Source organism: Asterias rubens, chromosome 4 (assembly GCF_902459465.1).
Source record: "Asterias rubens chromosome 4, eAstRub1.3, whole genome shotgun sequence".
NCBI lineage: Eukaryota > Metazoa > Echinodermata > Asteroidea > Forcipulatida > Asteriidae > Asterias > Asterias rubens.
Genome location: NC_047065.1, coordinates 9,750,215 through 10,005,627, shown reverse-complemented (window position 1 = coordinate 10,005,627; position 255,413 = coordinate 9,750,215). Strand labels below are relative to the sequence as shown.

General features: G+C 38.2%; 10 protein-coding genes and 1 non-coding gene across 15 annotated transcripts; 6 read left to right on the top strand and 5 right to left on the bottom strand.

The window, feature by feature from the left end:
* Positions 1-3,882: 3,882 nt before the first annotated feature.
* Positions 3,883-10,829, bottom strand: LOC117289191. Its single transcript, XM_033770190.1, has 3 exons — positions 10,413-10,829; positions 5,785-6,686; positions 3,883-5,115 (listed from the first exon to the last, which is right to left on the bottom strand). Exons 2-3 carry the CDS (start codon positions 6,633-6,635, stop codon positions 4,893-4,895), a joined length of 1,074 nt encoding a protein of 357 aa, XP_033626081.1. The 5' UTR covers positions 6,636-6,686; positions 10,413-10,829; the 3' UTR covers positions 3,883-4,892.
* Positions 10,830-16,827: 5,998 nt separating this feature from the next.
* LOC117288915 lies at positions 16,828-22,966 on the top strand. The gene is made up of 8 exons (XM_033769788.1): positions 16,828-16,931; positions 17,302-17,464; positions 17,708-17,891; positions 18,530-18,794; positions 19,259-19,445; positions 20,774-20,948; positions 21,948-22,220; positions 22,533-22,966. Exons 1-8 carry the CDS (start codon positions 16,828-16,830, stop codon positions 22,964-22,966), a joined length of 1,785 nt encoding a protein of 594 aa, XP_033625679.1.
* A 2,177-nt stretch (positions 22,967-25,143) lies between these two features.
* Positions 25,144-33,640, top strand: LOC117289764 (ER membrane protein complex subunit 8-like). The gene is made up of 5 exons (XM_033771029.1): positions 25,144-25,389; positions 29,765-29,841; positions 31,080-31,149; positions 31,995-32,089; positions 33,201-33,640. The coding sequence occupies exons 1-5, from the start codon at positions 25,186-25,188 to the stop codon at positions 33,352-33,354; spliced, it is 600 nt and encodes a 199-aa protein (XP_033626920.1). The 5' UTR covers positions 25,144-25,185; the 3' UTR covers positions 33,355-33,640.
* Positions 33,641-46,908: 13,268 nt separating this feature from the next.
* Positions 46,909-75,503, bottom strand: LOC117289252 (Y+L amino acid transporter 2-like). Of its 3 annotated transcripts, none has more exons than XM_033770290.1 (10): positions 74,856-75,503; positions 60,724-60,849; positions 59,152-59,248; positions 58,084-58,128; positions 56,354-56,477; positions 54,687-54,790; positions 53,128-53,224; positions 52,155-52,304; positions 49,703-49,880; positions 46,909-48,230 (listed from the first exon to the last, which is right to left on the bottom strand). In XM_033770290.1, exons 1-10 carry the CDS (start codon positions 75,436-75,438, stop codon positions 48,169-48,171), a joined length of 1,566 nt encoding a protein of 521 aa, XP_033626181.1. In that variant the 5' UTR covers positions 75,439-75,503; the 3' UTR covers positions 46,909-48,168. The 3 variants fall into 3 exon arrangements, with proteins under 3 accessions (XP_033626181.1, XP_033626183.1, XP_033626182.1); XM_033770292.1 differs by lacking the exon at positions 74,856-75,503 and adding an exon at positions 70,235-71,308; XM_033770291.1 differs by lacking the exon at positions 74,856-75,503 and adding an exon at positions 64,166-65,238.
* A 9,368-nt stretch (positions 75,504-84,871) lies between these two features.
* LOC117288914 lies at positions 84,872-94,631 on the top strand. The gene is made up of 10 exons (XM_033769787.1): positions 84,872-85,056; positions 86,888-87,695; positions 88,152-88,296; positions 89,718-89,850; positions 90,160-90,211; positions 90,785-91,080; positions 91,513-91,758; positions 92,068-92,166; positions 92,765-92,887; positions 94,403-94,631. Exons 1-10 carry the CDS (start codon positions 84,872-84,874, stop codon positions 94,605-94,607), a joined length of 2,292 nt encoding a protein of 763 aa, XP_033625678.1. The 3' UTR covers positions 94,608-94,631.
* On the bottom strand, positions 93,299-108,338 carry LOC117289082 (leukocyte receptor cluster member 1 homolog). 2 transcript variants are annotated; one of them, XM_033770028.1, is made up of 7 exons: positions 108,245-108,338; positions 103,205-103,304; positions 102,392-102,550; positions 98,615-98,793; positions 97,141-97,316; positions 95,068-95,491; positions 93,299-94,212 (listed from the first exon to the last, which is right to left on the bottom strand). In XM_033770028.1, the coding sequence occupies exons 1-6, from the start codon at positions 108,265-108,267 to the stop codon at positions 95,070-95,072; spliced, it is 1,059 nt and encodes a 352-aa protein (XP_033625919.1). In that variant the 5' UTR covers positions 108,268-108,338; the 3' UTR covers positions 93,299-94,212; positions 95,068-95,069. The 2 variants fall into 2 exon arrangements, with proteins under 2 accessions (XP_033625919.1, XP_033625918.1); XM_033770027.1 differs by lacking the exon at positions 93,299-94,212 and having other exon boundaries at positions 94,627-95,491.
* Positions 108,339-108,425: 87 nt separating this feature from the next.
* On the top strand, positions 108,426-131,667 carry LOC117289650 (tubulin polymerization-promoting protein family member 2-like). Of its 2 annotated transcripts, none has more exons than XM_033770869.1 (5): positions 108,426-108,575; positions 112,428-112,628; positions 114,288-114,450; positions 128,216-128,414; positions 128,954-131,667. In XM_033770869.1, exons 2-4 carry the CDS (start codon positions 112,468-112,470, stop codon positions 128,396-128,398), a joined length of 507 nt encoding a protein of 168 aa, XP_033626760.1. In that variant the 5' UTR covers positions 108,426-108,575; positions 112,428-112,467; the 3' UTR covers positions 128,399-128,414; positions 128,954-131,667. The 2 variants fall into 2 exon arrangements, with proteins under 2 accessions (XP_033626760.1, XP_033626761.1); XM_033770870.1 differs by lacking the exon at positions 108,426-108,575 and adding an exon at positions 111,136-111,404.
* A 5,799-nt stretch (positions 131,668-137,466) lies between these two features.
* On the bottom strand, positions 137,467-172,220 carry LOC117289649 (cytochrome c1, heme protein, mitochondrial-like). Its single transcript, XM_033770868.1, has 8 exons — positions 172,081-172,220; positions 153,289-153,333; positions 149,550-149,698; positions 148,320-148,446; positions 147,868-147,985; positions 144,107-144,307; positions 139,975-140,075; positions 137,467-137,896 (listed from the first exon to the last, which is right to left on the bottom strand). The coding sequence occupies exons 1-8, from the start codon at positions 172,156-172,158 to the stop codon at positions 137,789-137,791; spliced, it is 927 nt and encodes a 308-aa protein (XP_033626759.1). The 5' UTR covers positions 172,159-172,220; the 3' UTR covers positions 137,467-137,788.
* On the top strand, positions 158,572-158,647 carry Trnan-auu. Its single transcript has one exon. It is a non-coding gene; the product is annotated as a tRNA-Asn (tRNA).
* A 19,676-nt stretch (positions 172,221-191,896) lies between the features above and the next one.
* Positions 191,897-211,040, top strand: LOC117288742 (group XV phospholipase A2-like). The gene is made up of 8 exons (XM_033769569.1): positions 191,897-192,069; positions 196,089-196,242; positions 204,376-204,494; positions 205,314-205,412; positions 208,379-208,606; positions 209,433-209,678; positions 210,496-210,649; positions 210,877-211,040. The coding sequence occupies exons 1-8, from the start codon at positions 191,928-191,930 to the stop codon at positions 210,995-210,997; spliced, it is 1,263 nt and encodes a 420-aa protein (XP_033625460.1). The 5' UTR covers positions 191,897-191,927; the 3' UTR covers positions 210,998-211,040.
* Positions 211,041-216,143: 5,103 nt separating this feature from the next.
* Positions 216,144-242,718, bottom strand: LOC117289399 (prefoldin subunit 4-like). Its single transcript, XM_033770506.1, has 4 exons — positions 242,628-242,718; positions 227,590-227,700; positions 225,362-225,429; positions 216,144-217,586 (listed from the first exon to the last, which is right to left on the bottom strand). Exons 1-4 carry the CDS (start codon positions 242,658-242,660, stop codon positions 217,385-217,387), a joined length of 414 nt encoding a protein of 137 aa, XP_033626397.1. The 5' UTR covers positions 242,661-242,718; the 3' UTR covers positions 216,144-217,384.
* Positions 242,719-255,413: the final 12,695 nt, after the last annotated feature.

Genomic DNA, 255,413 nt, shown 5'->3' with positions numbered 1-255,413 from the left:
GAGAAACAGCTCCCTGTGAAGTGACGTAGTTTTCAAGAAAGAAGTATATTTCCACGAATTTGATTTCGAGACCTCAAGTTTGAGGTCTCGAAATCAAGCATCTGAAAGCACACAACTTCATGTGACGAGTGTGTTTTTTCTTTTATAGTTATCTCGCAACTCTGACAACCAATCAAGCTCAAATTTTCACAGGCTTGTTATTTTCTGATTTGTTGAGATACACCAAATGAGAAGACTGGTCTTCGACAATTACCAATAGTGTCCACCGTCTTTAAGCATCGGCATAGTTTTTATCAAACGTAAGCGCCAGCAAGGTTTTATCCCTGCCCTGTAATTGCATCTACTGTGTATGTATTTATAAAGCACAATAGATACTACGAGAGCAGGCACTGACTTCACTAAGATCTAAAAAGAGTCATTCCCAAGTGCCAAGCAAAGAGTGATGTAAGGGATTGGTTTCTAATAGTGATCTGTATTGTGACATTATTCTTTGCTAAACATTTAAGATTGATACACATCTTAACAGCAGTCCTATGGGCCTTTTTTTTTTTAAATCTTAGCTTGGGCTCTGTAACCATCGGTACATTTTTTCCACCTAAAATGGATATGTGAGCCGAAGCCCAGGTTTAGAAAAATCCTTCGCTCTTGTGAAATGAGCTCCGGAGATCAAGCTGTCAAGTTCAAATCAATTTGTTGATCGTTTACTTGCAAAAATATCAACAGTATCTGTGTGGATGCGACTTGTAAATGCTACATGCTTTAACCACCTCTGTGATATTGAGCAGGCCTGATACTGCAAGTAGGCAACAAAGAGATTGCCTCAGTGCCCCCTTGTCATTGCCTTGGTGCCCTTGAAATGCCCCAGAAGAAATTTACAATTTCCTCATAGGGTGCCCTTTACCAGGGAGGAGAAAATGCCTTGGTGCCCTTGCCTTTTTAAAACGAAGCATACAGGCCTGCAATGGGGGTTGTAATGCTAATGAAAGGCAAGGCCCAATAAAATGTGAAAGACTCTAGGGTTGATGCGACCCATTAACCTTTTTGCATGTTAAATTTAGTGTAGTTATTTTAATAATATGTGGTTGAAAACATGGACATTTTGGTTCTAGTTTACGTTTAGGTAAATGTTTTCTGTTTTGATTTTTGTTCTCAGTATAATTAGTCAATGTTTGGGTTTGAAGGCCATTAATCAGTTCTCTATAGCTAGCACCATTAAGTGGATGACTGAACTTCAATGTTGCATTGGCTTTTGGCAATGATTAGCCTTTAATTCTCAATTAGTTGCTGTCATGTGATTGTTGAGTTTTATATGTACGACTGGTCTTGTTTGTCACTCTATGGCTATAGAGAAGAGATGTAATTTTGGTGAAATAAAATAACACAGTAAATGATTTTCAAAAAGGAAATCCAAAAGAAAGTCAACTTTATTTGCTTTCAGGTGACTGCATATAAAACCGCGTACCCACTAATTATCCCAATACTATATGATTCAGCCCAATCAAATGCCCCACTAGAAAAATCCATCTAAATACTGTACACCTTGAAACAACTTGATCAAGCTTGTATGCCCACACCAGCTAACCAGAGTTATAGGGCTCTGTGACTCAACTAAACACCAGCTAACCAGAGTTATAGGGCTCTGTGACTCAACTAAACACCAGCTAACCAGAGTTATAGGGCTCTGTGACTCGACTTAACACCAGCTAACCAGAGTTATAGGGCTCTGTGACTCAACTAAACTCACAGCTAATAAATAGTAAAACATAGCTTTAACATCCATTAAATCAAATCCTAAGTTTGCAGTTACATTTAATAAACTATGGCTTATTTTGGTACATGTTACATATTATTGTTGTTAACTTTACCTTTTGAAATCTTTGTTTAATAGTATCACTGAAGCTTTCCATCAGCAGATTTATTAATGTTTAATTACAAGCAAATTTAAATCAGTTATTTGTAATTCCTTATACATGTACATGTAATTTGCATATTGTTGAGTAGATAGATTTGACAACATTTGTAGTTGGTAATGAAGGAAACTGTTCCCATTGCCCACTTTCATAGAGCTGCTTAAGCACAAAGTTCTGCCACAAGCACTGTATATGGCATGAAAGTGTAAAATAAGCAAGCTATTTTTGTGCTTAACCACATTTTTTGCTTAAGCAGCTCTATGAAATTGGCCCCTGGTTGTTTGTGTGGGAATGAGCCAGTCACATACATTGTACATTGTAAATCAAACACAGGCAGGAATACATTTTTTTTAAAGCATTCAATAACTTGTATAACATTTGTATGGTTCAATAACCAAGTGCATAGGGAAACAGTATTCTGAATGGCGACACTATAAACTGGTAAAATCCATCAAGCTTATACTAGTCCCGCACCTAGTCTGATCATACCCGTATAACTTGAATGACTTGTAAATCCCAACTTGAATAACATTACTGCATTGAATTGTGTGTTGTGTGGTGAGAAAAAAACTCCCATTTTTATTGACTGGTTGTTGAATATTGTTGGCTTACTGGACCATATTGGGAAAAGTATACATGTATTATTGGTAATTGTCAAAGACAGACCAGTCTTCTCACTTGGTGTATCTCAACATATGCACAAAATAACAAACCTGTGAAAATTTGAGATTGATTGGTTGTCGGAGTTGGGAGATAATTATAAAGAAAAACTACCCTTGTCACACAAAGTTGTGTGCTTTCAGATGCTTGATTTCGAGACCTCAAATTCTAAACCTGAGGTCTCAAAATCAAGTTCGTGGAAAATTGCTTCTTTCTCAAAAACTACGTCACTTCAGAGGGAGCCGCTTATTTTTAGTAATTAGTGTCCACTGCCTTAAAAGGAAGTACATGTTTGGTAATGACTCAAAACAAATATTAACTTTAAAACTGACTTGGTAACAAGCATTGGTGAGCTATTGATAGAACAAAAAAACATTGTGGGAAACGACTCCCTCTGAAGTAACATAGTTTTTGAGAAAGAGGTTATATCTCACTAAAATAATGAAAGACTTCTAGCTTGAAGTCTTTTATTCTTATATGAAAGCACACAAATTCGTCCATCAAGGGTGTTTTTTCTTTTATCATTTTCTCGCAACTTCGATGACCAATTTACAGGCTTGTCACTTTATGCTTCAGATGGGATACACCAAGTGAGAACCCTGGTCTTTGATAATTATCAAACATGTACCTTCCCTTTAAATCCATGACAGTACACAAGGAGCTTGCAATAGAAGTTAATCAATTAATATTTTAATTTGGGACTCTATTTCACAAAGCAAACTTTCTTGATCATAAGAAGTGTGATATCATAAATGGCACAATTGACAACTCATCATTTAAAAGATGAATCTTGGTGTTTTAGGAAATAAAGCCTTGGTTTACTGCAATAATGTATATTAAATGCATGATTCTTCACCTACGGCACGGTATTTTATAAAGGCACATCATTTTTACTTTGGGTTAATCTTGACATATTTGGATTGATTATCAGCAGTGTTGTAAATATCATGATGTAAACATATGGAAATAAAACTTGTTTGTAATTGTAAGAAAGTGAACCAAACTTCTGTTGTTATATTTTCAGAATAAAAATATACTTTGATACCATGTACCCCTTCAAAATGATGTACAAAATAGGAAAGACCAGGCATACATAAAAACTGACTTGGTAACGAGCATTGGAGAGCTGTTGATAGAGAACAGCTCCCTCTGAAGTAGCATAGATTTTGAAAAAGAGGAAATTTCTCACTAAAATAAAGTTGTTTACATGTACTCCTATCTGAAAGCATACAAATTCGTCCAACAAGGGTGTTTTTTCTCTCATCATTTTCTTGCAACTTCGATGACAAATTTTTGATTAAAATTTTCACAGGCTTGTTATTTGATGCTTATATTGGGATACACCAGTGAGAAGACTGGTCTCTGATACTTCATGGAGGCAAGGAAGGCGATTGCCTACATGCCCCCTGGATATCAGTTTGCCTTGGTGCCCTAGTAACGCTACAGTACAAGTTTACAACTTCCTCTCAGGGTGCCCTTTACCAAGGAGAAAATGCCTTGGGTGCCCTTGCCCTTTCAAAAATGAAGCAGGCAGTCTAGTTACGTAAATTTGGTCCGAGTTCAACAACAAAGTGACAATGTTGGTATTCTATGTCATTTGGTGTTTAATTTGTTGGTTTTCTTTTCCTGCTGCTGGAATGCAAGTTAATTATCTCAAGACTGCTCAATGTCCTGTGCAAGGGAGATGCAGATGTCTTTGTTATTGACACATTATGTGTACAGCAGTATACATTACAACACAGGATGGAACTATAAATTTAATATGATTTAGGAGAAAATAAAATAAGCTGCTGCAAACTGCTTCCCAACCAAAAGGACCTATGGTACATGTATAAATGCAAACAATAGTTAATGGCATGATATTTCGATCCCTGCTGTCAATTTCAACTAACTCATCCAAACTTGGAATTAATTTTAGGCCTTAGAACGAGTTCAGTTCCGTATCCGAAGACAGGTTACTCCTAACTCGAGATAAGATTAATCCAGAGTCTTTCTCAGACTAAACTGAAAAACATCAATCACAAACTGTTACGCAGAAGCATTGAAGTGGAACAGAAGAATAGGGAAAGGGGCACACAGCACTGAAAAAGTAAGGGGGTTAACAATGGATAAGGGGACAAAGGTAGTGGAGGGAAGGGGGCTGGTATTTCAAGCCATCTGGTTCTGTTACGAGTGTTTTGTACTTGTTCATGTGTGTTGTCATAAAGCCTTTGGGAAAGACTCTGCGAGGGTTAAAATGTCACACTTTCAGCATTTTGTTGTGTGTGCAAACTGCAAATGATTTATTGTAAAAGTGCAATAAGAATTTTCAAAAGCCGCAAATCATTTTGAAATAGGTACAGATTTAATCTTCAGTAAACCAATACCACGTAGGTAGCGCACAATAAACGGTGTGCAAGTTAAGGTTACAGCAATCCGCACTGGTGCAAACACCTTATGAACACCATATGCCACCAGGAATGTACTTGTACCAGTTGCAATCCGTGAAGACACAGTATCTGAGCTTAAACCAATGGTCTTCAGAAGAGACTGCACATCTAAACCACTGCAAAAAAAACCAAAAAAAACAGTAAGAGTTCTTGTAATTCATGTTACAAACTATTTTTAAATTACAACAAAAGATAATAAGAAAATTGCAAATGGGAACTCAATGTTAACAACAATAATTTCCTTTGGTATATTGGCAACAAGGCACCCTCCATTAAAATCTGAGTAAAACAACAAATACTCGAGTTCCTTATGTTTATCAACTCATTAACTTGTGGGTTGTCTATAAATAGAGCCAATGTAAGCATAGGTCGTCCTTGCATTCAACCCTTGGAAGCATTCACATGAATGAAGGAAACAAACCTCCACGCTACCCACCACTATTACTTTTTCAAGCTTTCCAAGTGAATGGTCTAAAATAATCAAGCAGTCTTTGTCAGAAAGATAAGCGTCACAAAAGATTTCATTCAAACAGAAGATATCAAATGGATTTATACTATAAGATAGATCAAACTTATTGTTGTGATATTTCTGACTTTGAAGTGATACCTTTGTGCAGATCATAAAGTGTTGCATTATAAAAACTTAGTTTTTTTGGTTTAAAATCATTACATAATAAAGAACTTAGGAGTTACCACTTTTAAATATTGTTTTCAATTTTATAACAATATGATAGATGTAGAACGGTACACATTGTATGATCCAGTTTTAAAGCTGATGAATTTACCTGGAGACGGCAAGATAAAAGCTTCCCAGAGACATCAAGGAGATACAGATGTGGAAGACTATTACAGTAGAGCCATAATCTCTCATGGCAATGGTGAGCCTCTGACGCTGTGTAAGCTGGCTATCTGCTGTTGCAGATGATGACGTTTGGGTGTCTGATGATGATGGCCTAGTGCTGTAGCATCGATGCAATGACCCTTGCATTACATCTTTCAGGTTCAACGAGCCAAACATAGACTTAGTACGGCAATATCGGGTACTTCCAGGAAGGCAAGTTCCTTGAAGAACACACGCAATCTCTTCATTCCATTCGTCCTTAGACAAGCCAGACTTCAAACAGCTACTAGCCCGGCTACCATCATGGCCATAGACCTTTCTCGGTAGCTGCTGACGTACTTGAAGACCTGAAGTAAGTGTAGGAATTACCAATGTGTGAAAGGTACGACAGATTGGTGCGGAGGCCATGGTCAAAGTGGACATTTGGCGTTTAGTTGATGTTCCCTGCATAATGTCAGTCAAATCAAGCTTGCCAAACATGGATTTGGTACGGCAGTACTTTGTGCTACCAGGGAGGCAGGTCCCCTGTAGTATGCAAGCCATGTCATCTGACCATACCTCATATGAATCTCCAAAAAGAGATTTACCATTAGCGGGATAGCGCCCCCCTGTGTGAAAGTATTCCCGTTGTATCCCCTGGGAGACAGTCTTAAGGTGCTCAATGTGTCGTATCTTAGGATCAGGATTGGCACTGAGTTGTTCAAGAGCCTTCTTCACGATTTGTTTGGCATCTTGTGGGCGAAGCTTACCCAGCATCCTCTGATGGCCCTGGATTACTCTTGGTAATCTGTACATGATGATGTCAGATGTTTTTACTGGAATTCGTACTTAGTCCTTGATGTTTTCCTATAGAAACATGAAGTAGAACACGAACAACAAATAAATAAAAAACATCCATACCAGCATACCTTGATTAAAAGCAATGGACACCATTGGTAATCACCCAAAATAATTGTTAGCATAAAAACTTACTTGATAAAGAGTAATGGAGAGCTGTTGATAGTAAAAACATTGTGAGGAACAGCTCCCTCTAAAATGAAGAGGTAAATTCTCACCAGAATATTTGAATTGAATTCAAGACCTCAGTTTCTGAGGTTTCAAAATCAAGCATCTGAAAGCACACTTGGGCGACAAAGGTGTTTTTTCAACAATTATTATCTCGCAACGTCGGTGACCCATTGGGTTCAAATTTTTACATGTTTGTTATTTTATGCATTGTAATGTTGAGATACACAAAAGTGAGAAGTCTGAACTTTGAAAGTTACCAAAGGTGTCCATCGCATTAAAGATGTCTTCATAAACAGTGTTTCTTGTACATTCCAAGAAGCTGTGACACTGTAATACAGTGTTATTTTATTGCTCAGGAATCTGCTCAAGGGTGAAAGCTCACACTACAGTTACACCAAGTAGTCCCATCAAGCCAAATAATAACACTACTATCTGTAACAAGTTCTCATATATTTAGTGCTAATCACAACGGAGAGCATCTCAAAGCATGACATGAAACAGCATAAGTATGAAGCATAATATGAAACTGAGTTTAATTAAGATCAATTATTTATGCCATTTTATTTCAACTGAAAGCAAAGCATTATCTCATTGGTACAAGTAGGCCTATATAGGGAAATTTTTAAGTTTAAGGGCACCAAGGCAATTTAGGGTCAATGGGGCAATACAAAAATTCATGGTTAGAAGGATACATGTTTTAAAAGTAGAATATATAAAGCTCTTCATAGACCAATTTGCCTGATCCAAGGCAACGTGTCCCTTTAATAAAAATCATTCATGATTACAGGCTGTTGATTCGTTCTATTTAAAGACTGTGGACACTAATTGGTAATTGTCAAAGACCAGTCTTCTCACTTAATGTATCTCAACATAAGCATAAAATAACAAACTTGTCAAAATTTTAGCTCAATTGGTCATCGAAGTTGCGAGATATTGGTAAAAGAAAAGAAAACCTTATCACACAAATTGTGCACTTTAAGAAAATGATTTCGAGACCTCTAAATCTGAGGTCTCAAGATCAAATTCGTGGAAAATTACTTAATTCTCGAAAACTACGTTACATCCGAGGGAGTCATTTCTCACAATGTTTTAATCTACCAACAGCTCACCGTTACTCAATACCAAATTTGGAGTAATTACCAATAGTGTCCACTTGCTATCATGGGTTTCTTAGTTTATATTTGTTAGTTTCTCCTTTGTCAAGCTTTTGATTGTATTGTTTGTGCTATTGTGTTGCTTGTTGTAGCTTGGGTCCTTGCTGTCCTTTTGGCTGCAAACAACAAGGGGGCTTGGTCCATCTGTGCTTCTTACGGTCCCCCTTCCAGACTTGTTGTATTTGTTTTCATCTGCATTTTCTCCATTCTCTGAATTATAGCTCTGAGTGTTCAAATTCTTTGTGTTTGGATTTAGAAATGAAGTGAAGTTAGAAATGAAATAAGGTTGAGTTAAAATCATTTATGGTTGACTCCCATAGATGGTCGATCGTGTTAGTTTGCAGAGTAAAAGGAAAACCAGGTAATTTCGAGGCAAATTTGTGTGGATCATTGTATTCTACATTTCAAACATTTCTACCCATATGCACTTTATAACAAACGGTTATAAACACTTTTCAAAGACCAACTCGTCCGATCCAAGGCAAGATGTAGTTTAGTAGGTAGACCTTTTTTTATTGTTTTTACAGTAACACACGTTTCAATTTGTCCTGCGAGATTGTTGATGCTGTTTCAATTGTTCAGTTATAAATTCTCAAATGTGTCAACCAATATCAGTTGCACATTATGTTTGAAGAGCAAAATAGTAGCTTTATGCTTTTAGACCTACATTTTTATTTATTAATTTTTTAGTCGTCTACATCACAAAATGTTTAGAGCATGTGACTGTTTACTATCACAGGTGCTCCAGTTTCCTAATTATCTGATTCCTAAATAAAATGTTTTGTCATCATTAGGACTTGCCAAATTGGCCCATCTGACCATTGTATACAGTCCAGTGTATTCACTAGTGGGCTTGGTAACACCGCGTTTCATTAGTAATAGTAACATGCGTTACACTTTTCGGAGGCTCTTTGTGAAGTGGTGGTTAAGAATTTATCTAAGTTTTTACTATTTTTACATAGCCCATATAAAAATTTGCCGGAGAAAAAATCATAAGTTGCAGCAATTGAAACCAGATTATTTAGTAATATTTCAAAAAGTGTATTTTGGTAACATGCGTTAATTACGCTCTCTGGAAGTACCCAAAACCAAGTACAGTATTGACACCAAGTGTACCGTCTGTACATTGAGTTGTAGTGAAATTTTTAATTTTTTTCTGAAAGAATACTGCCGGCCATGCTAGTTCTCATTTAAAAAAAAATTCAGATCCCAACTCTAAAAAAATCAAATTGATAAAATAGTAAAAAAAATCATTACTTTTTGCACATTGAAGTGCACTAAAACTTACAAAAAATATTGGAAAAGTAATTTTTTTCACAGTGAGTTAACAATAAACAATAACATAAATTCCCCTGACACTGTGTTGGAATGCTATAATAAGACTTTGATATTATAAAGGGAATCAATGTGTGGTGAAGAGATTTTCAACTAGTGGTTTAATCCAAACGAGGCCTGGTTCTTGATAATTTAACCGAGACGAAGTCGAGGTAAATTATCAAGAACCAGGCCTCAGCGGGTTTAAACCACTACTAGTTGAAACCGATTCAACACATTTTGAATCACATTCATAAAAATACCTTGTCGGTCAAAAAACATCAGTTCACCTTTGGTCAAAAAGTAAAATAGATGCAAAAATTATAATTGTTCAATGATTTCTTTCAACACAACACACCTCCAGCTATGAAATGGTAAGGCCCTCCGCCGCCCTCGCGTAAACAACTTCTTATAAGGGAATGCTATGCGCGCCGCGCGTATCGCGTGATGTGGCACAACTGTCCTGGCTGTTGCTCTTGACCAATAGGAATGAAGAAACTGTCTAATAAGCAAGGTGTCACGCCCATGTTGTTAACACTTTTTACTGTGCATTAACAAAAGGTTTATGCACACCCACGTGACGCACTCTCCACCAATAGGAATAGCGAAACTGTCTGAGGTATTTATGAATACTTTTTTATAAGAAGGGTAAAATTTCAATTCTGGGAGCAATATCATTTTTCTACGAAATTCCTTGGCCACCTTTTCATGGAATTGCCCATGACTTGAGGGAACTCGACTTCTTTCCCCTGCACTAGTGGACAACAAGTTGTTGGAAGTATTATAAACTAATTTAATCTAAAAAATAAGTAAGAGTGCGAGGGGACCTCATCAAAACATAATGCAAGATAATTTCCAAATGTTAAAAAATGTTGTTGGATTAGGCCTACTAGGCTACTGTACTGTACTGGTGATAAAAATACAGGTTAACACTACAACCCTAACCTAAATCCCACTTTTTTGGGTCTTGGAGTTGGGGTCGGTCGTGTAAAATAATGGTGTTACACTTAACACAGCCATGATTATTGTGTGTTGATTAAGAGTGAATGATATTTTTGTATGTGAGTTGTGACATTAGTAAAAAAAAAATACTCACCGAATCAGCAGCATTACCACGGCAGTGCAGTACACCCCACATGTGACATTGTTGTAGTATGGTTGCAATTTTGTTTTTATCATAATTATTTAATCAAGTTTTGACAATACGAGGCCCTAGCCAACCAAGCCTAGTTTAAGAATACAAAAAAGCAAGTTGTAACAATGATCATGATTGAGGTAGTCGGCCCGGCTGTGTGAATCACGTTTTCTGAAGTCCGAGCAGAGTTTAATTTACATCAGTCACTTCAGTTTGTGCGAGTGTCATGAGTCCAAAGTTGTTTTTAATTCTGCTGAGTCATTTGAATAATAATAAACATTGTAATCATTTTTTAATGTTGCAATTCATGCATGACAGAGCAAGTTCTATGTTGACAAAAAGAAAACCTATTTTCGCACTCGTAAGGTGCGTGATCGATGAGTGTGGAGGTCGACTCGTCCAAACAAACACAGCAACAAATGATAGAACGTCATCTCGCCCCGGCTAAACAATCATGAACAACAAAGTCGCCCCGGGAAGCACGCCCTCTACGACATGAATAAAGTTGCCCGATCTACGCGACACGCCGACACATAAACAAAAACTGTAAAAAGTCTGGCATTAGCAAAAGACCGATAAGACATGAGCATTTGCTCAAATCTCTATAACTAATCTTTTACTTGACTTACTTTTTACTCGACTCGGAAAATTAAATGGTCGGATTAGAAAGTAAAAGCAATTACTTGGATTTTTAAGTACATGCTCGCGGGGTTACCGGCTTATAGACATATAAATAAAAACGACCTTTTATTATCCTGTAGCAATTACATGTATTTTTACAAGCTACTGCATGAACTTTATTTTAAATGGATGTAGTGGTACAAAAAAACGGTAATTCTCTGAGGAAGGCCAGAGCATGACTGTTGACATTTCAGTCCCCCAGTTCATGATACTTAAAGTGCAGTTTGCTGAGTCATTCCACTGTCTTTTAGAATAAACAAAGCTATCACAACTTAAGACAAACGTTAATTGACAACAAAAGGCAACCCCTACACTGATGCACCACACTTGGCCTGAACACAAGTCATATAAAATAACCGACGCCAAATGATGAATAATATTGCAAGATAAAAAAAAAAACATCAGATTTTACCCCCCCCCCCCCCCTAACAGACAGGGGAAGCATAAACTGCGTAATTGAGAGTACAGATCAAATCTTTTATCTGACAGGCGGGCCTGTATTACTGAAGAAGTTCGGTTTAGTGATGATGGTGAGTTGGTCGAGCTTCATCGTTCATACGGTACGAATGATGACACGAAGTCATCTCACAGTCGCCCAACCCAAGCAGGCACAACCCAAACCATAATGCAAAAACAGTCGTTCAACAGTAGGGAGGTTTAGCTGCACATTACGCGAGCAAATTCGTTAGCGCAAACGTCAAAAAAATTGTTTTGTTAAACTCGCACGTTTTGAGCATACCTGAGTTACCATTTTTCACGTCAGGTAACGATACGACGTGCAGACGTCATGAGCTAAGCCCAAAGTGGTGACGTCACCTTGCAACAACACTTGTTCACACGTTGACGTTCGTGTTCACGTTGCTCGCAAACCTGTGTTATCTGCGCCGCGGCGGGTGGGCCACAATCACCAGCATTTATCCAGCAAGCTCCTTCGTTTTATTATGAAGTGTCGTGGTGGCCGAGCACCGAATTCAAACTCTGGTGGTGGTGTTTCTGATCAGCAGAACCTGTGTGGGTTCGAACCCCCAACCGTGACACTAACTTAACCATTGCTTCGTCCTTCGAATGGGACGCCCGTAAAGCCGTTCCGTGTGTTGTGCAGATTTATCGAAAAGAGAAAGGGTTCGCCCCGGGTTCCTGGCTGTGGCTGCTGCAATAACCTATCCAAATTCTAGAAGTGTGTATAATTAATAATCAGCGCCTTGAGATAGGCCTACCTTTGGTTGGTAGATACGTGCGCTGTAAGACTTTGATGATATTATCGTCATCAGACGATACGTAACTAATGGCATTTCGGAACATGGGCACAGACAATAATTACTTATGCAACGCGAGCTTGGCCCAATTAAATGGCTGTGCTTACAAAATGGCTTTGCGTAAGCAAAGAATCGGCGTTTACGGAAGCAGGGAATTCCGCGCTTACGTCAAGCGTGGGTTTATTTCACGGGTTGCAAGGAATTCCACGCATATAGGCATTCGATCTTCGCTCGCATTAGACTTGGTTCCAAGTCCTTCATCATGGCTTTTAGCTAACAATGTGGGGGCGTTTTTCGTGGCTGGGATACAGAAGAGTAACCGCGATCTAAGACTTGAATCATGTCAACTATTGCATTCTGGATAGCAAAGAGGATATTCGACGCTTGCACTAAGCGGTGAGTAGTGATCATTGTAAGCGCAAAATTGTCCGCAAGGATAAGACAGAAACAGTGAGAAACAGTTTTACAGAAACAGTGAGTTCATTGGATACAATGGATAAACGTATTCGCAGTGACGAGTCTTTCTACATTGAATGGTCTGGGCTAATTTATTCCTCGATGGTCTGAGGTGATCGTGGCAGCTACTAATATCACCGCTGACCAATCAAAATAGTAAAGATAATAATATGTGAAGCAAGTTACCTTCAGCGTTCGTCGTCGACATGGTGTATGTGTACTGTGTACAACTTTACATGTCATATGATTTGAATCGATGCTCAACGGTGAAAGGTAATCAAGGACGGGGGCTGACGTGAACGGTAGCCTTTTGTCAAGGCATTCGTGGCTTGAAAAGCTTCGTAGAGCCGCTACCCCCAAAGTGACTGGAAGGGGACTACATGTTTATATCACAAGCGCGAGACTCTGGCAAAAACCATGACGGCCCTTTCATGCACCTGAGTGTTTAGGTTTTTTCTTTTGCAAGTTATTCATAGAGAATGAAATTTCTATTCATAAATACCCCAGACAGTTTCTCTACTCCTATTGGTGGAGAACGCGTCACCTTGGTGTGCATAAATCTTGTGTTAAAGGAACACGTTGCCTTGGATCGGTCGAGTTGGTCTTTGAAAAGCGTTTGTAACCGTTTTTTATAAATTGCATATGGGTAGAAAGATGTTGTAAAAGTAGAATACAATGATCCACACAAACATGCCTCGAAATTGCACGGTTTTTCTTTTACCTCGTCGACTAACACCGTCGGCCATTTATGGGAGTCAAATTTTTGGCTCCCAATGGCCGACCGTGTTAGTTCTTACAGTAAAAGGAAAACCATGCAATTTCGAGGCAAACTTGTGTGGATCATTGTATTCTACTTTTAAAACATCTTTCCAACCAGTCGACTCCCGTTATTACGAGCTCGCATGTAACGAGGTTCCGGTTATTACGAGGTTTTTTGCCGGTCCCGAACTGCCCCGTGCGTGTTTCAATGCATTAAAATATGGATTATACGAGCACGGAAGTAGCGAGAACACGGTTATAACGAGGTAATTTTGCGGTCCCTTGGAGACAAAATGTATTGTTTTCAGACGTTTGTAGCGAGGGCCTGGAATAAGTGTGTAAAAAAAGCTTACCTTCGTCAAGGTTGAGAAATGACATGAAGCCCTTAAACCCCATGATCAATACAATAGAGGTGATAATTGCATGGTGCTCGTAGAGTGCCACCAGTCTATTCAACGGACTGGTTTACCCAAAACACAATAGAGGGCTTAAATCACGCGCGTGGCTCAAAACCACCAACGGTTTAGTCACTGACGACAATCCTTCTCAATTTCAAAAACATGCCGCTTACTTAATAAATTCATGTCGGCGAACGCACTCGGCAGTATTTGGGGGTTCTAATGATTATTCCTTGCTCGTATCATCCATGCAAAACTTCAAAAACGTCACCGCTGTTCGAGTTATTTTTTTTTAGTAGAGCCCCTTTTTCAATTAAAAATATTATTATTAATTCAATAATAACAATTCAATGAATGAAGATTCCCCCGTTTCCAAAAATGTTTTTTTTTAAGAAAAGAAAGAAAAAAACAAAGGTTGCCCGTCCGGAATATTTAATTCAATCACATCAAAAGATAGAGATGGTTTAAAAGACACAGATACGCAAAGATTTTATTAAATCAATAATATAAATCAAAAAGAAAATTATTTTAAAAGACACAGATACACAAAGATTTAATGAATTAAATACAAAATGAAACAAAACAACTGGATCGGAACAGCTAAAAAAGGAAACGGAAAACAACTGAAACAAGCTCCTTTATACAATCATCACTCCCTTCAGTCCATGTGCAACGGAACTCCAGAAACATCTCGCTGGTGTCCCACGCTTGACATGCTGTTATCATGATACTCCATGTCGACCACCAACGAAAATGAACGTTCAGTGCATGCATCATGTTCATACCATGCGCTACGCGGCAGAATCCACTCGCTCTGAACGGCAAGTTGACATCTCTTTGCTATATTGTTATCATAAATTGTACAAAATATTACATTTCCCTGATTAATCACTCAATAAAAGACATTTAGCAATGATATTCTTGTGTACAAGATGCTCGTAATAGCTGTTCTGATAAGCAAACAGCTCCGTGCAGGCTAACACAAGTGTATATGCACGTACACGTGTTGTGTACAATGTATATGCACGTACACGTGTTGTGTGCATGCACAATGATGACGTGTGTATCTATATTTAGCGCGCTGCGTTTATAACGAGGTTCGGATAATACGAGGAAAATGGGCCAGTCCGGCGGACCTCGTTATAACGGGAGTCGACTGCATAGGGATTTACCATTTTCATAGCTGGATGGGTGTTGTGTTGAAAGAAATCATTTAACAATTGTAATTTTTGCGTTTATTTTACTTTTTGACCAAAAAGTGGATGATGTTTTTGACCGAAAAGTTATTTGAGAATGGGAATCAAAGTGTATTGGGGGGAATCGGTTTTCAACTATGTGGTTTAAACCCGCCGAGGCCTGGTTCTTTATAATTTACCTCGACTTCGTCTTGGTAAAATTATCAAGAACCAGGCCGCGTTGGGATTAAACCACTAGTTGAAAACCTCTTCACCATCACACATTGATTCCCCAAATCATAATTCAACACGTATTTATGGTCTTATAGCGCTTTACTCACACCCCTAGGGTCGTATCAAAGCAATCATCAGTATCCTGCAAGTAATGTGAACCGAGTACGTATTGATGTGTATGCATACCTAATCCTTTATAACACCACGTAATGGTTTACAATGTGCTTTGGTGCAATGTCCTGCCTGTCATCAGACAATGGAACACCGGTCGAGCCCCTTCTCTTTACGATAGTGCACTGTGTTATTTTACTTGCATTACACAACACACGGGAACTACGGCTGTACGTCCCATCCTAAGGACGCAGCAATAATGGTTAAGCATCTTCCTTGTTAATACACCCACACCGAACGTCCTCACTTTGCTCTAAAAAATGTAGTCTTGGTGCAAGACATTTTTATTCACACTATATCACTCAACTACCGCTCACTCCATCCTCGCCGCGCACATCTTGCAACAACAAGACTACATTATTAACAAAAAATTACCCATTACACGTCAGAGCGTAGTGAGAACGCGGTCGGTATGATGGGGCTAAGGACACAGGATTAGTGTCATGATTCTAGAACCCAAACTTTTCTTAACCAAAACACCAGAGCTTCTTTCCCAGCAGGCAGTGTGAATGACCACGGTCGCTTTTGATTGGTTTGGACTTTTTCCGATTCACAGCAAAAGTCGAGATTTATAGAGAAAAACATATTATGGCCCTACCCTCGTACTGCGGGGGGGGGGGGTGCGTGTTCTGTTTCCCCTTCCAGTCACTTGAACTATTATATAGCGGCTATATGAAGCTGTGGGGTCCAAACCAGGAAGGCCTTGACAAAAGGCTAGCCCCACGGCTCTGGCGTAACCCACGTCGAAGTGTGTATGACGTCGGTGTTCAGGGAAGTTCGTGTAGCTCCAGTCTGCCACGAGCTGCAGTTAACTTTTAGGCAGATCAAAAAGCACTCATTTGCCGTCGTGGCCTCGTTTTGAAACAATTGTGACGTAAGCCTACTATTAATGCAAGAGGCGCGCTGTGCATGACGACCATAAACAAAATAATGTTAGCTCCGCCGTATGGACATTAGTTTGTGACATCATGGAGTAATATTCTATGCGCGTATTATTATTTCGTCACAATATTATAACCCAGTTACAATTTTTACTTGACGTTTGAGGAAATCTCCAAGCAAGGGAAATCAACAAGTAAAACGCGCTGCATGGCATACTCGAGTGGGTTTTCTTTTAAATCGTCACGACAGCTGTAGGGCCTACTTCTTGACTCCGAAATTATCGTCTGTTTTGGGGATAAAAGAGAGTGTATATCCATCACTCAGAATGCTCTACACTTAGCAAAAGCGGGTTTCTGATGACAGAATGGAGCCTGCCAACGAGCATGATCCCACAATGGATGCGGACATCGTTCATGCAACCAATGTCCACAACAAGAAAGAAGTTGCCGAAATGAGGTTTTTGACGAAGTAAGTTTGAATTTTGACACACAGCATGAACATTAAGTTTTTTTCGCAATTTGTTTTGAAATAGTTGTAAATGATGTTTCACTCTGAGGCACAATTAATGAATAGGCCCACCGCCTACGTATTGACCCACTCCTGAAAAACTAACGGTGTATGACTACACACCGTAATACAAGCCTTACGGATTGGACATACATCTTGAGAACGGCGTTATAACATTACATTTACGTTTACGTTGATTACTCGGCAGGATCCTTAAGTGAGGACGTTAGGCCAAGGGTTCTTGATTGGTCATAATTACAATACTATACTTGCTTTATTGTTGTTAAGAAGGCCCACGTTTCTTATAATCGATATGCTATACATCCTCAAGATCATTGGAGAATGCTCGTCACGTCCAGGCTAATATACACAGACAAGAGGAAAAGGATCTTCTTAAACAACTCTGGAAACTTCACAAGGAAAAGGAGCGTCGTCATTCTGAGATGAACTACATACATTCAGGTTCTAGAGTCGGACAAGGATCTAGTGAAAAGGTATTGTCTGTCTTTAATAACACATGGTCATCACTTTATCAAATGGGCTATTGGTGAACAGGGATTCACTTGAATTAACACGCGCTAAATATTTTCCTGAAATGACATTGAATCCTTGGGTGTGATCATGTGTTTCCAGCAAATTCATATTCACCCAGAAAAACCCCCACTAAGACTTAGTTATATCCCTATAAATGTGTTTTGAGAATGAAGAACACCTTCTTGTCACTTTATTTGTTTAAGATTGTGAGCTCGATTTCTTCAAGACACGGATCCGTCAGATACTTAGAGCACCCAAAACATCACCAGTTCGCTCACCATCAGACGTACGATGACAGGAATTCATATCACGACGTTAGGCATGCCTATCATAGCGAGGATGTCCACAACACAACGGGTACCAGGCATGTTGAAAGCAAGGCAAATGGTGGGTTTTACAACGGATGTTTGTCTGGTGTTTGTCTAATATAATTTGCGCGGTGCGCCGAACAAGTTTCCAGGCGTAGCCTATCTTTCATATTGTGTTAAAGTGTACAGGAAGCCTAATAATAGCGATGATCACCCTCAGCAATAAGTTGATATCGGGCGCCCTCTACATCACTCTTTACCGTGAGCCTCTTTGGAACGAACCTCTCATCACAACGATATCAAGCACGTAACGCCTATAGCTTTCAACAGTTTCTGTTCAGTGAACGAACAAAAAACAGCAACATTTCTAAATTATTAATTGAGTATTTTAGAGAAACTGATTTTTTGTTTTCGTCTAATGTTCGTATCTTCTCGATATCCCTTTTTCCACACTTTTACATTGAACTGGTATACTGGTTTTATAAAAGTGTCCTCCCTTTTTACCACACAAACTGGTTTTGTAGTGTGGAATAAAAAAAGGGAGATCGAGTATTCCTTCTCTATGCATACACCCGCAAGTAACTTTTATCTATATCAATTTTTACTTTATTTTGGGGCAGTTTCATAAACTGGCGTTGTTGTTAAAACTAATTTGGCCGAGTAACTTGTAAACTCAAAAGTAATTTAACTTTTTCGTAAATGAACTCGTATCCACAGGTAAAAGCAGACATCACGTTCCTTTTATTGAAGACGTTAGCCACCATTACGGCCCGGTAGTGCATCACAGACCTGCTGATTATTTCCCTCATCCACCAGCGCCCCGGCATGGACATGCCAAACATGGGTACCAGCCACCAACAGATGTACCTTGGGTTGGCTCCAATTCATCCAACCTCAACGTGATTGTACAGCCTGCTGGGTATGGACACTCAGTAAAGGAACATGCTCACCAACTCAAGAAACCTAAGCACTACAATAAAGGGTAGGACATTCGTCAACGCCTGGGTCATCCCGGTATTCCCCGGTGCGTTCGAATAGCTTTTGACGTCATTCCAGGGGCTCACCCAGCTGCAGGTCAGCCCCCAGTGCCCTGCTTAAGGAGTGGGTCACTTGGGGGCTGGCCCGAGGTAAACGACGTCACTACGATCCACGAGAGTGGTGAGTGTTCGTTCGTTTAGCTCTTGTCAGGGGCTCACCTCAGTGAGCACCGCGGGGTAGACCCAGGGAAGCTAAACGAACGCACTCAATATCTCCTACTTTTAAACGTCCGACCTGCTGCGTGTCCATCAATTTTGTAACTTGCTAAGTATGACTCGGCTAAATTACACTCATGCGTTGTTATTCTTGAATTTCATACTGTTTCGGTTCGTTCGTTGCATATTAGGCTGCATGGAAATCCACGGTCAGTTAGTACACAATTGAACATTGAATGTTTGATACTTACAGTAAACTGTACGAGCCTCACCATCCTCATCATCATCATCATCACACATCAAGCGTTCATCCACTGGATGATATACGTAATGCAGGAAGCTTGGAAAGCCTGACGAGATACATTACTCTTCTAGATTATGAGTCAAGTCAGGATCGCTTAGAAAATGGCCAACGTAGAAAACCGCATCGACATCCAAAGGTATCATTATTTGCAGCAAGTGATTGAACCGACACGGTTAAACAATAATTTAAAAGGGGGTTTCTTTTTTTCACTGTAAGAAAACTTTAAGTCACCTGGAAGTGGTATTTTGTGAAAATAAAGTTGTTGTCACTAAAATAAAACATATGTGTTTTGATGAGTGGAATATGAATAAACATTAAAGGCAGTGGACACTATTGGTAATTACTCAAAATATTTATTAGCATAAAACCTTTCTTGGTGAAGAGTAATGGGGAGAGGTTGATGGTATAAAACATTGTGAGAAACGGCTCCCTCTGAAGTGCCATAGTTTTCGAGAAAGAAGTAATTTTCCACGAATTTGATTTCGAGACCTCAGGTTTAGAACTTGAGGTCTCGAAATCAACCATCTAAGCGCACACAACTTCGTTTGACAAGGCTGTTTTTTTCTTTCATATTATCTCGCAAGTTCGATGACCGATTGAGCTCAAATTTTCACAGGTTTATTATTTATGCATATGTTGAGATACACCAACCGTGAAGACTAGTCTTTGACAATTACCAATAGTGTCCAAAAAAATAATTTTCATGACATTTACAAATTAAGCCCGACCCGAGAGGAGGTTGTTCGTGACGTCAATCGAGGCGCGTCAAGATAGTGACGCTTCGCGCAAGCTAAAAACATGCCCTCGAAGTTGAAACAGCCTGATTTTTTTCACGTTAGGCAAATGCTCCTTTAGGTTCGTTACGTCTTTCAGGTACCTTCTCAGACTTCCCCAACTAGCTGGACAAATTGTTGGAATGGCGTCATATTTTAGAAAAGAACTTTTCTCTTCATGTTAAAATGTGTAAAGGGTATTCCGGGTTCTCGAAGCACGACTGCTCGAAGTGTTTTCTGCCAGCGCTGGAAAAGACGTCGGACCGGACCACATTGCAAACTGACCCCATCTTTAGTTGTTTTTCTGCATGCAGCAGCAATACACCTGGTCGACATTGCCGGTAAAATGCAAGAAAACGACCTTTTCGAAACGTACAAACTCACGACTAGGACTTGAATGTATACTTGCACGTGTTCGATGTTCGATCGAGGCAAAGTCTGCCTCGATTGACGTCACAAAAGGGGACACGTAGAGTCACCCCGGTCACCTTTATTTATTTTTAAACATATAAATCGTTAAAAATAATTATTTTATTGTTCAGAAACATATACTCTAATGTTTGAAGAAGAAAACATTATATTTCCAGGTGATTTTAAATAGTATCGCTTTGTGAATTTGTATAAACTCCACACGATTCGCGAATTTTGTTTTGATACCACACTGAAACAAGCTTCTTCATTGATCATCCAGGAAAGGGAGTCCCGTGACCACACTGACAAGGATGGGAGCCGGGCAGTGAGTGGTAACATTTATGAAGGTACTGGGGAGCAAGATGTGAAAAGGGACAAGACAAGAGTTGAGGACATTGACGTGACTGCGCACCATGCCCCGCTCGCTGAACGACAGCAGCGTAAAGAAAATAGTGGTACGTTCGGTAGTACATTAGTCCTTTGGTGTCCCCACAGTGTGTGTTATAGAGATCCTGGCCAGAAACACACTATTCTGGCGTCACACACTATCCTGGAAGCTGCGAGAAAACGGGTCCGAATCCCCCAAAACAGTTGAGAGACACTTCACTGGCAAATATTCGATATCCATTGTCCAAGGACGTTTGGCGTAAATCATATTATTTTGAACAAAATCCAACAGTGGGGGTTTCTTTTTGTTAAAGGCAGTGGACACTATTGGTATTTGTCAAAGACCAGTCTTCTCACTTGGTGTATCTTAACATGCATAAAATAACAAACCTGTGAAAATTTGAGCTCAATCGGTCATCGAACTTGTGAGATAATAATGAAAGAAAAAAACACCCGTGTCACACGAAGTTGTGTGCGTTTAGATGGTTGATTTCGAGACCTCAAGTTCTAAATCTGAGGTCTCGAAATCAAATTCGTGGAAAATTACTTCTTTCTCGAAAACTATGGCACTTCAGAGGGAGCCGTTTCTCACAATGTTTTATACCGTCATCCTCTCCCCATTACTTGTTACAAAGTAAGGTTTTATGCTAATAATTATTTTGAGCAATTACCAATAGTGTCCACTGCTTTTAACGATAATTATGTTAAACAAAAAAATGATCGTCGAGCGTTGTTGATGCATGGCGTCCCATCCATCAGAAAGGAGGGGTGACCATTTTCGTTTAGCATAGGACATAATGACATCAAAACAGACCTTCACAAGTTTGCCTTGTGCCTCTGTTTTGTTGAGAAGCTGTAGCTTGAAATGTACAAAATAACACATACCCACGATTTCAACAACCTTATCACTAAATCAGCTTTCACTATCAGCATAGTTTTCTTTGTTGTGACATCTCATTTTGCAAAGCAATAATGATCAAAATTATAAGGGAACTTATCTAAATATTGGTAGCATTGTAAAACAAAAATACTAATTTATTTTCGTCAATCTGAAATACCGGTATCAGATAAGACCAAATCCATTGGATTGGTCGCAGTGACGTCATCAGACACCCCTTCCTTAACTATGGGAAACTTGGTGGAATCTGCACCCGAAGGTGTTCAACAATCTGCGGATTCAAAGACGCAGGGTCACACCAAGGAACATAACACGTCTGCACTCGAAAACGAACCTCTTGCCAAACATGCAGTCAAAAGCCATGGAAAAGGGTTGAACATCAACGGGGTTGCTGTTTCTAATAGGAGTGGAAAAAGTCATCGAACAAGCAGCGTCGAGTTAGGTATGATAATATACAGTGGGTATATTGCTCATAATGAGCAGTAAAATCAAGTGTTTGACCCGATATCCCTCTCAACGTGTCTATCCAACAGGAGGGCTACCTCCTCCTTCTTAACCACGCCTTTCATCAGGAGAGGAATGTTCCTTCAAAATGTCACCACATATTTTTAGGTAACGATAAATGCCCCCAGGGAATGAAGGGACCGGGGATAGCTTCTCATTTGAGTAAATGGGAACTAGTGACGGTGATTGCATTAAAAGGGGGACTTGTGCATCCTTTGTCACTTGCTTTGTTTTATATCTCGTCACACAGCGGCTGAACATCAAGAGAGTTACCACCATCCACATGTTAACAATCGTACTGTAGCTGACATTGGTGCTCATCAATCTAGTCATCACCATCATCGCTATTCATCGCACCATCACCCAACTCACCACTACCCAACTCACCACCACCCAACTCACCACCACCTTGAGCCAAGGGTCGGCTCAGTGACGGTCGCTGAACGCAAGCGTCTTGCAGTGGAGCTATTAGCCCGAGAGTTTCCCATTCTCCTACGACATGCGCCGACTAAATTCAACCCCTTGGATGCCCTAATGTGTCAATACCTCAGACTCTCTACCAGTAATGTAGAGACATTGGAACAAATGTGCCGTGAGGCAGGATTAGAAGTTGATGCACACCCCCACCAACAGATAAAGAACATCAGTCAATATGTATTTGGAATTGGAAATGAAAAAATATAAAATCAAAAGGTCTCACTATATTAAAAAAGTAGGCTATTATCACCAAGAGCATGTCAAACATTTATACCCGGTAAATGAAGTTTTAGTAATTTATTAATTTTTATTAATTTATTAATTTCAATACAATTCAAACGAATTGGATTACAGACTTCATCTAACCTGGCATAAAGTTTTTACAGTTAAAAGGAAAGTAACGGTTTCCATTATTTTATTTAAACATACAACCGTCTAAAATAATAAAAAGACTTCTAGCTATATAGAAGTCTTTTATTCCTATCTGAAAGCACACAAACTCGTCCAACAAGGGTGTTTTTCTCCCAACTCCGATGACCAATATTGAGCTCAATTCACAAGTTTGTTATTTTATGCTTATGTTGGGATACACCAAGTGAGAACACTGGTCTTTATAGTGTACCTTCCCTTTAAGACGCCTTGGTGCATGTTTTTTAGTTTTCAAAATACCTTTTGTTCCTATTACAGAAGTGCTTTCGTATTATTTGTTTAGGCCCATAATTATTATACTCAATTTCTTGCCAATGGATGATCATACAATATTGACATACTGACATTAATGAAACATTAAACGGAACACGTTATAAACGTATGAAAACTCCAGAAAAACTCCTCCTAAACTGCACCCTCTCTCTACTTTCATGTCTTTTTCAAATAAACAAAAGGTTATGGTATTAACGAATTTTGCACATAAGATCTTTTTTTGTAATGTCTATCTAAAGTATTTAAGTGCAAATCATTATGTTTTATCCCTTGGAATACACGTGTCTTGATCATGTTTCACTTGTAATAGAAATTGACATTGAAAGAAAGTTTTTAACTTACAAACAGTAAAATCGCAATGTTTTAAGTTACCATGTGACGGGAAAGCACGTAAAAAAAAAATTATTGTCCCATGAAGTTACAAACATTAACTTGCAATAGTAACTTGCTTGAATTGTTTTACCTCATATAATAGTTCGCAATAATAATTGATCAAAATAATAATAATCGATCAAAACTCAACCTTAACGACGTACGTTGGTGGCATAGAGCCATGCTCTATAGTTGACACTCAACTGCTGACGTCATTAACATTAATTTGATTAGTGATCCAAAGTCATTTTCTCGCGAATACACTATGTACCTTTCAGTTCAGCCCTTTTGGAAAGTTATATTGAAAGCAATTTATTAACTCCAATTACACCAAAACCCCGGGCTTGATCATGTTCAGATGCAATGTTCAGTTATGTGTCGATCAACTCATTGGAAAACATCGTACAATTATTCTTCTTCTTTTATTTTTGTCCAAATACACACGTACACAAAAGTGTGAAATACGTTAATTGAAATAACTCCTGGATAACTGTCCGTATTACTCCCCTCCAAGGGAAGACACTTGGGTGATTCCCCATTTTTAATTGGGGGGGGGCACAAGATGTTTTCAAGAGCCAACATTTTTTAAACAAAAAAATCTTTTCAAAAAAGTCAACTGGATTAATTAAAAGCCCAGGTTTAATGAAGATAAAGCTTAATTTTCCGACATAATCCCGGATGAGAACCTGTTGACCTCCGGGTTTAGTCGATGTTATTAATTTGCAATGATGGTTGATATAACAAATTGATTGACAAAGTTGTGTCATATTTGCATATTTTTTTTGTAGACCTAATGCATTCGGTAAATAGCATAAGGGATTCCATTGAAACCTTTCTAAAAGGAGTTTTGCTCTGTTCAATATAGCATTGCGGTGAATCACACAATAATTAAATTATTGGGCAAGATTTGGGACTTTCTGGCACCATGCTGACACGAAGTGAAAATTCATTTTGTGCATTACATTTTGAAAATTAAGATTATGAAGTTAAATTTTAAATTGTTTCGCCCAACTTTTTGGAAATGTATTATAACATGGAGGAGAGAAAACTGAAGGGAGAAAATGCAGAGCGATCCAAATCTAGAACAGTGACTGTTGTGTGTGCATAGACCTTATCGCAAATACCAATGCGCAAGCGCAGACTGTTGAATGAGGTGCATTGTGGGATATATATGGATCAAATTTGGATACCAGCTAGACCACAATGCACCTAATTCCAAGCTTTGCGCGCGCCCCGGTATTTGCGAAAAGGTCTATGCTGTGTGTGATATGTGGTGCAATATAAAGCACGCCCTCCTTTGGCGACAGGAGCACTATGCAGCAGAAGCTCTTCATTGTTTTTTTTTCAACAAAATGGCAGAAACAACGCTATCAAATCGTGCTTATTGCAAGCTTATAATGCATGCTGCAAAATATCCACATGCCTCCGTGAATGGTGTACTCCTTGCAGAAAAGAGGAAACTGAAAGAAAATAAAATCCTTCGATTTGTAGACTGTGTACCACTGTTTCATTTATCGTTGGGTTTAGTTCCCATGTTGGAGGTATCTCTTCTACAGGTAATGTGATTGTGAATGGCATCATGTTGTGAACGATGTAAAGTTACCTATTTTCGACACTTTAGAAACGTTATTAATTTCTACGTTCTGATTAAAGGAAAGGTTTCAGTATCTTGCCATATTTTTTGTAATTCGTTATGTCATTGTCAATGAAATAAAATAGTATCTAGTTTACTCATATTTCTAATTAGCCCTAGCTAGGCCTATTCTAGGGAGGCCGGCACTTTTCATGTTTTTTTTTACGAACCCCACAAGTTTGGTACCATTGTAAAGAGAATTTAAAGAGAAATTCAATGGTGTAAAAATCAGCTTCATAGCTGAAAGTATAGAGAAGTTATGGTAATTTAAAGTTCAAAAATAGGCGTTTTCTGTCTGTAAGTAGGGAGGCCGGCACTTTTCATGTTTTTTTTTAAAGGAACCCCACAAGTTTAGTACCATTGAAAAGAGAATTTAAAGAGAAATGCAATGGTGTAAAAATCAGCTTCATAGCTGAAAGTATAGAGAAGTTATGGTAATTTAAAGTTCAAAAATAGGCGTTTTCTGTCTGTAAGATTTTACTGACGCAAATCCAAAATCACAAAATTGTATGTTGGGTGGCCATAACAAAAATAACTTCAAATTCATCATACATGAACTAAATTACCTTAAAAAATAATTTGGAGGTCTCCTTTTCTGTAATCTTCCATTAATTGGTATGTGTACAGCTGCTCATCTTCGTCATATTTGATGTTGAACCAAGATGGATATCCAGGGACCTATTAACAAAATTGTTATTTTAACAATTTTGTTAAACAAGAATGTGTGCTTACATTGTACCAGCCTTTATTTTCGTCAATATATATATGCTAGCCACATGGAGTCTTGCTCCTCATCTGATATATCTGACTCCGAAATATCTGTATATCTGCATATTAATTGTACAAAAAAGGTAATTATTAATTGTACTTGATTTGTCAGGGCCCTTGAAAAAGTTCATCATAAACCATAGATGGGAAGCAAATTCATCCTCTTCTAGTCTAGAGAAAATAAATAAAACAAATTATAAATAAGAAAAATTGAAGTTTGTTTTATTTATTATTGAATTAAATTTAAATGTTTATCATCAACAATGTCATTAAATGGTAAAGAAATTGTGGTATAAACAATGTAAACAAAAAGTATAGGCCTTACAACACATGCACTGTGTTGACTGTTGTCAACAAAGCCTGAATAAAATTCCACTCACAACTGCAACGATGTTTTTGGCGTTTGCCATTAAGGCCGAGTTATAGTCGGTCGCGCGATGGTCGGGCGTCGGAAATCTGGACGCGCGATCATAAAAAGACACGGTTTTTAGGCCTCAGTCTTAGGATTGCGCGCAAGATTTCCGTCGCGCGACCATCGCGCGACCGACTATAAACCGGCCTTTAGACCTCCCCATTAAAATCGCCCATGCGCCCATTTTGCGCCTTCGTTAAAAAAAATAAAAAAATGTATCCTTTATTGGTGAATGTATAAGTGTTCAGAAAAACATAGTTTCATATAAGTTTCATCGACTCCTGATGTGTGTATTTTGGAGTTCTTTAAGTAAAAAACATGGTAGAAAACTGTACCTTTTTTGGCCTCTTGCAAACAGTCTTGTTAAGGAGTCACCACATTCGCGAAAGTTGGCATGTCACACATCAAACGAAAGAGCTTGCTTTCTTCTACAAAATGATGACATCATCTATGCAAACCCCCCTAAATCTCGCGAGATCTAGCCTAAAACGCGAGTTGGCATTAGGACCAGAAATCAAGATGGCCGCGCCCAAGAGTTGACGCGTCGGTAAGTCAGCGCTGATTAAGCGGGATTTTCTTGAAATAATTCATCTCATAAACCATACCCATTGGGACAAAAAATAACACAAATGAAAAGATCAATCTTTCATCTACTGAAATATTGTTTAAATTCCTACTTTTGATGAATGAAAAGGTCAACAAACGCTGATTATAAATTTTGTTTTTTACACGCTTACAGATATAAATCTGAAAACAGTCGTTTCACTGGCCTCCCTACCTATTCTAGCCTTGCTCGAGGCAGTCGCATTATTCGCTCCGAAAAGACGCCGCTGTAAACCCACCCGTATACCCTGTGCGTGGTGCGTGCGATCACACAGCATGACCCACCCGTATACACACTGTCGCATCGTACGAATACTGTGCACACAAGTCATCCGCACTCGTACCACTAACCGCATGCGGAGGCCGTCAGGCCGACAGCCTTGTCGGGTCTGTAACTTTCGGGTTTAATGTGTTGTATTGAAAAATTTCCACAAGTGGAAAAAATTTGGGGGGCTCTCGGATATGCTAGTATGCAGCCCATGAATATGTATATCTTTCGTCAGACCTATCAGACAACACAGGATGTGAGGCAAATGAATTGGAAAAGTTTCCGTATGGCGCCACCACTTTTTCACTCATTTTTACAAAAAGGGATATCTCATTGAGGTAAATTAGATACTATATTATTTCATATCGAATGAAAAAGTGGTGGCGCCATACGGAAACTTTTCCAATGAATTATTCATTTTGACGTCCAATCACGCACGCCTATCATGCTCGCTGAGCGTCCGTGGTGGTGGTGTGTGATGTAGACATGTCTCGTCTTTCGCGGGCATTATGGTAATGAGCTGACCGTGGGAACTCTTCGCTTATTTTAGTAATGAGGTCGGTGGCTTCAACACAGACCCTACAAGGCTGTCGGCCTGACGGCCTCCGCATGCGGATAGTGTACGGGGTCATCGTGTCGTGCGATGTTACGCACAGTGAATACGGGTGGGTTTTTATACAGCGGCGGTCTTTTTTCGGAGTGAATAATTCGACTGCCTTGAGCAAGGCTAGGCCTATTCATTTCTTTTTCTAAAAATAATGTGGTGGCTGGAAACGGAAAGTACGATTATGAAATGATACTGCCTTGGATCCATCCTACTGTACTAGCCCAATAAATTGGTCAAATCCACTCTGTGTCCTAGTTACGATAATGTAACCCTCGGTCTCCCGACAGCGAAACCAGCATTGTAGTCTGTGTACCACTGATGTCCCTGGCCCTAGCCCACCTTGTTGAGCTGTAAATGGCTCCGCTTTTAACATCGGTCTCATCACTGTAATGGTGACAGTGATGAGACCGATGTTAAAAGCGGAGCCATTTACAGCTCAACAAGGTGGGCTACCCTGGCCCTAGCCCCACTTGTGTGGCCAAGCCCAAGGCTAGCCTTGGCCACACAAGTGGGGCTACCTAGCCCAGGTTGGACTCCTCCGTTGCATGCAACTGACTGACGTCCTACCAGGGCTAGGGGCTACCCTGGCCCCAGAACCATTGATCAATTTTTTTCGCTTTTTGTCTGCAATTTTTTATCGATACGATCGATCAATTGCTACAATTGAAGGAGCCAGACTTAATATGACAATCTGTATGCGAGCTTCGAGAATGAGCAAGTTGTCAACAAAAAATTTAATGTGGTTGAGGGAGCCCGACTTGATTATAAGAACGAAGCGCACTTAAAAAATGAGCAAGTTTTCAAGATCGTTGAGATTTTTAAAATTTTTTTTACCCCAAACTTGTGATGTTTTCAAATCCAGGTGTAGGGCTATCTACAACATTAGTAGCATTAGATCGATAAGTCTCATGATGCAGATAGTTGCAAAAAAAAAAAGCGAAATAAATTTATATCAATTGGTACTGGGGGCTGGGGCCAAAGGTACGGAGTGGATTGGACCAATGGCTACCTCAATCCTACTTCTAGAAACTATACATGCCTCTACATTGACTTGGTACCATTTAGAAGTGTTATTTATTAAATAAGTATTTCTTTAAGAGCAGCTATAAATATAAATATTATATTAATAGTAAACTTGGGGGTACAACCATGGGTAAAAACTCAGAGCCACCACTCCTTCAAAAGAGACTTTACCCATGGTTGTACCCGCAAGTTTACTATTCATATTTATATTTATAGTTGCTCTTATTCTCCACACCATGCAAAGCTTCAAACACCATTTAATTATTTCTTTAATCGATTCAAGGACAAATTACCTTGCCCTCTTCTTGAAGTTCAATTGGTCCATTGGGCCTTCATCTGACCAGCTTGACTACAGTTTACAAAGATTAATTACATCAACAATAATTGATATGATCAGCTCTGTAGTGTGAACACATTAATAGTACATCTCCCATTCTCCCTTGCCTATATTTACAATAACAGTAAGAAACTTGGGGTTTTATTATCATATTTGTGTCAATCATTTGAGCTACAGTTCAAGCAAGCCCTCGCTGTGTTAGAATAGAAGAGAATGAATGACATACTTTAAATTGTACATTTTTATTTTGATGATAAACTCTACTCTATTTTACTTTCAGATTGATTCACATTGTCAAGCAAATGGTTTGGTAATAGCTGGTTATTATCATGCAAATGAGCATCTTAAAGACTCTAAGTAAGTCAGATTTTAATCTTGTTCTTTCTTGTTAGTCTTGTGATGGCTAAGAGTTGTTTGAATATTGGCTGCTTTTAATTCATGTGATGACATTTCGGTACTTTTGGCAATTCTAGTTCTACAAAGATGTAACATGGTCAAACTCATAGATCACAGCTATCAGAAGTAATGTTTATGCATGATTTGTGCACATATTATATTAAATCAATCATGTAAGTCTCTGATAACATAAGGTCATTATAGCTGGATCCCCTTGAAGTAGCCTGAACATCTGACGTCACCCTTCCATGCTCGTGAGTAACACCAGAGACCTGCCTCTAGACCGCCGTGTACTTTCACCTACTTTGACCTATATTCATTTCACATAGAGATACATAGTTAAATTCTATGGCGGACATGAAAGGAGTGTACGGTTTGGCCACCTATGGAAAGCTCAAGTCGCCGCACATTTCATATCATTGTATCCAATGGAATCACTGGATCGTTGTAGCAGGTACCTGTCTTTATCCTTGCGGATAAAGACAGGGGCCCAGTCTACCCTTGAAGCTGCTTACAGCACTTTGTCATTTGATGATGTGTTTCCCAATGAGCTGGGCCCAACTTGTGCCGACAGGCCTTGTGAATTGGACTCTGGAGATTTAGACAGAGTATGGGTTTCTTTTTGATGGATTGAAAAAGGTTTGGTTGTATCCTTTACAACCAACAACCAAGAGGTATTCCTGGTCGGGCTTGATTTCATAAATACCAAGATTCATCTTCTGAAGTGTCATCAAAGACACCACAGTGATTAGTATTGAGACATTACCCTTTGCTTAGCAATTAAGAGTGATTTACGTCTTTTAAAAGATCAGTCTTAAGCTCTTTGTGAATTGTAGCACAGGTTATGGTGAATCTCATTGATTTGGTTTGCAGTATTACCATGTGTGTATCTACTTGCCAGGTAAAGTTTGTTCTTAGAGAACTGTCTTGCTATAATTCTATTGCCGCGGAGTAGATAATCGTGGGTTCGGGAGACTTCTCAGTTCTGAAAAGAACTGTCCTGCTTTTAACTATTACCAGGGCAGATGGTAAAGAAAATAGACTTGGACTACTACTGTAGCTTACAGGATCGTAATTTATTCAGTTGTCTTAGATTGACCTCAATGTGTACCTTTGATTGTATACAGAATTGTATATGCATTGCTAGTGTGTATCATTAACAGATTGATTGTTATGGTTGTATATTTGTCTATTAATAGCCCAAGTCCAATAGCTCTGAAGATAGCTGATAAAGTATATGACAACTGCAATGAAGCATGCTTATTTATGGTAAGTGTATTTTCACACATTGTAGTAGAATGTAATCACACAGTGAAATAGGACTACATGCATTCCATTTCAATAGGCGAAGGTGAGTGAAATGGAAAAGCCAGATTTCACCACGTGATTATGTTCTGCAACAATGCATGAAGGAAATGCATTCAGTATTTGTTTAACACTAACAGAGATCATTTGTTAAATAAACCCAACTGGCACTGAAACTTGTCAACTCTGAAAATTCTTAAAATTAGTATGACCCTAAATAATGTTGAGATTAAGGAGCGGGATTGATTCTATTTGAAACAGCGGTGGGAAGCTTCGCCTCAAATTTAGGAGCGTCACACATCACCAATAAATAAAAGGCAAATCAAAGTAGGCAAGTATGTGCGTCTGAAGATATGAAGGTTGTGGCTGGTCCCTACTCAACCTGTACCACTAAGTGGTGTTTGAAGCTTTTCATGGTGTAGAAAACAAGAAATAACTAAAGAAATAGTCAACTTGTGGGTACAACCACATCTTAGATCCAGTTTGAGAGAGTGTTTACTTTAAAAAGAGCTGGTGTGGTCTCCATACCACATCGGTAATTTTTCAAGCATAATGCCATTCATTTAATACATCTGTGAATAATGTGAACTCGATATCACTTCAGCAATTGTCTTGAGCAATATTCTGCTGGAGAGCTAAACTGGGCCCAATTTCATGGCTCTGTTTACCACGGATTTCTGCGCTTACATATCATAGAATTGTGTGCTACAAGGGTTCCGTAAGAGCAGAATTCTGTGGTAAGCAGAGCCATGAAATTGGGCCTTGATCTGTTTGAAATGATTGCCCTTTGTGACTTTATTGGTTTGCAGATTGACAACACTAAGATGATTATTGATTGTGACCAGTGTGTTCTTAAACACTACACTGTACAAGACAACAAATGGAAATTGAAGTCATCCAATTCGTAAGTTACACTTCAGAGTTGATAGTTTGTGTAGTCACTCTTGACTCCACAATAAGGCCATACACTTTTCCACGTCAGAGACCTGATGTGCATATTGATCAATGATTGTGCAGTTGGTTTGATATATTGGTATCTTACTTCGCCTTCCACCTCTAGGACCCTAATCCCAGCACTATGTGGACTTTGTTTCAGTCCCTATCTAAAATCAAAAACTGTAACTTCTTTCTTCGTCTTCTCTTTATGGGGTTCTTGGCTCCACATCAGAATTTATAAATGAAATGAAATCATGTTCCCATGTTACAAACCTTGGTAGAAATTGTTTCAGCGAACTAAGCTAATTAATGATCAAATTCAACCTGTTTGAATGACTTGAGTCATGAAGCAGAGTCACGTCAATGCAACGGATAATGACATTTACTTTCAATATTGTAGCCCAACATAATGCCAAAAAGCCTGATCTCATTTTACATGGGAATGTGCAAATTGTAATAATTGCATCAATTGAATGCCAAACTTGGTTACCATTGCTTCCAGTTGATAATATTAGACCATTAGACAATTTAATGTCATGTTGCAGTGCACTATTGTGAAGCTGAGACTCTGAATGAGTCAATTACCAAAAGAAGTCAATAGTTCCATGCTATTCCTAAGACATGTCTTAGTTTGGCATTATGGACTATTAAGGCCCGGTCACACAGGCCTGATAACAAGAAAAAAACGAGAACAATAAAAATGCAAGCATTTGATTGGTTGAATTGCTCCACGCAGAATACGCCCACACCACACTTATTCAACCAATCGAGGGCGTGCATTTTTATTGTTCTTGTTTTCGTTCTCGTTAATATCGGGGCCTGTGTGACTGGCCCTTTATAGCATTGGTTTCAGAAAGAGTGCAAGGTTATTCTATGTTCTTAAGTCAAGATAGCATAATATGAAATTATTATCTCCCTTGCAGAAGATACCACTAAACCACTGCATAGCATTACAGGTAGTCCAAATTGCTGTATTGTGCCCAAATCGCGACTGGGTAGCCTGTGTGATGCCTATACACAGTACATTATTGGATGTAGGGTTTTAATGTTTTAAAATGTTGTTTTTGATGTTTGTACAGACCTCTGCTGAGTGATAATTGTCTGACGATTGCAGGGGACCTCCTCAAGGACAAAGTGTACCAGGATTTAATCGACTTTGACAGCCATTTAGATGATATAACTAAGGAATGGTTGAATCCGGAACTCAATAGCCATCTAAATACATGTACGTAGTCTCCAGTAATCAATCAAGGATTTACATATCAAATTAAAATAATAATAACAATAGTGGTTGCTTATTACTCAGGTCTGTCACGCAGTGACGCTCAAGGCGTTTCAACATTATAACCCCTGGTCACTGGTCCTTAAAACTGGGGAGTTTACAGGCTGTGCCGCCAAATGTAGCACACTGAGCTAATCAATCGCAAGAACCAACTCTGATCTCAGTCTCACAGGTACCCATTTATCTCGGGGTGGAGAGAAGCTTATGGTTAAAGTGTCTTGCTCAAGGACACAAGTGTGTCCCGACTTGGATTTGAACCCACACTCTGCTGAACAGAAACACCAGAGCTTGAGTTTAATGCTCTTATCTATTCGGCCACGACACCCCCATATCAATTGGCAAGACAAACTCAGCTAAACTAAGCTAGACTGATTTTAGCTTGATAGGTTGGGATTTTGTTAACCAGGATCAGGATGTTTGGGAAACATGTATCAAGTCTTCACTGTGAAGGTTTTGTGTTTGAGGCTGGATAGCAGCACATACATTCATCTGAATTCCAATTGAACCATTTTAAAATTGATGTTTAAAGACAATAGTGTAATATGATAGGCTTAGTCCCACATAACAGATACACCTTCCACAGATGATACCCTTTAAAAAAATGATGTCTGTGCAATATTGTAGTTGATTATATCATCGGGGGTTGAGCTGACAGGGATGAGATTGTTCAGACTTGTGGCTTTATTCAGACTTTTTATGTCGGCCTAGTGAAGAAAATCAGACAATATTTTTGTTCCACAAATAAAGAAATCCTGCTCATTGGTCTACTTCTCTAGTGCTTTGGATACTGTTTCCAAAAGCTGCTTGAAATCTATAATCCCAGGGGTCACCAAACAATAGAAATGCCATCATTTCAACAGACCTTTGAATTTGTATCCAAGTTTCAGACTTTTTCTATTGCAATGACTCTCACCCCTGAGCTGACGACGATGGGGAGGATGAAAAAGTTTTGCCACACATTATTAATTGAATATTCTGTCTACTGACATGCATGGGGGTCATTCCATGTCAGACCAACGCACTTTTTTACCTCATGTCTTCCGATTTTGATAAAAATTGCTGTGATTGTAGGTCCTTATGAGCAATGAATGCACAGCAATTTTTAGCCCGATCGGACTTACCATGTGGTCAGGGCAGAAACCACTAAAATCTGAAATTTTTAGGGTAAAATACCACCTTTTTGGTAAAAATATGTCATAACCATGTCAATTATCATCACATATACGCAATTTTGGTATCAAAATGATGAGAATTGCATGCTCAAATAAGTTCTTTTGTCAAAAATAAATTTTCTGAAATGTAGGTCACTGTAATCTTTAATATGTTATCGTGACCTTTGACCCAGTTTTTGAAATAATGTATCATTCCAAAAATCTATGAAATAAAAATCTCTTGATAGAGCATGTCTTCCTCTATCAGAATCCACTAAGAAATATGTTATCGTGACCTTTGACCCAATCTGTGAAACAATGCATCAATCCAAAAATCAACAAAATAAAAATCACTTGATAGAACATGTTTTCCTCTATCACAATCAACCAAGAAACAACTGGGCTCTTCAAAATTTACAATTTAATAACCATTTTTGTACAGTTGTTAGGTCACAAACTAGTCAATTTATATACTTTACATAATAAATCCACCAACAAACCTCACTCTTCTGTTTCTAAAGTTATTTAAAGTGTTCATGATTTGTTTCTTGTTGAGGGCTGATGTGGTTTAACCAGAGTCAGAATTTAAACTATCAGCAGTGACACCCAGGATTGATTATTTTTTGGGGGTGGGCCATATTTTCCCAAAAAATTTCTTTCGAAGATTGTAAAACACAAAATCAAAACAAATCAAACAAACAAATTGAATACCTTGGGGGGGGCGGGGATCAATCCCCCAGACCCATCGTCCCCCACCCCCCCCCCCCCTTTCGGGTGCACCACTGTGATTATTAGTGATCCCAGTTAGAGATTACATCAAGGTTGAGATGGAGAAGCTGTCTGCCTTTCTTCAGTAGATCACAAACTTATGCAGTCTTACTTTAACCCCCTGTGATGAATCTTGAACAACAAATTAATGCATAGTAACTTTCTGAGAAATTCTCAAAAATAATTTGTTCACCATGCTGCAACTCTGACTTCAGTGCCCATTTTAATAGAGCTGCTCAGCAGCAGATTTTGTGCTAACTGTGCGATTTCCATTTAACCGTATAGCACACGAAAAGGCATGCTAACCTTCCGATAAAGTCAGAGTTGCAGCATGGTGGCATTTTTTGTTTACCATCTTGGAAAGAATTTTGTTTCGGAAAAATGACCTCCCCCCCCCCCCCACCCACCTCCACCCACAACCCAAATTAAATCCTGGGTGCGTCACTGCTGGTATTTTAAAGTATGATTCTGGTTAGACCACATCTGCCCTTAACATGAAAAAATCCCAAATCAATAACAATTTTAGTAACTTAGGAAAGTTTTTTATTTTTATTTATTTATAAAGTAAATTACATGTATAAATTGACTAATTTGTAACCTACCAATTGTACAAAAATAGTCTTAAAGTTGTAAATTTTGAAGAGCCCAGTTGTTTCTTAGTGGATTCTGATAGAGGATGACATGCTCTATCAAGTGATTTTCATTTCAGTGACTTTTGGCATGATGCGTTATTTCAAAAATTGGGTCAAAGGTCACGATAACATATTAAAGATCATAGTGACTTGTACAAAAATAGTCATAAACTTGTAAATTTTGAAGAGCCCAACTGTTTCTTAGTGGATTCTGATAGAGGAAGACATGCTCTATCAAATGATTTTCATTTCGTTAACATATTAAAGATTACAGTGACCTACATTTCAGAAAATTTGATTGATTTGAGCATGCAATTCTCATCAATTTTATACCAAATTTGCATATATGTGATAAAAATTGACATGGTTATGACATATTTTTACCAAAAAAGGTATTATTTTACCCTAAAAATGTCAGATTTTAGTGGTTTCTGCCCTGACGACATGGAAAGTCCGATCAGGCTGAAAATTGATGTGCATTCATTGCTCATTAGGACCCACAAGCACAGCAATTTTTATCAAAATCAGAAGACATGAGGTAAAAAAGTGCGTTGGTCTGACATGGAATGACCCATGGTTGCTTTGTCCTCGGCAATATCTTATGGCTGGTATTTTGCCTGATGCACTGTATATCAATCTTAGACTTATGGCCAGTTGATTGCTATTGCTATGTATTAATGTTGAGTGTTGATGTAATTAGCTGTTCCGACCGTCCGTCGGAACAGGTATTGTTTTCGTCTAGATTTTTATTGTTTTTATTATTATTATTCTTTGTTTCTCCCTAAATCCCATAGTGTTTGTACACGTTTTTGCGGCAGCCTAATCTCCTAAACCATAATACGAAAGAGTGAGTTTATTATACCAAATTGAAGCTTAGAACATAAGCTTAATTCTTATCGTAAAAAATGTAAAAAATTTTAATTAATAAGCCTGAATTAAGCTTGTGAATATTTAATTAGCAAACCTAGTTAACACCATATCTCAAAAATTAGACCGCCGATCCTGAAACTTTTTTCAGCTATACACTAGTCAGGTCCTGTTAATGTGATTTCCGACATAAAATTCTGGACGACGTCACCATGACGTCATGTAATGCACGTTTTGTGTCTGTGCACAAACACAATGGCTCTTCAAATCTATACTTTAAACTGGTCAAAAACACAATAACTTCTAAATAATTTATTTGTTAGTTTCCTAAATATCATATTATGTGTAGAAAAATACACTGATTCTAATAAGATTTGTTTCAGTCCATAAAAGCAATCAATGTTTGTCTATTAATTAATTAATCAATTAGAATCTTGGCATCATGGGTACAACGTAGTACTTCATAAATTGGGGCAGTCACTTTCATTTCAGTATTTAGACATCTCTATGGCTCTTGCAACACACTGCGGACCTGTATGGGTTGAGGACTCTCGGGGAGAGTCTGAGAAGACGATGTCGTGATGTTTGCATCTTTAATTTGTTTTTGAAAAATGGCAACTAGTAACTAATTAACCACATGACCCTCATTTGCATATTCAATCAGAAAATCTTTGCAGCACCATATCTCAAGAAGTATACAGCCGATTTTAAGACTGTTTGTTGCTAAAGACTCTTTGGGGATTGCAGATTAATTTTGAAAAATCGTGACCTCAAGTTGACCCCTACTTCCGGGTCGGCCGGATGTGGGACCATATCTCAAGAACTATACAACAGATTATAAAACCTTTTTCAGTTATAAACTCCTTAGGCATAAAAATATAACTTTTGACAAACCGTGACCTCAAGTTGACCTCTACTTCCGGGTCAACCTGAAGTGGGACCATATCTCAAGAAATATACAACCGATTTTCAAAATTTTTTTCAGTTATAGACTCCTTGGACATTCAAGATTAGTTTGAAACACATTTGACCCCACGTTGACCTTTACTTCCGGGTCGACCGGAAGTGGGCCAATATCTCAAGAAGTACAAAGCCAATGTTCAAACTTCAGTTATAGACTCTAAGGCAATAAATATTAACTTTGAAAAACTGTGACCCTATGTTGACCTCTACTTCTGGGCAACCGGAAGTGGGACTATATATCAAGATCTTCACAACCGATTGCTTAAACTTTTTCAGTTATAGACTCCTTGGCATTGCAGATTAGTCTTTGGTAGCTGTGGGCCCATTTTGACCTTTACTTGTGGGTCAACCGGGAAGTGTGACCTAATACCAAGAGCTACACAACTTTTTTGAAACTTTTTTTCCAGTTATATATTCCTTGGGCAATGAAGCACATAATCAAAGCAAAACATCACGGAACAGCTTCGTGTTTGTTCACAAACACTTAATGTCTAGTTGTATGTGGTTCTTCACTAATTTATGGAATATTTCCAAAAGCTGATTATTTTGTTACTATTAGGATATCGCAACACCAAAAAATTGTCTGAAATGTATGTTTTATTGCTTTTTAAAATGTTGCTGTTTATGCAAACCATCAGAAACATTGAAAACACCTGATTGAAATTGAAACCTTAAGAAAATAGAACATTAGGACAGTACTGTTTTGTGTAACTATTCTGTGTTTGCAAGTTCGCTAGGAGGAAAAATATGGACAATTTATAATGTGGCTGCATCCAATATGGAACTTGACCTTAGTTGTCCTTGTATATGGGATGGGATGGGATTCTATGGTTATTTGTATTCAACTCAAGTGCATGGGAATAAATAATGTTTGAAAACAGAATGAAGGCAAGATTTTGAAAAACAAAGGATGGCATTGTGATGTTAAAGAAAATACCTGTAAAAGCAGACATAACATTATCTGTAGATAATGTTATGTCTGCTTTTACTGTCTGTATAACGTATCCTGTCCTACTAATGCATGAAATGCAGTACATACGTCCGGCAATCAAATGATGCCTGGATAAGGATACTCTCCATCATGTTTCTAGCCTCTGCCAATCAATAAATGTTCAATTACGTAACTTAAGGAGAATCAAACGATACCTGGATAAGGATACTCTCCATCATGTTGTCAGAGTTTGAGTCCTCTCTCGTATTGACTACAGTAATCTCCTTTTATTTGGTTCAACGTCATATGAATTGGACAGAGTCCAAAGATTACAAAATAGTGCAGCTCCTTTAATATGTTCCACACCCTTGAGAGAATATATTTACCCCATCACTTTAGGGAACTTCATTGGAGAACGAATCCATTATAAGATTGCTCTTCTCGTTTTTAAATGCTTTAACAAAGCTACACCTCATTATATTACCACTTTACTGTCACATTACACTCCTCCACGATTTCTTCGGTCCACACTTGACATCACTCGCTTGAATGTTCCCCGAGCAAACAAAGTTCGAGGTCGGAAGGCTTTCAGTGTAGCTGGGCCCATGATTTGGAACCATCTCCCAACTGCCATTAGGGAATCTAATACTCTATCTGCTTTTCATAAAGTCCTTAAGACTCACCTTTTTCCAAGTTACTCTCTTTCTAGTGAGCTATGATCTTAATGGAATAGCGCCTTATACATTTTAATTGTTATGTTATGTTATCACTTGCATTGAGTCATCTGTATACATATCTAGGGATAATAATTTTGCACTACTGAGGGTTAGTTTCTTTTTAATTGGAACAAGTCATCGTTTTTAGCTTTGACTGGAAACCAAGTAAGAAAACGGTTTAAGACCAAAGGCTCTATACGAATTTCAGATTTAAAGGCAATTTAAAAGGAGATCATAGCATGCAAAATTTAAGAATTCTAACCCAGTTACTGCATGGATTGGCCATTACACCACAATATAATGACAACTCCCATTTATGATACGAGGGCCAGTGATTGTCCATACAGTAACTGGGTTAGAGTTCATTATTCTGTGTTGCCATTTGGATTCAGAAACTTAGCTTTAAATTGATTATAAGACAATCGGCTTGTATTGGGGATTGTTGGCTTGGTAACCTCTTATTGTATACAACCATGATACAACTGAGTTTCACTAATTTATACCAGCTCTCAATTGTACTTCTGTTTTTTGCATATCCAATAAATATATCTAAAAAAGATGATGAATGGATAAAATACGAAGAGTACATGTTATTCACTTTTTACTGACATGATGTCAATTATACGCAACAAATTCACTTATACATTGTAGCTCTCAAACACAACACAAATTATTTATAAGAATGAAACGACAAAACCTTTATTCAGAATCAATCAAAATTCGTTTTTACAAACAAACCATCTCTGATCATAATGTGGCACTCAGATGGAAAATCTTCTGCCATAATTAAAGACACAAAATAATGATTAAGAATTGTGAACAGAAAACAAACTTTGTACAAGAGGTTTAGTCAAGGCCACCGCACATGAAATATATGCACCATGTAATTTGAAAAGATATCATAGTTGATTAACGGCAAAATGCATAGTATTTTATACAATCAAGGTATAACTATTCACGGGAACCTTGGGTTACCAAGCACATTGTTGCAATGTGTGAAGGAAACAAAATAGCACACTTTAAAGGAACACGTTGCCTTGGATCGGACGAGTTGGTCTATGAAAAGTGTTTGAAACTGTTATTTATAAAATGCATATGGTTAGAAAGATGTTTGAAAAGTAGAATAGTAGAATATAATGATCCAGATTTAGTGCGCTTTATAAATGCTGTATTATTATTATTATTATTATTATTATTATTATTATTATTATTATTATTATTATTATTATTATTATCCACACAAGTATCACTCATAACACAAGTTTTGCCATCAATTGTCGACGGTGTTTGTCAACGAGGTAAAACGAAAACCACGCAATTTCGAGGCATATTTGTGTAGATCATTGTATTCTACTTTTACATCTTTCTAACCATATCAATTTTATAACAAACAGTTACAGGACGCTTTTTAAAGACCAACTCGACCGATCCAAGGCAACGTGTTCCTTAAACAGGGTTCAGTGTGAATACGCACATCAGTCTGTTGAGAATATACACTGGCCATAACCCATTGATCTCTTTAACAGTGATATATATTTAATAAGAGGACAACTTGCAAATCAATTTAAAAGGCTGGAACTATACGTTTTCTCGGTCAAATTAGGCAAATAAGCAGCCAATTTTATTTTCATGCGTTCTAATTAAAGCAGTTTTGCCTCACCAGTTGTGACTGCCTTTCAGAATTCGGCCATTCAATTTCGTTTTGAGTCAAGTCAAAGTCCTTCAGCACTTGGGTTCAATTTAGCGTCATCGTTCTTTTTCGTTACACACACGCCTCAAGAAGCGTCTGCAAACTTGAATGCTGCTTTGACTGTTAAATTGAAAGATTATTTTTTTAAATCGAATGACGCAACATTACATTTGACGAATCATTAAAAGAAATCGAATAACCCTTTTCAGTATCATTCAATTTTGCGCAAAATAGAACAGCTTGGTGGTTAAATTGGCTGCTCATTTATCAAAATTGGCCATGAAAACCTATACTTCAGTATTCCTCAATGTGATGACAGGTTAGGTAGCTACATGACTGACTACCACATATAAAAGTATTGTAGATATAGCTTGGTTCAAATAGATTAATCTCTCAATAGCTAAATACTGGATTAACAAATAATGTGCTTCGTTATAACCTTATCTGCATTCAGTACTGTTTACGAAATGTGTCGGAATGTCAATGGAAAAGGTACAAGCTATCCAAAACTAAACTGCTCACAAAAAGTAAGGAAACTTTGTTCAATCAAGAATATTTTTATTATGTATTATTCGCTTTGTATTAAGTTATATATCAATGCAAAGCTGAAGTGTTCCTCTTTAAAATGATACCACATTTACAATGATGGCATGTTGCTGGACTTGGCCACATGCGTGAGAAAGAGACAGAGTCACAAATCAAATGTGCCAAAATTAGCAATTTTGTGTTGCTGTATGAACAAACAATAACTGACACTGTAATTCAAGCAAGCAAGGCAACTTTACTGATCTTAATCCACTTTATTTGAGACAAGAAGTTCAAGTAATGAGTCTTGCAAATACCAAAACAAGGTGATTTTCATGAGACGGGGTAGTGTTTGTGGTGTTCTCACTGGTGCAAATCTTTGTGTAAACCATTCATGGTTCTAAAGCTTGACCGGTTTGATTATTGATCATTACCTATTGACTGTTTAGTACAGATAATGGTAATTTTAGCACATTTGATTTGTGACTTTGCCTCATTGTCATTCATGTAGCCAATTTCATCAACATGTCATCATTGCAAATGTGGTATCATTTTAAAGAAAACCTCAGCTTTGCATTGATATATAACTTAATACAAACAGAGTAAAAATGATAATAATATACTTGATTGAAAAAAGTTTCCTAACTTTTTGTGAGCAGTTTACATCCAATGCCAATGTTTTCAGAGTGCTGTACTACAGTGTGCAATGAAAACAAAACCAGCAAGTGCAAACTATAAAGCCCGGTTCATACTTCCTGCGAATGCTATGCACATTTGACGCTAATTTGACGTCACAACCCTCCCTCGCAGCGATATTCACAAGTGAGTTGTGCAGAGTTGAACTGCTGTGAATGATTCATTGCGAATTTGTAACGTCAACTTTTGCATTGCATTCGCAGGAAGTATGAACTTAGCTTTACACAATGTAAACACAGTGTGAATGAGGAGCAAAGTATATGAGTGTACACAATGTTACAAGTTTCTTTGAATTTACTAGAACCATGGTGGTAGAAATTAAACCCAAGCTTGTTACCGTGTTGTTTGTTTATCAAAATAAAGATGATGTAAAACAACACTAATATTCACAATCTACTTACATGTATAACAGTATTTGAACCATCCCAGAAACATCTTTTTCTAAGGGAAACAACCCAAACTTGGAGTCATTGGGGCAAACCAATGATGAAACGATAGAGATAACAAGAGGTGCTGACCAGTTGAGAATTTTAACCTGTCTAAAAGCGAGAGTACAACCTGCTTCAAGTGGCGTCATTGTTTATCAAATTCTTGTACACAAAGTTTACATCCTGATCAATAGGTGAATAAAGGTATCAAATTAATGGTAACACAATCACTAAACATTTTATGCTCTTTACAAACACCAGAAAGCTTCTAGCTTTTACCTAAGCCAAACCTTGTTCATGCAAAATAACAGCCCTTTGTGTAAAAATGTGACAAACCAGTGCCTATCCTACACATTAGAAGCAAGTAAATTACCTTTTAAACAAACCTTTTGAAATATATGTAGAAGTTATAAACTTCATGTTAACAATGGAGTGGACTGAGAAGTTGCAAGAAAGAGGCAAGATATTAATAGTTACAAAAAAGGCACATACAATTGGAATGCAACCATGCCATCCTACTGTTCTTCAATTGGTAGATCTTGAATTGCTAAATCTGTGACTATTCCAATTTGACTGTCCTTAGACTGTACACCTCAACACTTCCTTCAACTCTGTAACTTGCATTTTTACATCTATTAATTGCATGCACTATAAATAGGAATAATTTCCATCCAATTCTGACCAGATGGTATTTTTAATACCACGATGTAGTTTCTTAAAGCCATTATACACTTTCGGTACAGAAAAAAAGAAAGTTCACAGATTTACAAGTAATTTACAGGGTTTACAGAAGGTAATGGTGAAAGACTTCTCTTGAAATATTGTTCCATGAAATGCTTTACTTTTTGAGAAAACTAAACATTATAAATGCTCATTAGCGAGAATTACGGATTTGTTTTAAACACATGTCATGACACGGCGAAACGCGCAGAAACAAGGGTGGGTTTTCCCGTTATTTTCTACCGACTCCGATGATCGATTGAGCCTAAATTTTCACAGGTTTGTTATTTTATATACAAGTTGTGATACACGAAGTGTGGGACTTGGACAATACTGTTTACCGAAAGTGTATAATGGCTTTAATAGGCTTTCCACTTATTTTCACTGAATAGACCAAGGTGACGCACTTCAAAAAGTAAAATCACAAACATTTCAAACTTTTGGTTCATTAATTCAAGGCATTTACAATCTTAACATGAACCTACATTTATATTTGTTTTAGAGAAATATATATGTACATATATATATATCTGTATCAAATAACCATAAAAGGAAAATAAAAAAGTGAAACGAGTATAGTAATGAAAACAAAATTAAAGGAGGCACACTTCTGTAAAATGTTTGTGACTATGTTGCCAAATATTTTTAAAACGTGGAAAGTTCAAAGCTTAGAAAGACTTTCCTTTAATCAAAGAGCCACAAATTGGTCATGAATAACAAAAAGTGCACTTCACAGTTAATATCATAAAGCTAAAATTGTAATAACTTGTGACAAATTTAAAGATAAAATAATAAAGATACAAGCAAGTCATGTTGCAAACAACCCAAATATCACCAAAGAATCACAAAGTCTTCTTAGTGATTATTACTGCTGGTTTCCTTCCTCGGAACTACATGTACATCCAGCATTGATCCATTTCAATCTCAAAACAATTCCCAAAATAAATAGATTTTTAGAAAAAACAAATAGCCAAGGCTAGATTCTTGCCCACAAGTCAGGTTCTGCCAAAATTACAGAAAAACTAAGTAAAGTATTGCTCCATGTACTCACAACAAAAAAATTGGTCAAGAACCCTTCAAAGAACTGATTTCTATGACCAGAGTTAACTTGAGTAACCGATTGAGTAACCTAAGGTTGACTTAAGTAAACTCAGGTGACTTGACAAAGTCGGGTTGATTTGAGTAAACTTGAGTTGACCAGAGATTACCTCAAGCCAACTGGGGTTGACATGAGCACACTTGGATTGGCTGGCCATGTGCAGCAAGGTTTTCACCATTTGTGAGCAAGAACTTTTTTTAATTCAGATATAATATGAAATTGTTGATCGTTTTGAAGACAACACAGATAAATTTAACAAAACAACAATCATCTTGTGAAAAAAAAATCAACAGATCTATAAGGATAGATGCAAGCAACAAACACGTTTTATATCTCAGATAGTTTGCTACTTGCAAAGAGTAGAGAAAACATAACTAGTTTTCTTTGTTTTTAAATTAAGGTTATAAGTACAAAATCAAGTTCCTAAGCTTGTATACCGGTACTCAGTTGACTGGTTCTCTGATGCATCAGAAGTTCTACAACAGCTACCCTGGTTACCAGCCTATATTGATTGTGTTTCAATTACTTGTCAACCTGTTTAAGCGACAACATGAAGTAGTTCTTCCATTCTTCCTTATTTCAGTTCCGAGGTAGGTAGAGGCTTCACCTGCTACTTCATGGTTATATAAACCATGTAGTGCAGCCAACAAGGATTTTTCCATACCCCATTGATTATAATTGAACAATTTTTACGCAAGAAAAAAAAAAAATGGATTTGACAGTTGATTTGTACAGTATCTATGTAAAAATATCGTTAAATATTTTTTTTTATGAGCAAACCAACCACTTTACCAAATTGTGTGTGCAATAACTCCTTGGAGATGACCATAGCAACCTTCTGTACATTGCTTCATTTAAAAGTGCCTGAATATAATGACTAACATTCGTACCCTCATTGGCAATGTTCAGGAGACATGAAAGATTACTCGGTTTATCATAACCTTTGTACAATAGCAGCCAGGATCTCTTCAGGTTTTTGTTTTTCATCATACTATTTCATGTTATTAGATTGAAATTTTGAATAATTACTTAGTTATTTCATTAGAACCAGGAAGCAATTCCTTTTGTTCACTTGAAATATAATTTTTGTTATTTTAACGATGGGATTGTTTGCAAAATCAATGAGAATGGTTGAGTTTTTTGTTTTTAGTATACTGGAGTCTCTATACCCTGTTGTCAACAAACCCCAAAGCTGACCTGTATTTGACACTATTATGAATATATCTATACACTACATCAGTCGTCAACATCTTTGTATTTACAATCTGATAAACTTTTGCCGAGGTATTTAAATTTACCTTTAACACATTAACCCTTAATTGCTACCTTTTAACAGTGGAAGCAACCTGATTATTTACACTATACATTCTCATTATTTAAGATTATATTTTCCGAGATTTCAAAATGGAAAACATTTTTTTGATTTTTTTTTTTCAATCAGTTCTGATTTCACATTATTCACATGAGCTGGATGATATAACTACTATATCTACAATAATCATGCCAAACAAGCAATAATACAGCACAAGTTAGTAGCATTATAACACATAATGAAACCCATTTAAGGCTGAAGAAACAATGCACCATGTCTCTGGTCAGGACGCTCCCTACCTCTAATGAACAAATGAACATGCTCCTTTTAAAGCAGGAACAACTTATCAATTTTGTTCCAAATAGTATTGCAATTTTCTTAATAAGCAATTGTGAACTATTCTAAAATGATAAAAATGTTCATAAAAGTAGTGGAAGTGGAAAAGTACACGCAGTCATGAATTGCAGCTAGGAAGGCACACTATGATCAATGAGAACATTAACATTACAGTGTTTTTATATTCCATCCTACTAGTGTGAATCAATGCATGATTATTGGATGTTACTTTACCTCATACATATTCATGACAGAGAGTCGAGTTCTCATTGGTCCATTCATCATCACGTGCCAGGTGTTAATTTTGCTAACTACCAAGCGCGCACGTGAGTATTCACGCAAGTGGTAAATGCGCATGACAAGTAATAGTTCCCTGGGAGCTATTTTACTTGTCATGCGCACTACCATTGCGCGACGTCATCCCCGGGCGCTATTGATCGTGGCACCGTTTTGTATACACGCACGAACAGCGCTCTCTAAGCGACATTTAACACATGAACCAACTTAGCATGTGCATTTTGTTTCACAGTATTCGTTTTCTCTTGCTAAAAACTCATGTTCCGGTAACTGAATATGTATGAAGTATAGTAAAACAAATATAACAAGGTTTATTTCGGGTGACTAGTCGATGAGCTCCCCTCGGTATTGGAGGCGAAGCCGAGGGAACTAGTTTGTCAACTTCCAATACCTCAGGGAGCTTATATCGACTAGTCACCTGAAATAAACCTTGTTATATTTGTATACTACTGTATTCCCATCATTAGAGGCACCACATTGATATAAAAATCATTTGTTTAATGCACAACTATACAATGTTATGCCTACATACCTTATGGTTTACCTCAAAGCCAAAACCCACTTTGGTCAATAAAGATGGCATATACAAAAGCTAAGTACTATGGAATATGTCTTATTGTTTTAATTGTTGTATGCGATCGACGGGCACTTTCGGTTGTTTACCTGAATGATGGATACATTATTCAAACACAAATTCACTCATTTTTACTACTTTGTGTGGCAAACAAGATATTTGTAAACATCTCCTGACAAACGGTTCAAATAAGAGTTGAAATTAAAAAATACAGTGGCTAGGAACTGCAAAATACTAAGTTGATATTATCAACTGAATATGCAGTAAGAATTGGTGTAAGAATTCAATAGACCTTTATTACGGTGTGGTCATCTTGATTTTACTCCATTCCAACTCATAGTAACCATACTCAGATTGGGCGATACAATAGTCTGGTGGCATGTTTACGCAATGGATGTTAGCATTCATTGCTGTTATGGAAACAGGGAACATGACCAAGATGGTGACAGCGTGATAAAGGTCTATACCAACAGATAGCCAGCCTTAAACATTACAAGAAAAAACACCTTATATAAAACTTTTTACATTGTTTTCAGTTTTCTACCGCACTAAAACTAGGAAAAATAAGCGGCTATCAGGTGATCAGCTAAAACGTTACATGCCTGTACATATGTGATTACTGTTATAATGCAGCTTGTCTAAGCTTGGGTGCTTTAACGGAAGATCGGTTCTTCGTTCTTTAAATCATTTTGTTTAAATTGTTTTGCACAGGAAAATTCTGAACAAGAATTTTTTTGTTTCAACAAATCTGAAATATAAACAAGTTCAAACTATGTTTTCAAATTAAAATGATTCTCCCAAACACCCAGCTTAGACTTTGCATTGTTTTAAACTGTTTTTATTGCATTAATTGTGCTGCTGTGAATGAGTTCAAAGAAACGAGATAACAAAAATAATGAAAGGATTTTCTTTTATATAGCATTTTGTTGCATTTTCCCTCAGAGATTAAATCCCAACTTGGTGTGTCTCCAGGCCCCTGATGATAAGCCGGATGGACTTAACGGCTATGTCTGACTTTGCGGCTTTGGCTTGATCATCAACCTTAGCCTTACAGGTGCCATTAATCTTCCTTTTCCTGTGGGACTATGATAAACACCTTCTGCAGGAAAACAGTGACTGTATCTGGAAAAACAAAGCAAAGCAGAAAGTTGATACATTATACCAAAGGTTGCTTATCAGAACTGTTTAACCACATAATGTAAGAAGACATTTCCAAAGACACAGGAGTGGCGGCCTGATGAACAAGCAGATGAATCATCTATTTGTGTGCATAATACATCCTGAACACCACGTGGGACGAATTACGCAGATGTGGACAAGTTTAACCTATGTAGTGTGCGCTATACATGCACTCATGGTGTCAAGCTGCGTTGGTATGCTTAGTTTAGAATGGGACAAAAGGCACTGGAATAAAAGATCAACATCACCGTTTCCTGGGATTGCAAAGTAATTCCATTTAATGTAATAATAATATCAAGACGCTTACAATATACATTTTTACAGAAAGATAGGTCATTGAAGTTATGAATTCAGAAACTGAATTATGTAGCACCTTATAAGGGTTCACAAGGTGCTATAAGGTCCAGCAAATAGACTGTGCAAGTCTCGCAATGATCCAACATTGGGTCCTATTAAGTATTAAACTGAGCAAGTTTGTTTCTTTCACACGTTAAAGCATGGTAACTACATGTGTAGGACCAAAATGGACCCAAAATGTTTGAATACGCACTAGACTTGCACAGTCTATTAGTCACGACTAGTCATATAGTTGTGAACATTTATGAGATGGTAAGTTATTCACTGTTGCCTAGTCATAGTATTTGCTATCATCTTCAAGTACGCACTAATCCTCCAATCAGATTCATAGAATGGAGTGGTGATAAAAACCTATCATGCACGGCTAATATCTAATATCACTTCCATGCATATTGTGTGTTCTATATCACGTGCCAAGTTTGCTTGAAGATAAATACATTATCACACGTGCGACCGTGGAAAAACGGAAAATAAAGCGCGTCTGCGTCCCATATCCAATTTGGCCTTATAAAGTCGCAGTACAGTGAATGTTACATCAGACCATTTGCAAGTATTAATTAGTACATTCACAAGGCAATAATAGGCTTGCCTTGTATTGTACTTATTTCAGAGGACACCTGATTGGAAACAATGGCTTTAATAATGCATTGATTTTGTGTTAGTCCATTTCAGCTATGGAAAAGCATCCATGGTTGCCTTGGCTCATACTTCTAATATCAAGTCTTAATGATGTTTAAATTGATGCAACCTTTTCCATGAAGGACATTATTGAATGGCACTGAGTAAATTAAGCAATCAATGTCCATCATTGCCTTGGCAAACAAAGAGCCAATTTAACAATCAATTCCCATCTATTATATATCAAGATAAGGTCATGTGGATTTCATCAAGGATCACAAATGGATTCATAATAGAACAAGGTCTATATTTTCAGGGAGTGTGTCAAAAAATTGATAATCATGCATTACTTTCATATCTTTTTAAAGTGTGAATCTATCAACGATAAGTTGAGATAGAAATAAAAGAGGAAGAATAGAAAATACAGCTTAACAACTTACGACTAAACTGAACCAAACACTTTGGCTTCTTCTTCCACCAGACACCGATGAAATAAACAGGAAATCCAGTCAGGGTGATTAAAACACCAATCAGGGTATCCATTGGGGCTGCAATGGTTCCCATGACAACCAAGAACAAACAAGCACCCACAAAGATAATGGGCAGCATGATATTCAGCTGTCGACAAAAACATCACAAATTGATTATTAATAATCGGAAAACAATTTGTGCACAGAAATTCTGAGGCAGTGATTTGATGCCAAGATAACAAATGTCTTCTACATGTAAGTCAATTCTGTATTTCCCTTTAGGCCGAACAAAATAATAGTTGTGTTTCCTATTACACTGTGGATGGGAATAGGGTAGGTAGGGGGGTAATATCTTTTTTTTTTGCTTAAAGTTTTTATGGCTCCGAAAATTAGGGTAGGCTAATGTTCCTAAATGTTTTTTTTTTGCGCACTTAATTTAAAGACTGACCATGTCAAATTTGTTATTGTATGTCAATAGTACCTATCAGCACTGTCTATTCACTGATTGTGTTGGTCACAATACATCCATGAACATGTATAGATTTGTCCTAAATTAACACCCCTCAATGCATTGTTTGTGCCCTTGCTTTTGTCCCTTGAGAAACTTTGGCATGCATTGCCAACACAAATAATTGATTGCACGTTTAATACGTAATATAATAAGCAACAGAACAGATAAAAATGTAAGTAGCAAGTCTACATCAAATTTGTTTGTAAAGTTGGTAGTTGATGTACTTGCGAAGGCCTGTATTTTGTCTTCTGTGTCCGGGTATCCTAATGTAAATGCAGAGTTTATTGTTGATTCAAGTGGTAACGATCGCATCATGTTTGTAGTGGTCAACTTGTGGGAGCATCTATCCCACGTCAACGCGAACACTCCCCCTGTCCCCGGTGCCGCCATGTTGCAAACGGCCTTGCAAACTATACTGCGAGAAAACACACGGCCTCGAGCAGTCAGTCGAGTCACGATCGAAAGCGTCGTGGTATCACACGTGTTTGCAGCCAGAAGCAGGGCACCAAGCTTGTGTTGACCCACAATAATATGTGCGTTATCCCGATTGGCCAGTAAGTGGGCAAAAACAATTCACAACCAATAGCAAGTGAGCTTTCAAAACACACTCATGTTGACCAACGTTTTACATTGCCTGGTACCCAACTGTGAAAAGTTTCCTGTCATTGGACTTGGAGGTGACGTCAAGTCAAACATTTTCCAAAACACTTTCCTCATTATTAATGGAGCCTAAATTAATTGAAAATACGCACACAAAAAAACCCTTTCAGAAATTATAATGTCAACTTCATCTGCAAATTACAACTTTATCTGCAGATTTAGCTTATTAATTGGCATTATAAATTTTTGAAACACCCCTACGCTCCTTTTTCGACGAGCCCAAACACGTCACAGAACCGCGCAAAATAGTAATCACGCAAGTTGAAAATTGTGCACATTCGCGCACGTAAATGTTTTAATTTGCGTAGGTATATCTTCAATTTGCGCAAGTTAAGCACACTGATAGAACATGTAACACAACAACTGAATTTGCCGACGGAATTGGAACGACTTGTACTTTTGTAGGAGCTAGCTCACGAAATTACGTGGCGGTACGATCGAAGTGACCAAGGTACGAAATGGAATAGGTTCGAAGTGTCCGACATTCATGTTTGAATGAGTAAAAAAATAAAGGAAAAAACGAAGAAGAAATCCAGGACGATGTGCACAAAAATGAGGTTAAGGGTCGGCACCATAAGATTTTATTTTATATCGTTTTTATGAATAAAAACATGTAGGGTCGGCGTGATTTTCTAGGGACGGTCGGGTAACCGGAAACACAACTATTATTTTGTTCGGCCTTAGAATTCTGCAATGACATCAAGACTCAATGTATTAGAGTAATAACTGCAAGATAACTGGCCTGACATTATGAGAAGTACAATTATAGAATGAGGCATTTTCACCGGAATCAGAAAAGAAATTTTTTTTTTTAATGCAAAATGGTTTGGTAAAAAAGAGTATATTTCTTTGAGTTTTAAGTTTTGCTTCCTTCTTTATACTTTGCTGAGATAACAGTTTTTGTTACCAATTCTCCTTAGGCATTTCTTTTTGGAACATCACAAAATCCATCTTTTGATTACAATGTGCAACTTATAATAGATGTTAAATTTGCATCGGGGATAAAGAATATTAGTTTTGGTTTTTACCCATACACCGATGTGTTAGCGATGTGTGTTAGCACTGCATACTCAGTACATTCCCGAGTCCTGTGAACAAATATCACAGCCATGTTACTCGGGTGGGATTCGAACCCACGACCCTTGCAATTCTAGAGCAGTGTGTAACTTAATATTTTTAAGTTATGAAAGTTTTATTTCATAAATTTTGTCTAATTGAAATGTTTTCCAAGAGACAATGATTAAGTCTTACCTTGATTGGTCTAGGTAGATCAGGTTTAGCCCATCTCAAGTACAACTGACCAGCTACAGCTGCTCCTATGGCCAACCATGTCATGAAGCTAAAGTAATTCAGTAAGGTCTCAATCTTCTCAACAAACACGTACATGATTGATAGAAAACACTGTGTACAAAAGAAAACAAAATCATCTTCATATTCTTCAAACTTCTTGTACATGATGCTTGCTACAAACAGCAAGTGGAAATATAAACTAATAGGTTGCACAACGTTGTTTGTCAAATGTATCTTGTTACATGTAGCACGGCCCAAAATGAACCCATGGCATCCAGAGCAATAGACCGAGCCATTAGGCTCCGCCCCCAACACACCTGTGTGCAAGAACACATGAGCCTCTCCAATGCCTTTCTGCACAACTCTACCGCGCGCGCCAACTCTACCGCGCGCGCCAAGCATGCGTGCACGCATGTCAGACTTGATTTGTCGGACCTTTGTTGCGTTGCGATTGGTCAATACGCAATGGGGCAGAGCTTAATAGATCGGTCAATTTATGTGGTGTGCTGTGCTTTTGCTGTGGTGCCCTTTGCAAAGTTCCAATACAGATTGACATTTTCCTCATAGAAGTGTCCCTTACCAGAGGAAAATTACTGTGACCCCTCAAGAGAGAAGTTCAAGACCTGCAACCAACCCATCTACGTATATGGGATGCACAACTTGATGACCAATTCAAAGGACTCAATACTTACAGCACCACTGTATCTTCCTCATGTACAAACAATAGGTTGTAACAGATCAGACTGTGTTTTGAACCAACTTTCTGGCGTGAACACAACCTATACAATGTGCACTACGTGGTCACAACGTTCAACACACACAAAAACTCTTTCACTGTATATTTTTCTCGTATGCCTTTCACACATGTTGGGAAAAATGAATTCAAATAAAGCCAGGAAGTTAACAAATTGTAACAACATCTATTTATTCATACCGTGAAAATGAGCGAAGGTAATGGAGTCTTGCGTTTGACTTGAATCATGGACATGACTGATGGTAGCTGGCCTTCCCTGGCTCCAACAAAAAACAACCTGTCAACAACAAAAATGTGTCAATAACTTGACATGAAACAAGCTTTAACTCTTCTTGGGTTTTATAAGTCTGGTTGTTAAATACAATGATGAGATTATATTGGTCACTCAATGAAACAACAATATTGAATTTAACAACCCTAAGCCTGAGTCTAATGTCATACTCCATCAACAGCTACATGAAGTTAAAAAAAAACTAAAGCTAAATTGCATTTGTGCACAAATGCAGAGCTGTTTCGTAAATAAAATTTTCAAATTGGTTGGGTATTCAAAGCAAATTGCCCAATGTGGCATAAATAAAAAAATTATTTGGATTATACCATGTTCAGATAGCAATTTATGTGTTAAAGGTGCAAAAATTGAAAAAATCATAAAAAATCACGCGATGAAGTGATCATGACGTCATGTCAGATTTCAAAAGAACTTGTCAATATCCAACAACTTACCAAGTTTCAACATGATTGCATAATTACATAGGGAGTTATATTAGTTAAAAAAGTGCACCTTTAAGGCCGCGTCACGTGACCCCCGATGACGTCATTGATCTGAAACTTCACACATATGATGGCTGCCTGACAGTTAACGTGTGTGTAAAATTTGAAGTGATTACAAAAAACTTCACCACACACATCTTCAAAAAGTCCAAATGACGTGTTTTCAACCTGCCGCTAGAGGGCGCTGTTGCAATTTGTGACGTCATCGATATTTTTTTTGAACTGCCCACCCTTGCTAGACACTTACGTCCTTGGAAAGCAACTTCATAACTTATGCCACTTTTGAGTTACAGGGCACTTCCGTTTTTGGCCCGTTTCGACTGGAAGTAGAGGTCATGTGAGGTCACGCACACGAAACAAAATGAAGACCTAATTTATCCCTTCCCAATCCCGCAAACAGAAGCCTACGGTCTCTTGTTGCTGATTTGTTATAAATTTTCAAACATTTAAAACACAACACCTTTAAGATGTCGTCACGTGACTTGTGATGATGTCATAATGACATCCTTGTTTTGCAATGATCATTGCCCCAATACCTTTCATCCCTGAAAGTTTCATTGCAATTGCTCTTTGGGAACCTTGCAAATCAGCACTTTTGAAATTTTTATGAAGATGACCAAAAAAAAAAAAATAATAATTAAAAAAACTTTAACAAAAACAAGAGCTGTTTCGCTGCGCTATGCTACGAAACAGCTTAAAAAAAATTATTTTGAAATAGGACATTGGTCCATTACTGATGATGTTATTTTTTGTGACTAAAGAAAACCTTGTGGGGTAGCATTGTTTCATTGTGAAGCCTGTAAGCTGTCCTATGTACTGTGTAGCCCACACACATACACAGTGAAGTAAAAGGCAAACACTTGTTAGGACCCTTAGGCTTCACCGATGGGACACACAAACCACTCTATGCCATTCTTTCTTCGTGATTGAAATCTTGCTATAAAATACCATCACAATAAAGTGCTTACCTAGATAGCGACAGGCAACCTCCGTTAACACCCCCAAATGTTGACATGGCAACAGATACAGGCATTATCCATGCCATTGGCCCAAACAGCTTCTCACCAAATGTCTGCAACATTAGCAGTAAAGAAATAGATTGAGTGTGGGGTCTAAACAGCTGATAAATTTATTTTTCCATTTATTAAGATTTAATCAATATAAACCACAAGATTTTACTGCTGATCAGAGCCTTGAAGTTCAAGCTTATCTTTTATTGTTTGATAGTTTCACTTTGATTTGGTTTTTGCACAGAAATGTTTTAAATTAATTAAATCAAACGGGTATTGAATTTGAGCTCATGACTGGAGCATCAATTCCTCTTTCTGGAATGTACACTAAACAGACCCATTTTTTTGCTGAATAACAAGGCAACGTTTTAAACAATATTATACCTAAAACAATTTTAAAATGAGGTTGTAGACTTAACTGGTATAGCCCACTCTTATGAGGATTGTATATTGCAAAATGAGTGCATCACATAACTCGATTTGACCTAGGAATGAAGCCCCTTGTTTATCATTTTTGGCTCTATAAATATGCATCAGCTACAGAACCTATTGATAAATCAATGGTATTGATTCGCTTTCCTGGATCAAGTGGTTTCCAATATTGCCCCGGCCTCAATAACATTGCTATACCACCCCTCTGGTATAATGGGTTTCCCCATGATTGTGATGGAAACCCAGGGTGTGTAGCTGCAGGTAAAATACACACATTGCATGTTCTCTAACTTGTTGTTCAGGTCAAAAGTTAATACGTTGATTCTCTGGACAATCAAGTGCCTCCCATATCGGCATCTACACTCAATTTGTTGATTGACTTTTTGTTTACCCAAAGTCTAACCTATAGACCTCAAGAAAGTGCAGGTTTCTAAAAACAACACATTTAGAAGATTCACAAGACATCTGACTGTGTTCTTGATTGATGAAGATTTGACAAGGAAAAACAGCTGAATCCCATCAAATCCAAACATATTTTTTTGTCTTAAGAAAACACAGCAAAGATGTACAATGTCTTTACTTGAAATAATTTCCTGGTTAAAGGAACACGTTGCCTAGGATCGGACGAGTTGGTCTATTAAAAGCGTTTGAAACCGTTTGTTATGAAATGCATATGGTTAGAAAGATGTTTTAAAAGTAGAATATAATGATCCACACAAGTATCACTCGAAACTGCACGGATTTCCTTTTACGTCGCGAACTATCACGGTCGGCCATTTATGGGAGTCAAAATTTTGACTCCCATAAATGGCCGACCGTGTTAGTCGACAGGGTAAAAAGAAAACCACGCAATTTCGAGGCATATTTGTGTAGATCATTGTATTCTACTTTTACAATATCTTTCTAACCATATACATTTTACAACAAACGGTTACAGAACGATTTTCAAAGACCAACTCGACCGATCCAAGGCAACGTGTTCCTGTAAGCTTTGGTTTAAAGATGAGGAAAAATGGGCCTATTTCACAAAGAGTTAAAGACTAGTCTTATTACGAATCCTAACTTAGGACTGGCCTTAAGTTTTTAATAACCCCTAGTCCTTACTCTTTGTGAAATCGACCCCAGCCTTTTTTTAGTTTACAAGATTCCAGTTTGATAGAAGACAATTTGGCAACATTTGTTAGACAGCTTACCACAGCCACTGCATTGGAGTTCTCCAGCTCCTCTGGTGTCAACACAGCAAAATACGCAATGTTAGCCAGCACATAGATGATGGTTACTAGTGGAAGCGAAACACCAATAGCCCAAGGTAGATTTCTGAAATATCAAAGAAGGTTTCATGAGAAATAGCAAAATTGAAGTATCAACAACATGCACAGCTGTGTTTGGGATGTACATAACATACATGTTTCGGGAAAATAAATGTTGACAAAGAATCCTTCAATACACAGCAGGTGGCACCCACTGGTGGCACCACTGACAGGAATAGAACAGTATTGCTTGAGGACTGCAACTATACACTTGTGGTAATACTTCTTAAAGGCAGTGGACACTATTGGTAATTAATCAAAATAATTATCATCATTAAACCTTTCTTGATTACAAGTAATGGGGAGAGGTTGATGGTATAAAGCATTGTGAGAAACAGCTCCCTCTGAAGTGACGTAGTTTGTATATACCTTGAGTACCTTGTTTGGTAGATATGTGCGCTATATAAGACTTCGATATTATTATTATTATCATTATTATCTTGAAAGGACAAAGGCACCTAATGGAACATTTCACAGGGCACCAAGGCAATGACCAGGGCCTAATCATGTTTGTTTAGACCAAATCAGTTTTTTTTTACACAAACAAGTTGGACTGTAAGTGTCAGAGGGTTTATCTTTAGACTACTTTGGATTTATGTAGAGTTGGTTTAACCCAATTGATGACCAGCCGACCATTGAAAAGACAAGTCAAAACAACAACTTGATCGTCACACAGATGCCAAATTGAGTGCTAAACTCACCGAAGGCTCTTTTGCTTTAGGCTGTTTACGGAATCCTAAATACCCCTCCAAACGTGAACTGTCACAATTTAACACAGACTCAAAAATTGTTTTTGTCCTACTCTTACCCAGTGAATTATTAACGCATTTGAACATTAAGTGTAAAAGCAACCTGTTCAGGTGGAGATTACATTTGTTTGCCTAGTATATATCCCCTTTTGGGGCGTTTGAAATCATAAGTTGCCAGGAGCAGTATCCATCATGACAGTAGCTTGATTGATTTCTAAATCAAGTTCCACAGTCAATTGAAAAGGTACCAATGTTAAACAGCAGGAGGGTAAGCACAAAGCTCGATTTCATATAACCATCATTTACAGGAAACACTCAATTAATTTTTTTTATTATTTGTTAGAATTCGATACACAGTACAGATGTTATAATAGGTTTTTCCATAGCTGAAATAGACTAACACAAAATCAATGAAAACACCTTGCAACACTAACCCTCTCACACCATCCTTCTATCACAACCACCAAACAATGGTACGTTGAGATACAATTGGTGCACATGATGTTCTAGCTTCAAAGGGGAACGAACAAAACATACTCTGTTGCTTCCCAAAGGGTTAAGGTCCATCTAAGCAAACTCATCATTTGAGTTGTGGCAATACAAGGTTACCATGACAGGCCTGTATGCTTCGTTTTTAAAAGGCAAAGGGCACCAAGGCATTTTCTCCTTTAGTAAAGGGCACCCTATGAGTAAATTGTAAATTTCTACTGTAGAGCATTTCAAGGGCACCAAGGCAATGACCAGGGGCAACGGAGGCAATCGCCTTCGCTGCCTCCGTGAAGTATCAGGCCTGCCATGACACAAACTACAAGAGAGGATACACATACATGTACATATATAGCTGCAAAACCATTCAATATTTACCTATAAGGATTCTTGATCTCTTCGGTCAAATAGTTCAGATAATTCCTGAAAGAGGGAAATGAATGAATTAAATGAAATGGGTCAGTTCATTTGGATGTCAATTGAAAATTCTCCTCACTATTCTCAGCAAATTAAAACGACAGATTATGAGTTTCCTAAATATCAACTGAATCGAATGATCAATGATGCAAAAAGCCTCATAGAGCATTAGGTGTTGAAACATTGAATTTATATCCATCTAGAGAAGCAGCAGTGACCAAACTCAAGCATGTTTTAGGGAAACATGTTTAACCTATGTAAGAAATGTGGCCTATTTGTGTTAAATGTAAATATTTTACTTGTTGTGCCAAACTGTTTTGATGATGGTATCTTGAGAGAGCTATTTCTAATTTATCAGGTACTTCCATCACAACTAGACCTTAGCACTATTGCAGTGTTTTATTTCACTCTCTTGTAGCAAACTAACCAAAAGCTTTAGTACAAAGATGTGTTGATAAGAATTTAGAAACCTGGGTTTGTGCACAACTAGAGTGACCTTTGTACACTTTTAAAGCATGATGGAAACAAACAAAAACTAAGTTTCCATGGTTAGTTTGTCTCATTTGTGATTTATTATAAGAGCTAAAGTATAGAGCAGTGGAGAAACTGCAAATGGATCAACCTGGATGGACTCAGTGGGACATAGATGAAAAGAGCAATTAAGATAAATGTCAAGTGACAAATCCATGAAACATATGGAAATATTAATAATGCTTAATGCATTCAACCGATAAACGTTTGAAGCCAGTCATGAGAGAGTGAGTTAAAAACATACATATTGTCCAAGATTTCACCAGTTCATAGCATGGCATTAATGATTGTTCTTACTGTAAAATAAAGAACATGTTTTGAGTAATCAATGAATAACCAGGCAATTTAACAAGGGCAACATTCTTCCTAAGATCACATTTGAATGATTTTGTCAACCTTTAATCCTCAGATTTCAATAACAGAAGAAATCTACATTTAATACATTCCACTGCATTTAATGGTTGAATTAATCCTACTTTGTACTTGTTAACAACTTACCAAGCTGCATAAGCAAACAGGCCCCCATAGAAAGCCAATGCTATATCACTCCCTCCCTTGCTGTTTTTGAATGGTTCTTGAAAGTTCTCAGTGTGACCTAAAAAAGAGGTACATGTGAAACAAAGATACTGAGAATTGGACCAGTAACCAGCTACATTATGTAAGCATGCACATGGAACTAATCACTGATATTCTATTATGGGAACAAGGATGGGAGCTTTTCAATCTACTGTCTCTTTAAAAGCAATCGCACAACATTGGTAAACAGTATTGTCCAAAGGCCCACACTTAAATGAAATAACAAACCTGTGAAAATTTAAGCTCAATCGGTCATCAGAGTCGGGAGAAAATAACGGGAAAACCCACCTTTGTTTCTGCACGTTTCGCCGTGTAATGACATGTGTTTTTATATAAATCTGTTATTCTCGACATCGAGAATTTACAATTGTTTTAATGTTTTCTCAAAAAGTAAAGCATTTCATGGAATAATTCAAGGGAAGTCTTTACCCATTACCTTCTGTAAACCCTGTAAGTTATTTGTAAATATGTGAACTTTTAATTTTTGTGCTGTTCAGAGTGTCCAATGGCTTTAATACTGGTACAATTTTGCATAGTTTGCATTAAAGGAATCTGCTAAAAAGGTAAAATCTCTTTTCAAATTAGTACTAAAGTTATTTCAATGTGGCAGAGTAGGAGAACTCACAATCTGTTTTTATACTTCACAACTGAATTATTTTTTGCTTCAGTTGAGTGAACGCATACGATGAAATTGCACAAACCTCGACATGTACACAATAATGTCAGGTACGGCCATGCACGTACTATCTACATATCACCAACATATGGTAGATATATTCATGGGGACAAAAACTAATTAAGTATCTTCAAAGTACAATAAATATTAAAAATATTATGTACGTAACAATTGCCGGTACAAGATGTAGAATAATATCAAATAATGAATGTTTATGAGTGCAATGGTACGAATATGTTCATGAGTTGAAAGATGGAATGTTCTATTCAAAGAGGCGGAGCCGAGTTGAATGGAACATTCCCGCTTTCAACGAATGAACATATTCGCACCATTGCACGAATGAAAAACATTCATTATTTGTTTTATATAACATCCAAGTAGATTTGAAAGATACGTGCAATGGTACTTTTCGGATGGAACGAAAAAAGCATGGTACTTTTCGGATGGAACGAAAAAAGCATGGTGAGTGACTCAGCGTGCAATGGTACTTTTATTTGCTATCACGTGACGGACAATCCTCCAATCAAATGGCAAGGATCTGCTTGGGTGTTATATAAACACCGATACTTTAGTAACTGCTTTTATTTTTGTAATCAGTGATACTTTATGTTGTATTTAATGGATCTTATTGTCAGCTTCACCAAAATATACATGAAATATATATACATTTTTTAATATTGCTGTCTTTTGTTTTGGCCTGTATTTTGTACACGTAGGCTAAACAACCTTGAACATCAGTTTAATTTAATAATGAATAGTTTAATGTCACTTTCTGAATAAATCTCACAACACCTCTATATTCTTTGAAGAAGACTTACCCATACAGATGTAGACAAGACCAGACACAATGATGACCAACAAAGCGAGCACCTTGGCAATAGTGAACACATCTTGTACCTTAGTTGCCCATGGAACGCTCCAGCAGTTAACAAACGTCAAGAGAGCTGCATTGTGAAAATACAGAAACAAGTGAGGTTATATTAAGAATCATGATAATAATAGTGGCTTCTTATAGCACTCAATTTGTTATAGCACCCAATTTGTTATAGCACCAAGTAATGGTTTATAAGGTCCAGCGGCACAATATGCTGCAAATCAAGCCAGGAACACCGGGGCGAACCCCTTCTCTCTATGATACGTGCACTGGGTTCTTTTAGGTGCGTTAAGCCAGGTCCATACTGACTGCAAATGAATGTGATGCGAATTTGACATAAATTTGACGTCACAACTCTGTTTTGGCAGCGATATTCGCAAGAGAGTTGAGCACAACTCACCTGCTGCCAATTATTTTAACTGCGAATAATCTGTGACGTCAACATTTGTATTGAATTCGCAGGAGGAATGAACCTGGCTTTACACAAGGACCTACATCTTTACATCCCATTGGAAGGATGCAGCAATGATTGCTTAAAATGAGGTCCTTTATTGATTAAAGCCAAGACTTGTACTGTTATGAAAAACCTACACGATTTGAGCTGTGACGGCGTAATTTATTTGAATTTACCATAATAGATGGGGCGGGGAGGTCACCAGTCACCGCCAAAGTTTTCACAGGTTATATTCAGGAATATTTTAAGGCTGATTTTTTTGGAGAATGTCGTTTAAAGCAACAAATATTTCTGCAAGTTTAGGATCTTTATTTGAGATATGTCATTTTATTTTATTTATTTATTTTTTTTTTTTTGGGGGGGGGGATGGGGGCGGGGAATTATGTCAAAGTATTTTCTTCTGGATGCAAAGGGGGAAATAATGGATTCTTCATTTTGTTAAGAATGGGGGCAATAGAGTAGATCCAGCAGTTAAATTTCTTGTTAATCTTGTCCATTCATTATTTACAGTACTAAACTCATATTTGAATCCTGTTCAAATAGAGTATCTAACCGCAAATCAAACAACATTATCAACAAGTATACCAACAAGGAAGTTAGTGCGCAAACAACTATAGCTTAAATAAACAATTCAAGCAAGCTTCTTTTGTAAAAACTGTTTGTGTCTAAATAGAGCCATAATCACTCTTTAAATAAAAAATAAAAAACATTTATGTGCTATCCTTTTACATTTAAAGGGATGCTGCAGTGAATTAAAATAAAACAGTTAATTTTGCATTCATTTATTTCTGATATATGTATTGAACATCAATAAAATGTGTTTTGTTTTTCCCCCGACAAATCTCACTTGTGTAATTAGCGAATAAGTCATGCCCCCTTTTGTGGATTGTTACCGCCCCCCTACCATCGACGTCACGTCGGGAATTCAAACATATCGTCAGCAAAAAGAGTCTGGTCCCTAACTACACGCGCCTAGGTACCAGGCCACACAGTGCACACGTCTCTATATGCACCCAGCCAGGGGGCCCGACGGCTCGGGTTCCCGACATGACGTCACATGAAGGGTCCCTTTTAGGGGCGGGGTGGGTTCCCCTAATCTCTTAAAAATAAAAATATTTCAGGTTTAAAAAGTCATGTTTAATCGTTTAAATAAAAAAATTAAAAAACACTGCAGCTACCCTTTAACTAAAAACTAACCTTCCATATTCACAGCACTGATTGTCAAATGAAAACCAATGAAAGAAATTTTTAAAAAGTAAGTCTTTAGAACTACATTTGGTCAATGCATTATGGCTTTATACCTCCACTACTCTGTAACAGTGTATAGCGCACACCTGGCCAACCTTGAATTTGGCGCCACTTTTGCATTTGTGTCTTTACAACTAGGCATTTTAAACACTTTTATTTGTCAACTCAACACTGTCATTGACAAAGAAGTTTAATATGGACATGGTTCACCTACAACTACACAAGACTGCACCTGCGTAAGTAATTTAACAAAGGACATTTAGGTGTCATTATTCAAGCAAATAATCACAAAAGCCTGAAATAACAACAACCAATACAAAGCTCCATGTACATGCCACTAACAAAACTATTCGGTTACAAATTTGGTTTCTTCGCTTTTATTATTGCAATGGACGGCATCGTTTTATGTTCAGTCAAACTTCATTAGATGTTAAGCTCAGCATCATAAGTTTGTTTTCTACCCCTCTGGTAAACTAACCATTTGGTCATAATTCCTCTTGCACATCTCTAAACACTCCCGTTCCCCTTTTACTAAAGCAGGGGACTGCACGACAACAAGGTATTCATCATGATGCCAGTACAGCCCCATCCTACTTCTACAGCCAGTCAACTAGGGCTAAATGCAAGTTTAAAAGCTCGGTTTATCATTCATGCAAATGCGAAGCAAATTTGATGTCACAACTCTACTTTCGCAGCGATATTTGCAAGTGAGTTGGACAGAGTTAAACTGCTGCAAATTATTTGTTGCGAATTTGTGTTGTCAACATTCGCTGTGCATTCCCAGAAAGTATGAACCGGGCTTGACTCATTCTACAATGAAAGTGGTTGTTTTGACAGCGTAAAAACCCTCACCACCGTACAAGTCAACACAATAGCAAGTGGGCCTGTTCTGTCCCAACTTGATAATCGTCCTCAAGTTGTGTTGATTATCAAATTGGGATGGAACAGGCCCACATTTAATTAAAAAAAAGGTAGTCGAGGAAAGAGAGCCGTGTCAAAATGCCCCTTTTTTGTTTGTTTACTTATTCAACCAGGTAGATGAGTATGAATTGTTGGGAGCACACAAGATAGTTAATAAAATGGTGGTAGGATTCAGCATGTCTTTCACTTCAAATTACTGCCTGATTTAATGAATAATGGGCAGGACTATCATATGACATGACTTGAGAATTGTGTACTGTACTTACGTAGTAAACTAATATACTACCCAGATTAGCAGATATAGAACTGCGGAAAAGATTTGTCAAATTTTATCACTAGGTCAGTCGCTGCTAATTGTCCTATCGTCATGGTCTTAGGCATGACAAAAGTTCATACTATTGTTCATTGCTTAAGTTCATACTGCTGTTTAAAAAATTCATACTATTTAAAAAGTTCATTACTATTGCAGTATAATTATAAACATAGGATACGTAATGATGTGTAGCTCCTGGAGAGTCCTGGTTAGACCATATCCCAACTGCAGAATACCTTAAAAAACATTTTAACAATTATGACATTGATAGGTATACCCAATCAAGTAAATTAAAAACGTGAAAGAAGGGATTACATATACTTATAACCAAACAATTTGCCAAAGTTTAACATGAGTTGGTCAGGAGGAAGATTGAGTCGAGTGAGGGTTAACTTGCAAAAAATGTGGCTACTTTAAAAAGTTGAATTAGTCAAACCATGTAAAACTTACCGAGACACAAGATGGTTAAAAGGCGAATAAAGATATCTGGAGGTGGACAGTCTGGGTGAGGGTAAAACGGTTGAATTACGTAATATGCAAATGTCATGGCAACGATGGTCTGTCCAGTTGGATTGATTATCAATACAGTAACCCACAACACAATGAAGGCAGGCAAAGAGCCAAAGGCATACAGAATATAGGAATATTCACCACCAGAGGCGAGGATTGTTGTACCAAGTTCAGCAAAACACAGGGCCCCAATCAGAGAGAAGACACCAGAAACTACCCAGACAACCATAGACATTCCTACGGACCCGGCATTCTCAAGAACACTCTTAGGTGACAAGAAGATTCCAGAGCCGATGATACAGCCTACAATCAGAGAAATGCCATTATAAAGTCCAAGCTGTTGTTGCAGTCTAATTGCATCGCCACTAGGTCGGGCATCGGAGTCAGTTCCTTGGTCTTCCCTGCTTGGTGAATACGGCGGGGGTTCGGAGGAAATGTCCGAGCCAATATTGTCACTGTCTACTGTTGTATTTTGTGGGTCAGCTATTGCAACATTAGAGTCATCCATCTTGTTCTGGAAGTGAAGTCTTTTTGTTCTATTACTCAATGTCGTGTTGCTCACCACCAGAGAGCAAAGGACGACTCACTCTCCCAAGCACAGAGAGGTGATGTACCTTACACGCCGGTCTTGTCCAAAAAGAATGCGTGGTCAAAAGCGTGTTGTCCTTCCTGACTAGACTGTGTGTAGGTACGCTGTTGTGCATGGAGCAATGTGTTGTGTTGGTTGTTAATTGCTGACCAAAGCCCTTTTCGCCGACAACAGATTTCGTTCTCACAAATGTGATATAACGGTAAATCAGATAGCCGATACGTATTCAACTGAAAATATACTGTGAGTGTGCAGTTCATTCACAAATATCGACCAAACACGTGTACACACATCGAACAATCAGACCCCAATAATCTCATCTCAGCAGCACAACAAAGATTTACTGTGCACGTCCGTCCGTTTGGCGGGAATTATGCACACAGTACACGGAGGTGATACTGCATGGCATGTGCATACGCGTACTTGTCCCCCACACCATCCACCACAGTACCACACGACCGCCCCGCAAAGTCCAAGTCTTTGCATGTGTTAGTGTGTAGAGGCTCACTCGTCGTGTGATTGCATCATGTTATCATAGTTTCCACGTGTTTGTTTTCGCCCACACTACAACCGTGCGAGGAGATTTTGTAAAATTCATCCATTAGCGTACCGTTGTATTTAGGGGCGTGGTTAACTTTCGTCCCGCCTGAATACGCTCAGTGCGCACCAAAGAAGTCGAAATTACTTCTTGACAATAACAGGACGAATGTGATCATTTGTTTTAATTTCAAGATGGTACAGAAGGGGGCTTAACAAAATAGAACATGATTCAAATGTGTTTGTGTTGGTTTCAAAGCGTGAAGGTTGGCGTGTTCAGGCTCTGGAACTTCTGGTCAGTGTTGCTCTGGACGAAAACAGTTTTTTATGGACAAAGTATTCAGCAAGGACAACGAAAACGAAATTTTGAAGGTTTGGGAAAGTGTTTGTATACTCAAAATAGTTTCGTCAAAATGATGCGTTTAGACTGCTACTCGATAATAACTTATCTTAAAGGAACACGTTGCCTTGGATCGGTCGAGTTGGTCTCTGATAAGCGTTTGTAACCGTTTTTTATAAAATGCATATGGCTAGAAAGATGTTGTAAAAGTATAATACAATGATCCACACAAACATGCCTCGAAATTGCACGGTTTTCCTTTTAGTCGTCAACTAACACGGTCGGCCATTTATGGGAGTAAAATTTTTGACTCCCATATTTTGACTCCCATAAATGGCCGACCGTGTTAGTTCGCACAGTAAAAGGAAAACCACGCAATTTCGAGGCAAACTTGTGTGGATCATTGTATTCTACTTTTAAAACATCTTTCCAACCATATGCATTTTATTAAAAAAAGGTTACAAACGCTTTTTATAGACCAACTCGTCCGATCCAAGGCAACGTGTTCCTTTAATGGTGGAATAAAGTTCTCAAAAATACACAGCGGCCACAACTTTTGTTCTGTTAAAAAGCCTCCGGCGTAAACGTTCTGTCTTTTAAATTCAAGAGTCTATAAGAAATGTAGTTTGTCCACCAATGTATTGTGTATTTCAAGGGAGAGAAACGCGACATGCATCGAACTTGGCATACCAACATACAATGATAATATTAACTGCCTTGTGTGAAAAGTTTCTTATTTATTTAGTTATTTTGGTAAATAACGTTGTATATTATTATTATTGTCAGTTCCACCCAAAGCATGCCGTCATATATCAGATCAGTCCGCCAACCAAAACAATCACACAGCGATTTGTTAATTGAGATACTATACTGTATGAGTTCTAAAAACTGCGTGATGTGGACATTAGCATAAAAAATAGTATTAGCGCGCGCACACTGCCGACGACGAAACCATTTTAATCCAGGGGGGCATATTTTTTCATTCATAAAAATAGTACAATGTAAACAGTCTAGTCAGGGTCAAGTACACTCGTTGGGAGGGGGGCACATAATTATTCATATAAGCCATATGTGTGTTGATATAATATAACGAGAGTAATTTTGTATAAAACGTGCAAATGGCATCTATTCTAGTTCTACACATAACTAGTACTTACCACTTGCAAACATGGAAAACTTCACCATCTCCCGTAAAATGATACCAATCAACAGAATGGTTCGTTACGTGGACATTGCAATTGCAAAAGTAACTGCAGTTTTACACAACCTGTGTACAAACCATTCACATGGGTGTATCATTTTATGGCGAAGAGTTAATGGGACACGTTGCCTTGGATCGGACGAGTTGGTCTATGAAAAGCGTTTGTAACCGTTTGTTATAACATGCATATGGTTAGACAAATGTTGTAAAAGTAGAATACAATGATCTACACAAATTTGCCTCGATGTTGCGTGGTTTTCCTTTCACTTTGCGATACTAACACTGTCAGCCATTTGTGGGTTGACTCCCATAAATGGACGACCGTGTTTGTCGACGAGGTAAAAGGAAAACCACGCAATTTCGAGTGATACTTGTGTGGATCATTATATTCTACTTTTGAAATATCATTCTAGCCATATGTATTTTACAACAAACGGTTACAAACGCTTTTCAAAGACCAACTCGACTGATCCACGGCAACGTGCTCCTCTAAGATATTCGCGTAACCTTCCTTGCCAAGTTTAGAAACATGTGCATTTAGCTTTTTCGCGCCAAAGCCTATATAAATAATTATGAGGTAAAGAAAATGACAATGAAAAGTGCGATCGAGTGACTCCTAATATTTTAACACAACTGGCTTTAGATTGATCCCTGTCTCAAACCACTTATTCTATTGAGAAACCAACACCGGTTGATCGATTTCCAAAAAGGCGTTCAATGTCGAAAGCGGGTAAAACCCCTTTGTTCAGCCCCCAGGATGTGGGATGAATGCCAAAATAGAGAAGGAAGGAACGTCCTTGAAAATTACCGCGAAAAGAAAAATATCTCCCGCCACGACATTGGTGTTAGAGGAACCTTGTACACACAACGATTGAATAGGGTCAGTATTTGTCAGCTTTTACACGAAGAAGAAAAAAAAGGAGAAGCGTTTTAAAGAGTTTTTTCAACTCGTTTCTATATACCCACAAATTGTCCATTGACATTCAATTAATGTAAACATAAAGGCAATTTTTATGTAGAACTCGCCTGTGAATCTGGTTGACCATTATGAGTTAATTTGCGTGAGAGTAGGCCTATTAAAAATTTTTTAAATTTTTAACGTAGGCCTATAACATGTTGTAACTTAAAATGTCACATTGTATAGTAAGACAACGGATCATAACCGAAAGTTTTACTGCACCTGTACAATCAATCAATCAATTACTCGTCACCAAGAAAGGTTTTATGCCAATAAATATTTTGAGTAATTACCAATAGTGTCCACTGCCTTTAAAGAAAGACATGCGTGGTGACAAAACAGTCGAGTCGTGCTCATGGTGCAGCCATCTCATGGTCCAAATATGGTGGTGACCGCAGTGCATAATGCGACTATGACAACTCGTGTATCATCTTATGTTGAGAAGTCTCGCATTAGTGTGAACTCAACGTGATTCATCGTTCTGATCAGGCATGCTAGTTGAATTCAACAAACATTGCTTCAATTCACCATTATATGCATGAGGACTCTTTTAATTTGAATAACGTTTTACGCTTTCAACTCACAACATATGATGTACTCTTAAATATTTACAAGCAAACCTTCCAAATGGTGCTGATCCCAATTTAAAGGAACACGTTGCCTTGGATCGGACGAGTTGGTCTATAAAAAGCATTTGTAACCGTTTGTTATAAAATGCATATGGTTAGAAAGATGTTTTAAATGTAGAATACAATGATCCACACAACATTGCCTCGAAAATGCGTGGTTTTCCTTTCCTTTGCGAACTAACACGGTCGGCCATTTATGGGAGTCAACAAAAATGGCTGACCGTGTTAGTCGACGAGGTAAAAGGAAAACCGCGCAATTTCGAGGAATGTTTGTGTGGATTATTGTATTCTACTTTTACAACATATTTCCACCCATATGCATTTCGTAACAAACGGTTACAAATGCTTTTCAAAGACCAACTCGACCGATCCAAGGCAACGTGTTCCTCTAATGTATAATTAAACTAACACACAGTAATGATATTTGAATAGCGACAACAAACCGCAGTTTAGAGTCAGCTTTAAAGAAAAACACGTGGGCTAATCTCGTGTGGACAGGATAACAAAAATACATAGATGAGGCGTTTCCCGATGCGAGTCTAACCATGGAGGAAGAAAATAGACTTATATTAGACTAACCATGACTTAAGTTCCTCCATGGTCTAACCACCCCGGGTTTGCCTAATGTAGGACCATAGATGTTAACACTTTTGCCATTCAGCTCTCACACAGAGACTAATGCCTTCCAATCAATATTTTACCCCTAATCTCTTAGTTATAAACCAGACGAGATGTACACCCATTAAAACCAACACGTTTTGATGACGACTTATCAAGTGTCAGCTCGACCTTGTCCTCTCATTAAAAACAATTATACAAAGCGTGGATAATATCCGGTCTGCACAGGTCAATCCATGTTATAGAAGGGTTTCTTCATGATAAATCCGAGGTCAGGCATGGTCGGACCACGGTCGGGACGTCGGACACAGCTTGAACAACAAAATGGGAACGACTATATTGAATTTTCTTGCGTGCTGGCTGGGTCCTTGGAATACGTTTTTTACATTAATTTTGCCCTGACCTACCCAATCCAAAAAACATTCAACACATATTGACCTGTCTGATGGCGAGCCATTAGACCAAAGATTAAAATACCAGTCCCTTCCATCATTTTTTTTAAGCCGCATCCTTTTTATATTTTTTATTTAACAGTTTATTTTTCAAAAAGACAATTTTTTTGTGTATTTCTCATTAAACTTACACATCTTTTAAGACCTCATCAACCAGATGTAAATGGAGACTTTAAACTGATAAACTGAAGAATTAGTGGACAGTTTGATTTCAAATGCTTGGGTGGGGCGGGCACATATTTAAAGAAATACTAAAATAAATATTGGATATGCCCTCTACATCCTCTTTTGGATAAACCTGGACAAACCATCAACTGGTATTTTTTTATTAGCAACAGTCTTTATAAAATGTCGTAATGCTATCGACGACTTCTTTAGTAATTTTCAAGAATAACTTTCCGTATGGCGCCACCACTTTTGCACAAAATAATGTTTACAAAAAGGGATATCTCATTGAGGTAAATTAGATACTACTATATTTATTCATATCGAATTAAGGAGTGGTGGCGCCATATTTTACGGAATTTTTTCCGAGAGGTCATCACAACAGTAACACAGTGTGTGTTGCACTGTTTGGTCCATGGACTCATCATGGAGAGTCCACCATTGGACTAATGTATCTATAATCAATACCTGTACGTATAAAGCAAGGCATCATTTCAGAAGTAGGGTTAAAATATCTTACCGAGGCAAAGTATGGCAACAATTTGCACAACGCCGGCTGACGGGTTCTCACAATCACCAACAAATGGCTGCATTACATAGTTTGCAAATGTCAGAGCAATAATGGCTTGCCCAGTTGGGTTTATTATGATGAGTGTGGCCCATAGTAAAACAAAGGCAGGGAGCTCACCAAAGGCGAATAAAATATAGGAATATTCACCACCAGAGGCGAGGATTGTTGTACCAAGTTCAGCAAAACACAGGGCCCCAATCAGAGAGAAGACACCAGAAACTACCCAGACAACCATAGACATTCCTACGGACCCAGCATTCTCAAGAACACTCTTAGGTGACAAGAAGATTCCTGAGCCGATGATACAGCCTACGATGATCGTCATGCCGTTAAAGAGTCCAATCTCTTGCCGAAGTCTGACAAAACTTGTGTCCATCATGTCCATCTGCATGCTTTTCTTTTTGTTTCCTTCTCGTCCAATTCCTCCTCCTCCAGTTCTGTCTGGACTCTGTTTGTCGGCAGTCATCTTATCGTGCGAAATGGCTCCTTTGCTTGGCTCCAAACCTCCCGCCATCTTGGGCACTGATTTTGCACCAAGTAGAAGTACAAAACTGATGAAGACCTCTCTTCCAACGATTTTTCGTTCCGGTTAAAAAACCCAGCCGTTACCACAAATTCAATGTTAAAACTAGTGACTAATTAGGATATACATATGACACCCTACACACCCTACGTAGTTGTTTTTAACCAAAAAAAAAAATGTAACTGTCTCACTCAGTACAGCTCTCCGAGAGACTCATGTCGTGTGTGTCGTCCACACATGTTTATAGTACCGGGGCTGTGTACTTGTATGATCAACAAACTCATTCATCCATACGCAGTTCCCGCGGATTTCTGGTAATGGCGCGCTTATCGACGTTCGGCTTACAACTTGATCAGCGTTCCCCGTCCACAGCAACCAGACGACCTAATACTATAGCAAACAATGGCTTGAACGGAGTGTATTCAACGTGCTTCTCAATTATTCAGAAGTCTGCAAGGTCGGTTTATAATAATACGGAGTACACAGTAGGCAACACACTGTGAGCAGTCCGGTTGATTCCAACCCACGCAAACTATTTTGTTGTTCATTCATAAAAAAGGCCGTTCTTCCTCAATGGGCGTCGTACGTATTGTACGTCAGTACACACGTGACAGCAATATCCGCATACCTTTCAGGGAATTGATGAGCGACGGTTTTCCTCGGAAAGGGGCGGCTTATATAGTTTTATTGACATGCTTACATCATAGAGTTAATTGCAAATATATAGTATATAATAGGACAGGAGAAAAATGCTTAAAATGTATTGTAAATTTATAGGGGCCGGGCGCGCGAACGGGAATAATGAGTAAAATGCAAATGTACTTTGTTCTTCGAACAAAATGATCGAATTGATAATGAGTTGGACTGGAGCTATAAAGATGACACTGACCGTGTAGCTTCCATATGGTGCACACAAACATACACCCAAAGCAACCACCAAGCAGTGAAAACTGCTACAAAGACGGTGTTAACACCGCTTTGGCACAAACAAAAACTACTTTATGTTTTCACGGGGAATTTATACTATTTTATTTCGTTGCGACAGTTTATATAAACAACCCAGTGGTTTTGGGTCAGTGTTACTTTCTAAAACAATGAGCATTTAAAGGAACACGTTGCCCTGGATCGGTCGAGTTGGTCTTTGAAAAGCGTTTGTAACCGTTTGCTTTAATATAAAATGCATATGGTTAGAAAGATGATTTAACAGTAGAATACAATGATCCACACAAATTTGCCTTGAAACTGCGTGGTTTTCCTCTTATTTTGCGAACTAACACGGTCGGCCAAATAAAAATTTGACTCCCATAAATGGCCGATCGTGTTAAAGGACGAGGTAAAAGGAAAACCACGCAATTTCGAGTGATACTTGTGTGGATCATTATATTCTACTTTTAAAATATCTTTCTATTTTATGACAAACAGTTACAAACACTTTTCAAAGACCAACTCGACCGATCCAAGGCAACGTGTTCCTTTAATATATACATAAATTATACCATTTCGTTAATTAACAATCTTTGTCTTTGATCCTCGCACGAACAATAGTAGGCAAAAATACAAACTATTTTTGTCAATTAATTGTTTATAGCGCACTTGACAATGTTTTCCATTGTTTTTATAACCAACAAGTGTTGCAAAACTTCTTGTTATGATTTACATACCAGCAAAGTAAGGTTTTGTTACCTTAAAAAAAAAAACCGACATTGACAAGCATCGTAAAACCATGGAGGTAGAAATATTTCTACCCGTCCACGATAAAACCATAAGAGCAAGGTACACAAATTTCACTGAGGCCTTTACCCGAGGCGTCAATGAGGGCGCTATACGCTCTTACTGCCGATTGGAACACAAAACTCCAACCCAAATTTACCAAACGCTCAAAATGACTCGCGATCTCAGGCTTCGCGTTCATTTGTAAATATTTATTTATTAAAAACGGAAATAATGTCGTTTATCCTTAATCTCCTAAGTAATTGTATTGTATGGCCTATGTGATTTCCTAGCCACTCTGTAAGTAATTGCATTGTATGGCCTTTGTGATTTCCTAGCCACTCTGAATCATTTGCCACATTGTGTGTCCTAGTCTTGGTGCAAGACGTTTCTCGTTTCCTTTTCACGCACACCGCGGCCAATTCACCGACAGCGCGCACGCCGACTCACCTGACTTTGTTTCTCCGGGGCGGTGAGTAGACTTGTGGACAAGTCGTTAAATCGGCCCCACGCGCTGAGATAGTGCTCCCCCGACAACGCTGCTCTCGCGCGAACTGATGGCTCCCCGATTGTCGAAATCGGGGAGCCATCAATTCGCGCGAGAGCAGTGAGTTCGCGCGAGAGCAGTGTTGTCGGGGGCACTATCTCAGCGCGTGGGGCCGATTTAACGACTTGTCCACAAGTCTAGGGCGGTGAGTAGACTATAAGTCAGGTGAGTCGGTGCGCGCGCTGTCGGTGAATTGGCCGCGGTGTGCGTGAAAAGGAAACGAGAAACGTCTTGCACCAAGACTATGTGTGTCCCAATGCACGCAAATCTTCTTCTATTTTGTTATGTGTGCCTTACTCGACAAGCTCGAAGTTTTTATATGGGTATCACCTCCGTCTCCATTTCCATGTTTTGTTTAAAGCAATTATACACTTTCGGTAAACAGTATTGTCCAAGTGTCACACTTCGTGTATCACAACTTATATATAAAATAACAAACCTGTGAAAATTTAGGCTCAATCGGTCATCGGAGTCAGGAGAAAATAACGGGAAAACCTACTCTTGTTTCCGCACTTTTCGCCGTGTCATGACATGTGTTTAAAATAAATCCGCAATTCTCGCTATCGAGAATTGATATTGTTTTAATGTTTTCTCAAAAAGTAAAGCATTTCATGGAACAATATTTCAAGAGAAGTCTTTCCCGGCCCCATTACCTTCTGTAAATCCTGTAAATTATTTGTAAATCTGTGAACTTTTTTTTCTGTACCGAAAGTGTATAATGGCTTTAATGTTCTTTTGCTTTATAAAAATGTATTTACTAAATTATTGTTCGTCTGAAACCACTATTCATAATGATGTATGTCTTTTTTTGTCTATTGTGTGTATGAATTGAATTGACATAAATTAAATAAATGTGTTTATTTAATCCAACATTGCAGTTGAACCGACACACACACACCGCATGGTGCCCTCTTGCAGATTAACAGCCTACATTCACGGAGTTGGGGAGCTTATATCTGCACGTTACGCCACAATAAAATACGTGAACGTCAACGTCAACAAAATTGTGTTGTTTCTGATCTGGGTGACGCCTGACCACTTTGGGCGTATTGCATAGTCACGTACTATGACGTCTAGCGCATGTACGTAGCTGACGTGAATGTAAGCTTCATAACGTGAAATGTTACAACTTTCTGACGTTTACGCAGAACGTGCAGCTAAACCTCCATATTATTGGGGGCGTTTTTTGTGGCTGATGATGCAGGAGGAATAACCGCAATATCAGACTTGTAAGTTGTAATCACCGGTGCACCTAAACAAGGAGAACAGAGTGCTAGCTAATTTATTATTATTTGTTTGTTTGTAAAATATTCTATATGAGGCAGATTAAATTGAGGGCCCTAATAAAGGGTTTCAGTGTACAAACAAAAAGTATGTAAAATTGTGACCTGAGGGTTAATGTTGACTTCCAAATTGATGTATTTTGGATGACATCGGGCCCTAAAAAAATGTGTCCAATCATGGAGGTAGAAACCAATGTGCCCAATTTTATTATTGTGACCTGGGGTTGTTGACTTCCAACTTGATACGTTTTCTCAAGCCCATAATGACTGGCTGTAGAGATCCACGGCACGTATACGCCACATAGCTGAGACCTTGACAAGAGATGGGATTTATTGAGTTTATTGACCCCCCCCCCATTCAATCCGGTGCGCATGTTGTTAGGCCATATAATTATAATCCCATCCATGTTAACTCAAAAGTTTTTTTTTTTTTAAATCATCACATTATACACTGGGCTGTAAATATTAATGAAAAATAATGATGAGTATAATAATAATATGACTTACCTACGCACAGAACTGCCATGATTCTTATGAAGAGGTCTGGTGGCGGACACTCAGGATCAGGGTAAAACGGCTGGATGATGTAACTTCCAAATACCAGTGCAACCAGCATGTTACCCGTAGGAACAATGATGACTAAAGATACCCAGAGAACCAAAAATGCAGCTAGATCTCCAAAAGATGCCTTGATGTAGGAATACTCAGCACCAGATTCAGTAATAGTTGTACCAAGCTCAGCAAAGCAGAGTGCACCAACTAGAGAAAACAAGCCAGAAACGACCCAAACCACCATGGACATTCCTAAGGAGCCAGTGTTTTTGAGAACACCGCCCGGAGTAAGGAATATTCCAGAGCCCACAATGTTTCCAATAATAATGGTAGCTCCACTGAACATGCCGATCTGTTTGGTAAGGCGGACCGCGTCCGACTCGGCTGTAACCGGGTCCGAGGTAGCTTCAACCCGGTATTCATTCCCGTTCTTGGCCTTCGTCATCTCGTCGGTCTTTCCACTCCCTTTCAATATATGTGTCCTCCCCGGTTCCTCACCCAAACTTGTTTTTACATCTTCACTGACCATTGTCGGCATTATTTAGGTGCAATGCTAAGTTCTGATTGATAGTAATAGCCAGAAACTACAAGTTACCAGTGGCATTTTCGTGCACTAACCATGCCATTCATGAAGCCGGCCAATCCCGCACTCGATGCAGCGTGTGGATCCTGAATGAATCACTCACGTTTCTTATGGCCGGTAGACTGTTAACCAATATAGCCATCTGTTGCTCCACTCCAATCCTTTCTACACACATCGCAAATGCCATGCCACACCATATCTAAACCACGTGTTCATGGGGGAGAGGTGGACGTGGGCCGGTCAATACACAAATCCGCATCACCCAAGTGTGAACAAAGCTGGCGGTTCGGGCTTTAATTTGACTGTAATATTGCGGTATACCTACCAGTACCAAGGGGTGTTAACAAGGGAGCCGATAATGAAATGTATCTCTTGCACAATGATGCAAAAAGTTAGTTCATACTTTGCCCACATAGTTTATTTTGCAACCCAAAACAGAACAAAGATAACCAAAAAAAAAACAATGACACGGCACGGACCAGACTATTCAATAACAATAATTATCGACACCACAGTCTTAGTACAATGATCTACAAATAATTATATAGTGTTCAAAAGAAGTGCTGTTTCAATTTCTTTGAGAATGAACTTAAGTGAACGAGACTTTTTAATATCAGAGTTAAGGTTGATCCAGTGGGTGCCACGAGATACGTGTTGTTTGGGAAAACGTTGTTCGGTTGAATTTTGTGTATAAATCATCTTTTGAAACTGCACGAGTTGAATAATTATGGATTGGTGAACACATTGTAAACAGATCATTAAATTCGTTATGCAAGGAGCCACTTTTGTATTATTTTTGTTATACATGAATTTACCTAAACTTATAATACAAATCGTCAAATTTAAGGACCTTTAAGGCTAGAAACAGTGGCGTAGTGTGATCCAAGTATCCAGTTTTACTAATGATTCCAACAGCTTTCTTTTGTATTCATGGTTGCCAAAATAGTTTGTGATAGCTGTTCTGACTACGACATAACTCACAACGACGGCTACCTCCATGGACGTACCAACTCACCGTTCTTTATGGAACACCCATTAAAGCACCAAATCCGTAAAGATTACCAAATAATAAATTGGGTCACCTGCATTTAGACTTGAAGATGTCAACTTGTAAAATATGCCCTCAAAATTTGCGCGCACCCTGTCTGAATATCAAGGATTTGCTAAAGTGATACAGAGGCATGCGAGACAGTCACATCAGGTGCAGTGTCAAGGTTGAACGAGTCGATCATAGTTTAGGAAACAGTCTTTCACTTCAATAAATATTAGAAACCACAAGGTACATTTTTAGAATTATGCCAGCGATCTTATAATTGTTGTTCATGTCGTCAATTACCGTCTGTGGACTGAAGTTCAGATGGCCTTCGGGCTTTCAGGGCCAGGGTTTGTTTTTAACTCACCTATTATAAAAGTACGATTATCAAGCTTTATCATGTGGTGATGTTGGTGTTCTTGATGGGGATTGCTATTTTAATTGGGTTGGTGTTCAGGCTCGTTTTTCACACGGACAGTGGGTCAATGAGTGTATGGCCAAGAACTACACTGCTGTAACGCTGAGGTTATAATAATAATATAATATTTATTCGGGCAATCACATTTACAAGCACATGTACATACATTAAACATATTTAAGAAAACAAAGTAAAACAACAGTGGTGTGCCCAGGAGAGCATAAAAGTTAAAGAAATAACCATCGCCAAAAGGCGTATGTCTCCTAAATCCCACAAAATACATTAAGGCAAGAGAGGGCATATAAAAAAGCACAGAAGATAATAACAATCACTGAACGACTATAAAAGGCAAACAAGCAGAGATATACACAATAATACACACAATCCAAATAATAATTATAATAAAGTGATACCAACAGTAATATCAACACTCTTGATAATGGAAAATAAAACGATCTCAATAAGTACAGCTAGATCTAACATACTAGAGGCAGATGTATGGTGGCCCTGAAGGGACATTGAACATATATATTAACGTGAATATTTGCGAATTGGGGCACAAACCGTGAATATTTACGTATATTTACGTGAATATTCACGATTTCGGGCACAAATCGCAAATATTTACATAAATATTTACGTGAATATTTGCGATTTGGGCAAAAATCGTGAATATTTACGTAAATATTGACGTGAATATTTGCGATTTAGCGCAAAATCCATAAATATTTACGTAAATATTCACGTAAAAATATGTTCAATGTCCCTTCAGGGCCACCATACAGATGTGGTCCAGACAGTCATTGCGGTCATGAGGGATTTCAAAGCAATAAATCCTAACTTTTAAATCCCTCAGGGCGGCAAAGCTTTCACAAAAATGCACTGAAATTACACCAAAGGTGAAAACAGTTTTAGCTCAAAATGGTAGGTTGGAAATAAGAGTGTGGTCCGACCCCTAGCCCATGCGTTCCGACACCTCAGGGTCCCAATCATAGCCCCAAGACTGGTGACCCTAACCCTATTAAATATAATAGCGGGTTGTATCACGGCGGGCTAATAGCGGACGTTGTTGTTGCGGGAACGGGGTGTCGGAGGATATAGTGCGTGTTGTTCTCATCTCGTGTGAGGCTAGACTTGATTCAAGTCCCGTTCTCGTGCGGGAGGTCCCTTGGAGCGAGGAAGGAAGAGACCTCCATGCTATAACTAAAGCATGACCGCCGTCAAAATGTAGTTATTATGGTCCCGAGAATCAGGTTGGGGAATGCAGAATATCACAAAACAATAGTTTTCTGAGATTGGCACGGGATTGGGACTTGAGTCAAGTCTTGTTTTAGCCCATCTTGTTGACCTGTTAATGGCTCCGCTTTTAACATCGGTCTCATCACTGTCACCATTGCATTGTAATGGTGACAGCAGAGACGCCAAGTCCAAAGGCCAGCTATGCGTGAGATTTGTCAAAACTCAACCCTCCCCCCCCCCCCCCTCCCCGGAAAAAAAATAAAATAAATTGCCAGTTTTAGAAGGCCTTTCGAAATCGCCGCCCAACTTCTTTTTCTTTTTTTATAAAATCAACAAAAAATCAGACATTTAATTGTGGACAAAAGAGTGTTTAAAAATGCATCAAAAACCTCTTCAGAATAACTAAAACTCACATGAGGTACACAGGAGATGTTGATGGTTAATGTGGAGGTACGATTGTGTCAGATTATTTCCTTCCAAACTAAAAAAAAATCTACTAAAAATTATGTCCAAAATCCTCCGCTCACTTCTTCTGCCTGTTGTGTCTTCGCTAGTAGCATTTAAAGAATTTGCTAAACGAATCGGGAAAAACTTGTGCGCAATAAGCGTTTTGCGCTATGCCGAATTTTAGCTGAACCTGCTGGAAGAGCAAAAGCGTGCGCAATCTGCAAATTTGCGCTCTGTTTGTACAAAGTTTGTACAATAATGATGATTCTGATAAACTGCGTGCAATTTGAAGATTGTGCAAACATTGTAGATTGCGTTTTTTGTACACACGAGCGCGATTTGGCGATGCATGTCGTTAATTTTATTTTTTCCCGGTCTGGCCCCAATGTGCGTGAGAAAATGGTTGCTGTGCGTGTGAGCTTGAGACAGAGCCCAAATGCGTGAGTCTCACGCCTAATGCGTGAGACTTGGTAGGTCTGTGACAATGATGAGACCGATGTTAAAAGCGAAGCCATTACCAGCTCAACAAGGTGGGCTAGTCTAGTGTAATGAATACTTAGCTTCTTCGTTGAAGATACAATGTAGAGAATCACACTTACCTTCAAGAAGTGGATTTCAAATCATCGTTGTCAGCAGCTGAAATACTTTTTACTGACATTGTCTGGTTTTAAGTCCTACTTTGTTTCCACACACTGGACTTACAAGTAACGGAAACAAAATGTCTACCCGATTAAAATCGTAAAAAATAGTTAATGGCCTGACGTTTCGACCCTAGCAGAGTCTTTCTCGAAGGCTAAATGACAACACAACAAACATGAACAGGGAACTAAGTGAAACATAAGCAGTGAAGTGGAAATACATGAATGGGGTTAGAAAGCATACATAAAAAAGCAGGGTGTAAACAATGAATAGGGGGACAAAAAGGTGGGGGTGAAGGGAAGGGACTGGCTTGACCACAAGCAAGAAGATGGAAACACAAAGGACAACATCAAGGGTGGGGAGGTGGGGTAAAAAGTAATTTATTAGTGAAAGATTAATATCGTGTACATTCTGATATAATCTGATCCAGTGTCGACAAAGACACCAGTTGTAGAACTAAAGACTGATATAATCTGATCCAGTGTCGACAAAGACACCAGTTGTAGAACTAATGACTGATATAATCTGATCCAGTGTCGACAAAGACACCAGTTGTAGAACTAAAGACTGATATAATCTGATCCAGTGTCGACAAAGACACCAGTTGTAGAACTAAAGACTGATATAATCTGATCCAGTGTCGACAAAGACACCAGTTGTAGAACTAAAGACAAAAGTCGGGACGCATCTAGCCCTGGTAGGACGTCAGTCATCAGTGCCACTGCACTGACGTCCTGGGTATAAAGGTTCTTTACAATGCGAAAACAAGTTTGACTACAATTTTCTTTATTTTTTACCTGAGTTGAGAAGCTGAAATTCCGTTCATATATTCACAGTGTCCCTCACTATATTCTCAACGAGTTCACAGCTAACAAATATATCCATGGAAGAAATTATATCCGAAAAAATGTCGAAGTCCTGCACTGGCGATGTTGATCATCGTGTACCACTTGATAGTGTGAGCCCGAGTGCGCATGGCTTTGAGTACAGTGCATTGTCTTGCCGCTATTCACCGTCAAAACAGGGTAGGTGCCGTTAACTCGCCTTCAACTCCTCCAATATACATTTTAAAATCCAGGAGGCATAAAATATTCCAGCTCAAATAGAATTTTCATAAATTTCCGGTTGAATTTCGGTTACAAATATCAAGTTTTTTTTCTTGTAAAAAAAAAAAAATTCTAAGCGTGCAGCAAAATCGTCTGCCGCCGTCTTGCTTTTTCACAGTGCTTCCTGTACATGTGCGGACAACAGAAGGCGCTTTCCTGTGCGCGTATATTTTTTTTCTTGGGACGGTTAGCATGCGCAAATTTATGGTACAAACTGGCCTCATTTGTCCTAGTTCTGCGCTTTGTGTAAATTGCTCACCGACTATTATCCATCTGCTTAGTGTTTGGTTAACGCAGGTTGACAGCGATTTGGCTGCAAATAGTAGGCCGCCAGTGATCCGTGCAAGAAAGTGTTTACACGGAAGTTAGTGCACGACGTGGGATCGGAACACGCTAATTTCAATTTTCTTTTAACAAAATATTAACACCAAAGGAGGAAATTCAACATTTTTAAATAATGCGATCTTTGAGTTCCAACTACAAGGAACATGTGAGTATAAGTTCAGACTCCCGAGTTAAGTAGAAATATTTTTAACAGATTTTTGAAAATTTTTCGCAATGGTACGGGACCTTTATACCCTGGACTCCGTCGCGTTGCCTGCAACGGAGGAGACCAACCTGTATGGTGTTCTATAAAGGACACTTATCTGTTTTCTCGTGCGTGTGGAGAGGTCCCTCGTGCGTGTGAGCAAATCCTCGTGCCTGTGAGCAAACCCTCGTGTGTGTGAACAAATCCTCGTGCGTGTGAGCAAAACCCTCGTGCCTGTGAGCAAAAGCCTCGTACGTGTGAGCAAAACCCTCGTGCGTGTGAGCAAAACCTTCGTGTGTGTGAGCAAAATCCTCGTGTGTGTGAGCAAAAATAAAATTGGTTTCGATCGTTGCCAAAACTATGAAAAACATACCCATCTATGGCACCATGAATCCCGAAGCCGTAAGTCCTCAATTTATCGTACTGATCAACGTGCATAGCATAATTAGGGCCTGGGTTCGAGTACACACGTCGTCTCAGCTGGTTCCTTCGGCGGCTCTCAACTCCTTCAGGGTCAAGCATTCTTTGCCCTTCTAAAATTACATCTCTTTAATCGAAAGAACAAAAAATTGCGTGAATTTTTTAGTCTCCAAAATCGAATGACCATGGTGAAGTATTTTATGTCTCTGTTATCTTACCTTGGCACACGGACTCCGTAGCGGGTTAGCATCCTTCTCCCCATCATCCTGCATCCAAGATTCCGTCCACTGCCCCTGAGCTCTAACTGCGTTATGAAATATAATGTTTCCAAAAAATGTTTTTCTATTGCAATATTTTGACATTCATTGTACAACTTGTTAAATCAAAGATAGGGCTTTGTCATTTTCCGAATAGTTTGGTATATTTGTGTTGATTATGGAAATGTTGCGATCGTTAGTCGAGGGGAAAAGACAAATGTGTCACTTTTCAACCATTTCACAGTTTGAACAAGACTGAAAACATTCGTCAAATTCATTCTAACAACTTAATTTCAAACAAAATATGATAGCTCTATGTAAAACATGTTAGCTCATTTACATCCGTTTTTCGAACTGACTTGTAAAGAATCAAGAAATGCGTCCAGCGTTGCATCCGGAGGATTCCTGCGACGCAAATTAAGCCTGCGAAGTATCCTTCCAACTGTTCTGACACTAATGTTTATGGTTATTATTGAGAGAAAATCGGGAGAAAATTAAACAAAACACTGCGACATCGAATTGTGTCTCCTAATCGTCCAACGATTACAGAAAGTGTTTATAATCTTTTAAAAATATATAGACCTAAAACACGTTTTACGCTCTATATCAAAAAGTAATAAAGAACGCCTTTAATTAGCTCCTGTTAAAGCCCTACACGGTTGAGAGGGATCGAGAGGGGTCGATCTTCGATCTCCTGTCACTGTCGGAATGCCGGAAGAAAAAGACTTACCACCCCGTCCCCCGTTTCTAGCAATGCATACATTTATACTTCAATAGGGCCTATTGTCATATTCACCGTTTTCAAAATTGGATGGAAATGCAATTATTCCTTCTAAAATCATCGTTGTTCGATGGACCACATGCTAATGTTTCTCGTCAAAGAGTATAAAAGGTTCAAACAATATCACATTTTACTACTTACCAACCGTTGATATTATGCCGCAGAGACAAAATTGAACATATTTCTGGGGAGGTGTATCCTGCACTAAAGTAGTGGCGAACTAATTCATCTTTTAATGTGGCTGATAAGGAAAGTAATTAACTGATGTGTTATCCAGCATTGGACATAATTGAACTTTCAGCACACTCATTTCTACATTTTTCCAAATTAATATTTGTCACTATTGTCAAAATCCTCGTGTCAAATGTAGCCAACTTAAAGGATGTGTGACGTACTCAGTCATAACAGTTTATTGTATTAATGGGCAGCCTGTCAAAGCAAACGCATTGCGTTTAATTATTTCAATTCACAAGATTTACTCATGATCTAGAGTTGTTACATTTCTTCGTACAATTGTGAGATTTGCTCACACGCACGACGGCTTTGCTCACACACACGAGGGTTTTGCTCACACACACGAGGGTTTTGCTCACACACACGAGGGTTTTGCTCACACGCACGAGGGTTTTGCTCACACGCACGAGGGTTTTGCTCACAGGCACGAGGGTTTTGCTCACACGCACGAGGGTTTTGCTCACAGGCACGAGGGTTTTGCTCACACGCACGAGGGTTTTGCTCACAGGCACGAGGGTTTTGCTCACACGCACGAGTGTTTTGCTCACAGGCACGAGGGTTTGCTCACACGTACGAGGGTTTGCTCACAGGTACGAGGATTTGCTCACACGCACGAGGGACCTCTCCACACGCACGAAAAAACAGATAAGTGTCCTTTATAGAACACCATACACCTGGGCTAGGACGCATCCTGTCTGTGTACGGCGCCACTAGTAATGATCAAATTATGTTGCCGTATGCTTGCCTAAAAGTAAAAGAATCGTCGTGTGCACTTGTCAATAATTTGTAACCTGCACCCTGGGGGACCCTGGCAGTAGCGGGGCACTAGCGGGGACCTTCATGTGGGTTTCCAAGAAATAAGTGCTCGGCTAACCCTGGACATACCCCGGAACTAACCCAAGACTTCCAAAGGGGTTGCCCCACAAAGCCGGGGCGTTACCCGGGGATTCCAAAAGCCGTTGCCCCGCCAGCCGGGACTTGACATCTGGGAAATCATAAACAATGATATACACGCTATGATTGCATGGGGTTAAGGAATCGAAAAAAAGTGAGAGGGTGGGGTCTAGAACATTTTCTTTTTATTGAAAGGGTTGGTTTATAATTAGCTTTGGGGTCAAATATTTAAAAGTGGAGTAATTGTTGCCTTGTTCATAATTACTTTACAATGGTCTGAAAAAATCATTGTTCCTTTGAAAAATATTTGTAACCGGCTTTGCATAAATTGCTGAATATTAAAAGTGTTGCACAACACATTTAACTAATGAGCCTTCCCTTGTGATTTGATAGTGTAGCGCTGAGTTTTATGGAAAGACTTGCATTTGTATGCGTTTTTAACTACATATTCTCTTGTTAACGGAGCGATAAATCGTTCCATGATGCGATAAACAAATTGGAAAATCTCCCTGATCATGGAAACTGTTTTCAATTTAAAGAGGAACAGGGCACCAGGGCATGGTGCTGGGACTTCCACATAGGCCCGGCAGTACTGTGGGGCATGGACTGTGCGGGGTCTTCCAATTTATTCCCGGCGGTCGGGGGCGGGGACTTACCAAGGTGTTCAAAGAAATTAGTGTCCCCGCCCCGTGGCACTTACCCAGGATACCCAGGGCTTCCAAATTTAAATTTGGAAGCCCTGGGTAGGTCCCCGCTAGGCCAGGGTCCCCCAGGGCGCGCAGGTTACAATTTGACAAGTGCATAATGCCGTATAGTGATGTGTATTTTGATATCAAACTTTACCTATCAAGGGAAACGTTGCCTTGGATCGGGCGAGTTGGTCTATGAAAAGTGTACATGGTTGGAAAGCTATGCATAGAAAGCTGTTTTAAGTGTAGACTATAATAATCCTCACAACTTTCCTTTCATTTGCGAACTAAAAACACGGTCGGTCATTTTGTGGTGTCAAACATTCATACTCCAAATGCCGTGCCGTGGTAGTTCAAGAACTCGGAATTAGCTGCATCCTGACCGCAGCTTCGTGCGAACCCTCACAAATCTGAGAAACCATTCACGCTCGAATCGTATCTCAGATTCAGAAGTTTATATTGGGGGATTTCAGACGAACTGATTTCGTAGGATGCTTATTCTAACTTCATTTACATCATAACAAACAAGTTACGATAGTTTTCAGGGTCCTTTGCCAAATTCTATTTTCCTGTTGTGCGGTAGAAATTAACTTTAATCTTTCTGGTTACAGTCGCTCTATATACGAAATGGATTTTGGACCAGTATTTATTTGATTAGGGAAATACACAATTCTACCAACAATGGACAACGGACAATGCAAAATGGCTGCCTCCCCAAACGACTGTACTGGAATCTGTACCAACAGTATTCTTACATTAGACAGTTTACCAGATGAAATCCTATTAACCATTCTTAGTTTTCTACCTATCAGTGACGCATTAACACTGACTTCACTGGGGCCTGGATGTCACCTTGGCAGGTTAGCCAATGACCCTTCGCTTTTCAGGTTGGTTTCTTATTTTTCTTCTGAATCGGAATACATGGGGTTGTTATACCTTGACCGAAAATCCCAGTATAACTACTTGTTGGTTTTAAGACACTGGACACCTTTGGTAATATTGTCAAAGACCAGTCTTCTCAACAGACTGCTTCTCACTCGGTGTATCTCAACATGCACAGAGTATAACAAACCTGTGAAAATTTGAACTCAATTGGTCGACGAAGTTGCAAGATTATAGTGGGGAAAAAACACCACTGTCACACGAACTTATGTGCTTTCAGATGCTTGATTTCGGGACCTCAAAATCTAATTCTGAGGTCTCAAAATCAAATTCGTGGGAAAAACTACGTAACTTCAGAGGAAGCCGTTTCGCACAATGTTTTATACTATATATCAACAACTCTCCATTGGTAAGTTTTTATAACAATTATTTTAAGAAATTACCAACAGTGTCCAGTGCCTTTAAACATTATCAGTGTCATTATTTGACTCCACAAATAAGTGTCCTAATCTAAGCTGCCAACCCTTTTGCTTGAACGCTCTTTGTACCCAACTTTACCATATTAGACAAGTCTTTTTACTTGGTGTATCTCAACATATGCATAAAAAAACAAACCTGTGATTTGTTTTGCCCAGGTGGTCGTCAAAACTGCGAGATAATAATGCAAGAAAAAACCACATTGTCACATCTTTCAGATGCTTGATTTCGAGACCTCAAATTATAAATCTGAGGTCTCGAAATCAAATTCGCGGACTGAGTTACTTCTTTCTCGAAAAACTACGTCACTTCAGAGGGATCGAGCCGTTTCTCACACTGTTTTATAATATCAACCTCTCCCAATTCGTTACCAAATAAGGTTTTATGATAATAATTATTTTGAGTTATTACCTATAGTGTCCACTGCCTTTAAATTAATACAATCACTAATTTTGCCATACGAAATATGTTTTGAATATTTTGTGCAAACTTTGTTATTCATTGTCAGACAGCCTTCACAGTTGGTGTATCTCAATATATGCATAAAATAACAAACCTGTAAAAATTTGAGCTCAATCGGTCATCGAAGTTGCGAGAGATAACAATGAAAGAAAAAAAAAACCTTGTCACACGAAGTTGTGTGCGTTTAGATGGTTGATTTCAAGACCTCAAGTTCTAAATCTGAGGTCTCGAAATCAATTCTTGGAAAACTACTTCTTTCTCGAAAACTGTGGCGCTTCAGAGGGAGCCGTTTCTCACAATGTTTTATACCATCAATCTCTCCCTATTACTCGTTACCAAGAAAAGTTTTATGCCAATAATTATTTCGAGTAATTACCAAGTGTCCACTGCCTTTAACGTACTAAATCATAACGCAAAACTACCAAGTAATTAAAAGTCCATTGGGGAATGCATGCAGACCAGAGAGTGGAGAAAATTACGACTTCACTCTTAATTTCAGACTTGATTTTGTTTGGTCTGATATTACTTTTGTGTTCCGTCTTCGCTGCGCAAATTAGCATAATCAACAAAATTCTGCAGATATTATTCTCACAAAAATCTAAGACTATACAAAATGTGGTTTTCAAGACAAAACCACGGCCACTATACCCTTTTTGCTAAACTATTATTTGTTCGTGTACCTTTCTTTTCCGGTGATTTTTGTTTCTTGAAGACCACCCGATTTTCCTCCCTGCATGGTTTATCAAGATGCATATAACCGCAAGAAACGCTGAATTAGTGTCGCATGAAGTTTAAATGTTTTCCTAGTGCGTTTACATGTAAACGCACTAGGAAAACATTTAAGTTTAGAAGAGCTGTATGAAAGATAACATTTTTTTCTTCTCTTCTCTATAACAGAAGTTTAAACTTAAGCAAATGCTACTATCTTACAAGACGTATTCTAGAGGAAATACTCTTGAACTGGAGGAACACCATTCAATCTTTAGACATATCCAACTGTTACTGGCTAACGAAAGAAGATCTATCGTCTCTCGACTTTCGATTACCAAACCTTGTGCATCTTGGCATTAGCAACACGGCTGTTGAATTTGAAACATTACATCGTATCCTTCACTACAGTAGCTCACTCCGTCGGCTGTCTTACAGTCAAAATGCCGGCATCAATGGTAGTATCAGCCAATCAGCTGCTAGAACGTTGAATCAACTTCAAGAGTTGCATATATTATGTAGCCCCAAGAAGTGCATCAACGAGATACCATTTGCAGAATATTGTCAAAACCTTACTGCATTTAGTATAAATGCGGCCTATCGGGAAACTTGCATGGAGGAGTGCATGTGTACGAAGCCTTTAAATGACGTCGTTTCATTCCAAAATCTGATCCATTTTAAGATTGGACGAAGGGTTCTTGGCAGTCACAGAAGCATGAATTTAAACGCTGTGGAGTATTCACCCAATCAACAAACTGTGCTGTTAGCAGACGGCTGTTTTAAGCTGCCCATCAGTGAGGTGAAAGATGGCGGATCACCTTGTCTGACATCCTTACAGATGACTATTGTGCCAGATCTCAAGACAATAGAGTTTAATTGTCTTAAGTATTTGAACATTGCTGGGAATATGAATTTTACAGACTTAAATGCAGTGGCTGAAAACTGCCGACATTTGGAAACATTGAATATTAGTTTCTGCACCGATGTCTTGAAAACGGTAGGCCTTATTTGTTTGCGAAACTTTGTTAAATTGTCTCCAACCAAATGTTGACTGATGACGTTAGTTAAAAAAAGTAGATACGAAAACGTTCGCACATGCCACAGACAATTAGCACAAAAACACATACAAGTTACAACATGATGGACGTGAAGAGATAATGGCGGGATCTCGACAAATATTTATTTTTAGATTTGAAGTCATATACCACTTTCATTAGCTGAATAATGTTTTGTTCAGTACAAAAAAAATGCGAGTATAACTTTCTCAAATCTATAAAAGTAGATATTATAAAGCTTTTAAAAATCTTCATTTTGTGGTAAAATCGGCAAAATATCAGACCACATCATTTACTGGGTGTATTACAACATGGAGCAATGATTACAATGGTCATTTGTGTGACTTTCTTTCAAATATCTCACCAAATCGACTGTACTGTTGTATTTTTATTTTTAGGTCAAGAACGGAGATATGTGGACGGACCTGTCTGCTTTCCACGTCTTTATACATGCCAAGACACCACTTAAATACCTCAATATAAGTGGAATGCACCCTCATCTTCAAGAAAATCAACTTTGTCAGATGCTGGCACTGCTACCTGGTACACTCATATATTACTTTTGTCTAATAAACGACCTACATAAAGTCATGACGGAAACAGGGATAAGCTTCTTCATAAGTGGACAGTTTTCTTAAATGCTGTATCGCAACTTGGATACCATTTAGAAGTGAATCATTTGGTAGTTTATTGTCCAAGGCCCACATTTCGTGTATCACAACTTATATATAAAATAACAAGCCTGTGAAAATTTAGGCTCAATCGGTCATCGAAGTCCGGAGAAAATAACGGGAAAACCCATCCCTGTTTTCGCGCGTTTCGCCGTGTCATGGCATGTGTTTACTATAAATCCGTAATTCTCGTTGTCGAGAATTGATATTGTTTTAATGTTTTCTCAAAAAGTAAAGCATTTCTTGGAATAATATTTCAAGAGAAGTCTTTTATCACTACCTTCTGTAAACCCTGTAAGTTATTTGTAAATCTGAGATTTTTTTTTCTGTTCCGAAAGTGTATAATGGCTTTAAATTGCACAGAGCACCTAACACCTAATTGTCCAGGGGCCCTTAAAAGAGACCGGACCCCACGCCGTAATGATATGACTAACCATGTCCCCCATCACTAGAGCCCGATTGACTTCCAATACATGCGCACTTTGACCTTGACTCTGTGCAAGAGTATATAGCTTAGGGATTACAAGTCCCTTCTCTGCCACTATCGTAGTAATCCCACTATCGTGACATATCAAGATAAAAATATCAATGCATCAATGCCACAAACCGTGACTAAGCCAATACAAACTCCCTCATATCATCCATACTGCCGATGCTCATTCTTAGTTGTTAAACCAACAACCTGGGTCCAATTTCATGGCTCTGCTTACCGTAAGCACAGAATCGGCGCTTACGGAAGCAGGGAATTCTGTGCTTACGGCAAGCGTATTTCACGGGTTAGCGGCGAATTTTGGCTTCTGCGCGCGCGCGTACTCCACGTACTAGGCATTCTACGCTTACATGGCTATTTAGCGCAGAAATTCGGCGCTTGCACGTAAGCTCGGGGAATCGTGATCGTAAGCGCAGAATTTGGCGGTAAGCAGAGCTATGAAATTGGGCCCTGCTGTTTATGAGGTTCAACTTACGCCGCTGCTACAACAAATTCGCTTATTTGCTAAGCATTAAAACAGTAGACCATAAGTTAGAACTAAGTAATTGCAAGGCATTAATCGATTTGTCGTGTCCATATTTTGTGCTAACCATTGTATTTCACCAGTTTTTATCAAATTTAGGCAAAAATAATTTGAATTCTGGTTCAGTCCAGACTGCACCATCTCTTTGACCTTATAAAAACAATTCATTTTAGGGCGTTTTAAAACCAAAAATACTATAAGCATAAATTGTGTTGACATATTCACACAAGATTCACAGGTTGTTTGTGCTAGTTATTGTTCCTATTACCTATTATGGTAGGTTTAGTGAGTGTATCAATGCCTGTATGTGGTCTACCAGAGAGGCAACATCTACTACCAACAGCTAAGCCGACATGTAGCCACCAGCAAGGCACAAGCAAATCTAGTACTTCGAACTCTTCCAATCTTAACAAGTAAGTTCATTGTACATTGGCCTTCACAAAATAAATGTGAAACTAATGGCTCATCATCAGCTATACACAAAATCTCAACATTATACTTGATAACTTGTGAGGTTTGCCCACAAGATGGCAATTTCCATCAGCATGTCAGTGTCTCAAAATTGCTTTCCCATGTCCTGATAAACCTACACAAATTGTGGTATCTTACTTTAAGTAAAGTATTGTCTTTATTCTCAGTATGTGGGGATAATATCAGATAAAAATGGAAGCAAATTGTAATGATCTTGAAATCTCATGATTGATTGTCTTTCTATGTATCAGGTGTTCTAGATGCTCAAGAGTCCAGGGATCTCAGTGGATCGAGACAAACAAGGTAGAAGTCAATTAACTCTTTAATTGCATCCCAGCAACTCCAATCACTTATATTGGATTCACTCTCACAAAGTCAGTTCATGTACTCTATACACATTTGAACCCTAAATCAAATACTTCATACCACCACATTTTCCTTTTACTGTAAACTGCCTTTATTTAAAATGGATGGCAGAGCATTACCTTTGAGCGTTTTAATACAACTAAATCGCCTGTAATGAAAGACACTATAGGAACTAAATCGCCTGTAATGAAAGACACTATAGGAACTGTTTTATACAACTAAATCGCCTGTAATGAAAGACACTATAGGAACTGTTTTATACAACTAAATCGCCTGTAATGAAAGACACTATAGGAACTAAATCGCATGTAATGAAAGACACTACAGGAACTGTTTTATACAACTAAATCGCCTGTAATGAAAGACACTATAGGAACTGTTTTATACAACTAAATCGCCTGTAATGAAAGACACTATAGGAACTAAATCGCCTGTAATGAAAGACACTATAGGAACTGTTTTATACAACTAAATCGCCTGTAATGAAAGACACTATAAGAACTGTTTTAGATGTACATACATGTGCATTCAACAATTTACACAAAGCTTTTGTTACTTGAACACATTGTTTTTGCATACAACAATTTATATACAAGAGACATCATTATTTTTAAACTTATAACATTGATGTTTTTCATCCTAACGAAAAAGCTGGATGAGCTAAACAGCTGTGTTGTCTGCAGCAGTGACTTGTCAAGTCTCGTCATTGGTTGTAGAAAGATTCAGTCTTTTGAACTCATTAAGACTGGTTTCGTCTCCGTCTTGAGTCCTCCGGCAGCACCGGCAGATGAAGATGCCATACAATGGTTGGTCATGAAAACAAAGATAATACTTTTTTGCTCTTGTTTAAAACAAAATATAATTTCACAGCTAACCTTCAAAAATGTTCAGCTTTGACTCAATCCATGGATGGATGCATCACCTTTTTATCAACATAAACCGCATGGGAAAAACAAATGCCCTCTGACGGCCTCACTGCTCAAGATCAATGAAGTGAGTTTTGTGTGATGCAGTATTGAACTTCTTTACTTGTGTATGATGAAATCAAAGACACAAGTGAGGCTCCAGGAAGGTCAAGTTGAAGTTTGAGAACTAGCCTCGTCCAGACTCGACACAAGTGGAGGCTTATTATTTTCATAACACCAGTTGTTACTAAACATCTTCAACTATAGAAACATGTTTGACAATCAATTACCAATGATTGTTAAACATGCATGTCTATTGTTATGTTACTATAGTGGTGATGTAATGGAGCCAGAAGACAGCCTACTTTGCATCTCTCTATGGCATTATCTTCAATCTTTAGTACTAGCTGGAATCCCAAGTATCCTCCATGGATACAGCCTTATATCCATCACTAAGGGATGCACAATGCTCACATCATTGTCTCTATCTCACCTTGGACCATATCCATATGATCAGTGTTTCTTCATTCAGAATCTGTGTCAGGCAATGACATATGCAAAACAGCTACGAGATTTTAGGTAAGCATAAACTTGTTTCAACTTTGCTGATTAATTTGTAGATCCCACTAACTACCTAAGTACTGACCACAGCCGACTGTAAATAGCTTCTCTTCAGTTGATATTATCTCAGTGTTTTATCACAGGTTAATGTGATCTACTATTGAAGTTGCTCTTGAACAAATTCAACTTTGTTTATACTTGCACTAACAATACATTACAATCTACCCAAATGTGTATAATGTTTACTGTGGCTTGTATTATTCCACTACCCTTTCAAGTTTCAACACACAAGCATCCCAAGTGATACAAGATCAATATTGCTTGCAGGTTTGAGCAGCCTAAGATTGTAGACATGAAGTGTCTCCTACAGAGTTTGAAATGCTGCGCGAGGCTAACAAGGTTTTGCCTCATAACGCAAACTGGAAAGTAAGATATTGTTAAATAATTATAATAATAAACACACTGATTATAGTGACAGAAACTGGGCGGTTCGGTTGGCGTAGTTGTATCTTTCAGTGCCTTCCACCCCTGAATTGGGTTTTCAGTCCCTACCTGAGTGCATTAGGGTTAAAACTGAGATAACTTTTTATGGGATTCTTGGCTACAAAGATAAAGGTGCTTTTCCTTGGCTTCACAACCAGAATAAGTCAATAAAAAAAAAACCATATTTTTCACAAAAAGATAAATTGCGATATAAGAATAAAACTGATGTGGCAGCTTTTACATGTCAGTACATATATCTATTCGCTAGAGTATCAAGTAAATATTCTAAATACACCAGTCAGCAAGGATACATTGTGTAACACAAACGCTAATAATGCGCTGGGAACTTCAAAACCAAGTGCACACCACCTCCAGCTGAACTTAACAGGTGGCTATCATACAAATTGATTAACATCAACTATATCTTATAGAACAATGAACCTTTACACTGCAATCAGATTAAATCAATAATTGATAAAGGCTGAATGAATAGGAAGGTCAATGACAAAGACTGAACAACTAATGGTTTGACTTTTCCTAGGATCAAAGAAGTGGATGAGTTAGTAGCTGTTATGGAGCACTGCTGTAATCTCATGGTGTTACAAGTTATAAGTAGTATATACTTTGGCACCTGTCTCAACTGGCAAAAAGCCATAATGGATAAGTAAGTACTTGTATCTTGCATCAACATCCGTTTGTCATATTTTTTTGTAAACCCCCTGGTTAAAGGCAGTGGACACTATTGGTAATTACTCAAAATATTTATTGGCATAAAACCTTACTCGGTAACGAGTAATGGGGAGAGGTTGATAGTACAAAACATTGTGAGAAACAGCTCCCTCTGAAGTGCCATAGTTTTAGAGAAAGACGTAACTTTCCACGAATTTGATTTCGAGACCTCAGATTTAGAACTTGAGGTCTCGAAATCAACCATCTAAACGCACACAACTTCGTGTGACAAGGGTGTTTATTTCTTTCATTATTATCTCGCAAGTTCGATGACCAATTGAGCTCAAATTTTCACAGGTTTGTTATTTTATGCTTATGTTGAGCTACACCAACTGTGAAGGCTAGTCTTTAACAATTACCAATAGTGTCCAAAACAGAACAGTCATCTTTTTTTTTAACCAAACAATTATAATTTTTACACTTATTCAAAAGACTCTTCTCACTGATGTCCCATTTCTGTAGCAACATGTAAGGTATGCCATGCTGGCATACTGTGGTCATGTATCATACCCACTACCCAGAGTTTGTACCCATGTTTGCACAGTTCTAGTTCCGGCGCGCAATAAAATAGTGACGTCCCATAAGAAGGGTCTATTGTTCTAGAAAATGTGCACTCTTTCTCTGGAGAAGACTCGTAACTTGTCGTTTGGTTGTTGATGTGTACACAAGGGTTCCCATTTAGTGGGCCTGTGTGCCTGTACGGGCTTCCCTTTTGCACCAATGTCATTTTTTATGTATTTGTAAAACGAAGGTAATAAAAATAAAAACTCTTAAGAATATAAAAGCCAATATGACAGAAAGTTTCCACACAGCCTGGGTTTCCTTATTAAAGATTTGTGCAAAATAGCAGATTGAAGAAGGCTCAAATAGCAGATTGAAGAAGGCTCAAATAGCAGATTGAAGAAGGCTCAAATAGCAGATTGAAGAAGGCTCAAATAGCAGATTGAAGAAGGCTCAAATAGCAGATTGAAGAAGGCTCAAATAGCAGATTAAAGAAGGCTCAAATAGCAGATTGAAGAAGGCTCAAATAGCAGATTGAAGAAGGCTCAAATAGCAGATTGAAGAAGGCTCAAATAGCAGATTGAAGAAGGCTCAAATAGCAGATTAAAGAAGGCTCAAATAGCAGATTGAAGAAGGCTCAAATAGCAGATTAAAGAAGGCTCAAATAGCAGATTGAAGAAGGCTCAAATAGCAGATTGAAGAAGGCTCAAATATTTGCTGTTGTGTTTGTGTGCAAGTATAGTTTCCTCTGTCAAACAACTGAAAAAATTACAAATGGTTTACAACAGAAAAGAAAAGGGTATATTTTTGTCAGGACAAAAGACACAAATTTCCATTTCCAAGTGTTCAACTCTCTTGTGTGCCTTCCTTATATAAAGTTTTGTATTTCTCTTCCATCTCGATTAATTGCTAAATCTGAATGACAAGCCGCCATTCTTATTCCGTCCAGATATTCAGCATGCAGGCCAGCCCTACATGTCATGCTTGCTAGCTATAAGAAGACTGCAGCATCAGACTGGAGGGATGTATACAATAAGATCCCTTTCATTCATCTAGAGGAGTTCACATTATTCCAGACTCGGGTTGCCACTAGTCCACCATCATGGCAGATCAGAAACCAGACTCAGGAAGTGCACACAGTTTCAGATAAATGACCAAAGTAACTTTGTAATTGTCACTTCAGCTCTGTTTACTTTTACAGTATTGAAATAGTGATAAGAAGTGTGTAACAATGAGTAATCATGCACAAAATGTCATTGACTGGTATCATTTTACCGATACTGTTAGTCCACAAGACTGTTAGTCCACAAGACTGTGTTCAACTATAGTTTGGATCTGTTAGTCCACAAGACAAATGACAAACCAGTAATATGGCACCTCTGAAAAAAACATCTAATCATTTCACTTTCTTGTTTCTCACAATACAATTATAAAGTTGAACCTCCCTTTGTTTTGGTATACTATAGTAACAAAAATGTTTATCTATCAAAAGTTACAACTTTTTGTTTTCCATACTTTTATGTCAACAATTTAATTTAAAAACCATGCTCGTGAATTATGATCAATTGCAGTTGTGAGGTCCAACAAAGTAAACCATTTGGATATGACACCTACCATCAAATCATATTGAACTGAAAAGGCTTGTGCTTTTTACGAACGAGTTCCGGATGGAACTGTGAGTTGTAGTGTCCTGGCTTATCTTCTATATCTTCTTTAGGTCCCGATCTCTCTGTTTGAGCTATCTTCTGACCAGACAGTAATCGACTTGTTTTTAATCTTTCTGCTGCTTCACGTTTAAGTCTCTCTGCTCGTAGCTGCTGTATATTTGGTCCCTGGTAATCTTTCTCTTTGCACTTTACTTTGTCCCCTTTGTAATGACTACATTTCTTGTTATCATCGGTCATGTCATGATGTAGGCCTCTTTCCCTCCTTCTGCTTGATTCTTTTTTGTCTGTTTTGCTCTTGTGTTTATGTCGACTCTTATGTGTATGCTTGTGGTGTTTCCTCTTCTTGTCATCTGAACTTGGATGATTTTTTCCTGTTTTACAAAACAACAGGAGTTATACAAAGAGTTAGTTCAGGTATTTGTAACATTGTTTGTTTGCTGTGACAAATGAAACATAAAAAAGCAGTGGCAAAAGAATTGTTTTTAAGAAATGTATTATTTGAGTATTTTACGAAGGTGCGATTCCAAAGGAGACTTGATCCATATAATATCATTTCTAGTCTCCTATAATGTCTAACTTGGTGCTATGATTGAGGAAAGTAAAGTAGTTTTGTTTTAACTTCATACCGTCTTTGAACTCTACTGTGTACTATATGTATATCAAATAAAAACGCAACACTCATACTGTACATGTATGCCTTCAGCAAAATTGTTCTAATTGTTCTACCTGATAACACATTTTTGACAAGTTTGTTCATTTAACCTGTCGCAGACCATTGGTATTTGACAAAATGAGACAATACTAAGGCATCTCAAAGCATTAAACATAATTTATCCTCTCTGAAGTATCGCATTTTCTAGGAAATTCTTTGAATACCTAAAAATATAACAGGTAGAACAGGTATACCTGTTTGGGATGTTATACCTTCCATGTTCTCAAAATCTAATTCTGAGGTCTCAAAATCAAAATTCAAATATTTTTGTGGAAAACTACTTATTTTTCGAAAACTACGTTACTTCAGAGGGAGGCGTATCTCGCAATGTTTTATGCTGTCATCAGCTCTTCATTGCTTGTTACCAAGTTACTTTTTATGCTAACAATTAATTGATTAGTTACCAACAGACCGTATTGAATAACCCTTTTTGCTAGGAAAAGTCGCCATCTTGTAGGGCAAACTGTATGCGCATACGAATGCGTACATCATCGAAGCACGCAGCATGCAACATTCCCAGTTTGATTTCTACGGTACATGCACGCACAAACACGCACGCACACACACAGACGCCATCTTGTAGGTCAGATATTTGAGCCGCGTGACGTCATATTAAATACAGTCTATAGTGTCTTTACAGTGTACCTTTAATGTTCATTCATAAATACCTAAGACAGTTTATCCATTCTGATTGGTCGAGAGGGCATCACGAGGGGTTGTTTGAGCGGATGATACAACACCAGTAAAAAGTGTTATAACATGGGCGTGACACACGCGCTTGCACCTGCGCTTATAAGACAGTTTCTTCATTCCTATTGGTCGAGAGCAACGCATGAAACAGTTGTGCTACATCACGCGATACACGCGACGCGCACATCATCTCCTTATAAGGAGTTGTTTACCCGAGGGCCTGGCATTTCATAGCTGGAGGGGTGTTGTGCTTATGAAAAAAATCATTTAACAATTATAATTTTTGCATTTATTTTACCTTTTGACCGAGAAGTGTTGATGTTTTTTGACCGAAAAGGTATTTATGAATGGGAATCAAAGTGTGTTGAATCGGTTTTCAACTAGTAGTTTAAACCCACCGAGGCCTGGTTTTTGATAATTTACCTCGACTTTGTCTAGGTAAAATTATCAAGTGGAAACCTCTTCACCACACATTGATTCCCTTATTATAATACATTATAACAATACAGCCATTACAACATTCTACCGTTTCTTTGAAGCAAAGTTGTAACTGATTGACCCAATACTCGTTGGAGGTCTTAATCTCTTTATGATTGATGGGGTTTGTAGAAGACTTACTCTTAGTACTGTGTCTACCCGTTGTACTACAGTATGACAGAATGCCACCAGGAGACACAACCCTCTTCACATCCACTGTCTTTTCTGGCGTGATGGTGGGCCTTTCTTTTACCCCAAGATATCTGTCCATTTCCATCATAGGGTCCAGACTGCCCTTCCTTTTAACATCAGTGCAACTAAAAGTAAAACAAAAATTATTTAAATAATTCCTCAATGGTAACATTAATTTGATGGGTATGATACTTTGCCATCCCATGTCATTTTATGTTGGACTCATTGGTGAACTTGGATTCATTGGTAAAAAGCAAATACATGTATGCAGATTCTTGGCGTAAGTCAAGTGTATTAAAACAAAGTAGTCTTGGCAGCAGACTGTCCATATGACCGTGTGACAAAGTAAAGATATGATACACCTTATTATATCAATGAGGAAACAATTTTGGTGAATCGCAACATGGTGCGCCCTCAAAGGGTTACCCCCCCCCCCAAAAGAAAAAAAAACCCAAACATTTTCTCAGAAAGAATCAACTTAACAAAATAGAATGCATTACTCAAGAATGCAGTGCAGTTTGGGACCTTTGACAATACCACTTAAAACTTGAAACACACTCAGCAGCTTCACAAAAATACAATCTTGTACCATAAACACTGAATACAACTTTTCTGCTTTACAAATAACCTCAGGCTTCAACTGTGGGTCATGAGGCAGGCACTGTGTGATGAGGACCTTTTACCCATGATACACAATAATAATAAGAATATTAATAACAATAATGATAGTGGCTTCTTATAAAGCGTGCATCCATAACTCAAGACTGATTTATTGGGAACGCCGAGTAAATCAGTCTGCCATCACTTAATTGTAGCAATTGATTGTACTTTTGTTGTAAAGTTGTTGAGGGAACCTGACAAAACCTAGTTTTCCAACCCAAACAATGGTACTGGTGCTTGACCAGTTAGATATTAACTAAGAAAAGCAAGTGTTTGAACGTGATTATAAGAACATGTGTACGTCTTCTCAATGAGCAAGTTGTCAGATATTTTGTAAAGTTCACTCTTGAAAATCATTGGATTTCCCCAAAACATGTAACAAAATAAAGCAACATGGCAAGCTCGGAGTGTAACGATGCATGTATTTAGGGACACTAATGCACACTCCATGAGCACTGTGCATGACACAAAAACAAAGCCACAAGCACAAAAATATAGACACCAAAGCACAAACAAAAACCGTGCATTTGTAGCAAAACAGGAAATGACCACATCGAATTGCTGTGTCTAATCTTTTTGTATTTGGAATCAGACCCGGGTCTGATTCACCTTTCTGGATCTAGTGTTAACAGTGTCTTCGTATTAATATTGCACCTACATGTATTTAGGCTAGTTATGTCAAATAGAACAATACTACAATACAAAGTGTTCAAATCTGAAGACCCTGGCTTATAGTCTAATACAATCATGTTCACATACAAACCTCTGTTCCAAATTATCTTTCTCTGAGCCTCGGTTTGGTGGTTTGAAATACCAAGGCTTTGTAGTCTGTGCTTCAGTTGAACTTTGACCTAGGTAGGTTAGTAGACCTATACTTTTCTCATATTTTTCCTGAGCTGCTTTGACCTCCTGTTCATGCTCTTTGTTCTTTTCTCCCTGAGGCTGGAGGGACAATGGTTCCAAGAATAAATTAGAAAGTTACTTTCAGTGAAAGCAGACAATGAAGACCTCTTCTAGAGAACGCCTGAGTTTCTAAGACAATCAACCAGATACTGAGCTACCACAACCAGTTTGATTGCCCAAAAATGTTCCATCAGCTCCCTTACATTATCCACTTTCTCTGTTGTTACCCATTGCAATGGTATTCCACTTGCATTGGTGCTCAAACTTAGGTTGACACCTGATATTTAAACACTGATATCATTGTCACACTTTGCAGTGTTGTACCGCAAAATACTCCAGTCTAACAAATACTTTGCTCCAAAGACTTTTACACATTATGGTGCTACATTGTTACTCAACTTATTGTGCGCTTGATGTTATTGTAACGTTGATGGCTGTGCTTGGGTCCTTTGGTTCCTCATGTATGTGCGGAGTAGTATAGAAAGTAGTATTCATCGGGGGGGCTTGAAGTTGAAGTTGAAGTTGAAGTTCACAACAGACAAATGACAAGTTGAGCTCAAGTAAATTGATGTCTCTTAACGTAACTATTTTAATAATAGAGGACCAGATTTAGACTATTGAGTCACACTAATTGCAAAAGTTTGTTTTATTGCTGATTAATGTTTATTGGGTGGTTATTGATGACATATCCAAAATCGGACAAGAGTTTCAAGCCAGAAGTGACCAAATTTGCATATTTGAATTAGAAGGTAATTAGCAATCTTTAAGGTCAATTATCATTTTATGGACAACGTTTGTGTTAGAGCAATCTTTAAGGTCAGAGCAATCTTTAAGGTCAATTATCATTTTATGGACAACGTTTGTGTTAGAGGTGAATAGAAACCTGACCCTGGGAATCTAAAAAAAACATATTTGCATACTGGATTGACCCTTTCCAAATAACTAGGTCAAAGGTCAAAGGGTTAAACATGCGTTTAATTGGTTTTCTCCACTCAAATGCATTGTACAAGGTACCATGACAGTGTAATAAATAATTAATGAACTCTTTGGGTTGACTGATTCCACCCTGTCCCATATGACCTATACAGTTAAATGAGGCATCAAAAAGGGAGGCACAAGTTGGGAGGAATGGGGGGGGGCAACATCTAAAAAGGTACCAGCTGGAGAGGCAACAATGAGGAGGCAACATAAGCGGAGGCAACAACAACATGGAGGCAACAACAGGGAGGCAACAACAGTCGGGCAACAACTAGGGAGGCACGGGTTGGGAGGTAACAACGGGAGGCACCAGAGGGGGAGGCAACACCTGAGGAGGTACCAACTGGGAAGGCAACATGGGGGAGAACAGGTCGAAAGGCAACATCAGGGGAGGCAACAACAAAGGGGCAAAGCAGGGGAGGCAAAAATAGGGGAGACATCAACAGGGTATTAGGCAACGGGAAGCAACAACAGGGGAGACAATTAGAGGAGGCAAAAATAGGGGAGGCAACAACAGGGGAGACAATTAGGGGAGGCAACAACAAGGGAGGCTACAGCAGGAGAGACAACAACAGGCAAGGCAACATCAGAGGAGGCAACATCAGGGGAGGCACTGGGGTGAGAGGCAAACATTGGGGAGGCAACAACTTAGGACCAAATAACTGGGGAGGCAACGACCGGGTAGGCAACACCGAGGGGGGAGGGCAAGAGAAGGGGGGACAACACAATAACGGCGGAGGAAACAACAGGGTAGGCAACAATGGTTGAGGCAACCGGGAAGGCAACAACCGGGGAGGCAAGAGCGTGGTGTAAGCACACATGAACAGCGGGATGGGTGAGGCACACACAACCGACAAAGTTGCTGCTGACGATGCCTGACTCAGATAGAAACAGAGATGAAGAAGCCGAGTAGCTATGACAGAGCAACAAACAAATCAGTGACAGAACAATGAAGTGAGGTATAGCAGAGACGGCAATCACTATTGAGTGCCTAGAGTAGATATGGATTTCAAGTACATGACTATCTCTATGGCATCAGACATTGCATCAGGTGTGTCTATCGTCTATGTACGGTGGCTGCTTTCTTCAACGTTTGCCATGGACACAGGGACAAACGTACCAACGGAGAACTATAACATACATCAGCATAATGAAACTATGTCAGGCCACCCCTATTGCAGTTTTTAAGAACACCTAAAAGAAACCACAATGATGTAGTCAATCTTCAGCCAGAGTCAGAATAAACCTTTATTTGCGTCCACTCGGCATGGTTGCAAACCCAACATTTGATGATTCAAGGTACCACTACTACAGGGTTAACTTGCAGACCAAAGTGTGCAATGACAATGTATCCACCCTGCTGGGTGTTCAAGGCAAAGTAAAAGAAGAAAAAACACCTTGACTTTTGACCTAGCTAGTTAGAGAGGTCATTTGAGTGAATTTTATTTCATTGATAGAGGTCAATTGGTACAGGGGGATTCATCCAACCCGAAGAATTCATTCATGGTACTTATTACACTGCAAAATGCATTTGCGTGTAGAAAACCATGTTTAACCCCTTGACCTTTGACCTAGTTATTTGGAAAGGGTCAATCGAGTATACAAATATGTTTTTCAGATTGTCAAGGTCAGGTCTCTATTCACCTCTAACACAAACCTTGTCCATAAAATGAATAGTTTGAGAGATAATTGACCTTAAAGATTGCTAATTACCACCTAATTTAAATATGCAAATTAGGGCACTTCTGGCTTGAAACTCTTGTCCGATTTTGGATATGTCATCAATAACCACCCAATAAACAAGAATCAACAATAAAACAAACTTTTGCAATTTGTGTGACTCAACATGAAAAAAATGTCTAAATCTGGTCCTCTATAAGAGCTCTCTGCTTGAGCTCTGCTCTGTTCTCAAGTCTAACCCCAAAATCCCTTATTTAGCTGTTCCGACCTACCGTCGGAACAGGTGTTGTTTTCGCTGAGATTTTTATTATTTTTATTATTATTATTATTCTTTGTTTCCGCCTAAAACCCCATAGCGTTTGTACAGCGTTTTTGTTCAGGCCCCTACTCCTAAAGTATGAGGATAAAATAGTTAAATCATATATCAAATTGAAGCTTAGAACATAAGCTTTACTCTAACAAAAAAGTGTAAAAATTCTTCATTAATTAATTTTTTAATTTGTAATTTTTGCATATTTAATTGGGAAATCTTTGTAGCACCATATCTCAAGAAGTAAACTGCCGTTTATTTAGACTTTTTGTAGTTAAACACTCCTTGGGGATTGGAGATTAATTTTGAAAAACCATGACCCCATGTCAACCTCTACTTCCGGGTCAACCGGAAGTGGCACCAAAACTCATTCAGCATTTTCTTCTTTTTTTCAATGATAGACTCCTTGGTCATTTTAGCTCATAATCCAAGCAAAAGAACACGGAACAGCTTTGTGTTTGTTCACAAACACCTAATGTCTAGTTTTTTACTATTTCCTTTACTTTATTCCCATCATTGTTATTAATCATCTTATAAATCAAAATATTATTAATTAGAAACCAACCGCGCACACGCTCGCGCTTAGCAATTTGCTCGCGCTTTGTAATTAGCTTGCACTTTGCGGTTGGTTCAGGATAGATGACTACATTATAAAACAGATGAACTTACTTTTGAAGAAGAGAGATCAGTAAAGAGATCAACATGCTTGTATATGTTAACTGAAGTATCTGTAGTTGTCTGTACTGCAAGACACTCTTCATCATGTGGTATGGAAGTTAACTGATGGCGAGCTTTGCTTCGTAACAAGGCTGTTCTTGCTTCCTGCTCCTAAAATTGTAATTAAGAAACTATTATAAGAAGCAATGAGAATGTTGTAATTTTGGGGGGTCTATTTTATATTATTATTATTATTATTATTATTATTATTATTATTATTTATTTGGCAATTCACATAAAAATACAAAAATACAAATGCACTAGAATGCACTAGAACTCTTTTGTGAATTTGTGGATTTGTTTAAGCCATACATGTGTCAAGTATCAATACGTAAATGTAAAAGTAACCTACAAGTAAGCTTGGGCGATATTGATTTATTTTAGTCACGATATATCGCCGACAATATATCTATTCTTTTGGTTTCACTCCAAACCTATGGGGTGCAAGATGTCTCAGCTAGGAAATACATCGCGATATTGCGATATTTAATTAATATCACGCTATATCGCGATATATCGCGATATATCGATATTTCGATTAAAACCAAATCGATCCAATATCGAAATCGTTTCCAAATTGGTATCGCGATATTCGATAATATCGTGATATCGCCCAAGCTTACCCACAAGGTTTCACTGCAGCTGACAATTCATAACACTTTCTCACAACCGTATGTGTTTTCATCACGCTGGTCAATATTGATGATTCTATTGCCATTGTTAAGTGTTTTCCTGTGCGTGAACACATTGGCTAATATAACTTACTGCAAGTGCTGCACGATTCTGACTCTCTTTTGCTTCTGCAGCTGCCTGGGCTTCATCTCGTTTCACTCGTTCAATGTTCTTATAGCTCCTTACATGCCAACTATAAATAAATAGAAATCAAAAACATTCCATTGGTTTAACAAATTCAATACAAATGTAACACTTTGCTGGATCTTAGATTCAAATTATGATGACTGACATGATTGGGTATCAAATAAAACAAAAACAAAAGTTTTACCAAGAAAGTATGCATATCAAAGAATGGGACACTCCCAATATAATTATGACCAAAGAAACAACTAGGCCAAAGTTGCAAATCCAAGAAGGCATGACTTTAAATGGGTTTTGTTCCTCTTTTTTCCAGCAACCAAGCATCCTAGTGGTAGTCTATGCATGCAAAAACATCAATTTCATAACTCATAAATATGAATATGTCAATATTTATGTTGTATGCCCCTTGGGCATCCACCATTAGCTCTATGGCATCCACCCTCCATAGTAGATAACAAATGTGTTGCACGGCAGTAGTTGTAGTACTGCCCTCCAAAAAAGTACAAGTTACATGAAGTTGCAAGTGGCTTTAGCAAAATGAGTAAAATTTAAAAAATGTATATTTCCCTAGTCCTTGCTGTATACTTTAATGTTCAATTGCAAAGAAATAAAATAAAACAATAAACTGTGAAAATAATTAATAATACAGTCATTTTCATTGGTCATAAACTTGTTCAAAAAATGTATGAGTTCGTAGTTGATACTGGAAAATTTGTTGTATTTCCTTAGTTCCTTCCACATTCATCCATACTTATTATTATATATATCCATGTTAACAAAATTGTTGTTGAAACCTCTGGGCCCAGGCCGTTGTAATCCGTTTTAAAAAAATGTTATGGATCTTTCCAAATGCTATGTACAACAGCAGATGTCAACATTTTGAAAAAAAGGATACAGCCAAACAGCGCGCTGCGCCCCCCTCTGAGCGCTGGGTCTATATTGTCATGATTGTTGTTGGGTCTGGTATCTCGCACTGTTTTTAATCAAATAAATACCTTGATGAGTTTACAGACTCTAATTGGACAAAACTTGGGCTGAAAAATATCAATTTTGATGAAAAAGCTGCACACGTATTTCCATAATTATGGTCCTGTTTACATTTAGCAGAGGTCACAGTTGACAGTAAAATGTAGCCATTGAACATGAAACGCTAAGCAAAAATCTCACATTTTGAGCGATTAGGCCTAACCATTTGTTTTTCATGAAATGGTATTTATTAATGGGAATGACAGAGTGAGGACCCGATCTTCACTGCGTGGTAATGTCTTGGTTGGTGGTTGGTTGCTGTACAGACCGTGCCTCCAGCTCGGTCCTGTAACAGACATAGAGGCAAGCCACCAACTTGGGCCAAATTTCATGGCTCTGATTACCGCACAATTCTGAGCTTACTATTTCTGAGCTAGCTGTGTAACTGTCATTGTAGAATGCCTAGTAGGCCTAATGGGGAGCCACAAGCCTAAATTCGTTGCTAACCCGCTTGACGTAAGCACAGAATTCCCTCCTAAGCACCGATTCTGTAATTACTGTAAAAGCAGAGCCATGGAGCCCAATTTCATAGAGCTGCTAAGCACAGAAATTGGCTTAGCATGATAATAACATTAATATTCTTTATCCCGATGCAAATTTAACATCTATTAAATCGTTTGCAGTACCCGCTGCTAAACATAGGATTCGAACTGCCTCTAGCTACCGGGCAATCTCGGTGGTCTAGTTGGTAAGACACTGCTCTAGAATTGCAAGGGTCGTGGGTTCGAATCCCACCGAGTAAAATGCCTGTGATTTTTTTCACAGGACTCGGGGGAAAGTACTGAGTATACAGTGCTACACACATCGGTGTATATGGGTAAAACCAAAAATTAATATTCTTTATCCCGATGCAAATTTAACATCTATTAAATCGTTTGCAGTACCCGCTGCTAAACATAGGATTCGAACTGCCTCTAGCTACCGGGCAATCTCGGTGGTCTAGTTGGTAAGACACTGCTCTAGAATTGCAAGGGTCGTGGGTTCGAATCCCACCGAGTAAAATGCCTGTGATTTTTTTCACAGGACTCGGGGGAAAGTACTGAGTATACAGTGCTACACACATCGGTGTATATGGGTAAAACCAAAAAAATTAATATTCTTTATCCCGATGCAAATTTAACATCTATTAAATCGTTTGCAGTACCCGCTGCTAAACATAGGATTCGAACTGCCTCTAGCTACCGGGCAATCTCGGTGGTCTAGTTGGTAAGACACTGCTCTAGAATTGCAAGGGTCGTGGGTTCGAATCCCACCGAGTAAAATGCCTGTGATTTTTTTCACAGGACTCGGGGGAAAGTACTGAGTATACAGTGCTACACACATCGGTGTATATGGGTAAAACCAAAAATTAATATTCTTTATCCCGATGCAAATTTAACATCTATTAAATCGTTTGCAGTACCCGCTGCTAAACATAGGATTCGAACTGCCTCTAGCTACCGGGCAATCTCGGTGGTCTAGTTGGTAAGACACTGCTCTAGAATTGCAAGGGTCGTGGGTTCGAATCCCACCGAGTAAAATGCCTGTGATTTTTTTCACAGGACTCGGGGGAAAGTACTGAGTATACAGTGCTACACACATCGGTGTATATGGGTAAAACCAAAAATTAATATTCTTTATCCCGATGCAAATTTAACATCTATTAAATCATTTGCAGTACCCGCTGCTAAACATAGGATTCGAACTGCCTCTAGCTACCGGGCAATCTCGGTGGTCTAGTTGGTAAGACACTGCTCTAGAATTGCAAGGGTCGTGGGTTCGAATCCCACCGAGTAAAATGCCTGTGATTTTTTTCACAGGACTCGGGGGAAAGTACTGAGTATACAGTGCTACACACATCGGTGTATATGGGTAAAACCAAAAATTAATATTCTTTATCCCGATGCAAATTTAACATCTATTAAATCGTTTGCAGTACCCGCTGCTAAACATAGGATTCGAACTGCCTCTAGCTACCGGGCAATCTCGGTGGTCTAGTTGGTAAGACACTGCTCTAGAATTGCAAGGGTCGTGGGTTCGAATCCCACCGAGTAAAATGCCTGTGATTTTTTTCACAGGACTCGGGGGAAAGTACTGAGTATACAGTGCTACACACATCGGTGTATATGGGTAAAACCAAAAATTAATATTCTTTATCCCGATGCAAATTTAACATCTATTAAATCGTTTGCAGTACCCGCTGCTAAACATAGGATTCGAACTGCCTCTAGCTACCGGGCAATCTCGGTGGTCTAGTTGGTAAGACACTGCTCTAGAATTGCAAGGGTCGTGGGTTCGAATCCCACCGAGTAAAATGCCTGTGATTTTTTTCACAGGACTCGGGGGAAAGTACTGAGTATACAGTGCTACACACATCGGTGTATATGGGTAAAACCAAAAATTAACATGATTACCAGCCAAAAACAGCTGAATATCAGTAAGAAGCAATATGCAACAAATGGAGAAAAAAAAATTATCAAGAAAGAAATTTCATGTTTTAAAGCAAATTTGTTGTGCTGAGCAGCTCTATGAAGTTGGGCCCTGCCGCACGGGTTTGTAACACCCCTCTCACAGAATGGTTTAGTCCGACTCGGCCGTTCGTCGATCTACATGTAGTAGGCTGCATATCACTTCTAGAAACTACATGTATAAGGCTCCCTGTGAGCCTTATAGGGGTCCAGTATTTTGGGCCTCCTTAACGCTTTAAGTTTTTCAAATCAGCGTTGATAGGTGAAAGTTTTACGACCGTTTGCCAGCAATAACTGAAGTTTCTTTTGTACTACACTACCAAAACTTTCCCCACATACTCAATATACATTCATAATGCTTGCATTTCCAGCTTTGTTGAGTGAAATTAAAAAACATCGTTAAAAAATGCAATTTTCTGCTCGGTACTCACTGTTGTTTTTTTTAATAATTTAATAAAAAGTGTGAATAATCATTGGCTTTCAAATCTGATTTTTATTTATTTGTTCCCCTTTCTTTCTCTTAAAATTTATAATAAAGCGTACAAATAAACAGTGATAATTGAATCAACAAGCTGATCGATTAAATATTAATATTAATAATAATATTGATCGGAGGGTTAAAAAAAAAATCTTAATTTTTTTTAGAAAATGATATAAGGCACATGGCTTCTTTAAGCCTCTGTATTTTTTTTCCAGAATGCTCAGCAAAAGATTCAGTCACATGATTTGATCATCGTGAATTGGGAATTAAAATAGTGTTTGATGAAACTTTTTCGGTGGGCAACATTATGACATATTTTTGTACCTTGTAGAAATGCCTAAAATACCAAACTTTTTGCATTTACAAGTGCAAATATCCAGTGGAGCCTTACGTGTTTCTAAGTTTTGGTCAAGGGAGAGGAGACTCTTTGCTTGGCAAATAAAACCACACAATTTTTATCTAGGGACTGTTTACATCGCGCACAGAGAGGTAAAAGATTTGCCACGATTTAAGGGACACGTCGAAAACAGGACCTCCTACGATACAGTGAATGGTGATCGAGTGACCAAAAGATAAAGCGTTGAGCATCATATTGAGAAGTCAAAAAACGTATGAAATTAGTGTTTGGTCGAAAATAAATAACAAATAGAAATATAATAATTGTTCAAATAACTTGGGTTGCGGTCCCTCCCAGTCCCAGCCCTCCCTCCCGCCCGTGCAAGCTTCCCTGTCTTGGGACCAAGTTGACGAGGGACCGAATTGACTTGGGACCGAGTTGACTTGGGACCGAGTTGACTGGGACCGAGTTGGCTTGGGACCGAGTTGACCGTACCCAATATTAATTTTATTATTATACCCCTATAAAAATAATAATAAAGTGTAAATAAAAAATAAGGCTCACGGGGGAGAGTACGGGGAGCCTTATTTTATAGTTTCTAGAAGTATGGTGATTGTACATATACATTAGAATTGACGTTGTTTTTAATTCAAGTCATTTTCAAACATCCATGATAAACTATTTAATTATAAACAAACCTTTTCTTTGGAAGAATATTCATGATCGGAGCTCCGCACTTGTGCTCCTTTTCACCAGCTGCATGCAATTTTGCAAAAACGTTTTCTGTTCCCCCTCCCTCTGATTGTTTTTGTCTTGGCGCCCTCATGAGTCAACTTCTAGCCAGTTTTCTATGCCCTTTCTGAAAAAAACACGCCAATCAAACATGCAAAACAGTCACTGTCATCAGTCGATTCGTCCGGTCCTCCCCTAGCCTAATTGCATGTCAAAACAGCAAAGCGCTTGGCACGTAAAAATCAGAAGCGACAACAATCTTACAACCAGCGTTGAAGGCAGTGGACACTATTATTGGTAATTATATACTCAAAATAATTAATTGTCAGCATAAAAACTTACTTATTTACAAGTAATGGAGAGCTGTTGATTGTATATAAAACATTGTGAGAAATGGCTCCCTCTGAAGTTACATAGTATTTTTGAGAAAGAGGTAATTTCTCACTAACAATAATAAAGCAAGGTCTCGAAATAAAGCCTCTGAAATCCGCAACTTTTTTTCTTTCATTTTATAATTATCTCGCAACTTCGATGACCGATTGAGCTCAAATTTTCACAGGTTTGTTATTTTAAATGAATGTGTTGAGATACACCAAGTGAAAAGACTGATCTTTCCCAATTACCAATAGTGTCCAGGGACTTGTCTTAAATGTTTAATTGCCAAAATAAGAAGAATATCATGATGAATGTTTACATAGTTTGTGACTTGATTTCCTGCATAAATAATGTGCTTTGTAACGAATTTACACAGCTTTTAAAAACAATTTTTTTTCCCCAATGTTTTTGTTTGTTTACGTGTTGTTTTTATTGCTCTAGAAACAGCTCTGTGCTGAGAGAAAATCAATGATTTTCATTTCTGCAATCTTTCAACTTAGGATCCACGATTTTTAAGACAATAGTTAGATAAAACTAGATGTAAAAAGGCCTGCGATTGATCGACACTCGACAGAACCAACTATGAAACATGAACAAAAGTTACAGTGTGTAATTACAAATGGCAAAAACGCCTAGAGAAACGCATGACCTTTGTAAAATCGATCGCCCGTCCTTGCAATAATCACCGTGCACAGTTTGTAGTGTATAAATTGCATGTAATTCTGCCTGGGCAAAATTCACACATTCCCTGTGAATGGTAATGGACCGTGTAAATAAGATTGTGTATTTGCTATAGTGTTGGTTGTTAAGGGTTTCTTCGAGTCAACAAAGGTATGTAGGGTGCTGCTTGGTGTAACCATAGCAACACACAATCAACTACAAACACTGGCATGAACTCTGTGTGTTCAGTCAGAGCGTTCATTCAAACATTGTGGCTGTACTTTGTATAAAGCTTATTTCTTATTTATAATAGGAATCTACTTCCAAATACAACTCTGAAATCAGGCAATTTAGGGCTACAGTAAAATAACGTTGATTGCTCATACCAGGGTTTAAAATGATCAAGTATTTAAGGCACTAATAACAAGTAATTACCAGCTTGACCCCTCTGATAGCTTTTGTGAAATAGGTCATCTTTCAATCAAATAATAGGGCCCTAAAAGACTTCAGCTGATGCCTTTTTATTATGCATCTGAAAGCACACAAAGTAATTATGCAATAGGTGTATGTTTTTTTAGCGGCTTAGTTATGTAAGTTGATGTAACTAATTTAACATATACACAACAGTCGTGTATCTGAGTTGCCATGGGTAGTTGACAACATTATTTAATTAGCCGTAAGCCCAATCAGTAGATATATTGGGTTGCAGAAACAAACCACAAGTTATAGGCCCCTAGGCCCCTCTGGCATTGCTTTTGTGATGCAGTTATTAATTCATTAGAAGGAGCAGCACGAATAAGCCATACATTGTATGAATGTATGAATTTTAATTAGGTATTGATTATAACAATATAGCGGGTAATCAATGCTTTGACAATGCTGTGTACCAAGAGTACATGTAGCATACGTGCAATCTGCAATGTATTGTGTTGTGCCACCTTGGTATGAAGCACTGCCTGAGTTGGAACAATAATAGTCCTCGATGAAGGCAGATCAGTTCCATTCAAAATGATTTGTAAATTCATTTGTTTTGTATGGTCGCTCAGGACCTGGCTATAGCATGGCACTCCTGTAAAACACTTAGCAGGCTACAACTAACAAGCATTTTTATACAGTACCCTCTAGGCCTGGTCATTTTACCAAATCTTGGAATGAAAAGACTCCAAGGTTACTTGAATAAATCATGAATTCACAAATCCATTCTGTCTGGCTTTGGGAACAGTCTTTGAGATTTATGCTTAAATTTGTACGACATTGCAGCCTATTGTGTACATGTAGATCTAGAAATAGTAAATTAATTTGCACACATTTTAACCACCAGTTGGTAACTACATTGAGATTTGTAGCCTACTATTTGTAGGGTTGTTCACATGCAGGATACTACTTTTTAGTTGCAATTTTAATGAATGATTTAAAGACAGTTGACACTATTGGTAATTGTCAAAGACCAGTCTTCTCACTTGGTGTATCTCAACATTACATAAAATAACAAACCTGTGAAAATTTGAGCTCAATCGGTCATCGAAGTTGTGATTAAATAATGAAAGAAAAACGCCCTTGTCATACGAAGTTGTGTGCGTTTAGATGGTTGATTTCGAGACCTTATATTCTAAATCTGAGGTCTCGAAATCAAAAATACTTCTTTCTGGAAAACTATGGCACTTCAGAGGGAGCTGTTTCTCACAATGTTTTATACTATCAACCTCCCCACATTACTCGTTACAAAGTCAGGTTTTATGCTAATAATTATTTTGAGATAATTACCAAGAGGCCTAGTGTCCACTGCCTTTAAGATACACACATACATGTAGGTCACTAGGTGTGGGTGGTCCTCATCATCCTCTCTTGAGAACCGAGGACACTAATTAAGTCTAGATTGAAATCAACCAAATTCCTTGGAGAAGTCAACTTGATATCACTCCCCATCTATGACACGTGGAGATTTATAACGACACACAATTGAGCGCAGTACCTACCATGTTATGCTGAGCAGACTTATACCATGGATCAATGCTACAGCCTTGCTTTAATTACAAACCAACCTTTGGCTACATGATTGGGACAACAGTTTATTGTATTGGAGAAATTGTTGTAATAGGCCTTACATTTGAACATTGTATTATAATCAACTCCCATAATTGAATGTTCTTTCCTTTTACATGTAGTTTGAACTTTCAATGTTTTGCTAAATACATCACAGATATGGATTGAAGCATTGAATAGACTGATTGCGCTCCGTGCGTCACGTGACCTATAGTGGGTGTTGGATGTAAACAAACACGGCATATAAACGTGCGTTAAAAAGACATGATTACTGCTGTAATTTTTGGCTCAAAAAAAGGACTTATTCTAGAAATCACTGAAGAACAATGCCAGTATGGGTAAACACAGTTCCACCAAATAGGAAATTCCAAGAGAATTTTTACATGATGTCATGTGTTTGTGCACGAAAAGTGTGGTTTTTACAGAGCCCTAATTTTAGCAATTTTGCTGCCAATATCTTCAATAAAAAATCTCATTAAGAAGCTGCAAATCCCTTTATTTTCACTCTCAAAATATTTGATTAGAAGGGGTTGCTGTCAGCTATTAGTCGGACAACTTCACGATCTCCCTTATCACAGCTCAACTTCACGCCCTGCACAGCGCAAAATCCACGGCGCGTGAGGAGCTCGCTCAAACCTCAGTAATTTACTTAGTCTAACCATACTCTCAAAAGAAACCTCTTCTGTAGTAGAATACTGGGAACATCAAACAGCAAATGTGATTTAAATCAATGTCACAATATTCAACTTTATCAAAAGGGCTCCGTTTTTAGCTTAAAGTGTTATTTATTGAAAATACAGCCAATTAAGGTCCATCGGTACGAGTCTTCCCATGTCTTTACTGTGTAGCTGTGTTTCTCTATACCCACTATACAACGTAGGTCACGTGATCACATGTAAACATTGGCTGCGCAATCGGTCTATTGATGTCTTTCGTTTCACAGTGCACACGCTTACAAATGTTTGCTCTCTGAGTTTGAATACAGTGATTTACTGGTTGTGGTTGATTGCCGGTTTATTTTATTCATTCAGATGACAATATTTGAGATAATGTTTTGAATGTGTTGTGTAGATCTTCCTTTCAGTAGCATCAGTAACAGCATTAAATCATCATGAGCAAGGAACTGAAGGGTGTATTTGAGGAGTATGCTGCATTCGGACGGCCAGGACAGACTAAAGACATCACTAGTAAGAACTTCTCTAAGATGGTCAAAGAGAAAGGATTACTAGACAAGAAGCTGAATACTACAGAGGTGGATATGATATTCACAAGGTGAGTATTCAGGTTAAACTATTGTAGAAATAAATCACTAATAAGTCATAGGAAAGGGGTTCTATTAGGCTCTAAATGCACCAGCTCCACCCCAGGCCTGTATGCTTCGTTTTTGAAAGGGTAAGGGCACCAAGGCATTTTCTCTTTGGCAAAGGGCAACCTATGAGGAAATTGTAAATTTCTACTGGAGCATTTCAAGGGCACCAAGGCAATGACAAGGGGCAACGGAGGCAATCGCCTCTGTTGCCTCCGTGAAGTATCAGGCCTGCATCCCGGCCCCCCCCCCCCCTCCTGGCATAATATATCGACTACTCAGTTCGGGCATGTTCACACGAAACTTTATTGTTTACTTCACATAACTGTACATTACATACTCGCATCAGGGGTTCACTTAAAAAGAAATCGCCAAGTAGCTAAAAAAGACTTGCGTTGCGTTCACATGGGGCATGATCGCACTTAACCCGGCTACTGTACTAGCTTTGTTAAAGAAATCTAAATTTTTACTTGAAGAAAAGCTTTCAAATGCTATACACCATGTAATGCTAAGTATTTGTGTCCAAGTTCCCAGTCAGTGATTCTATTTTAATCATCTGTATTTTTGTCGAAGCTCGCAGCGATTCTATTTTATTTGAATTCCCAGTACTTCAGACTGAGAAATATGTATTTTGTTTTAGTCTGTTCTTGTCTCTGCGTCGTTAGCGGCCAATTTTATGGCTCTGCATACACGGTAGTGAGCAAAGAATTGGGGCTTACCAGGAAGTTCTGCATTTTCGTCAAGTGAACATGGGTATGTTCACGGTTTGGCGGGGAATTTTGCCTTATGAACCTGTGTATTCCATGTAATACTATGTTTTCTGGGCTTAAAAGGCTAGCGCAGAAATTTGGCGCTGGCCGCGCAAGCGGAGAATGGTGATTGTAAGCGCAGAATTCGTCAATTAGCAGAGCCATGATGGTAGGCCCAGCTTTTTACAGTTTTATCTCAATTTGTGCGGGATGTCGTCTTACCACAGACATGTGTTGCCTGTGAATTGGAAGAAGATTTATCTCATCACGTTGCTGGCTGTCCCATAGGAAACATTTTTGGATCATTCTGATTATTTACAAGCGTGGATTATTAAAGTGGCCGATTTTGAGTATGATATAACTGTCATGATGTAAAAAAAAAATGTAAAAACTTAAATATTTTTTAAGGCGGTGAGGGAAAATGTCAAGGCCCATGTTCAACACCAGGAGAAAAAATTAACGGAAGCGAAACGTCAAGATGAAAATTTAAATCATGATGTTTACATGTTCATGTAAATTGTAGCTAATGTCAGTTATGTCACATAAGAAAAACTAAATTCCTTATATGCTGTCAAAGTATCAAGTTTCGCTGTTAACTTTGGAGTTAGCAGCGAAGTTTAATATTTTTGCAGTCACACGCTCACAAATTTTCGATGTTAGCTACCAGCAAACTTTAGCAACTACTCGTGTGTGCATACCCTTAGTTACTTTGCTATTGCGATTCATACTTTTGAGATAAACGGGGGTTTTTTGGTGCAGATTCAAACTAGCCATTAATCAGGTGGTCAGTGAACAATAGTATTTTATTACTGATTTTTCAAATTACTAACTTGTATACAATTAATCCAAGTTGTTGATTATTTTTGTTTCTGACAGAGCAAAGGGTGGCCCAGGGAACAAAGTGTTGACCTATGCCCAGTTTGAAAATGCTCTGAAGATGTGCGCCAAATCTAAACTTGGTAGTGATTCGGAAGAGAATTATGACAAGATCAAAGCCAAGATTTGTGCTGGTTCTGGCCCATCCACTTCAGGAACTACAGTAAGAAACATTTAACAACTTTATTTTTAAAATGTGGTTTCAGTATTGTTTCCTCATTGGTCTTCTCCTAATATTGGGGTGTCCTGGCCGAGCGGATAAGAGCACCGAACTCAAGCTCTGATGCTTCTGTTCAGCAGAGTGTGGGTTTGAATCCCGGTCGTGACACTTGTGTCCTTCAGCTAGACACTTAACCATAAGCTTCTCTCCACCCAGAGGGCAGAGTTGGTTCTTTTGATTGATTAAAAAGTGCGCTCCATATTTGGCAATACAGGCTGTATACTTCCCAGGGAGCTGAGATGGTTTAAAGACACTGGACACTGTTGGTAATTGTCAAAGAGTAGTCTTCACAGTTGGTGTATCTCAACATACATAGCATAAAACAACAAACATGTGAAAATTTGAGCTCAATCAATCTTTGAAGTTGCAAGATACTAATGACAGAAAAAACACCCTTGTCACACCATGGTCACACGAAGTTGTGTGCTTTCAGATGCTTGATTTCGACACCTCAAATTCTAAATCTGAGGTCTCAAAAACAAATTTGTGGATAATTACTTCTTTTTTTAAAACTGTGTCACTTCGAGGGAGCAGTTTCTCACAATGTTTTCTCCATCAACCTCTCCCCATTACTCCTTATCTAGTAAGGTTTTATGATGATAATTATTTTGAGTAATTACCAATAGTGTACATTGCCTTTAAGGAAGAATTTAAAGTCCAGTGACCAGGGGTAATAATATTGAAGACTATGAGCGTCACTGCATGACGGACCTGAGCGCTATATAAGAAGCTACTATTAATAATAATTGAATATCTCACGGTATTTTGAGCTGTTCACCTCGTCACCACTTTCTGGTGAGCGTTGGGGTGTCGTGGCCGAGTGGATAAGAGCACCGAACTCGAGCTCTGATGCTTCTGTTCAGCAGAGTGTGGGTTCGAATCCCGGTCGTGACACTTGTGTCCCTGAGCAAGACACTTAACTATTATTGCTTCTCTCCACCCAGGGGTAAATGGGTACCTGTGAGGGCAGAGATGGATCTTGTGACTGGTTTAGCCGAGTAGCGCATATATTGCCCACAGGCTGTGTACTCCCCAGGGAGCTGAGATGGTTTAAGGAATGATTTAAGGCCCAGTGACCAGGGGTAATAATGTCGGAAGCACTTTGAGACACCCCTCGGGCGTGATTATTATTATTATTATTATTAGCTGTTCCGACTGTCCGTCGGAACAGGTATTGTTTTCGTCGAGATTTTTATTAGCTGTTCCGACCGTCCGTCGGAACAGGTATTGTTTTCGTCTAGATTTTTATTGTTTTTATTAGCTGTTCCGATCCAGTAGGAACAGCTATTGTTTTCGTCGAGATTTTTATTATTTTTATTATTATTAGCTGTTCCGATCCAGTCGGAACAGCTATTGTTTTCGTCGAGATTTTTATTATTTTTAGCTGTTCCGACCGTCCCTCGGAACAGGTATTGTTTTCGTCTAGATTTTTATTGTTTTTATTATTATTAGCTGTTCCGATCCAGTCGGAACAGCTATTGTTTTCGTCGAGATTTTTATTATTAGCTGTTCCGATCCAGTCGGAACAGCTATTGTTTTCGTCGAGATTTTTATTATTAGCTGTTCCGATCCAGTCGGAACAGCTATTGTTTTCGTCGAGATTTTTATTATTTTTATTATTAGCTGTTCCGATCCAGTCGGAACAGCTATTGTTTTCGTCGAGATTTTTATTATTTTTATTATTATTATTATTATTCTTTGTTTCTCCCTAAATCCCATAGTGTTTGTACACGTTTTTGCGGCAGCCTAATCTCCTAAACCATAATACGAAAGAGTGAGTTTATTATACCAAACTGAAGCTTAGAACATAAGCTTAATTCTTATCGTAAAAAATGTAAAAAAAATTAATTAATAAGCCTTAATTAAGCTTGTGAATATTTAATTAGCAAACCTAGTTAACACCATATCTCAAAAATTAGACCGCCGATCCTGAAACTTTTTTCAGCTATACACTAGTCAGGTCCTGTTAATGTGATTTCCGACATAAAATTCTGGACGACGTCACCATGACGTCATGTAATGCACGTTTTGTGTCTGTGCACAAACACAATGGCTCTTCAAATCTATACTTTAAACTGGTCAAAAACACAATAACTTCGAAATAATTTATTTGTTAGTTTCCTAAATATCATATTATGTGTAGAAAAATACACTGATTCTAATAAGATTTGTTTCAGTCCATAAAAGCAATCAATGTTCGTCTATTAATTAATTAATCAATTAGAATATTGGCATCATGGGTACAACGTAGTACTTCATAAATTGGGTGCAGTCACTTTCATTGCAATGTTTAAACATCTCTATGGCTCCTACAACACACTGCGGACCTGTATGGGTTGAGGACTCTTGGGGAGAGTCTGAGAAGACGATGTCGTGATGTTTGCATCTTTAATTTGTTTTTGAAAAATGGCAACTAGTAACTAATTAACCACATGACCCTCATTTGCATATTCAATCAGAAAATCTTTGCAGCACCATATCTCAAGAAGTATACAGCCGATTTTAAGACTGTTTGTTGCTAAAGACTCTTTGGGGATTGGAGATTAATTTTGAAAAATCGTGACCTCAAGTTGACCCCTACTTCCGGGTCGGCCGGAAGTGGGACCATATCTCAAGAACTATACAACAGATTATAAAACTTTTTTCAGTTATAAACTCCTTAGGCATAAAAATATAACTTTTGACAAACCGTGACCTCAAGTTGACCTCTACTTCCGGGTCAACCGGAAGTGGGACCATATCTCAAGAAATATACAACCAATTTTCAAACTTTTTTCAGTTATAGACTCCTTGGACATTCAAGATTAGTTTGAAACACATTTGACCCCATGTTGACCTTTACTTCCGGGTCGACCGGAAGTGGGCCAATATCTCAAGAAGTACAAAGCCAATGTTCAAACTTCAGTTATAGACTCTAAGGCAATAAATATTAACTTTGAAAAACTGTGACCCTATGTTGACCTCTACTTCTGGGCAACCGGAAGTGGGACTATATATCAAGATCTTCACAACCGATTGCTTAAACTTTTTCAGTTATAGACTCCTTGGCATTGCAGATTAGTCTTTGGTAGCTGTGGGCCCATTTTGACCTTTACTTGTGGGTCAACCGGGAAGTGTGACCTAATACCAAGAGCTACACAACTTTTTTGAAACTTTTTTTTCCAGTTATATATTCCTTGGGCAATGAAGCACATAATCCAAGCAAAACATCACGGAACAGCTTCGTGTTTGTTCACAAACACTTAATGTCTAGTTATTATTATTCTTTGTTTCTCCCTAAATCCCATAGTGTTTGTACACGTTTTTGCGGCAGCCTAATCTCCTAAACCATAATACGAAAGAGTGAGTTTATTATACCAAATTGAAGCTTAGAACATAAGCTTAATTCTTATCGTAAAAAATGTTAAAATTGTTAATTAATAAGCCTTAATTAAGCTTGTGAATATTTAATTAGCAAACCAAGTTAACACCATATCTCAAAAAGTAGACCGCTGATCCTGAAACTTTTTTCAGCTATACACTAGTGAGGTCCTGTTAATGTGATTTCCGACATAAAATTCTGGACGACGTCACCATGACGTCATGTAATGCACGTTTTGTGTCTGTGCACAAACACAATGGCTCTTGAAGTGTAAACAAACCCAGCTTTCCGAAACATAATTTATTCGATTAAAATTAAATTACATGTTGTACACTTCCCAAAACTGCTTTAGATTAAGATATATTTTATTGATGGTCATTTTAAAAGCATCAGAACTTATAGAAACAGTGTAATTATTTTAAAAAACCTGTATTTCCGGGGATGTTTTTTCAAAGATCATGGGTACGGCGTAAAACTTGATTTGAATAGTCAAAATTGTAAAACTGTTAACTTGACCAGGTCGTTATACCTATTTCGACCGGTGTTATTGCGGTTTTTTTTTTAATATACATAGATTTCTTACGGTAACCGACTAGCACAAGTCTAAACTTGTTCCCAAAATTTGACAAGCCTGAGCATGGTGCGTCGTGGACCGGGTTCATTTCAGCCAACGAGCGTGGACGACGAAAATAGACCGCCAGGGATTTGGAATTATTTACGGGTAAAGTCACCTTGTTCGCGCCGGTGACCATTTGCCTAAACTAATTCCAGTATTTCGCGTTACGTTCGGAAATTAGACCATGACAAACAAAAACTCTTTGACAGGAATACAGAAGCAGAGATTTTATTATGCTGACGTTTCTCTGGTGGTTGAGTGGCTCAGTTTTATAGAGCTGCTTATAATAAACAGGCAAAACATTTTGCTTTACAAAGTTGCAGAAATTGAGCAGAATACCTGGATTCACAACTTGAACATTAGGCATGGTTAAGCTGCTTTTTGTGTTTAAAAAGCTATTATGTAGTTTGGTCCTGGGCCAATGGCTTTTAAAGGAAAGAATCGCAGCGCTTATGTAATCAGGGAACTGTGCTTACGCTAAGCGTATTTTACAGCTTAGCAGGGAATGTGTTCTTCACGTCACAATTCGCATCAAAAAATTTGCTACAGTTGACTAATTGTGCTCAACTCCTGCGAAACTTTCACTGTGAAAACAGTGACTTAAAAATTTAATTTACATTCGCAGGAAAAACCGTGCTTTACTTGAGACAAAAGTAGGCAGGGGCGACTAGTGTGCTTTAGTGTTAAAGTCGCGACTACAAATTATTATTTGAGTCGCGACTACTGTTTTTCTCTACTCCGTTATAATCGTGTCCACACATCGACTACAAAATTTGTCCCGACTACCTGTTTGGTGAACCAGTTGTGTTGCTTACTACTATTCGCAACATAATTAATATTGCCCTTGCGGCATAGCGGCACAAATCTTGAGAATCTGTACTTTATCTCGACAAGTGTCATAGTTAGGTTTGAAGTGCGACTAGTCGAGTAGTAAATTTCACTAGTCACACCCGTTCGCAACATAATTAAAAATTTGTCCCGACTACCTGTTTGGTGAACCAGTTGTGTTGCTTATATTCGCAACATAATTTATATTGCCCTTGCGGCATAGCGGCACAAATCTTGAGAATCCGTACTTTATCTCGACAAGTGTCGTAGTTAGGTTTGAAGTGCGCCTAGTCGAGTAGTAAATTTCACTAGTCACACCCATTCACAACATAATTAATATTGCCCTTGCGGCACATAGCGGTACAAATCTTGAGAATCTGTATTTTATCTCGACAAGTGTCGTAGGCAGGTTTGAGGTGCGACTAGTCGAGTCATGATGGGAACTTGCTTAATGAAAAAGATTCAGTGCTTTGCAGAAGCATTGAATTCTGCGTTTGTGTCAAGCAAGATAGACTGCTTATATAATATGTAAGCTTTGCTTTGAACTAATTGTACAGATATTTCAGCGCCTGCACAGTAAGCAGAGAATGGTGGTTGTATAATAAATGGGCAGAGTTTCGTTGAAGCAGACAGAGCCATAAAACTGGGCCGTGTTCTATAGGGGAAATTATAGCTTGACATTTTGTGACAGTTTTGGTCTCTGCGACGTACACATACAATTACAGAGTCAGGCCGTGTCCGAAACGACGACTTCGGCTACAGCTACGTCTAGATCAGCGCGTCTACCAGTGTAGGAATAGGCAGACGCGCGCTATCTAGCCGTAGCTGTAGCCGAAGTCGCCGTTTCGGACACGGCCTATGATACAGACAATACGGTGCAGAAATCGTGCAATTGAAATGTCTCATAAGAGCGCCCCCTATCGGCAGGAGTAGGAAAATAAAGGAGTATCCTACAAATTAATTATGTGTTTTTAAACACGTAAAATAATATCAAATGGAAGCTTTAGGATGTTTAGCTAAATTCCTATCATAAAACATATTAAAATTATTTATTAATTAACCACCAGTGACCCTCATTTGCATATTAATTAGGAAATCTTTGCAGCATCATATCTCAAGAACTTCACGGCCGACTTTTCAACTGTTTGTTTTTAAAGACTCCTTGGGGGTTGGAGATTAATTTGAAAAAACTGTGACCTCAAGTTGACCTCTACTTCCGCGTCAACCGGAAGTGTCACCATATCTCAAGAACTATACAGCAGATTTTCAAAAATTTTTCAGTTATAAACTCCTTAGGCATAAAATATTAACTTTAAAAAACCGTGACCTCAAGTTGACCCCTACTTCCTGGTCAACCGGAAGTGGGACCATATCTCAAGAACTATACAACAGATTATCAATTTTGGTTCAGTTATAGACTCCTTGGGCATTCAAGATTAGTTTGAAACAACTTTGACCCCATGTTGATCTTTACTTCCGGGTCAACCGGAAGTGAACCCATATCTAAAAAAGTACAAAGCTAATGTTCAAACTTCAGTTGTAGACTCTTAGGCAATAAATATTAGCTTTGGAAAACTGTGACCCCAACCTGACCTCTACTTCTGGGTCAACCGGAAGTGGGACTATATATCAAGATCTTCACAACCGATTTTATAGACTCCTTGGCATTGCAGATTAATCTTTGGTAGCTGTGGGCCCATGTTGACCTTTACTTACGGGTCAACCGGGAAGTAAAACCTTATAACAAGAGCTACACAACTTTTTTGAAACCTTTTTTTAAGTTATATATTCCTTGGGCAATGAAGCACATAATCCAAGCAAAACAACAAGGAACAGCTTCGTGTTTGTTCACAAACACTTAATGTCTAGTTTTTATTATTATTATTATTCTTTGTTTCTCCCTAAATCCCATAGTGTTTGTACACGTTTTTGTGGCAGCCTAATCTCCTAAACCATAATACGAAAGAGTGAGTTTATTATACCAAATTGAAGCTTAGAACATAAGCTTAATTCTTATCGTAAAAAAAAAATTAAAATTGTTAATTAATAAGCCTTAATTAAGCTTATGAATATCTAATTAGCAAACCTAGTTAACACCATATCTCAAAAAGTAGACCGCCGATCCTGAAACTTTTTTCAGCTATACACTAGTCAGGTCCTGTTAAGGTGATTTCTGACAAAATTTCGGACGACGTCACCATGACATCATTTAATGCACGTTTTGTGTCTGTGCACAAACACAATGGCTCTTCAAATCTATACTTTAAACTGGTCAAAAACACAATAACTTCGAAATAATTTATCTGTTAGTTTCCTAAATATCATATTATGTGTAGAAAAACACACTGATTCTAATAAGATTTGTTTCAGTCCATAAAAGCAATCAATGTTCGTCTATTAATTAATTAATCAATTAGAATCTTGGCATCATGGGTACAACGTAGTACTTCATAAATTGGGTGCAGTCACTTTCGTTGCAATGTTTAAACATCTCTATGGCTCTTGCAACACACTGCGGACCTGTATGGGTTGAGGACTCTCGGGGAGAGTCTGAGAAGACGATGTCATGATGTTTGCATCTTTAATTTGTTTTTGAAAAATGGCAACTAGTAACTAATTAACCACATGACCCTCATTTGCATATTAAATTAGAAAATCTTTGCAGCACCATATCTCAAGAAGTATACAGCCGATTTTAAGACTGTTTGTTGCTAAAGACTCTTTGGGGATTGGAAATTAATTTTGAAAAATCGTGACCTCAAGTTGACCCCTACTTCCGGGTCGACCGGAAGTGGGACCATATCTCAAGAACTATACAACAGATTATAAAACTTTTTTCAGTTATAAACTCCTTAGGCATAAAATATAACTTTTGACAAACCGTGACCTCAAGTTGACCTCTACTTCCGGGTCAACCGGAAGTGGGACCATATCTCAAGAAATATACAACCGATTTTCAAACTTTTTTCAGTTATAGACTCCTTGGACATTCAAGATTAGTTTGAAACACATTTGACCCCATGTTGACCTTTACTTCCGGGTCGACCGGAAGTGGGCCCATATCTCAAGAAGTACAAAACCAATGTTGAAACTTCAGTTATACACTCTAAGGCAATAAATATTAACTTTGGAAAACTGTGACCCTATGTTGACCTCTACTTCTGGGTCAACCGGAAGTGGGACTATATATCAAGATCTTCACAACCGATTGCTTTAACTTTTTCAGTTATAGACTCCTTGGCATTGCAGATTAGTCTTTGGTAGCTGTGGGCCCATTTTGACCTTTACTTGCGGGTCAACCGGGAAGTGTGACCTAATACCAAGAGCTACACAACTTTTTTGAAACCTTTTTTTCAGTTATATATTCCTTGGGCAATGAAGCACATAATCCAAGCAAAACAACAAGGAACAGCTTCGTGTTTGTTCACAAACACTTAATGTCTAGTTATTTTTATTATTAGCTGTTCCGACTGTCCAACGGAACAGGTATTGTTTTCGTCGAGATTTTTATTATTTTTATTATTATTATTATTATTATTATTCTTTGTTTCTCCCTTAATCCCATAGTGTTTGTACACGTTTTTGCGGCAGCCTAATCTCCTAAACCATAATACGAAAGAGTGAGTTTATTATACCAAATTGAAGCTTAGAACATAAGCTTACTTCTTATCGTAAAAAATGTTAAAATTGTTAATTAATAATCCTTAATTAAGCTTGTGAATATTTAATTAGCAAACCTTGTTAACACCATATCTCAAAAAGTAGACCGCCGATCCTGAAACTTTTTTCAGCTATACACTAGTCAGGTCCTGCTAATGTGATTTCCGACATAAAATTCTGGACGACGTCACCATGACGTCATGTAATGCACGTTTTGTGTCTGTGCACAAACACAATGGCTCTTCAAATCTATACTTTAAACTGGTCAAAAACACAATAACTTCTAAATAATTTATTTATTAGTTTCCTAAATATCATATTATGTGTAGAAAAATACACTGATTCTAATAAGATTTGTTTCAGTCCATAAAAGCAATCAATGTTCGTCTAATAATTAATTAATCAATTAGAATCTTGGCATCATGGGTACAACGTAGTACTTCATAAATTGGGGCAGTCACTTTCATATCAGTATACTGACATCTCTATGGCTCTTGCAACACACTGCGAACCTGTATGGGTTGAGGACTCTTGGGGAGATTCTGAGAAGACGATGTCGTGATGTTTGCATCTAATTTGTTTTTGAAAAATGGCAACTAGTAACTAATTAACCACATGACCCTCATTTGCATATTCAATCAGAAAATCTTTGCAGCACCATATCTCAAGAAGTATACAGCCGATTTTAAGACTGTTTGTTGCTAATGACTCTTTGGGGATTGGAGATTAATTTTGAAAAATCGTGACCTCAAGTTGACCCCTACTTCCGGGTCGGCCGGAAGTGGGACCATATCTCAAGAACTATACAACAGATTATAAAACTTTTTTCAGTTATAAACTCCTTAGGCATAAAAATATAACTTTTGACAAACCGTGACCTCAAGTTGACCTCTACTTCCGGGTCAACCGGAAGTGGGACCATATCTCAAGAAATATACAATCGATTTTCAAACTTTTTTCAGTTATAGACTCCTTGGACATTCAAGATTAGTTTGAAACACGTTTGACCCCATGTTGACCTTTACTTCCGGGTCGACCGGAAGTGGGCCAATATCTCAAGAAGTACAAAGCCAATGTTCAAACTTCAGTTATAGACTCTAAGGCAATAAATATTAACTTTGAAAAACTGTGACCCTATGTTGACCTCTACTTCTGGGCAACCGGAAGTGGGACTATATATCAAGATCTTCACAACCGATTGCTTAAACTTTTTCAGTTATAGACTCCTTGGCATTGCAGATTAGTCTTTGTTAGCTGTGGGCCCATTTTGACCTTTACTTGTGGGTCAACCGGGAAGTGTGACCTAATACCAAGAGCTACACAACTTTTTTGAAACTTTTTTTTCAAGTTATATATTCCCTGGGCAATGAAGCACATAATCCAAGCAAAACATCACGGAACAGCTTCGTGTTTGTTCACAAACACTTAATGTCTAGTTATTATTATTATTATTATTATTCTTTGTTTCTCCCTAAATCCCATAGTGTTTGTACACGTTTTTGCGGCAGCCTAATCTCCTAAACCATAATACGAAAGAGTGAGTTTATTATACCAAATTGAAGCTTAGAACATAAGCTTAATTCTTATTGTAAAAGATGTTAAAATGGTTAATTAATAAGCCTTAATTAAGCTTGTGAATATTTAATTAGCGCCGGGGACCATTTGCCTAAACTAATTCCAGTATTTCGCGTTACGTTCGGAAATTAGACCATGACAAACAAAAACTCTTTGACAGGAATACAAAAGCAGAGATTTTATTATGCTGACGTTTCTCTGGTGGTTGAGTGGCTCAGTTTTATAGAGCTGCTTATAATAAACAGGCAAAACATTTTGCTTTACAAAATTGCAGAAATTGAGCAGAACACCTGGATTCACAACTTGAACATGAGGCATGGTTAAGCTGCTTTTTGTGTTTAAAAAGCTATTATGTAGTTTGGTCCTTGGCCAATGGCTTTTAAAGGAAAGAATCGCAGCGCTTACGTAATCAGGGAACTGTGCTTACGCAAAGCGTATTTTACAGCTTAGCCGGGAATGTGTTCTTCACGTCACAAATCGCATCAACAAATTTGCTACAGTTGACTAATTGTGCTCAACTCCTGCGCAACTTTCACTGCAAAAACAGTGACTTAAAAATTTGATTTGCATTCGCAGGCAAGACCGTGCTTTACTTGTGACAAAAGTAGGCAGGGGCGACTAGAGGGTGCTTTAGTGTTAAAGCCGCGACTAGAAATTATTATATGAGTCGCGACTACTGTTTTTTTCTACTCCGTTATAATCGTGTCCACACATCGACTACAAAATTTGTCCCGACTACCTGTTTGGTGAACCAGTTGTGTTGCTTACTACTATTCGCAACATAATTAATATTGCCCTTGCGGCATAGCGGCACAAATCTTGAGAATCCGTACTTTATCTCGTCAAGTGTCATAGTTAGGTTTGAATTGCGACTAGTCGAGTAGTAAATTTCACTAGTCACACCCATTCTCAACATAATTAAAAATTTGTCCCGACTACCTGTTTGGTGAACCAGTTGTGTTGCTTACTACTATTCGCAACATAATTAATATTGCCCTTGCGGCATAGCGGCACAAATCTTGAGAATCCGTACTTTATCTCGACAAGTGTCGTGGTTAGGTTTGAGGTTCGACTAGTCGAGTCAAGATGGGAACTTGCTTAATGAAAAAGATTCAGTGCTCTGCAGAAGCATTGAATTCTGCGCTTACGTCAAGCGAAGTAGACTGCTTATAGCAGGGATTTCTTTTGTTTGTGTGCTTCCAAGTTCGCACATTATTTTCCAAGCTTGCACATCACAGTAAAGCGGAAAATGGTGATCGTAAGCGCAGACTTTGGTGGTCATGAGAACCATGTAATTTTGCCCTGTTAGTAGGTTTGGTAAGGCCTACACTTCAAACATGTAAAGTCAAAAAAGATTGTTAGTACATGAGGGGAAATCTTGTGAAACTGGTCCAATTTGACTCTGCTTCACTGCGTAAGCAAAGAATTGACACATCAGAAGCGCGGATATTATCGCTTACTTAAAGCATATTTCACAGCTTAGCAGGGATATTTTTGCTTGTGCGTGGGGAAATTTATCATATGTAATCTTTGCTTTGAACTAATTGTACAGATATTTCAGCGCCTGCACAGTAAGCGGAGAATGGTGGTATAATAAATGGGCAGAGTTTGGTTGAAGCAGACAGAGCCATAAAACTGGGCCGTGTTCTATAGGGGAAATTATAGCTTGACATTTTGTGACAGTTTTGGTCTCTGCGACGTACACATACAAATACAGAGTCAGATACAGACATTACGGTGCAGAAATCGTGCAATTGAAATGTCTCATAAGAGCGCCCCCTATCGGCAGGAGTAGGAAATTAACGGAGTATCCTACAAATTAATTATGTGTTTTTAAACACGTAAAATAATATCAAATGGAAGCTTTAGGATGTTTATCTTAATTCCTATCATAAAACATATTAAAATTATTTATTAATTAACCACCAGTGACCCTCATATGCATATTAATTAGGAAATCTTTGCAGCATCATATCTCAAGAACTTCACGGACGACTTTTCAACTATTTGTTTTTAAAGACTCCTTGGGGGTTGGAGATTAACTTGAAAAAAACTGTGACCTCAAGTTGACCTCTACTTCCGCGTCAACCGGAAGTGTCACCATATCTCAAGAACTATACAGCAGATTTTCAAAATATTTTCAGTTATAAACTCCTTAGGCATAAAATATTAACTTTAAAAAACCGTGACCTCAAGTTGACCCCTACTTCCTGGTCAACCGGAAGTGGGACCATATCTCAAGAACTATACAACAGATTATCAATTTTGGTTCAGTTATAGACTCCTTGGGCATTCAAGATTAGTTTGAAACAACTTTGACCCCATGTTGACCTTTACTTCCGTGTCAACCGGAAGTGAACCCATATCTAAAAAAGTACAAAGCTAATGTTCAAACTTCAGTTGTAGACTCTTAGGCAATAAATATTAGCTTTGGAAAACTGTGACCCCAAGTTGACCTCTACTTCCGGGTCCACCGGAAGTGCGACCATATCTTAACAACTACACACCCAATTTACAATTTCTTTTCAGTTAAAGACTCTTTCAGCATTGAAGATTTGCCATAGGATGTGACCCATGTTGACCTTTACTTCCGGGTCAACTGGAAGCAGGACCATATCTCAAGAACTACACACCCGATTTTCAATTTCTTTTCAGTTACAGACTATTTGAGCATTGAAGATTTGCCTTAGTTATCCGTCACCCATTTTGACCTTTATTTTCGAGTCAAACGGAACAGCTATGTGATTGTTAGTTACAATCACTGTTTCTAGTTCTAGTTCTTGTTCTTGTTCTTGTTCTTGTTCTTGTTCTTGTTCTTGTTCTCGTTCTCGTTCTCGTTCTCGTTCTCGTTCTCGTTCTCGTTCTCGTTCTCGTTCTCGTTCTCGTTCTCGTTCTCGTTCTCGTTCTCGTTCTCGTTTTGTTTTGTTTTGTTTTGTTTTGTTTTGTTTTGTTTTGTTTTGTTTTGTTTTGTTTTGTTATTGTTTTGTTATTGTTTTGTTATTGTTTTGTTATTGTTTTGTTATTGTTTTGTTATTGTTTTGTTTTGTTATTGTTTTGTTTTGTTTTGTTTTGTTTTGTTTTGTTTTGTTTTGTTTTGTTTTGTTTTGTTTTGATTTGTTTTGTTTTGTTTTGTTTTGTTTTGTTTTGTTTTGTTTTGTTTTGTTTTGTTATTGTTTTGTTATTGTTTTGTTATTGTTTTGTTATTGTTTTGTTATTGTTTTGTTATTGTTTTGTTTTGTTTTGTTTTGTTTTGTTTTGTTTTGTTTTGTTTTGTTTTGTTTTGTTTTGTTATTGTTTTGTTTTGTATTGTTTTGTTATTGTTTTGTTATTGTTTTGTTATTGTTTTGTTATTGTTTTGTTTTGTTTTGTATTGTTATTGGTGCCTGGCCCATAACTCTATGTCAATTTTACAATCATGCTTTGACTATACAAGTAAATAGATACTTGATCACTGACCAGTTAACAGTTTTAAAATTAAAGCATTTGGGAGTTAAATGAATGTAGTTCATCATGCACAACTTCTACAAGTCTTTCCTCTTGCTTTGTATAGTTTATGAGCTAGTACTGTAGACTACATAGAAAGCTACTTAAATCAACCCTGGTTTGTACAGGTAGGAATTACAAATTCCTGGAGACCGTTATTATGAGGTAATTGTATTTCATCCTAGGGAGTATCTAAAACTGGAGGTGTTGCAAAGATGACTGATGCTTCAAAGTACACTGGATCTCATAAAGAACGATTTGATGAATCTGGGAAAGGGAAGGGTATATCAGGACGTAAGGATCTGACTGATGGCTCTGGCTATGTAGGAGCCTATAAGGGCAAGGATACATTTGATAAGACACACTAAACATCTTATAACCAAGGTGAGTAAAGATCCTCATACAAAATATTTCTTCATTTGCTAGAAGGTGCCACCATTAAATTCAAGGCTTACTGTCATTTTGTCAATGTTTATATTTCTAGCCATAACTGTTATTGATTTGATATGGAGCTGGGCAACTGATGTAATTGTCTATTGATGATGATCAATTTTGTTTTAATAATTCAATTGATTTCAGTTGAATATCACATGCTTCTGTACCTGGCTCTGTGCATACAGGAAAATGCCTAAAACACTAGGCAAACATAAATTAGCCTGCTGTTGAGTGCATTCTTTAGATTTAAGAACACACTGCAGTTTGAGCTGCCAAATCTGCATAAAACAATCTGCAAATTGTGCCAATCCTTAAGACATGCTGCTCAACACACACATGAGCATGGAAAACAATTGTTCAAAGGTTTCCTTTTGTCGATCTTAACATTATCTATGGAATTGCCATTCTTACTGACCATCACAACTGAGTGAGACACTGATTCATATAAGGATTACTTGTCATTGTATGTTGATATCTTATTGTTGCAGGGCTGACTGAATGACTCAGTGGGCTACTGTTTAGTATAACACCTTACCTTAGTGATGACTACTCTACAAGTCCAGTAATATTCATCAGGAATGGAAGATTGCCTGATGGTGAGAGCATTACATGTGTATCAGCTCAATGTAATGGCATGGATAGCTGCAACAAGGGTGCTTCAACAAGACTGGGGAAACTTCTTCATTTCACTGCAGTTGTTTATATTTCAACTAATCATCACTAATGCCACGAACTGACAATCACACCTAATGTACTAATAAAAACTAATAATCAATGGAAATGGCTGAGACAATACTATTCTTCAAAGTTTTTCAACTAGTTATAGTGGACACTTGATGCTTTGCACTTGATAACAATTCTGTTTTTTTATGTTTTTTGTCCTAAATTTATAAGCAATAAAGTGTAAAAGGTTTGTTTTAGTTTGTTAAACCCAAAAGCGAAACAGACAATTTAAGTTTTCACAAATTGTTCTACAACACAACTTGTGTGTCACTTCAGAAAAACAGAGGTCTGTGAGTGCACAAGGTTTGTGTATTAGTTCATGAACAAGGTTTTTTTCTCTACATTAATTGTGTGCCTTGCATTACCTTAGTCAGGTTGTGAAAATGGAAATTATCACTCAAGTGCAAATATTGCACTATACAGTTAGCATGTTAAACAAGCAAAGCTCTTGAACCTTTGAATCTTCAAGAATTTAAAGGCCTTGACAAATATTGTTAAAACAATGTTTAAAAAACCTGAAACACTACTGCAAGGTGGTTTTGTACACGGGATGTCAGTTCATGGCGTCAGTGACAAATTGACTGATCAGGTTATCAAGTGAGGTTCTGTGGTTCAGAACAGACTCTACTCAAAAGAGATTTACACGTGGTGCTACCACAAACCTCACTTGATTATACTCTCACCATGCAGAGTCTCGAATCCTACTCATCTGATTATGATGCAGTTACTGAAAATGTACACAATATTTTTCCCCATTTCAGCCAATGCTCCCTCATGCATGGAATTCTTCATGGCACATGGACACACTATCGTATTCTTGACTAGGCATTGTGAAACATTTACCCAGCATAAATTACACTATTTTTACAAACTGATGTCCAAGGGTAAAAATAATCTAAGAAATAAGATGTGATGGGAATTGAATGTCTACCCGGTTGACGTGATAAAGAAAAAGCCTGATTTGAAAGCTCTTCAGCAGATGAGGTTTCTATCTAATGCAATGTAGTGTGTAGGGCATGTACACTTATGTCATCCTTCTCAATATCAGAGCTTTGTGAAATAAATCGAGACTAGTAGGCATTTGCTGACAGTGCTTCATCCATTCAACTATCACTTGTCTCATACTATTATCTCAATACAGTGCAGTGGGATGCAATACTGTGTACATGAACATCTGTATTTGCAAGTGTGCATTTTAAGGACCAAAGATGTGATTTAATCCAAAGAAATGTTTTCCTGGTATTGTGTTATAACTTGAGACCAAGTTCTTTGAAAACAATGAAGTGGATTTGTTTTAGAATAGTTTTGATTGACTAGTTTGTGTGTTTTGAAGTGCGTGTGTAATACATATACCCCTAGCAACATCTAGCCTTATATATGCTGAGTCTGTTTTCTGAAGTTCCTTCATTCACCCAGCCTAGCAATTTCATTGGTTTCTGTTCCATGAAACAGGATTTAGTTGTTGTTTTTGAGTTAACACTGCATCTGGGATAAAGAATATTGTTTGGTTTTACCCATAGCATACATGTACTGATGTGTGTAGAGCACTGTTATACTTGATACTTTACAGAGGCCTGTTTTTGCTGTAAAAAGCAAGTACCTTCTTGTATATTCTTTGACCCTTTTTGTCATCAAACTAAATCAACAACAAACTATGCTTAGCCTGATCTGGATATGGTGACCAGTAAGCCAATCTTATCAGTTTACAAAGGTGTGGTTGTTTGTTTCTGTGCGCTTAATGAGTCTTGAACATGACTGGTTCCAAGGAGGTATACAAGAATCAGGAACAAACTTCCAGTGTATGTCACTCCTGAATCTTGGTGTCGGAGTTAGCAATTGTAATTCACAATTTCTGATATTTGACATAATTACTTCACATTACCTAGTGGTTGTTGTAAAGTCTTAAACAACTTTTACTCATAGTTTCCATACTTTGAAAATGATGTGTAAAATGTAAGGTATGTTTTAATGTGTTAGTAACAATGAACACTTGAGTGGTTACATGCCATCATTTGCCAACCTATGTTGCTCAAAGTGTACTATTTAAAAACATTTGTATAAAATATATTAACACAACATTGTGATGTTTTTAATGTTGGGTTATGTTAAGTGACCTTGCACTTGTTGCAAAAAAAACATTGAATTAATCACTATAAATACTTTCAATATAATAGAGATCCTCAAAACATTTTGGTGAGCCCTTGTGCCATGTTGCAAGTCAAAATACACACATGAGCCCTTGTGCCATGTTGCAAGTCAAAATACACACATGAGCCCTTGTGCCATGTTGCAAGTCAAAATACACACATGAGCCCTTGTGCCATGTTGCAAGTCAAAATACACACATGAGCCCTTGTGCCATGTTGCAAGTCAAAATACACACATGAGCCCTTGTGCCATGTTGCAAGTCAAAATACACACATAAGCCCTGTGCCATGTTGCAAGTCAAAATACACACATGGGCCCTTGTGCCATGTTGCAAGTCAAAATACACACATGAGCCCTTGTGCCATGTTGCAAGTCAAAATACACACAAAGGATTTGGATTCCCAGAATGGCCAATATTGTAGATGCGCAATTTGTGACGGCATGTTGTGCACACAACGCGTAACTACTTGTGTGCAAGGGATCAGTATACAACTAACCAAGGGGTCTTCTGAACGGGTCTCACTGTAATTTCATCATTTCCAAAGTGCATCTTCTCAATTTATGCAACTTTTTTCATAATGAAATATATGCAATTGAATGTCAAAATGTTACCCAATTCTCTTATACTGTACAATGGTAAATGTAACTGTGTATGGACTAGATACAAATGGTATCATTACCGACCAATGTTTTAGTTTGGAGCTTGTAGGAAACTTTCAACACATTTTACAGGATGTTTAATAAAGCTGCCTGGGTTTCTTTTTCTTCTTCTTTTTCCTTCTTTCTTTTTTAGTAACTTGAAGTTAAATGAAATATGTTTATTTGTTTAGTGTAAACATTGCCTGTAATGAGTTTTGCTTAAAAGTTTTTCTTTTTACAAAAGGTGACTTTTTAATATATGCTCAAAATTATTTGCCTACGCATTTACAATTTTTGTTATTTGTTTTTCAGATTGATTTGCCAAATACTTTTTTTAGAAAATTATCAATTCATTATTATTGTTGTGAGTTGCTTTATTTCTTTATTGTATTATTATGTCATTGTTATCTTGTTAATTCAGTAATTACCTATACATGCATAATAACCAATTATCGTAACTAGATTTTAATACCAAATTATAGTAAATATGAACTTTTTACTCAAATTTTAAGAAAAATTTAATTGATTGTGCATGAATAACGTACTTAATGCGTAGCTGAAATATTTTCTTATTAAATGACATCTGCACTTGTTATAGAATGACTGCTGCAATAGTATTATGTGTATTTGTCACATCGTTTGACATTTCCACACTAGAGCGCTAGGTTGCTAGACCAGTCTTGTTATTGCTTAGTGGCACTCATGGTCAATGGAACGGTTTTTAATTCTACAGTGATGTCCTGTGTATGGTAAGCTACCCTTGACCTGGTATAGCAAATTCATAATTAATGCAAGATCTAATTACATGATTTTATGCGTAGCAATTGTTTGATATTAATTGTGCCTACTCTATTTTACTCGACTGGAAGCCTTTTGTTTATAATGAGGCAAATGGGTCCATATGAGAGTTCCCAATCCACATGTTTCATTCTTTGTAAGGCCTTATACATGTACCTGCATTTATTGCACAACCAAACACAAAGAAAGACTATTAATATTTCAGTGGGCAGTTTCATTGTGATGTTTTTCAGTGGATTTACCAGTGACAGTATCATGTATCAATGTGATAACTTTTAATGAGCCTCATGGTTTCTTATGTAGTTGTTTTTCATTATGTTTTCAAGCTGTGTTGGCATTCAGTGTAATGTACCACACACACTAATTAATCAACCCAAAGGGATTAGACATGTTCAAGTACTGGATAGACAAATGTAGTGATTGGTTCTCCAATCCAGAAAAACAAGATAGATCTCTACTTGTTCATGATGATTTAAGGACCATGATGCCTTGGATCGGGCAAGTTGGTCTATGAATAGTGTTTGTTAAAGCATGCATATGGTTGGAAAGATGTTTTAAAAACATAATAATCCACACAAAAATGCCTTGAAATTGCGCGGTTTTCTTTATATATGTACGTCGAGAACTAATATGGCACGCCTTTTTGTATAGTCAAATTTTTGTTGGCCAACCATGTTGGTTCGCAAAAAAAAAGAAAAACTCAATTTCGATGCATATTGTGTGGATAGTTTATAATACTGTTAAAAGATCTTTCTAACCATATGGATTTCAAAACAAATGGTTTTGGTTTCAAACACTTTTCATAGAACAACTCGCCCGATCCAAGGCAACGTGTCCCTTAAGAGATGACATGTTATCATAACTGATAGACAGTGTGGGAATCAAGCGACTTCAGCTTCGGCTATGGCGGGTGACAGCCACAACAGCAATGGGGAATAAACCATTTCTGCAACCCAGCTAGAACCTGTGCCAATACTAATTAATGAATTACTCTGAAATGTTTACAAATCTATTTTGATATAAAATATATGCATGAACATTATATCTCAAGTCTGTCTTATATTTGTAGGTACATGTATATTGCATGCAATTTACCCCCCAATCATGCTTTTTCTAAAATAATAATTTCAAATATTGGCAATATTTATGTAGCCTTGCGCTTTCTTAATATGCACAAAGAGTAGATATTTTCTCATCACCTATTTTTGTCCATTTTTGTATAAGATACAGTGTGCCAGTTTGTTTTTAGAAAACAAATTTAATTATGAATTGTGATTGCTGTGAAGTGGATTGTTTTAAGAATGAATAAAGAGATATTAAATGTTTACATATGCCCTGTGTTCCCCCTTAAATTTATAAATGATGTATTTTCACTGCTATGAGGTATTGAAGTAATTTATACTTGGCAATTGTGGTTGAGAAGTAGTATCCTTGACGATATATCCCCAACCAGGTTTGTCTGGTCCATCAATGTCTAACATCCGTTTCAGACTGGTGCTCCACTGAGTTGCGCCGAATTCTGAATTAAGTACATGAAAAGTTTGACATTTGAAACAGTTAGGAGCCACTGGACGGGCTAGAAGTCAAAAGATCGACTGTTGCAGTCGCTCGAAACAACTCGAGTTGCTCCTGATCTGTTTTGTTCGGCACAACTCTGACGCGCCCATCAGAAACGGACATTACACTAGGAATACTGTGAGCTTATCTTGCTGTACATTATACCATTATCGCAGACCTCCCAAGTTACAATACAAATAGGACACCAGTCAATAGGTGTAATTCCCTGCTCTGTTGTGAGTTCATGTCAAGGTTTTCTTGAGCAATCTTTTAGTTTATTTTGTTTTGAGCCACTGGCATATTTATAAGTAAGTTTCAACTCAAGAAAACTACATGTAAAAGCACCAACCATGTCACGTAGAGTCATGGTTGTTTACCTTTCTCCGTTCGTCTGGTGCTGAATGGACTATTTACTCCTCAATGTAATGTAGCTCAGTTTCAAAGACATTTATTTCCTCACCATACGACACATATGCAGTGGCATCTGATCTCCCCTTAAGCCCAGGGGCCAATTTAATAGAGCTGCTTGAGCAAATAAAATGGTAATTACTCAAAGTAATTACTAAACCTTAATTTGTGACGAGTAATGGAGAGAGGTTGATGGTATAAAACATTGTGAGAAACGGCTCCCTCTGAAGTGACATAGCTTTCAAAATTTCCCACAAATTTGATTTCGAGACCTCAAGTTTAGAATTTGAGGTCTCAAAATCAAGCATCTGAACGTGCACAACTTCATGTGACAAGGGTGTCGTTTTTTTCATTAATATCTTGCAACTTTGACAAACGATTAAGCTAAAATTTTCACAGGTTTGTTATTTTATGCATATGTTGAGAGACACCAAGTGTCCACTGTCTTCAAGCATGAAAATAGCTTGCCTACTTTACACATGTTATTGGCAAAAATGTCATGCCACATACATTAGTTGTGACTGGTATTTAGCATTTGTTTTTACTTAGCATAACAATTGACTGGAGTCTTAGCTGGTAATCTGATTTTACTAAGCAAGAAATTTTTGCTTAAAGCCATTGGACACTTTCGGTGACAGTATTTTTCAAAGGCCCACACTTCGTGTATCACAACTTATATATAAAATAACAAACCTGTGAAAATTTAGGCTCAATCGATCATCGGAGTCGGGAGAAAATAACAGGGAAAACCCACCCTTGTTTCCGCACGTTTGGCCATGTCATGACATGTGTTTAAAATAAATCCGTAATTCTCAACAACGAGAATTGACCATTGTTTTAATGTTTTCTCGAAAAGTAAAGCATTTCATGGAATACTATTTCAAGTGAAGTCTTTCACCATTACCTTCTGTAAACCCTGCAAGTTATTTGTACATCTGTGATTTTTTTTTTAAATTCTGTGCCGAAAGTGTATAATGGCTTTAAGCAAAATTTTGTGATTAAGAAGCTCTATGAAATTGGGCCCTGTTCATTCACCCTGCTAATGAGAATTTGACAGGAATTTGATGTCACGACTCTCTTTTCACTACAAATTCAAAGGAGAGTTGAGCACAACTCAACCCCAGCAAATTATTTTTTGACCTCAACATTCACATCGCATTTGCATTCGCAGGAAGTATGCACTGGGTTTTAGACTCATGGAACAGGTATACAATCATTACATTTTCTCCCAATATTACCTTCTGGTCCATGGTGGTGGGACTCCATGTACCAGACTCATGTACCAACTTTTTCCAGCATTCTTAATCTCTCAGATTGAAATAACCGGCTTTTGGGAAGACTTTGCATTAACAACTTGGATAATTCTAACCACTGGAGTTTGACAACTATTGCACATTACATGGGTTAAGGATACAAAATTGAAAGTGACCCTTGGAGGCAAAAATATTTGGGCTTACTTCAATTTCATGGTGCTGCAACTGCTGCTTGAGCACACAATGTTCCACAAAGGGCTTAATCCAATGGGATACAAATGCAAAGCTGAACTTACGAACACCATTTCATAGATCTGTTGTGTGAATATTTAGAGGCTTTTTCATGGTCTAGCAGTTCTTTTCTAGTTGTATTATCAAACAAACAAACAAACAAACAAACAAACAAACAAAAAACAAACAAACAAACAAACAAACAAACAATAACGAACAAACAAACAAACAAACAAACAAACAAACAAAAACAAACAAACAAACAAACAAACAAACAAACAAACAAACAAACAAACAAACAAACAAACAAAAACAGCTCCATACATGTATACTCTTCAAGAACTCTTTCACTTTATTAAACATCCAATAATTCAGTAAGGAAACATGGTCTCCTAAAATGGGTTAAATACAATCAGTCAATGGCTAAAACAAGCATGTTCGTTTTGTACATCCAATACGTTGCTCTTATGATGCATCAATTAACAATGCTAAGGAAAAAAGTGGCAATCAGATAAGGAACAATTTTGTCTTTCTTAAAATGAGAAAAACTATGCAATTTATGCAAATCTTCCCTTGGTAAAATTAATTGACAAATACCAGAACATGTACCATCCCTTGTGAATTGATTTTTTACTTTTCTTCAGTTTTCATGAACACGGTTATGTACCAATCTGAATGTATTGGATACTTTTTTCCTAAATCATTTAATTGCCGAGTTCTATTTTTCTGAGAGTAGGTCAAAAACATGCATCTAGAAATAGTTCCAAATGATTCCTTTAATTCATCTTTCACATGTTCAATTCTCTACAGTGTCCGCATGGGTTTAAACATTCAAATTCAATATTTTGAGTCCAGATACATTGTTTCTGTACGTGCAAGGCAATCTGAGGTAAATACAAATTTCTATTGGATTAGTTCAAGTGGCAACAAGGCAATGACCAGGTGGCATGGATTCCTACAGAGGGAGACTTTTGGAACTCTTGGTGGCAGCAGACTTACCAGGTAAAATCCATTGTTCTTGGTAAAATGCACATGCTCAGAACTATTTACCTGGTAAGTCTGCTCCCACCTACAAATGTAGCGTTCCAAAGTCTCCCATCGCTTGAGGTTAGTATCAGGGCTATAGACAATGTGACCTCTGACGTCACTCGAAAACCATAACATGATTCGCACGCATGCCGCCAGGCAAAACCTTTGTGTTTTGGCAGCCAGCTATAAAGTGTATGCAATCTTACCATGACTACGTGTCTTTTTGCCTAGCGAAACATGACGTATACAGTGTTTTGTCAACAGAGGGCGGTTTGAATGTAAACATAGGTCTATATTGTGCTCACTGTGCTCACTTGTAGTCAAAATGGTAAACATTTATCATGAGTATCACAAACACACTGCTACACTGTACTTAACCAAACCAATGCTTGATGCATGACTGCATATAAACCTCATAGAGAATTGAACATGTGATGTATGTACAATGTACACTTTCAAACTCAAATGACATAAGATTTGATAAAACTTGTAATTCTCCTGAATTACTGCTCACAATATTGAGCTGATGGGACACTATCAATGACTGGGTGGGCGATATGCAATTTTACGTGATTTAAGTACCGACCACTTTTGCCTCTTGATGTAGTAGGAGGCCCCAAGTGCCATGGACAGAATCATCAAGGCCTATAGGATAAACAAGACATCAATATAAAATGGTAAATACACAGTTAAATATTTATAACTTGATGTTGATTGATGTGAAATGATGATATACCATTTGTTTACAGTTGATGCAGGAATTGAACTCCACTAGGAAATGAAGGGTCGAACAAAGACAAATTTAATAGAGTGGGAATTGAACCTGCAACCTTCTTATTAACGTGCTGGTGCTCAACCAACTGACGTATCTAGCCTTAACGTTGGTACTCTCCCTAGCCCAGGCAACATTACACTTTTGTCTTTAGTACAGTGACGTCCTAGATATCAGGGTCCATTTCTGGGGCGGAATATTTTCAAAGCTTCATAACTCAAATCTTACCTGCGAGCCACTAATTTCAACAGATTCACATTCCATACCAGCAGACATTTTTTGAGTTTTGCTCGTCAAATATTCCTCACAAATCCGTCTTTTTCGTGAAATAATGCAGCTCCCAATGTTAAATAATTCCTGTTTTGATCGTTTTCTCACAGTGTTGTCTGCTGCCAAGCGTACGCTTACATTCGCGTGCAAGACGAAAGATTCGCGTGCAAGACGCATGAATTTTGGGGGAATCGTTTCTTGACTGCACACAATTTGACGAGCAAAACCCACCGCAGAAATACAAATGCTGCCGTGGAATGCAAATCTGTTGAAATTATTGGCTTCTTGCACGTTAGATTTGAGTTATGAAGCTTTGAAAATGTTCCTCCCAGAAACTGGCCCTAATAGTTAGGACTCTGTATACTGTGTACAGCACAGAGGAAGAGTCCTATACAGGGCTAGTGGTTGGTCTCCCTATCTTGCCAAAACTTTTGTTTGGGATGCCAATCAGAAGTCATTCAACCTGTAACTGCTGTATAGCCAGGGATCACACCCAACTTTACGATAGTAAGTAATAAACCGTACAGGAAACTGACTGAGTAATTTGAAAATAATTTAGGGTTGAACAAATTGTTTATTTTTAACCCTAAATTATTGCAAGGTTTCAAACAAAAGAGACTTTGGTGAAAGTATTTGTAGGTTTCAATGTGCTCTACAGACTTTGTTTTCTAGGAGGGTGGCATGACATGATCAAAATGGCGCCCATCAATATGACGTAATCAAAATAAAATCATCGAGATTCAACGATTGGTAACGCAGCGAACAATTTATTGAACTTTATGAACTTTATGAACTTTGCCCCACATCGCGCACACCCTCAATGGGCAAAAGTTGACATGTTTGAATATGCTTCAAGGCTGTACATGTACATTGTACCATTCTGTACATGCGTGCGGCACACTACTGTGTGGCAATTCTTTCTCAGTTTGTGAACTTGCGTATTGTGTTGGAGTCTATCAACGGCCACTCACAGCATGTGCAATAAATGTGCACTGTACATGCAGTTGTTATTTCAATGCTAGCAACGACGTCGACCGTGTGCGTGGTGTGTTGATGCACTCGGCATACGAACCATGTGGCCGTGTGTACATCGTGTTTTAACGTTTGTTTACGATCGCATTTCTGATGCTGTAGTTTTGAAGTCGTTTTTGGCTTGTCAGGTACTCGTTTGACCTTATTAAATGCAGTCTAAAAATAGTCTCTTTGTCCTTTTTTGGGCAGGGCAGCCAATAATTTTAGCAGGGCGACCAATTCTTGGGCAGGGCGACCAATTCTTGGGCAGGGCGGCCTAAATTTTAGGAGGGAGGCCCGCCTTTCCAATTTACGTGTGTGGAGAACACTGGGTCTGCTACTGGCCTCACTATTGGAAAGTGTGAATTATACAAAGCATACATATCCCATGTAACTACAAATACACACACGCCCCAGTGTCTATATGCCTGCAATCGTGGACCTCCTTTTGTCCCTCTTTATAACCCTAACTTTTTTGCAACAGCTTTCATTTGTGTTATACACATTTTGCAACCGTGGACCTTTCCCGAGCCGTGGACCTTTCCCGAACCGTGGACCCTAATGTCTCCTTCGTTATAGGTCCTCTGTTTGAATGTATATACCTACTCACACACACACATGATATGTAAGAACAAACTGCTTTATTTACAAGTAATAATATTGAAATTACCTTAAGCCCCATTCTCTTGCGTTGATCATGTTCTGGTTCTGCTGCCCATCGAAGGAAGGTGGCTACATCTTTAGCTAACTGACTAAGTGTAGCAGGGGTACCTGTCAATAGTAATATCAATGATTGCATGCCATTAACATTGGTATTGTCAATAGGTCTGTCAAACTGATCCACTAGTAAACAGAGAATAGTTTTGATTCAGTGAACAGTGTATCTATGTAAATAAAAACAAGTAATGCTGATAAAAACTGTTTTAATTTGATTCCATTATGATATGTTGATCTTGCTGAACTACCTACCAGCATGATCTTACTGAGTACTACAATAGACAATTACCTCACAAATATTATTCAACATTATCAAGGGTTTCTTGCCATTGATAAAACAACAAATTGTAAGACATCAATGGCCCATAAAATGCACATCGTTTTCCTCCTTGTAATACAAATGTAAGACATGATAGAAAAAGGATTATGTGGCTAGCTCTGTGTTGTTAAACATAGATTTATTATGAAAGTGCAGTTTTAACAGCTCAAAATTGTTGAGGGCAGTCTACCTGCAGAACCCTCGATTTAATAAGTCTCTTTTGTGATTTATCTGCGCGAGTAGGCGTGATTTTTCATGCGTGACCTCGGTTTGAATACTAATTAGTACGAAGGGCTTCTGAAATTGAGTCTTTTTCGGCCTTTTCTGAAAAGTCTCAACCAAAATAATGTACCAGTAAATTGAAACATAGAGCATATCTGTCATTATGTATTTAAAAAATCGGTGCAACTCAATTTTTAAAAAGAGAAATTTGTACGTGAAAAATGGCTTCCAAAACGGAGAAAACAAGTCACAAAGACACGGCAAATTTTCCCCTTATAAACGTCAGCAACAGTCCCCTATTAGTATGTAAGGATAGATTATTTCATATTCTACCTGGAAATGTTTAAACCGAGACCGGATCGTTCCTAGTCCAGTCAGGATACAGCAACTTCCACCGGTGGTCCAAAAAAAACATTACGAAAAAAGTAACCATTAGACAAGATGGTTTTCCTGCACGGTGATTGGCTGACGATGACATCATCAATTGAGGTTCTACAGCAGGCGATCCGTGGGAAACCACCTGTCATGTACCGTGTAGATGTTGGCCAACATGGCGTGGTGGGTGTTTACAATGTGCTTTTCTCTTTCTGTTGATGTATTTTGGTTAATGTTGAAGCTCCGTTTTTAGCCTTTTAATTGTGGAAAACTGAATGATTTTAGAGGAAGCGATTTCGTTTCATATACTTTTATATATTTTGTTAGTTCAGTTCTATTTACATTTGAAACTTTTATAAAAAGTTTTATTACAACAATTTTAAATTATTAAAAAAGTGTTTCGTATGTTTACTTGATAAATGAATTCAGAGTAAGCGATTTCATTTCTTATACATGGCCTGCAGGTTTTTCATTTTTTATTCTATGCAATAAAGGGTATGCCTATGTTTGTTTTTATCACTGTGCTTTTACAATGCACATTTATGGGAATGTTCTTTGTTATGTGCTAACAACTAGGCCACTATACCATTATTATTTATTTTTAATAACAAAAACGGGTCAGGACAAGTAACAAGTTTGTTGTTTTATTCCTGTTATTAAAATAAAACAAGCAATAAATAATATTACACAGAATAAGCTGAAATCACAGTTTGTTTTGATAAAATAAACTCAGTAAAATATCAGATAAACCAGGGACTTAAATTGTTGCTTTGTCTGTGTTTTGTAAAGTTTCCCCGATTTACTATTAGGCTATATACAATTTTCTTTGTTTGCAAACCATGTTACAGTTTTGCTAAACATTGGTTTTTTTTTGGTTTTTTTTGGGGGGGGGGTCAAATACTATATTTTCTATACTAAAAATAAAAAACTATAGTGCAGCGGTTTTAACTTACATGGGCAAATTTTAGCAAATTTCAATTCGCCCCAGATTACAATCCTTTTGAACCACTGAAATAGACTGTGCAAGTCTCGCGCGGATTTGAACTTCCGGGACCATTGTGGTCCCAACCTTATGGAGTTTTACATTGGGGAGATTTTGTTTCGTCCATTACTTTAGTTTAATGTAGTTTATGACCATAAAAATGACATATGTTGTTAAAAATGTAATACTAATTAACATCATATATAAAAGTAAAAATAAAGTCAACATAATAACTAAGAAAAACCGATATTTAAACTTGACCTCGGGTCAGGTTACTTGGTAAAAATTAAGACTTTGTGCCCATCTCCGATCACAAAACTTACGCAGACGCTTGTTTTGGTCGCGCGGGGTGAAAAGCTTTTTCATTGGTCGTTTAGGCGTCGGCTTCCTCTTTAAACTGCGTCACGCGTTTATCTAATGCCCTTGCGACCATCGTGCGTCCGCGTATAAACCAACTTTAAGTAGTTTCACATTCGGGCGAAGATTTCCAAAAGGGGTTTTAAAAAATTTAAGATCAAACAAACATACTTGTCCCAGAGTTTTTACTTTTGTCTATACATAGACTCTCACCGATAATTGTGTATTTGTTTAAAACTGCTAAAACTAATTTTTGTTGTTCAGATTCGGCATTAAGAATAAATTAAAGCAAAGATTTGATTCATAAAAAAATAAAGTTCTTCAGTTGTCGTGTTTTCTCGCTCTGGTGCGCGCGAGACTTGCACAGTCTATTGCCATTTTCAAAACAATTACACATTATTTTTTTCCTTTTTTTGTTTTGAATTCAAGCAAAAACAAGTTCACATAAGAAGAAAAAATGCAATATGCACCCAGGAGTCATCTCATGCTAGACATGCTGAAATCAAAGTTTGTTTTGATCAAATAAACTCAGTAAAATATCAGATAAACCATTGAAAACACAGACATAGCAACAATTCTAAGTCAGACTTAGAATTCTTGCTTTGGCTGTGTTTTGTAAAGTTTCCCTGATTTACTGTTACACACTTTTCTTTGTTTGCAACCCCTGTTTCAGTTCCGCTAAGCCTTTTTTTTTCTTTTTTCTTTTTCGTCAAATACTATTTTTTCTAGACTTCAAAATAAATAAAAACCAACTACAGCGTCCTTCACTTCATGGGCAAATTTAATTCAACCCAAGATTGCAATCTTTTTTTTGAACAATTGCCATTTCCAAATAAATTACACACTTCTTGCCCCTTTTCTGTTTCAAAGTTAAGCAAAAACAAGTTCACAGAAAAAAACAATATGCACTGCCGGCATGTGCCCACGTTCATCAGCTCATGCTAGACAGGCCCTTTGGTTGTTATGGTGAACGCTTTCTCGCTGGTCAGGGTACCATACACGCGAAATAACAATGCCGATATCAATCGATGATGTCATCGTTAGCCAATCAGCGTGCAGGAAAACCATGTTGTCTAGTGGTGAGTTTTGGTGTGTTTTTTTCGTAATGTGAGATTTGGATTAACGGTGGAATTCGCTGTATCCTGACTGGACTAGGAAAGATCCGGTCTCGGTTTAAATATTTCCAGGTAGAATATGAAATAATCTATCCATACATACTAATTGGGGACTGTTGCCAACATTCATAACGGCAAAATTTGCCGTGTTTTTGTGACTTGTTTTCTCTGTTTTGGAAGCCATTTTTCACGTACAAATTTCTCTTTTTAAAAATTGAGTTGCACAGAGTGTTTTTATACATAACGACAGATATGCTCTTTGTTTCAATTTACTGGTACATTATTTTGGTTGAGACTTTTCAGAAAAGGCTGAAAATGACTGAATTCCAGAAGCCCTTTTGACCAATTAGTGTTCAAACAGAGGTCACGCATGAAAAAAACGCTGCATATCCCTGCAAATAAATAACAATGGGGATTAGTGTACTGAGGGCAATTTAACTAAGAGTGTTTCTATTTAAAATACTCTCCGTTATTTACATACTATTTGAATTACAGTGTTCAACCAGTCTCTTGCTCAAAATTGGGCAAAAAATGACCTTGCATCCCATATAACTTCACTTGCCTGTGGTGGTTTGTTCAGTACTACATGTACTAAATAAATTGAAACATGCACATGCACAGGATGATTTCAGAATCAGCCAGAATCTTGACTTCCAAGTTCCTCTGAATGAGAATTGACTGTAAAATAGTCAGTGACTACATTGTGGAAACTCACCATCTTCATACTCAATGATTTCATTGTAGAGTGCAGGTGCCATACCAATAGCTTGTCCAGGGAAGTATGGGTTATAATATAATGGATCATTAACCTCAACGCCTGCTGGTGGATCACAGTAGCCAGTAAGTAGAGAGAAGATGTAGTCTTCATTCCCATGACGAGCCAGAGCAATGTAGCTCAAATCAGGAGGCAGGGCTCCTACAAAAAACAACAAGTTCATGATTACAGCAGTGCTAGTTTGTGGAACAATGATTTCAACATTCACTGAAAATGGCTCAGACTTTACTACCAGACAAATATTTATGAATAAAATAAATCAAATAAGCAAGTAAATATCAGCTTTTATATCTCAGTATAACAAACAGGCATCTTCGTGAAAAAGTTTTAAGTGTTAAAAAATTAATTCTGACAAGTTTCGTTTTTAAATGGTTAGCAAATTAACCATTGGACCACAACACTTAATGTACCCAGCCAAGTGGAAACCTGTGTGCATGTATACATGTATGTGCACATAGGTTAAACAATTAACAATCTTATTTGGTAGCTTACCTAGGTTACTCCTTTGCTTGAAAATATTACTTTGTTATGTACATCATTTCCATTGGTATTTGTAAATCTCTTTCATGCCTCTGTGTGGTATTATTTGTAAGCACTGTTGGGCTGCCGGACTAGAAATATTATTGTTACAATGAACCTTAACTTTACAAACAAAGTTTTTAATAATAAGCACAGAAATTGTTGTTCTCATTTGAAGCAATATGAGTATGCGTCCACTGTGAATCAAAAAGCCCAGCTGCATGGCTGATCATGTACCATGGTATGCTGGATTCTTGTAACACACAGCCCTACTTCCCATTGAGCTGAACACAATGATAAACAGCACAGTAGGTGCATCACTGTGCACCCTATACACCAATCCAGGCGTGCAAGTGCTGGGCGCCGCGCGCCACTGCTGCGGTGTGTATTTGTGCCTAATTTTGTGCACAAAGACACGAGAAAATCATTTCCCTTTGCACTCTTTATGGAAACTTAATGTCTATGAGATTTCTCTGACATGGCTGCATAATATGACGATTTTTGATATTTTTTTTAAAATTAGGCACAGAGTAAAATACTGAACTTCTGACAAAATACTCTGCCGATGTAACACATTTTAGCAACTATTATGCAGTTTTCGCGTCTTTTTCCCCTTACTCACCTAAGACAAGCACCGTTTTCAAGATGATTTGGTTTATATTTAGTTGCAAATATTTGTGGCCAGTGATCTACATTCAGACCTTCATTTTTGATGAGCGCGATCGCGCTCCTACCGCGCTCTTGGGACTGTCTTCAGGTGCGCAATCGACAGCGCTCCCTCGATCATTACGGTGTATTTTATTTATAACACAAAAGCAGATTTCACGCCTGTAGTCGTTGTTACTTTGCGTGCAACAATAAATAAAAGAAACATTGAACACTAGAGGTCGCTTTGGAACAATGCACCAGCATGATATTAAACGCCCTCTATTGGTAAAATCTACGCGAACCAGCAATAAACACATTGAGACAAGACTCAACGTGTCACATGGGAATTTTAGCGCATTTCCAGGCGACGCAAATACGAGGGCAAAGCGCAAACCGTTGGCATACGTAGCTCAATCAACATCTGTTGTGCAATCTCGAGATTGAGCAGCGCAATTAACAGATTGCTAGCTTTAGGAAGTCGCACGAATGTGCATGCAGCGACCTCCCAGCCGGATACATTACCGGTACTACACACACACACACGCTACATCGTCCGTCCATCGTTGCAATACTAGAACTACTACTAGATCAACCATGGATCAACGACGTATTTTCTCATAAGAAAATATTGTTTTTCTAATGCTTTATATCAAATGTGAAAACATTTTTGAAAAAAGGAAACATTAAATATAAAACCTTAAAATCGTGCGGTATTTTGTCACATGGGGGTGGGATCGGGTTGCTTTATTTTATTTTTTCTGTAAATTTTATTTGTGTACGTCCAACCTGACCATTTAATTTAGTAATCATAATCTGTGAATGCTAGCCAAACAAATTTAGCTCCTGGAAAATCTAAGAAGAGTGTTTTTTTAGGAGCTCAAATTGAGCTCCTGATGAGTATTCTCAGGAGAGCGATTAAAAGAGCTCCTACTATTTCTATAAGCGAAGGTCTGTACATTAATATATCATGATGTCCTGGCAAGGAAATTGTGTAAGTCGTTGAGGAAAACATCTAATTTCCATAAAGAGTGAAAAGGAACATAATTTCCTTGTCGTGGCCGAGCGGTTAAGAGCACCGAATTCAAACTCTGGTGTTTCTGATCAGCAGAGTGTGGGTTCGAATCCCCAGCCGTGACACTGTGTCCTTGAGCAAGACACTTAACCATTGCTTCGTCTTTCGGATGGGACGTAAAGACGTTGGTCCCATGTGTTGTGTAACGCATGTAAAAGAACCCAGTGCACTTATCGAAAAGAGAAGGGGTTCGCCCCGGTGTTCCTGGTTGTGGCTGCTTAATGCGCCGTAGCACCTTGTAAACCCTTATAAGGTGCTAAATAATTGGGTCTCAGAATTCATCACTGCAATAACCTATCTTTCTGAAAGTTTGTATATACTCAGCGCCTTGAGTACCTTGTTTGGTAGATACGTGCGCTATATAAGACTTCGATATTATTATTATTATTATTATCTTTGTGCACAAAACTAGGTACATGTACACCTCAGCAAATGGCGTACGGTGCGTAACACTTGCGCGACTGGTGCGCATCGGATTGGTCTATACAATGTTAAGTTGAAGTCGGTCTGTCATGTGACTGGTAAAGAAAAACATAGCACCTCAAAAGTGTTCAAGGCATTTATAAATGCCACCATAAGCCACTTTGAAAAGTTTTGCTTGTACGATGTCATTTGCCATGAAGTGGTAAATAATTTTGTAATGATCCGCCAAGTGCGCCCTCATTGAAGAACTTCTAAAAAGTTTACTTTTGGTGATGTCACATGACATTCACTCTCTTTTTCAATAGCTTCGTTCTTGGAAGAGCACATTTTAATTGGTCTGGATTTCTCTCTATTTTTATAGGGAGCATGGCTCTGGCCATGCTCCAAAAAAACATTTATCTGGTAGAGTTAGGTTTATAGAGCTATGTGTGAGTATTATTTTGTGTTTTGGCTCTCATTTATACCTAAATTATTGTGATTTTTAGGGTCATGTTTGGATCGCATTATTTATAGAATAGATCGTTTGTAGTGCGCCCTTCCGTGTGTGTGTGTAGCATGGAAGACACATGTTTGACCTTTTTGTGAACTTTGACTGTGCACCGTGTAATGACATGCATATGTATTATGTATATACTGTAGTGTTGTAACTTTTTGTGTTGTTTGCTATGGGTTACCATTAAACCTATACATGAGAAGTTTATTTTATATATTTTAGCTGTCATTGGCTTGTTCATTTACGTATTTATAATTGACTGTATTTTGGCGAATGCTCGTCCTTTATTCATTAGAGGACCGGAGCTCCTTCCCGTGTCTCTACAATTTAATACCATTGAGAACTAAGCAACTTTTAAACACTCAAAGATAGTGTCAAAATCATCGACCTAGTAAAACTACATGTACACATTTCAAGTATTCAACAAGTTTTCAACAACAAAAATCTGGAAACAAATTTGCACACTTCAAGTAATTATTATTTTAACACATAATTGAAGTTTAAATGAAAAACAGTCTAATAAAAGATGGAAAGTGCAGTATTTACCTTCATTAGATGCTCTAGCTGCTTCATCATTAATGTATGGTTTAGGGAAATAATCGGATAGCTTGCCAGGACGATCGAACATTTCACCAGTCTCATCAGGACCATCTTGAACCATGTACTAAACCATAAATAACCATTTATCATTAATGATGATAGATTTCAAACAAAAATTCACCTTTTGTTTTATTTGAAAGAAAAAGGAAAGTGTGCTAGCACTACTGACATGACTCTTGATTACCTATATGTACCAAATCGTTGATTAAAGGTTAAGCATCTTTGAAAGCACTATTTCAGACACTCTTTGACATTTTACCAAACATGAAATTAATGCAGATGTGATGTTATTTTAATCATAGTAAGTTAAATTAATTAAGAGTAATTTAATTGTTTTAAAACACAAGTGTCTCTTCATGCGGTGCAAGTAAGGTGATTTCTTATCAGTATCATCTTACCTCTTCAGCTAGAACTTTAGCTTCACCCTCTGTGTGAGAGACACCAACTAGATTTCTAAAAGCCAAGTATTTCATACTATGACAAGCTGAACACACCTCCTTGTACACTTGATAACCCCTACGAATACTGTGTGTAGTAAGGGAAGGAAACGAACAAAGGCATGTTTGACAATCTTACAAATCAACTTGAATGAAATTAACATAATAAATGTGTTCTTCTGTTATACACGTACATAGTAGGAAGGTACAGAAGTATAAATTGAGTAAAACTAAAACTCAGTGAGAATTATCTTATGTGAAAAACTTATTTTTTATCAGTTTCACACTGGGCAAGAATGCTGTGATTCACAGCAAGCTCAAAGCACCTATGAATCAAACAGCCCTGTGATGTCACACTACATATTCAATTCAAATAAGACAATGGAAAATGCACAGTAATGAAGATAAACAACCTTCATCCAATCCATGTTGTGACGTATTTTATGCCACAATACAGCCAGGTTTTTATGCTGGTTATCTGAGTGTACTTCAGTGTTGAATCCACAGAAGCCTTTGCTCTGAACCATGCATAGATGCCAGCAACCACAGAAAGCAACACTAGTTCAAAAATCAAAGAAGGGGTTGGGGGAAGGGGGCTAGTTCAAATATCAACAAAATTACAGGGAAGAAAACATTACACTGATTATCAAATAATAACTTAACAAGAAAAAAATAATGACCAATTTGGTTTAAGTGACTTTTTTAAGTTTTTGTTTAAATTCCGTTCAACCATAATAGCAGATTCTTCATATCAGAAAAGTGTGGGATCCTATGTCTATAGATTGATCCACGGAGCACGTGTGAGCAAGAACAAGTAAGCCTCTCCAATGCCATTCTGCACAACTCTACGGGGTGCACCAAGCATGCGCACACCCATGTCAGACTTTATTTATTTTGCCCAATACGCAGTGGGGCGGAGTTAATGGATCGTTCTTTTGTCAGCAGATATTGTTGCATGCTTCTGTGTGTATGCATGGGACTACTTGACTTGTCAATATGCTGAAGTCTAGCTGTTTTAAAAAGGTTCATTGACATGATTGTGTAGTAATGTAATAAGAATATTATCTGGCTAATCTACATGTATCCCGTATGCTCTGAATCTTAAGCTGACAATTCAACTCATCCTGTTGTATCACAAAATGATGGCATTAGTTTGCCACATTGGTTAAACAATAGAACTTACTACATTACCTGGCATGGTCAAATGAATTGAATAATCCATTATGACTCCATGGAAACTTAGGAACATGAAGATCAATTTCCTCAGCATTGACAGACATATGTAGAGCAGTGGCAATACCAGCACTACCTGCTGCTAGAACACCCAACGTCCCCAACATCTAAGAGCAAACAAACATCAACAATATTCAACTTCACACAACTTTATTTCAGTCAACCTCAATGTTGTCAAACAGCAGGCCTGAGAGAGCTAGACATTTTCATTTTGCAAAGGTAACTTCTATGGGGAATATCAGTCTATCTATGGGAAACCTTTGAATGGGCACCAAGGCCAAGGCCTCTGTGTAATTCAAGACCTGTAACATGATGGTTGATGTTGAGAGATGTAGCTTGAGTGATGATACATGTACAACTACATGTAACTTCATGAAAACTGTACAAACGCGGTCTGTGTACAGCACGTCGTATGTCAATATTTTGGCTGTTTTTAAAAGCAGGAGAATATGAGGTTGTTGGAACTTCATGTTGACGCCGACATCAAGCGATCATCTGCATTTTAAGAACCGTTATTTTCGGATTATAAACCGCCCGGCGTATAAACCGCCCTTCCCCAAAATATAGGAACAAAATATTTAAGTGTCGGAGCATAAACCGCCCGGCAACTAAACCACAGTCACTAGCGCACGAAGAAAGGGGCTGTGCGAAAGTGGGGTCCTACCTTGACGTCAACTCGCCTTTAACTCACTTGGTGCCGTCAACTCGCTGTCAACTCCTACAATACTACATATAAAATCCACAAAAGAGGCAAAGAACTGTAAAGTATTAGCTAAAGGAGAATTTTCATAACTTTGAGTTACATTTCGGTTAAAAAATTTAGGTTTTACTCATTAAGCAGCAAAACCATCGGCTGCCATTTTGCTTCTTTTTATTTTACAGAGCTTACACAATATGGACAACAGACGCCTTTCTGCATATGGATTATTCTAGGCCCAAAATGTCAATGATTGGTACAGCATAGTTTCTTATGTACTGCGCGCCGTGTTAATTGATAGCTGATGTCTTGGGTGAAAACTAATTCATACCTGCCATCTGCGTAGTGATTGAGTTGACGGCACAGGCGAATAGACGGCACAAGGGAGTTGAGGGCGAGTTGACGGCGCAAGTAGCAGGACCGAAGATAACAAACTCCAACCAGCAGAACTTTATTTTTAATTGTTAGCATTTTCATTTAAATATGGTGAAAATAAAGAAAGATCTTTGCTGCAACCTCCTTATTAACGCCATTATACACTTTCGGAACAGAAAAAAAAATAAAAGTTCACAGTTTTACAAATAACTTACAGGGTTTACAGAAGGTCATGGTGAAAGACTTCTCTTGAAATATTATTCCATGAAATGCTTTACTTTTTGAGAAAACATTAAAACAATTATCAATTCTCGTTGTCGAGAATTGCGGATTTATTTCAAAACATGTCATGACACGGCGAAACGTGTGGAAACAAGGGTGGGTTTTCCTATTATTTTCTCCCAACTCTGATGACAGATTGCGCCTAAACTTTCACAGGTTTGTAATTTTATATATAAGTTGTGATACACGAAGTGTGGGCCTTTGGACAACACTGTTTACCGAAAGTGTATAATGGCTTTAACGTGTGTTTTTGTTTCAAACAAGTTTATTCTCCAAATCCCGCGATGATTTGCTTACATCCATGGGCCGCTTGATGAGGGGTGAAGTGACAGACGAGTCCGACCATCCGACGATCGTTTCAAAGTCTGCTCTAAATAAAAAAGAATCTCCCAAAAAACATGCACCCAGAAGTAAGCAATGACACTTAGCTTGCAGCTATCCTTGTACTCATGATCTTGCCTTATTTTGACGTTCAAAGTGTTCATAAATATGTACAAAAAACGGTCTTGTTGGACAGATGGATTTATTATGGAGTAGAAATAGGACTTTTTGTGACCCATTCATCTGGAATAAAATCGAGGCATGGCCTTGTAACAGCAGACAAGGTTGGTGGAGTCTTCCATGTCGCAATAATTTCTTGTTAAAGGATTTTCAGAGCTAGTTTGGTGCGCCAGTGTATGATTTTTCCTGTCTGTTTTGTATTGTTATAAGAAGTTTTTTTAAACAATATCTTTTTAAAAAAATGTACACTTTTTTTTTCTTCTTTAATATTAATATGTCTGCATGCAAGCTGCCCGGCGAATAAACCGCAGGAGTTAAAAAAAAATGTCAAACCAACATATAAACCGCGGTTTTTAATCCGAAAATTACGGTATTGGAACTGCAGAATGCCTTAAAAGGAACGCGTTGGTCTTTGAAAAGCATGAGTTGGTCTTTGAAAAGCATGAGTTGGTCTTTGAAAAGCATGAGTTGGTCTTTGAAAAGCATGAGTTGGTCTTTGAAAAGCATGAGTTGGTCTTTGAAAAGCATTTTGAAACCGTGTGTTATGAAATGCATGGTTAAAAAGATGTTTTAAAAGTAAAATATAATGATCCACTCAAGTATGACTCGAAATTGTACGGTCTCCTTTTACGACGCAAACTAGCATGGTCGGCCATTTCTTTGAGTTAACATTTTGACTCCACAAAATGGCCGACAGTGTTTTTTTGCGACGTAATAAGGAAAACCGTGCAATTTCGAGGCTTGTTTGTGTGGACAATTATATTCTACTTTTAAATTATCTATCTAACCATTTGCATTTCATAACGGTTTCAAACGCTTTTCAAAGACCAACTCGATCGATCCAATGCAACAAGTTCCTTAAACCACCCTAATGTAATTCATCTTCATTTTATTTTATTTATCAAGGTAACTTATTTGAAGACGACATCCTACTTTTAGGATGTCGACATATTTTTTAACTGTTTCCGTGATAACAACGGTGTAAATTTAAGGTGAAAAAAAAACCCTATAAACATGACACAAATACCCACTTATAAAGCTCAATGTAAATTTATTACCTTAACACTGAAACTATGAACAATAAACATGCAGGAAAAAGCGTATTATTGTCTCACTCGAATGTGTGGTGATACTGATAACGTTAGCGCTTGCGTTGTGGAGTTTTCCCCAATGGAAACCTATCCATTTGTGCTTATAATGGTTGGATACCAGCACGGTTTGCGTATTTGTTTTTTTTTAGGACGAACGTGGGTAATTATCTGTCCATGTTTGTCCTGGAAAAACATTGGCGCACAGTTCATGGCACTGTCGTCTGGAACCCTACACTTCGCATAGGTAAGCATACAAAGTGGAATGCTGGCAAACAATACACAGACTGAAATATGTGAATGCAGCCGGGTGGCCTACCAGGCGGAGTGTGCGTGGGAAAGATCCAATCGGTAGGCCTAGTAATGGACTTTATATCGCAAGAATAAAAACTTTCAAGGTATTTTAATGTTGTTTTTGTTGGTTCTCGATCTTATTTTAGACAATATTTAAACCTATTATTTAGATTTCTGTTTAATTCTGACATTTTTGTTTAATTCCGTGAAATTCCATGCAATTGAATTGATTCCGTGTTCTACACCAATTTCCGTGTTCACCATGATGCAGAAAGTCTGGAATACATCTGTAGTTACTGATGTGAAATTCTGCATGGTGTGTTTGGAATCTCAGCCTCTCAAACTTGGCCTCCAACATCAATGTTTTAATAAGTGAGGATTGTTCTACGTATGCAAATGCAATGATTCTCCAAACCCCAACCCATAGTAGATTAGTCTCTAAACATAAATGATTACTTACTGCTTTCTTGCCTGCTTTCACCCCAGAGAATGCTGACATATTTGCCTGCAATAGAGAGAGAGGTTTACAAACATCATGACAATGAACTCATTCCATCTTATGGTGTAGAATTTAGAACATCAATTTTACAAAGCCAACAACTGACACTTTGAATTTGGAAGTTTATTTATTAAGATGATTAAAAAAAAACTCAATATCATTCTCATTTTTTTTTCTTTTTCTAATTCCAGCAGCAGTGTTATTTACACGATACGTACAAGAACAGCACAACAGCAGCATTCGATCATTAAGTTAAAAGATCGAGAATGAGATGGAGATAAAACTTCACCATGCACAAACATTGGATTGTGTTGGTGCTGAGGCCAAGGATACAAAGTAGATTGGTCCTATTTATACGTAGGTCTACGGTAGCCCTGGTAAAAACATTTTACGAAATAATGCAGCTCCCAAATGCCCACCCTTAAGTAATTCCTGTTTTAATTGTATTCTGCCTTGTCTGTGACGTGCGTACGCAAGACAGGCTTGCATGTTAACGCTGTGCAATCAAGATACGGTGACCAAGAAGGGCATAAATTTGTTTATGTCTTTGGCTTATATGCGAATGTACGCGTACGCACGGCAAAATGTGAGAGTACGATCAAAACGGGAATTTCTGAATAATGGAAGCTTCATTATTTCACCAAAATCTTCCACCTAAAAATGTATGCTGCAATGGAATGTGAATCTAATGAAATTGATGCCTTCTTGCAGGTAAGATTTGCACGCTTTCCTTTCACATAGCCCGCCGTTCACTCAGTAATGCACTGCAGCACTGCCTTGTAACACCCCTTTCACAGAAATGGGTTTTGAATGTTCATTAGACATTGAGGATTAAGTTCGTGCCCTTAGAATTTGTGTAATAATTTTTGAAAATGGTAAAAATGGGGCAAATCTGGTGACTAGCTGTCAAAATTATATGTAATGGACCAGATTGTCGTTTTCGGCTCGAGAGGGTCGCTCTGAATACCGACAACCAACGACCGTCACAACTCACAACACAATTTTTAAATGCACTTTAACAGAACATTTGAACATAAGTCAACTGTTAAATATATGCACAACAGTCATATGCAGCTAAATCACTTTTAAACTCAGCCCTGATACTTCACGACGGCAACGACGTCAATTGCCGTCGTTGCCCCTTTCAACCAGTGGTTTAAACCCGCCGAGGCCTGGTTATCAAGAACCAGGCCTCGTTGGGTTTATAAACCACTAGTTTAAAACCTCTTCACCACACATCATTGATTCCCTTACAGTTTATACACCTATCAATTGTAAGACGCACTAGAGGACCCCCGAGGACGGTGCGTCACTGTCCATATGTGAGTTGGATTTGCGTGTCCAAAGACCCACCCTGAGTCAAAAAATTGACACACTTGTTGCAGATTTGGACGGTCCTCCGAACGATTTTTTGACTTACCAACCTCGGAAAATGACGCACCACGGACGGACATAACCGACGCACATAAAATCTCTTGTATACGACGCAGGCACAGTGAATACCAAATAATTCCGGTCGCACTAAATACCGACAACTCACAACAACTCATGACAACTCACGACAACAATTTTTAAATAATAATAATAATAATAATAATAAGACTTGTAATGCGCACATATCCACCCTGCTGGGTGTTCAAGGCGCAGTAAAACCAAAAACAAAACAAAAACAAAACACAACACAAAGAAAAACAGACACAACAAAATTAGTCATTGAAAACCTGTGACATAAGAAAAGTTTTGAGAAGAGACTTGAATTTTGCGGTACAGAGACAAGATCGAAGATTAAGTGGTAGAGAGTTCCAGATGCGTGGCGCAGCTGAAGAAAAAGACCTGTCACCCCATGAGTGTCGAGACTTGGGTTCAATGAGGAGAAGCATAGAACCTGATCGAAGATTCCTTGATGGAGTGTAAACTTGAAGCAGTTCAGAAATATAGTGGGGAGCCTTGCCATTAAGAGCTTTGTGGACAATGCGCATCAGCTTGAAGATGATTCGTTGAGAGATAGGGAGCCAGTGTAGTTGTTTCAGAATGGGGGTGATAGAACAGGATTTTCTAGACAGTGTCACAATGCGGGCAGCAGTATTTTGGAGCCGTTGAAGTTGGGAAATCTGGTTGTTAGGAAGACTGTAGAGAAGAGCATTGCCGTTGTCAAGACGAGAAATAACAAATGCGTGAATGACCTTTTCAGTGGCACTTTTGTCCAAGTACTTGCAAATCTTACCTATATTCCTGATGTGATATGATGATAAACGAAAAATGTTGTTGATGTGTGGCTGAAGTGTCATTGATGAATAAAAAATAACCCCTAAGTTCCGAGCTTTCAGCGAGGGAGCTATCCGAGCATCACCGATGGAGATGTATGGCACTGAAACCTTATTTAACTGTTGACGTGACCCAAATAGAAGGAACTCTGTCTTTATCATCATTTAACTTCAGGAAGTTTTGTTGTGTCCAACGTCGATTCTCTTGGATGCAGTTCTCAAGTCTTGCAATAGATGCATTGGCGTTTTCTTGAGAAGATTTAAACGTGATGTATAGCTGAGTGTCGTCTGCGTACACATGGTCATTCTGGAGCCGAGAGAGAAGGATGTTGTGATCAACAGTGTCAAAAGCGGCACTCAAGTCTAGCAGGACTAGTGCTGTAAGGTTACCATTGTCCATTGCAGAGAGAATATCGTTGCTCATACGGACTAGTGCAGCCTCGGTCCCATGGAAAGGCTTGTATGCTGACTGGAACAGGTCGGACAGGTTGAAAGTATGAATGTGATCAGAAATACGTGATGAAACTACTCGTTCGATGACTTTTCCAAGATATTTTAAGTTTGCAACGGGTCTGTAGTTTTTGAATATCTCCTTGTCCAGGTTTGGTTTCTTGATGAGCGGCCTGATGTAGGAAACTTTGAGGCTATCGGGGAAACAACCGGAACTAAGAGATTCGTTTTGCACTTTAACAAAACATTTGAACATAGTCAATCGTTTAATATATGCACAAGAGTCATGCATCTAAATCACTTTCAAACTGTTGAAAAATTTGTATTTTTAACTGTAAAAAAAAGATTCTATTACACCGCAGGGGGATGGGTAATTTCTGTTAGCTGTTGTTTTTTTTCTTTCTTGTTAGTAACTAAGCCGACACTCTGAAATTTCAAAGTTTAAAGGGGAGGTTTAAATATAATATTTTTTAAAACTATATGGGGACTATGAGAGGCACATGAAAAGGTAAATAATCATCTTGCATATTGTATCACCCCTGCTGTGTAGTGGAATCGTCCAAGTACGTCGAAAAACAATATGGCGGATATTTCCGTTCGTTACTAAGTTCGGGGTAAAAAACACTTTTTGTACACTTTTTACAATTTTTTCAACAGTTTGAAAGTGGTTTGGGTGCATATGACTCTTGTGCATATATTTAATGGTTGACTTATGTTCAATTAATGTTCTGTGAAAGTGCATTTACAAATTATTGTCGTGAGTTGGTCATGAGGGGTCGTGAGTTGTCGGTATTTAGTGCGACCCAATAATTCAACCTTGTACCTACGAGAGCGAGTTTCCCAGTTTTGCAAGTGCATGCACGAGTGGAGGTGTTCGAGATTGTACCGCTTGATTTTCGAGACAAGCGTTTCCAAGCGCACTAGCTATTAAAACGCACAGAAAACAGAGGGGGGGGCCCGAATACCCACAATTCAAACCACAGCGCGCACGTGTAAGCTTGGGCAATATCGATTTATTTTATTCACGATATATCGCCGACAATATATCGCGATATTCGATATAATCGCGATAATGAAATTTGACATCATCAGTCTTAAAACTCCAAGTGAAAGTTGTAGAAGAGACAGTCCTAGCATAAGAGAGGTGTTCTAATGACCTATTCTTCTGGTTTTACTCCAAACCTATGGGGTGCAAGATGTCTCAGCTAGCAAATACATCGCGATATTTAATCGATGTCGCGATTATCGCAATATATTGCGATATATCGCGATATATCGCGATATATCGATATTTCGATTAAAACCAAATCCATCCGATATCGAAATCGTGTCCAAATTAATATTGCGATATTCGATAATATCGTGATATCGCCCAAGCTTACGCACGTGTGTACACGATGGTGCGCAATCTTCAAATTGCTCGATACACAATTGGAACTGCCTATTCTGCATAGCGCAAGTTATAAATTGCGCACAAAATTGTTGCGCAAATTTGTTGATTGCGCTCGACAGCCGATGCGTGTTTTGCTGCAAAACAATCGCAATCACGATCGCGGCTAATTAAATTGAGCAAATATCAACAGATGAGTTTGTCGTAAGGGAGACCTCACAGATTGTGGCATTGAAAGGTTGGAATGTCTGCAAATACCAACATCAATCGAAGGCGGGGAGGGGTAGATGGCTTCATTATTTGATTCTCCACCAAATAAACAAAATACATGTTGAAATGGACATTGACGTAACATGACGTACCTCGATGCACCTCTTAAAGATTTTTTGACTGACCACTATTGGATTTTGACGTACCCACCATCATCTTTTTTAGAGTAAAGACGTAAACTTGACGCACCCTCCCCGGGGGTTCTACACAGTGGGTCTTAGTTACAATTGAGGTGCATTATTTTTAATATAATACACTTATTTTGACTTATTTAGTTATAAATTAATTCGTTGGTTCGAATCGAACTCTAGTCAATTCTTTGTTCAACCCCAAAAATCATTTCAAAATTTACCCAGTCAGTTTCCCTTGTGGTTTATATTGATATCTGAAACAAAAAGTCGCATCCCCTTAAGGTGATCCCCTGACTGCCGCTTCCAAGGTTGTATCGTAATTTGGGTGTGATCCCTTGCTACACGGCAGTTAAACGGTTGTATGGCTTCTGACTGGCACCCGAACAAAGATATTGACAAAATAGGGACACAGCCAATATAGGGCTAGATACATGTAGCTCAGTTGGTAGAGCGCCGGCATGTTAATCCAGAGGTCGTTGGTTCGAATCCCACTCTAGTCAATTCTTTGTTCAACCCCAAAAATCATTTCAAAATTTACCCAGTCAGTTTCCCTTGTGGTTTATACTGATATCTGAAACAAAAAGTCGCATCCCCTTAAGGTGATCCCCTGACTGCCGCTTCCAAGGTTGTATCGTAATTTGGTTGTGATCCCTTGCTACACGGTAGTTAAACGTTTGTATGGCTTCTGACTGGCACCCCGAACAAAGATATTGACAAAATAGAGACACCGCCAATATAGGGCTAGATAGCTCAGTTGGTAGAGCGCCGCCGGCACATTAATCCGGAGGTCGTTGGTTCGAATCCCACTCTAGTCAATTCTTTGTTCAACCCCAAAAATCAAACTAAAAAAGGTTAAAAATAATGTTAATTAAATGCTTTGTCCTGCAGGGTTCGAAATTAGCGGTCGCCAAATGCGAGTGAAAATAGCGGCGGGCAACTGAAAACCCTTTCTCACTAGCCCGCCAGGCGAGTCAAATAATTATTCCTTTTCACATATAAATGAGGGTTCAGTGGCAAAATCCCACAGAAAACTTTTCTTAAAGCTTATAAATTAGTAAGTTTGACAATTCTAGATACTTGCTAGATTTAATTTTAATTAGTTTAATTTAAACACGTACAATCAATTGAAAACATGATGCACAAACCACATGGTGCCAAGTATCCTCACTGGTCGCCCACTGGTCAATGCAGTATGCCCAGCACATACAAAACACACACCGACGTCCAAAGTCCATTCTCCAAAGTCCAAACACACATCGGTGTATGGGTAAAAAAAAACCAAAAATTATTCTTTATCCCCGATGCAAATTTAACATCTATTATATCGTTGCGGTACCCGCTGCCAAAACATAGGATTCGAACTGCCTCTAGCTACCGGGCAACCTCGGTAGTCTAGTTGGTAAGACACTGCTCTAGAATTGCCGGGGGTCGTGGGTTCGAATCCCACCCGAGTAACATGCCTGTGATATTTTTTCACAGGACTCGGGGAAGTACTGAGTATACAGTGCTAACACACATCGGTGTATGGGTAAAAACCAAAAATTAATATTCTTTATCCCCGATGCAAATTTAACATCTATTAAAAGTCCATTCTGACCAACACTCTGCACGCTGTGATTGGCCGTTGATGGCTGTTGATAATTCCATATTCATGATGTTCTTGACTAGACTTCAATGTAGCCCCACTTGTGTGGCCAAGGATAGCTGAATCCTTAGCCACACGTCCACCCCATTTCCTCATGCAGCTAAGGAATACAAAAATTCTGGCGCCTTATCTACGAGACACCCGGCATTATAAACCGTCTGAATGTGTTCACCTAACTCTTAGCTTGCTTTGTGTGTATTTAAAAGTGAAACAAATAAAAAATAAAAAAACGAGCTGTGGGCCCGTGAGGGCGCGAATACAAATCAACGGCTGTTTTATGTGAATCAAGCTTGTGTACTTTTTCGTGAACTACGTAGCACGTGCGAGTAAAAAGTACACAAGCTTAATTCACATAAAACAGCCGTTGATTTGTATTCGCGCCCTCACGGGCCCACAGCTCGGCAGGCCGATGACGTCATATTGATTCGCATATTCTAAGATGGCTGCGCTGTGCACGAAACGATGTAATTAGAGTCGGCGAAAGGTAGCAAAGTTTATCGTTAAAAATTTCTTTTTAAAATTGCATTTGTTTCACAAACACATCCAGCCGGTTTATAATGCCGGGTGGCTCGTTTTATTCCTTAGCTGCATGAGGAAATGGGGTGGACGTGTGGCCACACAAGTGGGGTTAGACTTCAATGCAGTACATGTTACGCCCCAACTTGATAATTGTCCCAACTATAGTTGGGACTGGTCCCAACTTGAGTGTTAAAGTTGGGGCGTCCCAACTATAGTTGGGCCAGTAATGCAGGGTACCAGCGCGTTGCAGGGTACCAGGGTTGTTTTCTGCTGCATGCTGTGTGTGGTGGTGGTCGACGTGTGTTGAAATCAAGTCGGTTATTGTTAAGCAGTGTAGTTTAAGGGACGGTACTTTTGTGGCTGGAGCGTGGCGGTGCGCAGTAGAAGGGTTTGTTGAGTGGGTAAATTAATTATTCTCAAGAAATTCTTAATATAGTTTTATGTTGAAAATTACAGTGTTACAGTTTGAGCCTACTTGTACAAATAGAGATGAACTTGTGGGCATCAAACAAATACATTAGGGGCCAAGACAACTTGAACAAGTGAGGTCAAGTTATTTCTACAGTTGGGACTGGGGGTCCCAACTAGAGTAGTGACTGTCCTAAATGACTGTCCTACATGTCCTAACTATAGTTGAGACCATCTCTACCAGATAAAATATTATAATATAAATTTGGTCTATCCCCACTACAGTTGGGACAGTCATTACTACAGTTGGGACTGGGGGTCCCAACTAGAGTAAAGATTATCCCAACTGTACCAATGACTGTCCCAACTACAGTTGAGTCAATCTCTATCAAATAAAATATTATAAAATAAATTTGGTCTATCCCTACTACAGTTGGGACAGTCATTACTTTAGTTGGGACTGGCAGAAAACATAGAGTAGTTGTGGATGGTTTTTCTTCGGAATGGAAAACAGTGCCCTCTGGAATTCCACAGGGTTCAATTCTAGGACCTCTCTTATTTACATTATTTGTTAACGATCTTCCTGAATGTTTAAGTAATAAATGTTTACTTTATGCTGATGATCTAAAGGTTTTTGTCAGATTGTGACAAAGCGTGGCTTTTTGTCAAGGATTTCCTCCACATATAATAGTATCCATGGTTCTTGTGATGTGTTCGGAGCCCCTTCTCTTAATTCCTTTTGTGTCAGGTTTTGCGTGCCATATCCTCTTCCAGTAACTAATGTATACATGTATTTACAGTGTTTTGTTTTATTTTATTTGGTATTGTTTACATCGATTTGTTTATATTTTTTGTTTATATATTTTTTTTTTTTATTTGATTTTAAATTTATTCCCTTGTCTTTTTATCCTTTATTCTGTTTATAATTTAATGTAGGCTTTTGCTTTTAAAATTTATTTTAAATATATTTTCACAGTCGTTCATGGTGGTTTGTTTCTGTTCCCTATTTTATTTTACTTAATCTTCAATGTATGCTTTAATTTTCTTTCCTAAGATGATTCTATTTTTAGCTGTTCCGACCTACCGTCGGAACAGTTATTGTTTTCGTTGAGATTTTTATTATTTGTATTATTATTAGCTGTTCCGATCCAGTCGGAACAGGTATTGTTTTCGTCAAGATTTTTATTAGCTGTTCCGACCTACCGTCGGAACAGGTATTGTTTTCGTCGAGATTTTTATTATTTTTATTAGCTGTTCCGATCCAGTCGGAACAGCTATTGTTTTAGTCGAGATTTTTATTATTTTTATTTTTATTATTATTCTTTGTTTCTACCTAAAACCCCATAGCATTTGTACACGTGTTTTCTTAAAGCCCAATCTCCTAAACCATAAAGTCAAGAGAGTTAAATCATATATCAAATTGAAGCTTAGAACATAAGCTTTACTCTAAATGTAAAAAATGTAAAAAATCTTAATTAATTAACACGTAATCTGCATTTGAATATATCTGGATGCAGTCACTTCCACGTTATTGTTAAAAAAACCTCTATGGTAAATGCTATGCAGTATGTACCTATCATGAGTTGTGTGACTTCTTGAGATGTGTCTACGCGTTTGAATATACATTGTAACTGGATGCAGTCACTTCCATGTTATTATTGTTAAACATTCTCTATGGTAAATGCAATTCAGTATGTACCTATCATGAGTTGTGACTTCTTGAGAGGAGTCTACTCAGGTCTCCTTTTCTTGTTTTTCTACTTACGTTCTGGACCACAGCGAAATGTCTTTTTATTCGTTTCCTAACCGAGTTCTGGACCAATATACTTTGCACACGAATGTGTAGGGTTATCGTTTAACGAACGTGCGTATAAAAATAGGGGTTTTTGACGACGACGACATACCATGGTGTCCACAGAATTACACAAAACTTCAACAGTTTGAAGATAATGACAGTTGAAAGCTTCCCTGAAAATATTACTTGCTGTGGTGTTGTAGTTTTTGAGAAATGAGTGAAAAAATGTCAAATTTAGACTCCGAGGTGGCGTCCTCCGTGGACGAACGTGCGTAATTGAATAGGGGTTTTTGACGACGACGACGTCCTCGTCAAAAACCCCTAAAGGCATCTAATACTACATTTCAACCCTACTTAATAGTTATAGGCGTTAGCAGTTCATATTTAGTGACAATGTTCGCAAAATCATGAAACGAGAATTATTTCGCTGGATCATAATCCCCTCTGTTGATAGATACATACATGTAAACCCTAGGTATATGCATTGGCCCTTATAGCCTAGTGGTCATCAGTCGCGCTTACTTCTCTGATACCTGCGAGTTCGAATCTCCGTACGAAAATAATACTTTTGTTATCCCCAAAACTAAAAAAATATTTCTTTTTGTAATATTTAAGTTAGATTCTTATCTTTATATCGAAAGTGTTGCCTTTTCTTTTTCTCAATTGTTAGCCCAACATAACATGTGTGCATGCATGACAGACACGATGATGTTTGAAAAACACAGTAAGCCGAAAATGGTGATCATAAGCGCAGAGTTTGGTGGTTAAGAGTTCTGTGAAATCAAATCGTACTAGATCAAACATCAAACCACCGACCCCCCAAAATGTTAAAAAACGTAATTAATTAACCACGTGACCCATATTTGCATATTTAATTGGGAAATCTTTGTAGCACCATATCTCAAGAAGTACACTGCCGTTTTTTAGATTGTTTGTAGTTAAAGACTCCTTGGGGATTGGAGATTAATTTTGAAAAACCGTGACCTCAAGTTGACCTCTTCTTCCGGGTCAACCCAAAGTGTGGCAATATCGATTTTCAAACTGTTTTCAGTTAGAGACTCCTTGGGCATTGGAGATTAGCCTTAGGTTACCATGACCCCATGTCGACCTCTACTTCCGGGTCAACCGGAAGTGGCACCATACCTCATTCAGCATTTTCGGGTTTTTTTCAATGATAGACTCCTTGGTCATTTTAGCTCATAATCCAAGCAAAAGAACACGGAACAGCTTTGTGTTTGTTCACAAACACCTATTGTCTAGTTATTATTATTCTTTGTTTCCACCTAAAACCCATAGCAATTGCACACGTTTTTTGTTTAAACCTAATCTCCTAGACCAAATTGAAGCTTAGAACATAAGCTTTACTCTAAATGTAAACAAAATCAAAAATGTAATTAATTAGCCACGTAATCTTCATTTGAATATAACTGGATGCAGTCGCTTCCATGTTATTGTTAAATATTCTCTTTTGTAAATGCCATACAGTATGTACCTATCATGAGTTGTGACTTCTTGTGATGAGTCTACGCGTTTGAACATAACTGGATGCAGTCACTTCCATGTTATTGTTAAACATTCTCTATGGTAAATGCAATTCAGTATGTACCTATCATGAGTTGTGACTTCTTGAGAGGAGTCTACTCAAGTCTCTTTTTCTTGTTTTTCTACATACGTTCTGGACCACAGCACAGTCTCTGTTTCTTCATTTCCTAACCGAGTTCTGGGCCAATATACTTAGTACACGAAGGTTTAGGGTTTTCGTTTAACGAACGTGCGTATATAAATAGGGGTTTTTGACGACGACGACATACCAGTTTGAAGATAATGACAGTTGAAAGCTTCCCTTAAAATATTACCTGCTGTGGTGTTGTAGTTTTTGAGAAATGAGTGAAAAAATGTCAAACTTAGACTCCAAGGTGGCGTCTACCGTGGACGAACGTGCGTAATTGAATAGGGGTTTTTGACGACGTCGTCAAAAACTCCTAAAGGCATCTAATACTACATTTCAACCCTACTTAATAGTTATAGGCGTTAGCAGTTCATATTTAGTGACAATGTTCGCAAAATCATGAAACGAGAATTATTTCGCTGGATCATAATCCCCTCTGTTGATAGATACATACATGTAAACCCTAGGTATATGCATTGGCCCTTATAGCCTAGTGGTCATCAGTCGCGCTTACTTCTCTGATACCTGCGAGTTCGAATCTCCGTACGAAAATAATACTTTTGTTATCCCCAAAACTAAAAAAATATTTCTTTTTGTAATATTTAAGTTAGATTCTTATCTTTATATCGATAGTGTTGCCTTTTCTTTTTCTCAATTGTTAGCCCAACATAACATGTGTGCATGCATGACACGATGATGTTTGAAAAACACAGTAAGCCGAAAATGGTGATCATAAGCGCAGAGTTTGGTGGTTAAGAGTTCTGTGAAATCAAATCGTACTAGATCAAACATCAAACCACCGACCCCCCAAAATGTTAAAAAACGTAATTAATTAACGACGTGACCCATATTTGCATATTTAATTGGGAAATCTTTGTAGCACCATATCTCAAGAAGTACACTGCCGTTTTTTTAGACTGTTTGTAGTTAAAGACTCCTTGGGGATTGGAGATTAATTTTGAAAAACCGTGACCTCAAGTTGACCTCTACTTCCGGGTCAACCCAAAGTGTGGCAATATCGATTTTCAAACTGTTTTCAGTTAGAGACTCCTTGGGCATTGGAGATTAGCCTTAGGTTACCATGACCCCATGTCGACCTCTACTTCCGGGTCAACCGGAAGTGGCACCATAACTCATTCAGCATTTTCGTATTTTTTTCAATGATAGACTCCTTGGTCATTTTAGCTCATAATCCAAGCAAAAGAACACGGAACAGCTTTGTGTTTGTTCACAAACACCTAATGTCTAGTTAATTGTTAACTTTGTACATATCAGATTGTTTTTATATAGGCTATATGAATATTCCTAATTGGTTTTTTTTTGGTATCCTTTCCTGTAATTGGCGGCTCGTCCGCTGTTGGTTTGGTCAATAAATATAAATATAACTAGAGTAAAGATTGTCCCAACTGTACCAATGACTGTCCCAACTATAGTTAAGACCATCTCTATCAAATAAATTATTATAAAACAAATTTGGTTAAAATAAAAAATTGTTAAGCAGTGTAGTTTAAGGGACGGTACTTTTGTGGCTGGAGCGTGGCGGTGCGCAGTAGAAGGGTTTGTTGAGTGGGTAAATTAATTATTCTCAAGAAATTCTTAATAAAGTTTTATGTTGAAAATTACAGTGTTACAGTTTGAGCCTACTTGTACAAATAGAGATGAACTTGTGGGCATGAAACAAATACATTAGGGGCCAAGACAACTTGAACAAGTGAGGTCAAGTTATTTCTACAGTTGGGACTGGGGGTCCCAACTAGAGTAGTGACTGTCCTAAATGACTGTCCTACATGTCCTAACTATAGTTGAGACCATCTCTACCAGATAAAATATTATAATATAAATTTGGTCTATCCCCACTACAGTTGGGACAGTCATTACTACTAGGGATGTCAGGTGAAATTTTAATGTTTGTTTTTTTGCTTTGCAATGTGGCTAGAATGAAAGAACACAGTGACAGGAGTTGTTAGGTGGTAGTTTGAAGAAAATCGGTCAAGGGATTCCAAAGTTCGTCAACAAGGTCGTTACTAACGTAAACAATAAACAAAAAAATAACAATGTTAACAGGGTCCTAATTAACAAATTAAGGTTTCAAGTCACACAAAACCTAAATATATTACTTCCTTGCAAAAAGTTTTATGAGAATAGAAAAAATAAAACAATTTGATTGCAAGGAATTTAAATTAACAAATTTCAAACAAAGACCTAAAGTCCCGAGGGATTAGTGAATGGTGTGAATATTGACTTTCACGGCTTTAATAAACAAACAAACGTTGAACAAACCCATGTTTTCAAAGGAACATATCTCAAAAAGTAAATGTCTGACAATGTTCATTTTTAGAGCACTAATAGAAAAGTCAGGTGCCTCAAAAGTAAATAAAGAACAACAATAACAATCCATTATCTTATTTATTGTTTGTTTTTTAAATATGCAAATTATGCCTAATTGCGGGTAATTTGATCCCGGTTTTATAAATAAACAATGAATAAACTTGTGTTTTCAAAAGGGAATATCTCAAAAAGTAAATGTCTGACTACCTTCATTTTTGGAGCAGGAATAGGAAAGTGAGATTCATTTCAGATAATTTAACAAAAAAACCAAAAAAAAAATTATCTTATTTATTGTTTTGTTTCTTAAATATGCAAATTATGCATAATTGGCGGTAATTTGAATCCCGTTCTATAATAAACTCGCGTTTTCAAAAAGGAATATCTCAAAAAGTAAATATGTCACCACCTTTATTTTTGGACCAGGAATAGGAAAGCAAGATACCTTTAGGATATGTATGCAAAAACAATATCCACCAACTAATTTGTTAATTTATTAAATTTGTTATTTTTTTTAAATATGCAAATTAGGTGTAATTGTTGTTTCAAGAATTTTCATCAAAATAAGGGCAGTTGTTGTAGAAAATATGTGTTAAACTTAAAGTTCTTTATTAATAAAAGTAAATGTTAACTAGACATTAGGTGTTTGTGAACAAACACAAAGCTGTTCCGTGTTCTTTTGCTTTGATTATGTGTTAACATTACCAAGGAGTCTATAACTGAAAAAAAGTTTGAAAAATACTGTACAGTGTATTGAGTTACGGTGCCACTTCATGGGGTCACGGTAACCTAAGGCTAATCTCTAACGCCCAAGGAGTCTGTAACTGAAAAAAGTTAGAAAATCGGTTGTGTAGTTCTTGAGATATGGTGCCACTTCTGGTTGACCCGGAAGTAGAGGTCAACTTGGGGTCATGGATTTTCAAAGTTTATTTTTAATGCCTTAGGAGGATAAAACTGAACAAACAGGATTGAAAATCGGTTGTATAGTACTTGGCGTATGGTCCCACTTCCGGTTCACCCGGACGTAGAGGCCAACATGGGGTCACGAGTTTTCACAGTAAATATTAATGTCAAGAAGTCTGTAAGTGAAAACAAATTGAAAATCGGTTGAGTAGTTCTTGAGATATGGTCCCACTTCCGGTTGACCCGGAAGTAGAGGTCAAATTGAGGTCACGGTTTTTCCAAATTTTTCTCCTATCCCCTATCTTATAACTACAAACAGTCGACATTCTTAAAGAAGAATGTCGTCTTCCTGTGATAATTTATCTCGGTATGTCGACATCCTAAACGTCAGTTGTCATCTTCCTGTGATAATTTATCTCGGGAAGTCGACATTCTAAAAGAAGAATGTCGTCTTCCTGTGATAATTTATCTCGGAATGTCGATATCCCAAAAGTAAGATGTCGTCTTGCTGTGATAATTTATCTCGGGAAGTCAACATCCTAAAATTAGGATGTCGTCTTCCTGTGATAATTTATCTCGGGAAGTCGACATCCCGAAAGTAGGATTTCTTTTGTTGAAAGGATTTTACTTGTATACGTTTTGTTAACTAGTATTACATTTCCAACAATATTTCTAATATTCATGGTCATAAACTACGTTAAACTAAAATAATGGACGAAACAAAATGTCCCACGTAAAACTCCATAAGGTTTGGAACATAATGGTCCCGCAAGTTCAAATACGCGCGAGACTTGCTTAGTCTACACAGAAGGTAATAAATAATTTATTACAAGCAAATGCAATCGTACAATAATAGAAAACAAAAACTAAAAATCAATGCAAAACACATGTAGGGGATGGAGGGGCCCATAAAAAGCAAACCTTAACGAGTACGGACCCCCTCCCCCCTTTTTTCTAACGAAGAAAGCAATGTAAGCAATTCTATTTAGTGGGTGTAATCTTATGTAGCGGCAAAACAATTCAAAATTACAGGAAGAACAAACCCAAAAACAGTTAGCGTAAAATAAAACTTAACCATATATTTAAATGAAACAGATAAACAAAATACCCAAAATAAATACTAGAGAAATTGGGCCCCACAACTCTTGCTGGGAAAAAAAACATGTCGAAATATACCATTGTTATCCATTAGAGACGTTTTGTAGTCACCTTGGTTGGGGAGCGAGGGATCTAGCAAAAACACACGAAAATCCCATGGCTGGGACATCAGTTTATACACCAGACAAATATATTATATGGATATTCTTTTGAATATTTTATTTTGTGCATTTGGTCCGTGATTCATGGTCTGTTGAATATAAGTGGGCGGTTGTATCGACAACAGACTTTTATCCTTTTGATCACCATCAGCCCCATGTATAATAAACTTCAACGGCTGACGATTGCACTTTTGGTATTGTCATTGTTAAACTCCGGTTCCATTGTGTGCTGTCTGTTACCCTCCACGCATAGATTTTCTTGTGAATAGTAGCTGTGTATGATTCATGGTTCGCTGAATAATGTGGCGATAACAAACTTTTATCCTTTTGATCACCATCAGCCCCATGTATAATAAACTTCAACGGCTGACGATTGCACTTTTGGTATTGTCATTGTTAAACTCCGGTTCCATTGTGTGCTGTCTGTTACCCTCCACACAGATTTTCTTGTGAATAGTAGCTGTGTATGATTCATGGTTCGCTGAATAATGTGGCAATAACAAACTTTTATCATTTTGAACTGAATGCTTGATTTATTATCTAGAGGTAAATGCTTGAGGCCAGTAAGAGTATTGTGCACGTACACCATGTAGTTTTTGTTGGAAACCGTTTGCTAACAGCCATTTATGTTACCCTTTGAAATAAAATCAGAAAATTTCCAAGTTTGCTTGTTGCATAAAATTAAATTGAAGATGATGCCTGAATTGATTTTTACAATCAGAGTTGGACTCTAGACTGACGTGTTGGACTCCTTGAATACTCCAAGTGGTTCAATAGGTAGTGCAATTCCAATACTTATGCTGATGTTCTCATGATGTCAGCATCAACAGGAAGTTCCAACAACTTTGTCCCCTTGTACAATTAAATATGCAAATATGAGTCACGTGGTTAATTAATTACGATTTTTAATTTTTTTTGGGGTCGGTGGTTTGATGTTTGATCTAGTACAAGTTGATTTCACAGAACTCTTAACCACCAAACTCTGCGCTTATGATCACCATTTTTCGCTTACTGTGTTTTTAAACATCATCGTGTCATGCATGCACACAGGTTATGTTGGGCTAACATTTGAGAAAAAGAAAAGGCAACACTATCGATATAAAGATAAGAATCTAACTTAAATATTACAAAAAGAAATATTTTTTTAGTTTTGGGGGCTAAAAAAAATATTTTTCCCGTGCGCAGATTCAAACTCGCATGTATCAGTGAAGTAAGCGCGACTGATGACCACTAGGCTATGAGGGCCAATACAATAATCGAGGGTTTACATGTATGTATTTCAACAGAGGGGATTATGATCCGGCGAAATAATTCTCGTGTCATGATTTTGCGAACATTGTCACTAAATATGAACTGCTAACGCCTTTAACTATTAAGTAGGGTTGAAATGTAGTATTTGATGCCTTTAGGGGTTTTTGACGAGGACGTCGTCGTCGTCAAAAACCCCTATTCAACTACGCACGTTCGTCCACGAAGAAAACACTTGGAGTCTAAATTTGACATTTTTCCACTCATTTCTCAAAAACTACAATACCACAGCAAGTAATATTTTATAAATATTAAGTAGGGTTGAAATGTAGTATTAGATTGCCTTAAGGGGGTTTTTGACGACGACGTCGATGTCGTCGAAAAACCCCTTTCTAACTACGCACGTTCGTTTTAACGAAAACCCATGCACAGAGTAATTGGTCCAGAACGCGGTTAGAAAAACAAGGACAAATTTAACGCACGTTCTAACGAAAATCCCAAACCTCCGTACTTTGTGCGTGTACAGAGTAATGTGTCCAGAACGCGGGTAGAAAACAAAATAGTATAGACTCCTCTCAAGAAGTCAACAACTCATTGAGGTACATACTGTGTTGTATTACCAAAGAGAATGTTTCACAATAACATGAAAGTGACTGCATCAAAATTACAAATTAAAAAATTCAAATGAAGACCACGTGGTTAATTAATGAAGAATTTTTACACTTTTTTGTTAGAGTAAAGCTTATGTTCTAAGCTTCAATTTGATATATGATTTAACTATTTTATCCTCATACTTTAGGAGTAGGGGCCTGAACAAAAACGCTGTACAAACGCTATGGGGTTTTAGGCGGAAACAAAGAATAATAATAATAAAAATAATAAAAATCTCGACGAAAACAACACCTGTTCCGACGGTAGGTCGGAACAGCTAATAATAAAAATCTCGACGAAAACAACACCTGTTCCGACGGTAGGTCGGAACAGCTAATTAAAAATCAAAGAAAAACTGAACTGTGTTTGATTTGTTCTAACTTACAGACTGATAATTGTTCTATACAGAAGCTAGGTTGTGCACCGAGTCTACTGGACGTTTCAGTTAAAGTTTAGTAAAATTGAAAAATGAGAACTGAATTCTGAAAACTGAACACTAATGACACTGAAAGAGTATCAAAATCAACTCAAAAGTTTGTTTTTCCAAGATAATACGAATACACTCTATAAACAACCAAAATTTCTCTAGAAACAATTTAAAATTCCCGCTGTTATTCTTCAATTTTGGTAAACAATACTTGCGACACTTTCCACACGTCCGATCTTAACCTTAGAAACGTCAACAATGCACACTCTCACGGGGGATCAGGACGCGGCGCTGTAGTCTCCATTTTGCAAAACCACTGCACAGCATACAATAGTCTGGTTTCGGCCCAATGACGTCACCCCGTAAACAGCTTTGCCGTGTGCTGCATGCGTTACTCTTTACAAGAGGTGGAAACCAGACAACTAGCTGTATACACAACCTCTGTACCGGATAGGTGCATCCACTTGAGCAACCCCTCGTGTAGATTGCCCTTTCATCGGAAACTGCCTCGTTCTTGAATTTTGACACAGCTGTCATTCGTTATATCATGAATGGGGCTTTCCAACGGTATGCAACTGTATCGCGGGCTGACAGGCTCTCATTGCGTTTAATCAAACACTACATTTGTTCGGTGTTTTATTAATTCAAGATCATGTTTATCGCCCTGACCCGGGTTATAGATGAAAAGATAAACATTTAAGCTTCATTTTAAGGGGAAGTATGACAATATTGGGACATATTTCGTGAGACTACAACCACAACGAAAAACTTCATCACGCTCGGAAACAAAAAATTAATAAATCGACGGGACGCAGAGAAAGCGATGTTTTCAGCCCCAACTTAAACACTCAAGTTGGGATGGAACATACACGTTCACGAACGGAGTAAAGGATTGCCGCACGTTGTGTATTAAATGACTACAGACTGTGCACAACCAATAACATTGACAACTTTTGCCAACAGAGGGCTTTGCGGGGCAAAGTTCATTGAATTATTTCTCGATGTACGTTGTTGACTGATCGTTGATTCATGATGAAGATTTTGTTGCAAACTAAGTTTTAAAAAAACATGATCAAATCAACCGACCCCCTACCCTAACCTAACCACGAAGTCATTAATAAAGTTGTTGTTGATGGAAAAGGGATAGTTTAAGGTAAAAGTTCAGGTATATAATCCTCCAAAAAAGCAATTTTAAGGGCTTCACTTTCGTGGTTTTTTTTTTTTTTTTTTTCCGTTTTGAAAATTTTGTGTATAATTACGGGCTAGTGAAAATACCTGCGGGCGATCGATAATTTTTGTTGACTCGTTAAGGGAAACCCAATGCGCAGCCCTTCGGGTGAAAAGACAAGCATACACAATATTTGTCCCTTTTCCAAGAAATAATGCGTACAATTATTACCTTCAAGCACAATGTAACGCCATTTTGCCGGGCATGCCGGAGTAATTTTGGTGCCTTCCATAACGCCGCCGTCGCCATCTTGCTTGCGTAAGTTTTAGACTGAAAGTCGTAGAATCGATTCGTTGTGATACGTGTGTGTGTACTGTGTGGCGGCGGATTTACGGTATCGATACGATCTTTGGTATCGACCATACCCGGAGAACGCTGAGCTCGACCTAGTCTGGTTCCAAGACCCAAAAATCTCCGACTAGGCTCTGTCGAATTTAGGGTCCGGTATGCGGTCCTGCGAATTTTTTTTTCAAGGATGGTAAAGGCCAAAGATTTGCATACACGCTCCAATTGGCTGCCACGCACTTGACGCTGAATTATTCATCAGCTACACAACCACGAAGTGTGTGTACCATGTATGGCGTGTCAAACGTTGCATTATTCGATAATGTACAATGTATGTGCGATGTTTCTCATATAAACTGCGCCAATAAAGTATATAAACACTTACAAATGGTCAGATATATCGGAACCTAAAACAGTATGCCAAAAAATAATTATTCATTTCGAGTCACCGTTAATTTCTGCACATTTTGACACATCTTGTGTTGCGCTACGATGTTGTTTGGTGGATTTACGGGCACTTGAGTGGCTTAAGGTCGAATTTCAAAAGTTGCAAAAGCCCCTATTCAAGCTAAATCGTTGTGTTGTGACGAGTAAGATCGGCGTTTCTTTTGCTCGCCTTCTAAAATTATGTGTTTTTGGTCGCGTTTTGGATAAATCGGTTGCGATGAACATACTCACCAATAATTGTCAGTAACCAAGCAAAGGGGTCAAAGATGGGAGGCATACAACAATGGTAAGACAGGGAAAGGTGTTTCAAGATAACAGGAAAGATGGCTCAAACGACCAAACAGGAAAGAGGACGGATCGTTGGTTTGATGGAAGCCGGTACGTCGATGCGAGGTAAAAACGTCACCAGCGACGGTCAGTAAATGGTGGAATTGCTACCAAGCTCAGGGAAATGTGGACGACCTGCCAAGGAGTGGCCGTCCGAGGGTGACTTCTGCAGCAGAAGAAAGTGAACAAGTCCATAAAGCCTGACACCACTCTCGAGGGGTTTGCGACCGTCATCCTGATCAGGAAATGGCAGGGGATTGACCAGGGACAGATCAGAGGTCTCATTGGGAGTATGAGAAGACAACTCCTTGCCATTCAGGACAATGATGGAGGACACACCAAGAATGGAGGACAGGATAACAGCAGTTTTAGAGTTAAAGATACGGCAATTAATTTCATGGTCATGTAAACGAAACGAGTTTGTGTCTTTTGTCTTGATTTTGTCTGAGTGTGATGCTTATGTGAGTTCCCTTTTGGAATTGAGGTGAATAGGGGCTTTTGCAACTTTTGAAATTCGACCTTAAGCCACTCAAGTGTCCATAAATCCACCAAACAACATCGTAGCGCAACACAAGATGTGTCAAAACGTGCAGAAATTAACGGTGAATAGAAACGAACAATTAAATTTTTGTATACTATTTCAGGTTCCGATAAATCTGACCATTTGTAAGTGTTTAGATACTTTATTGGCGCAGTTTATATGTATTCTAGGTTCCTAGACCATTGGTGTTGCGTGGTCACACACAACCAACGTTCTGGTCTAGGTTCCTAGACCATTGGTGTTGCGTGGTCACACACAACCAACGTTCTGGTCTAGGTTCCTAGACCATTGGTGTTGCGTGGTCACACACAACCAACGTTCCGATTATGCACGGCAAAAACTGTACACGCTTGTAATGAACGAACGCTAGCGGGCGCTCTGTTTCTCTGATTTCCTGTGCTCACCATAGGTCTAGGACATTTGCAACGACGGGTCTTAACTTTTTTTTATTGTTTTTCGGCAAATCTCCCCCGACTTTCCGGTGGAGCCAATCAGAGGCTGCGTTGCGGTTGGCTCATAAATAATTCATCAGTGTTGTGCATGCAGTGTAAATGCATGCAGTAATGCGTTGCATGACTTTTGCTATACTACTCTGCATGTGTGTGTGGGTATATGTTTTTATCGGAGTATAATAATGTCCAGATCAGTAGGATTTGAAACTTTGCCACATGGTGGAAATACGATAAAGAAAGGTTTGCGGTACCACCACAAACCTTTCTATGTATAATATCCAGATCCAGACTACTGCATTGCCATGATGCAGCTTGAAATGCGATCGTGGCAGGGCCCACACTGATGAAGCCTGTATTGGCTAAACAATTTGCTTATAGTTAGCACAAAATAGTATTGCTTAGCAGAAACTGGTTACCACCCAATTTTTAATTAAATTTGAAATGTTGTAGACTTATGCCTAGTGCCCACCTAAATTTTTGGATAGTAAAGAAATTTTGTACAGTATTTTCTGCCAAACATATATTAACTGGTGGGCCCTGTAGTGTTATTCACAGTGAAAGTTTTTTAATCTTGGGGGAAGGAAATCTTGAGGGATTCAAAAGCGTCTTTGTGAGAATGTATTTTGAAACATAACCGTAGCTGCAGATCTTGGAATGTAAGCGTAGCTTGACTCGGGATTGAAAGCGTACTTTTTGATATTGTAGCGTAACCTAAACGTATCTTGGAGTGTATAAGCGTAGCTGAGTAGCTGCGTAGCTTAAAACGTAACAGTATCTTTTGGAGCGTAAGCATATCTTGGAACGTAATTTGTAGCTGCGTATCTTGGAACGTAAGCGTAACTTGACATGGGATTGAAAGCGTACCTTTTGATATTATAGCGTAACTTGAAGGAACATAAGCAGATCTGTAAGCGCAGCTGAGTAGCTGTGTAGCTTGGAACGTTGACATCTTTTGGAACGTAAGCATATCTTGGACTGAAGCGTAGCATCTTGGAACATAAACAAAGCTGCATATCTTTGAACGTAAGCATAGCTTGACTCGGGCTTGAAAGAGTACCTTTTGATATTATAGTGTAACTTGAAGGAACGTAGACCTAAGCGTATCTTGGAACGTAAACGTAGCTGCGTATCTTTGAACGTAAGCATAGCTTGACTTGGGCTTGAAAGCGTACCTTTTGATATTATAGTGTAACTTGAAGGAACATAGACCTAAGCGTATCTTGGAACGTAAACGTAGCTGCCTATCTTGGAATGTAAGCGTAGCTTGACTTGGGCTTGAAAACATACCTTTTGATATTATAGTGCAACTTGAAGGAATGTAGACCTAAGCGTATCTTTGAACGTAAACGTAGCCGAGTAGCTGCGCAGCTTGGAACGTAACCATATAATATTTTTTGGAATGTAGTGTTAACAATATCTTTTGGAACAACTCATGAGAAATTGCGAATTTTGATTGCTTGTCGGGTGGCGACTACTGCTATTCAACTCCCAGTTATTTGAGGCGAATAGTCAGGTCATAAATTCCACTAGTTGCCCAGTTTAATCATTACCTCAAAAATAACTCTTCATTCACAGAATTAAAAAATAATACTTTGTTTGGCAAAATTATGCTTTGAGGGAATTTTGTTTTAGCATTATTTTTATTTCAACCTTTTATAAAAAATTCCCATAATATTTTCAAGCTACTCACACAATAACACTGTCAATATAACCATGATATAACAATGGAGGTAGATGCGATATTCCTACGTTTTGACATCATCAAAATTACCTGAAACTCGTAACAAAAAGAAATTAGGGGGCCATGAATCAACATGGAGCATATTGCAACGTTGCGATCATAAGAAACAACGGAGTCGACACCCGCAAGCTGGGAGTTCATAGCGCCCGGGATTTAACACCTCCAACCCCCACGAGACACGGCATGGGCGGTACGTGATATCCCACAAGGCTTATTTCACGTTCCGATTGCTCCACGCCGTGGGGCCATACAAGCGTCCGTTACACGGACTCTCTGAATGCTAATCTTACGTTCGATTTTTGACCATTATTTACGATTTCAAATCGTCACGTATCCGTAATCTGAATAGGTAGTCTATACTTAAAATTTCACTGTTTTCCTTTTAATAGGCCTATAATGACCACGGAATTACTCTTTGAGCAAAGATTATTAAAAATAGCGCGCCGATCACATTGACCTTTGACTCGGTCTAGTTTGAATAGTCATCTTCAACCCGTCACGTGATATGAATAATCGAGTCATTTGCATAGTCTGGCCACGCCTTCAATTTGCAAATGTCCTAGACCTTGGTGAGCACAGGATCGACATGGGGAGATCCGGAAATCAGAGAAACAGAGCGCCCGCTAGCGTTCGTTCATTACAAGCGTGTACAGTTTTTGCCGTGCATAATCGGAACGTTGGTTGTGTGTGACCACGCAACACCAATGGTCTAGGAACCTAGACTACAGTCATGTCGGCCGTAGATCCAGGAGTTTTTATGCCAGTTATTGCAAAGGCAGGCGTTGTGTCTAAATAAAGCGTTTGCAAAGTGATGCGACAAGTTCAAAATATATAAACCTGGGAAGTTTTTGTCCTTTTTCTTCAAAAATATTTTTTTTTTGAGTGTTCATTGACATTGATTGAGGATTAAGTTTCATGATTTTTAAAAGTGGTAAAAATGGGGCAAAATCTGGTGACTAGCTGTCGACATTATACGTGTTGAACCAGATTGTCATTAATTGATGATCAAAATAATCTCGTAACCCTCCGGCCTGGCGGCCGTTGGGAGGAGGGTTACGTTATCGCTAGTACGTGCAGACATGGTTTCCCTGGAGATGACCCCCGACCCTGACAAGTTGCGTCATGCTCTATTTTTAACCGTGGGTGATACCTGACCTAAGATTTTTAACAAGAGACGTCAAGGAATCTTTGGTCAGGGAACCAGACTAAGCTCGACCACCCTCTGTGTCGTCTGTGGACGCGGCGTATCAATACCGCGCAATACGCGCGTATGGCAAAATATTATCATCGTGTGACACGCGCGTATGACAAAAAGGCAAGATGTCAGTGCACATAGACCATTTCTAGTGTTTTCATTGGTCAATGATGATGTCATTGTATAGACCTTATCGCAAATACCAATGCGCAAGCGCAGACTGTTGAATGAGGTGCATTGTGGGATTGATATGGATCAAATTTGGATACCAGCTGGACCACAATGCACCTAATTCCAAGCTTTACGCGCGCGCCCTGGTATTTGCGAAAAGGTCTATGGCAAAATTGTATGGCAAAATATTTTGCCATACACGCGTTACGAATAATGGCGTATGCGCGTCCATAAAAATGGTCTCACAACGAAACCGCACGCACAATGAGACACTCAGCGTTCTCCGGGTTCTATTTCTATGGTATCGACTTATTTCTTTTTAGCGAAGTTGGTTCATTTCAGATGAGGGCGCTATCTCTTTATAAATAGCCGATTTGTGTGGGGGTGTGTGTGTGTGTGTGTATTTTATTGGATCTCCTCCCTGGATACCGCATCAAACCTCGTCAAATTTACACGGAAGAAAGACGCTGACTTCGTCTTGACACTCGTCTATTTTTGAACAAAATCCGTTGAAAATTTACATATTTATGGGCAAAAAAAACCACCAAAATTGGTGGGGTTTTGCGCGCCGTTTTAACTGTTGCTATTGGGCAGAGGGAAGGGGACGGTGGAATGGCACCTTTTATTAAACTTTTGCTACGGGACGGGATGATGGAGATCGGAGGCGGGCTTTAGAGCACGTGGGACAGGGAGAGACAGGGGACGGGGGAACGGCACCTATAACGCAGCTCCAGTTTTTTTCAGGACACATGCATCCGTCCTCAAGCAAACTGAATAGAACACGCCTTACATTAAAAGTTTACACATGGGGACATTCATTTGTATTTTAAAACTCGCGACATCTACACCTCTTTTGTTACCCCCTCCCCCTCCACAAACACACGACTTTTTGGGTAGTAAAACATGCCTTGAAAGTTTACGCATTTTGGACATTCATTGCACATGACAAATTATTTGTAAGCTTTGGTTAACAAAATTAATTCGACTGAAAAATAACACAAAACGGGAAAAACAGGACGATAAAATTAATTATCGGAACGCAGGATGAACATTTTTGGCCATGTTCAACATTTCTCGGCGTACTTAACGTGTGCTTCATACGTTCTGCATAAGTTACCCGTACGTTCATGCATAGAGTAAGGACAGTGGTTCATGGTACGTTAGACATACGTTGACATACGTTGATATATGGAAACGTTTTCCCGGATTTGTCTCATAAAAGAATTGACCACACAAACGAACTCCAACACAACGCTGTGTGCAGCGGTCACGGGCCACTGACTTCATTGGGCGGGTAGTTCCATTATTTGAATGGGTGCATTAACTTAGACACAATGAGGGGGATAGGCACAGTACATAATACTACGGAGACAAACATTGTTTTTTGATGTGCAGCTAGAACAGTTACTTTTAGACTTACTTACTGAATGAAACTATAAACCACACGATAAATTTTCAAACGGTCACATATAAGTTAATAAAAAAGTACTAAACTGATTGTTTGATCAAACTGGTTGCATGATGGTTTTAGCGTGTTTTTGTAGACGATTTGCGATCAATAAAGACAAATAGTGAACTTAACTCACATAGTTTGACCCTTTTAATGATCGTTTAGTGAAACAGAAAGCATTAGATTCTCGATTAACAACACGAACACTCTTGGCAGAACGCGACAAGATAAATGAAATTTGGCCCGGTTGAAAAATGCATCTTTCTACCCTGCCACTTTAATGGTACGATCCAATAAAATAAAACATTAAAATTGCTCTATATTTAAAATTACTCATTGAATCAAACCCAAAACTTCAGTGGTATAAGATAACAATGATGTTGTACCTCACCAATAATTAAAAAAGATGTATAATCATCGTGTTTTGTTATAAAAGACGCCGATTTAGCGATGATGACGTCATTGTAACCTGTTACAGTGCGCGTGCATCCGGGACTTCCAGGTCAAAATGTCAATTCAGACGCTGAAGGTTATTGGTCAAGCGTTTATGTTTCCTTTGTTCCGACAACAATATACAACCAATCAGAACAAGTTTTATACCAGAAGAAAGCTAACGATCTGAATATTCATAAGCCGCTCACCCCAAAGCAGCCTGACCACAATGGAATGAGTGAGGGCTTGTGAGGACCGCCGACGTGCAGTTGAAACTCGCTAGTTTGCTCTTCTCCAACGCAAAAGACAAGCATTGTGCAGGGTTATTATGGTTTTTCCGACAAAAGTACAGAAAGGGTACCATATTTTTGTTGTATGTTATACTTCATGAAAGGTTACCCGATTGAAAACCAGGCACCCCCATACTGGGAAAGAAACACAACTTTTAGAAAATTTCACTTTTTCATGAAAAAACGCTCATTGTTCTATTGCACGCAAATCGAATTGAGCGGATGCTACAACGTTTCCATATACGCTGGCATACGTTATAGGAACGTTATTCGTTGGTTGGTATACGTTGATGTACGTCGGTTACCGGGAATCGAACAGCCGACGTAGTGATAACGTTTATTGTGTTCTACAGTACAGCTGGCGAATGTGCCGTACAGCCAGCGAGCATTCGGCGTTTTATGAACTTATGGGGGGGGGTCAGTATAGTGGGTCCCTTAAGTAGCTCATCTCTTCATTTCTTTTTTTAAGTTTGCCCCTTTTCCGACGCAAAAAACAAAATTTGTTCCCCGTTTTCCCGCAGTAAAAATGAAAAAACCTAACGACTGCAAAATTAAGAGCAACTATAAATATAAATATGAATAGTAAACTTCCGGGTATAACAACCATGGGTAAAAACTCTGTTGAAGGAGTGGTGGCTCTGAAAAGAGCCGGTTTATGAAGACGAGCAGAGTATACTGTTCGAAACGTCGAGACCAAAACAGCCCTTTTAGAGCCACCACTCCTTTACTGTTCATATTTATAGTTATAGTTGCTCTTAATCTCCACACCATGCAAAGCTTCAAACTGCAAAATTCTTCAGTATACTAAAAAATATCCTTTATAATCACCGAAGTAACGGGAAACAGTCAGGGTCACGGCAAATGTGAAGGGTTCATCAAAAAGGAGTTTATTCATGTCACACTTTGCGAAGGTTTTTATTTAAAATGTGCATACAGTTTAACACATTTGATAACTCTTCATTTAGAGAAAAACATCTCAAGATAATCCTCCTTCATTTTAAATTTTTTCGTTGAAATATTTCCCACCAAACGGAGCGGTTTACTGCGCGCGCTAATGAACACTCGCATTTTCTTGTGAATTCTGAAAGGGTTCGAGAGCGCTTCTCTGATCACGATTTTGCAAAGAAACTCTTTATCTCGAAATTGCGCACTGATTGCTATGTATACGTTCAATACGCTACGGATACGTTATCATCTCGTTATCACAACGTTGGCTGTACGTTTCCCCTTTAGCAGACGTACATCAACGTAAACCAACCTACAAATAACGTTCATATAACGTATGTCAGCGTATCTCAACGTATGTTTGTTTGTTTGTTTGTTTTTTATTTCCAAATATCACAATAAATAACGTATGTCAACGTATGTCAACGTATGTCAACGTATGTCAACGTATGTCAACGTATGTCTATCGTATACCATGAACTTACGGGGAACTTATGCAGAACGTAAGAAGCACACGTTCAGTACGCCGATAAACATTCTAAAAACAAATTCGGCGGGCTCGACGTGTTCACAATTTTAACAGCGTATCCCAGCGTGCTCTTAACGTAAACGACGTTTCCCCAACTTACCCCCAAACTTATATCAGCGTACACCAACGTATTTCGATATTTCGCATACGTTGGCTTATGTTCAGGCGATACGCCATGGTGTACAGGGCCATCACTAATCCTCATTTCTTCATAGTCGGTCGTGCTGAACGCACCAACCCATCAATACGTTACTCATACGCTTGCATACGCTGCGATACGCTGTCATAACTTTGTTATTTAGTTACGTGAAACGCTATCAATGCATTAGTCATACGCTATGTATACGTTCAATACGCTATGGATACGTCCTTTCCAACACCGATGTCGACAGTTTCGATGCAATTCGTTGGGAAGTTGGACGTTCTTGGACTTTGAAAAAACACTTCAAACACTAAAATAACAGCCCTTTTGGCCCACATTTTAAATTTTTGCACTAGATTTGGCATTGTTCCCACCAGCTTTCATAAAGGTACTCTTGTACCTACTCTCAAGAAACCGAATGTTGATCCTTCTCAACCAAACTACATGTATCGTCCAATTAATGTTTCTAATACTTTTTCCAAGATTTTTGAGATGGGTTTCTTAGAATCTTGTTCAAATGTGAAGTTTGACCCTCTGCAATTTGGTTTTGTTAATGGGAGGGGGACAGCCATGGCCGCAGCCACAGTCAATAACGTCATGGATTACTGTGTTAATAAAGGTTCTACTGTATTCTGTTGCTCTCTCGATGCAGAGGGGGCATTTGATGTAATCCCTCATGATGTCATTTTCGATAAGTTATGTGACAATATTGGTGACGATTGGTGGAGATGCTTTTTATCGTGGTGTACTAACTTGACAGTGAATGTCAAATGGAACGGCAACATTGGCAGAAAGATTAATATTTGTAAAGGCACCAGACAAGAAGGGTTATCATCTCCTTGCATTTTTAATCTTTTTTAATAGAGATCTCGTTTCTGGTCTACGTGTTCTAGAATGTGGTATTGTTATGGCCCAATCCACCTTTAAAGGGTATATGTACTTTTTCCTAACAAAAAACACAATGTCAACAGATTTACATTAAACTTACACAGTTTGAAGATTATGATAGTAGAAAGCTTCCCTTGAAATTTTACTTACTGAGGTGCTGTAGTTTTTGAGAAATGAGTAAAAGTAATAATTTTCCTCTCAGTTTTAGCATGTAAAACGCACTAACCAGTTAATATGCTATGGTTTTGGTATAGTATCATAACGGGATTTTACATGCTAAAATAGTTTTGGTCTCATGAGACCAAAACTATGTTGTGACTTGTTTTACTCATTTCTCAAAAAATACACAACCTTAGTTAGTAATATTTGAAGGGAAGCTTTCCACTATCATTATCTCCAAACCCTGTAGGTTTAATGTAAATCTGTGGTCATTTTGAAAAAGTATCCAAGTAAAGCATTTCATGGAATAATATTCAAAGAGAAGTCTTTTTCCTTTACCTTCTGTAAACCCTGTAAGTTATTTGTATATCTGTGAACTTTTAATTTGTGTTCTGTTCAGAAAGTGTCCAATGGCTTTAATGTTTTCTGCTATGCTGATGATTTTGTTGCTTTCTAGTTTAACTGTCACTGGTTTCCCAAAGTGTATTGGTCATGCAAATGATTATATTACATCACATGGTCTGCGTTTCAACCCAAGTAAAACGAGTTGTACTATCTTTGGTAAGAATACTTTATCATCGGACCCCTCTTGGGTTCTGAATGAAAGTAAACTCAATATCACTGACTCCATTACCTATCTGGGTGTTGTTATGTCAAATGATCCGAAACCTAATTTGCATTATGAGGAAAGAATTTGTAAACGTCAAAAGGCTTTTTATTCATTGCATTGGCATGTGTAGGAACGGCAGTTCAACCTGTACTGTGTTAAAACTCGTGTTTGGAACACAGGTCTGACCCCTGTTCTTATAATACGGATGCCAGTGTGTTAATTTCAATGCCACATCTTTCCAAAAACTTGAAAAAACACAGGGTAAGCTTGTTACATTGGTTTGAATTTATGAAAGATCAATGATATTTTGTCGACATTTCAACTTATTCTTGTATGTCAGATTTTTAACAACACTTCTAAGGCTAGGTCTTTTTATGCCCACCTTTTAAATTGCGAGGCCAGCGACGATTTTGCTTATTCGAAGAATAAATTAATTGGTAGAGTTAGAAATAGTTTTAGCTCGCACAAAGACTGTTCGCTGCTTAACTGCATTATTAATACTTCTTGCAGGCGGATATTTAACTATGACGTGTGTAAACTGCGTCAACCGTGATAGGGTACAGTTTTGTTTCGTAATCAGTTTCTTGAATGTGATGACCTTGATACTCTCGGTCTGCTACTCAGTCATTCTGACAATTCCTCTGTGTCATACTTTGTCAGGATGGTCTGGGGGTCGTCCGAGAGTGTCGGGGTTATCCTGTTCCTTTTTTCTGCGTGTTTATGTCCCTTATTTTGTATTTTTGATGTAAATTTTTTAAATCTTTCGATCTTCTCCATTTTTTTGAGGTTTTGAGGAAATAAATAAATAAATATATATCGGACGAAATGTCTAGGAGCGCGTTTTGGCGACCCTATAACCAGAAACATGTTTGAGCTTTGGTCATTGGTCGAGCGTTTTCGCGTGTTGAACTGCTGTTCCGACCATGTACTGTCATGAACTGTTTCTGGTTACCGACCCGTTTTCGCGTAGCTCTCTGAAATTGTTTCGGGTGATGACGTCAGAAACCTATTTGTTTCTGGTCATGGTCGCCAAGTCTTTCTCGGTTTTTCTACAGGGTGTCTAGCCTTTAGTCAAGGCGCACACGGCACCCCCAGATGTCAAGCACGACTCCAGATATTTTTACCTGGATCCGCGCCTGTATTGACAGACGAGAGAACGGAACCTCAATCAAGCCGGCCGAATCCAAAGCCGAAGCCGTAGTGCTGGACAGTGTATTTTAGTGCGCATAGAGTGCAGGATGGGATCATGTGATCTGTGAATGAAATCTTCAATCGAAATGTTGCATACGATATCACGAGTCGGTCTGTATTTTTTCCCCCTTCCCAGCACAGTAAAGGCCATTATTTGCACTGTTCGCTTCCCATTGGCTGGCTTGCACTTTTGATGCTGAATTATTCAAGTTCTTGTATGCCAGGATATTAATATTATGATTTGACTTTATATGTGCCGCTATGCATGTTGGTGTATTTACACACAGCTTCAAATTTTTAAAGTGATATTCTGTTTTCTGGGTTGGTCAAGAATGGGCAGATCTAGTAGGCCTTAAAAAGTAGGTCTAATATAGGCCCTGTGAAGTTTTATATTCTACACACCAGAGCTTACGGTCGGTCACTGCATGCTTCCATCACCAAAGTGCAAGTCATGATCGATGGTGGCCCTTAAAACAAAACCCCCATACTGTTTTCCCCCTGAAGACGGACAAAGCACTGATCGAAAAGGGATATTCATTTGTTATCACAAATCTCTCTTAAGTCTATAGTCATACCTCCTTCATGCACTGATTAATAAAACTACTTGTACAATAAGTAGTTTGCATCTACCTTAAAAAATACTTTAAAGTCACCTGGAAGTGGTATTTTTTCAAAATAAAGCTTTTGTCACTAATATATGTGTTTTGATGAGTTGAATGTGAATAAACAGTTAACTTAGGTTTTAAAAAATCAGTTCTTATGTTATTTACAAATTTAAGAGTAGACCCCGACCCGAGAGGGCGCTGTTCGTGACGTCAATCGAGGTTGACTTTGCCTGTACTGCGTAGAGTAAACACAATTGCAAAGTACATGTACGGACCAAGTCGTGAGTTTGTACCAGTCGTGAGTTTGTACCAGTAAAAAGTGTTGAAACATGGGCGTGACACGCGAGTTTGCACCTGTGCTGATACACCAATTCAGGCGCGCAGTGTTGAGCACCGTGCGCCATTGCTGAGGTGTACATGTGCACAAAGACATGATGAAATCATGTTCCTTTTCGCTCTTTGGAAATTAAATGTTTTCCTCAACGACTTACACAATTTCCTTAACAGGACATCATGATATACTAATGAAGATCACTGACTACAAAATTTGCAACTCAATAGAAACAGAATCATCTTGAAAACGGTGCTTATCTCAGGCGAATTAGGGGGGAAAGACGCGACAACTGCATAAAATAGTCACTTAAATGACATTTGTTCAGAATTTCAGTATTTTCCTTTGTGCTTAATTTAGAAAGAAGAAAAAAGCAACAATGTAGTAAATCGTCATATCATGCAGCCATGTCAGAGAAATCGCATAGATTGTCGAGAAAGACATTAAATTTCCATAAAAAAGAGAAAAGAAACCTGATTTCCTTATGTCTCTGTGCACAAAACTAGGCAAATGTTACCTCAGCAATGGCCGCGGTGCTCAACTTTTGCGCGCCCGGTGCGCGCCTGAATTGGTGTATAAGACAGTTTATTCATTCCTGTTGGTCGAGAGCAACGGCCGAGGCAGTTCACCAATCAATCGATCATTAAAACATTTATTTCCACATTCACAACACATGGAGGCATCATCCTAAAAGCCGAGGCTTGTGGCGGATGTGCCCGTTACAAAATTACAGAACAAAACAGGAAAACAGCACTGAATAGACGAATAAATAAATACTAACCGCTACGGTAGATAACTACACAAAGGTTTAACCATGGTTAAACAATTAATATAAAACTCTGAAGCAGCACATTTGTAAGCGAAATAAACGAAGGGACAGCAATTAAACAAACAATACAAACTAGAAAACATATACAGACGAGTAAGTAGGTGAGTAAGTAAGTAACGGCTATAAGCAACGTATAAAAAAGCAAATCGATCAATTATATTGGGAATTTAGTAAAAATGTTTTTAGTCGGTGTTTAAACGAGCTAATTGGGGTAGGGGCAATTATAGTTATGGTGGTAGAAGACTATTCCAGTTTTTTGGTCCAGTGAAAGAAATTGTGTGTTGGGAAAGAGTTGATCTAAATAGGGGAACATGTAATTTGCTGACGACCGTTCAGTGGTCTGAACAGCAGAACCATCGACCAACAACCTAAAACAGTTTTTGGTTGGGGTCGCCAAAACGCACTCCAGATGTGTGGTGATTACCATAGAGTTATATATACGAACTAGAGGACGCTAGAGTGATGCTTCGTGCCTTCGTGCACAAATGCCACGGGACCGCAAGATGACAAGCACGTCATTCTGCACGCGCGTTGAATATGACATACACGTTTGAGGGTTTTTTTTATTGAACGCTCACGCGATGCTGTTTGCATAGAATTATATTATAAGAACTAGAGTGCGCACTGGCCTATATAGACCTTTCTTTTGTTGATAAACAAACCGCCTTGGTTGGCATGGTCGGCCGAATGTTAGTAAATCATTAAATCGTAAAAACAGATGTTTTAACAAAATTCAACATTTTCTTCAAACTTTCAATTAAATAAAATACCTCTCATAATTAGTTGTTTTGTTTTGAACAAAATGAACAAATTTGGTTCATTGTTACAAAAAAATATCGATTTGCACATTATGGCTTTCCATAGTTTTCCAATCTGGGTTGGCAAAAACTCGGGCTGTGACGTTGCAAAAGAAAGGTCTATACGCGCTCCGGGATGCGCGCAGGCGGCCATTTTCTAAGTTGAACAAACAGCATCGCGTGAGCGTTCAATAAAAAAACTCAAACGTGTATTTCATATTCAACGCGCGTGCAGAATGACGCGCTTGTCATCTTGCGGTCCCGTGGCGTTTGTGCACGAAGTATCACTCGTGCGCCCTCTAGTTCTTATATATAACTCTATGGATTCCAGTCAACTTAGAAAATGGCGGCATAAGCGCATGCCGGTGTGGCGGTTTCAACTTTCCGCTGTGTTCAGTTTTCCGAATGACCAAATACGGTAGCATTACGTCATGCGATGCCTGCGCACAGCAAGCGAAAGTAGTCCGTTTTTAGTGCCGTATTGAGACATCCATTACCCTCCGGTAGCTGTCATGGCGGCGTCCACGAGTCGAGTACAACTAGCGGCAAACGCGTGGATCGTATGAGTTGTTTTTTATGCAAGCAGAGTGTGACCTGCCTAAAGTTGTACCCATGAATACATGTAAAGATGGGGCAAGAGATTATGTGACTACACAGAAAAGAATCGTAATATAAACAATTTGGGGGTCACTGCTGAGAGAACTACAGTACTCGCCAGGGTACTCGCGGCGGTATCTGACAGGCTATGGCGCACGTCCGCCACTACTTGCAGTGGCTGCGCCCACAGCCTCGTTTTGGGTTAGATTGACGACGTACCTTATGCATACATATTAAGAGAGACGTATTCGAAGGGACGGAGGTTATAATAACTTTGTATAATTGGATTGGGAATTGTATTTAAAATGATTGAGGATTGTAAGCTCTAAAGATTCATAACATTCATAAGATTTCGATACTTTTATTATTTTGGTTGTTTTTCTTTGATTCTTTCTTTGTTTTTGTTCTCCTTTTCTTTGTGTCTCAAGAAAAAATTAAATCAGTGTTTTGCCATTTGTTTCTCTTTATCCATGCCCTCTAAACTAATTTTATGTATACTTATTTCGACTTGTTTGTTTGTTAATGTTTTGGTGTATAGTTTTGGTAATTCCCCATAAGGGAGCGACTTATTGATATAATGAATGTTTCTTGTTTTGGGTTTTTTTTTTTTTTTTTTTTTGGGGGGGGGGGGTGTGTAATTGTCTCTTCAGTTCGTTCTTTTTGATTTGTAAGATTAGCGTAAAAAAAATGGTAGTGTGACCGGGGTGTAGGTGTCACAAGATAGTTGTTCAATTGTGTGTTACCTTGTCGGTATTATGCTAACGATTGAAAATAAGATTGAAGATTGAAATATGAAGTACAACAAAGGATATGAGGTCATGTCAATAGTTATATCCTGGATGAAGACAAAGTAAACGCGTTATCCGCATAAATGGATTATTTTGTCCCGACTTTTGAGCATAGTTTTAATTCAATGGGCTATATGGCATTGTATTAATTTAATATCTCAACTGCACTGAGTATTTCCCCGCTAAGCCAAAATGTAATGGTAATTACCTAGTCGTCTATACACTGTTTGTTTACCACAACTTTGTTGGGGTGGGGTGAGGGGGGAAGAGCGTCGGCCTCTTTTTAGTTTATTATCATCTGAATTTGTGATGTAAACTTTCTGGTCATTAGGCTGCACGTTACGGGAGCACTAAACGTGAACGTGAACGTCAAAAAAGTGTACTGTTTATTGTCACTTTGGGCTTATTGCATGCTTGCGAAATTTTAACGACACATTTTCTTGTTCACGTTGCTCGCTGAACGTGCAGCTAACCTCCCTAATATAATACACCCGCCAGGGCGCACGGCCCATTCGTTGTATACGTGTACAAATTCCCTGATAAAACATGTTGAGTCCAGACCAAAACACTGCTCCAACAAATTTTGTAAATGGACTTATAATGTCGTTTTGCTTCAGAACTTTGATCAATTTTATCATCCTTATCTGTGGAACTCTATCCAGTCATATCGTACAAATTAAATACAAACGGTAAATTGGTTCTACTCCTTAATTTTCTCTCACTTATTTCACTTTCAGAAAGCTTTTTGCAAAGTTATTTTTAGGGTTTGTTACGCAGTCCAGTTTGGTCAATGTTGTATTAGGCCTATAGACAAATTCCTAAGAATGTACCCGATGCAGCCGCATGAGGGCTCTTTTGTTAACATCTCAGTAACCATGCCAACCCGACGGAGCCGATTCCTAAGTAGGCTACAAACGGATTTGGCAAAATGTACATTCTGAGTCCTGACCAACAACTGCTCTAAACAAATTTTGTGAATGGACTTGTTTTGCTTCACAACTTTGACCAAATGCAAAGTTCTTTTTTACAGCTTCAAACCAGCCGTTGACGTACACGTTTCACAAACTTCCGTGATTGGGTAAACTTTAAAACCGCAACACTACCTCCATATGAACAGACTATTCTAAAACGGTTTTCATGCGCTCATTTGAGTTTAACTGGCAAAACTTGCATGAAAAGAATCAGTAATGATTAAATCTGGCATCGAATTTTAGACGAATTATCTGGAAACTTTGAGAGCACTATACGGCGTATAACGCCCTAAATTACGGCGTTATAATGCCCTAATTGAGAAATAGGGCGTAATAACGCCCTATACGCCCTATAAAAATAAATAAAAATAGCTAGCCTCCCTTGATGAAGTTATTTTTTCCCCAAATTGTTTTTAAAATAATGTTTGGACATTTTCATGACTGTCATCCGCTGCCCCCCCCCCCCCCCAATGAGGAAAGACAAAAGGAAGTTGTTCATTGGTGCAAACAGTGCCACAGCTTTTATCGGGGGGGGGGTGTTGGAGTAGAATCCTGGAGAAAATACTACAAGTTTACATTAAACTCACATTAAAACGAGGTCAAATGCCGTATTGCCATTGTATTTAGTACATTTCCGATTGGAATTTTGTCGAAATCTCAAATCTTCTAATTTTATTACATGATAATATGGGTCTGTAGATTTTTTGGCGACAGGAATTAGGTTTCGGTTAATTCCTGATTTTCGGTGACATTCAATCAATCCCAAAAGTAAGTTACCCTTCTGACTGAGCAACACATTTCTATTTGGAATGTACAGACCATTAATCCCATCACGGTTCAAATTTGCTCTGAAAGAATTCCATAACGCAGTAAAAATTTGCACCAGAGGTTTCCTTTCATAAGGACTCTATCTATTATTATGAGTGCATCACACATTTTTGCCCTTACATAGAACCCTTCTTCCTAGGAAGGTTTCTGTCGCACGGTTTTTTAAGCACAAAGTGTTTCCAGAAAATAAAAGTGCTTATAATTTAACTGTGAGTTTTTTTTTTGGTTTTTTTTTTAATCATGTACTTGACATATTATCACCCTTCGATTGAGGACTAGAAAAATGATTGTCACCGACCTTGCTTTTAGCTGATGGTTTTATGCTAACATTAATCGATAGGCGTCGTTTCTGTGGAAATTATTTAATAAATATAATTTGTATGCTATCCCCATATTTTGTTTTTTAAAACGGATGCTAAATCTACAAGTTTTCATATGTTTTTCTGAATTCTTAGGCATAATATAATTACTATTAAAAAGACAGATTGGCTGGAAAGCGCTGTTTTATTCTTTAACTTCTCCCTTTGGAAAACAACTTGTGGAAGAGTAGAATAATAACACGCTTTAGCCCTTAACTTCTGAAGAAAATAATAAACACTTTACAAAACTTGAACAAGGATAACTAAAAACATTGGATCGGTCTATAATTGGTCTTTGAAAAGCGTTTGTAACCGTTTGTTATAAAATGCATATGGGTAGAAACATGTTGTTAAAAAGTACAACACAATGATCCACCCAACAAGCCTCGCAAAATGCGGAGTTTTCCTTTACCTTGTGACTAACACGGTCGGCCATTAATTATGGGAGTCTAATTTTTGACTCCAACAATTAATGGCCGACCGTGTTACTGTTAGTTCGCAGAGTAAAAGGAAAACCACGCAATTTCGTGGCAAATTTGTATGGATCATTGTATTCTACTTTTAAAACATCTTTCTACCCATGTGCGTTTTATAACAAACGGTTACAAACGCTTTTTATAGATCAACTCGTCCGATCCAAGGCAACGTGTTCCTTAATTATTTACAACTAATACGAGTTGCCCAACATGTTCAACATGCTCATCACGGTCATACAAAGAGTATGAAAGGGGTCGGAGACCATCTGTGACTTTAAAAGGTTTTTAAAATACGTATCAGTTTGAATGAACATTTTTGATAAGTAGTACTTTAGGGCGTTAAAAATGCCGTAAGTTTAGGCACGTGATAGCAAATAAAAGTACCATTGCACGCTGAGTCACTCGCCGTGCTTTTTCGTTCCATCCGAAAAGTACCATTGCACGCTGGCACGCTGCCAGCGTGCAATGGTACTTTTCGGATGGAACGAAAAAGCTGAGTAAAAACATCACTGCGTGCGCGTGTCTTTGGTAACGCAGCAGGTGTTACTGCAAGAAGGCATAGTAAAATTACTAGCATTCGGCTTCTACAGTTGAAATTGTTTGTTTTGAAAGTTGTTTCTTTCAATCAAAATGACAAAGTTCTACTTGGATGTTATATAAAACAAATAATGAATGTTTTTCATTCGTGCAATGGTGCGAATATGTTCATTCGTTGAAAGCTGGAATGTTCCATTCAACTCGGCTCCGCCTCGTTGAATAGAACATTCCATCTTTCAACTCATGAACATATTCGCACCATTGCACTCATAAACATTCATTATGTGTATACCATCTTTCAACTCATGAACATTTTGCACCATTGCACTCATAAACATTCATTATGTGTATATTATATAACACCCAAGCCGATCCTCGCCATTTGATTGGAGGATTGTCCGTCACGTGATAGCAAATAAAAGTACCATTGCACGCTGAGTCATCACCGTGCTTTTTCGTTCCATCCGAAAAGTACCATTGCACGCTACCAGCGTGCAATGGTACTTTTCGGATGGAACGAAAAAGCTGAGTAAAAACATCACTGCGTGCGCGTCTTTGTAACGCAGCAATGTTACTGCAAGGAATAATATTAGTAAAATTACTAATACTAGCATTCGGATTATACAATTAAAAATTGTAGGCCTACGCTTTGTTTGTTTTGAAAATTGTGTCTTTCAATCAAAATGACAAAGATCTACTTGGATGTTATATAAAACAAATAATGAATGTTTTTCATTCGTGCAATGGTGCGAATAATATGTTCATTCGTTGAAAGCTGGAATGTTCCATTCAACTCGGCTCCGCCTCGTTGAATAGAACATTCCATCTTTCAACTCATGAACATATTATTCGCACCATTGCACTCATAAACATTCATTATGTGTATAATAACGCCGTATAGGGCGTTATAACGCCGTAAAATAGGGCTGAAAAAGTGTTTATTTGTTGGCGGAGATCAGCCACCGTAGATTACATACAGACATATCAACCAATGGGAGCCTTGGCCTTTACCGTGCTGGGAAAAAAATTACAGCGCTGCGACTCTCAGCTAGCTCTGGCTCTGGGGGGGGGGGGGTCGAGAGGGGTCGTCATACGACTACGAACGATGTCAACAATGGACGACACAGACGCAAGGTTTACAAACTTATCGTTGAAAAGTGTGGTTTTACTGATTTTCTGTTGCTGTACTTGTGTGTGCTTTACCCAAAGAGATGGAAATGTGACGAAAGGACATCCCGTTATTATTTGTAAGTTTGTTTTGTACGTCGAAGGCCTAAATAATAAGTTCAATAATATGTTATTAATAATCATCTCATGGGATGGACATCAAAATCAACAACTTGTGGGAAAGGCATCCCGTGATCTGGTGATGATGTGTGGATGGTGTGACTGGTATAGGTTGTGGGCGGGGACGTGGGCTTGGGCTGGGTTTAATTATTTGCGTTGTCATGATTTGTTGTCCCATGGTATCTCCCTCGATCCTATTGCATCCCAACCTACATGACTGCATGATGAAGGCCCCAGTCAAGTGTGTTTTAATTAGGCCTGCTACATGTTGATTGAGGAAAAACTCAAACAAATGGGACGTCCAGTGCAGTTGAATTGAATTTTGATTAAGTCATCGAAGTCTCGAAGATCGGTGTGTGGTGTGAAAATTTCAATATCCATCAAGTTTTAATCCTCCTCTTACCAGTTTTCACGGTATTATGCCTTTTTCTTTGAATTGGGAAAAAAATAATGATGCCATATTATCAACCGATGCCCTAATTTTCTTCATTTGTTAATATGAAGTAGATGCAAACATAATATTACAACTTGATGGACATTGAAATGTTCACACCACACACCAATCTTCGATGACTTCAACTGACCCCATTTGTTTTGAGTTTTTCCTGTTTTCACGGCAAGCAATCAAAACAGTAGGCTAACACTCCAGATTGCATGGCAAACGAGAAAGTATGGTTTCCCGGTGAAGCCATACATGGAAGAAACACTGCAGTGACTACAAGTGTTCTGTGTATGATTCTATAGCCAGCAGTTGTCTCCATTTTATTCAAAATATTTTTTTATTAAATTTGAAACATTACCATGGTAACTTGCAAAAAATAAAACAACTAAAACAAATAAAATAAAGTGTGAATAATTACTGGCTTTCAAATATTATTTTTATTTATTTTTATATATTTTTTGTCTTAATATTTATAATAAAGTGTATAAATAAACAGTGATAATTGAATCAACAAGCTGATGTTTAAATTTTAATATTAATAATAAAATTGATATGAGGGTTAGAAAATAAAAATCTCCAAAAATATTAGAAAATGATTTAAGGCACATGGCTTCTTTAAGCCTCTGTATTTTTTTTCCAGAATGCTCAGCAAAATATTCAGTCACATGATTTGATCATCATGAATTGTGAATTGAAATAAATATTTTTTTATGACCTCAACATTGTGACATATTTTTGTACTTTGTAGAAATGCCTAAAATACCAAACTTTTTGCATTACAAGTGCAAATAACCAGTGGAGCCTTACGTGTTTCTAAGTTATGGTCAATGGAGAGGAGACTCTTTGCTTGGCAAATAAAACCACACAATTTTTATCTAGGGACTGTTTACATCGCGCACAGAGAGGTAAAAGATTTGAGTTTTTCCTGTTTTCTACGATATATGTTTGCATAATGAAAGGGCATCAGTTGATGGCATCATTATTTTATTAAGGGAAACAATGTGTGGTGAAGAGGTTTTAAACTAGTGGTTTAAACTCGCTGAGGCCTGGCCTGGGGGGGCCCTGGTTCTTGATAATTTTACCGAGACGATCAGTCGAGGTAGAAAACTGATTCAACACACTTTGATTTCCATTCATTACCTTTCGGGAATAAAAACATCAACACTTTACGTGAGGGCGGCGGAGGGCCTTACCATTTCATAGCTGGAGGGGTGTTGTGTTGAAAAAAATCATTGAATAATTATAATTTTTGCATTTATTTTACTTTTTGACCAAAAGTGTTGATGATTTTTGACCAATAAGGTATTTATGAATGGGAATCAAAGTGTGTTGAATCGGTTTTCAACTAGCGGTTTAAACCCGCCAAGGGCCTGGTTCTTGATAATTTACCTCGACTTTGCTCGGTAAAATTATCAAGAACCATGCCTCGTTGGGATTAAACCACTAGTTGAAAACCTCTTCACCACACATTGATTCCCTTATTTATGGCAGTCAGGCGTCCCAAAACTGTCACTGTCACTTACACTTGCAGGTTTTATAATTATAACAAACTTAATAATTTTGGCGTAAAATTATCTCACCAACCTTTTTAATTTACAAGACACTTGCAGTATCGCAAGTAGCAAAATATCAAGAGAGGGCGCTATTGAACCCACCATGGAGGTAGAAATTTGAACCACACAAAGATATAGGCCGTTCTGCGCACGCTCTGCAAGACAACATACACTGCGGTACCAAATGCCCCATCTGCCTACCCAGAATACATTGCGGTTCTGAATCAAGATAAACCTTATAGAAGTTTCGGTCTTATGTTGGGACAATTCGAAAGATCGTCCGACATTCACATTTGTAACAACGGCAATGCACATGTCATTACATTTCATTTCAAGACCTTTCAAGACTATTAAGACATGACTACTTGATTTGAATCCTGAGATATCACAGGACATAAACAGTATAGTCAAGTCTCTCATTACCGTGGGTATCATAATTCCGGGGAGCCAGAAAACAATTTTTTTCAGTTGTCAATACGCATCTATAGACAAGTTTTATCCGGTTAATTGGTTGCTGAGAATCCTTTACCGACAGGTCAAAAATAATATCTAAAATATTGTGGATTTTGTTTTTTTTTCAGTGGCTTTTAACACATTTCGATGGCTTTCGCTGCCAGGGTTCTTGTCTTTTGTTTTGTTTCCAAACGTTTTTGTGTACCAGTACTTTGTTAAATGTTTGTATTCTTCTTAAAACTACTGTATTGCTTGTTCTTGTAGATCTTTTGATTTGCAATGTTTTAATGTGATTTTTCATGTTTGCTTGCAAATAAAATGAAATAATAATAATAATAATAATAATAATAGTAAAGAATATTTATAGGGCGCAAAAATCCACCAAAATGAGGTGCTCAAGGCGCACAGGAGGGGGAAATAAGACAAATAGACCAATTACACATAGGCGAGATTAAACAAAGTGGTTTTCAACTTAACATTGAAAGTATTGATATTAGAAATATTGCGGATTTGTAGATAACAACACTTTTCCCCAGGTGCTATGTTTGTATCCCGTCAACACACCGTCAACGATTCCAATATACTTTAAACCGACAAAAGAGGCATTGAAATGTATGTGCTAAATGAGAATTTCCATTAGTTTGAGGTTACATTTCATTTATGATTTTTTTTTTTTTTTTTTTACACAAAAACAGTAGCCCAAAGCAGAATACTGGTCTCCTGTCTATTCACAAGGATAACGATAGGGATTGGTTTTACAGTGTTACAGAACAGGGCTTTAATTATACACCAGAAACCGTATAACTCCCACAAATTCCCAGTTTTCGCTGACAATTGTTGCTGCCCAGTACTTAGCCTTGGGTTTTTTTTCTTTCTTCGAGCTGCTTCATTAAATGTTATCGTCCCAGGTGGGGATAAAATAGCCAAGATTTGAGAGTATTCCCCTGACCCCCCCCCCTCCCCCAACCTTGCAGTCTTGATTGGTTCGAAGATCATTAGTGTTGCGCAGTCACAAACAAACAACGTTTCGATAATACGCACAGCAATCTGTACAAGCTTGTAATAAATGAACAGACATAGAGGGCCTTCTGTATTTTTGATTACCAGGTGGGATCCAGATATGTCGGTGCGGGGGAAAAGAACACAAGTCACAGCGCCATTCTTTCATTACAAGCATGTACAGTTTGCCGTGCATGGATCAGAACGTTGGTTGTGTGTGACCACGCAACACCAATGGTCTTGGAACCAAGACTACCCACCTTGTTGATTTGTTTAGATTTTGCATGGTCTTCTCATAAACCCTTGACCTAAAGGTGAATGAAAAACAAAATTATGGTTCCTTTACTTGTGTGTCAGCCTTTTACTCCAGAATGTCGCTTTCATCATCATGATTTGCTTGAATTTGACTTTGTGCATCAGCTTCATTTTTTCATACAAGACCAACAAACCAACCCTTAATTAAACTACATAATATTTCCAAGATTACAGCATTTTACTTTCTGTATTTCTGTAAATAATGTCTTTGTTTTAGTGCCTGGTGATGGAGGGACCCAACTATGGGCTTCACTTGATAAGCCGTCCACTGTCCACTATTATTGTCGACAGAAGGAGGCTTTGTTCAACCTATGGCTTAATGTAGAGGAGTTGACGCCATTATCGATTGACTGTTTTGTTGATAATGCTAGGTGAGTGATCACAAGAACATTGCAAGGAATAAAAATAATACTGGATTCTAGTTGTCGACAATAAACTACTTTACAAATGTTTGCAGCTTTTTGTCTTACTTGAAGGAAGTTCAAAATCAATTCTGATTCTTCTCAGATGTCACATGTTCTTACATTAGTTTCAAAGTATCTGAAATTTCGTAACTGCTTTGGGTCCTTCGAATGGGACATAAAGCTGTTGGTCCCATATGGGCGATTCCATGAAAAGGTGGAATTTTCTTAGAAAAATGAAATAGCTCCCAGAATTGAAACTGTATCTTTATATCATTCCAAACACGTCCAAGTGTCAGGGGATTTTTTTATTCTGTTTCGATGTTGTAAAACTGTAAAAAAAACAATTACTTTTCCAATAGTGCACTTTGGTGGGAAAAAAGTAACGTTTTTTATGGTTTTATCAATTTGACCTATATTTATAGTCAGTATCAATTTTCTTTAAAAAACTATAAATGAGAGCAAGTATGGGCAGTATTCTTTCAGAAAAAATATGTAAAATTTCAATACAACTCGATGTACACTTGTGTCAACACTTGGTTTGAGGTACTCTCAGAGAGCGTAACGCGTGTTACCAAAACACACCCTTTTAAATATAATTACTAAACAACCTGGTTTCAAATGCTGCAACTCTTAATTTTCCTCCTACTAATAAGGGCTCATGTAAAAACAGTAAAAACTTAGATGAATTCTTAACCACAGCTTCACAATGAGCCTCCGAAAACTGTAACGTGTGTTACCATAGACCTTATCGCAAATACCAATTGGCAAGCGCAGACTGTTGAATGAGGTGCATTGTGGGATAGATATGGATCAAATTTGGATACCAGCTAGACCACAATGCACCTAATTCCAAGCTTTACGCGCGCGCCCCAGTATTTGCGAAAAGGTCTATGTAACGCGTGTTACCAATGTAACGCGTGTTACCAAGTCCAATACACTGTATACAAGGGTCAGATGGGCACAGCACGCAGTTTAAAAACAAATATATTCCTGCCACGTTCCATGGCCTGGTAGGTAAGCACAACGTGAATGAGGTGGAATTACTTTTCAACATCCCATAGCAAAGGACATGTCGATGGAATGGGGGGTCAACTTAACGATTCTAAGCGTGGGGAGTTGTTTTTTGTGGTTAATGATTGGGATTATTTCCGTGGTAAAGTAATGCAAGTAAGTGAAGAAAATGACCAGTGTTTGAGGGATGCCCCCTGCTTGAAGGAATTGGAAGTTGGCAAGTCCTAAAGATGACACATTTTATTTTAGGAATCATATTATTAGGAAACTGGAGAACCCGTGATAGTAAACAATCACATGCACTACAAATTTTGGGATATGTAGAGCAACTAAAAAAATAAATGAATAAAAAGGTCTATAGCAAAACAGTAGTTTTGGTCTTCAAATATGATGTGCAACTATTATTGGTTGATATATTTGAGAAGTTGTAACTCGACAATTGAAATAACATCAATAATGTAGCAAGACAAATTGTAACGCGTATTACCGTAACGCGTGTTACCTTAAATTGTGTGATATGTAGAGCAAAACGTTAAGAAAAAGGTCTACTTAATTTTTTGCTCTTTAAATATGATGTGCAACTGATATTGGTTGATATTTTTTGAGAATATGTAACTCAACAATTGAAATAACATATAAACATGTAGCTGGGAAAAATTGTAACGCGTGTTACCGTAACGCGTGTTACCGACTATTTTGCGATTTACTAAAAAAGTTACACTTGGATTATTGTTATTATTCCGGTATAATAAACCTTAGCATAGTACTTGATGACAATAGAAACAAATTCGTAGTAGACTGGTTAGTTTTATGACAAAGTTTAAATGAAGTTCGGTATTTGTTTGGTCTTTCCATTTAGCGTAACGTGTGTTATGGATTTTCGCAGAGCTCTCTCAGCTAAACCAGTAGATCTTTCACTTTTGTGTGAACATGGGGATCTAGCCTAGATATTCAGGTTTTAAAATACAAAAGATGAACGATTAAATTAAAGTAGTCTTGCAGCCAGAGAACGGAGAATGATGAAGGACCCTCAAAAGCGTAACGCGTGTTACCGCGGAATCGCCCATTATGTGTTGTGTAACGCATGTAAAAGAACCCAGTGTATACTTATCCAAAAGAGAAGGGGTTCGCCCCATTGTTCCTGGCTGTGGCTGCCGTTTGCACCGTAGCACCTTGTAAGGTGCTAAATAGTTGGATCTCAGAATTCATCACTGCAATAACCTATCTTTCTGAAAGTTTGTATACTCAGCGCCTTGAGTACCTTGTTTGGTAGATATGTGCGCTGGATTAGACTGTTTTATTATTATTATTATTATGAAGAAGTTTATTTTATGCTATCTACGATACATCCTACAGAGCCGGATCCAGACTATGGGTCTGAGGCGCTAAAGGGGTGATGTTATTTAATGGACAGAATTCTAAGTAGTATGTGAGCTGTGCCGAGGAGTGCAATCTTCTGGACTTAGTTGATGCTTATGCTGCCAGGGATACGCTCGATGAATTTCTCCAGTCCTTTCTTTACTAGTCCCAGAGCTCTGATGACCACTGGAATTGTCTCGGTCTTCATACTCCACATTCTGCTAATCTCAATCTCAAGATCTTTGTATTTAGACAGCTTCTCGGTAACTTTAATTGAGGTGTTTCGTTCGGAAGGTATGGACACATCAATTAGTATACACCTTTGGTCCTTCTTGTCCTTGATGATGATGTCGGGTCTATTGGCTTTAATCTCTTTGTCAGTATGGATTGGCATGTCCCAGAGGATGGTGACTACATCAGTCTCTGTGACCGTTGTCGGCTGGTGTTTGTACCACTCCCCTGTCGTCTCTATGTTGTAATGCCTGCATATCTTCCAGTGAAGGTACGCCGCTGCCTTATTGTGTCGATGAATATACTCCGTCTTCGCCAGCTCTGGACATCCAGAGATAATATGGTCTACGGTTTCTTCATATTTTCTGCAGATCCTACATTGTGGGTTCATTCCATCTTTGATGATGCGATGGTGAAATGATCTGGTGGCGAGACTCTGGTCTTGGGCGGCAATGATAAGGCCCTCCGTCTCTGCTTTCAGCCCGGTGTTTTTGAGCCATTGGTGTGTCTTCAGTTGGGCAACATCTGCTTCTTTCGTCCTTTTTGGATACTTCCCGTGCATTACCTTGTCTTCCCAGGTTTTCTTGTTATTGTTATTGTTATTGCTATTGCTATTGCTATTGCTATTGCTATTGCTATTGCTATTGCTATTGCTATTGCTATTGCTATTGCTATTGCTATTGCTATTGCTATTGCTATTGCTATTGCTATTGCTATTGCTATTGCTATTGCTATTGCTATTGCTATTGCTATTGCTATTGCTATTGCTATTGCTATTGCTATTGCTATTGCTATTGCTATTGCTATTGCTATTGCTATTGCTATTGCTATTGCTATTGCTATTGCTATTGCTATTGCTATTGCTATTGCTATTGCTATTGCTATTGCTATTGCTATTGCTATTGCTATTGCTATTGCTATTGCTATTGCTATTGCTATTGCTATTGCTATTGCTATTGCTATTGCTATTGCTATTGCTTTTGCTATTGCTATTGCTATTGCTATTGCTATTGCTATTGCTATTGCTATTGCTATTGCTATTGCTATTGCTATTGCTATTGCTATTGCTATTGCTATTGCTATTGCTTTTGCTCTTGCTCTTGCTCTTGCTCTTGCTCTTGCTCTTGCTCTTGCTCTTGCTCTTGCTCTTGGTTTTGGTTTTGGTTTTGGTTGTTTTTGTTTTTGTTTTGTTTTGTTTTTGTTTTTGTTTTTGTTTTTGTTTTTGTTTTTGTTTTTGTTTTTGTTTTTTTGTTTTTTGTTTTTGTTTCTGTTTTGTTTTGTTTGTTTTTGTTTTGTTTTGTTTTTGTTTTGTTGTTTGTTTTTTGTTTTTGTTTTTGTTTTGTTTTTTGTTTTTGTTTTGTTTTTTTGTTTTTTTTTTTTTGTTTTGTTTTTTGTTTTGTTTTTGTTTTGTTTTTGTTTTTGTTTTTGTTTTTGTTTTGTTTTGTTTTGTTTTGTTTTGTTTTGTTTTGTTTTGTTTTGTTTTGTTTTGTTTTTTGTTTTGTTTTTTGTTTTGTTTTGTTTTGTTTTGTTTTGTTTTTTGTTTTGTTTTGTTTTGTTTTGTTTTGTTTTGTTTTGTTTTGTTTTGTTTTTTGTTTTGTTTTGTTTTGTTTTGTTTTGTTTTGTAATTGTTTTGTTATTGTTTTGTTATTGTTTTGTTATTGTTTTGTTATTGTTTTGTTATTGTTTTGTTATTGTTTTGTTATTGTTATTGTTATTGTTACATTTTATCACAGCATGCAAAAGAAAGATCACATTTTCCTTTGTGCCGGTAACTCCTCGAGTCGGGCTACGTCCCTTAGCCTTCGATCTCAAGGGTCTTTCTCAGGATCCTCGCTGTTCCCAAAAGCGCTGCCTTCTGTAACAGATCTACCCTCACATTTGTCCCTATTTCATCTAGATGTTTCCCCAGTGCTTTGGGAATGGTGCCAAGTTCTCCAACCACCACGGGGACTACTTTTACCTTTACCTGCCAAATCTTACGAAGTTTCCTGGCCAGGTCCTGGTACTTCTCGATCTTTTCCATCTCCTTCGAAGCTACCCTTATATCACCTGGCACAGCTATGTCAATGAGATGACACATCTTCTTCGTCTTATCTAATAGTACAACATCCGGACGCCTATGTTGTATAACATGATCGGTCTGAATGTTAAAGTCCCATAGGATCTTGACCTGGTCGGTCTCTACAACTTTCTCCGGAACATGGTCGTACCATTTCGCAAGCACTTTGACACCATACTTCCTACACAGATCCCAGTGAATCACCTTGGCCAGCTTGTCATGTCTTCCTTTGTACTCCGTCTGGGCCATCTTACTGCATTCGCTAACAATATGAAACACAGTCTCCTCTGCTTTATTGCACATTCTACACATAGGAGATATGTTTGCTTTTTCTATCCTTGCCTTCATTACATTTGTCCTTAGAGACTGGTCTTGCGCCGCAGTAATCAAGCCCTCTGTTTCCTTCTTTAGTGCTCCACTCTTTAACCAATTCCATGACTTGCTGCTGGCCACTTCCTCAGTACACCTCAAGAACCGGCCATGAAGTGGTTTGTTTCTCCAATCTTGATGTCTTTCCTCCTTCCTTTCCCTCTTGTACTCCTTCGGCCCAACTTCGTCTGCCCTCGTGTACCTTTGTGCAACTTTCAACAAGCTCTCCTCGGTCCTCCTGACATGACAATGCAAGCTTCTGCGCTCGATGTTAACACTGTCCGCCACGCTAAGCAACCCCCTTCCGCCCTCTGACCTCGGAAGATAGAGTCTGCTAACAATTGACCGCGGGTGTAGCATGCCATGCATGGTCATTAGTTTTCTTGTCCTCCTGTCAGTGACATCTAGATCTTCCTTAGTCCACTCGACAATACCCGCACTGTACCTCATCAAAGACACGGCCCATGTGTTAATCGCCTTAATCATGTTCCCCCCATTTAGTTAAGACTTCAAACATTTCTTTACACGCCTGATGTATTCTGCCCTCAGCCTTACCTTTGATTCCTTGTGAAGGACATGGTCCGATTCAAGTACACCAAGATACCGATAACTCTCCTCCTCACCCAAAGCCCTCAACTGCGCACCATCTGGCAGAGCATTGCCATCGGAATGTACCCTCTTCCCCCTCTTCATGTTAATTGAAGCACATTTCTCCAGACCGAACTGCATCCCGATGTCATCACTGAAAATCCTGACGGTCTGCACCAAAGAGTCGATCTCGGCCTCATTCTTCGCAAACAACTTCAAATCGTCCATAAAAAACAGATGGTTGATCTTACATCCGTCCTTCTTCATTACATAACCTGCACTCACCTTCCTTAGAATCATCGACAGGGGCATCAGTGCAAGAACAAACAGCAGCGGAGACAGAGAGTCACCTTGGAAATACCTCTTCTTATGCATACCTTGCCCAGATTATCATCGTTGGCTGTCAGATTTGTTCGCCACGTCTTCATGCTCTCACCTAAAAGACGTTTTACTGCATCAGCCACTCCAACCATATCCAGACATTCCATTATCCATGTGTGCGATACCATGTCATACGCCTTCTTGTAGTCGATCCACGCCATTGTCAAATTAGTCTTTCTGCTCCTGCAGTCCTTCAGTACAGCCTTATCGATGATAAGTTGATCCTTCGTACCCCTGGACCGCTTCTTACAGCCTTTCTGCTCCTCCGGAAACAATTGCTGGTCATCCATATGGCGATATAGGTCTTCTGCAATCATACTGGTCAAGAGTTTATACATCACAGGTAAGCACCTGATTGGTCTATAATTACTGGCACTGTTACCTTTCTGGACATCCTTCATGATCAGCACTGTTTTTGCCTCAGTCATCCAAGATGGGACCTTACCCTGTACTAGACAGTCTTGCAATTGTAGGGCCATTCGCTCATGCAAACTACGGAAGTTCTTCAACCAGTACCCATGCACATGGTCAAGACCCGGGGCTTTCCAATTTGGCACCTTCTTTATCTGTCTCCTAACCTTGTCCACGTCAATCTGGAACCCGTCTTGCTGTTGTACCCCTCTCAATTCATCTTTCACATCTGTTAGCCATTCCGCTTGTCGGTTGTGTTTTACTGGTTTGTCCCAAATACCACCCCAGAAAGTTTTTGCCTCTGTTGGTCTCGGGCCTGCTTGCGTGCTGTCAGCCTTCCCATCCAATTCCGTAAACAACTGACGCTGATTGGTGTTAAATAATCTATTCTGGTGAAATTGCCTAACCCTGTCGTCATACCTCTTCACTTCTGCAGCCTTAGCCTTAACCCTTTGCTTAATCTCCTCTATTACAACACTCACACCCTTACGTTTGACGTTGTACTTTGTCATAATTGTATTCCTTAAGTCTGAACTATTCAATAAACCCTTATTCATTTGTTCTATTCTACTGAGATCTCTTCGCAAATCTTTAATTTGACCCTCCAGCCGACGTTTCCACCATGGTGTACTGTTCCCTTGTTGAGACACCTTTACCCCTAACTTTTCCCCTACTACAACTGCCCCTGCAAAAATAAGACGGTTAGTTTCCGATAGATTATCCGTACTTACCGACCCAAGGACTTAACTTACCACGGCTGACATTTCTGTCAGCCTTTTCCTTGGGACGCGGCGCAAAGCTGGAATACTCCACCCGTTTGACCCCTTCGCCGCTTCCATCACCTCTTGAAGCCTAGCCTTAATCTGCACCTCCTCCTCCGTGATCTCTACGCCCTCCTCATCTTCGATGCCATCATCATCCTGACCATTTCGCAACCCTGGCTGGTTCACCTCATCTTCACTCTGTGAGCTAGCAGCAGCCGCCTCCTCCGGTATTTGGTGGTTAACAATATCTGTTCCATCACTTTCAGCTTGTACTATCCTCCTCATCTCCTCAATTTCCACGTTTGTTAACCACTGGTTCCGTTTGATAGTATATATCTGGTCTGCAAGCCGCTGCTCACTAATCTCAAACTGTTGCTGTTGCTGTTGCTGTTGCTGTTGCTGTTGCTGTTGCTGTTGCTGTTGCTGTCGCTGTCGCTGGCGCTGTCGCTGTCGCTGTTGCTGTTGCTGGATACTGGACACTGGACACTGGACACTGGACACTTGTAGCAATTGTAAAAAACCAGTCTTCTAACTTGGTTGATCTCAACATATACATAAAATAACAAACCTGTGAAAATTTGAGCTCAATTGGTCGTTGAAGTTGTGAGGTAATAGATGCTTCATTTCGAGACCTCAAATTCTAAATCTGAGGTCTCAAAATCAAATTCGTGGAAAATTACTTCTTTCTCTCTCATCACTACGTTACTTCAGAGGGAGCCGTATCTCACAATACAGCTCTCAATACAGCTCTCCTGCTTGTAACCAAGTAAGTGTTTATGCTAAAAATTATTTTGAGTAATTAACCAATAGTGTCCACTGCCTTTAAAAAGAAAAACTAAAATTAGGGATACATGCATAATCAACAGTATTGAGCTAGAATGACTATAACCAGTAACTAGCATCTTTATTAATCCTGACTCTTGACAGACTTGTTTTCAACAATGTAACAAAACATACAAGTGATTCACCTGGAGTGAATGTAACAACTGTCAATTTTGGAAACACAAACTCAGTGGAGTATCTGGACCCCAGTCATATCTCAATCAGTAAGTACAAGTAGCATCATTCCACTTTCATCGATAGGAGACTTTGGAACGCTAGGTGGCAGCAGACTTACCAGGTATGTCCATTGTTCACGTAATTCTGAGCATGCGCACATTACCAAGAACAATGGATTTTACCTGGTAAGTCTGCTGCCACCGGGCGTACCAAAACTTCCCTATTGTGCATTCTTGACACTTCTGAGGTGTAAGTAGAAATAAAGGATCTGTACTGAGTGTCACTGTGAAGTTAATATATGGCATATAACTGCACATCTGCCTAATATAGTGAAGTACATGTAAGATGTATGTTCAAACTTATAAAAGCCTTGTAGAGAACCAAATTTAGATTTTGTTGTCATGTTGTGTCAAACTAATTGCAAAAGTTTGTTTTATTGTTGATTCTTGTTTATTGGGTTATTGATGACAATCCAAAGTGGGATAAGAGTTTCAACACAGAAATGCATGATTAAATTAGGTCGTTATTTTCAATTTTGTAGGTCAACTTTCTCTAAAACTATTCATTTTCAGACAAAAATTGTGTTAGAGTTGAAAAGAAACCTGACCTTGAGAATCTAAAAAACATAATTATGCATACTATACAAATATTCCTACACAATAGTTCTGCCCTCTTATGTTAAGACATCTTGTTTACAACTGAAAGCTGGCAATGCAATTGTATATTATTTGTAAATTTTTTATCTTTTTTTCAAGTCCAAAACAGAATTCAGACTAATTTAAAAAAGGATGCACTCTACATTTTATATTAAACAAAACTATTGACATGCAAGTTTACAGAAGTATTTTAATTGTTGTATTTTACAGGTAAATATTTTGATGGGATTGTTGCTGCACTAGTTGCTGTAGGTTACCAACGTGGTGTGTCTGTCAGGGGAGCTCCGTACGACTTCCGCAAAGCTCCAAGTAAGATGTGCCACAGATAATTGAGAAATCTAAATATCAAACAAGTAATTTGGAACGATTAGATATAGTATTTCATACAACCATAGACGAACCCATGAAGCTCTGCTTTCAATTCTGTGACTAACTACACAACCTCAAAACCATCCACCCAAAGTCTAACTTGTTTCTACCTGATTACAAAATGCAAATAACCATCTCTATTTATATAGCCTACTACTGTGCAAGACTGTGTGGTTGGTGGTAAATCATTCCATAATGCCCCAGAATTGTTTGACTGCGTGAGGGAAGTCTCAATTATATTTGTATAACTTCTGGAAGCTTATTCATTCATACCCAAAACAGTTATTCATAAATACCTCAGACAGTTTCGCTATTCCTATTGGTGGAGAGCACGTCACGTGGGGATGTTTAAATAAGGGAATAAAAGAGTAGGCGACGAGTTCTTAAACGGACGTTTAAAATCGGCAGGGTTGTGGCTGTGTGATAAGGCCCGAGCTGAAGGCGAGGGCCTTTATCGCACAGCCACGACCCTGCAAGGTTTTAAACGTCCGTTTAAGAACGAGTCCCTACTCTATTATTCCCGTTCATAAATTCCCTTATGTTAAAAGCGACATAATTTAACATGTATAGACAGTGTGACACTGTTTCATTTGCGAATTTTTTCGAATTTTGCAAATTTCAAAATCTCTGGTAAAAATGGCGCGTCGGTAGGTGTGTATACACGCGTGTAATAACATTTTACGCGCTTTTCATAATAGCTATGAATTGCGTTCCGCGTAATTTAAATTTGCGTACATTAGCTTGCGCGCCCAACACATGAAGCTTTTCAAATTTTCAAAATATTTTGCCCAAAATATGTTTTGTGTGTGCGTCGGGTGGTGGTGTGAATATGCGCGTGTGCACACAAATTACTCGATGTTAGTAATAGCTACACACACATTACGCGATGTTACTAATAGCTATGAATTGCGTTCCGCGTAAGTTAAGTTGGAGTACACAGCTTGCGCGCCCAACACGCGAAGCCAGCTGATATTAAACAGCTCTAGCTGTGTCTTTATCAGCCGTTTAAACAACGCCACGTGACGCGCTCTCAACCAATAGGAGTATACAATATGATACAATACAATACAATGGGTTTTTATATAGCGCCATTTCATTTAGACCACAGCGCTTTAGACCAACAATAGCAATGCAGATAATACAACAAATGAACAATAAAGCAAAAAACAGACACTAAGGAAAAAGATGTTTTTTAAGTGCTTTCTTGAAAATAGGCAGTGAAATTGAGGTGCGTTTTGTGATTGGAAGATGTTTCCACAGTCCTGGAGCGGCTCAGGAAAATGATTTATATGCAGCGGATTGAAGAGATTTGCTGCTTAGTTTATTGAGCGACGCCCAGCCCTGGTTTGAATGTGAAAAGAAAAACAAGATGAAAGATATGCTGGTGCAAGTCCATTTAAGCATTTATGCACATGCACCAATATTTTGAATTGAATGCGCTCTATCACCGGGAGCCAATGTAGCTTTCTGAGAAAAGGAGTTGCATGATCATGTTTAGAAGCACAAAATATTAGTTTGGCAGCCCAATTCTGAAGATGTTGAAGTCTATTAATTTGAGTTGTGTTTGCTCCAAGTAAAAGTGCGTTGCCATAGTCCAATCGTGAAAGAACAAGAGACCTTGTAACACTGCTACATGTGTGAGCGTCTAGAAACCTTCTTATAACGAGTATAAGTAGCTGTCTGGGGTATTTATGAGCAGTTGATAATGACCAGCTGGACTTTGTTTATAACTGGTTAGTCTTGGTGCAAGACAATTTTTGTTGCTGGCAATGCGGGCGCTGTGTGTGACAGGAAAACGAGAACGTCTTGCACCAAGACTACAACGCCCATGAACAGATATGATCCGGAAACTGGGCGCCTCAATCATAACAACGCAACATTCAGACGTCGTACATACAGCGCTAACGTCGGAAACAGATCTTACTTTGCCTTTTAAAACGTCTTTTAACTAAGAAGGCATTTATGAATGGGAATAAAAGAGTAGTGACTTGTTCTTTAACGGCCGTGTAAAACAGGCAGGGTCGTTGCCATGTGATAAAGGCCCTCGGCTCGGGCCTTTAACACACGGCAACGACCCTGCCTGTTTTAAACGGCGGCTCAGGCCTCTATCGCACAGCAACGACCTTGCCTGTTTTAAACGGCCGTTAAAGAACTTGTTGCTACCCTTTTATTCCCTTATTAAGACGGGAACACATTACATCCACAGAACTCATATCCATTACGGACAAAAGACCTTTAAAGGAGCCAGTACAACCCACCTCTAAACAGTTTTTAAAATAAACAAGACTAGCGCATTTTACAGAGATATAATGTGCTGGTACAAAGAAAGCTACCATAAAGTCAGTTTATAGGCGAGAAGAGAACAGATGGCTTTTAATTAAAATATTTGAAAGTCTGGAGTGAGTTGATGTTGAGAATGTGATTTGGTAGAGAGTTCCAGCATCGGGGACCAGCAACTTCGTGAGAAAGGCCGGTCCCCTGCCCTTTTGTAAGTGGGAGGGATTGTTAGAGTCGGCTGGAGTGGAGGCCACTTCGGCCAGGTTTGTTTAAGTTGAGAGACTCTATTTTGCTGGTATATCAATTGCTCATTGGGTTACCAGTGATATGTGCACTCTCATGGCCCACAAGGGTTGTTAGTTTTTTAACTTTGCCTGTGAAAGCCCTCGAAATCAGTCGCTTACAGTGATAACAAATAAACCACCCACGCTCATAAATTGTGTAGCAAGGGACCCTGGCTATATATTTTTGCCGTGTAAAAAGGGCTGAATAGGACATCCCTAAAAGATGATTAGGGACCCTGGCTATGTTTTGTTCCCTAAAAAAAGATTGAAGCCACTCATTTATGTAATGTCTGATACACCAAGTAAGTTTATTTACTATCTAGTGACTTGTTCTTGTCTTTACAGATGAAGCCAATGTTTACTTCCAGAATGTAACCAAGTTAATAGAAGAAACCTACAGGATAAACCAGAATCGTAAGGTAGTTCTATTAACACATAGTATGGGAGGTCTGTATGGACTGTACTACCTAAATAGCCAACCTCAGGAATGGAAGGATAAATTCATTCAAGCATATGCACCCATCTCTGCACCATGGGGTGGAGCAACCAAAAGCATTCGAGTTGTTGTATCAGGTCAGTCTGAATCATTTGATGATAAGTCAAGTTTTCAATTTTGTTGAATGTTTAAGGTCTGATGTCACTAGACTCTTCTTGAGATTGATTGCTTCTAAAAGATTTCATTGTCTCAATAGTGATTTGTATTTTGACATATTACATTTACTTACTTGCCAGTTACATAAGTCAGTAATTCATTGGCAACAAATCATCTTGGGATGAGTCTCAGTACTTGGTGAAGTTTATGGGTTCTTGTGTATTTGCTCACAAATGGCAAATAGCTTTATGTCTTACACATAAACTTACCATTTAAATAGGCAAGATTGTTGATACTCGCACATCAGGCAAGACATCAATGGATTGTTAATACATTTACAGGCAAGATATTGATTAAGGGAATAAACGGCCAATTAAGAATGAGTCACTAAAACTTATTTATTCCCATTCATTTTGGTAAAAAGGCGTAATAAAGTAGGAAACTCTTTAAAAACTTGTCTGCTTCCGAAGTCCTTGAGCTAGCTCAAGGCCCTACGTGTGGAGCATTTTTATGAGACAATTTTCGGATATTTATTTGTGCGTTAGTAATGCATCCTCGTATCAATGGGCTAAAATGGCGCAGCGAAATCAATCACCCCTGGGAACGAGGTTGTGGGCTAACCCGCACAATGCTATCCGAAAACAACCTGTTATAAACAGCTCCAGCTGGTCATTATCAACCGTTTAAACACCCCCGAGTGACGTGCTCTCCACCAATAGGAATAGCGAAACTGTGTGGGGTATTCATGAATGATTGTTAATACATGTAAAGGCAAGATATCTATTGATTGTTGATATATTTTTTCAGGTGACAATGTGGGTGATGTTGTAGTGTATGCATCCACTGTCAGGAAAGCCCAGCGTACATGGCCTAGCATATACTATCTCATGCCATCAGATAAGTTCTGGAACCCTAAAGAGGTCATTGTTGAGACACCAAAGAAGAATTATACCGTTGCTGATTACCAGACACTTCTTAAGGATATCAACTATGAAATAGGATGGGAGATGAGACAGGCTGCAATGGATCAGGTTTATGATCTCAAAGCACCAGGTATGGTTCCTTGACCCCAAACCTCATAACACCATATTGGGCATTAGGTAGTGTAAGAAGTTTAGTACTTTTGGTTACTTTTGTATATTTTCTTCCCTCAAAATGACAGTGAACTGAGTTATCTGCTTGAGATTTCATCCTCCTTGATTGAATTGTGCGTAATATACAAGCTGATGATAGTTTTTACTAAGAAAATAAGAGAGTAGTGACTCGGTTTAAAACCGGCAGGGTTGTGGTCGTGCGATAAAGGCCCTCGCCGAGTCAAACAGCTACGACCCTGCAAGGTTTAAACAGACGTTTTAGACAGAGTCACAATTTTTTATATTCCCATTCATAAAAAGCGTATTAAAATTTGAAACTCTGTAAAACAAATCAAGGACATTTTTTAATTCTGTCTTTGCTCCCTTTCATGAAGGTTCAAAGTTGTGTTGATGCTCAATGATTGTGCAAGCACACACGTCCTAATAGTTGTATTTTAATTTTACATTGAGTACCTGCGTATGTAATGCATTAGGCATAAACTAACACCATGCTCCTGCGTCACGCCTATGATTAAACACTTTTTACTGTATTAATATCATCCGTTTAAACACCCCCACGTGATACCCTCTCGACCAATCAGAATAGATAAACTGTCGCTGGTATTTATGAATACTAATTTATCCCTTTTATGCATACAAACTTTGTAAATCCTTGATTCTGACGTGTTTGATAAGAAGCATTATCCTTTGTTCTATGCTATGATAGTGTGTTGCTTTACGGGACCTTTTAACCAACTCCTACCATGTTTCTTGTGTCATTCTTGATCTTGATGTAGGTGTTCCTGTGTATGGTATCCATGGCTGTGATGTTCCTACTGAGGAGCATTATGTGTATGATTCTAGTCGTCCTTTCCCAGACTATGAACCACACATTACATATGGCCAGGGAGACGGCACGGTCAACATGAGAAGTCTCAAGGGTTATTTAAAGTTAGTATCATTCTGCTCTATCAATGGGTTGTCATATTTACAGTCATAGCGTAGATAAATTAAGTTTTAAAAGGAAGCCAATCCTTGTTTATTGTCAATTCTAAAGCCGACTCAAAATCAACGATTTGTTTCCTGTTAAGATAGTTGTTCAATAATTTGTGTTTTGAATTGAAGTGCAGTTCTGTATAAAATAGTGAGTGACAATGTTGATTTGTTGCTTTTGACAGGTGGCAGAAGGAGCAGCAGCATCCAGTCTCTGAATTCCAGATCCCTGGAGGGGAACACGTAGCTATACTACAAAATGCAACACTTCATAAGTACCTCATTAAAACAATTCTTCACCTGTGACCTTGGGATGTCACTCCACTATCTGTACTAAGTATTGTTTGAAGCTTTGCATGGTGTGGAGAAACGAGAAGAAACTATAAATTAATAGTAAACTTGCGGGTACAATCATGTGTAAATCTATAAATATTTGGTTTGCGGTAACACCATTGGTGTGTCTACTTGCTAGGTAGATTTTGTTCTTGGAGAACTGTCTTGCTTTATTGAGTGAGTGTTGCTCTGAAAAGAGCCGGTGGTCTCAGGCTCTTTTCCACACAGCTCTTTACCGGCTCTTTTCAGAGCCAACACTCACTCAAAAGAGATTTACACATGGTTGTACTCACAACTTTACTATTAATTTATAGTTTCTTCTTATGTTCTAAATTTCTTTACCACTTCATGTCGGTATTCCAATCTGGAGTAATCGTTTTCCCTTTAAAAATATCAACGCTAAAGTGAAATTCTAACTTGACAAAGGAAAAGCCACAAAGGTTCTCATAGTTAGTTTCGAGATTTTATTTTGTCTTGTGAGAAAATATGTGTCGGTAATCGCTGTGATTAGCAGAACCTGGGCCCAAAGCCAGGGCTGATAATCTGCCATGATGCTCGACTCTTAAAACACTCAGGAGAGTTGCCTCACATTAAGCTGAATACAATGATAAACAATGGTGGCAGCATGTCTTACACCTATAGGACAAATGTCTGGAATGTGGATTACACAACAACCCTGAAAAAGGGATTTAGCGAGCATGATTGCCAGTACCTTCTGTCCCTCTTTGTATGGGTGAAACAATCCATGGTAGGTTGTATGCCTGTACAAGCTACACACTGAAATGCCTACATGTAGATGGAATGTCTGGATGGATATTCAGCCATCTGGCTCCAATCAATAACTTCAGGGCACTCTGAAGTTTCGGCTGTAAAAATCCGTCCGCCGTTGCACAGTCCAGGGCCCAATTTTATAGCGCTGCTAAGCGGCCGATTTTGTGCTTACTGTGCAATTTCTATTTCATAGGGCTGCTAACTGTAAGCACACGAAAAGGCATGCTAACCTTCCGGTGCTTACCGCATGAAAATAAATGACGTCACAATGCAAATCCACAGTAAACACGCAATATGGTCGTCCAATTTTTCTGCTAACCTGTGAAATACGCTAAGGCTTAACCAAATTTTTCTGCTACTGTAAGCACGCAAATTTGCTTACCGTTAAGCAGCGCTATGAAATTGGGCCCAGATCAATTTTGTAGATCACCTGATGTGAAGTGGTTAAGGTCAACATGTATAACAGTCCGTAAAAGCAGTGGACACTATTGGCAATTGGTGTTTCTCAACATATGCATAAAATAACAAACCTGTGAAAATTTGAGCTCAATCGGTCATCGAAGTTGCGGGATAATAATGAAAGAAAAAAACACCCATGCCACACAAAGTTGTGTGCCTTTAGATGGTTGATTTCGAGACCTCAAGTTCTAAATCTGAAGTCTCGAAATCAAATTCGTGGAAAATTACTTCTTTCTCGAAAACTATGGCATTTCAGAGGGAGCCGTTTCTCACAATGTTTTATACCATCAACCTCTCCCCATTACTCGTCACCAAGAAAGGTTTTATGCCAATAATTATTTTGAGTAATTACCATTAGTGTCCACTGCCTTAAGAGTTTGAAAGAACAAGATCTATGAAGGATGACCTTGTATTGTTTACAACATGAATTATAAGTTACCACACGAATACGAGTTGGCTGTTGGATGCAGACGTGCTATTTTTTTTTGTATTCCACGAGCGCGCAGTAGCTATTTTTAACAAATTTATTTTCCAGTCTCACGTGCAACATGCAACGTTATTTCGCGTCGAACAGCATGTACGACGGGCTCAAACTTTAGAGAGTAATTTTTGCACTGTCCATATATGGAGCGTGACGCATTGACACTCACAATACGTAGTGTGCAATATAAAACTGGAAGTAGGTTATAAGTTACACCCACCCTCCAGTTCGAGATTGGTGGATTAGCACGTGAAGATAATAATATTTATGTGCATACTAAAACGGGTAGTGAGCAAAGACAAATTTGCCAATGCTGGAATTGACCTGCTATGTCGCGAATGCCATGTACATGTAAAGTGCTCTACCATTAGAGCTTACCAGGTGTTATGTTAATTGGCAGTCCACTTTATATATGCCATTCATGTGACACTCTTTGGTACCAGCAGTCGATTTCACCAAACTAGGTTAATCTTTAGTATCCATAGACCTTTAGGATGCATTAACTCGTCCTAAGTTATGGCGAGTTACTCTTCCCATAGAGAAAGGTGTTGTCCTTTCTCTATGCTCTTCCTAACTTGAGATCTAACTTAATCTTATCCGTTCATGAAATCGGCTGCTGCAAGATCTTTCAATCTTATCTGCTGATTGAACAGGTTTTGTGCACTGGGTATAAACCAGTCAATGCAGAAGCAGGCATCACACAACATCATACAAACATTTCATGTACGTAGGCATCACACATCATCAAACAAACTGTTCAAGTAGGCATCACACAATGCCCATACAAACTGTTCATGTACGTAGACATCACACAACATCATACAAACTGTTCAAGTAGGCATCACACAATGCCCATACAAACTGTTCATGTACGTAGGCATCACACATCATCAAACAAACTGTTCAAGTAGGCATCACACAATGCCCATACAAACTGTTCATGTACGTAGGCATCACACAACATCATACAAACTGTTCAAGTAGGCATCACACAATGCCCATACAAACTGTTCATGTGGTTGTACATGTTTGAACAGATTCATCTAAGCGTAAGCTTTTCATCCCATTCATTTCCATTTATTTTGCCCAATATCAAACTTGGTTGTTAAGAAGAGAAAGTTTCATTGTTGAACAACAAGAGTCCAGTTTCAAAATAGTGTAACATCAATAAAACATGCTTTTGCAATCAAGATCCCATTTGAAAAAACAAAGTTAGGAAATGTTCCTTAAAGGCAGTGGACACTATTGGTAATTTAGCATGAAACCTTACTGGGGAACGCGTTATGGGAGAGGTTGATAGTATTTTGAGCCATTTCTCACAATGTTTTATAAAACATTTACACAATTTTTATTAAACATTGTTAAAAACGGCTCCCTCTGAAGTAACGTAGTTTTCAAGAAAGATGTATTTTTCCAGAAATTTGAATTTGAGACCTCAGATTTAGAATATGAGGTCTCAAAATCAAGCATCTGAAAGCACACAACTTCGTGTGACAAAGGTGTTTTTCTTTCATTATTATCTCGGAACTTCAACGACCAATTGAGTCAAATTTTCACAGGTTTGTTATTTTATGCACATGCTGAGATACACCATGTGAGAAGACTGGTCTTTGACAATTACCAATAGTGTCCAGCGTCTTTAATTTCACAAACTGTGAAACAAATAATAACTAGAACCAGTCCAAGAAATATAACCTTTGGCATGTAAATGGTTTCTGCTTGGCAGATGTTTTCCTGAGCCAAGAAAACTTTGACCGTAGCTCTGTTTAGCTGATGGGCTTTCAGATTGACCTTCATCGTAGAACATTTTGCTTGTAAATACAAAACTGTTTTAATTAATCAACTTTAACATTTAAGACGAAGTCTTCAACTGTTAAGGTGCAGAGATGGCAAGTCCAGAGGCAAGCTATGCATGAGATTTTTCAAAGCTCACAACCAGCCCCAGACAAGTGTCAGACAATAGCGCAATGTCATCAGCAGATTCATTTTCCGTCTTTGTCTGTTAAAGAGCCGAAACCCAAGCTTCTTGTACCCTTGCTGTGATGATTAGTTTTTTTTTCTATACTAGTCTGTGTTGTTGGTTTTGGTTTTGGTTTATGTAAGTTGTATGTGTAAATTGCTTCATCAAGAACCCATCATGTTTTTGCTCATTGTGTACCAAGTTATTTAACATGACTTTATGCGATTCTGGTATATAGGGATGTGATCATTAAATGCACTTGCATCTTTGAAAGCCTGTCTGTGGGCACAGGCTACAAAGAGCCTTCTGTAAACAATGTAACGCTTTAGAGTATTATAGCTACATCTCATGTATACCACGTGTCTAAAAAAATACACTGTCGAATAGGCTGTCGAATAAAAAATATATTATTTTTGGGGGAAAGGTTAGTATGTATGGATAGCTTATAGATTCAGTTTTTATACAACACAAAATAAGTCTGAAAACAATTCATGCTTGGGTGAGCACTGCTCACTGAAGAATAAGTAGCTGACATCTTGGTGTGAATTTTGTAAGCTTCAAAGTACTTCTCTCACAAATTGGAAGGCTAATTCCTGCGCAACCTAATTTTCATACCCTTTACAAAAGTGAGCAGTGCTCACCCAAGCATGAGTTATTTTCAGACTTTTTGGTTGCATATGAAAGTTGAGTCCATAAGCTATCCATACATACAAACCTTTTCCCCCAGAATCAAACATTTTTTATTCAGCAGCCATTTCAAAAGTATAGGTTTTTTTTAGACGCCATGTACATCCATAGTCTTACCATTAGATCTGAGGAACAATTGATTTGGTCTTAAAAACTTGAATTGGTAGTTATTTACTGCTTACATTTTAGCAGTATTAAAAGTAGTTAGATGAATAGAGTGTTAGTAACTAATGATGTGATTGGCTGATGGTTATTACCAAGCAAGGTCAAGACCCTATGGAATGTCCATCCATGGCTATGGTGGCTTCTTTCTTACTGCATTGATGTAGATGTCAAACACGGATTGTTTCAAATTAGTAATTGGCAATTCCTAAATGAATAAAACATTAAAAATACAATATTAAAATAACAAGTGTGTTTGTTGCCTTATTGTCATGTTTTTTTGTATTCAGCAACCCGCCCAAACTATGATAACACTGTGTAACTACCCACCCTGCAAACTCAAGATTAACTAGCCACCAGCTCTCTAACAACTGCGCTAGTTACAATGTACATTCTCCCTATTTGGTAAATATCTTCGTTTGACATTCACGTTTGCGCATTTGCTCGTGTAAAGTGCAGCTTAACCTCCCTAATTTGTCTTTGATCAACCCCAAATTACCCACTCCTCAGTTAACCTTGTTGTTTATTACTTGATAATGTAATTATTAAGACAAAAGAGACAGTAAAGATAAGTTCGTGCAGACAATGGTTATATGCAAGGTTATGGCTTGTTTATTCTTCAAAGGAAAACAACCTGCATCTATAATAACACAGACAGCCATAATTACAGTCAATATTATTAATGAACGGTTCTTTGATGCATCAAATCCTCTCAACGAAAATCACTTTATGTAAACAGTTTGTATCGTCTGTAAGCAAATACAAATACACAGTGGAAACCCTGTTAAGATTCATAACTGACCTGTCTGAGTTTGCACCAAGGATTCAAATCAGACCTGCTGTAAAAGCATCAAACAATGACAAACTGGAATAATTATATTCAGTGTTCAAATCTGTTTTCTGCCGGCGTGGGTCAAAACAATGACTGTAAACATGTTATAAAACTGAAAACAACATCACTACAGAACAATGACTAAAATTTAACTGGATCAGCCCAGTGTAGATCAGACTTGAGCATGCATAAGTATCACTGTGCCCATTAAAGGGGCAGGACCTACACCAAATTAGGCCTTCATTGCAATTCTATAAAGCAGCCATTTTGCCTTGATGTACATTACACTTGTTAAAGTTAAAAAAAATACATTCAAAGATAGTGTCAAAGTGAAAAATAAAGTCCATTTCAATACTAATTGAAAGTATTAGTAAATATGGTATGAACAGCCATTATGTAAACGACATCCTTTTACATTATACAATTGTTGCACTTTGTGACAGGATGCTTGTTTGTACACGCGAGGGGAAAAATGGCACCCGAGTGGGAAAATGGCACCCGAGCATTTGCCCCCGAGGAAGTACAAAACCCATGGACCCCCATCACAGTGTGCAACAATTTTTTATACAAAGCGCTGGAAATGCACCAACAATGGGAATGATCAAGGTGATGTACACAGGTAAACAAAATTCATGTTACCCTTTGCGCTGTGCTGCTGCACAGCGCAAAGCGTAACATGAATTTTGAATCACATCATGCCTTTTTGAATCACATCATGTGATTTGTTCTCGACCAATAAAACTTTTTGTTACCTATGTGTAGGTATAACAAGATGCAATGTCACAAAATCAAATTTTGAAGTCATCTTTGGACAGTTACCAACTCTAGCCCAAAGGATTGAAGTCAATCACAATACCATCCTCATGTACTCAGAGTGAATGTAAAACACTGCTTCTATGCCTTCTTGTGGTACTTCCAGTACAGCACAAACAAATCTCAAATAACTACAGTAAACACGCAGTAAATGTTAAAAGAACAGCCACACATTTCAAAAGTGGATTCAAGTTGCTAAGCTTCATCCATTTCTAGATTAATATTGTTGCCAAATTTAGCATAAAGCTGAGCTTTAAGATCAGACAATGTTCCTTTGATGGATTCACACTGTCTCTCTAATGATGAAATCTCATCTTCTTTCTCTACTTTGGCTTGTTCCAATAGGGCCGTCGCATCAATCACACTTTTACTGACGAATACTTCACCTATCATATACGTACAAGGCAGTCAAGGAAAAACAATTCTTTATAATTTAGTATTAATATTTAAAGCTAAACAATAAGCGTTAACAGAGACTGATTACAGTACTTTACAACTTCAGGTAGACTCATGATCACTACAGTAAAGCTGGTGAAACTAAGTTAAAATGAGCTCTTGGGTTACCTTTTGTAAGCGATACTTGTATTACATATGTGTTTTGAAAAATCATTCAATCACTTAAATGTGGGGTGTAGTGGCTGAGTGGATAAGAGCATCAAACTCAAGCTCTGATGCTTCTGTTCAGCAGAGTGTGGGTTCAAATCCCTGGCGTGACACTTGTGTCCCTGAGCAAGACACTTGACATTAATTGCTCATGTCCACCCAGGGGTAAATGGGTGATTGACTTAGCTTAGTGTGCTACATATTTGGCAACACAGGCTGTATATTCCCCAGGGAGCTGAGATGGTTTAAGGAATGAAAAGGCCCAGTGATCAGGGGTAACAATGTTGGAAGTGCTTTGAGACATGGCATATAAAGCGCTACATAAAAAGCGATTATTAGCTGTTTCATAGTGCAGCGCAGCGAAACAACTCTTGTTTTCGTTAAAGTTTTTTTAGCTGTTACGTCGCTCAGCACAGCAAAACAGCTCTTGTTTTCGTTAAAGTTTTTGTTTGTATTCCTTTTAATTGTATTTTTCAGACAACATTTTCTAAGCACTATTTTGGAATGTTCCCATTGAGCGATTGCAATGAAATTTTCAGAGATGAAAGATATTTATGCAATAGTCAGCATATGTAATGACGTCATGATGACGTCATAATAATAATAAAAAATAATAATAACAAAAACTTATATAGCGCCAAAGTCCGCCTAAAAGACGCTCAAGGCGCTTCACATAGATACAATTTAAGAAAAGAAAAAAAAGGCTAAAAATAACTAAACTAAGTAATTAGTCATTAACAAACCTAAGAAATTAAAAAACAGCAATACAATTATAAAAACACACTAAAAAGTCTGGAAATGAACATCCCTAAAACCTGGACCAGCCTGAAGCAGATCGAAGCAAACAAATTACAATATTGAGTAAACTTAAACCGAACAGTAACTAAAACCTGGAAGGCAGTACAAACATTTAAGAAACAAGTGGGTCTAAGGGATTTGAAGGAAGCCAGTAGCAGTTCTAAGCAAACACATTACAATAATGAGTAAATTAAAACTTAAACTAACCAGTAATCAAAACCTGGAAGGCAGTACAATCATTTAAGAAACAAGTGGGTCTTCAAACGGGTTTTGAAGGAAGCAATGGATGTGGACAAGGTAAATTCAGTCGGCAGGCAGTTCCAAAGTGAAGTGGCAGAATGGTGTATTGAACGGCCTCCCCATGAACGATGGACACGTGGAACAACGAGCGAAACAAATTGAGATGATCTGAGATTACCTGATGGTACAAATCTGGGTAAGGCTTCTTGTAGATATGCAGGTGCTGATCCGTTGATTGTGTGAAATGCAAGCAGGAGAATCTTATAGACGATACGATTTCGAACAGGTAGCCATTGGGTGATCTCAACAATGGGGTGATATGATCCGAGTGCTTTGTCAGTGAAACAAGTCGGGCAGCAGAGTTGTGAATTCGCTGAAGCCGATTGAGCTGAGTTGAGTTATACATAAGTGAGTTGCAGAAATCAAGCCTAGAGGATATTAAGGCATGTACAATCTGTTCAGTAGCTGTACATGTGAGGTATCCACGGATAAATCCAATATTGCGTAAATGGAATCTAACCGACTTACACAAACTGGATATTATGATCATTAAAGTTCATTTGACTGTCAAAGATGACCCCCAGATTGTGACATGATGGGGAGGGACTAATGTAGCTAGCACCAATGCGCACAAAAGATATGTTTAACTTGTTGAGATTGTTCTTGGTGCCGAATAACATGAAGGTTGATTTAGACTCATTCAGCTTTAGGTAGTTAGAGCTCATCCATGTTCTTATGTGATCAATGCATGCCTCAAGCTTTGCCATGGCTGCTGATGCACTGGATTGCAGTGGACTAAAAGATGTAAATAGTTGAAAATCATCTGCATAGCAATGGTATTGAATGCCATACTTCTGGATTATCTGACCGAGAGGGCTGGTATATATGGAGAAAAGGAGAGGTCCACCAACTGATCCCTGAGGAACACCACAGGCAAGAGGAACTGATGTAGATTTTGAGCCCTTGATGCAAATTGACTGATGGCGGTTAGTGAGGTAGGACTTGAACCACTGCAGAGCTGTGCCACTAACCCCAAGTGAAGATAATCGGCTGATAACAACAGTGTGATTAATCGTACCAAAGGCTGACGACAGGTCCAAAAATACAGCTGCTGTGACTCTGCCAGTGTCCATTTGTTGAAGAATATGGCCTGACAGGCGAGCAAGAAGAGTTTCAACACTGTGGTGTGGGCGGTAGGCAGACTGTCGTTCACTAAGAAGGTTGTTTGTTTGAAGATATGATGCAAGTCTGTTGAAAACCAAATGTTCAAGTATTTTGGAGAGGTACGCGAGGTTGGAAATAGGACGGTAATTATGCATGATACCAGGGTCCAAGTTGGGCTTCTTCAACAATGGTCGAACTAGCGCCATCTTAAGGGTGGACGACACGACCCCAGAGGCCATGCTGTGATTGACGATGCTGGTAATGGCAGGAGCAATCTCATCGACACACTGCTTGAGTATTGTCGTTGGGATTGGATCAAGTTCACATGATTTAGAGGGTGTCTTTAAGATGAGTTGCTTTACTTCCTCAATGGAGGCAGATCTAAAAGATGACACCTCTGATGAAGCTTCTGGAAATGTCAGTGGCAGGCCTCAAATTTCCCGGCGGCCACGACGGCCATGGCCGCCGGTGCCCTGCTTACTGGCCGTGGTGCCCCGAGAAAATCGGACATTTTCGCGGCCAAAAAGGCCGTGCCCTTTTTCTCCGATGGCCGCCGTGCCCTTTTTGAGATCAAAATTTATGTTTTGATACACCACCATCCGTCTGTGTGCACATAAAATCAAACACTTACATGTACATTCTATATTAATACACGCACACAGAGCGCGGTCGGTTGAATGCTCATCACACGGAATTTAAACGGACGGCAGCATATATCCATGCAGTGCATGTGTGTGCACGATGCAGAACGAACGACAGACGTGCATCCATAGACATTGTGTACTCGAAGTTTATACACGAGCCGGATGTACTTGCAACGACCATTTGAGAACAATCGCACTGGTACTCATCTTGCAACACGCGTACCCACGCAAGGTTGTCCATGATGGGTACCAGCTAATCACAATTTCGGTTCCATTCGAGGTTGGGCGTCCGCCTATTCCACTGGTATTGTGCTTGTTCACTGGTACTCGTACATGTTTGTGCACGTGGGCCATGTTACGTAAATCACGCATCATGTACATGTACATGAAGGTACATGTACATGTATGGTACATGTACATGTATGTCCGTTGAATAAATCTCCGCTCTGCACACAGTCAAGTGACAGCTCATTGTTTACGTCCGGCCGTCGCAACAAAATCTCCGCTGCACACAGTTAAGTGACAGTTCATTGTTTACGTCTGGCCATCGCAACAAAAAATGGATGCATACTTTTACTTCCCATTAATCAATAAAATTAAATACATTTAAAAATACTTGATGTTTTTTTGTTAAAGGAAAGCAAAAGTAATGAAATGGTTCATTAAAATAGCCTTCATGGACCTGAACAGAAATTGTTTCATGATCTTTATTTGTTATGGCCTTGATGCCCTTTTTGAAATTTTAAGTTGGCCTTGGTGCCCTACCCCATGGCCTTGGTGCCCTTTCAAAATTTGACAAATTCAAGGCCAAAGTGGCCTTGCCCTAAAAATCGGGAAATTTGAGGCCTGCAGTGGTGTATCAGTGGAAGCTGGAGGTAGGCTGGCACGGATTGTGGACAGCTTACATGTAAAAGTGGCGGAATTGGTTGGGAAGATTTTCTGGGCAGACATGAGGTGGCAAAGGTGAAGATGTATTCCTGAGGAGCAGTTTGTCAACAAATCTGAAGAGAAGTTTCTGGTCACCAGAGCACTCGCGGACCACACTGGAATAATAATGACGCTTGGCTTTCTGTATCAAGGCTGAAGTATGCTGACGCTGGGTACAGTAGATTTGACGATGTATTTCAAGTCTCGAAGACCTCCATTTGCGTTCACATTGTCCACGCTTGCGTATGGCCTCCGAAATCTCAGCATTGTACCAGCTGGTGTAAGGACGAATCTTGAAAGTACGTGTTTTAGATGGTGCATGCTTGTCTAAGATGTCAAGCAAAGTAGCATTGTATATATCAGTTCCGGATGTAGGTGACTCAGAACAGGTCTTAGTGAGCTGACAGTCTCTAATATTATAGAAGGCATTGAGATCGAGTGAACAGAGATTTCCTGAGGTGTAAGTTTTAGTAGGTACAGCTGGTTTCTGCATACGTAGATTAAAGACTGCAGAGTGGTCAGATATTCCTCCATCGACACGGATGTCCCAGAGTCTGTGATCACTGGAGCGTGTAATGATGAGGTCTAAGGTGTGGCCTCCCTGATGGGTAGCAACATGAACATGATTGCAGTCCATGTGCAGATAACAAATTAGTAAACTGTGATGGTTTTACAGCTGATGGGTTATCCATATGAATGTTAAAGTCACCCGTTATGATTAGAGATGAATGGTCAAACAGGTAGCTGTCTACAAAAGATGCAAACTCATCTAGGAAAGTACAGAAAGAAGCTGTAGACCCGGGTGGTCTATAGATTATGACTAGATGAATCATGGTCTTGTTGATCACCCGGGTGGTCTATAGATTATGACTAGATGAATCATGGTCTTGTTGATCACCAACTCTACCTGAAGAGCCTCAAAGGAGCTGAACGTCCTATTTCTGTTGCCAATTTTAACACTGATGGTGCTTCGGAACAATATGCCAACTCCTCCCCCACGCTTATTGATTCTTAGTACATAATTAAATGAGTAACCATTCGGGAGTAAGATCAGCAATCACAGCAGGATCATTTTGAGTAAGCCATGTCTCAGAAAGTCCAATCACATCCCAGCTATTCTCAATGACGAACTCTTCAAAAGCAACAGTCTTGTTTTTAATGGATCGAGCATTAAGCATGCCGAACGTGGTCATTTGCACATGTTCTTCTGAGTGTATTTTAATCAAATTATCATGATTACCTTCCACAAGACGAAGTTGTTACAGGATGGCCGGTTCCCAATCACGACAGGAGTATAAGGACGCATACCGTTGTTGAACTGACTTGAAGTTCAGCATGAAAGTTGTTTCCGGGTTGGTCAAGTGAAGTCATACATGTAACATCTAATGCCCTCAGTGTGTAGAACAAATATCACAAAATCATCATGAGTTAGTGTTTGCAGACTAACGACAAAATACAACACACCAACGTATGACTATCAAAACACCAGTTGAGATGATGATGGATGTCGCACAGAAAATGTGATAAAAACGGATTTAAAAGCAAGCATCTTGGTAGTTGAAACGTGACGTCATCTTAAAGCTGTCACGTGACGCATCTTAAAGTTTTCTATTCGAAATGTTTGAAAATTTGTATCAAATCAGCCCCAATGAGGTCTTCATTTTAATTTTGTGTGCGTGACCTCACATGACCTCTACTTCTTGTCGAAACCGGAAGTGCCCTCTAATCCCAAAGTGGAAAATGCTATGAAGTTGCTTTCAACGATGTTAGTGTCTGGCCAAGGGTGGGAAGTTAAAAAAAAAAAAAAATGATGTCACAAAACGCAACAGCGCCTTTTAGCGACAGGTTGAAAACCCTTAAAGGCAGTGGACACTATTGGTAATTACTCAAAATAATTATTGGCATAAAACCTTTCTTGGTGACAAGTTATGGGGAGAGGTTGATGGTATAAAACATTGTGAGAAACGGCTCCCTCTGAAGTGCCATAGTTTTCGAGAAAGAAGTAATTTTCCACGAATTTGATTTCGAGACCTCAGATTTAGAACTTCAGGTCTCGAAATCAACCATCTTAATGCACACACTTCGTGTGACAAGGGTTATTTTTCTTTCATTATTATCTCGCATTTTTGATGACCGATTGAGCTCAAATTTTCACAAGTTTGTTAATTTATGCATATGTTATGATACACCAACAGTGAAGGTTAGTCTTTGACATTTACCAATAGTGTCCACTGCCTTTAAAAATTTACTTTTTGAAGATGTGTGTGGTGAAGTTTTAAGTAATCACTTCAAAATTTATGCAAATGTTGATTGTCAGGCAGTTATCATATGTGGGAATTTTCAGATCAATGACGTCATGGGGGTGTCACCTGACGTGGCATTAAAGATGCACTTTTTGAACTCGTATAACTCCCAGTAATGTTGCGATCGTGTTGAAACTTAGTAGGTTGTTAGATATTGTCAAGTTCTTGTGAATTGTGAAATTGTGTATGATTTTTTCATTTTTGCGCCTTTAAGTCATAGATTGATATCTGAACAATGTATAATCTAAATAATTTTTGTTAATGGGCTGGATTGGTCATAATTGATTTGAATACAAACAGAAATGATAAATCCTGTCACTATTTGTTGATCCTTCCATCAACATTTACATGGCCGATGATGTTTACTCTTCTGGACCCCTCCCCCACAACCCGACCAATTCCAAACCCAAATAGATTGGAAAGGAAACACACACACCCACACACACACACGCACACATTCTCAAATATGCATCCCTGTGGATGCATCCCTGTGGAAATATCTTTTGATTTCCCCATTGTCCCTGTACCCTGTTTTTCCCAAATTAAAAACATTGTAGAGGGACCCCTGTCTTGAATTTCCATGTGGAGTCATTTCAATTTCCCTTTTTTAGTTTTGTCCTTGGTCTCCAGAAGGTACCGAATATACGTGTAAGAGCACATCAACAAGTTCAACATTAGAATTCTAATCAATGATATGGAAATGTGTACATGATACCAATAGGCCCCCCCCCCCCCTCACATAGGAACAAAGATAGCCTTGCTCAAGGCAGTCGCATTATTCGCTCCGAAAAGACGGCCGCTGTTAAACCAGCCGTATACACTGTGCGTGGTGCGTGTAATCACACCGCACGACCAACGCATATACACACTGTCACATCGTACGACTACTGTGCACACAAGTCATCCGCACTCGTACCACTAACCGCATGCGGAGGCCGTCAGGACGACAGCCTTGTCGGGTCTGTAAATTTTGGGTTTAATGTGTTTCATGAAAAAAATTCCACTTTGGAAAAAAATGGGGGGCTCTCGGATTTGCTGGTATGCATGCAGCTCATGAACATGTATATCTTTCGTCAGACCTATCAGACAACACAGGATGTGAAGCAAATGAATTATTCATTTTGACGTCCAATCACGCACTTCCCTTATCACGACCTTTGGACCCTATCATGCTCGCTGAGCGTCCGTGATGGTACTGTGTGATGTAAACATGTCTCGTCTTTCGCGGGCATTATGGTAATGAGTTGACCGTGGGAACTCTTCACTTTATAGTAATGAGGTCAGTAGCTTCAACACAGACCCTACAAGGCTGTCGGCCTGATGGCCGACGCATGCAGATAGTGTACAGGGGCATCGTGTCGTGCGATGTGCTTACACACATCACACATTGAACGCAGTGAACACGGGTGGGTTTTTATACTGCGGCGGTCTTGTTTTTGGAGTGAATAATTCGACTACCTTGAGCAAGGCTAGAACAAAGACTGTAAGGATATGGTATCGAAGCATCGTCATCTCCAAGCTCAAGCTCATCAAGTGCATCTTGCATATTCTGAACATCTTTCTGTTGGCAAAATATAAACAAGTCAAGTATTTAGACTTACAAAAGTTTTACAGTCCGACTATATATTGTGTAAACTGTTAAAAACTGCTTGGAAAGAGGCACTCTCAATTAGATAAAGGAGTTTACTGTAAAATTTAAAGGACAAAGATAGTAATTAATTGATTGAGAAAGAGTTTTTTTAGTACTGAGTTGGTTTAATTAATCCAAAATGAAGCATTTGAATTGTTTGAACCTAGATTAAAGGATTTGGATACTAGATCCATTAACTGGGCTCTGTTCTACTTGAAAACAAAATTTACATTTAAATGCAATGAATATTTTTGTTTCTAAAGGGTCTGGATATTTTTTGTCGGACACCAAACATAATGTCTGCAGGCTACATTAAACTTACACCGTTTGAAGATAATGATAGTAGAAAGCTTAATGTACCTTCAAATATTAGTTGCTGAGGTGTTATAGTTTGTGAGAAATGAGTAAAACAATGTTACACAAATATGTTTTACATGCTGAAATAATTTTCGTCTCATGAGACAAAAATTGTTTTGCAACTTGTATTATAATAATATCAAAGGCTTATGCAGCACACGTCAAAACCAAGTACTCAAGGCACTGAGTGTAATGTAGCATATCCAAACTTTCAGAAAGACAGGTTATTGCAGTGATGAATTTAGAAACCCAATGTAGCACCTTATAAGGGTTATCAAGGTGCTTCGGCGCACCTCTTCTTTTTTTGATAATTCACTAAGTTCTTTTACATGAATTCCACAACACATGGGACCAACGGCTTTACGTCCCATCCAAAAGACGAAGCAATGGTTAAATGTCTTGCTTAATGATTATGGAAACAAGAGTCACGGTTGGGGATTCAAACCCACATTCTGCTGATCAGAAACACCAGAGTTTGAATTCAATGCTCTTAACCACTCAGCCACAACACTTGCTTATCTCTTGCAAACTACAGCACCTCAGCAAGTAATATTTGTAGGGAAGCTTACACCATCATTATCTTCAAACTGTGTGAGTTTAATGTCAATCTGTGGACATTGTGTTTTGTGTCCTACAAAAAGTACCCAAATCCTTATTGTTGCTACAACTTGTGTGCAGTATACAATTTCCTTCACTGTCAAATAAGACGCCTGTTTGCTTCAGACAAAAGGTTCTCCCAATTATACTGTAGAGGTTCCAATAATTGTCTCTTGCAAAGCATCCCACCAGTTCACAGTTATCTTTACATGGTCTAACATGAATTCACAATTCTCTCTTCTCTTTTATAGGCCTAATGTACATGAATGTTCAATGAACTTCAGCCAAATAACCAAAAAATACCAGTTGATCGTCCGGATATTTCAAAAAAGAGTAGGATGAGGTCCTTTCTATTTACTATCTACCATTTTTTTTCAAGATGGCCGCTAGGTATTTCAAATCAAACAGGCCCACCAAACCAATTCATCAGTTTGAGTCGACGCTCTCCTGACCTCCTTGTTAAGTGCCCCAGCGGAAGCTTCAGGAGGAAAGTCTACCAAGTACCAAGTAACTTATTTATACCTATTAGTAGTTGCATGAGGACCTGTGTTAACACTAACACTAACAGGGTCGGATAACACTTAAACAGATTTGCTGGTAGGCATTCACTAATATTGTTTAATGAAACAGACGGTTACAAGTGTTTGAGAGCATCAAGTTACAATTTTTTTATTTTTTTTATTCTTTACAATAATCGAAAAATAGTAAATAGTAAAAAAAGGATGCGGCCCCCCAAAAAGGATGCGGCCCCAAAAAAGGATGCGGGCAAAACGATCAACTGGTTTTTGTTTTTTTTTGGGGGGGGGGGGCCTTAGGTTATAACACCAATACCCTGATGAGCATATTATGTTATGTGTTGTAAGTTTAATCATGCCTTACAACTTAATACACTAATGGACCCTTTTCATGAAATATGTAAATTGCACAAAATGCGTGCGCACTACATTTTGGTGGGCAATAATGAGGAAACATCGCGTTGTTTTGTACATGGCTAATGGGTGCGTGACGCAGAGGCATTTGTGCATCTGTTTAGTGCACAACTCTACAGTGGTTGCCGACCAACAGGGTCTGTACCCATGCGAGAAAGCATATTTCATAATAAGGGTCCATTTTGGAACCCGGTTAAATAAAGCGCACCTGTTTGCTCTGGATCTCCACTTGCAGTTCACCTAACTTGTTTGTTTTTCTTGCAAATATGTTTATCTTCTGTTGGTCCTCTAATGTGACTTGAACAGAATCATCAGCTGACTGAAATAAAAAGGAACAATGAGATTTGAATTTCTAAAATTGGGTAACTCTGTCTAACCTATTATATTGTATTACAAGTTTCCATCACTTTCTTCAAATGAGTAAATAGTCAACTGTTGACCAAACAGCATGACCATTTTACCCATTTTATATTTGTAAGTGTGACATAATTAGAGCTAGTGATGATATCCTTTTGATGCATTCTCTCTTTTAAAGTCAAACCTGGTACGTTACCATGCAATATAGGACACATACATGTAGTCAAGGCACCCATATAATTCAAGGGATTTCTGTGAACTTACCAACCAGTGCATCAATTTGGAACACACCAAAACTATCTTGAGTACAATTTCAACCTGATGTTGCATCTTAAAGAAACACATTGCCTTGGATCGGGCGTGTTGAAGCGTTTGAAGCCTTTTGTTATGAAATGCAAATGGTTAGATGGTTAATTATTCACACCAACATGCCTCGAAATTGCACGGTTTTCTTTTCAGGTCACGAAGAAACTCCGCCGGCCATTTTGTGGAGTCTAAATTTTGAACACATAAAATGGCCGACTGTGTTAGTTTGCGACGTAATAAAAGGAACACAGTGTAATTTCAAGTGATACTTGTGTGGATTATTATATTCTACTTTTTAAATATCTTTCTAACCATATGTATTTCATAACAGACAGTTTCAAACGCTTTTCAAAGACACACCTAGACCGATCCACGGCAACGTGTTCCTTTAATATCGAAAAGCCTCCAGGGCCTTTTCAAGTTTCTTTTTTTTTCTTTTTTCTTCTTCTTCATTTTAGAGCATTTTTTTGTGGCTTGGTGTCGTGAAAATCATATCAAATTGAGGGGGTAACCAATTGAGGTACCGGGTATCCATTTGAATCTACATACAATGGATACCATTCTGGGGCGCTAACAGTAAGGAATTTTGAAAAAGGAGTACAGGAGAAACTGCTGGGTCTAATCATAGAGCAAGGGTTTTTGACAATGAAACACGTGGCATAGATCAGCAGTAGAGTACAAACAATTATTCCTTTTTTGTAAACTGTCTGTCACTGTGGCCATAAGCCTTTTTGAGGTACGGCGGACGTGATACGCGCGCATCGCACGCAGCGACTGATGCCACGCTCACCATGTTGGTGGTCATTAGGTTTAAGTGTAAACGTCGCGTAGCCTAAAATGCGCACTTCACTGAATAACGTACGTTCTATTTCTATGGTCCATACGCACAAATTTACCACAACTTTACAGTGTTGTAGCATTCTGTCCGCCATACCTCAAAAAGGCTTATAGAGCAAGATGTAATTGCGAAAGTTATGGAGTGTTATGACTATCACAACTAAAATCGACCAAGTAACTTCACAGATCGAGATACTAAATATTTCTCATTAAACATCTAATATTAACAAGTAAGATGGACTTAATAAACAAATTATGCTTCTGAAATATTTTGCCACTACACATTTACTTGATAATAATAACAATAATAGTTACAATGTTTATAGAGCGCTAAATACGGAAGTTTCTAAGCGCTATAACCAAATTGACAAAACACATGGGTTTTAAGTTGAGATTTAAAAGTGTCCAATGAAGGAGCTTGAATGTGGGTGGGTAGCTTGTTTTAAAGTGTTGGAGCTATGACTGAAAAGGCCCGATTGCTATAGCGTTTAATGGTGTGGGGTTCCAGGGAAAGCTGGAAATGACAAGAACTTGACAATATCTAACAACCTACTAAGTTTCAACATGATCCCAACATTATTGGAAGTTCAAAAAGTGCATCTTAATTGCCACGTCAGAAGGCGTCGGTTAGCTGATGAAAGTGAAAAAGAAAGAAGGGCTATGAGGTCTTGAGATATACAGGGGCCAAATTATGAACAACTTTATACACAATAAGAAGATCAGAGACGATTAGGCCAATGGAGGGAGCGAATGATGGGTGTTACAATGTATGGGTTCTGATTTTTTCGTACGGGTAACTAATCTGGCAGGGGAATTTTGTATTCTTTGTAGAGGAGCGTGATGAGTGTTTAGAAGACCCGCCAGTAACCCATTGCAGTAGTCCTGGATTGGAAGGAACAAAAGCATGCACTCGGTGGATATCTTACCAAGATACTTTCTAATCTTCCTGATTTTACATACATGTATATGCACCTAGAAGCTGAACGGCAGATATTTAGGTGTTCGGGCCAACAGCCTGGAACACCTCTTATTTTTGTGCGTTTTTTTTTTCTTCTTTTTCTTCAGACTTCTTCTTCTTCTTCTCAGCGCCCCTCGTCCGCTAACAAAAGCACCTTTCCCAAACTCGTATGAACTTGAAACTTCGCACATTCATGTACATTGATTTCTAAGGGATTTTTTTGTAATTTTTAACATTTCTATTTGTTATATATCTCTGTAGTTTAAACTCAATTCAGCTTGTATCTGCGATGTTTGAATGTGTTTTAATAAACCAATAATAATAATATAAATAACATGATCGTTTCCGGCGCTGATTGGGCTGCTGCCACCCTTTTTCTGAGCTCTCCAGATTTTTGAGCTTTTTATATATGTTTTTTGAGCTTACATATTCCTCATACTTTATTCAACATCATCATTATCTGTACTGACATCACTGATCTTGTTTTCTTCGGATTTGGGCTTCTCACAAAAATCAATTTTGAATGATGATTTTTCTACCGTGGATCTGTACTTGACTGATTCTGTATATCAGTACCTATTCACATGCTAATGACAGAATCAATGACTCAAACCACACTTGATCTGATGATGAATGGGGCTGTTCAGCACCACTGGTCAACTACAATGCAACCACCTCCTACTGCCAAGTATATCATACAGTAGAACCACGGAGGAAGGAAGAGAAGGAGCTCGAACGAAGGGACTTCAAAAGTCGAACCCGTTGTACCGCGGTCGTTTAACGACACCTCGTAATCACCCACATACCTTATACAGACAATGGGCGACCTGACGTATGTGAGTTTGCGCATGCGCACTTGGTTCTTCACTCAACTATGGTGTCGTATGTCGTATGGATATAATACAGAAAAAACAACAGCTGCTAATACCCAAATTTTAAACCACCACTAGTGACCGGAAAGTCACAAAAAATGTAAAAATATGTCATGATGTTTCCGTGAAACACCACAAATGGTAAATGAAAACGTGTATATTCACAATTCTTGTCTCCAATGATTCAACTTTACAAGCAGGCAAGAGCGCAGAATGGCGGTACCACTGCACAACGAGATTTAATCCCGCTCGTTAATCGGCCATCCAGCTGGAGGTCCCCCATCTTTTTCCCCTGGCCAGACAGGGGCATTGTCAGAGTATTCTATTGTTACTCTGCGGTTTTGCGGGTCGTTCGAGCTCCTTCTCTTCCTTCCTCCATGGTAGAACTGAGTTACATGTACTAGCCCTAAGCCACAACATGCCTAGGCAATAAATATAATGAGTGAAACTTACACCACCCTTAAAGACTTCGGTATCTTCCGATATGGAAGCAGACGTGCTGGATCCCATATTCGACGCAAACCTTCCAAACTATGGAACCATGGCACTACTATTGAGCCCTCACCAGGTAACTCTCATGGACCACTGCCAGTCCATATTAAATCAAGAATGGACAGAAAAACATGTGTAACCATCAAACTGGTGTCAACTTGATTAACCTGAGACCTATCCCCAGAGAAACATACAGTAAGCTGAATGTATATTATGGAATGCCAACAGTGTGAGAAATAAGACCAACATTCTATTTGATTACATCTTAGAACATGATGTGGACAAATGTGCATCACCGAATCTTGGTTGCGGTGCAACGATTCTGTTGTCATCAGTGAATGCACGCCCCCAGGATATGCCTGCTCAAATGTTCCACGTGAAAGTGAGTCTTACGGCGGAGGGATTGCTGTTGATTTTAAGAGCTCTCTTAACTTGTCACTGCAAAAGTTGATCTCACTTAAATATGGTGTACCGACCCCCCCCCCCCCATCACCAAGGAATGGATTAAAGACTTCTGATAACCTATCACAAATTGATAACTTTCTAGATGAAGTTACACTTTTCTCTGGTAAGCTCTTGATCTTGGGGGATTTCAACTTAAATCTTGATAACCCATTCAAGCCAGAGGTAGCACACTTCCTCACATCAATTGTTGATGCTGGTCTATCACAACACATAACCTACTCACAACTTCGATCATAGTGGACCTGATATTTTCTCGGCCTAATGACCCCCTTGTGATTGCTTGCACTGTTCTTGACACTTTGTACTAGGATCACCATGTCATCAATGTGTGATTAATCAAGCGAAACCACATCACTCAAAGATTACCACCAATTCAAGAAACTACAGGGATCTTGATGATGATGCTTTTATAGGAGCGACATGAAAGTGTGTGCGCCTTCGCAGGCAGACCCGTCTTTTGGTTCCGACAAAGTCAAAGTTTTTGCCTGGCTGTGGATCACAACAAGATATGAAAGTCTATCAACAGCTTCAGGTTGGGTCATGGAACAAACTGAACTACTTCTATCTTCATGAAATTGCCAGGTAATTGCTACGTTTCAAAGAACAAATTTCTCAATCTTGATTTGAACTCGAGTATGCCACCATGATATATCTACAGTGCATTGGCATGCTATTGTTGTTGATTGTCTCCCTGGCAATGCATGCTACATCACCATGGCTACCCAAGCGTGAACTATACAATATGTTACAATACAGCACCACTGAATTAAAGAGACTAAGACCCGACATGTCACTACAGCAACCGAGGTTACCATGTCATGTTTACCAACAGATCGTCAATCTGGGATTTCAAAAGGTAATCGAGTTCATAGGGGTTGTAGAGGTCGCCAAAAGGGAAAGAAAATGAGTAAATACCAGGAAAAGAACTGTCCAGTCACACAGACTCTGTCATATAATTCTACTATGATGACAAATCTCGCCTTGATCAATTGCCAATCAGCCTGCAATAAAGCCGATGTGATCAAAGACCATCTTATAGATCACGATATTGATTTACAGAGACATGGTTCAGAACTCAACATGACCAAAGAACCTCAGATATTACCCCGTCTGGCTACAAACTGGTCCACACCCCTCGTACAGGCCGCAAAGGGGGTCGTGTTGCATTATTGTATAAATCTGGACTTATGCTGTCTGTTTTGAAACTTACTGATGAGCAACCATCTTCCTTCGAATACATCATGGCTGATTTCGCCCACAGTGCACGCCATGTTCGTGTCATAGTTTTGTATCGTCCTCCCTCTTCCCAGAAACAACGGCTCCTTTCAGTGACTTTATCAGGGAATTTTTCAGAACTGCTTGACCAGCAAGTGATTTTCACCGGGAACCTCATTATTGTAGGTGACTTCAATATCCACTGGGATGATAGTAAATCAAATGATGTGAACCTGTTTGCTGATTTACTTACGAGGTATAATCTTTCTCAGCTTGTAAAATCAGAGACACATCCTGCTGGGCACATCATTGCTTTGGTCATCGTCCCAAGATCCGATCCTCTAATAACATCTGTTGGAACGTCTGATTGGGTGTCAGACCATTGTGCAGTCCACTTTAAACTAATCCTACAAAAGCCAACACTTGAAAGAATCACAATTTCATTTCGTAAGATCACAACAATTGATCCTAGTGATTTCCGGCTGGATACTATAGCCTCTCCACTTAATACCAGCCCCGCAAGCTCCTCAACATCAATGGTTGACCAATACAACAGCACTCTGGAACAATTGCTGGATGAGCACGCTCCTCGGAGAACATGTCACATATCCGACAGACCAGCTGTCCCATGGTACAGTGAAGACATCGCCGTAGTAAAGCGGAAACGTCGATCACTTGAGCGCCAGTGGCGTAGCTTGGGTCTCCACAGACACAGAGAGATGTTCAAAGCACAACGCTTGTTCATGTTTCGCCGGGCCAAATTTAACTTCTAATGTGAGTCCATTCAGAACTGCAGAGATGACCAAAAGGCACTATTCCATGTCATCAATTGTCAATCAACTCATGCATAAGAAGAACTCACCGCTTTTGCCCCCACATTCATCTGACCAACTCCTTGCATGTGAGTTCTCTAACTGCTTCATTGATAGAATCGAGTCCCTGAGTGATGACCAGCAACCCTCTGCTACCAGTTCTTCATCCCCTGACACTGGCAGTTTGAGTTCTTGTGAGTACCTCTTAGAAGACCTGTCACCAGTTTCTATCAGTGAGGTTACTACACTCATACGACAATCGGCATCCAAGTCAAGCTCCCTCGACCCCATCCCTACTTCACTGGTGAAAGAGAATCTTGAGATCCTTGCAGGACCCATCACACAAATCATCATCGCGTCACTTTCAAATGGCGAGTTTCCCGACACCGTTAAACATGCCTTAGTTACCCCACTCATCAAGAAGGATTTCCTGGACTGCACAGACTTTAAGAACTACCAGGCCTGTGTCGAATGTATCATTCATGTCTAAAGTCGTCGAGAAGGTGGTTGCAAACCGGCTTAACACACATCTTCTCAGCCATAATCTACTTGAAACCACGCAATCTGCATACCGAAAGCACCACAGTGTAGAGACAGCACTCCTCAAAGTTCACAATGATATCTTGCAAGCAGTTGACAACAAGAAAGTAGTGCTCCTCGTTCTTCTAGATCTGTCAGCTGCTTTCGATACGATTGACCATGCCACACTACTGCCGTACTCCATCACGACTTCGGTGTTAGAGGAGTTGCCCTGAGATGGTTCCAATCATATCTGCATAATCGACGTCAAGCTGTCATCATTAATGGGTCCTCATCTGAAACTATGGATCTCAATTTTGGCAGTCCACAAGGATCAGTTCTTGGCCCTCTGCTCTTCACGCTCTACACTACTTCCATCAGTCGTATTGCCCAACATCATGGTCTTGAGATTCACCTCTATGCTGATGATACACAGATATACACATCATGTAATCCAAACCTCCCCGGCAGTGAAGAAGATGCAATAAATAAGCTGACATCATGCATAAATGACATCAAGTCTTGGATGTCAGCAAATTTCCTGAAGCTGAACGACAACAAGACAGAATTTATCGCTATCTGTTCTCCTCGTCTTAGAAGCAGACTCACCACACAATCATTACAGATTGGTGATGCTCGGCACCTTGGCGTCTTTTTCAATGAGAGGTTGACCATGGATAAGCACTTCTCAAATATGTGTAAGTCCTCTTTCTACCATATCCGGAACATTGCAGCAATCAGAGATCCACTTACCCAACGAACGGCCGATGGTCTTGTCCATTCCCTCATTTCATCACGATTGGATTTCTGCAATAGTTTGTTATCTGGACTGCCACAACACACCATACACAAGCTACAATCAGTGCAGAATGCTGCTGCTCGCCTGATTACTGGAACCAAGAAATATGATCACATCATACCAATACTTCATCACTGGCTCCCCGTACATTTCAGAATTTGGTTCAAAATCATCCTTCTCACGTTTAAGGCTCTTCATCAACTCGCCCCTATTTACATCCGGGACATGCTACATCTTCGTAATGTCAGGCCTGGTCTACGGTCATCGGCTCTCACATTCCACGTACCCATATCCCGCCTCGCTAGCTATGGAGACAGAGCATTCTCCAGCATTGCACCTCGTCTTTGGAACTCACTGCCGCTTGCCCTCAGAACACAAAGTAATCCCTCAATCTTCAAACGGCAGCTCAAAACACACCTCTTCAAACAATTATCTTAATCATCGACTCTCGACTTTCGGAACAGGCGCCCTTGAATGGCATTTTCTTTGTCAGATTCTGTGCGCTTTATAAGTGCTGTATATTATTATTATTATTATGATCCATGCCCTTGAGTCATTCCCCTTTGATGGTTCCACTGAAAGTCAAGTTTCATGCTATGAAAAGACCATTTCAACAGTGCTGGATCTCCATTGTCCTGTAACAACACGTACTCGCATGCTCAAATCTAATCCACCTTGGTACAATGCTGAGATTCACCTGGCTAGACGTACCCAGCGAAAGTGTGAAAGAACCTGGCGCAAAAGTGGACATGCTGAAGACCGTCAAAAATATCTTGACCCTATTCATCAACTGTCAAAAGTTATTCGCCAGGAGAACCCTAACCACCTCTTATCCACTGACACTAAAACTGTGTTTAACCGCTCTGTTGTCTCCCTACCTCCGAGTGACTCAATGAAGTCACCTAGTAATCGTTTTTGCAACTACTTCAAGGAGAAGATTACTAAAATCAGGCAATCTTCTCTAAGTGACCCAAATGTCCAACAGGCCGAACCACAACACCTGACTATACAGTGTTGCCCTATTGTCTAGCCCTCAGAGCTTTACAGACTTCTCTCTCCTGAGCCCAGACGAGGTTGCTAAGCTTGTCATGAAGTCTCTCAGTAAATCATGAGGTCTCGACCCATTGCCCACATGGCTCCTGAAGAAGAACTTGGACATTACGCTGCCTGTTCTGTTATCAATTGTGAACACATCCCTGTCTGCTAGATCATTTCCTTCTTCCCTGAAAGAAGCCATAGTCACACCCATTCTGAAGCAACACAATTTGGATTGTAACAACTTCAGACCTGTTTCTAATACAGTGTTTTTGTCTAAGATCATTGAAAAAGCAGCTCTGTGCAGTGTTAGCCATGTAGTAATAATCTCCACAGCAAGGAGACGGCTCTACTGGGAGTCAGGAGCGATATCATGTCTGCTCTTGACAATCGGCGGGCTGTCTTCCTGGTGTTGCTGGACCTGTCTAATATCTTTGGCATTAGTGGTAGTGTATGTAAATGGTTAGAGTCATACCTTTGTAATGGCTCCAATAGAGTGAAAATTGCTGGTGCTTTGTCTGATCCACATACTGTAAACTTTGGTTTAATGGTCTCCAATCCTTTTCTTTGTACACACATCCTTTTGCAAATTTATATAATCAAGTGCTTAAAAATGTTATGTTTCACTTTTATGCAGATGACACGCAATTGTACATTTCGTTTGACCCTCGTAATCAATGTGAAGTGAATGATGCCCTGTCTTCCCTTTACAACTGTATTCTGAGCATAAAGAAGTGGATGGCAAATAACATGCTTCAGTTAAATGAAACTAAAACAGAGTTCTACATTGCTGCGAGTCCCTGTTTCATGGAATTACTATCTTCTGCGACACTTAAGGTTGGCTCTGAAGTAATGCTTCTGGCTTCAACAACAAAGAACCTCGGTGTTGTCTTCGACCAATCAATGCGCATGTCAAACCAGGTTTCTTCTATATCCAGTGCTGTCAATGTTCACCTTCGCAACTTGTCTCAGATAAGATCTTTCCTCACTCAATCTGCCTGCCAAGACGCAGTAAGAGCAATTGTCACATCAAGGATCGACTACGCCAACTCTCTGCTTGCAGGTCTCTCTTCCAAAGACACTAAACGGCTTCAACGTCTACAAAACCGGGCTGCAAAGCTCATTTTCCAGGCCAAGAAATATGACCACGTCACTCCACTTATCCGTGAACTTCATCGTCTGTGTTTCAAAACGCATCAAGTTCAAACCTCTCACAATTGTTTTTAAATGTATCAACTATACAGATGCTCCCCGTTATCTCAAAGAACTCATTCATCCGTATGTTCCAACTAGAGAAGGTCTGTGATCTGCCCAAGATAACAGAGTTCTGATCATCCCCCATACTCGCACTTCATCTGGTGACTGGGGTTTCTCTGCTGCAGGGCCTACTATATACATGTACGTGGAACCGATTACCGTACAATATACGCCATTCATCTTCATTAGCAGCCTTCAGTAAAGCTCTCAAAACCTAGTTATACATTGTATGACTCTTAATCTTGATGTATGTTTATCTTGTTTTTGCTATTTTTGTGTAAGCACTGATGATAATTTGTTTGTAAGAGCGCTTTATAAATGCCTTTGTAGTATAGTATCGTATAGTATAGTTAGACATTCATTATTAGAGGAAACCGTTTCAGTTATGTCATGATGACATCATCAATTCTTGAGTTATGAAAATTCAAAGTTTGTTATTTCAAAAAATCATAACTTTAGATGTACATAAGGGAGTCTTACAATCAATACATCATCGGAGTTGTCATTGACAACTCCGTAAACGTCTCACAGACATGACCCCATTTTGACCTTGTCTTCCGGTTTAAAAGAGAGGTTGAAAATTGCATTCTAAAGAATATCCCTCATTGGTATGTGCATGAACATTTTACACGTACATGTAGGCCAACACCTCGTGTACTGTATTAGCAGTGCAGCAAAGTCAGCAATCCAGGTTACAGAAGAACTGAACCTTAAAAATGATAAAAGGACACACTTAAAGTACATAAAAGTCAGCACAAAATCACACAACAGCATATAAAGGTGTGCAAAGAGCACATCCCAAGTCAAGATGAGAGGTGATGGTAAAAACCACTGAAGATAAAAAGCGGATAAAACAAATAAAAAGACGCCGACATAAAAACTGATGTGGCAGCAGCTTGAACAGCGCCCTTGTAGTCGCGACTATTGATTGCCCAATTGAGTCGCGACGACCATTATTCAACTACTCGGTTAATTGTGTCGCCCTGACTTATAAACAAATAGTAGCGACTACCTCAACGACTATGGTGAACCAATTATGTCGCTCACGACTACTCATGACAGCAAAATTTACTTATGAAACACAATCAGATACCAGTGTCACAATCCTTCAATCCTCTCAGCGTGACTTTCACCTTTTGCGCCAGCCGCCAGCAGAAAACATTGTGCCACAATGCATCTTGGGAATTAAACATTAGTCGCGACTAGCACTAGTGTCAAAGTGGCAACTATTTGATTTGAGCTGAACACGAATCAGCAGCAAGCAGCGCTGAGTCAAACTGTAGCTGCATTATTACAAAAGTTTGCGCGCTCAGGAAACTGCGCACTGCCTGACACAAAAAGACTTGACAGGAAATGCGGCTATTTCAGCAAATTAGATCAGCGCTCATTAGCCCACCTTGTTGAGCTGTTAATGGCTCTCTTTTAACATCGGTTTGTAATGACAACAGTGATGAAACACCGTCAACAAGGTGGGCTAGACTAGACTATGTAGGAGGGAGTCAAGTGTATTTTTTGGTTGACACTGTTGATTGATTGATGTGGCTAGACACACCTTGATCTTGATCTTGATCTTGATCAGCTCCTTACTAGGAACAACACTCAATGTGGTCTGGGGTGCGTTCCACTCGCGCAAACATTGCCAACAGTTGTGCACATTCGCCAACAATTTTAAGTGGAAGGAGTTGTTTGCCGCCACTGTTGGCGAATGTTGGCAACTTTACGCGATTATATTTCTGAGGTGTTGGCGAGTGGTTTTTAAAATGACGAACAAGCATACAGTATTATTTCTTTGTAACAAACATAATAACACTGTATTTTCGGTGGATGATAATGCAGATTTGAAATAACAAAGTTAATTAGTTGATGTAATGATGTCAAAAAGAGGACGATTACAGCAAAAATGAAGTTTAAAAAACTACGTAAGATGCGCGCCATCTTTATTTCAGGCACGGCCATATTGACATCGCCTAATGCGCACCAATCTTTCTAAAGACAAACTAATCCCAGGTCAGGAGGGAGGAATTCCTAGTCGATTTATGCGTACCTATGAGTGTATGCCGAAACTTAGTAGGGCCAGTGATGCTGGTTGTTAAATTGGGGAGTTAATTCCAGTCTTTAGCAGTATTGGGAAAGTATGATTTATGAAAGGCGTTGGTTCTAGAGGATTGAATTCTAAGGGTGAGTGGGTTGTAATTTCTAGTAATGACAGCTGTGGGGTCTCTCAAGTTGAAGTTTAAATGTTCTTCCAAGTTCCACATCAATTTTGGAAGATTTTGTGCATTGTGAAAAGTCTTTGGTTAAGGCGTCTGTGTTGAAGTAAGGGAAGCTCAATTTCATTTAACATAGCTGTTACCTGTAGCTGTTGGTAATGAAACGTGTAGCTCGTCTCTGAGTGTCCTCAATCTTATTGATATTCCTATTGGATTGGTGCAAGCATTCAACGTGGTGCAAGCATTCAACGTGGGGCAAACAAGACTCTAGGCTTTAATCTGAATCTTTATGGGGAACACTGCCAAGGTTGCGATGGGCAAATCCAAGCATGCAGCTTGCCTTGGATGTGATTTTGTCGATGTGTGTATTCCATTTCATGTCAGTAGAAAGTGTGATAGATCGTGTATCGTAAGACGTCCCATTTTCAAGGTGTCCCTAAAATCGTGGAAAATCTTTTACCTCTCTGTGCGCGATGTAAACAGTCCCAAGATAAAGTGAATGTGGTTTGACTTGCCAAACAAAGAAAAAATATCTGATAAGTATGGACACGCGTCTGCGAACCACGAAGAGTGTGTTCCCAGACGCGTGTCTTTCCAGGACGAACATGTGCAGATAATTCTCCATGTTTGTCCTGGAAAAAAAAATCGAGCATGGTCGGGGACAATCGGCATTTGTAGTGTAGTGGTAAAGGGAGTAGTTGGGGGATAAATTAGGGTAAGAATTTATCATTTTTAACAATATTTGAGATTGCGAAGTGGATGTTCTATCACTCCCAGGGCCAATCAGAGTTCAAAGGACACATATTAGCCTAATTTTGGCGAGAGAAAAAAAAAAAAAGAGATTGCGTTGACAAAATTAAAACATTATGAAAGAACCAGGAAAAAAAGCAGACTCGTTATTGTCATTAACATTGTTATTTTTAGTGAAAACTTTCACCTATCAATGCTGATTTGAAAAACGTATAGCGTTAAAGCCATTGGACACTTTCGGTTAACAGTATTGTCCAAGGCTCACACTTCATGTACCACAACTTATATATAAAATAACAAACCTGTGAAAATTTAGGCTCAATCGGTCATCGGAGTCGGGAGAAAATAACGGGAAAACCCACTCTTGTTTCCCCACGTTTCGCCGTGTCATGACATGTGTTTTAAATAAATCCGTAATTCTCGCCATCGAGAATTGATATTGTTTTAATGTTTTCTCAAAAAGTAAAGCATTTCATGGAATAATATTTCAAGATAAGCCTTTCACCATTACCTTCTGTAAACCCTGTAAATTATTTGTAAATCTGTGAACTTTTAATTTTTTGTCTGTACTGAAAGTGTATAATGGCTTTAAGGAGGCCCAAAAAATTAGACCCCTTTTAAGGCTCACAGGGGAGCCTTAGAGTTTCTAGAAGTAGTGCGACCCGATCATGATCAGTCAGTGCGCAACTTCGAGATAATAAAGCTGACGCGCAGAGTTTCTTTGCAAAATCGTGATCAGAATAGGCGCTCTCGAACCCTTTGAGAATTCACGAGAAAATCCGAGTGTTCATTAGCGCGTCAGTAAAACGCTCAGCTTGGTGGGAAATATTTAAACGACAACACTTAAAATGTAGGAGGATTATCTTGAGATGTTTTTCTAAATGAAGGGTTGTCAAATTTGTTTAACCGTATGAACTTTTAAAGAAAAACCTGAGCAAAGTGTGTTATGAATATAACTCCTTTTTGATAAACCCTTCACGTTTGCCGTGACCCTGACTGTTTCCCATTAGGCCATGAGAATGAAAGTTTTAGATTTGCGTCTGGGCATTTTTTCATTATTCATTATTTTGCACACGAAGATGGGCAATCTTCAAATTGTCAGGGTTACATGACATATGCGCTTGCTATTCCAGCAGCGCTAACGCGCTAGGCGGGGGCTTAGTTTTGTTTCTTTTGCGTATCGACGAACGGGCTACACTAAACAGCATACCTCTTCCCAAAAATGAGTTTCCTTAAAAACGGAGACGGCACACGCCGCACGTTTGCCTGACTGTTTCCCGTAACATCATACAAAATAAGCAAGTAACTGCTGTAACTGCTTGCGATAACTGCTGCAGTGCGTGCGCGCCATTATGAGTGAACGGCGTGAATTGCAAACGGACAGCGCGCACACGCACTGCAACATTGTAACACGCCTTTTACAGAATGGTTTAGCCCAACAACAAATTAATGCTTTTGCAAAGCTATGCGACAGGTTCAAAATATGAACCTGGGAAATCGCTCCGGGATCTGGTAAGTTTTTGTCCATTTTTCTTCGAAATATTTCCTAAATGAGGTTTTGAGTATTATGGCAGGCTGCATTAGACATTGCGGATTAAGTTCGTACCCTCAGAATTTGTGTCATGATTTTTGAAAGTGGTAAAAATGGGGCAAATCTGGTGACTAGCTGTCGAAATTGTACATGTTGGACCAGATTAACCGTTTTCGCTCGAACCTATCTCACAACCCTCCGGCCTGGCGGCCGTCGCCGGGAGGAGGGTTAGGTTATCGCAACTAAAAGGAACAAACAACCTTTCCACACATTGGTTCAAATCTAGGATAACTTTCCGTATGGCGCCACCACTTTTTCACTCATTTTTACAAAAAGGGATATCTCATTGAGGTAAATAAGATACTATATTATTTCATCTCAAATGAAAAACTGGTGGCGCCATACGGAAACTTTTCCCAAATCTACTGTGGGATTCGAAAACATAACAAAAATATACATTTTCTGAGACTTAAATTTTAGTACAAAAACGTAAAAGTTTTTATCAAAAAACCTCTCGAAATATTTTTTTAAATTAATAAACAACTAGCCTGATCGAAAAGGTAAACCTTTATGATTCACAAAACTAACTAATTTATTTTATCAAACTTGAAGCGTTGATATTATTTGATTTTTAAAGAGGACACCCACAGCTCATTCATGTATTCAAAACACGTTTTGATGCGCGCGTACCATGAATATTTGCAAAGAAACTCAACTATCAAGCACTTTTGAGAAGTTGCGCACGGACTGTGATGGATCATTTGCCTCTCCCCAACCTTATGAAATAATGTAAACTTTAAACGGCATGCAGAGCCTTTAAATTCAACTCACCGTTTTGTTATAGAGAGCCACGGGCGCTGCCATCTTGGTTTACAGTCTTCAATAAGTAGTCGATAGAGGGCGGCATACCAATATACGGCTCTGAGCTAGGGAAAGTAGACTACTGGTACTGGGCTGGCTCCTGATGACGACGTCGAACGTTCAGAAAGTCACAGTTTGAATTTCAATGAACGCAACAGTTTCGATCATCAGCCATTTTTGCCAATGGGCAACTCAAGGGTTAATAGTTATAGAGCTGCCTCCCAAACTAGTCTGCATATCCCAGGCGGCCCCTTGACAAAGCCCAAAATATGAGCGGCGCCTATTGGGTTTTTCATTATGCTCGGTTTGCAATAACGTATGCTAGTACTTAGTAGGTCTACCACTTTCCTCTCACATTGAGCAATTTTAACCCATTTCCATATTTGAAATAGGAAGCGGACGGTGTATGAGATTTTGTGAGCGTGAGCATGGGCGTCAATCCGGGGAGGGGGACAGGGGGACATGTCCCCCACCTTTGAGGACACATAGCAAATGTCCCCCCCCCCCCCCACCCCCAACAGATACAGATACAGAACACCCTTTTGACCACCTTTATCATGAAGCCCAAGTTTTGCACTGTGTAAGACGAAAACCTGTGTCCCTGTATGGGCATAAATCCTGTGGGCAAGGGATGACACAATGCCCTCCTCAAAATTTCTCAATTAAACGAAATGTAATAGAATGAAATTGAAGTTTAATTTTGATTATACCGAGTAACCACTACTATACTAGAGCACTGAAGGACGTGAGATTGCACCTGCCACCGGTATTTCGTCGTCACACTTGAGAGAGTTCTTTGTTAAAAGGAATCCTCTCCCTATATAAGTGAGCCCCAAGGTCCACACCCAGAGCATTTTTGTAGACAATACAAATGAGCTTTTTGCAGTTCATTGGGAGGGAGTGTCAAATATTATTATTTGTAATGACAATTTTATAGTCACCCTAAAGAGGGAGGGAGCGTAATTAAATCCTTAAGTGCTAGTGGTTACTCGGTAGAATCAAAATTAAACTTCAATTTCATTCTATCACACTTCTGTGAAAAAGCAGAATGACTGAGTATACTCTCAGCAAAACAATTATATTCCCCTGTATCCTCAACAGGTTTATCATAAAACTTAGCAAACGTCGATGATATCGACCATCCTGCAGCCTTCATGATTGTTGCAAGTGGTACACTTTTCCTTGAAGCTGCACTACATGTAGTCTTGACCCAAGACTATGACCAAGCTGAAGCTAGCCGCGAATTCTCAGCCGCGAATTCCCCGCCGCGAATTCCCAGCCGCGAATTCTCAATTTACGGCCGAAAAGTCCAGCCGCTAATTCGAGCCGCCACGCCAGCCGCGAATTTCATTACCAAAGTAGTTTCACGAAGCGACAGGATTTCCTAAGTTGTTCACACACATAAGCCACTATTTCTTAAATTTTGTAAAATCATGGCAATTTTGAATGTTTTTTTTTTTTTTAATTTTGGTCATAGTAACAAAATGTAGGCCAAATTGGGTTAAGATAATTGAATTTTTAATGCTTTAGTCGATCCATCAAACTTTAATGGTTACATATCGACTTTCTGAATATCAGTTGTTTTAAACATAAAAAATAATAATAAACACTGCATTGAACAAAATGTACCTAATATGATCCACAGATAATAAATTTAGTGTTAAATCTTTTAGACACTAAATTAATATTCCATTGCAGCTTTACTAGGCCCACTAATTAGTTCCTAATTACATTTATTTTGTGTTTTTTGTTAATAGCAAAAGTAGTCACTTTAAAACGCAATTTACCTCGCATAATTAACACAAAATTAATTTTAGTGGTTAATTATTAAGACCATTTCATATCACATCGAAATATTCCGTTGAAGCTAATTAAACCAACAAATTAATCATAATGACACCCATTTATAGGGTATGGGTTTTGTCTCATTTGAAGGGAATTTTTAATCAAAGAAATAACGTAAGTAGTCACTTTAAAACAAAATGTACTTCACATAATTAACAAATTGTTACTTTTTAGTGATTAATCATTAAGACCATTTCATAACACATTGAAATATTCCGTTGCAGCTAATTAGACCAACGAATTGGTGCCTAATTAAACCTCTCTATATATGTTGTGGGTTTTGTCTCGTTTGGAGGGAATTTTTCTCAAAGAAATAATTTAGGTAGTCACTTTAAAACAAAATGTACCTCACATAATTAACAAATTGTTACTTTTTAGTGTTTAATCATTAAGACCATTTCATAACACATCGAAATATAATAATAATAAGACTTGTAATGCGCACATATCCACCCTGCTGCTAATTACACCAACTAATTGGTGCCTAATTAAACCATTTTATATGTTGTGGGTTTTGTCTCGTTTGGATGGAATTTTTCTCAAAGAAATAATTTAGGTAGTCACTTTAAAACAAAATGTACCTCACATAATTAACTAATTGTTACTTTATAGTAATTAATCATTAAGAACATTACATAACACATTGAAATATATCGTTGCAGCTAATTAGACCAACTAATTGGTGCCTAATTAAACCACTCTATATGTTGTCGGTTTTGTCTCATTTGAAGGGAATTTTTAGACTAAAAAATAGTGTAAGTAGTCACTTTAAAACAAAATGTACCTCACATAATTAACAAATTGTTACTTTTTAGTGTTTAATCGTCAAGACCATCACATAACACATCGAAATATTCCGTTGCAGCTAATTACACCATCTAATTGGTGCCTAATTAAACCACTTTATATGTTGTGGGTTTTGTCTCTTTTGAAGGGAATTTTTAGACTAAAAAATAGTGTAAGTAGTCACTTTAAAACAAAATGTACTTCACATAATTAACAAATTGTTACTTTTTAATGTTTAATCATCAAGACCATCACATAACACATCGAAATATTCCGTTGCAGCTAAATAGACCAACTAATTGGTGCCTAATTAAACCACTTTATATGCTATGGGTTTTGTCTCTTTTGAAGGGAATTTTTAGACTAAAAAATAGTGTAAGTAATCACTTTAAAACAAAATGTACCTCACATAATTAACTAATTGTTACTTTTTAGTAATTAATCATTAAGAACATTACATAACACATTGAAATATATCGTTGCAGCTAATTAGACCAACTAATTGGTGCCTAATTAAACCACTCTATATGTTGTCGGTTTTGTCTCATTTGAAGGGAATTTTTAGACTAAAAAATAGTGTAAGTAGTCACTTTAAAACAAAATGTACTTCACATAATTAACAAATTGTTACTTTTTAGTGTTTAATCATCAAGACCATTACATAACACATCGAAATATATCGTTGCAGCTAATTAGACCAACTAATTGGTGCCTAATTAAACCACTTTATATGTTGTGGGTTTTGTCTCATTTGAGGGGAATTTTTAGACTAAAAAATAGTGTAAGTAGTCACTTTAAAACAAAATGTACCTCACATAATTAACAAATAGTTACTTTTTAGTGTTTAATCATCAAGACCATCACATAACACATCGAAATATTTCGTTGCAGCTAAATAGACCAACTAATTGGTGCCTAATTAAACCACTTTATATGTTGTGGGTTTTGTCTCATTTGAAGGGAATTTTTAGACTAAAAAATAGTGTAAGTAGTCACTTTAAAACAAAATGTACCTCACATAATTAACAAGTTGTTAGTTTTTAGTGTTTAATCATCAAGACCATTACATAACACATCGAAATATATCGTTGTAGCTAATAAGACCAACTAATTGGTGCGTAATTAAACCACTCTATATGTTGTGGGTCTTGTCTCTTTTGAAGGGAATTTTTAGACTAAAAAATAGTGTAAGTAATCACTTTAAAACAAAATGTACCTCACATAATTAACTAATTGTTACTTTTTAGTAATTAATCATTAAGAACATTACATAACACATTGAAATATATCGTTGCAGCTAATTAGACCAACTAATTGGTGCCTAATTAAACCACTCTATATGTTGTCGGTTTTGTCTCATTTGAAGGGAATTTTTAGACTAAAAAATAGTGTAAGTAGTCACTTTAAAACAAAATGTACTTCACATAATTAACGAATTGTTACTTTTTAGTGTTTAATCATCAAGACAATCACATAACACATCGAAATATTCCGTTGCAGCTAAATAGACCAACTAATTGGTGCCTAATTAAACCACTTTATATGTTGTGGGTTTTGTCTCATTTGAGGGGAATTTTTAGACTAAAAAATAGTGTAGGTAGTCACTTTAAAACAAAATGTACCTCACATAATTAACAAGTTGTTAGTTTTTAGTGTTTAATCATCAAGACCATTACATAACACATCGAAATATATCGTTGCAGCTAATTAGACCAACTAATTGGTGCGTAATTAAACCACTCTATATGTTGTGGGTCTTGTCTCTTTTGAAGGGAATTTTTAGACTAAAAAATAGTGTAAGTAGTCACTTTAAAACAAAATGTACTTCACATAATTAACAAATTGTTACTTTTTAGTGATTAATCATTAAGACCATTACATAACACATCGAAATATATCGTTGCAGCTAATTAGACCAACGAATTGGTGCCTAATTAAACCACTTTATATGTTGTGGGTTTTGTCTCATTTGAAGGGAATTTTTAGACTAAAAAATATTGTAAGTAGTCACTTTAAAACAAAATGTACCTCACATAATTAACAAGTTGTTACTTTTTACTGTTTAATCATCAAGACCATTACATAACACATTGAAATATATCGTTGCAGCTAATTAGACCAACTAATTGGTGCCTAATTAAACCACTTTATATGTTGTGGGTTTTGTCCCATTTGAAGGGAATTTTTAGACTACAAAATAACATAAGTAGTCACTTCAAAACAAAATGTACCTCACATAATTAACAAATTGTTACTTTTGAGTGTTTAATCATTAAGACCATTACATAACACATCGAAATATATCGTTGCAGCTAATTAGACCAACTAATTGGTGCCTAATTAAACCACTTTATATGCTATGGGTTTTGTCTCATTTGAAGTTAATTTTTAGACTAAAAAATAGTGTAAGTACTCAATTTAAAACAAAATGTACTTCACATAGTTAACAAATTGTTACTTTTTAGTGATTAATCATTAAGACCATTACATAACACATCGAAATATTTCGTTGCAGCTAATTAGACCAACTAATTGGTGCCTAATTAAACAATTTATATGTTGTGGGTTTTGTCTCGTTTGGAGGGAATTTTTCTCAAAGAAATAATTTAGGTAGTCACTTTAAAACAAAATGTACCTCACATAATTAACAAATAATGCTGGGCTGAGAGACTCTCTCCGTTTCCTTTCGAGTATCCCTCCGTACAGGTTGGATATTAGGATTACAAGTGCTGGTCATGTCTTACAAGTTTAGCCATTCGATTTTCATTTTAAAACGGCGCTGTCCAAAAAGCCCGGAGAAAAAGGCTCTTCATGTGTATTACGGAACACCACCAGGCCGAAACTACGCAGATTGAAACTTATGGGATCAATTAAATTTGTTTGAGTGCACATTGTACGTTTAAAAGGTCCCCAAAGGAAGGGGTAATTTATCAACATTATCTCTTTAACAGGAAGGTCTTTGTTCTTACTCAAATTCGGGAGGTACCGCAGCCGTGCGAGTTTCGTGTGTTTGTAACTTTCAAATTAGTATATCTTAAACTGTAAACATTAAAGTCACCGTCCAATTTTAATAAAAAATGTATTCAGTCACAATTCTTCAGGGATAATAACGTCATTTTTGTCGTCATTCAAAACTGCGATGTGTATTTAAGGACATAACCAAAAAACATGAATACTGTAATCAAGCTGCAATCATAAAAATTACACTTTTACTTATTGTTAAAAACCTTTATGGTGTTAGAGTGTTATTCCTTTAATCCCTTTGGTCATCTCCAGATAGAGACAGCATGGTGCCATTGACCGCTTAAGATCACTCATCACTTGTCTCATGGAATGCAGCTTGAGCGGACCACACCACATTACGCAATTGAATTACATTAAAGTGAAACAACCCAGTCAGGGTGTGTTTACGTTGAATTACTTGGGCACCTTAACTTAGTTTGACGACCATCTGCCAGGAGCACTCAGGCTACCAGTTCAAAGTATTAAGTTACACTAATTATAGTTCAGGAAATATTCAGTGGTGTTTTGAAGTGGTCTTAATGATTAAATACTAAAAATTTACCATTTGTAAACCATTATGTAAAGTGCAGTTTGTTTTAAAGGGCTATTTACCTTATTTCTATGATATAAGAACACGCTTCAAAAGAGACAAACACATACCGCATTTAAAGTGGTATAATTAGGCACCAATTAGTTGGTCTAATCATGGTCTAATGAGCTGCAACGAATTATGTGAGGTACATTTTTGTACAAAATTCTCTTCAAATGAGACAAAACCCACAACATTTAAAGTGGTTTAATTAGGCACCAATTAGATGGTGTAATTAGCTACAACGAAATATTTCGATGTGTTATGTGATGGTCTTAATAATTAAACACTAAAAAGTAACAATTTGTGGATTATGTGAGGTACATTTTGTTTTAAAGTGACTACTTACGTTATTTTTTAGTCTAAAAATTCCCTTCAAATGAGACAAAAATCACAACATATAAAGTGGTTTAATTAGGCACCAATTAGTTGGTCTAATTAGCTGCAACGATATATTTCAATGTGTTATGTAATGGTCTTGATGAATAAACACTAAAAAGTAACAATTTGTTAATTATGTGAGGTACATTTTGTTTTAAAGTGACTACTTACGTTATTTTTTAGTCTAAAAATTCCCTTCAAATGAGACAAAAATCACAACATATAAAGTGGTTTAATTAGGCACCAATTAGTTGGTCTAATTAGCTGCAACGGAATATTTCGATGTGTTATGTAATGGTCTTAATGATTAATCACTAAAAAGTAACAATTTGTTAACTATGTGAAGTACATTTTGTTTTAAATTGAGTACTTACACTATTTTTTAGTCTAAAAATTAACTTCAAATGAGACAAAACCCATAGCATATAAAGTGGTTTAATTAGGCACCAATTAGTTGGTCTAATTAGCTGCAACGATATATTTCGATGTGTTATGTGATGGTCTTGATGATTAAACACTAAAAAGTAACAATTTGTTAATTATGTGAGGTACATTTTGTTTTAAAGTGACTACTTACACTATTTTTTAGTCTAAAAATTCCCTTCATAAGAGACAAAACCCATAGCATATAAAGTGGTTTAATTAGGCACCAATTAGTTGGTATATTTAGCTGCAACGGAATATTTCGATGTGTTATGTGATGGTCTTGATGATTAATCACTAAAAAGTAACAATTTGTTAATTATGTGAGGTACATTTTGTTTTAAAGTGACTACTTACACTATTTTTTAGTCTAAAAATTCCCTTCAAAAGAGACAAAACCCATAGCATATAAAGTGGTTTAATTAGGCACCAATTAGTTGGTCTAATTAGCTGCAACGGAATATTTCGATGTGTTATGTAATGGTCTTAATAATTAAACACTAAAAAGTAACAATTTGTTAATTCTGTGAGGTACATTTTGTTTTAAAGTGACTACTTACACTATTTTTTAGTCTAAAAATTCCCTTCAAAAGAGACAAAACCCATAGCATATGAAGTGGTTTAATTAGGCACCAATTAGTTGGTCTAATTAGCTGCAACGGAATATTTCGATGTGTTATGTAATGGTCTTAATAATTAAACATTAAAAAGTAACAATTTGTTAATTATGTGAGGTACATTTTGTTTTAAAGTGACTACTTACGTTATTTTTTAGTCTAAAAATTCCCTTCAAATGAGACAAAAATCACAACATATAAAGTGGTTTAATTAGGCACCAATTAGTTGGTCTAATTAGCTGCAACGATATATTTCAATGTGTTATGTAATGGTCTTGATGATTAAACACTAAAAAGTAACAACTTGTTAATTATGTGAGGTACATTTTGTTTTAAAGTGACTACTTACACTATTTTTTAGTCTAAAAATTCCCTTCAAAAGAGACAAAACCCATAGCATATAAAGTGGTTTAATTAGGCACCAATTAATTGGTCTATTTAGCTGCAACGGAATATTTCGAAGTGTTATGTGATGGTCTTGATGATTAATCACTAAAAAGTAACAATTTGTTAATTATGTGAGGTACATTTTGTTTTAAAGTGACTACTTACACTATTTTTTAGTCTAAAAATTCCCTTCTAAAGAGACAAAACCTATAGCATATGAAGTGGTTTAATTAGGCACCAATTAGTTGGTCTAATTAGCTGCAACGGAATATTTCGATGTTTTATGTAATGGTCTTAATAATTAAACACTAAAAAGTAACAATTTGTTAATTATGTGAGGTACATTTTGTTTTAAAGTGACTACTTACGTTACTTATTAGTCTAAAAATTCCCTTCAAATGAGACAAAAATCACAACATATAAAGTGGTTTAATTAGGCACCAATTAGTTGGTCTAATTAGCTGCAACGATATATTTCGATGTGTTATGTATTGGTCTTGATGATTAAACACTAAAAAGTAACAATTTGTTAATTATGTGAGGTACATTTTGTTTTAAAGTGACTACTTACGTTATTTTTTAGTCTAAAAATTCCCTTCAAATGAGACAAAAATCACAACATATAAAGTGGTTTAATTAGGCACCAATTAGTTGGTCTAATTAGCTGCAACGGAATATTTCGATGTGTTATGTAATGGTCTTAATGATTAATCACTAAAAAGTAACAATTTGTTAACTATGTGAAGTACATTTTGTTTTAAATTGAGTACTTACACTATTTTTTAGTCTAAAAATTAACTTCAAATGAGACAAAACCCATAGCATATAAAGTGGTTTAATTAGGCACCAATTAGTTGGTCTAATTAGCTGCAACGATATATTTCGATGTGTTATGTAATGGTCTTAATAATTAAACACTAAAAAGTAACAATTTGTTAATTATGTGAGGTACATTTTGTTTTAAAGTGACTACTTACACTATTTTTTAGTCTAAAAATTCCCTTCAAAAGAGACAAAACCCATAGCATATAAAGTGGTTTAATTAGGCACCAATTAGTTGGTCTAATTAGCTGCAACGGAATATTTCGATGTGTTATGTAATGGTCTTAATAATTAAACACTAAAAAGTAACAATTTGTTAATTATGTGAGGTACATTTTGTTTTAAAGTGACTACTTACACTATTTTTTAGTCTAAAAATTCCCTTCAAAAGAGACAAAACCCATAGCATATAAAGTGGTTTAATTAGGCACCAATTAATTGGTCTAATTAGCTGCAACGGAATATTTCGATGTGTTATGTAATGGTCTTAATAATTAAACACTAAAAAGTAACAATTTGTTAATTATGTGAGGTACATTTTGTTTTAAAGTGACTACTTACACTATTTTTTAGTCTCAAAATTCCCTTCAAAAGAGACAAAACCCATAGCATATAAAGTGGTTTAATTAGGCACCAATTAATTGGTCTAATTAGCTGCAACGGAATATTTCGATGTGTTATGTAATGGTCTTAATGATTAATCACTAAAAAGTAACAATTTGTTAACTATGTGAAGTACAATTTGTTTTAAATTGAGTACTTACACTATTTTTTAGTCTAAAAATTAACTTCAAATGAGACAAAACCCATAGCATATAAAGTGGTTTAATTAGGCACCAATTAGTTGGTCTAATTAGCTGCAACTATATATTTCGATGTGTTATGTAATGGTCTTAATAATTAAACACTAAAAAGTAACAATTTGTTAATTATGTGAGGTACATTTTGTTTTAAAGTGACTACTTACACTATTTTTTAGTCTAAAAATTCCCTTCAAAAGAGACAAAACCCATAGCATATAAAGTGGTTTAATTAGGCACCAATTAGTTGGTCTAATTAGCTGCAACGGAATATTTCGATGTGTTATGTAATGGTCTTAATAATTAAACACTAAAAAGTAACAATTTGTTAATTATGTGAGGTACATTTTGTTTTAAAGTGACTACTTACACTATTTTTTAGTCTAAAAATTCCCTTCAAAAGAGACAAAACCCATAGCATATAAAGTGGTTTAATTAGGCACCAATTAATTGGTCTAATTAGCTGCAACGGAATATTTCGATGTGTTATGTAATGGTCTTAATGATTAAACACTAAAAAGTAACAGTTTGGTAATTGTGTAATGTTCATTTTGTTTTAAAGTGACTACTTACGTTATTTTTTAGTCTAAAAATTCCCTTCAAATGAGACAAAAATCACAACATATAAAGTGGTTTAATTAGGCACCAATTAGTTGGTCTAATTAGCTGCAACGGAATATTTCGATGTGTTATGTAATGGTCTTAATGATTAATCACTAAAAAGTAACAATTTGTTAACTATGTGAAGTACATTTTGTTTTAAATTGAGTACTTACACTATTTTTTAGTCTAAAAATTAACTTCAAATGAGACAAAACCCATAGCATATAAAGTGGTTTAATTAGGCACCAATTAGTTGGTCTAATTAGCTGCAACGATATATTTCGATGTGTTATGTAATGGTCTTAATAATTAAACACTAAAAAGTAACAATTTGTTAATTATGTGAGGTACATTTTGTTTTAAAGTGACTACTTACACTATTTTTTAGTCTAAAAATTCCCTTCAAAAGAGACAAAACCCATAGCATATAAAGTGGTTTAATTAGGCACCAATTAGTTGGTCTAATTAGCTGCAACGGAATATTTCGATGTGTTATGTAATGGTCTTAATAATTAAACACTAAAAAGTAACAATTTGTTAATTATGTGAGGTACATTTTGTTTTAAAGTGACTACTTACACTATTTTTTAGTCTCAAAATTCCCTTCAAAAGAGACAAAACCCACAACATATAAAGTGGTTTAATTAAGCACCAATTAGTTGGTCTAATTAGCTGCAACGGAATATTTCGATGTGTTATGTGATGGTCTTGATGACTAAACACTAAAAATTAATTATTTGTCAATTATGTGAGGTACATTTTGTTTAAAGTTGATTTAGTTAGTAAAAATTTCCTTCAAAAGAGACAAACCCCACACAATATATTAAATGGTAAAACTAGGAACAAATGTGTTGTTCTAATTAGCTCAACGGAATATTTAGATGTGTTATGAAATGGTCTTAATGATTAAATTATTTGTTAATTACGTACGGTACTTTGGTTTAACGTTTGTCTTTTTGAAAACAACTGCAGAGAGTCGACTACGTTTCTATTAAAGATGAAGCATTAAACAATCAATTATCTTACCCTAATTTGGCCTCAATTTTGTTTTTGACTGAGCGCCTGACAGCAGCCACTCAAGTCAGCTCTGTGTTTGTTTGCTAATTTCTTAGTATATTGCTCAATTTGTGTTTTTATTCTTATACAACTGGATTTGTTACTACACCTGGAATCTACAGGACTTTTCTGTGTATCCTGGAGTCATCTGAATTGTGAAAATAGTGTTTTTCTGTTGGAAATTTTCACTGTCTCAGCTGAGAATTCTGGTGTATAAAGCTTACACACACTTAGGTGGCTGCATCCTGTGCAGTCATCCACCTAGTCCATGGACATTGTTCGCCCATCTGGGGACAATGGAGGTAAGTATCCTTTTCATTCTTTCTCTGCTTGCTAGACCATTGTACTGTACTGACTCATCTGTGGTCAGCTTTGTTCCATCAGCATCAATTGTGTCTGGTGCTTGCATCCTGCCAAAGACACATCTAGGCCTCATCCACCATCGAAGATATCTGAAATGCCCTGTTTCTTACTATGACAACTCCCCAGCCACTTTTCATTTGGAAATTGTGATTTTTGGTGACATTGCTGTAAATCCCGGCCCTGAAGGTGTAAATAACTCAAACTCAGCAGAAGCTAGTCCAAACTCTGCAAATTCCTACTCGCGGAACAAGCTTCTAAGTCTCCGCTATGCCCCATCCACACGTGCTACAACTCTGCTGCCTTCCTGTTTGTTATCATTACAGAACCTTGGCCTTTTTGTAAATCCCAGCACTGTTTACCAACCTACACATCGTGGTAAAAAAGCTGGTCGCCGTAGAACTGTTCATAAACCCCCTGTACCCGAAGTTACACTCCCTTCTGTTCCAGTACCAGTGACTACAGCCAAATCTCAACTCAGCCTTTGTGTTCTAAACACACAGTCCATCTGTAACAAGTATGACGATTTTGCTGATTTTGTTCTGCAAAAAGATCTGGACCTTGTTGCCGTTTCAGAAACATGGCTGAGACCAGACGACAACTTAACATGTCGTCAATGTACGCCTGCTGGCTACTACTTTCATCACATCCCAAGACCTCACAAGACTGGTGGAGGAGTTGCAATACTGTACAGATCTACTTTATCTGTCTCTGTGAAAAGTAATGACGTCCAGTACACAACTTTTGAATCTCTTCATGCTGAAGTTTCCGGAAACTCTAAATCTGTTCGAGTTGTCATTGTATACAGACCTGAAAGGGATTCAAACGGCCAACATGTGACTTTCTCAAGTTTTCTAAGGGAGTTTGAGAATTTGATTTTGGAATATCTGCTTCATCCATCGGAAATCATTATCACCGGCGACTTTAACATTCATGTTGATGACGTCCACAACACCAATGCAAACCAGTTTAAGCATCTACTTCAAGCTTTTGGTCTTACCCAGCATATCAAGGAGCCAACTCATCGTCTCGGTCATTGCTTGGATCTTGTCATAACTCGTGATATCTCCCCACCAATTGCCTC

What these genes read in the sequence shown, in the direction of transcription:
- LOC117289252 (XM_033770290.1), bottom strand. Translation starts at nt 75,438, where the DNA reads ATGCCGACAATGGTCAGTGAAGATGTAAAAACAAGTTTGGGTGAGGAA. An exon ending in CTGTTTGCTTATGCAGCTTG is followed by an intron (nt 58,129 to 59,151) that starts GTAAGTTGTTAA and finishes TCCCTCTTTCAG; the next exon opens with GAATTATCTGAACTATTTGA. An exon ending in TACCTTCGCTCATTTTCACG is followed by an intron (nt 52,305 to 53,127) that starts GTATGAATAAAT and finishes TTTTGTACACAG; the next exon opens with TGTTTTCTATCAATCATGTA.
- LOC117289649 (XM_033770868.1), bottom strand. Translation starts at nt 172,158, where the DNA reads ATGGCGACGGCGGCGTTATGGAAGGCACCAAAATTACTCCGGCATGCC. An exon ending in CTAAAGTTCTAGCTGAAGAG is followed by an intron (nt 147,986 to 148,319) that starts GTAAGATGATAC and finishes TTTATGGTTTAG; the next exon opens with TACATGGTTCAAGATGGTCC. An exon ending in AGCTAGAGCATCTAATGAAG is followed by an intron (nt 144,308 to 147,867) that starts GTAAATACTGCA and finishes TGTTTTTTGTAG; the next exon opens with GAGCCCTGCCTCCTGATTTG.
- LOC117289764 (XM_033771029.1), top strand. Translation starts at nt 25,186, where the DNA reads ATGGCAGAAACAACGCTATCAAATCGTGCTTATTGCAAGCTTATAATG. An exon ending in GAGCATCTTAAAGACTCTAA is followed by an intron (nt 29,842 to 31,079) that starts GTAAGTCAGATT and finishes GTCTATTAATAG; the next exon opens with CCCAAGTCCAATAGCTCTGA. An exon ending in ATGAAGCATGCTTATTTATG is followed by an intron (nt 31,150 to 31,994) that starts GTAAGTGTATTT and finishes ATTGGTTTGCAG; the next exon opens with ATTGACAACACTAAGATGAT.
- LOC117288915 (XM_033769788.1), top strand. Translation starts at nt 16,828, where the DNA reads ATGGAGCCTGCCAACGAGCATGATCCCACAATGGATGCGGACATCGTT. An exon ending in GACAAGGATCTAGTGAAAAG is followed by an intron (nt 17,465 to 17,707) that starts GTATTGTCTGTC and finishes TATTTGTTTAAG; the next exon opens with ATTGTGAGCTCGATTTCTTC. An exon ending in AACAAGCAGCGTCGAGTTAG is followed by an intron (nt 22,221 to 22,532) that starts GTATGATAATAT and finishes CTCGTCACACAG; the next exon opens with CGGCTGAACATCAAGAGAGT.
- LOC117289399 (XM_033770506.1), bottom strand. Translation starts at nt 242,660, where the DNA reads ATGGCAGCGCCCGTGGCTCTCTATAACAAAACG. An exon ending in TGGAGATCCAGAGCAAACAG is followed by an intron (nt 225,430 to 227,589) that starts GTGCGCTTTATT and finishes TTTTGCCAACAG; the next exon opens with AAAGATGTTCAGAATATGCA. An exon ending in GATGACGATGCTTCGATACC is followed by an intron (nt 217,587 to 225,361) that starts ATATCCTTACAG and finishes ACTGCCTTGTAC; the next exon opens with GTATATGATAGGTGAAGTAT.
- LOC117289191 (XM_033770190.1), bottom strand. Translation starts at nt 6,635, where the DNA reads ATGTACAGATTACCAAGAGTAATCCAGGGCCATCAGAGGATGCTGGGT. An exon ending in TTTTATCTTGCCGTCTCCAG is followed by an intron (nt 5,116 to 5,784) that starts GTAAATTCATCA and finishes TTTTTTTTGCAG; the next exon opens with TGGTTTAGATGTGCAGTCTC.
- LOC117288742 (XM_033769569.1), top strand. Translation starts at nt 191,928, where the DNA reads ATGTCAACAATGGACGACACAGACGCAAGGTTTACAAACTTATCGTTG. An exon ending in TTATGATCTCAAAGCACCAG is followed by an intron (nt 209,679 to 210,495) that starts GTATGGTTCCTT and finishes ATCTTGATGTAG; the next exon opens with GTGTTCCTGTGTATGGTATC. An exon ending in AGTCTCAAGGGTTATTTAAA is followed by an intron (nt 210,650 to 210,876) that starts GTTAGTATCATT and finishes TGCTTTTGACAG; the next exon opens with GTGGCAGAAGGAGCAGCAGC.
- LOC117289082 (XM_033770028.1), bottom strand. Translation starts at nt 108,267, where the DNA reads ATGAATATTCTTCCAAAGAAAAG. An exon ending in AAAGATAATTTGGAACAGAG is followed by an intron (nt 97,317 to 98,614) that starts GTTTGTATGTGA and finishes TTTTACTTTTAG; the next exon opens with TTGCACTGATGTTAAAAGGA. An exon ending in GGGTAGACACAGTACTAAGA is followed by an intron (nt 95,492 to 97,140) that starts GTAAGTCTTCTA and finishes TTTGTAAAACAG; the next exon opens with GAAAAAATCATCCAAGTTCA.
- LOC117289650 (XM_033770869.1), top strand. Translation starts at nt 112,468, where the DNA reads ATGAGCAAGGAACTGAAGGGTGTATTTGAGGAGTATGCTGCATTCGGA. An exon ending in GTGGATATGATATTCACAAG is followed by an intron (nt 112,629 to 114,287) that starts GTGAGTATTCAG and finishes TGTTTCTGACAG; the next exon opens with AGCAAAGGGTGGCCCAGGGA. An exon ending in CATCCACTTCAGGAACTACA is followed by an intron (nt 114,451 to 128,215) that starts GTAAGAAACATT and finishes ATTTCATCCTAG; the next exon opens with GGAGTATCTAAAACTGGAGG.
- LOC117288914 (XM_033769787.1), top strand. Translation starts at nt 84,872, where the DNA reads ATGGCTGCCTCCCCAAACGACTGTACTGGAATCTGTACCAACAGTATT. An exon ending in AACTCTTCCAATCTTAACAA is followed by an intron (nt 89,851 to 90,159) that starts GTAAGTTCATTG and finishes TCTATGTATCAG; the next exon opens with GTGTTCTAGATGCTCAAGAG. An exon ending in GATGAAGATGCCATACAATG is followed by an intron (nt 91,081 to 91,512) that starts GTTGGTCATGAA and finishes ATGTTACTATAG; the next exon opens with TGGTGATGTAATGGAGCCAG.